Here is a 222,261-nt window from a genome sequence, read left to right on the forward strand (position 1 = left end):
CCACTTCAGTGTCCCAAGTAGCTGAGACTACAGGCACACGCCAGCATGCCCGGCTGGTTTTTAAATTTGTATTTCCTTTGAGACAGCGTATCTCTCTGTCGCTCAGGCTGCAGTGCAATGGCTCAATCAGCTCACTTTAGCCTTGAACTCCCGGGCTCAAGTGATACTGCCACCTCAACCTCCCAAGTCTGCTACTACAGGAACACAAACTCCTTTTTTAAATTTTTTGTGGATATGGGGTCTCGCTATGTTGCCTAGGCTGGTCTCGAACTCCCAGGCTCAAGCAGTCCTCCTACCTCAGCCTCCCCAAATGCTGGGATCACAGGTGGGAGCTACTGTACACCTGGCCTTATCTAAGCTGTTTCCCTGAAAATGCCCGTCTTGGGTAATGATTCCATTGGCCCCACCATGCCCTGTCCTGCCTTCCTGGCTGTGCCCAAGCTTGGTCCCTGCCTGCCTGCCTGCCTGCCTCACTCTCTGGGTCTCGAGCGCCTGTGACACGTGACTCCTCTCTCTTCCTGGAGTGATCCAAGCCCTGCCACTTCCTGACTTTGCCCACACTGTACCCTCTGCCTGGGGCAACTTCATGTCTGCCCATTGTCCCTTAGGCCTCAGCCCAGGCACAAGCCCCTGCCTGCGGAGGTCATCCAGGCCTCACCAGGCTACACCCTCTCGTAAAATTGGATTCCCTCCCTTCAGGGCAGGTTTATAATGAAACCCTCCTCAGAGGCCAGGTGCGGTGACACCCATCTGTAATCCCAGCACTTTGGGAGGCTGAGGTGGGAGGATCACTTGAGGCCAGGGGGTCGAGACCAGCCTGGGCAACATAAGAGAGACTCTTGTCTCTCTTGTCTCTATAACAAATTTAAAAATTAGCTCACCAGGCCAGGCTCAGTGGCTCCTGCCTGTAATCCCAACACTTTGAGAGGCCGAGGCAGGTGGATCACGAGGTCAGGAGTTCGAGAGCAGCCTGACCAACATGGCGAAACCCTGTCTCTACTAAAAATACAAAATTAGCCAGGCATGCTGGCACTCATCTGTAATCCCAGCTACTCGGGAGGCTGAGGCAGGAGAATCGCTTGAACCCAGGAGGTGGAGGTTGCGGTGAGCCAACATCACGCCATTGCAGTCCAGCCTGAGCAACACAGCAAGACTCTGTCTCGAGATGATAAAAACACACAAAAAATTAACTCGCCATGATGGCACATGCCTATAGTCCTAGCTACTTGGGAGGCTGAGGTGGGAGGATTCCCTTCAGCCCAGGAGTTTGAGGCTGCAGTGAGCCACTATGATTGTGCCACTGAACTTTAACCTGGGCAAAAGCGAGACCCCAGGCTAGAGTGCATGATTTTGGGTCACTGCAACCTCCACCTCCCAGGTTCAAGTGATTCTCCTGCCTCAGCCTCTTGAGTAGCTGGGACTACAGGCATGTGCCACCACGCCTGGGTAATTTTTGTATTTTTAGTAGAGACAGGGTTTAGTAGAGACCATGGTGAAACCCCATCTCTACAAAAAACAGCTGGGCATGGTAGTGCACACCTGTAATTCCAGCTACTTGGGAGGCTGAGGCACGAGAATCATTTGCATCTTGGAGGCAGAGTTTGCAGTGAGCTGAGATCGCACCACTGCACTCCAGCCGGGATGACAGAGCAAGACCCTGTCTCAAAAAAAAAAAAGAAAAAGGAACAAACAACAGCAACAACAACAAAAAAACCTCTGTGTCAATCACAGCCTTCGAGCTAGGGGAGAGGCAGCCGAATTCTGCCCTCTGCTGACGAGCTATAGCTTTGTGGAAATGGGTGAGTGGCGTGCCCTTGTGAGCCTCAGGGCCCCAATCTGTAAAATGGGCATAACTGTCATGCCCGTCTTTAAGAACAGCCTTGGGGGTAAATGAGTGGAAGTCATGGAAAGATCTCAGCCCACAACCTTCCACAGAACAGGCGCTTCTCACACAGTAAGTAGCAGGAGTGCAGAGGCTGCAGGCATGAATCCAGCCAGACTGCCTGGGTTCAAGTCCCAGCTCCCACGTCTTGGTAACTAAGTGGCCTCAGACAAGTTACTTAGTATTTCTTTTTTTTTTTTTTTTTTTTTTTTTTTTTCTTCAGACGGAGTTTTGCTCTGTCACCCAGGCTGGAGTGCAGTGGTGTGATCTCGGCTCACTGCAACCTCCGCCTCCCGGGTTCAAGCAATTCTCCTGCCTCAGCTTCCTGAGTAGCTGGAATTACAGGCACCTGCCACCACACCCAGCTAATTTTTCTATTTTTAGTAGAGACGGGGTTTCACCATGTTGGCCAGGATGGTCTCGAACTCCTGACCTTGTGATCTGCCTGCCTCAGCCTCCCAAAGTACTGGGATTACAGGCGTGAGCCACCGCACCTGGACACGTTACTGAATATTTCTGTGCCTTGGTTTCTTCATCTGTGAAATGGGATTGTTGTGAGAATGCAACGGGATTCCCAGGGCAGTTCCCAGTGCATAGTCTGGCTGCCTTTGTGTGTGTGTGTGTGTGTGTGTGTGTGTTTAATATAGAGACACCCTATCACCCTCCTGTCTCCACCACATCTCAGATGGGAAGGGAGAGTGTCCTGGATTAGCCACAGGCCAAGCATGGGTCATCCCTTCATCTGCATAGGGCGCCAGTTCACATTAGCCTTTTATGAGCCACAGACCAAATCCTTCATCCAGATAAGCGGTAGCCAATAGAACCTCAAAAGCAGTACTTAAAACCCAGGAGGCTGGGTGCCATGGCTCGTGCCTGTAATCCCAGCACTTTGGGAGGCCGAGGTGGGCCGATTAACGAGGTCAGGAGTTCAAGACCAGCCTGTCCAACATGGTGAAACCCCATCTCTACAAAAAATATGAAAATCAGCCGGGCGTGGTGGGTGCTTACCTGTAATCCCAGCTACTTGGGAGGCTGAGGCCAGAGAATCACTTGAACTCAGGAGGCGGAGATTGCAATGAGCCAAGATCATGCCACTGCGCTCCAGCCTGGGTAAGAGACTTCTCAAAAATAATAATAATAAAAAATAAAATACAAAAACAAACTAACAAAACACCTAGGAAACTTTGTAACCAGGCTCTTGAGCCGCTTGCTTAGGCCCACTCCCGCCCTGCAGAGTGCTTTATCTGTTTCATAACTTCCTGCTTTCACTGCTTCCTTCCCATGTTTCATTGCTATGTTACTTTGTGGGTTTTGTTCAATTCTTTGTTCAAAATGCCAAGGTCCTGGACCGCTCACACTCACAGCCCTGCTTCCCGGAACAGGCCTGACTGAGTTCCAGCTGTGCAGTGAAGCCCAACTGTGGGAGGCGGGGGACCCTGGACTCCCTCTCATGATCTGGACAGAGATGGGGTCTGGGGGTACACCTGGTCTCAGACCAGCCCCAGATTCTTTTGTGACCTGAAGGCAGCTGGCTGGTCATTGGAACTGGCAGAGTCCCTCCAACGATTCAGGGAGGGAGCCTCTGAAGCAATCTTTAGAGTGACATCTGGGACACAGTGAGGAAGCCCCTGGCTGCTGAACAAGGGGTGTCTGTGAGCCAGGACCGCTGGGCACCAAGGGCCTGAATCCAAGCTCCTCTGCCCCAGGATGGGTGGTATGCTGTGACTGCAGGGACAGGCAGGACCCCATCCCCTTCTCCCCAAATGCAGTCACACCCAGACGGGCCCACTTGCAAGGGTCCTGCGTTTCATTTATGCTCTGCTGTCCTCATCTTGAAATTTTTAGCACATGCCTGTAATCCTACCACTTTGGGAGGCCGAGGCAGGTAGATCGCCTGAGGTCAGGAGTTCGAGACCAGCCAGGTGGAGAAACCCTGTCTCTACTAAAAATACAAAAATTACCCAGACGTGGTGGCGGGCACCTGGAATCCCACCTACTCGGGAGGCTGAGGCAGGAGAATCACTTGAACCCAGGAGGCAGAGGTTGCAGTGAGCCAAGATCGTGCCACTGCACTCCCGCCGGGGTAACAGAGTGAGACTCCATCTCAAAAAAAAAAAAAAAATTCTTAGTAACTTCTGAATAAGGGCCCCACATTTTCATTCTGTACCAGGCCCCACAAATGATGTAGCTGGCCCTGCACACCCGCCTTGCTCACCAGTTGCCCAAAGTGGCTGACCTGGAAGGATCCTTCATACTCTGAAGCCCGCGGTGCTTATGTCTTGGGAACTGCATCCTTTACTCTGAACAAAGGGCAGCCAGGTAGAAGAGGCTGTAGACAGGCCCAGGAGAACCTCACAGCCTCTATCTTTCCCTTCCATCTGGTAGGTTGGGCTGCCCGAGCTTCCCCTGCACAGGGCGCCCCGCAGGAAACTTGTTTCAGACAGAGCTGTATATTCTCCCAGTGAGGTGACAAAGTCAGGAGGAAGGAAACCTCGGGTCGGGCTGGAGAACTCTTTGCTGAGCTTGTTCACTGCTCCTGGCATCCCCACTATGCAGAAGAAAAGGGGACTCCCCAAGCAGTGGGATCCCCCACTTCCCAGCCCAGGCTCTGTCTGCCTTGGCAGAGGCTGGGCTGGCTGAGCACCTGTGGGCAGCCACGCACCTCAGGATGTTGCGCTACAGCCTGACCCTATAGAAAGCCAAGTGCAAACGCTGCTCATTAACCTCCACTCCCAAGAATCAGGCTGCTTGGCCTTGTCTCTGCTGTGGCCCCACCACTCGAGCCCTTCCTGCTAGGCTTGGAACCTCGATGGCCGTTTAGGGACAGCATCTAAGGCACCTTTGCAACCTTGGCCTTGGAATGGGCTGTTGCACAGGGAGCTCAGCAAATGTTCCTCCAAGTGCCTCAGGCCCTGATTCCCTCTCATCATCCCTAGAATAGCATTTCCTTTTGAGATGCTCAGGACAGGCAGACACAGGCCTCCTGTTCCCAAGAAGCAGAGAAGGGGACATGGGGCTGCAGGGCCAACACAGGGAGAGTCTTCCTGAGTCCTCCGCCTGCCAGCTGGTCTTTGCAGCTGCGGCCAGCCCTGGAGGCAGGAGACAGAGCTCCAGGGTTCTGCGGCAGCGCCTGCCCCCGTTCCTCCAAGACGGCGTTCTGGGTGCTCTGAGCAAAACTGGATGCTGGCAGGAAGCAGCTCAGCCCTGGCCTTCACGGGAAAGGCAGGCACCCTCTCCTGACCTGGGGCTTCCCAGGCCCTCCTTTGGCACGTACTGAACTGTTTGCGGAACCATCTATGCCACCTCCCTCTTCCCTCCCAGGCTGAGACAGGACAGAGCCGCTCTTTGGAGCTCCTTGTCCCTGTGCAAGGCCAGGGAAGCAGAGGGCAGGGGAGGAGCTGGCAGGACCAGTGCTGCTTCGGCTTCGCAGCCTCCACCTCCAAAACCAGACAGAGCAGGAAAATCAGACTCCAGGCCTGGGAGGGCAACGAGTCCAAACGCCTTCCCCTTCCTGGCTGTCACCCAGAAGTCCTCCAAGATGCCAGAGCAAGGGCTTTTCATCTTTACTTTCCTCCTGAAACCTGAGACCCCATGAAATCAACAAGGAGCAAGTGAGTACTTCCCGGAGGAAGCTTTACCTCTCAGCTGCTTCTCAGGGACTATCTACCCCAACGCTGAACTCCTGAAGATTTCAGTTAAATGTGACCCTCAGCCTGATCCCACGGGGAGCCCCAGGGTGTGAACTGCACATCTGAGATTGTCTTTGTTTTTTTGAGATGGAGTTTCACTCTGTTGCTGAGGCTGGGGTGCAGCGGAGCAATCTTGGCTCACTGCAGCCTCCGCCACCCGGGTTCAAGGATTCTCCTGCCTCACCCTCCTGGGTAGCTGGGACTCCGGGCACACACCACCCCAACCTGGCTAATTTTTGTATTTTTAGTAGAGACGGAGTTTAACCATGTTATCCAGGCTGGTCTCAAACTCCTGACCTCAAGTGATCCACCCACCTCGGCCTCCCAAAGAGCTGGGATTACAGGCATGAGCCACTGCTACCAGCCTGAGATTGTCCTGTCACCTACAACACCTGGCCCACCCTGAAAGTCACAAAAGTCACATCTCCCCCTTCTCATTCCAGTCTAAGGATAAACAGCTGCAGCACTTCTCAGAGAAGTTTGCACAGTGAAGGATACTTTCCAAAGTCCTTTCACATCGTGTACAGGAGCCCTGTGACCTAAGAAGAGCAAATGTCTTTACCCCATTTCTCAGATGAGTAAACAGAGGCCCAGGGAGACAAAGTTAACTTGCACAAGGCCATGAAGCATTTTGCCAGAAGTGGGGATGTAATCAATCCACGCACGATTCCCAGGCATGGAATCTTTCCAGTACTGTAGTGCTCACCCACACTCTCCGCCAGAACTTTTTTTTTTTTTTTTTTTTTGAGACTGTCTCGCTCTGTCGCCCAGGCTGGAGTGCAGTGGCGCGATCTCAGCTCACTGCAAGCTCCGCCTCCCGGGTTCACGCCATTCTCCTGCCTCAGCCTCCCGAGTAGCTGGGACTACAGGCACCCGCCTCCACGTCTGGCTAATTTTTTGTATTTTTAGCAGAGACAGGGTTTCACCGTGTTAGCCAGGATGGTCTCAATCTCCTGACCTCGTGATCTGCCTACCTCGGCCTACCGAAATGCTGGGATTACAGGCATGAGCCACTGCACCCGGCCGACCTGTTTCATTCTGCTTTCTTCCCATCTGGCTACTGACCTCCCCTGTCCTGGTGTCATCTGCTGTCATTCATGATGACCCTGCTCATTAGCTGCCCTACCCATGCTCCATGCACTCAGCTGTGGCGATGCAGGAGGAAGTCCACCTGGGGAGTCCACTCCTGAGCCAGGAGTCCAGAGCAAGCATGTCCAGCCCGCTTCCAGGTGCTTGGCCCCGTGATGGTTCGTTCATTTATTCTCCAGACCCCTACTGAGCACCTGCCTCATGCCCAGCCCTGAGCAGACAGCAGTGAGCAGGTTCCCACCCTCACTCTCTGGTGTAGAGCTGTCCTCTCTGGTAGCAAGTGCTGAGAGAGGGGCCCAAAACCAACCGTACCTCCACCAGGTGATCTGGCTGCGGGAAGCACAGTGGTGGCATCACCTGACTTCCCAGCCCTCCTTGAAGCTGACTCTTGCCTTTAAACCCATGGAGCTTTCTTTCTCTTTTTCTTGTTCTCTTTCTCTTTTTCTTTTTTCATTTTCTTTTTCTTTCTCTTTTTCTTGTTCTCTTTCTCTTTTTCTTTTTTCATTTTCTTTTTCTTTCTCTTTTTCTTTTTGTCTTTTTTCTTTGTCTTTCAAGAAATTGAGGCCAGGCATGGTGACTCACGCCTGTAATCCTAGCACTTTGGGAGGCCGAGGTGGGTGGATCACCTGAGGTCAGGAGCTCAAGACCAGCCTCACCAACATGGAGAAACTCCATCTCTACTAAAGAAAAAACAACAACAACAAACACAACTAGCATGGTGGGAGATCACATCTTTGCACTCCAGCTTGGATTTCAGAGTGCGACTCCTCAAAAAAAAAAAAAAAAAAAAAAAAAAAAAAAAGCCAGCCGGGCACAGTGGCTCACGCCTGTAATCCCAGCACTTTGGGAGGCCAAGGTGGGTGGATCACCTGAGGTCAGGAGGTTGAAACCAGCCCGACCAATGTGATGAAACCCCATCTCTACTAAAAATACAAAAACTAGCCAGGCATGGTGGCACGCACCTGTAGTCCCAGCTACTCGGGAGGCTGAGACAGGAGAATTGCTTGAACAAGGAGGCGGAGGTTGCAGTGAGCTGAGACGGTGCTATTCCACTCCAGCCTGGGCAACACGAGTGAAACTCCATCTCCCAAAAACAAACAAACAAGCCACGTGATCTGAGACTCAGCCTACAAGTGCTGGCTTTGTCAGTCCCATGATCTGACCAGGGCCTCATTGACCATTGCATTCCATGAGGGGTGAAGCTAGTAGAGAGCGGCCTTGTGCGAAGGCAGTAAGGCCTGGAGCTGGGTGCCCTGAGTATCTGTGATGTCATCTAACTTCTTGAAACAGTGTATCAGTCATGAGGCAGGAGAGCGAGATCTCATTGCTCTCTCAAGGTGTTCTCCATGCGGCCCTGGACACATCTGTTAACTGTTCTGTAAGATGCGGGTATTAATAGCACCTGCTTTGTGAGATGATTTTGAGGATTAAATGAGAAGAGGAGGTTGGGCACCATGGCTCACACCTGTAATCCCAGCGCTTTGGGAGGCCGAGGTGGGTGGATCACCTGACGTCAGGAATTCAAGACCAGCCTGGCCAATATGATGAAAGCCAGTCTCTACTAAAAATAACTTCTTTGCCCAGTTACCTTCTTTTTTGGGGGGATGGGGGTGGGGAGACAGCTCCTCACTCTGTCACTCAGGCGGGAGTTTAATGACATGATCACTGCACCCTCGGACTCCTGGGCTCAAGCAATCCTCCTACCTCATTCTTCCAAAGAGCTGGGATTACAGGCACGAGCCACTGTGCCTGGCCCAATGTCTTTATTTTTTATTTATTTATTTATTTATTTTTTGAGCCACAGTTCCGCTCTTGTTGCCCAGGCTAGAGTGCAATGGTGCGATCTCGGCTCACCACAACCTCCGCCTCCCAGGTTTAAGTGATTCTCATGCCTCAGCCTCCCCAATAGCTGGGATTACAGGCATGCACCAACATGCCTGGCTAATTTTTGTATTTTTAGTAGAGACAGGGTTTCTCCGTGTTGGTCAGGCTGGTCTCGAACTCCCGACCTCAGGTGATCCACCCACCTCGGACTCCCAAAGTGCTGGAATTACAGGAGTGAGCCACCATTCCCGGCCTCAGTTTCTTTATTCTTGTCCTTCCATCGACGTGGCCCCTATTTTTTTTTTTTTTTGAGACTAGTCTTGCTCTGTCACCCAGCGGGGAGTGCAATGGTGAAATCTCAGCTCACTACAACCTCCACCTCCCGGGTTCAAGCGATTCTCCTACCTCAGTCTCCTGAGTAGCTGGGATTACAGGCGTGTGCCACCACACCTGACTAATTTTTTGTATTTTTAGTAGAGACAGTGTTTCACCGTGTTGGCCAGTCTAATCTCAAACTTCTGACCTCAGGTGATCCACCCGCCTCGGCCTCCTGAAGTGCTGGGATTACAGGCATGAGCCATTTTCTTTCTGCCCAGCTATTTTTTTCGTATTTTTTGGCTACACGGGGTCTCACCCTGTTGCCCAGGCTGATCTCAAACTCCCGTCCTCAAGCGATCCTCTTGCCTTGGCCTCCCAAAGTGCTGGCATTACAGGCATGAGCCACTGCACCTGGCCTTCGCTTTGAATTAAAGTGGCAGGCAGAAAGAAGCATCATCTCAAAAATTGATGGTGACAGCGGCAGCGACTACATCTAGCTTGCACAGGTGGCAGCTTCTGTCCCACTTCGGTGGTGCCAATTGTAGCTTCTGTGCCAGCAGAGCCTGTGGGGTCTTCACCTGGCCAGCTTTGCCCAATGGCCTCTTCCCGATTTGATTTTCTGACCCTTTCGAGCTCCTGGCAACTAGCCAGTACCTCTGACCAAGTCCCTTTCTGCTTAGAGTTGCCAGAATTAGTTTCTGTTGGTTAAAACTAAGAACCTTGATTCTCACAAAAATAGGACCAGGACTGGACAGAGCAAGAAGCCCCAAAGGAAACAGGAGCAATTGAAGGCTGGAAAGTGGCCAGAGGACAGTGAAAATCCAGCCGGTATGAAGGGACAGGACACCAGCAGCCCCATGGCACGCCCTGGCAAGACAGCTAATCCCATTGTCCCCGGGAACAAAGTACCCATCAAAGGCAAGGCTTTGGGGGACCTAATGGCTCCTGCCATAGAAGAGAATAAAGATTACACTGAAGTCGAGATCTGCTGGGCAGGGCGGTCATGTTAACAGCGCCACATAGCTTAAATGAAAAGACAAGCTCAGAATCCAAATTCTTGGCTCAAGGTATGGTTAGAAAACCCGAGTGTGCCTGGCCAAAATGGCGAAACCCCGTCTCTACTAAAAATACAGAAATTAGCCAGGTGTGGTGGCGGGTGCCTGTAATCCCAGGTACTTGGGAGGCTGAGGCAGGAGAATCGCTTATATCCAGGAGGCGGAGGTTACAGGGAGCTGAGATCACACCACTGCACTCCAGCCTGGGCGACAGAGTGAGACTTTGTCTCCAAAAAAAAAAAAAAACCAAAACTCGAATGTGTTATTTTGCAGCTGAGAGAGCAGAAAAAAACTGAAAACTTGATCCAATGGTTACAGAATGACCAAGGGGACCCACACCTTAAAAGGTCTTTATTTGGGAAACAGTGAAATGTGGAGACCAGAGGCTATGAAAATTAGGCTGTGTGGAAAGATAGGGAAGCCTTAGGTACCTAGCCCCTCCCCTCCCCACCACCCTTGCCAGCCAAAGCTTCCTCTTTGTCACTCTGAAGATCCTAGTAGCAGGAACTCCCTGGCGGGCAGTTAGGTGTTCTATGTAGCTGAGGTATGGCCTGCAGCGACGGCTGAGTCTGTTTCTACACTGCTATAAAGAAACATCCAAGGTTGGGTGCGGTGGCTCATGCCTGTAATCCCAGCACTTTGGGAGGCCGAGGTGGGCGGATCACCTGAGGCTTGGAGCACGAGACCAGCCTGACCAACATAATGAAACCCCCTCTCTACTAAAAATACAAAACTAGCTGGGTGTGGTGGTTCACGCCTGTAATCCCAGCTACTTGGGAGGCTGAGGCAGGAGAATAGCTTCAACCCGAGAGGCAGAGGTTGCAAAGAGCCGAGATCACGCCATTGCACTCCAACCTGGGCAACAAGAGCAAATCTCCATCTCAAAAAAACAAACACCGAGACTGGGTAACTTATAAAGAAGTTTAATTGACTCACAGTTCCACACGGCTGGGGAGGCTTCAGGAAACTTACAACCATGGAGGTAGGGGAAAGCAGACACCTTCTCCACAGGACGGTTACGAGGATGTAAGCACAAGAAAGAGGAACTGCCACGCTTTAAAACCATCAGATCTCGTGAGAACTCACTCACTGTCACGAGCACAGCATGGGGGAAACTGCCCCCATGATGCAAGTACCTCCACCTGGTCCATCCCTCAACCCGTGGGGATTGTAATTCGAGATGAGATCTGGGTGGGGACACAAAGCCTAACCATGTGGGTGGGACGGATGGCAGTTATTTCCAGGGTGGGCTGTAGCCTCTTCCTCCAACCTACATCTCCTGTTTCCCAAGCTGGTAACCTGGATGCCCTGGGTGACCTAAGAAGCCATGTGCTAAAGATGTCAGGACCTCAGTCGGCCGGGGTTCCCCCTTCCCCATTTCAGTTGAGGGAGGAAGAACCTTTCAAGAGTGAGAGCTAGCCAGCAGCTAGCATTTCCCTATGTAACACACCCTGTAATGACCCTGCCCCGAAGGAGTCTCCTTATAAGCCCTACCCCTCATTTTCTCCAGAATTAAATAACAGGTCACATCCCCACAGGCCCCAGGGGCCAAATCTAGGAGGGTACTGAATCATCAAAAAACTCCAGGGGGAAGATACTGAACCACCAAAAGAAACTAAAGATTTTGCTAATTGATATTGGCTTACTCACAGTACATGGTTGGCTAAAAAAATTTTTTAATTGATATTGGCAAAAATCTGGGAAGCTGATCTGAGAATGAATTCTGAGGGTGCAGGACGGGCGAGGGAGGAAGGGGATGCTAGATAGGGATGAATGTACCGATATTGAGGATTCCACAGGGACAGCTTGAGAAGCTGGGATTATAGGCGTGAGCCACAGCGATAATGTAATACTTTCAATGCTGAAATCAGGACAGTGCCAGGCAAACTCGGACAATTGGTCAACCTAGCTGTTAAGTAACTAACTTGCTCTAAATCACAGTTATTAAGCGGCAGGGCCTGTATTCAAATGCAGGTGGGCTGACTTCAGATTCAAATTGTTTGCTTTTGCCAGTGGTTCTCAATCTTGAGCATGCAAACCTGGAGGCCTTGTTAAAATTCAGATAGCCCCATCTTCAGGGTGTCCAATTCAGTAGGTTGGGGCGGCCGAGAATTTGCCTAACCAGCTCCCTGCTGATGCTGAGGCTGCTGGACTGGGAAGATTGGGAACCAACTGAGAAGACCTTTGTATTTGGCTTTCTCACCTCCAGATAAGGGCTTTTTAACTTTTATTTTGTGAGACAAGGTCTCAATCTCTCACTCACGCTGAAATACAGCTTATGATCATGGTTCACTGCAACCTCAAACTCTTGGACTCAAGCAATCCCCTGCTTCAGCAATATGAATAAACATATTGGAGGCCAGGTGTGAGACTCCACCTCAAAAAAAAAAGTAAAGGAATAGGGCTGGGCGCGGTGGCTCACGCCTATAATCCCAGCACTTTGGGAGGCCAAGGCGGGCAGATCATCTGAGGACAGGAGTTCGAGACCACCCTGGCCATCGTGGTGAAACCCCGTCTCTATTAAAAGTACAAAAAAAAAAAAAAGCCAGCATGGTGGTGGGCACCTGTCGTCCCAGCCACTCGAAAGCTGAGGCAGGAGAATCGCTTGAACCCAGGAGAAGGAGATTGCAGTGAGCCGAGATCACGCCACTGCACTCCAGCCTGAGCAAGAGCAAGAGCAAGACTCCCTCTCAAAAAAAAAAAAAAAAGTAAAGAAATAAAACAACGGCTACTCCATAGAGCAGCCCCGAGGGCTGCTGGTTGCTCATTTTTATGGTTATTTATTGATCATATGCTAAAGAAGGGGTGGATTATTCATGCCTCCCCTTTTTAGACCATATAGGGTAACATTCTGGCGTTGCCATGGCATTTGTAAGCTGTCTTGGCGCTGGTGGGAGTGTAGCAGTGAGGACGACCAGAGGTCATTCGCATCACCATCTTGGTTTTGGTGGGTTTTGGCCGCGGCTTCTTTACTGCTTGTGCCGACCTCTCATCTCATCCTGTGACTTAGAATGTCTCAACCGCCTGGGAACACAGCCCAGTAGGTCTCAGCCTCATTTTACCCAGCGCCTACTCAAGATGGAGTTGCTCTGGTTCAAAGGCCTCTAACAGAAGCTAAACACAGGTGGGGGCTTTCAAAGAAGCAGATCCAATGCCCACTGCCCTTCCTCACTCCCCTAATAGATGTAGGGCACCATGGACTTTTACAGACTGAGGGACATACTCTGGATGAGAATAGTTTACCCTATCAAGGAAAAGTAAGTTCCCCAGATGAAACGCCACAGATAACAGGCATATTGTAAGTCAGGCTTTGTACGTTTTCCAAAACTCACTACAGGGATCCCCTTTGAGGTGCAGAATCTTGTATTACAATAATCACGATTCCTTTGCCAAGGCCTTTTGATGTCATGGTCCGTGTTTTTCTCCGGATCGTTGGGCATGCGGAGGCAGAAGGAGAGCCTGGCAGAGTGAATGACAAACGCAAGGGAGGCTGCAGAGGGGAGGGAGTGAGGGCGGCCCAGGGCCCAGCCCCGCGGGAGCCGCGGAAGAGAAGGACCAGCCAGCCAAGGGCGGGCGGCTCCAGAGGAGGCCCGGGACTCCCCAGTTTCCCAGCCTCTTCCACCCCAGGCGGATCCCTGCCCCGACGCTGATTCAGGGGGTCAAAGCCTCGGGCGGGGCGGACCGCGGCGGTGACTGGAGGCGCCCCAGTTTCTCTGGGTGTGGCCTGCGGACCCCCTCGGGAGCAGGTCGTCCCGCACCAGTGTCTGCCCCCGGCCCCCAGGGACACCTGCACCCGCCCCACTCACGACGGCGCGTCAGGTCCCCAACCAGGCGTGGGGCGGGGTGGGAAGGTCTCGGCTCGGCCGCCCCGCCTGTGCTGTCCCCACCGCCCCCCGGCCTCGGGCAGCGCGCGCCCGGGTCACCCACCTCCCGCGGGCATGCGCAGGGCGGCCCCTCCGGGCGCTGCGGCCGCGGCCCCGGCCAAGGGGCGGGTCCCGGGTCCGGGAGGAAAAGGCGCGGCTGCTGGCTGACCCGGGAACCAGACCGAGCCGGAGAGAGGGCCCGCCCGTCTCCCACCGGGCAGGAAGGCCTGGCGCTCGCAGGCGACCTTGTGCCAGTGCCCGGGCAGGGATCGGGGGCTCAGCGCCTTCGCGGGAGGTAGAGAGAGCTGGGGGCATCTGTGTGATCACCCTGCGTAGGTCCGCGCTGAGCCAGGACACAGGACAACTGCCCGCGCCCGGTTAGACAGGCGAAGCCCTGGAAAGCAGTGGGAGAGGGAAAGACTGGGCCGGCGCGGGGCCGCATGCCTGTAACCCCAGCACTTTGAGAGGCCCAGGATGGCGGATCGCTTGAGCACCGGAGTTCGAGACCAGCCTGAGCAACATGGTGCAACCCCGTCCCTACAAAAAACACAAAAAATAGCGGGGCGTGGTGGTGCGGACCTGTGGTTCCAGCTACTTGGGAGGCTGAGGCAGGAGGATCGCTTGAGCCTGGGAGTTCGAGGCTGCAGTGAACCCTGATTGCACCCCTGCACTCCAGCCTGTACGACAAAGCGAGACTCTGTCTCAAAAAAGAAAAAAAATAGGGCCGGGCGCGGTGGCTCACGCCCGTCATCCCAGCACTTTGGGAGGCCGAGGCGGGTGGATCACGAGGTCGGGAGATCGATACCATCCTGGGTAACACGGTGAAAGCCCGTCTCTACTAAAAATACAAAAAAAAAAATTAGCCGGGCGTGGTGGCGGGTGTCTGTAGTCCCAGCTACTCGGGAGGCTGAGGCAGGACAATGGCGTGATCCTGGGAGGCGGAGCTTGCAGTGAGCCGAGATCGTGCCACTGCACTCCAGCCTGGGCGACAGAGCGAGACTCCATCTCAAAAAAAAGAAAAAAAGAAAAGAAAAGAAAAAAAATAAATAAATGACAGCCAGACTCACTGGGTTTGACTCCCAGCTGTATGATCTTATGCAAGTTACTCCATCTCTCTGCCTTCATTTCTTCCGCTGTAAACTGGGATAGTGATAACCCCTTGTGGGTGATGTCTGAGGAGCTGGGTGAGGGAGCGGGACTGCACAGGCTGTGACTACCATTGGCCCTGGTGCGATGACACTCCGCCGGTGGGGGCAACACACACGCGTCGTCTCCCAGACATTCAGAGCAACTTCTATTAATACCCTGCCTGCCTGGGCCCCAGCCATGAGAACTGCCCCTCACTGAGGCAGAGTCTGGTCTTCCTCTTACTGGGGAGACCCAGAACTTCCAGAGAGTGTCCTGGACCATGAAGGTGACCAGGAAAGGGAATAGGTGGGTGGAGGCCGCTGCAGTGAAGCCTCAGGCCCCCTCTGGTCTCTCCAGGGTCATCCTGGATCATCTGAATTTCCCTTTGAAATGAGCATGCACAGGTTCAGCTGATTCATAATTTAATACCCTGTGGGGTTCATGCCACAGGGAAGCTCCGCTGCCCCACAGGGTCTGGGCCAGGTGGAAGAGAGCAGCCTTTTTGGACCACTGGCGGGGTCCTCTCCTTCGGCATCTAATTGAAGCCCATCTTCCCAATCAAAAGCAGGCGAAGGGCCCCAGCTTCTTCTAACACTCACTCCCTGGCCCTCGCTGGCCTCCCTGCCTCTCTCTGCCCAACTTCTGGCATTGTGCAAGGTCTGAGACCTCTTTGGACATGAGGCATGTGGTCTTAACCTTGTTCCAGACAGGTGGAACCTTGTTCCAGACAGGTGGGCAGACAGGTAAGCAGAGCCGGTGCTCCCAGGGCAGGCGAGGGAGCCATGTGGTCAGGCCTCAGGACCCTGGGCCCCACCGGGAGATGTGCTCCTGGGCTGAAAGGAAGCAGAAGAGAGCAGGGCTCGGTGGCAGCCCAGGCAGTCCCAAGATGGCAGCCCTGCTGCACTCGGTCTGGAAGTGCCCATGGCCGTGGTCCCTGTGGCGCTCCAGGCCTTCCTAGCAGAGGCTGCTGGGAGCTGGTGCCATGCTAGTTTTCACCTCTGCCTCCACCACAGTTCATGGGGCTCCCGGGAACACCAAGGAACCCAACAGGTTCCCAGGCAGCAGCTTTCATGACAGGAGAGGGTCCTTGGAGAAATCCCCTGCAGAGCTGTAGCTCTAGTCCTTCCTGCATGGCCTTGCTGTATGAAGCTGGGCCCGTCGTTGCCCCTCTGGGCTCAGGAGCCCACAGGTACAAGGCCATCAACAGGGCATCCTCTATGGCCCCGTGTGCCCAGACCCACCCTGAACCTGCCACCTAGATACCCTTGCAGGCTGGACCGGGTCAGCAGCACCCCCAAGGTCAGAGATCAGAGAAGGGGAGCCTCAGGAAGTCCCTCACCAAACTGGCAGATGTAACGGTTTCGGGTTTTGCAGCGCTGGTCGTTCCAGTTGAAGGCAGCTGAAGCCTGCAGCTCCACGCAGTTGCCAAACCTGCAGGCCAGGGTGTGGCGCTCAGGAGGCAAGAGTGAAGTCAGGGATCCGGGAGAGGCCTAAGCCCTCCACCCATCAGGACCCTGCATCTCAGGGGCTCCAGTGCCCCCACCTGCCGATGGGGCTGCTGGGAGCCAGGCCCGTCCCCAAGCCCCCAGCCCTGCTCCACTTCTCAGGGAAGCCCCTTCCTGGGGTAACAGCTCTGCCTACCCCATGGCAGCACTCAGCCACACCAGCCTGTGGGGATGGTGGGGACTGGAATAGACAGCCCACTTGAGAAGTACACCTGGGAACCCAACAAGGCCCAGACTTCCTCCAGGCAACAGGTCAGGGGCACAGGCCGGCTGTTGGCAAGGAGGGCTGGCTGAAATCGCTGGAGCCCTTGGTGGCCTCGCAGCTGGACCACCTCCACCCTGGCCCTGGGCATTGCTGGGCTTTGAAGAGCAGGGTGGGGCCACGTGACCAGAGGGTTCTTGCTACAGGATGGCTGGTGGGTCTGCAGGTGCAGGGTTGTATTGTGAATGAGTGCAGGTGGGTGACAGGTAAGGAATGCTGGCATCGGTGTAACTGATGCAGGCAGAGGGCATGCAGAGGGAGGGGTGAGTGGATGAGAATTGGAGGGATGGAGTCACAGCCAGGGGACACTGGGGATGGACAGATGGATGGAGGCTTCCTGGGTCCCTCTCTCCCCCACGTGATGTGCCTTCCGGCTTGCATCTGCCTCACCCCACCACCGGCCCACACCAGCTGTGCCCACAACTCTCTGGCACCTGGGCAGGCACCAGGGAAGGATCAGACCCTCAAAGGGCCCAGCCAGGCAGCGGGATGGGGGGCTCCACCAGGCAGGCCCAAGTGAGAAGGAGGCCCAGGGGAGGGAGGCACCCCACACTTACCCGTGGTTGTCAGGCTGCCCAAAGGCAAAACTGGTGAAGGCCTGGTGCTCCCCTGTGGCCCAGCGGAAGGAGTCCTTGGCGGTCTTGTAGGTGAGCCCTGGGCCGGGGTAGTCAAGGTTGGCCCACTCAGACCCTGGAGTCTGCTGCCAGCTGCCTTTCTGGCCCCTCTTCCCAGCGCTGGCAGCCCCCATGTGCTCCCTACCTGGGCCCTCCCCGGGAAAGGGGGTGAGCAGCTGGCCCCGCTCTGGGCTCCAGGCCCTCAACACACCCTTGCCATCTGCTGGCAGCCGCCATGGCCCAGGGTTCCTGCAGCAGGGTGGGGCATCACAACCCCTTACTCACCATACCCCCAATCAGCTGGGCACTCACCGATCCAGAAGTTCCTGGTCTCGAAGTCACTGTCAATCACCTCGTTGGTGGTCTCCAGGTGGCCCAGATAGAAGGCAAGGATGTCCTGCACTTTCTGGCTCTTGATCTGGGCCAGCACCCCGCCTTTCCTCTGTAACCCCACCCTGGGTCACACAGGCAAGGCTCCCAGAGCCCAGGCTGCCCCTTCCTGCCACCCCTGCCCATGGCCTAAGATGCCATGTGTGTGTGCTGGCTGGGCTATCATCACCCCCAGCCCGCACAGCCTCCCTTCCAAGAGCACGGGTCCCTTCTGCTCCCGTCTGCTTCTCTTCTCCCTGTGCACAGGGGCGCGACCAGCAGCCCACAAGCCCAGGCAAGGTCTGGCCCCTGAGGAGGTTCTGTTTCACCTGCACAGTGTCTTAAATATATCCGAGTTGATTGCCAACCCCAGTAATTAATTGTGGTTTTGAGAGTTGCCAGTGGAAGTCTGGGTTGCTGGTTTTCTTGAACAACCCCGAGCTCTGGCCACCCTGACCTTGCATTCCTGCAAGGCAACCAGTGGCTGGAACTCCCTTAGATAGAGGTTGGTCTTGACCTTGGCCCCTCAGGTCAATAAGTGACCTCCTGGCTTCTATGAGCCTTGGAGTCCACGACCCCTGCTTTATGCTGATGAATAGGGTGAGGTCAGAGACATTGAAGGAACCACCTCTCACTCCAGGGTCCCTGCATTAAGACCCTCACTTGAGGCCCTAGGGGGTTCCTAGGAAGCTAGGGGTGACTGTCACCTGACATTTCATCCTGGCTCTGTAATAGGTGTCTGCCTCTGAAGACACCATGAAGCAGTCTCCGTCGATCCTCAGGTCACAGGTGTGGAAGGGAAAATGCACCTTGGCTGGGGTAGGGGAGCCTGAGTTTGTGTGTGGACTTCAGAATCCCTGCCCTTTCCTGCCCTGCCGGGGAGCTAAGCTCAGGGTGCCCCTTCCTCTGGCCACCTGCTCCAAAAGAGTGGGTGGTGAGGGTCAGGAGTGAGCTGGTAAGTTGGAATATTGAGCTTGCTCTCTCTCAAAAGAAAAAAAAATCCATGGTTTATAGCATTTGCCAATTTCTTTGGTGTAAATATCCATGCTGTGGCCAGTTTCAATATCTCAACGTGTTGTCACTGAATGAGTTGGAAAGAGAGGCACACGGCGGGCTCCTGGGAGCTGATGCCCCATTGAAGGGGGGTCTTGAGAGGAGCTGGCTCTTTGGGGGCCCTGGGGCAGGACTCACTGGCACACTGGGCTCCCCCGTAGCCGATGTCACAGACGCACGAGCACTCCTCCTCCCGGAACCGGCCGTGCACACACTGCAGGCTGCACCTCACTGCCAGGGCAGGGCAGTGGGGCAGAGGCTCAGCCCCCAGCCTTCTGGACCCCACGCTGCCCCCCAAAGGCCTCGAACATCCAGGGAATGCCAACCACAGCAAGAATACCCCTCCCAGAGACAGAACCCACCAAGGCTTCCGATTGCTGGCACGCCTGGTGTCTTTGGTTTGGTCCCCATTGCAGAGTGAGGCATATTGGAGTTTGGGAGGTGACCTGCCCATGGTCACAGAGTGGGTTAGGGTAGAGGGGCAGTAGGGCAAGAATCCACTTCTGGGTCCTAATTCTGTCCTCCTCCCAGAGCCTAAGGGGCTGAACCTGATTTCACTTTGAATCTCCTGCACAGCTCAGGGTCTGGCAAACAGCTAGTGCTCAGTGAATGCTTGTTGAAAGAATGTATGCAGTGGGCAGACTCAGGGAGTACACAGTCAGCACCTCTGACACCCTTGAGACTCTCAGGAAGTGTAGCAGCCCTAGGACCTGCCACGAGAGCAGGGCTGGGCACACCCAGGCTCCAGTGCCCTCACCTTGGCAGTATCTGCCCGTGTAGCCAGGGGGACAGTGGCAGTGGCAGGTGCTGATGTTGAGACGTCCATGGTTCTGGCAGCTCATGCGACAAGGATTCCTGGGGACCTCTGGTCAGAGGAGGAGGGGACTCTGAGAAAAGGGTCTCCTCCCAGCAGGCCGGGCAGGAGCCTCCCTGGGTGCTAAGGGCCAGGGCTTCTGGGACAGCCCAGTAGGATGCTACCACCCCCACCCCAGGGTCACCAGACTGAGCCCTCATGCACTCACCACAGAGCCCCCCTGCATGGTCCCAGGCTTTGAAGCAGCCTGAGACACTGGCTGTGCAGAGCGAACACCAGGCACCCTTCTTATAGGGGACGATTGTCTTCCCGTTAACCTCCCAGTTGCCTCTGTGAGGACGAGCAGGCACCACAGGGTGTGGGAGGGCCTGGCCTTGGGCAAGGCAGTGGCAGGGCCCTGCTGCCTGCCCCCCTGGCCCCTTCAGCTCCTGCGGCCAGGCCAGGGAGTCAGGGAGCTGGGTGAGATAGGGAGATTCCCTGGGAGAGAAGAGATGGCCTCCAAACCAATCCTGGACAAACTCCCTGATACCAGGACCAGTATCCAGGAAGGGACATCCGCAGAGCAGCACCTTCTGCGTGGCCAGAATCTTTAGCACCCTCTGCCTTTCCTCTCCTCCCCTCTCCCACCAAGGGTGCAGAGCAAGGCATCAGGGACTCTACTTTCGGGTGGATGTGTGGGAATCTCACCCTCGGTGAAAGCACCCCTCCCTGTCTCCCAGACATCCCAGCAGAGGGTATAGCAGGGCTTACCCGGGGGAGTAGGCACAGACAAAGGCTTCTATCGCTGTCTGGCCTGCAGAGCACAGGTGCCGCCCACAGCCCAGCTGGCTTGAGGTGGCCCACACGAGCTACAGGAGACACAGGGGATCAGAAACCCTATTGTGAACCACCCCTGGGGAGGGGGACACAGCTTTCGCTATCATCCAGGTGAACAGAGGGCTCCCTTACCTCCTCGAGGGCTCAGGAGCAGCAGCTGTCCCGAGCAGGGGTAGAAGCGTGGGTGGGAATAGTTCAGGAAGGCTTATTTATTTATTTATTTATTTATTTATTTTTGAGATGGAGTTTTGCTCTTGTTGCCCAGGCTGGAGTGCAATGGCCTGATCTTGGCTCACCACAACCTCTACCTCCTGGGTTCATGTGATTCTCCTGCCTCAGCCTCCCGAGTAGCTAGGATTACAGGCGACTGCCACCATGCCCGGTTAATTTTTTTGTATTTTTAGTAGAGACAGGGCTTCTCCATGTTGGTCAGGCTGGTCTTGAACTCCCGACCTCAGGTGAACTGCTTGCCTCGGCCTCCCAAAGTGCTGGGATTATAGGTGTGAGCCACCGTGCCCGGCCTAGGAAGGCTTTCTTAGTTGAGAGGGGGATGGAGAGGGGAGGTACCTGAAATGAGGGGAGATTGTTGATGGGTGGAGGGGAGTAGCCAAAAAAAGACTGGAACATCAAGGGCCTTGTGACTGCATGGTGACCACAACCATTCATTTCTTACACTAGGCCACTCCTTTAAATGTGACTCTGCAGCTTTTTGCAGCAAAGAGAGGTGTCTCTTTCCTTGCTCCTTGAATCTGGCTGGCTCTGTAACTGGTTTGGCCACCAGAATGCCACAGAAGTGATACTGAGCCGATTTTGAACCTAGGCCTTAAGAGACCTTGCCATTTCCACTCATTCTCATAGAACCATGCTCAGTCACCACATGAACAAACTCAGTATAGCCTGATGGAGTTTGGAAGGCCTCATGGAACACAGATGAACCATTAGAGGCCTTTTTGCACAGCCACCTCCCAGCCAGCCCCCTAGTTGATTGCAGGTGTATGAGTGGGCCCAGCCAAGACCAGAAAACCTCCCTGCTGAGCCCAACCCAAGTGGCTGACCTGCAGAATCGTAAGCTGCTAAATTTTGGGGCAGTATGTCATGCAATAAAAGCTAATGGATACAGGTCTGCAAACCAGTTTAAAGTCTTAGAATCAGCAACAGTTTGGAAATAGCACAAATGGGCAATATATAAGAAGAGTGAAACAAACTCTCCAGTAGAGACTAAAAATGACATGTACAAGACTGGCTTGTAGCAGGCAGATGTGAACATGTGATCATATACATGTATCCAACACTTAAAGAATATGTATCGTTTTTAGGAATGCATGGGACTTTTGCAAACCACAAAGGAGGACCACACATTAGACCACTAAGCAAGTTGCAACAAATAGCAAAGAATCAGCACATCCTACAGGCCACATTCTATGAATTCAATGCAATGAAATTTAAAGTAAATAATTTACAAGTAAATAGAGAAGATAACATAGTTTAGAAACTGAAAGATACACTTCAAAATCTAAAACAACATCATGGCCAGGTGTGGTGGCTCACATCTGTAATCCCAGCACTTTGGGAGGCTGAGTTGGGTGGATCATGTGAGTTCAGAAGTTTAAGATCAGCCTGGCCAACATGGCAAAACCCCGTCTCTATTACAAATACAAAAAATTAGCCAGGCATGGTGGCACACACCTGTAGTCCCAGCTACTCTGGACCTGAGGTGAGAAGATCACCTGAGCCCAGGAAATTGAGGCTGCAGTGAGCTGAGATTGCACCACTGCACTCCAGCCTGGGCGATAGAGCCAGACCCTGTCTCAAAACAAACAAAAACAACATCATGATTGGAAATAGAAAAAAATATCAAAACTTATTGGATGCAGCTGAAATCGTTTAAAGGGAAATTTATAGCTTTAAATGTATATAGTAGAAACAAAAAAAGATTTAAAATTAATGATCTAAACATTCACATCAAGAAAATTAGAAACAATAATAGAGGCTGGGCGTGGTGACTCAAGCCTGTAATCCCAACAGTTTGGGAGGCCGAGGCAGGTGGATTACCTGACGTCAGGAGTACTAAAAATACAAAAATTAGCCAGGTGTGGTGGCAGGCGCCTGTAATCCCAGCTACTCAGGAGGCTGACGCAGGAGAATCTCTTGAACTGGGGAGGTGGAGGTTGTAGTGAGCTGTGATCGCACCACTGCACTCTGGCCTGGGCAACAGAGCAAGACTCTGAATCAAAAAAACAAAAACAAAAACAAAACAAACAAAAAACAACCACCAACAACAAAACAGAGTTAGGTTTTTCACACCTTTGAGTCTGACAAAACTTAAGGAACCAAGGCTGGGCACAGTGGCTCACACCTGTAATCCCAGCACTCTGGGAGGCCGAGGCAGGCGGATCATGAGGTCAGGAGATCAAGACCACCCTGGCTAATATGGTGAAACCCTGTCTCTACTAAACAAAATACAAAAAAATAGCCAGGTGTGGTGGCATGTGCCTGCAGTCCCAGCTAATAGGGAGGCTGAGGCAGGAGAATGGTGTGAACCCAGGAGGCAGAGCTTGCAGTGAGCCGAGATCGCACCACTGCACAGTAGCCTGCGTGACAGAGCAAGACTCCGTCTCAAAAAAAAAAAAAAAAAAAAAAAATTAAGGAGCCAGAAGATCTTCGGGAAGTGGGAACTGGTTTGGTGGTCTGCACAGTTGGTGTAAGCACTTTGGCAACACCTAGTTGTAGGGGCACATGTTCTTTTTTTTTCTGAGCCAGGGTTTTACTCCTGCTGCCCAGGCTGGAGTGCAATGGCGCAATCTCAGCTCACTGCAATCTTCACCTCCCAGGCTCGAGCAATTCTCCTACCTCAGCCTCCCAAGTAGCTGGAACTACAGGTACACACCATCACACCTGGGTAATTTATGTATTTTTTTGTAGAGGCAGGTTTTTGCCATGTGGCTCAGGCTGGTCTCGAACTCCCGGGCTCAGGCAATCCTGCCACCTTGGCCTCCCAAAGTGCTGGGATTACAGGCGTGAGCCACCACACCCAGCCTTGTGTAATATTTAAACATGCACAACCCACTTGCACAGGTAGTGGAGGTATTAAATATTTCCTGGGATTTTGCTTGTGTTTTTCAGTGCATCTGAAGAGCGCCAGGTGTGTGTAGAAGACCCTCAACAAATATTTGTTGAATGAAGAGAAAAAATGGAAACTTGCTTGGCAGTGATGCTCCTGAACTTTGGGAAGATTCCCTCCAGGGAGGGACAGCGGGAAAAGGGGAGGAGCAGGGCTTTAGTTTAGTAGCATCTTCTAAACCTAGGTAGTGGGTAAGAGTGGGGCCGTTTTTAAATTTATGTTTGAGGCTGGGTGCGGTGTCTCACACGTGTAATCCCAGCACTTTGGGAGGCCCACGCAGGTGGATCACTTGAGGTCAGGAGTTTGAGACCCAGCCTGGCCAACATGGTGAAACCCTATCTCTACTAAAAATACAAAAATTAGTGGGGTGTGGTGGCTCGTGCCTGTAGTCCCAGCTACTTGGGAGGCTGAGGCAGGACAGTCACTTGAATCTGGGGGGCAGAGGTTCTAGTGAACTGAGATCAAGCCATTGCACTCCATCCTGGGTGACAGAACAAGACTTCGTCTCAAATAAATAAATAAATACGTTTATGTTTGTAATTATTTATATTTCAGATTGAAAAAAGTGGCTTAGGCCAGGCATGGTGGCTCACGCCTGTAATCCCAGCACTTTGGGAGGCTGAGGCAGGCAGATCATTTGAGGTCAGGAGTTCGAGACCAGCCTGGCCAACATGGTGAAACCCTGTCTCTACTAAAAATACAAAAAAATGAGCTGGGTGTAGAGGCGCACACCTGTAATCCCAGCTACTTGTGAGGCTGAGGCACAAGAATCGCTTGAATCTAGGAGACGGAGGTTGCAGTGAGCTGAGATCACACCACTGCACTCCAGCCTGGGGTGACAGAGTGAGACCATGTCTCCAAAAAAAGAAAAAATGTGGCGAGGCACAATGGCTCATGCCTGTAATCCCAGCACTTTGGGAGGCTGAGGTGGGTGGATCACTTGAGGCCAGGAGTTCAAGACCAACCTGGCCAACATGGTAAAACCCCATCTCTACTAAAAGTATAAAGCCATTAGCCAGGCCTGGTGGCACATGCCTGTAGTCCCAGCTAGTCAGGAGGCTGAAGTACAAGAATCACTTGAGCCCAGGAGGCGGAGGTTGCAGTGAGCCAAGATCACGCCACTGCACTCTAGCCTGCGCAACAGAGCAAGACTCCGTATCAAAAAAAAAAAAAGTAAAACTAAACCAATTGGAGGAAAAGGAATCCCAACATTTAGGACAAACTGTAGCCTCTTCTGAGATGGCCCAGTGGAAGTCTGTATCTGGGAGCTGGCACGCTGGCCTCACCTGCAGCACACTCACCTGCGTGTAGTGGGTGCAGGTGGCGTTGCGAGCACACTCTCCTGCCGCGTGGCTGTACCGCTGCCCCTCCGCAAACCATAGGCTGACCACTTCGACAAAGGACGCCAAGCCCGCGGGCAGCAGCTGCATGTTCCAGCCCACTTGCAGGGTGCGCCACAGGCCGGACGCCAGGCTCGGGGTTGGGGTTCCACAGAGGGCTGCCCTGGCTTGAGCCAGTTGGGCCAGGCTGTCACTCCAGTCCTGGGGGCAGCACAAACAGACATCTGTGGGAGGCCTTTGACTGCTGGGCCAGGCCTCAAAGATTCAACTCCCTTGCCATCTCTGAGCATCCACCGGGTGCCAGGTCAGGTGGCAAAGAGAGCACCGGATGAGGAGTCCTGCTGGAGGAAGCACTGGTGTTGTCTGATGTCCCTCCAGGAGGAGCCCAGCTCCTCTCACGACTGAGCCTCCATCTCCAAATCCTGTCGTGGGCATCCTTCGGCCCTGCCCAGGCAGTGGGACCCGCTCCTGCTGTCTTTCTCCCATCTGGTCATGTGAGCAGTGCCCACGTGTTGCAGACTGGTTCCGTGTTTGGGCCCTGGCCATTGTCAGAAAGGCTCCACTGCTCCCACCCGGCCATGCTGCCCTCCTGTGATGCAAAAAGCCCTACAGCCATGCCTCTCTGCCCTAGTCTCCTGCCCCCAGGAGCCTGGCCTCATATGCTCCCCACCACGCACAGCTGACCCCGCCCCCTCCCTCTTCTTAAACAAGGGGCCTGGCAATCACCACCCCTGGGTGACTTGGTGCAGTCCCCTGATCTCCCGAGACTCCCTGAGCTCATCTGTAAACGGAGCAGGGAGGTGCCTGCAGGATAGGACTCACAAGCACTGAGTGGATGCAGGGAGGGGGGCCCCTCGGGGCTGCACCCCAAGCCAACTTCATCCTGCACTAATGTCCATTGGGGTTTTACCTCTGATGAAGGCTGGGGCCAGGAGCTGGGGGCTCCCCGGGGTCCCTCAGCAGCCCTCCACCCTCACAAGACCTTCAGTCTCCACTGTGTCCAAAGAAGGGGTGCCCTGGAGCCCTAGAGGCCCGGAGGGTGCTCGGGGCCGGGCCACGAGGGAGGCTGAGCCATGGAGCTCCATTTGCACCTTTACGGAAATGAAGTTTTCTAGGACTTTGACAAAAGGGCCCTGGAAAGGGTGCCAGCTGCCAGCCAACGACCACCACAACCCCTCCTGGGGTCCCAGGCAGGAGTACCCAACCACGGAGGTCACAGCTGGGAGCACCCCTGGTTGCCCAGGGTCTGAGCCTGAGGAGAGGCAGAGCCACTGAGGGCTGGGAATGGGGGAGAAGCGACCCCCCGCATTTAGCCACCCCACCCCCACCTCCTGGGAAACTGACCCTAGAGTGCTCAAGGTCGCCACCGTGGCCGCCTGCCTTGGAGGAGTTCATGGGAAGCAGCCATGGGGAACCCTCCAGCCCCCACCACCCTGCCCTGGCTCCCTGGCCTGCTAACATGGGCTGGGGCTGCTGGGGTCCCAGACAATGGAGGGCAGCGTTTCTGAGCCTCCAGATGACAGTCCCAACCCCGCAGCCCCAGCCGGGCTGGTGGGGAACTCTATACCCCCGACCCCCGGCCCCTGCTGAAAATGTGGAAAATGTGGACGAGTGAGTGAGCAGAGAACACGGGCAAGGCCCGTCCTAGTGGCTCAGATAAGCTCAGGAGGAGGCGCCGGGCCCTTGCCGCACAGAAGCCCCTCCCCAGCCCAGCACCACCTTCTCCCTCCCTGGCCCGGCCGCCCATCCTGCAGGGCTCCTCGTGAAGCTCCCCTTCCCTGGAGGAGGGGATCCGGCTCCTCCTGTGGCTCCTGGTCTCTGTGGCAACAAGATGCCAGGGAAGGCCCAAGGTCCTGCCCTTCAGGCGAGTGGGAGCCAAGGGGCCCGACCTCCTGAACTGAGGGTGGGGGGTTAAGAAACTGCAGAGACCCCCAGCAACCAGGGCCTCCGTCCCTCAGGGACAAGGTGGCTGGCTGTGCCTGCCCACCCTGGTCAAGTGGAAGGGCACCTGGACAGGCGTGGCCTCCTGAGCCGCCCTCTGGGGTCCGCGCCTCCGGCCACCCCCCTGGCAGAGCCCAGCTGGGTCGGGTACTCACCAGCCTCCGCATGTCAGCCGCAGGGGGCTGGACCCAGCTGCGCAGGCGGTTGTGCAGGGAGAGGAGCAAGAAACTCTCCTTCCTGTTCAGGGCTGGGGTGGAGAGAGAAGGTCAGGCAGCCCGAGGATGGGGGGACCTGAATCCAACACACGACAAAATAAGCATGTGTCCCTGCCCTTGGAAAACAAGATGGGAGAGGAGTGTGGTGGGTGCAGGGAACGTGGGGCATAGCAATGGAGCGAGGCTGAGAGAGAGACCAGGTACAGCAGGCGTGGGCTGAGTGCTGGGGTTGGGGTGGTGGGAGGGAACAGCAGTGGGGGCTGGGTGTAGGGGGGCCAGCCCTGGCTCCCAGCAGGCCCCTGTCTGGGGCTCCTCTGGGCCACTGAGTTTCTCCAGGCCCCAGCCACAGCGTTCCTCGGGCGTTCCTCCTTGACCCCAGCCCTGGCCCTCCTTCCTCCTCCTGCCTCCCCAGTCCAGCATCCACCCCTGACCGCCCCCGGGCTGTCCCAGGGCTTCCTCATTAAACCACCCGCACAGCCTGGGGCTCAGGCCTGGGACCGGGCTTCCAGAAGTCTCCTAGCAGCCACTCCTCAGAGCTCGTAATGGTGCCTCCACTTACCTCCTCACCAGGTGTCCCTTACCTCCGGCCATCGGAGCCTGCTCCTGCAGCTGGGGTGGCCACACCTCTGCCCAGGTGGTGCCAAGGAGGGCCAGGAGCACAGCCAGGAGATGCCCCCGGCCAGGGGAGGTCTCTGGATGCAGCATGGGTCTGTTGGGCCCGTCAGGCGCTCCGTGCACAGCCTGGCTCAGCCACCCGGCTTGTTTCTCAGGCTGGATGGAGCTATTCACAATCTCCAAGAGTCAGGCTGGGCTGGTGGACAAAAGAGGGAGGCTGGTGAGTGAGTAATCAGTGTGTCCAAACAGCCTCCTGTTGGCACTGGCATGAAAAGAGACAACTCCGGGGGATGCCTGCCTGCTCCGGCCTCGGCCTGGCCAGCCCGCCCCCGACAGCAGGCAGAGTGGCGTGCACTGACCCGCAGCCCCTGCTAATCATTGTGGGATTATTAGCACCCTTGGGGAGCTCCCAGAGACCCCGCTGATTGGCCCGCGGACATTCCAGTGCTGCAGATTAGTGACCGATGGCCGTGTCCTGGCTGGGACAGTGTCCTCCGAGCCCACTGATGGCTTCTGCTCCCCAGCCCCGGGCCCTGGGAGGAGGACCTCGGCTATGGTCCTTCTGGTGAGCAGGAACTGGGCAAGACCCCAGGGGAGTTCTTTCCTTTCCTGGGAAGCTCGTCCCAACCCCCCAGCCATGAATTAAACATAGGCAAGAGGTAACCGCACACCAGAGGGGTGCAGTCTGTGGGCTCAAAGGGGGGTGGGCTGAGGCCGCACCTGCACGAGGAAAAGGGTGCCTCAGGAAAGTCTGTCTGGGCAGGGTCGGGGGCTGGGCCCAGCCCCGGTGCCCACCACCCTCACCCACGTGACTACAGGCCAGGGGGGGAGTGAGGCAGGAGGAGTCAAAGCAGGCAGGGACCAGAGCACGTGATGCCCTGGGCTGACTCCAGTCCTGCTGGGATCACGTCCGCCTCTAGAAAAACAGGCGGCGTAGCAGGTGGGCAGCACGTTGCCATGATGTGCCGTGGCCCGGCCGTGGCTGGCGTGATCCCACCAGAGTGAGCTGAAGCAGATCTGCACCATGGGCCAAGTTTCTCAGAAAATACACGGCTTCCTGCGGGCTGCAGCCTAATGCCCACGTTCCTCTTGGGGCAGACCGAAGGTTATTCAACCAGGGCAAAGGACAGCCTTGCAAACCAACTACGTCCTCCTTCTGGAGTTTGTGTGACCCCTGGCCCCTGAGCCCACATCCTCTCGGAGCGGGGTTCCAACTCCGTGGAAGCTCTGCTGAGATGCAGGTAGGGTTGGCTTTCCTGGGGAAACACCAGTGGAATGTGGCTATCGTCATGGGTGCCAGGGATGGGGATGAGGCCAGGCATACAGGCCATGAAGGCGGTCTGGAACTGCATGTCCCCCACAATACCTAGGGGCTCAGGAGTTTCTTCTCCCTCAAACAGAAACCCAGCACCCTCAGGGTCACTGCGTGTGGGTCCTAGCAATGCTTAATAGCTACCTGTTTTTTGATGTAGTTTTATTTTTATTTTTTAGACAGTTTCACTCTGCCACTCAGGTTGGAGTGTTATAATCTCAGCTCACTGCAGCCTTGACCTCTTGGGCCCAAGTGATCCTCCCACCTCAGCCTCCCAAGTAGCTGGGACCAGGTGTGTGCCACCATGCCTGGCTAATTATTATTATTTTTTTTGGTAGAGACAGGATTTCATCGTCTTGCCCAGGCTGGTCTCCAACTCCTGGGCTCAAGGGATCTTCCCACCTTGGCCTCCCAAAGTGCTGGGGTTGCAGGCATGAGCCACCACACCTGGCCAAGCCACCTGTGTTTATGGAGCTCACAAAGCCTGTTTGCATGTGTGAGTTCAAGTTATTGCCACAAGAACCTGGTGCAGTAGCAGATGGGATGCCCGTCGTGTAGATGAGGAAACGGGCTTAGGGTGTCTAAGGGGCTTGCCCAAGGTCACTCAGGGAGTGCGTGGAGCATCCCAGCTAATCCAAGGTCTCTGCCTTCCCATTCCCAATGCTTTAATTCACATCCTGATCTCTCCCAGTGCAGTTTCCACAGCTCTGCTATGCCGGGTGATAAAAGACCCACTTCCTACAATTGGGCTTCCATGGCAAACACGGCCAGTTGACCCACATAGTATGATGCCAGGCACTTGGGACAGGCAGGAGAAAAAGATATTTTGGGGATTAGGGTGGAGCAACTTTTGAAGGGTCCCATGGCCCTGGCTCACTGCAAGAAGAGTCCCAGGCCGGGTGTGATGGCTCATGCCTGTAATTCCAGAACTTTGGGAGGCCAAGGCAGGCGGATCACTTGAGGTCAGGAGCTCGAGACCAGCCTGGCCAACATGGTGAAATCCTGTCTCTACTAAAAATACAAAAATTAGCTGGGCAGGGTGGTGGGTGCCTGTAGTCCCAGCTACTCGGTACGCTGAGGCAGGAGAATTGCTTGAATCTGGGAGGCGGAGGTTGCAGTGAAGCAAGATGGCACCACTGCACTCCATCCTGGGCAACAGAGCAAGACTCTGTCCCACCCCCGACCCCTCAAAAAAAAGAAAAGAGTCCCAGGAGAGCAAGGTTCATGGGCCAGAAGAGAAGCTGAGTGGATAAAAGATTAATGAGACACTGGAAGACCTAGGCTGGAACCGACACGCTGTGTGACCCTGAGGATGGCACTCCCACTCCTGAAGCTCAGTATCCAATGGCGTAGAGCTGGGATGACCCCTCTGCTGGGCCCCTAACCAGGGCATGGCAACTTGGTTTCCATGGTACTCCCTCCTGGGTTCAGACTTTTTAGTGGAGCCTGCTCGGTGGCTGGGGTGGGTTTGGAGAATGGGCAGCCTCATTCTTGCAAGGCAGCTTTCCCCAGGTGAGGCTACTACAGGGTTTACATCCACCACCTAGATTGTAGGATTCACATTTTGCTATCTTTTCTTTATCACCTGTGTCTCTATCTATCCCACCCCTCTCCAGCTCATGCATAGCTGATACTTCTCCCAGTCTGCATTTGAAGGTTATAGCGTTCAAGTCATTTTATCTCTTCCTGAAGCAGCTCCTTTCTTTAAAGCCTTGAAATCTTGTTGATGGTCTCAAAAACAAACAAACAAAAAACAACATTTAACTCTAGGAGAGTTGTGGCCACATTTTCTTTTAAAAATTACATGTCCAGGCCAGGCATAGTAGCTCACTCACACCTATAATCCCAGCACTTTGGGAGGCCAAGCTAGGTGGACTGCTTGATCTCAGGAGTTTGAGACCAGCCTGGGCAGCATGGTGAAACCCCGTCTCTAAGAAGATACAAAAAATTAGCTGGGCGTGGTAGCACATGTCCATAGTCCCACCTACCTGGGAGGCTGAGGTGGGAGGATAGCCTGAGCCAGGGAGGTCAAGGCTGCAGTGAGCTGTAATCGTGCCACTACACACCAGCCTGGGTAACAGACCAAGATTCTGTCTCAAGAAAAAAAAAAAATTAGGCCAGGTGCAGTGGCTCATGCCTGTAGTACCAGCACTTTGGGAGGCCGAGGTGGGCGGATCACCTGAGGTCGGGAGTTTAAGACCAGCCTGGCCAACATGGCAAAATCCCGTCTCTACTAAAAATACAAAAATTAGCTGGGTATGGTGGCACACACCTGTAATCCCAGCTACTTGGGAGGCTGAGGCATGAGAATCACTTGAGCCCAGGAGATAGAGGTTGCAGTGAGCTGAGATCACACCACTGCACTCCAGCCTGGGCAACAGAATGAGACTCTGTCTAAAAAAAAAATCATGTCTATTTGATTTTTAAATTTTTCTTGAGACGAAGTCTGGCTCTGTTGCCCAGCTGGAATGCAGTGGCACAATTTTGGTTCACTGTGACCTCTGCTTCTGGGGCTTTGACCTCCACATCCCAGGCTCAAGCCATCCTCCTACCTCAAGCTCCTGAGTAGCTGGACTGTGGGTGTGCGCCACCATGCCAGGTAATTTTTGTATTTTTAGTAGAGATGGGGCTTCACCATGTTGCCCAGGCTGGTCTCAAAGCTCAAGTCATCTGCTGGGATTATAGGCATGAGCCACCACAACAAGCCCCATATTAGTATGTTGAAGTCCTACCTCCATTACCTCCGTGTCACTGTATTTAGAGATAGGGTCTTTAAAGAGGTAATTAAAGTTAAATGAGGTCACTGGGGTGGGTCCTGATCCAGTCTGACTGGCCTCGTTATAAGAAGAGACACACAGAGGGAAGATCCTGTGAAGACACAGGGAGAAGGCGGCTGTAGACAAGCCAAGGAGAGAGGTCCTCAGAGGGAACCAACCCCCCGGCACCTTGATCCTGGCCTTTATGCCTCCAGAACTCTGAGAAAATACATTCTGTTTTTTAAGCCACCCAGTGTGTGGTACCTTGTATGGCAGTCCTAGCAAACGAATACAGCCCTTACGCAAAACGTACAGCTAATATCACACTTAACAGTGAGACCAAAGACTTTCCTCCCTAAGATCAAAACAAGGCAAGGATGTCTTTTCTCACCGGTCCCACTAAACATTGTACTATTGAATGCGCAATTTGTGCAATAAGTTAAGAAAAAGACATTAAAGGCATCCACACTGAAAAGAAAGAAGTAAAACTATCTTCATTTGCAGATGACATAATTCTACTGTAGAAAATCCGAAGGAATGTATAAAAAAAAAAACCCTACTAGACTAAAGGTCTCAGAATACAAAATTAACATACCAAAATCCACTGCATTTCTACAAATTGGCAATAAACAATCCGAAAATGAAATTGAGGAAACAGTTCCACACATGGCCAGGCACAGTGGCTGACATCTGTAATCCCAGCACTTTCCGAGACCGAGGCAGATGGATTGCTTGAGGTCAGGAGTTCAAGACCAGCCTGGCCAACATGGTGAAACCTCATCTCTACTAAAAATACAAAAAATTAGCCAGGCGTGGTGGTGGGCAACTGTAATCCCAGCTACTCTACTCAGGAGGCTGAGGCAGGAGAATTGCTTGAACCCGGGAGGCAGAGGTTACAGTGAGCCAAGATTGCGCCACTGCACTCCAGACTAGGCGACAGAGTGACTCATTCTCAAAAAAAAAAAAAAAAAAATCCATACACATAAAACTGTAAAACAACATTGCTGAGAGAAACTAAAGATCTAAAAAAATGCATAGACATTTCACATTCATCCAGGCTGGAGTGCAGCGGCGTGATCTCTTCCTACTGCAACCTCCACCTCCTGGGTTCAAGTGATTCTCCTGCCTCAGCCTCCCGTGTTGCTGAGATTACAAGCACCTGCCACCATGTCCAGCTAATTTCTTTTTTTTCTTTTCTTTTTTTTTTTTTTTTTTTTTTTTTGAGACAGAGTCTCACTCTGTCACTGAGGCTGGAGTGCAGTGGCGCGATCTGGGCTCACTGCAACTTCCACCCCTTCAGTTTAAGTGATTCTCCTGCCTCAGCCTCCCAAGTAGCTTGGATCACAGGCACCCACCACCACACCCGGCTAATTTTTGTATTTTTAGTAGAGACAGGGTTTCACCATGTTGGCCAGGCAGGTCTTGAACTCCTGACCTCAAGTGAGCCACCCACCTTGGCCTCCCAAAGTGCTGAAATTACAGGCATGAGCCACTGCACCTGGCCAATTTTTGTATTTTTAGTAGACACAGATTTCACCATGTTGGCCTGGGAAAACTCAATATTGTTAAGATAGATGGTAATTCTCCCCAAATTTGTCTATTAATTCAATGCAATGCCCATCAAACTTCCAAAAGATTTTTGTTGTTGTGTTTATTTTAAAGTAATTGAGAGGCCAGATTTGGTGGCATGTGCCTGTAATCCCAGCTATTTGGGAGACTGAGGCAAGAGGATCCCTTGAGCCCTGGAGTTTGAGACCAGCCTGGGCAATATAGCAAGATCCATCTCAAAAAAAATTTGAAAACTGGATCTTAAAATTTGCATGGAAAGGCAAAGGAATTAGAATAACCAAAACACATTTGAAAAAGAATAAAACTGGAGAATGTATACTACCTGATTTCAAAACTTGCTATGAAACTTCTAGTAATCACATCTATAAGATATGGAAAAAGGACAAGACATACAGATCAAGGGAACAGAATGAACAATACAGGAAAAAACTCTTACATTTATGGCCAATTTATTTTGTTTTATTTGATGGTCTCACTTTGTCACCCAGGCTGGAGTGCAGTGGTACCATAATTTCTGAGTAGCCTCGAATTCCTGGGCTCAAGCCATCCTCATGCCTCAGCCTCCTGAGCAGGTAGAATGATAGGCACGTGCCACCATACCCAGCTACTTTTTTTTTTTTTCCAGACAGGGTCTCACTCTGTCACCCAGGCTGGAGTACAGTGGTGTGCTCACGGCTCCGGGGTTCAGGTGATCCTCCCACCTCAGCGTCCCAGGTAGTTGGGACTATGGGCATGCACCACCATGCCCGGCTAATTTTTTGTATTTTTGGTAGAGACGGGGTCTTGCCATGTTGTCTAGGCTGGTCTAAAACTCCTGGGCTCAAGTGATCCTCCTGGCCTCCCAAAGCGCTGGCATTACAGTTGTGAGCCACCGCGCCCGGCCCTATTCTTTTTTTTCTTTTTTTTGAGACGGAGTATCGCTCTGTCGCCCAGGCTGGAGTGCAGTGGCGCCATCTCGGCTCACTGCAAGCTCTGCCTCCTGGGTTTACACCATTCTCCTGCCTCAGCTTCCCGAGTAGCCGGGACTACAGGTGCCCATCACCACACCAGGCTAATTTTTTGTATCTTTAGTAGAGATGGGGTTTCACTGTGTGAGCCAGGATGGTCTTGATCTGACCTTGTGATCCACCTGCCTTGGCCTCCCAAATTGCTGGGATTACAATCATGAGCCACCGTGCCTGGCCCTTCCTTTTCTTTTTTTTAGATAGGGGTCTCACTATGTTGCCCAGGCTGGAGTGCAGTGGCTATTCATAGGTGCAATCATAGCGCACTGCAATCTCCGACTCCTGGTCAGCCGCTACTTCTTAAAATGTTTCTCTGTCTGGTTCATGTTTCAAAGTCTGGTTCATGACTCTGCTGCACTTCAGTTTCAAAAGCTGGTAGCAAAGGAAAGAACATGCCAAGAGCTGAGGTTCTGCTGTGATGAGGCCACCCAAGCTCCCCGTATCTATACGAAGGGATCTGTTGCCCAGGCTGGAGTGCAGTGGTGCGGTCTTGGCTCACTGCAACCTCTGCCTCCCGGGTTCAAGAGATTCTCCTGCTTCAGCCTCTCAAGTAGCTGGGATTATAGATATGCACTACCACACCCGGCTAATTTTTGTATTTTTAGTAGAGATGGCGTTTCACCATGTTGGCCAGACTGGTTTTGAACTCCTGACCTCAAGTGATCTGCCCGCCTTGGCCTTCCAAAGTGCTGGGATTACAGGCATGAGCCACCACACCCGGCCCGGATGTCTTACTTAGCTCTTCAAGGCTTACGGACGTTGGTACCTTGTGGAACTAGGCTGGGGAGGTCTGGATGCCAGATGTTCTTCTGAGGTTGCTGTTCTTATAATTGCTGTATTCAAATATATTACCCAGTTGAGATGAAATGCCTAGAGCACAGCTGCGGAGTGGGACCAGCTGGGCTGAGGAGGGAATGAAGTACAAACATCCAGCGATGTTCAGGGCCCTGAAGCAGCTGGGAAGCGCAGGCGTTCAAATCACCAGAGGCACGGCTATATCAGCTCACATATCATGCACATAGATGCATGTCCTAGGCGTGGAAACAAAGCTCCCCAGACCATGGTTAACTCACCGCATGCACCTGGAGTTCCATCTGCACCAAGGCGCCAGTGGTTACTTTTAGAAATAAACAAGTCACAATGAACACAGTTAAAAGATGTCAGCACTAGTGGCACTTGGGGACTCCAGCCCAGCTCCTGTCACAAGCAACTGGCCACCAGGTCTGGACCCACATCCTTTGCTCTTGGCCTACTGAGGTCATTGAGTTTTGCTCATCTCCCACAACCTGGAAACCCAAGGGGGCAGGCTGTGCAGTTCATCCTGGAAGAATAATGAAGAGCAGCTGTCGTGCATGGAAAGATCGTGCAATGGGTCAAGTATTTAATTAATTATTTTTCGAGACAGGGCCTTGATCTGTCACCCAGGCTGGAGTGCAGTGGCGCGATCATGGCTCATTGCAGTCTTGAACTTCTGGGCTGAAGCGATCCTTTCACCTCAGCCTCCCGGGTAGCTGGGACTACAGGCACGCACCACTCTACCTGGCTAATTTTTTTATTTTTGGTAGAGACGGGGTCTCCCTAAGTTGCCCAGGCTGGTCTTGAACTCCTGGGCTCAAGCGATCCTCCCACCTTGGCCCCCCAGTGTTGGGATTACAGGCGTGAACCACCATGCCAGTCTGGGTCAAGTATTTTATATTCATTAGTTGAGTTTCATAACAACCCTATAAAGTAGGCATCACTGTCCATTTTAAAACAAGTAAACAGAGGCCTAGGAAAGGTAACCACCCAAGGTCATACACACCAAGGAAGAGGCAATGCTGGCATTCAGACCCAGGCCAGTAAACCCAAAGCCCCATGCCCTTGACCCACCACAACAATCTGGGATTCTGAGGGGCTTGAGTCAGGTGACACCCCAGATCTAAGCATCTGAAGGTCCCTAACTGTGGAGCCTTTCATGAGAACAAGCCACTGGAGGGTAAGCACACGTCGCTCTTCTCAAGGGAGGGTGTACTAAAGGAGCCTCATCTCACTCCCCCTGTGCCATGGAGGCCACACCAGGTGAGCACCCTTGGGAGGGAGACGCATAGCCTGACTGGGGTGCTAATGGGTCCCGGCACTGGGTTCTCCACATGAACAGTTGTGTGAATCCAGGAGGCTCAGATCACGTGCCACAGCGCCACCTACTGGCCTGCAAACAACAACATCAGGAGATCGATTCCACTGGCTTTTCTTTGTTGCTGTGTGTGATTTCTTTACATATTCTGGATACACTGTCAGATGTATGTATTAGTCTCTCTCTATATAGAGAAGAATTATATAAGGAATTGACTCACGTGATTGTGCAGACCGGCAAGTCTGAAATTTGCAGGGCAGGCTGGAAACTCAGGGAAGAGTTGATGTTGCTGTTCGTCTTGAGTTGAAGGCAGTCTGGAAGCCAAAATCCTTCTTCCTGGGGGAACTTTAGTCTTTTCTCTTAAGCTCTTCAACTGATTGGGTGAGGCCCACCCATATTATGGAGGGCTTTACTGCTTTACTCAAAGTCTACTGACTTAAATGTTAATCACATGCAAAAAGTATCTTCACAATAATATCTAGGCTGATGTTTGCCAAACATCTGGGCACCAAAGCCTAGCGAAGTTGACACATAAAATTAGCCAGCACAGCATCCACTTACTTGCTTGTAAAATGGGCAGTGACACACCTTTTTTTTAGACTTAACTAATGCACATAAAACATGCGGCCTGTTGTAAAAATCTTCCCATACATGACAACTGCTTTTTACCTTTTTTTTTTTTTTTTTTTTTTTGAGATGAAGTCTCCCTCTTGTCACCCAGGCTGGAGTGCAATGGTGTGATCTCGGCTCATTGCAACCTACGCCTCCTGGGTTGAAGCAGTACTCCTGCCTCAGCCTCCCAAGTAGCTGGGATTACAGGTGCCTGCCACCACGCCTGGCTGAATTTTTTTATTTTTAGTACAGATGGAGTTTCACTATGTTGGCCAGGCTGATCTTGAACTCCCAATCTCAGGTGATCCACCCATCTTGGCCTCCCAAAGTGCTGGGATTACAGGTGTGAGCCACTGCACCCAGCCTACTTTTTAAATTACTCTTGCAAGACAAACTGCATGGCCTATCCCCTTGGATTTCCAGGTTGTGACAGATGACTGGAGATGAGCAAAATGAAATGACCCAAGGAGGCCCAGAAACATTCAGCTCGAGAAGCAAATAACCCAGGCCCAGGTGTGTTGGTCAGTTGCTTGTGATGAACGCTGGGCTGGAGTCCACAAGTGCCATTGGCACTGATGTCTTCTAACCGAGCTCCTTGTGTCTGTTTACTAATTATGTGGGCTTAGTGTAGACTTCCTCTAGGATGAAGCCTGGGAGTTGGTGCAATGGTCTGATTGCAGGGAGCTATCTTTGCATGCCTAGGACATGCCCCTGTGTGCATATCCTATGTCAGCAGCTCTCCTCCTGGCCCCTGGGGATACTGGCTAGCATGGGCCCTATGCTTTCCAGCATCTTCCGGGCCCTGCATGTAGCTCGAAGTTTGTGCTTCATTTCCTCCTCAGACTGGCTGGCCCACTCTGCTGCTGTGCTCCAGAACCTCTCCACTGTGTGACCAGTTTGAACACCCAACCTCTGCACCTATCGTCTGGGTTAGAACCTTTCAGCAGCCTCACAGGAAAGCTTTGTGCCCAGTCTTCCACAGCCCATCTGCATGGGGACCAACTGCTGCCAGCCTTGCAGAGCAAAGGTGGCCAGGACGGTTGGCCACAGAAAAGGGTGCAGACATGGGGAAGGCTGGCTAGAGTCTCATCCAGAGAGGAGAGCCCATACTTGTGACCCATTCCACATTCTCCTTTACCGGGCAGTTTTTTTTTTTTTTTTTTTTTTTTTAAAACAGCATCTCACTCTATCTCCCAGGCTGGAGTGCAGTGACACAATCACAGCTCACTGCAGCCTCGACCCCTGGGCTGGAGTGACCCTCCTGTTGACAGCTATTGTGAGGCCTTGGTTCTTGTCTTCTTGGTTTAAAAGAATTTAAACAAGAGACACACAGCAAAAGAAGTGCAGCATAGAGTCATTTATTGTAAAGAAAAAAGAGTATTTTGAAAGTTAAGTATATATAGGCTGGGCATGGTGGCTCATGCCTGTAATCCCAGCACTTTGGGAGGCTGAGGCAGGTGGATCACAAGGTCAGGAGTTCGAGACCAGCCTGGCCAATATGGTGAAATGCCGTCTCTACTAAAAATACAAAAATTAGCCAGGCATGGTGGCAAGCACCTGCAGTCCCAGCTACTTAGGAGGCTGAGGCAGAAGTATTGCTTGAACACAGGAGGCGGAGGTTGCAGTCAGCCGAGATTGTGCCACTGCACTCCTGCCTGGCCAACAGAGCAAGACTGCATCTCAAAAAAAAAAAAAAAGTTAAGTACGGAATAGACAGTGCCCTGAGAGACAGCATTCGTAAGGATGAGACAGCAAAGACTGGCGCTAGGGAGGCTCCCTTTCTGGAAGCCTTTCATGCTTCTTCGTAAGCGGGTGGGAAGAGGCGTTACTAGTAGGCATGGTCTGGGTTGTCTTCTTGGTGCACATGTGCAGTAGTTGTACCTGCTTGTCTATACATCGCATGTCCCTTTAGCATCTTTTTTTTTTTTTTTGAGACAGAATCTCACTCTGTCGCCGAGGCTGGAGTGCAGTAGTGCGATCTCAGCTCACTGCAACCTCCACTTCCCAAGTTCAAGCAATTCTCCTGACTCGGCTTCCTGAGTAGCTGGGATTACAAGCACGTGCCACTACCCCTGGCTAATTTTTGTACTTTTAGCAGAGCCAGGCTGGTCTCGAACTCCAACCTCAAGTGGCCTGCCCTCCTCGGCCTCCCAAAGTGCTGGGATTACAGGTGTGAGCCACCGCACCTGGCATCTTTAGCATCTTATATCTCCACCCAGGGGTGTATTTTTTACTATTAAAATGAGCAATGTGTCGGTTTGAGGACAGGTGAAATCAAAATGTGCATGCTCTCTACAGGGGCAATCGCCTACTGAAGACAGCTTTGCTTGAATGCGCTCGATTACAATGTGAATGCTGAGGCTTATTGTGTTGATTGTACAGTCACCACGCTTGCTGCATTCCTAGAACATGGTCATTTCCTTAACTACCTATCCTGCCTCACTCCCACCCCAGCCTCTTGAGTAGCTGACACTACAGGTGTGCAACACCACACCTGGCTAATTTCTTTTCTTTTCTTTTTTTTAGACAGTCTTGCTCTTTTGCCCAGGCTGGAGTGCAGTGGTGCAATCTTGGTTCACTGCAACCTCTGCCTCCCAGGTTCATGTGATTCTCCTGCCTCAGCCCCCCGAGTAGCTGGGATTACAGGCATGCACCACCACGCCCAGCTAATTTTTCTATTTTTAGTAGAGACAGGGTTTCACCATGTTGGCCAGGCTGGTCTCGAACTCTTGACCTCAGGTGATCCACTGGCCTTGGCCTCCTAAAGTGCTGGGATTACAGGCGTGAGCCACTGTGCCTGGCTCCTTTTCAATTTTTGTAGAGACAAGGTCTCACTATGTTGCTCAGGCTGGTCTTGAACTCCTGGCTTCAAGCCATCCTCCCAAAGTGCTAGGATTATAGGCATGAGCCACTGCACCCAGCCACTACCTGGCAGCTTTTAAGCCAAAGCTTAGTGGAATCATGGGAGGGAGAAATCCTAGTGTCAGCAAGTGAGGAGGACTCGGGCAAGGAAAAGCAGACCTGGCTCTCCTCTCCAGGTCCACTTAGTGCCAGAGCTCTGCGCCTCACAACACACTGCTTGTTCCAGGCTCCACTTTTTCTTCTCAAAATGCTTTATAAATGCCTGGTCCTCATCCTCTTTGGAGTAAGGGTTAACGCTATTCTTCAGGTAATAAAATAAGGCACAGACTCTCTTCATATGATCTGGTACACCTCATCCCAGATGTGAAATCCTCTTTGCCTAGCCAGGCCATGCTTTCCTCCTCCAGGCAGGCTTCCAGATCTCCAGCTGCAGCTACTCATCCAGTCAGGAGCCAAGAGAACGAGAGAGGCAGACTGGGTGCAGCCTGCAGCCTTCTGCAACCTCCAGCCCCAGAACCCCTCAGCACCAGTTTATAAATGAAAGAGGTTTAATTGACTCACAGTTCCGTATGGCTGGGGAGGCTTCAGGAAACTTACAATCATGGTGGAAGGGGAAGCAGGCACATCTTACATGGTGGCAGGCAAAAGACGGCCAGAGCAGGGAAAACTGCTTTATAAAACCATCAGATCTTGTGAGAACTCACTCATATCACAAGAACAGCATGGGGGAAACCGCCCCCATGATCCAATGATTTCCCTTCCCTTCCTTACAGGTCCCTCCCTTGACACCTGGGGACTACAATTAGAGATGAGATTTGGATGGGGACACAGAGAGAAACCATGACAGGGGCTCTCCAGAGAAGCAGCTCAGCCTTGGGCAACTTAGTTCTCCCATCTGACCATCCAACCCAATAAGGCTGCTGACTCACATAGGACCAGGTTAGTGTTTTTCTTAAAGGCACTACCTTTTTGTGGCTAATATTTATAATTTATTTTTATTATTATTTTTTTGAGATGGAGTCTCACTCTGTTGCCCAGGCTGGAGTGCAGTGGTGTAATCTTGGCTCACCACAACCTCTGCCTCCCGGGTTCAAGCAATTCTCCTGCCTCAGCTTCATGAGTAGCTGGGACTACAGGTGCATGCCACCACACCCGGCTAATTTTTTGCAGTTTTAATAGAGATGGCGTTTCACCGTGTTAGCCAGGATGGTCTCTATCTCCTGACCTCGTGATCCCCCTGCCTCAGCCTCCCAAAGTGCTGGGATTACAGGCGTGAGCCACTGTGCCCGGCCACTAGAATTTAATTTTTATCAGATATATAGATACTAGTTTGAAGTCAAGTAATACTACAAAGCTTATAATGATGAACAGCAGCTCCCTGACTCACCACACCCTTGCAATTCTCAATCCTCAGGAGTAATAACTCTCAACTCTTAGAGCTCTTTCTTATGGTAATTAACTATTAATTCATGCTCATACTGTTATTTTATTGGTTTTCAGGTTTCAGATATTCTCTACTGACTAGGAAGATGATTTTGCTTTCAGACCACACATACACTCATCGCCCCTCTTGCCACCCATCCTTTAAATTTGATTGTTTTTTCCTTCTGGGGTTAAATCAATATTCATTGTTTACAATGTTTTAATTATGCAAATATCACTACTTGAGGCATACCACATACTATAATTACATTTCTGTTAGTTTTCCTTTAACTGAAAATGTCTTAATTTCACCTTCATTCTTGAATGATATATTTGGTGGATATAGAATTTTGAGCTGACAGTTCTTTTCTTTCAACCCCTAATGATGTTCTTCTGGCCTCTATGATTTCTGATGGGAAGTCCAAGTCATTCAAATCCTTGTCTGCCTTAAATTTGTTGTTTTCTCTGTTTTCAAGATTTTCTCAGTTTGCTTTTTTTTTTTTTTTTTGAGACAGAGTCTTGCTCTGTCACCCAGGCTGGAATGCAGTGCTGAGATCTTGGCTCACTGCAACCTCTGCCACGTGGGCTCAAGCAATTCTCTGGCCTCAGCCTCCCTAGTAGCTAGGATTACAGGCACCTGCCACCATGCCTGGCTAAGTTTTGTATTTTTAGTAGAGACAGGGTTTCACCATCTTGGCCAGGATGGTCTTGAACTCCTGACCTCAGGTGATCCACCAGCCTCGGTCTCCCAAAGTGCTGGGATTACAGGTGTGAGCCACTGCACCCAGATTATTTTGCATTTTTAATAGTTTGATCATGAGGTGCTTAGGCATAGTTCTCTTCAAATTTATTTTGTTTGGGGCTTATTGAGTATATTTATTTATTTATGAGATGGAGTCTCACTCTGTCACCCAGGCTGGAGTACAGTGGCATGATCTCGGCTCACTTGCAACCTCCACCTCCTGGGTTCAAGCAATTCTCGTGCCTTGGCCTCCCAAGTAGCTGGGACTACAGGCATGCAGCACCATTTTTTTGTGGCTAATTTTTGTATTCTTAGTAGAGATGGGGTTTCACCATGTTGATCAGGCTAGTCTTGAACTCCTGATCTCAAGTGACCTGCCTGCCTCGGCCTCTCAAAGTGCTGGGATTACAGGCATGAGCCACTGCGTCTGACCTTATTGAGCTTTAATCTGTAAACTTATTTACTAAAGTTGGGATGTTTTCAGTTATTATTTCTTTAAATATTTTTCTTCCATGTTGTCTTTCCTATCAATTTTTTTCTGTCCTTCAGATTTCATTATTTCTATTATCCAACTTCATCTTCACTCACTCTTTTGTTGGTTTTTAAAAAAATTTTTTTCTATTTTTTTCTTTTTTCACTGACTTTTCTTTTTCAATTCTGTTTTACTAGTAAGCTCATTGCTCTGGTTTTAATGTGTCCCCCAAAATTCATGCATTGATACTTAATGGACAATGTGATGGTATTAAGAATTGGGGCCTTTAGTAGGCAATTAAGTCATAAGGTTGGAGCCCTCATGGATGGGGTTAGGGTCCTTAATAAAAGATCTTGCAGGAGTGGGCTCATTCTCTTCTGCTCTTCCACCACGTGAGGACATAGCATTCATTCCTTCTGGAGGATACAGCAAAAAGACACCATCTCAGAAACAGAGAGCAGCCCCTAGCAGACACCAAACCTGCCTTGATCTTGGACTTCCCAGTCTTCAGAACTGTGAGAAATAAATTTCTATTATTTATGCATCACCCAGTTTCAGTTATTTTGTTATAGCAGCTCAAATAGAATAAGACACCCATCTAGTGATTATTTTTTTTTTGGAGACAGAGTCTCACTCTTGTTGCCCAGGCTAGGGTGTAGTGGCACGATCTCGGCTCACTGCAACCTCCACCTCTTGGGTTCAAGTGATTCTCCTGCCTCAGCCTCCCGAGTAGCTGGGACTACAGGTACCCACGACCACACCCAGCTAATTGTTTTCACTAGAGATGGGGTTTCACCATGTTGGCCAGGATGGTCTCGATCTCTTGACCTCGTGATCCACCTGCCTCGGCCTCCCAAAGTGCTGGGATTACAGGCATAAGGTACTGCGCCCGGCCTTTTTTTGAGACAGAGTTTCGCTCTTGTCACCTAGGCTGGAGTGCAATGGCGCTATCTCAGCTCACTGCAACCTCTGCTTCCCAGGTTCAAGTGATTCTCCTGCCTCAGCCTCCCAAGTAGCTGGGATTATAGGTGCGCGCCACCACGTCTGGCTAATTTTTGTATTTTTAGTACAGATGGGGTTTCACCATGTTGGCCAGGCTGGTCTTGAACTCCTGACCTCAAGTGATCCACCTGCCTCGGCCTCCCAAAGTGCTGGGATTACAGGTGTGAGCCACCAAGCCCAGCCACTATTGGTGTTTTAGCTCCCAGGTGCTACAGATTGTTTGCTCCAAGTTTTGACTCCCCTCTGAAAACTGCCTGCTTTTGTTCAGTTTCCAGAGCTCTTAAGTAGTTCTTTTCTCAATATTATCCAGAGCATGTAAGTATTTGAAAGAAGATGGCTTGTTAGCTTTCTCCTCTAAAATGGAAGTGATAACCCATCTCCCAAATACTTCACCTTTTATATCATCAATCCTTTTTTTTTTTTTTTTTTTTTTTTTTTGAGACCAAGGCTAGGAGGCTAAAGTGCATCTTGGCCCACTACAACCTCCGCCTCCTGGGTTCAAGTGATTCTCCTGCCTCAGCCTCCCAAGTAGCTAGGATTACAAGCATGTGCCACCATGCCTGCCTAATTTTTGTATTTTTAGTAGACACGAGGTTTCACCATGTTGGCCAGGTTGGTCTCAAACTCACTGCAACTGAGCCTCTGGCCTTGGCTTCCCAAAGTGCTGGGATTACAGGCATGAGCCACTACACCCAGCCTAGAGATCAGTCTTATTTATAGCTTTGTTTTTTGGTAAAATGTACTAATAATGAAAAGCACAAGTGAATCATTTCTCTTTTTACGTGATTTTTTGGGAACATAGTGATGCATATGTGTGCTTTGCTCCATAAGGCAATACTTCTCTTAAAGTCCACCTAACTAAAAATGGAAAATTCTTATGCCTGTAATCCCAGCACTTTGGGAGGCTAAGGGGGGTGTGGATCACGAGGTCAGGAGTTTGAGACTAGCCTGGTCAACATAGTGAAACCCCGTCTCTACTAAGAAAAATACAAAAAATTAGCCGGGCATGGTGGCGCACGCCTGTAGTCCCAACTACTCAAGAGGTTGAGGCACAAGGATCTCTTGACCTCAGGAAGCGGAGGTTGCAGTGAGCCAACATTGAGCCACTGCACTCCAGCCTGGGCGACAGAGCTAGACTTCATCTCAAAAAAAAAAAAAAAGAAAATTCTTGCTTTTCTTCCTCTCCTTCCCCTTGGGGTTTGGTTTTAGGCTCTCTGATGATAGCCTATGATCACAATGCTTATGTAAAACCACTCTGGCTTTATCTGCTGATTGATCAGTTCTAACAGCCCTATAGGCTGTGGGTTTCCTGTTTCATATCTGACAGTGGTCACTTCTTAGAATATTCTTTTCCTATCAGCATGTCATTACATCCTTTTACTGCTGCTCTTGTGAACACTTTTGGACACTGACAGTTACACTGATATGTAACTGAGCAAACTTCGCTTTGCCTTTATTTTGAAGTTGCCTGTGTTCACCAGGCGATCTGATACTCCACATCGCGAAGCTCCAACCTCAGGGTTGTGGGAGTGTTTTTAATTGTTTCCTGCGTTTCCTACCAGGCATTGCCAAGTGACTAGACTTAACCTTCTCAGGAAGACTCGAATGCTTTCCCCTCTCTTACCCTACTCCGTCATTAAGGAATAGCAGATCCTCGAGTTGACCTTTCATACTACTGACTCTCACGTCAGTCTGCCCGTTAGTCAGTTTATGCTTAGTGACTTGTTCTTCAGTTAGGAGACTTATGTATGCTTGTTTGTTTTTTTGAGACAAAGTTTCAGTCACCCAAGCTGAGTGCAGTGGTGCAATCACGGTCACTGCAGTCTTGACCTGCTGGCTCAAGCGATCTTCCCATCTCAGCCTCCTGAGTAGCTGGGACTACAGGCGTGCACCACCACATCCAGATAAATTTTTTTAAGAGATGGGGTCTCACTATGTTGCCCAGGCTGGTCTCAAACTCCTGGCCTCAAGTCATCCTCCCACCTCAGCCTCTTTTTTTCCCTGCGAGTTGCAATTATAGCTGAGTGAAACAAACTGTAACCGAATGAAAGCAACGACAACAGAATCCTCCCCAGGAAGCAGCTGATTGGAGAGGGCCAAACGGACAGACATCTTGACAACCTGTAACCAGCAAGTTCTGGAAAGTTACTGATGGAGGCTCTTTGAAGTTCAGCCATAGTTGGGATCCACTTGGCTGGGCACAGTGGCTCACTTGAGGTTAGGAGTTTGAGACCAGCCTGGCCAACATGGTCAAACTCTGTCTCTACTAAAAACACAAAAATTAGCTGGGCATGGTGGTGCATGCCTGTAATCCCAGCTACTTGGGAGGCCAAGGCAGGAGAATCGATTGAACCTGGGAGGCGGAGGTTGCAGTGAGCTGAGATTGCGTCACTGCACTCCACCCCGGGTGACTCTGTCTCAAAAAAAAAAAAAAAAAAAGGGCTGGGATCCACCTACTAATTACAGTTTCCTTCTCTGCGGCAGAGTGAGAGCAACAGAAAACTCTCCACTGTTAGCTGTTAGCAGACCCCTCTCAGTGTTCTCTGCCGCTTGGAGGAGTGACCCATACACTTGTGTCCAGTGAGTGCTGCACCATGTTGGCCTCTTAAGGAAGCGCTTCGCTTCAGTGCTGTCCAGGACTTCCCACTTTCCTTTACAAGAACAGTGATTACATCAGTGGCCCCCGTTAGGGGACTGGGCTGCTGTAATGTGTTTTAAAAATTAGGTGCCAAGAACATGTACAAGAATGTTCACAGCAGCATTACTCTTAAGAGCCAAGGTGGAAACAATGCAAACATCTTTTTTTTTTTTTTTTCTGAGACAGGGTCTTGCTCTGTCGCCCAGGCTGGAGTGCAGTGGCGCAATCTCAGCTCACTGCAACCTCCGCCTCCTGGGTTCAAGCAATTCTCCTGCCTCAGCCTCCCGAGTAGCTCGGACTACAGGCACCCGCCACCACGCCCAGCTGATTTTGTATTTTTAGCAGAGACAGTTTCACCATGTTGGCCAGGCTGGTCTCAAACTCCTGACCTTAGGTGATCCACCCACCTCAGCCTCCCAAAGTGCTGGGACTACAGGTGTGAGCCACTGCACCTGGCCTGAAACAATGCAAACATCAACTAATCAATGTATAAAAAAAAAAATACATCCACACAATGGACTATTACTCTACAATGAAAAGGAATACATTTCTGATACATGCTACAACCTGAATGAACCTTGAAAACATTATGTGAAAGAATCCAGCCACAAAAGGTGACATATTATGTGATTCCATTTATTGGAAGTGTCCAGAATAGACAAATCCATAAAGACAGAAGGTTTCATGGGAATGAAAGGAGTTGGGGTGAATGGGGGTACATTTTAATTTTTTTGAGCTGGAGTCTCACTCTGTTGTCCAGGCTGGAGTGCAGTGGTGCAATCTTGGCTCACTGCAACTTTCACCTCCTGGGTCAAGTGATTCTCCTGCCTCAGCCTCCTAAGTAGCTGCGATTATAGGTGTGCACCACCACACCGAGCTAATTTTTCTATTTTTATTAGAGACAGGGTTTTGCTGTATTGGCCAGCATGGTCTTGAACTCCTGACCTCAAGTGATCAGCCTGCCTTGGCCTCCCGAAGTGCTGCGATTACAGGCATGAGCCACCACACCCGGCCAGGGGGTACACTTTAAATGGCTGAATTGAATGAAGTGTGTTATATCTCAATAAAGCTGTTTTTAAAAAAAGTTAGATGCCAGGTTTCTGACCCCACAGTGGCAGGCAACGACCCTGTTCTGTGAGCATCCGGGATTATTTTTGGTATGGCAGGTGCCCAGGATTTTTGTGCAGAGCCTTCATACCTGTCACTGATGGAGGCTCTCCGAAGTTCAAGCCAAAGTTGGGATCCGCCTACAAACTGTTTTACAGTTTTCCTTCTTCTCCAAGGTGCAGTGAAAGCGAAGGAACGCTGCTGGACACGGTGAGACATGGAGGACTTTGTAAGGGATAACCTTTGGTTCCCTGATTTTTTGACATGAATCTAATGCTCTGCACCTTCCTCCATCTTCTTGACAGTGACATTCATAAAGGCCAGAAGCTCGGTGTTTTTGTTTCTGTTGTCGTCTGTATTCTGTATTCTGTTCCACTAGTCCATCTGTCCATCCTTGTACCAATACTTCACTGTCTTCACATTACAGTAACTTTTTAGTCTTGGTTCCTGGTAGGATAAGTCGGAGGTTTGTTGTTCTTCAAGATCACCTTGGATATTCTAGGTCCTTTACATTTCCATATAACATTTTAGAAACAGCTTGCCATTTTTCCACCCACAAAAACCATGCTGGGATTTGGTTGAGATGACTTTGACACCACACATCAGAGTTTGGGAAGAACCAACAACTTTATAATACTGTGTCTTCTAATGCATATACATAGAATATCCCTCCATTTAGTTACATTTTGTTAGACTTATTTCTAAGTATTTGATGCTTTTTGATGCTATCATAAATTATATTGTTTTGGCAATTTCATTTTCTATTTGTAGCTGTTAGGTATAAATACAGTTTATTTTTCTGTGTTCACCTGATACTCAGTGACCTTGCTAAACTAACTTATTAATTCTAATGGTTTATACATTTAAAAATTTACTGTATATTCCATCAAGTTGTCTGGAAATAATAAAAGTTTTATTTCTTCCTTTCCAGTCTGTGCTTTGGTTTGTTTTTTGAGACCGGTCTCATATTGTCGCTCAGGCTGGAGTGCAGTGTCAGATCTCCGCTCACCACAACCTCCACCTCCTGGGGTCAAGCGATCCTCCTGCCTCAGCCTCCTGAGTAGCGGGGACTACAGGAGTATGCCACCAAACCCGGCTAATTTTCGTATCTCTTTTGGTACAGACAGGGTTTCACCATGTTGCCCAGGCTGATGTTGAACTCCTGGGCTCAAGCAATCTGCCTGCCTATGCCTCCCAAAGTGCAAGGATTACAGGCTTGAGCCGCCACGCCCAGCCAAAAAAAAAATTTTTTTTTAAAGCTTTTCTCAAGTGGTTTTTGTTGTTGTTGTTGTTTGTTTTAGACAGGGCCTCACTCTGTCACCCAGACTGGAGTGCAGTAGCATGATCACAGATCACCCCAGGCTCAGGTGATCCTCTTACCTGAGTCTCCCAAGTAGCTTGGACTACAGGGATGCACCACCACACCTGGCTAATTTTTTATTTTTGGTAAAGATGAGGTTTCACCATATTGCTCAGGCTGTGGAGTTCACGCAACATTGTAGCCTCAACCTCCATGGCTCCAGCGATCCTCCCACCTCAGCTTCCTGAGTAGCTGGGACTACAGGCGCAAACCACCATGCCCAATTAAAAAAGTTTTTTTTTTTGTAGAGATTGGGGGGTGGGTCTTGCTATGCTGCCCAGGCTGGTGTTTCATTTTAAAAAATCCAATCTGACTTTTATTTGAGGTATTAGTCTGTTCTTGCACTGCTATAAGGAACTACCTGAGACTGGGTAATTTATGAAGAAAAGAGGTTTAATTGACTCACAGTTCTGCAGGCTGTACAGGAAGTGTGGCTGGGGAAGCCTCAGGAAACTTACAATCATGGGGGAAGGTGAAAGGGAGGCAGGGAAATCTTCCATGGCAGAGCAGGAGATAGAGAAGGGAGAAGAGTTACATGCTTTTAAGCAACCAAGTTTTGTGAGAACTCACTATCAAAAGGACAGCAAGGGGGAAGTCTGCCCTCATGATCCAATCACCTCCCCCCTGGCCTCTCCTCCAATAATGGGGAATACAACTCGACATGAGATTTGGGTGGGGATACAGAGCCAAACCATATAAAGGCGTTTAGACCATTTACAATACAGTTGTTGACATGGTTTGGTCTATGTCTTTCTGATGGATTGACTCCTTTATATTATTAAGTATACATCTTTAATAATGTTTTCTGGTCTTAAAGTCTACTTTGTCTGATATAGTATAGCTACATCAACTGATATCTTTATTTTTATTTATTTATTTTTATTCAAACAGAGTTTCACTCTGTCGCCCAGGCTGGAGTGCAGTGGCATGATCTCGGCTCACTGCAACTTCCGCCTCCTGGGTTCAAGCGACTCTACTGCCTCAGCCTCCTGAGTAGCTGGGATTATAGGTGCACAGCATGACACCCAGCTAATTTGTGTATTTTTAGTAGAGATGGGGTTTCACCATGTTGGCCAGGCTGGTCTCGAACTCCTGACCTCAAGTGATCTGCCAGCCTTGGCCTCCCAAAGTGCTGGGATTAGAGGCATAAGCCACCACACCCAGCCTCACTAGTTTTATTATCCACTGACTCGACTTGCTTGAGACGATTTTCCTATGGTGGTTATCAAATGGTAACTTTCTAATTCTGTAATTCCTTCTGTGTTTATTAGTTCAAGGTCTATGGGATGCAGTGTTGATAGGGTTCTGTCTACTTCACTTGCCTCTGTTCCCAGGGCCTAGCTCTCCAAGTTTTTCAACTGAAATCCCATAGTATTCCCCAGGTTCCCTCCTTTTGAGAGATCCTGAAAACTGTCTACTCAGCTCATTGCAACCTCTGCCTCCCAGGCTCAAGCAATTCTCCTTCTTCAGCCTCCTGAGCTGGGATTACAGGCACACGCCACCAGGCCTGGCTAATTTTTGTATTTTTAGCAGAGATGGGGTTTCTCCATGTTGGCCAGGTTGGTCTTGAACTCCTAACCTCAAGTGATCCGCCCGCCTTGGCCTCCCAAAGTGCTGGAATTACTGGTTTCTTTTTTTTTTTTTTTTTTTTTTGAGACAGGGTTTCACTCTGCCGCCCAGGCAGACTGCGGTGAAGCGATAGCTCACTGCAGCCTCTGCCTCCTGGGTTCTAGCGATTCTCGTGCTGCAGCCTCTCAAGTAGCTGGGATTACAGGCACCCGCCACCATTCCTGGGTAATTTTTTTACTCAGCACTGTGACTGCAAAATTCCGCTCTGCTTTAGAGAGGTCTAGGCTTAGTGTTTCAGGTTTGCATCTTGTATATTCAGATTTCACCAGATGGCTTGAGACCTAGCCATCTATTCGAGGCCATTCAAGCCCCAAATTTTGTCACTCCAGCTGGTGAGACTATAAAAACATAAAAAACCTGGATCCTCAGCCTCTGGCCAGAGTTGGCAAATGCAAGTGGCTGCAGGCTGTCAGCTCTCCTCTCTACAATCCTGACCCTTTAGTTACTGTTGCCTCTGCAACTCACTTAAACCAAAACCTCACCTCTGGCTTTCATTTTCCTTTCTAAATCTCCATTTTAAGGACTTCACAGGCCGGGCGAGGTGGCTCACGCCTGTAATCTCAGCACTTTGGGAGGCCAAGGAGGGAGGATCACCTGAGGTCAATAGTTCAAGACCAGCCTGGCCAACATGGCAAAACCCCGTCTCTACTAAAAATATAAAAATTACCCAGGAATGGTGGCAGGTGCCTGTAATCCCAGCTACTCGAGAGGCTGAGGCAGGAGAATCGCTAGAACCCAGGAGGTGGAGGTTGCAGTGAGCTGAGATCGCATCACTGCACTCCACCCTGGGCGGCAGAGTGAAACCCTGTCTCAAAAAGAAACCAGTAATTCCAGCATTTTGGGAGGCCAAGGCGGGTGGATCACTTGAGGTTAGGAGTTGAAGACCAACCTGGCCAACATGGAGAAACCCCATCTCTACTAAAAATACAAAAATTAGCCGGGCATGGTGGCATGTGCCTGTAATCCCAGCTCAGGAGGCTGAAGGAGGAGAATCGCTTGAGCCTGGGAGGCAGAGGTTGCAATGAGCTGAGACTGCACCACTGTATTCCAGCCTGGGTGACAGAGCGAGACTGTCTCAAAAAAAAGAAAAGAAAAAAAGAAAAACATCTGGGAAAGTATTAGACTCAGTCTCTAGTTCTGTCCCCAACTCTCTGGGGCCCCTTGGGTGAGTCTTTTACCTTCTCTGGGCCTCCTATCCACCCGCCTACCTATTACACTCAGTTCTGAGGCTACAGAGTGAACAGAAAAGAAAACCACTGCTGTCCTTACAGAACTTAAGCCTAACTTTTCCATCTATAAAATGGGGATACTACAACCTCCCGGAGAGTAAGCGAGCCAGAGAGCTTGCTCTTTGGGAGGTGGCAGTGGCAGACAGGAAAATCCCATGGAAACACAATGTCAGAGGTCAGCCCAACCTTTCACCTGGGCCTGTGTGCCCTGCAGTGAAACTTGGACAGATCTTCACTGCTGTCACCTACTGCTACCTGGGGCTGTTGGGTGCAGCTCAGTTCTATGGCCTGATCCTGGTTGCTTTCTAAAGAAATCCCTGCTATTTGGCCCACCCTGAGGGGTCTCCCAGCCAAATGGGTCAAGGAGCAGTCCCTGGCTCCAAGACCCAGGCAGGAGAAAGGCATAGTCCTGCCAGGGCCCTGGAGTATGACAGCCAAGCACTAGCAACTGCCTAGTCCTCAGAAGAGCTGCCTGTGCTCCAGCCTCTACCTCCTCGTTTGAGCCAGCTTCCTCCTAGTCTGCTGCCCCTGTTGCCTCTCTCCTCCTGGCTTTTCTCTTCCACATCGTCCAAGTGTCTCCCCAAGTACAGAGTGTTTGAGAAGACACTGTTCTGCTGTGGGTTGTTGTGGGCAAGTGAGGTAGGGATTTAGGGCCGAGGCCGAGAGCTCCCAGGGAAGGCCTGTCTGGGGAGTCTGCAGCATCCTGCGTTGGGGATGTTCCTATCTTCTCCTACAACCCAATGGGAGCTGGGGTTTTAGTTTGGTCATTCATTCAGGTCCCCAAGCTAATCTGGCCAGTGAGAGGGACAGTGCCTGGTGGGGCAGGCATTCCTGGGCACTGCTGATCAGCTGTCTGAGAAGGGCCTCCCCTCTCTGCACCTCACTTTTTCATCAAGTGAGAATTGGATGTCTAAGGTTCTCCTCATTTTGGCTAAAACTCTTTAATTCCTAGCCCCTTTTGAGGACAAATGCCAAATGCCTCTGAGGATTATGTTGGCCAAGGATTTTTTACCAGAAACATCTTCACACATAAAATGTGAGGGTGGGGGCGATACATTCAGACTATTAAGGCTTCAGCTGGGCAGCTGTCTCCATCACCGCCAGGGCCTCTGGGGCTGTGGCGTCCACTTATGGGGCAGGGTGGAGCTGGGATAGGTGAACCAAAATCTCCCTTGTAGGGTGCACTGGTGACAAGGAGCCTGAACCATGGACCCCACCTTCCTAAGCTTAGATCAAAGCAGGCAGCCTCTCCAAGACGCTCACGGACAGGCTCCCCACATGCAGAGACTGATGGCTGCCTTGGGCTCCCTAGACAGAGCAAGATCTGCAGTGACGACTCACAAGGACCCCAAGTCCCTCCTTCTTCTTCCTCCTCTACTCTTCACCTTCTCCCGGTCTCTCCTCTATGTCCGGGCCCACAGCCTCCTAGGTGACAACTGCCTATGATGGGCGTGAGTTCTGAGAACAAACCCTGGGTCCCAAGTAACTGCCTCCTCTCGCAGCACATCTCATTCCTCAAATCGTAGTATGGATATTACCACTTCAAGAAACCCCTGCTACCATGCAAATTCCCGAAGCCATTCATTTTTAACACGCAGACGCAAATTAACTTCGCCGAGACAGGAAGCAGCCGAAGGCTCAGGGGGGAGGTCTGGTAAAGGCTACTGACGCAGGGACTGGGCTGCTGGAATGTGAGGGAGAAGACTGACAAGGAGGTGATGGGGAAGGGTGGCCACTGAAGATCAGGCGCCTCTCAGGACCAGCCATCCACATGTCAGATCTGTACACAGAGCTGCCAGATTCTGCTCTCCCCAGGACAGAGCCTCATGATGTGGGCTTAAACATATCAGTAGAATGAATAATTCTGGACACATTGGCTCAAGAGTCAGAAAACCCCAGACGTGACTTCCAGCTCTGCTACTAGCATACAGAAACCAAGGGGATCAAGGTCCCTAGTCCTCTAAAAGTCCGAGTCCTACTCTGCTGGACCTAACTGGTCAAGAACTGAAGACCTGATCAGCAAGGTTTGTGAGCATCGGTTGGCAAGTTCAAGGCCACTGCTTCCACTAGCAGAGAGGTGGTTGAGGTTCCTCCCAGTCACCACAGAGAAGATTTAACAAGTAAAAACCTGCAAACTCTTTATTAAATTCTCCCATTTCATCTGTACAGAAAAAAATGCACATTATGTTCAGAACATATCTCAGTAACATCTCAAAATTACACAGCATGAACATGTAAAAACAAGGGACCACCACGATTTTATACATAGAAAGGAAACCCATTTACAAAAGAGGCTTGTTAATTGTACTTTTTTCTTTCTTTCAAAAACAAAACAAAACAAAACAAAAAAAGTGAAAAGCCTAAGATCTCACACAGCATTTGCTGTACAGACTGTTTTCCGGATGGACTGGTTTGGGAACACTGTGCTGGGGGAAGCTGCCCAGGAAGCGCTCCCGCTGCCAGCTTTCCGGAGGTCTCCGCCCAGTGCACTGCAGGGGGACCTGGAGGGCCCGTTTCTACCACCCTAGCATGTCTGACAGAAAGCCCTGCTGGGCTCTGGGGTCCAGATGTCAACTCTACATTGGAGGAGGCAAAACACAATCTAGAGGCACTGTCTGAACTTTCTCCTGGCCCAGGGAGATTTCTCCACTGCACACAGCACAGTGTCCTATACATGTGTCCTGGTAGAGCAGAGGGAGCGGGAGAGGACCACGGGTCAGGATCCTGTCACCACCAGCCTGAGCAGACAGTCCCATCTTTGTGATCCAGGTGACAAATAATCAGTCCCTGGTCCCCACAATGACCTCACCAGATGGCTTTGGGGAGCTCTTCACCCTAAAGATTCAGTCTGGTTTGCTAATGACTTATCTATTATCTGAAGTCTGTGGAGGAAGGACCAAGAAGGGGTGCAGTTAGAGGGATGAGCAACCAAAGACCAATGGGAGGGAAGGCAGGCAAGAACCTCAGACCCGGCCCCACGCCCTCTAGGAACCAAAGTCTAGTGGAGAGGAGGCGGGTGGGGAGGAAGGAAGTGTCCCTCAAGGCCTGAGAGAGACCCACAGCACCAGATGCTGCATTTTACAAAACCACTTAGGTGCTGCCCAAATGGTGAGAAATAAAAGGAAGCATTCTGGCCTTTCAGGTTTTTCAAACTCACAAGATGTTGAAATACAAGTAAATATACCAAAATGCACATAATTGAGGCCAAGGTGGGTGGACCACATGTGGTCAGGAGTTCGAAACCAGCGTGGCCAACATGATGAAATTCTGTCTCTACTAAAAATAAGAAAAAATTATCCAGGCATGGTGGTGCATGCCCGTAATCCCAACTACTTGGGAGGCTGAGGCAGGAGAACTGCTTGAACCTAGGAGGCAGAAGTTGCAGTGAGCCGAGATTGCGCCACTGCACTCCAGCCTGGGCAACGAGTGAAACTGTGTCCCAAAAAGGAAAAAAAGGCCAGGCCGGGCGTGGTGGCTCACGCCTGTAATGCACTTTGGAAGGCCGAAGTGCACTTTGGCCGAAGTGGGCCACTTTGCGGCCACTTTGGAAGGCCGAAGTGGGCACATCATGAGGTCAGGAGATGGAGACCATCCTGGACAACATGGTGAAACCCCGTCTCTACTAAAAATACAAAAATTAGCTGGGTGTGGTGGTGCATGCCTGTAATCCCAGCTACTCGGGAGGCTGAGGCAGGAGAATCGCTTGAACCAGGGAGTCGGAGGATTCGGTAAGCTGAGATAGCGCCACAGCACTCCAGCCTGGCAACGGAGTGAGACTCCATCTCAAAAACAAAACAAAAAACCAAAAAAGCCATTACGGCCAAAATTGAGGCTGACTGTTCTAGGGCTGGCTGACTTCCAAGGTTCCTGGTCCAGCTTCCTTCTTCTTAGATTAAGTTCTGACTTAGAGTGTGTTCTAAGGAGGCAGGGGAGGAAATGGGAAGGGAAGGCCTCTCCCAGATGACTCACTACAGTAGGAACTTCGGGGCAGAAGTCACACCACAGGCCTGGAGGATGGGAGGATAGGAGACACTTCCAGAAGCCACACTGACATAAGAAGAGAATCTTCTCTTGGGAAGGCCAAGGGAAGTCAGCCACATAATTCCCTTTCCAGTGTGCCTTGATAAAACGTAAAACATGAATGAAGACACTCTCACCATTAGATTCTTCTGTTAGTTGATCTCAGGAAACAGAAACAAATGAAATCTGACAGTAACTTTCTGTAGCATCTTCAGGGAAAGCTGTCTCTTCACCAGGATGCATCCCCACCCTGGCCAGCTGAGTGACTCACTGTTCCCAAGAAGAGTAAGGACAGCATGAGACAGCCAAAGGCCTGCAGTGTGTTCAAGTCAATACCTGCTCACTCAACATTAGCTCACTGGTCACCCTAGAATTCTCCTAGCTTCGAAGGATGCACTAACTCAGAACTGCGGCTGGGGGTGGTAGCCCGGGGAAGATCGCTTTCCCGGGAGTGATCCCAAGCCTATGGAGTGCATGGCTCCCCTGCCGGTGCTTCTTGCTAACGGGCTGGTCTAGGGACAACCGCAACAGCAATGGAAGTCCAACATGCACCCAGGTGAAGGCCTCACAGAGCTCCCCATCTGTGGGAGAAGCTCCACTGTGAACAGTTCGTCTTGTTCTTAATAGTTTGCCCAGACAGCTCACCTTCAGTACCCCAGAGCCTCCAGCCTGGCAGTCCGGGCTCCAGGTGCCTCTAGAGGGCTGTGGGGCACACTATGCATAAGTCACAGGGACACTGGCATGAACTGGTAAGTCCAGATGACAGCGACCCAGCTGCTATAACTGTTAGCAAGTACCTGAAGCCTTAGCCTTGGCAAAACCCCCTACCCTCTACTTCTATTACTGTTGGTGGGCTACACATCAGGAGAGTAGACACAGGCCAGAGTCCATCATCCACTCACATCCACAGAAGGGTCATTGTTTCTGTTCTTGACCATTTCTCAGCCAGTTGACTGACCTATAAGGCCAGGAACCAGGGGTGCCCCAGGCCCTGTTTTGTTTTGCCAAATGAGGGACTTAATGAGTGCGGCCAGTTCAGACTTTGCTGGCCTTGGCACTTAGAAAAACTTGCTCGGGGCCCTGCCTGGGGCTCTCAAGAGCCAGTCATTGGAAAATGCTCCAAGTAAGATGATGAAAGACATTCTTGTAATAAGTAATTGAAGATACTGGCAGAGCTAACTTTTCTATTCTGACCATTTATAAAGATGACAAATGTTTTGGCCAGGCATGGTGGCTCACATCTGTAATCTCAGCACTTTGGGAAGCTGAGGCGGGTGGATCATGAGATCAGGAGTTCAAGACCAGCCTGGCCAAGATGGTGAAACCCCATCTCTACTAAAAATACAAAAATAAGCCAGGCGTGGTGGCGGGTGCCTGGAATCCCAGCTACTCAGGAGGCTGAGGCAGAGAATTGCTTGAACCCAGGAGGTGGAGGTTGCAGTGAGCTGAGATCGCGCCACTGCATTGCAGCCTGGGCAACAGAGAGATACTCTGTCTCAAAAAAAAAAAAAAAAAGACAGATGTTTCAAGAACCAAATTCCTCATCAAACTTCCAAATCTGCAGACAACGAATGGGATTTTCTCTCAATTCAGAAAGAACAGAAATATCAATACAATTAGAACTATAAGGGTGTTTACGCATACTGGGAAGGAGACTGCAGAGAGGAAGGATACCCCACCCGGTCAAACAGTGAACATCCATCCTACCTGCAAACCACACCAGACACGTCTGTAGGCACCTCCATGTACATGACATTCCTGGCTCTTGATATTAGGCCTCAGCGGCCCCCAGCCCCCAGGGGAACCTGCAGAGACTCTCGGGCCGCTCAGTCCGGCTGGCAGTGGCGGGAGGCAGTGTGTGCTGCTCGCACCCTGCGTTTCCAGTTTTAGGAGACTGAAGCATCCCAGACAGCTGTTGACAATCAGGAAGACCCTACAAGCAGGACCGAGGGGACTAAGCAGCTTAGCAGCTTCCCTTGGTGACTTGGCAGGGGGACAATCAGTTGGCTTCTGGAACCCACTGCCTCCAGGAAGGGCAGCAAATAGAAAAAAAGAAAGAAAATCACAGTATTCAAATATATGTCAGTCAGGTTAGACAAGGAGTAACTTGGATCAACTGATCCACAAACTGACACGCCTTGTACTGAACACCCTTCAGGGAAGACACGTGTCGCTCCGGTCCTGCAGTGCACGTGGACTGTGCAGAGCAGAGGCAAGAGTGGGGGGTGCCGAGGGCAGGCCTTGGTCTACATGGACAGTTTTAGGCACGTGATTTATAATACTTTGTGGACATCTAACAGGTTAATAAAATATATATTACATAAATGTCTCTCCTACTGTACACACTGCTCTCTTGTGCAGCCACTGTGATCTCATGCCCCAAACTCAACCAAAGGAGTGCCAGGCTGAACCATGATGCCCGGACCCCTCCCTCTCACACCCCAGACTTGGCATCTCCACACTGGAGGAATGAGGCGGGATGGCCAAGAATATTGCTTCTATAAAGCCCATATTCTGCAAAGGATGATGAATCGCCAAAATACAACATTTAGCCAATGCCTACTAGAGTGGGTACACGCAGCAAACGGACAGAAAGAAAAAAAACAGAGCAAATCCTCCATCTTTTAATGTGATAACTTTCCACACCCTCTCCACGTAGAGGCACAAAGGAGCTTGTCTGGGAAGTTTGTCTGGAGTGTGCAGAAAGGTCAGGCTGGACTGCCTGTCACATCCTGAGACCACACTAAACCTTTATAAGCCATTGTCTCTGACCTGTATTGTAGCCTGAAAAATAAAGCAAAGTGAGTCAAACCTCTGGCTCCCACTTCCTGACCCATTGCTCCCCACACCCATCTTCAAGGACCTCTCCCGCCACAGTCCCGCCTCCTGATGAAGCGCAGAGCTTCCAGAGTGACTGTAGCCTCAGCAGGGCCGGTCCAGACACGGCTGAGTCCTGTGCTGCCCTGGAGGAGGAAGGTTCCTGGGATCCTGCTGCCCCGGGACTCGGGATCCAGCCTCTCAGTGCAGATGGATGGACTGTTCAACTTCACAAACTTCCGGTCCCTTCCCCTCCCCAGCTGCCCTTGTCTAGGGAGGCTCATGCTTTGCTTCAATGAAGTGAGGAGACCACAGAAATACCCATGGCCGTGGGGCTGTGACCAGCAGTGGCTGATTAGGGTGGAAACTGGAAAGCGTCACTGTCTCAGCAGAAGAAAGCAGGACCCCACACAGCCTGGGGAACGGCTGCCCACCCACGCCTCGGTGAAGACCACGGCCGTGGCGAGGCCCCAAGGTGCTTCTGAGAGATGAACGAGACACCTCAGTCACGGCACACTGGGTGGTGTGCTTCCCCTCCAAGTCCTGTCTTTGTTTTACACAGTCATATGAAAGACATAACCCCATTGCCCAAATCAAGCCTGGAGGAGATGCATTACTATATACATTTTTTTCTTTAAAAAAAATTTTTTTTTTTTGGTGGTTTTCTTAAAAAAAGCCTTTGAGTTGCAGGTCAGGTGAGTTGGTTCTGGAAGTACCGGAAGTTCTGTTGGTATGAGAGAGACTTGTCTACAGGCAGGTAAACCCAAGTTTGCCAAACAAAGGCAGTAACCCCAGCGGCCAGCTGCTGCTGCTGCACGGTGAGGAGGAGGAGGACACCATGGACACGAGTGGAGGCTGGACGGGACAACGCAGTGGACACCTGCTGATGCTCTAACACGGGGTTGGTGTCACCTCTGAGAAGAGCGAGGTGAGTGGGGATGCTATACAAGAGGGCTGTACAAACTGGGCACTGGATAGGTAGTTCCTTTGGTGGTCAAGGTGGCTCTACCTGTCCTTGAGCTCTCGTGTCACTCGCTTGGTGATCCGTCCACACATCAGGCCAATCAGGAACAATATACAGATGCTCCCACTGATCACAGAGAGAATGTAGTTCTTAGATGGAGACGTCATTACTTGCATGGCAAGATCAGAGAAGCCATCTGCTGGGGCCACCTAGAATGACACAAGGCAATGTGATTCTCTGCGAGAGCACTGGGCTGGTGGCAGTGCTAGGTCTAACTTATCCCTCTCAGTTCCTAGTTTAATTTATGTCTTTTCTTTTGGAGAGGGAGGGCAGGAGATAAGAAAAATCAACACAGAGCTACAACTCTTTTTCCTGATCATAAAACTATACACACGTCTACTGCACAAAATTAGAAATACAGAAAGAGACAAAGTGGTGCAGTCACCCACAATTCCATCACAGTGATCACCACTAACACCAGGACACTGAAGATGTGTCGGGCCCTGGACGAAGGGCTCTCCCTGCCCTCACTCATTTAGCACTCACACCAAGCCTAGCAAGCAGATTTCACCACTCCCATACTCTGGATGGAGAGTCAGTGCCCGGGGGTGAGCGTGGTTAAATGACTTCTATAAGGCCATGGGTTCTTCTATCTTTTGATTTATGCTCTTTAACTGCGTTTGCTGCGTTTCTTTAAAAAACAAAGATAAAAGTTGACATCGTTTTACATATTCTATATTTTGTAAATTCTATTTTTTTTTTTTTTTTTTGAGACAAAGTCTTACTGTTACCCAGGCATTGTGCAGTGGCATGATGTCAGCTCACCACAACCTCCACCTCTCAGGTTTAAGCGATTCTCCTCCCTCACCCACATGAGTAGCTGGGACTACAGGTGCACGCCACCATGCACAGCTAATTCTTTTGGTATTTTTAGTAGAGACGGGGTTTCACTGTGTTGGGCAGGCTGGTCTTGAACTCCTGACCTCGTGATCTGCCCACCTCGGCCTCCCAAAGTGCTGGGATTACAGGCATGAGCCACTGCACCCGGCCTTGTAAATTCTATATTATTTGTAAATTTTATATTTTGGCTTTTTTTTCATTGAGTTGGGGTCTCGCTCTGTTGCCCAGGTTGGTGTACAGTGGTGCGATCACAGCTCACTACAACCTCAAACTCCTGGGCTCAAGGGATCCTCCTACCTCAGCCTCGTGAGTAGGTGAGACTACAAGTGCACCACCATGCCTGGCTAATTAAAAAAATTTTTTTGGCCAGGCATGGTGGCTCACACCTGTAATCCCAGCACTTTGGGAGGTTGAGATGGTGGACCATGAAGTCAGGAGTTCAAGACCAGCCTGGCCAACATGGTGAAACCCTGTCTCTACTAAAAATACAAAAGTTAGCTGGGCGTGGTGGCGCTCGCCTGCAATCCCAGCTACTGGGGAGGCTGAGGCAGGATAATTGCTTGAACCCGGGAGGCGGAGGTTGCAGTGAGCCAAGACTGCACTACTGGACTCCAGCCTGGGCAACAGGACGAGAATCCGTCCCAAAAAAAAAAAAAAATTTTTTTTTTTTGTTAGAGATGGGGTCTCCCTATGTTGCCCAAGCTGGTCTCGAACTCCTGGGCTCAAGTGATCCTCCTGCCTCGGTCTCCCAAGGTGCTGGGATTATAGGTGTGAGCCACTACACCCAGCCTGTATTTTGACTTTTTTCATTCACCATTATATCATAAGCATTTCCCACATCAAAAACAATGTGCAGGCCGAGACCAGCCTGGACAACATAGCCAAGACCTTGTCTCCACAAAAAATTATAAAATTAGCTGGGTGTGGTGGCGTGCACCTGTGGTCCCAGCTACTCAAGGAGGATCACTTGAGCCCAGGAGTTTGAGGCTGCAGTGAGCCATGCTCGCACCACTGCACCGCAAACAAGACTTATATTGACAGAATATATTTAACCGCCCTCCACTTGTGGACATTTATAATTTAACCTCAGCTAGTTTTCATCCTCAGTTTTCCACTGCTTTCCCTAACGGACCTTGATGGTAGCCTGCTATGGCAGAATCAGGACCGAAAGGGTCCCCAGGTGCACATGTCCCCATTCTTTTGCATCCCAGCCTGGCTGCTGAGATGGTGTGGCCCAGAGGCATCTGGGCTGTTTCTATGCTCATATCACGTACACAGAACAGAGTAGGGAGGCGTGAGATGAATGAGATTTGAGCTCCAATAGTTGCCAACACAAAACAAGCCGTGAATTACTCTGAGTCACTCTGAAGCAATAATACACAGCTCAAAGGACTGGACACAATGAGGCAGAATGAAGTAACGCAGCATCTCCTGCTGCCGCTTCCCTGAGCCACCAGCTTTAAAGGCAACTTTCTTCCCTTGGCAGAAGGGTGACAGAGTGTTGACTACTGTGACAGACAGGAGCCCTCCCTTGTACCTTCCTGCTGTCGAGCTATGAAGACTTTCTCTGATTGTTCCTCTTGTCTTGTTACCCTTGACTTGGAAGTAAAAGGGTGATAAAATTGGCCAGGAAGGAGGGGTGGTCCTGGGATTACTCTCTTGATCTTAGGCCACTGCAAATGTCTATCCCAATATGAGTCAATACAAAAGCATGGCTCTAAAAACCAGAGGGACTCTGGGCAAGTCGTGACCTCTGAAGTCAGTTTCCTTCACTGTAAAGTGACGAAACAGTCATTCTACTTACCTCACAGGGTTTCAAGGTTCAAATCAGGCAATACGTCCAACAAAGTGTTATGTAAACTACAAAGCAATGTATACACGAGAAGAACTGTTATTCTTCTCACTGAGGCTGAACCTCTGTAGGAAAAATTTCCCCTAGCCCAAGTCTACCTGGGTATCATACACATTCATGAGTGTCCTACAGTCTTTCTTCATCCCCTTCTTCTCCATGTTCCAGACCAGATGAGTACTGGCCTCAAATATGTATTTTTCTCCTAAAGACTGTAAAATGATAAAAGCAAGCTTCATCATAGGCGAGGCTGGATTTCTTTCTTTTGCCATGGGTGTGACATCTCTTTTGTCTTTGGGTGACTCACTTTTCAGCGGTGAACAGTGGGCGAAATGAGAAAGGAGGGCCCTGGCAAAGCCTTGCAGACAGCCCGATGCACAGGGAGACGGCTCCAGGCTCACGGGCAGCCAAGGAATTCTAAAAGCACACTGACCATGTTTACTGTCTTTTAGTAGAGACGGGGTTTCACCGTGTTGGCCAGGTTGGTCTCGATCTCCTGACCTCGTGATCTGCCTGCCTCGGCCTCCCAAAACGCTGAGATTACAGGCGCGAGCCACCGCGCCCGGCCCTGACCACGTTTTCAAATGCACTTATTGCTAGTCTCACAATAAGGACAAGACCAGTACGATATCTAAAAGAGGCTGGACAGCCACAGCGAGGAGAGCGGCATGGCCTTTGCTCAAGGATGACATGCAAATTGGTGAAGTGTTCCATATTTTTTTGTTTTTTTAAAAAAGGAGATTCTCTTGGTCATTACCTTTGCTGCGTAACTCCACATCTCAATCCGGTCATTGAGGCGCTTTTTGCACTCGGGCTGTAACCTCACCCGCTTATCCTCCAGTGCTTCCATGAGACAGGACATTTCTGTGGGAGGAAATGAATAATAAGAAAAACCTGAAACTGTACAGAATAGAGAAATTTCTGTAAAGATGAGGAAGAGGGTGCACAACCACCAGAGAATTCAGATCTGCAGGCTCAACAAAGTTAAATACATACTAGGAAACTTGATCCAGGATCCAACAATGGAGAGAAATGATATGTAACCTCCAGGGTTGGCGTCCAAAGCCTCTCTTAAAACCTCCTTATTTTTAGAGCCAGGTGTGGTGGCAAACACCTGTAATCCCAGATACTTGGGAAGCTGAGGCAGGAGGATCCCTTGAGCCCACGAGTTTGAGACTACATTATAGTAAGACCTTGTTTCAAAAAATTAAAACGAAAACAGGCTAGGCATAGTGGCTCATGCCTGTAATCGCAGCACTTTGGGAGGCCGAGGCAGGCAGATCACGAGGTCAGGAGTTTGAGACTAGCCTGGCCAACATGGCAAAACCCTGTCTCTACTTAAAAAATACAAAAATGAGCCAGGCATGGTGGTGGGTGCCTGTAGTCTCAGTTACTCAGGAGGTTAAGGTGGGAAAATCACTTGAACCCAGGAGGCGGAGGTTGCAGTGAGCTGAGATCATGCCACCACACTCCAGCCTGGGTGACAGAGTGAGACTCTGTCTCAAAAAAATAAATAAAAATACAAACAAACAACTTCTATTAGTTTTATTGGGTATACGTGGCTCAAAAAGAACTCTCACACTTGCCTTGGCTCCCTCCTCACACAGAACCTGTCTACTGAGTCCACTGTCGCCACCGGGGAAGTGTGTGAAGCTGGCTTCTAGTTTCGGCACCAGGAAAAGGACCACGATGATGACTTTAACTTCTGCTTCCCTAATAAATACCTCAATTCTCCCTGTTCATCAAATCTTTAGCTCCGGTCATGACAAGGTCAGTTCAAACTTGCAGGCTTATTCCTAAATTCATGATGCCATAAAGGTCTAGTTTTGGCATCACCCAGGTCCCCAGGGAATGTTGTCTATGACTGGGCTACAACTACAGACCATACAGACCACAGTAGCTGCAACTGATGTCTAAGAGGGAGTCTTTGCTCTTCCCAAGAGAGTTCAGACAGGATCAGAGTGAACACAGAGACTTACGACGCCCGCGGCCGGGGGTGATGGCTGCGCAGTGGTGTTTAATGTCCAGGGCACAAGCAGTATGAAGTACCGGGTCAACAAAGATGTCTGCTTTGCTTTCCTTCAGCATGTTTAGCACTTCCTGGAAAGGGAGGGTCATTGCGGACAGAGCTTTTGAAGGGGAAATGCATCAGATCTGTTGTCTGTAAATACTTCATATACTAATAAAAAAGGGGGGAAGTTGAGGGCTAACAACAGAGACCACTTTGGGACAGGTTGTAAGGTGGTGATGATGTACAGAATGCAGAATTTAATTGAGTAACTAACTACTTTTAGGGATACAAAACTGTGTGTTTAAAAAAAGCAGGGGACTGTAAGTGACTGTAAGATCAGATTTGTGTTTTTGGCATTCCCGTATGTCATGTCATGTCATATTTTAAAATACCTAAACGTTAATATTTTTATTGGTGTGATACAATTACTGTGTTACTTTAAGAAATATGAAAACATGTGAAATCTTAAAATCAGAGTAATATGCTATATTAAAATTCTCAATCGGGACTGGGGGTGGTGGCTTATGCCTGTAATCCCAGCACTTTGGGAGGCTGAGGTAGGAGTCTGAGACCCGTGTGGGTAACACAGCAAGACCCCCATCTCTATAGAAAATTATTTTAAAAAAAATTAGCTGGGCATAATCGTGTGCCCTGTGGTCCTAGCCACCTGGGAGGCTGAGGCGGGAGGACTGCTTGAGCCCAGTTGAGGTCCAGTGAGCTATGACTGCACCACTGCACTCCATCCTGGGAGACAAAGTGTGACCCTATCTCAAAGAAAAACAAAAACAAAAAAATACCAATTAGATAGAGGCACATTTGTTTACAAAATGTTCTACTTTACCTCTGTTGTCCTCAGAAAGAAAAACAGAAAGGACAGGGCATAACATCTACTACAAGAGCAATTCTTATTTGTGTTTACAGATGTCCTGAATGAGAGGAATATCAACATGATGGAACTGAAATCAACTCTGCAGATTCTCCATTTATACATAAGGGAACTATAGGAGGTAAAGATAGGCCAGAAATGTTTCCATAAATAAAAGTTAGTATGCTCCAGACAAGACTCTAGTCCCTATAAAACAACAGTAAGAGAAATAAAAACCAAAAACGAAAGGTCAAATAATATTCTAAAATCCTCCCCAAAGTTATATGGGATCATGTGATGATAAAGGAGGCAAAGGAAAATACACGGATCTAGCTTTCCACATTTTTAACAGACGAAAAAATTTGCACACAATGTTCTCAATTATTCAATAATGACATCAGTGAAATTCTTTTTTAAAAGGTTAATTTTGGCTGGGCGCAGTGGCTCACACCTGTAATCCCAGCACTTTGGAAGGCCGAGGCGGGTGGATCACGAGGTCAGGAGATCAAGACCATTCTGGCTAACACAGTGAACCCCCGTCTCTACTAAAAATACAGAAAATTAGTCAGGCGTGGTGGCGGGCGCCTATAGTCCCAGCTACTTGGGAGGCTGAGGCAGGAGAATGGCGTGAACCCGGGAGGCGGAGCTTGCAGTGAGATCACGCCACTGCACTCCAGCCTGGGCAACAGAGCGAGACTCCGTCTCAAAGAAAAGAAAAGAATATTCACATTATAGGAGATGAGCAGTCAAGATCAAATGAAAGTTTGGTAAGAAGGAACAGCAAGAAAAGAGTGCTGGGCAGAAGGTTGAGATTTTTGGTTTTATTACCAAGGTAGGCAGACTACAGCATTAAAAGGAAGAAGAGGAAAAAAAAAAAAAAGAAATGAAGTGAGGAAAACAAGGTGACGGTGGTTACCTTTTTACACAATTCTGTTTTGATCTTGAGCAGGTTGACCTTGAGGCACTCCTCCACCTGACCTGTCTGCTCTTGGGCTGCTGCTTCTTCAGCACATAGACTGGAGATCTGTTCAGGAGACACAAAAAACAAAGCTACCCCACTGAGCACAGAAATGAACTGACAGTTTCTTCTTTTTTTTTTTTATTTTTTGAAACAGAGCCAAGCTCTGTCATCCAAGCTGGAGTGCAGTGGTGCGATCTCGGCTCACTGCAACCTCTGCCTCCCAGGTTCAAGTGATTCTCCTGCCTCAGCCTCCTGAGTAGCTGGGACTACAGGCGTGTGCTACCATGCCTGGCTGATATTTTTTTTTTTAAGACAGAGTCTTGCTCTTGTTGCCCAGGCTGAAGTACAATGGCACGATCTCGGCTCACCGCAACCTCCGCCTCTCGTGTTCAAGTGATTCTCCTGCCTCAGCCTCCTGAGTAGCTGGAATTACAGGTATGTACCACCATGCCCAGCTAATTTTGTACTTTTAGTAGAGACAGAGTTTCTCCATGTTGGTCAGGCTGGTCTCGAACTTCTGATCTCAGGTGATCGCCCACCTTGGCTTCCCAAAGGGCTGGGATTACAGGGCATGAGCCACCGCAACTGGCCTGATTTTTGTATTTCTAGTAGAGATGGGGTTTCGCCATGTTGGCCAGGCTGGACTTGAAGTCCTGACCTCAGGTGATCCTCCTACCTTGGCCTCCCAAAGTGCTGGGATTATAGGCATGAGTCACCACACCCGGCCCGAACTGACAGTTTCAAAGGCAGATGAGTCCGGTGATTCCAATCAGCTCTGGACACCGCAGGATCTGTGCCCCCTCTTCACTGGCCTACTGCTGTTTTACAAGCCAGGGGCAGTAGCACTGCTATCACCAGAACCCTTGGTCTCTAAACATGTCAGTTTGATGATTGTCCCACACCTGTGCCAGGGCTCATCGCAAACAGTTTCCTGGGGGTTTCGTGCCCCTCCTCCTGTATTGGATGCCAGGCTTCATTCTTCACAAGGACTGGCACACAGAGTGGAAAATCAATAAATGTCATATCTTTACAGTGTAAACACTGAGACTTGAGTCAGATCTCAGGACTTGTCAAAAAGAAGGCTGCTACTTGATTCCACAGGAGCAAGGTTATATATAACCAAATAAAATACGAAAAGCAAACGCTTGACATTCACATAGGTTCAGGGTCAAACCAGACTCACAACTTGAAAGTGTGCACACGCGCGTACCCGCACATACATGCACGCATACACAGGAGTTGAGAAACACAGCCCACAGCAAAGACAAAAATATTAAGTTTCTTTGGACAGTTTTATGAGTGAGCTTTTTTGTAACAGCTTTTGTTATGAGCTCCTGAAATTAACATATGTTGAACACACTCTCCACAAGGCCTTTTCTAGCTAAGAAGTCCAATAATCTCCAAAGATGGGCACTTCCTTAGGGCCATTATAGAATTATCATTATTATTATTTTTTTTTGAGATGGAACCTCGCTCTGTCACCCAGGCTGGAGTGCAGCGGTGCAATCTCGGCTCACTGCAAGCTCTGCCTCCTGGGTTCATGCCATTCTCCTGCCTTAGCCTCCCGGGTAGCTGGGACTACAGGTACACGCCACCAGGCCGGGCTAATGTTTTTTTTTTTTAGTAGAGCTGGGATTTCACTGTGTTAGCCAGGATGGTCTCAATCTCCTGACCTCATGATCTGCCCGCCTCAGCCTCCCTAAGTGATGGGATTACAGGGGTGAGCCACCTCGCCCGGGCTTTTTTTTTTTTTTTTTTTTTTGAGACAGAGTCTTCCTCTGTCGCCCAGGCTGGGGTGCAGTGGCATGATCTCAGCTCACTGCAACCTCCGCCTCCCGGGTTCAAGTGATTCTCCTGCCTCAGCCTCCTGAGTAGCTGAGATTACTGGTGCACGCCACCACGCCTGGCTAATTTTTTGTATTTTTAGTAGAGGCAGATTTCTCCATGTTAGCCAGGCTGGTCTTGAACTCCTGACCTCAGATGATCCACCCTCCTTGGCCTCCCAAAGTGTTGGGATTACAGGCGTGAGCCACCATGCCCAGCTGAAAGTACTTTTATCTTTCTGGCAGGTCTTGGGTTTACCATCCAGAATAAGAAAAAGGGAAGAACAAATTTACAGAGAGCTATAATGAAAGAACACCCTTGTTCAACAGAGAAATATGGAACAACGCTTTAGAGTGTCAGGACTAATGCCAAGTTGAATTCAGTGTTACAAAGAACAGGAATGCAGACCATGGAGAGCCTAGAAGACGGCCTTCAATTCACCAGATCATTCACGGCTGAAGGGAGAGAAAGTAAACAACTTTTCTCCAGTGGAAACTTCTCTGAGCAGCTCTGTGCGTAACCAGTTTTGCACGCAAATCCCACCTCATCTGAGCAGTGCAGCTGGAGCTGAGGATCCAGGCGGTAGTCCAGGGCGGACTCCTGGATAATGATTCGGATCTGGTCTTCGCAGTCTGAAGACAGGCGCTGCATGTGACAAAGGGAGGATACATGGGCTGATCAGAAAACGAAGCTTTTCTACAAAAGCAGGACATGAAAAAAAAAAACAAAAAACAACCACCACAAGAACAAGAAAAAAACAAAAAGAACAAGAAAAAACAAAATGCCTGCTTTTGATCTGGCCCCTTAGCCCCCCAGGTTCGGGAAGATATGAAAAAGGTCTTGGGAAAACGGGAGCAAGCTAGAGATTTCAAAAGAGAAAATTCCCAGGGACAGAGGCTCCATAAATACACCTTTGTGGAGAGCCCAGGCCAGTTTACCTGGTCAGCATATCTCAGCTTCAGGCAAGAGATGACTTGTCCTTCTAATTCTGAATCATCCTTGGCCTTAGTCAGGATACCATGACAGAATTTAGGAATGTCAGCTTTACAGGCTTTTCTTAGCATGGGGTTTAAGCGGTAATCTAGAGTAGAAAGCAGTGAGCATGTGACAAAACATTCCACCTGATTCACACATTTTTAGATATCCACCTTCCTAAAGGGAGCATATTACGTCAATGATCATGACTACAACCATGGATTTATCTATTCAATAAACATTTACTGAGCTCTCACTACACTGTTTTTAATCAGCAATATGACTTATTAACGAGTACTTCTGGAGGTCCTCAGGAATATTTCTACTCTGTGGAGTTTTGTGCAGACTCCAATACTCTAAGGAGTCCTCGGAAAAATCAAGGGGACATCAGCAACCTTCCCCATAACAGATACTTTTGAGAACACTGAAAAAGAAATACAATATCCAGCTCACTGTGACCATTAACTTACGAGGTCTTCCAACTCAGAGGTGAAATGTTTCTGTTCCGAACCAGATTACCCGTACATTCTCCTGGCACACTCATGAAGTTTTATTGAATTTCTAGATTTTTCTTTCCAAGGACTGCCGGCCTGATTCCTTCTGAACGTTCTTTTAGGGCAGTTTTCTGGTTCTTGTGGCCTCTCTCTCCCCTGACTCTCCCTCCATTTTTCTGGATGCTCCTCAAAGGAGGAAGGCCCTGCTTACACTCAGACTCCTCCCTTAAAATTCCCAGGCAACAAAGCCCTGGGAGTTTGAGCAGGTCACTCTACAGCCACTGAATTCCCTTTCAGATACTCCACGGGGCCAGGAGAGCCAAGCCAACATCTTACCTGTGTTCTGGGTGATCTGGCGCTTGGTTATCATCTGTTTGCATTTGGGATCCATCAATTCACTGTTTTTATTTTGCTTCAAGCACTGCAACATGGTTTTAGAATCTGCTTCTGGACAGAACCTCTGCAAAGAAACAGTCTGATAAAAACAGCTATCTAAACATGGCGATTAACTCCATCTGCGACCACTTTTCCTGGAGACGGAGTCTCATCGTGTCACCCAGGCTGGAGTGCAGTGGCGCGATTCGGCTTACTGCAACCTCCGCCTCCCGAGTTCAAGTGATTCTCCTGCTTCAGCCTCCCAAGTCAGCCTCCTGAGTAGCGGGGATTACAGGCGTGCGTCACCACGCCCAGCTCATTTTTGTGTTTTTTTTTGTTGTTGTTGTTTGTTTTTTAGCAGAGATGAGGTTTCACCACGTTGGCCAGGCTGGTCTTGAACTCCTGGTATCAGGTGATCCACCCACCTGGGCTTCCCAAAGTGCTGGGATTACAGGCATGAGCCACCACGCCTGGCCACTTTTTTTTTTTAAGGCTAGTCAAGTGAAGCAACAGGAATGTAGAAGAACAAATAAATCTGTAAGTAGCTGTGATCAATTAGTTGTAAACAGCACTGCACTTGGACCAGCCTGTGGTCACCCTTAACATCTATCCGAAAGCTGATGAAAGCAGCAGCCTGAAGGCATCACGTGGTACAAGAGGAGCAGGTAGGCCTGAAAGAGCACCCCACCCCAACTTCCCCTTTCTTTCTTATTCTCTACTATTTCTCACATTTCTTTCTACTGCCTCACTGGTTCTTACACATGATTGGTTCCCTATCTAGAGGGTGATGTTAAGTTCAATGGTATCTGAGGAACTTATTGTTTAAGCATGAACGTAACACTGTACCAGGTGGCTGTACAGCCCTCAAGCCCCACCTACTCAACTCTAGTGGGGAAACCTAGGAATTCTCCACTAACCAATGTGAACAAGGATGTGGGGTAAGCACCCACTTGGTTCATCTTAATTACAGGGCTATAATCCTACCAAGCAGTAAAGGTATAATCCTACCAACCTGTACACTTACTGCTGTCCTTTAAGTCAGGGATCAGCTGTGGACTAGTAATAAACTCCTTATCCGTTCTGCTAATCCGCAAGTCTTCAAGTGTCACAGTGTCTGATAAACTCTGGTTGAGACACTTGAGCACTGAGCCTCTCTTCCTAGTTCTGTTTCTAGTTCTCTAAAGAGTGTGATTATAATCTGCTGACATCTTGTTATGGAGACATGGATTGTTCACTGACTTTTAGAAAATTTTCCAAAGCTCTCTCACATCAGAGCCTGACATTTCCATTTTTACATATGACTCAATTTCATCAGGCCAGTTAAAAAGACTTACACTGTAACTTTCAAAATTCTCTCTGGAATTTATTTGATAGTGTAAAAAGTAGCATTTTACTTTAAAGGAAAGCTGAAATAAAGGAGCTAGAACCTTTAGTTTAAGTTTTTAAAAAAAAAATTTTTTTTCTTTTTTGAGACAGAGTCTTACTCTGTCACTCAGGCTGGAGTGCAGTGGCATGACCTTGGCTCACTGCAGCCTGCGCCTCCCAGGAGCGATTCTCTTGCCTCAGCCTCCTGAGTAGCTGGGACTACAGGCATGTGCCACCATACCTGGCTAATTTTTGTATTTTTAGTAGAGACGGGGTTTCACCATGTTGGCCAGGCTGGTCTCGAACTCCTGACCTCAGGTGATCCTCCCGCCTTGGCCTCTGAAAGTGCTGGGATTACAGGCGTGAGCCACTGCGCCCTGCCGAACCTTGAGTTTAATGTATGTGTGGCGAGATCAGGGAACTGACATCTAGGTACTCAGGTCAGCCCTGCTGCAGGGAATACCTGCTGGAGGAGGGAATGAAGCAAAACAACCTGTAGAACAGAAAAATCTTCTGAATGTGCCAGATGGATGATCAGGACATTAGATGGTGACTTTCTCAGTACAGCTACTATTAATCGTCCTCAAAACCAATCATTTATTTATTGCACATCCATTTACTTGTGCCTCAGGTCAAAGTGAGGTCAGTTATTCCAGCTCTGTGGTTTCCAAACTTGAGCCTGCATCAGAACCCCCTAGGGAGGCAGTTAAGGCAGGCTTCGTGCTCTACTCCCAGAGTTTCTGATTCAGCAGATCTGGAGGGGGGCCCAGGAACCTGCTGGCTCCCAGGGGGTGCTGCTGCTGCTGCTCGTCTAGGGACCACACTTTGAGAAAGCTGAGCCTGAGGAAGTTGCTGCCATTGTTTGTGCTTTGTTGTTTTGTTGTTCATCCGTGCTCGGCCTTTGGTGTCGGCTTCTCACCTTTATCATCTGCTTGCAGACCCTCATGAGGGTGTAGTCTAGCTCTGGGTCCATCATCTCTGTCTCCTGCAGCTTAAATACTTTTTGGTGGCAGCGGGTGCTTAGCTGCTTCTTGTTTTCTTTCAGACATTCGATAATCTATGGCAAAAGAGTTATAGTCAAGTTGAGAGATGTCAGAGACTGCTCATCCATGTGTTCTGATTGAAACATTCAGCTCCACTATGCCTCCCATTTCTTTATCCATTTCTCATTCCCAGGCAATAGGAATCAGGATTTCCTTACCAAAGATAAGGATTTACAACCTTACAGCTGACAGCAAACCCAACTAGATAAAAACTCAGGATGACTGGCAGGCTGTGCTCCAGTCTAATGGAAAAGAAACACACCCACGATTTCTGGTTTCTTCTGCCTTCCAGAGCTGCTCCTTGTCCACATTCATTTTGGAGATAGGCTCTCTGCATTTTCCCAGACCAACAGCTCCGACTAGACAGTGGGCACAAACCAGGAGGTTCAATTCAACCCACTATTTACCACCTGAGAAAGACTACTGGATGCTAGATATGAATCAGACCCAATTCTCAGCCTGATAAATTCACAACTACACATGGCAAACTTATGTAAACAAGTAACTATGATTAAAAAAAGATGAGTTATCACTCAAAATACAAAAGCGTAAAGTGTCATGAAATGAATTTTAAGGTAGTGAATTAAGTATATCCTGAAATCTTCCCTTCCCTAAACCTTCAGATATCATGAAAAGAAAGAAGGAAAGCAGATGGGAAGGTGCAGCAGCTGGGGCTATCGCAGGAAGCCATAAGACTTCCGGGAAATCCTCAAGGCATGGCCAAGAATCACTAACTAGTTGAGGAACACTAATATCATAAGAAAGATGATAAATAAAATGAACCAAGGAGTCAAAAACTGAGGGAAAGGGGTAATAGAGCAATCAAAAGAGAATTTTAAAATATACTTAAAATCCTCAGAACAACACAGAAGACAACAGTAAATAAGAATCAAGAATAGGTAGTTATGCAAAGAAGCAATGAGAAAGCTAGGAAATGAAAAACAAAACTTGATTGGTGGTCTCCTGGAGCAGAATGGACAAAGCTGAAGAATAAATTATATGCTGGGAAAGAGAACTGAGGAGTTACCTAAAATGTAGTACAAAGAAATGAAAAGTACCAAAGAAAAAGTTAAAGAGACATGGAAGACGGACTCAGATGCTCCAATTGCCTAACACGAGTTCCAGAAGGAAGGAAAGGGAAAGCAGTATGTGAAAGAACAATGACTGAGAATGTCCCAGAACTGAAGGAAGACATAGATTGTGAGATTGAAAGAGCCAACCGGAAACACACACAAAACAAAAACCACACCTAACCACATCACACTGAAACTACAGATCATTACAGACAAAGAGAAGACTCTAAAACCTATCAGAAACAGATTAACTACAAAGCAATGAGACTTATATTGACATCAGACTTTGCATCAGCAACAGTCTGATACAAGAGGACAATGAAGTAATTATCTCAAAGGCTGAAGCCCCATGGCAATGCCCTTAACTAGAAGAGGTAGCCGAGTAGTAATGAGAACATTTTTTAAAAAATCACTTGTTTGTATGTACTTCACTCCTGGCAATTCTGGATAGGGTCCTGTTTCTGTCTATTAAAAAAAAGTGTCCTAGGTGATTCTGATGTGACGTCTAGTTAAGAACTTCTGTGCAGTGGGAACAGAGTGAAGTAATGGTTAATTTTGGAGGTGCAGAGCATTGAGAATGCTACAGATGAGGAGGCATCTGAAGGATCATTAGGAGCTTACTAGGCAGACAAGGTAGGGAAGGATGAGGTAACCTGAAAGAGGGAAGAAAATGAGTTAGAGAGGAGTGCAGGTGAAGAACCCAAGGAAACGCAGCCTGATGTAGTTTAAGAAGGGATGATTAGGTTGGAAGGGATGAGATGGGTCCTGTCTCACCAGCAAAAAATTCATGACTAAAATGTTACCTTATGGGCACTAGCTTTTGAGAAAACATTAAATATTACCTTCACATTACTTTTACAATTACAAAAGAAAAGTAAAAAGTTACCTGAGCGTTGCCATATTGAACAGTGGAACAGAAGTTTTTGATGTCACTCTTGCAGGCTTCGTATAGATCTGGCTCCAAGCGAATGTCCTCCGTCTGCATGAGGGAGCCAGCATGGAAAGGTGAGCTTGGTTTAGGCTGGAGATGTCATATGTTCTGGAGACTTATTTGTTGACTGCATCTTGTCTAGTGACCCTGGCTTCTACATAGCAAAGTCGCCTTGCAGCAAGAGAATCAGGCTTTACTTTCAAATCTGTCACCAAATAGCTGCATGGCCTTGGACCTTCTTTGCAAAACACAATGCCAAGTCTACCCTGAAACACCTTATTTAGTCCTTCACAGGACTGCTGAGATGTGAAAATCACTTTGGAAAGTCAAAATCATTATATAAACGTAGAGTTCTACTTTTATTATTACTTTAATGAAAGAGCTAGGCTCAAAGTTAGGGAACCAAATCTTCCAGCTTGAAATGTCTTTTTTTTTTTTTTTTTTTTTTTTGGAGACAGAGTCTCGCTCTGTCACCCAGGTTGGAGTACAGTGGCACCATCTCGGCTCACTGCAAACTCCATCTCCTGGTTCAAGTGTTCTCCTCCCTCAGTCTCTCAAGTAGCTGGGATTACAGGTATGTGCCACCACAGCTGGCTAAATTTTGTATTTTTAGTAGAGATGGGGTGTCGCCATGTTGGCCAGGCTGGTCTTGAATTACAGACCTCAAGTGATTTGACCGCATTGGCCTCCCAAAGTGCTGGAATTACAGGCATGAGCCACCTCGCTGGCCTAAGTCTCTTTTAGTACAGGCAGGGTTTCATCACGTTGGCCAGGCTGGTTTTGAACTCCTGACCTCAAGCGATCCACCTGCCTCGGCCTCCCAAAGTGCTGGGATTACCTGCATGAGCCACCGCACCCAGCCCCTGAGGACATTACTGATCCAGTGATTGGATCACATGCTTAGTTAGAGCCTGTCTTACAGCTGGACTTCCAGTTATATGTGGGAAGAAAGGTTTTATCATTCAAAATCAAAAGAATGACACAGGAAGCTAATGGTCGTATGGTAAAACTTTTGCACAGGACTTCAAGTCTTAACCATCACAGTAGTGGATAAAATGCTTCCCCCTTGCCCTAGCCTCTCCCCAGCTTTCCAAGCCCTGGCCCACTGTGGTTTCTGGGAGCAGAGGCTGGGAGGCATTACCATCTCCAGCTCCTCCACGCGGAGCTGCCTGCGGCACTTCAGGGACACCCTGTGCTCCTTGGCTTCCTGCAGAGTGTCATTACGCACGGTCGTGCTCAGGCAGATCACCACGTCCACCCTGCAGACGAAAGGAGAAGCTTGAGGCTGGCTGGGGCCACACAAGGGCAGATGGCCTGAGAGCTGGGCTTGGGGGGGGTCACACCATTAAGAATTTAAGATGCCCTTTGGGGGAATGTCTTTCCTGTAAGGCTCACTGTATTTTTTTTCAGGGCGCTAAAAGCTGCAATTTGACTGTGGGTGTCATGAAAGGCAGGCAGCAGCATGAATGCTGACTACATTCCTGACAGAAGGGGAAGCCACACAGGGCACATGTGTGCAACGACAGTTCAACATCTGTGTTAAAAACATGTGACCACAGAGGAATGCTGCTCTTAACTCTAGGACTGTACTTTTGACCTACTGTGAAACTCACTCCTGAAAGGTAGAGAAACCTGAGCAAATTGGGAATTCGGTTTGTATGAGGGCAAGTGTTCTAGAAATGGTCCTTTCAAAGAGCAACATGGAAGAATTTGGACAGTCATGCTGAAAAAGCTCATCAGTTTCCTCAATAAGACTTAATTCTTAAATGAATAAACATTCTGTTTCTTCACTAAATATCTAATCCAATACAAAAACTGCTGCATCTTAGATGAGATGACATAACAGGACGACACAGGGAAGAGGTCAGTTCGCCTCTTTCACTCACACTGCACCCTGCTTCTCTAAGTACACAATCCAGCCCTACTTGGTCAGTTAGATGGCCTGACGTGGAAAAATTAAAAATGCTCCTTTAGCCTATGGGACCTCCCTGTGAGAACTACCATCGCCAGATGCTCTATCCAGACAGTCCGAGTGTTTGCCACGCTAATCAAAGGAGAGATGCGGGAGGCCTCCAGGGCTAACCCCACCAGGCAGCAGGAGGGCTGCCTGACATCTCGCATACTCATTCCGGAGCTAAGAGGGACTTCGGGAAAGTGGAATGAAACAACTACAAGCTACATACTTCTTTTTTATGTTTGGGCAAAGCTTCAACACGTCCTCCTTGCAGGCCATTTTAAACTTGTAAGAAAACCGAAAATCCTTCATCTGCACCTGAAAGGTAAAGAGAAAGAAAGTCAGAAGTTTTGTGGCAACTTGTGGTCAGTAGTGGTAGGGCGCACTTTTTCATATAGCTCTCACAAGCCTGTTTACACGACCCTGCATGGCTTGACCCACACCTGAGACATCACGACCTGCTCATCTCTCCAGTACTCCCCCTACAACAGGCAGGCTTCCTTCCTTCCTTCCTTCCTTCCCTCCCTCCCTCCCTCCTTCCTTTCCTTCCTTCCTTCCCTCCCTCCCTCCTTCCTTCCTTTCCTTCTTTCCTTCCTTCCCTCCTTCCTTCCTTCCCTTCCTTCCTTCGTTCCCTCCCTCCTTCCTTCCTTCCATCCATCCATCCATCCATCCATCCATCCATTCATCCTAAATAAAAATAGGACATATATTTGAAATTTTTTTTTTTTTTTCTTTTTTTTTTTTTTTAAGAGAGAGCCTCTCTCTTGTCATCCAGGCTGGAGTGCAGTTGTGCGATCTCGGCTCACTGCAACCTCTGCCTCCCGGGTTCAAGTGATTCTCCTGCCTCAGTCTCCCGAGTAGCTGGGATTACAGGCACCCGCCATCACGCCAGGCTAATTTTGTATTTTTTGTAGAGACAGGGTTTCACCATGTTAGCCAGGCTGGTCTCGAGTTCCTGACCTCAGGTGATCAGCCTGCCGCAGCCTCCCAAAGTGCTGGAATTACAGGCGTGAGCCACCATGCCCGGCTGGAAAAAATGATTTTTTTGTTGTTGCTGTTGAGATGGAATCTTGCTCTGTTGCCCAGGCTGGAGTGCAGTGGCGATCTCGGCTCACTACAACCTCCGCCTCCCAGGTTCAAGCAATTCTCCTGCCTCAGCCTTTGAAACAGCTGGGATTACAGGTGTGTGCCACCATGCCTGGCTAATTTTGTATTTTCAGTAGAGACGGAGTTTCACCATGTTGCTCAGGTTGGTCTTGAACTCCTGGCCTCAAGTGATCCACCCACCTCGGCCTCCCAAAGTGCTGGGATTACAGGTGTGAGCCACTGCGCCTGGCTGGAAAAAAATGACTTTTAACAGAACATCAGAGGTGCTCTGATGTTCCAAAAAAGGAAAGGATTCAGTCAACATCCAGGCAGCTATGATGGGATATTGGCAGCCAGGTGTCACTGACCAGCTGGAAGTGGGTGACTCCGATGGCACACTTCTCGTTCATGTCCTTCTGGTGTTTGTTCTGTATCAGACACTCCATCAGGTCCCCAGAGTCTATCTGGTTATCTGCCACATCCTGGGGAAGACAGCATGCATTTACACTTCATTGGTAACAATTAATGAACAAAACTTGTAGCCCAGTCCGAAACAAATGCAAGCAAGGTTGGTTCTAGAAGCCCTCACAAAAAAAAGACACACCATAAATTGTAATCAAAATAAGCCTGAAGAATCACAATGGTATACATTCAGTGGCATAAAACTAACACAGCACTGTGTTCCGTATGAGACATGATATATGCTTTTTTTTTCACTTTCCGAAAAGCAGCTGGCTTTTGGGATAATATCTAACATAGCCTCCCAACTGTCAGATCCTAAAGGTTCCTGGGCATGTTTCACTCCCACAATTTAAATAGTTCAGTAAATGAATATGAAATAGTCAGAATTCACTCAATATTGAGGTACTAGGAGACAGTTGGAAGGAGGAGCCACTATTACTGCTAACAATTCCTGGGCAGGTGCTAACAATTCCTAGGCTGATGTACTGGAATCAACCCTGCATACTAATGGGGGTTTCCCTGTTCCATCTCTTCTTAAAAAGGGCAACTCAGTAACTGCTGCTGGCCACATACCTGTTTTTACCTACAAAAGCTAATCAAACACAGGTTCCAGGATGGTAGCATCTCTCTCTCGATCTTGTTTTTCTTTTTTCTTTTTTAGACAGGGTCTCACTCTGTTGCTTAGGCTGGAGTGCAGTGGCACAATCACGGCTCACTGCAGCCTCGACCTCCTGAGCTCAAGTGATCCTCCCACCTCTGCCCCCTAGGTAACTGGAACTACAGGTGTGTACCACCACGCCCGGCTAATTTTTTCTATTTTTTGTAGAGACAAGAGTTTTGCCATGTTGCCCAGGCTGGTCTTGAAATCCTGGGCTCAAGTGCTCCTCCTTGGCTTCAAAGTGCTGGGATTACAGGTATTGGTCACCACACCCGGCCTGTTTACATTTTTAATTTTAACTTGTCAAAGCTGGCTAACACTCAAGAGTAATACATGCTGCAGACAGAGGTGAGTCTGAGATACTCAGGGGAGAGTCCCTGTCAATTTGTTTCTGTTTTTAACCCTTGCTCCTCCAGACATCACTTACGTGGCAGAAGTTCTGAATTATGGGCTCACAGGCTCTCATCAGCAAGGCTTCTATTTGAATATCCTGTAGAAGATTAAATATATTAATACTTCTGCTTTAGAAAGAGCCAGGGTGGAGGAGGAGCAGTTTCTCTTTCTGAATCAGTAATATCTGATGGGCAAATAATCTAATACATACTTTTGGAAACGATTCTAGTATTTGAAGTAGACAGCCCCAGAATAAATATAGAACTGCTCCTCCGTTATACTTTGAAAGGCAAATTTTTAAAGACATATTCCCTTTCGGCCTGAACAAATGAGAAGGCAGAATTAAGAAAAGTGAGGTAAAAACACATGTAGCAATAACATTAGAGTATGCAAAGCCTTTGCAGATTTTCCCAAAATGCTAAGTAGTTCAAAATGAAAACAGGGGTAACTGATATCCATCTTCAGTTTATAAGCTCATAAGCCAGAGCACTGCCCTCAAAGCAGATGCCAAACCACTGTTACTGGGGAACACATACTAATAATGCCTTTAAACAGAGAAACCCGCGCAACACTAGCTCCTGAAAAAACACCTTCCTTTAAAGAGCTATACACCCAGACTGCTCTCATAAGTCCATGATGACAATGATAATGTGAGAGATGACGACAAAATGAGAGAAGGCAATGAACTTCTGAAAACTAGAAAGCAAAAAAGAACTGGTTGAGAAATGTAATTTTACATTATGACAATTCAAATAGAGTACTAAAAGGTTTAAGACAAAATGGTAGTTCCCCACTTCTCTGATTTCTGGCCCCACAAAATAACTTTAACATGTTTAGCTGCCCTCCTCTGTATTTCTAAATAACATCCCAGTGCTTTATGAGGGTTTCTAATCCCCCCTTTTTTTTCCTTTTTATTGAGATGGAGTCTGGCTCTGTGGCCCAGGCGGGAGTACAATGGTGCAATCTCGGCTCACTGCAACCTCCGCCTCCCGGGTTCAAGTGATCCTCCTGCCTCAGCCTCCCAAGTACCTGGCACTACAGGCATGTTTTACCACGCCCAGCTAATTTTTGTATTTTTAGTAGAAACGGGGTTTCACCATGTTGGCCAGGATGGTCTTGACCTTTTTTTTTTTTTTTTGAGACAGAGTCTCGCTCTGTTGCTCGGGCTGGAGTGCAGTGGCGTGATCTCGGCTCACTGGAAGCTCCGCCTCCCGGGTTCACGCCATTCTCCTGCCTCAGCCTCCCGAGTAGCTGGGACTACAGGCACCCGCCACCACACCTGACTAATTTTTTTGTATTTTTAGTACAGATGGGGTTTCACCATGTTAGCGAGAATGGTCTCGATCTCCTGACCTTGTGATCCGCCCGCCTCACCTCCCAAAGTGCTGGGATTACAGGTGTGAGCCACTGCACCTGGCCTCTAATCCCATTTTTTAAATATTTTAGTGGGTTTCAGGATGGAACAGGGATAAACATACGTATTCAATCTTCCATGCTTAGCTGGAAGTCCTCAGCTTTTATGTTCTGAAACACACAGACATTACCAAATGACCTAACTAAAAGAGCGAGGGATGAGAGAATGGGAATGTGTAGATTGCTCTTGAATGTGACTGTGATGTGAAGTACTGCTGCTATTTTTTTTTTTTGAAACACAGTCTCCCACTCTGTTGCCCAGGCTGGAGTACAGTGGCGCAATCTAGGCTTACTGCAACCTCCGCCTCCCGGGTTCAAGTGATTCTCCTGCCTCAGCCTCCCAAGTACGTGGCATTACAGGCGTGTTTCACCACACCCAGCTAATTTTTGTATTTTTAGTAGAGACGGGGTTTCACTATGTTTGGCAAGCTGGTCTCGAACTCCTGACCTCAAGATCCGCCTGCCTCGGCCTCTCAAAGTGCTGGGATTCAAGGCGTGAGCCACCGCTCCCGGCCGTACAGCTGCTATCTTAAGGGAGAAACAGAGGCAAGTCTAATGACTATGATAAATCTAATTTATGAAGAAAACCAAAGGGCTGTATAGAGTGTTGTTCTAGAGAAATGAGGGAAGGAGCTCACAAAGCAACACAATATACTTCTTTATAAAGCAAATATGGAAAATTTGATCAGGTTTCTTTTGATTGACAGAAAATCTGCACTCTCAGGAGTCTAGAAACAGTAGAATCAAACACAAAAGGCCAGGATGCTGGCAGCCACTCTCCTCCAATGAGTAAGCTGCATACCACTTACCTCTGATTCTAACTCAGTGAGGTTGCCAACTATATCTCTACACTCCACCACCAAGTCATCCAGATGGTCCTGGAGGCACTCCAGCTCCTGCAAATATAAAGGCAAGCCACTGGCATTTATCAGTCACATACATGAACAAGGGAAGGGGAGATATCAGCGTCATGACACTTCCCTTTTCAGTGGTCCTCCTTTCTCTTCTTTTTAAAATTACCTCACTGAACAGGACACAAAAGCTTTGTTTAATTCCCCAGACTGAGATTGTTGAAAAGATAATTACTTCATGTAGCAGGTTGGTTATTAGGGCCAAGTGGGCACAAGAGCCATGCAAAGGCTGGGCACGATGGCTCACACCTTTGATCCCAGCACTTTGGGAGGCTGAAGTGGGCAGATCACCTGGGGTCAGGAGTTTGAGACCAGCCTGGCCAACACAGTGAAACCCCATCCCTACTAAAAATACAAAAATTACCCGGGTGTGGTGGTGGGTGCCTGTAATCCCAGCAACTCAGGAGGCTAAGGCAGGAGAATTGCTTGAACCCAGGAGGCGGGGGCTGCAGTAAGCCAGGATCGTGCCACTGCACTGCAGCCTGGGCAACAAGAGTGAAACTCCGTCTCAAAAAAAAAAAAAAAAAAAAGAGCTGTGCAAATCCTTCAGAAGACCAAATCTACAAGTGCAAGGAGAATCAATCTTCAAGTGTCCTCAAAGTCTAAAAACCTTATCAGGCCTTGATTCTATTTTCAATCTGTGCTTTGATAATTTGTCACCTCTCATTTTAAATATGCACTTTAATAATGATCATCAGACAAATTCACAGTGAAGAGCACAGATTATTTTAAGACTCTTTATTGGCAAAGTAATTGGGAACCAGGGGTCTGGAACACAGGATACAACTGATAGCTCCTGCAAGTCAGATCTGGGATTCTAACTCCAGTATGCATCAAAAGGGTCCTCTGAAGAAAAACAAGTGAACACACTAGGGTTTGGGTACTTAAAAGCTATCTTGTGTGGGCTTTGGAAACCAAGCTGGAGCTATCTGTAGCATTAGTCTATTACTATTCCTTCTAGAGGTTTACAGGTTTAGAGGTTTCAAGTATAATATCAGCTCACTTTCAAAAAGCATATCAATAGCTATTTCTTAGCAAAGTGCTCTGTTAAAGGATCAAGTTTAACTTACTATTCTGCAAGAATCTCTCTGTTTCAGAATTAGAATGTGAGGGGAAGAGAGGAGTTGTAGGAATTATACAACAGCCAGAATGGAAGAAGAAGAAGAAATAAAAAAGCTAAAGGAAAATACCCCAAACTTGGGAGTAAAATAAATGGCTAAGAGAAAGATCCTATTAATAGAATCCTGGCTGGTCTCAGTGGCTCACACCTGTAATCCTAGCACTTTGGGAGGCCGAGACAGGTGGATTGCCTGAGCTCAGGAGTTCGAGACCAGCATGGGTAACATGGTGAAACCCTGTCTCTACTAAAATACAAAAAATCAGGTGGGTGTGGTGGCAGGTGCCTGTAATCCCAGTTACTAAGGAGTCTGGGGCACAAGAATTGCTTGAACCCGGGAGGCAGAGGTTGCAGTGAGCCGAGATCGTGCCACTGCACTCCAGCATGGGTAACAAAGCGAAACTGTCTCAAAATAAAAAAAAAAAAGAATTCTTAAGTTTAGCTTCTCCATGACGGGCTGCAATGTAGTGCAGCTTTCTAAAGTTTACTTTACTCGGGGTTCTAAAGGAAACTATTTTCTGGGATTCCAAATCACCATATCCCTTGTTTCATTGGACAGAGGCAACAGAAAGCTCAACTATAAGCATTTTCTAACAATATACCCAACAGAACTGTAGCAGGCTCAGGAAACAGACTGCTGAACATGATAGTCCTATGCTCAACAGACCTGAGTAGGCAACCACGTTTCTCCTTTAAAATGTCCAATTCCTGTACGTGTGACTTTTTCATACTGTACTTCCAGAGGGGGTTTTGTAGTGGTACAAATGGAACCCAGAAACCTGAGTTCACTCCTTGAGTATTTATGTGGCTTTAAACACGCAGTATTCCTACTGCTGAGTATCCTGCATTCAGATGGAAGACATCTAGCTTCCCACATGACCTGCAGTCATGCATCTTTCCTTCTTTCCCTTAAACTGGGACACAATCCTAAGGAGCCAATCACAGCACTCAGGGAATTCTTGGGGGCTGCTCCTTCCCTCTGCTTCCTAGATGGAGAGGCTATATAATGAACTGAACTGAATTTTAGGTAAGGGAATGTATACACTTAACTTCTCTGAGCTTCAATTTGTCAACCAGGTGAGAAAAAATTCCATTTCTACATGTTTTTTGGGACTGTTCTAGGGCACGCCCACTATTCATGCAGACCAGTACTCACGTATGCACAGATTTACACCCTGCTTATCTCAAAAGGACTTAATGGAGAAAATGAATTAAAAATGAGTAAAATGAATAAAGATGAGAAACAAAAAGGAAAGGAAAGAGGATGTGAAATGGAGCCAGTAGTAAGCTTTCTACAAAAATGCCTACCATGAAATCTTATATACCTGTAAGAGGCAGGCCATACCATTGGCTCTAGAAGTTTTAATAAGCAACAGGAAGAGGGAAAATAATCAATTACAAAATACAATAACCATAATGCAAACACAAACTCGCTGCCAACTATTCCTGATACAAAGACCAGAGAGAAAATTTTCCTGAGAATTTCTTCCAGAGAAAATATTGAACAATACAACAAATCACATCTGTAAGGTAAAGAGAGATGGATTTTATGGTGTTTGTACTCTGCATAAAATGTTAAACATTAACATCATCATTATTGTAAGACAAACAGAAAGCGATGTCACCTACCTGTCCAGTCTCTGTTTTCTCACTGCACCATTTTCCCAGATCAATCAGGCACTTATCCTGGAGGGCAGGATCCAGCTTGACATCCATGGCACGCTGGTGTAGGATCCTTTGGACTTCAGCTCGGCACTCCCGTGAGAGCTGCATGAGAAAAAATGAGCTAAATACTTGAAAGGTAACAAAACAAAAACACAAAGATATGAGATAAACCTGCTATGAGGAAACTAACAAATAACTCTGTATTTTATCTCCCAAATTTTATACCTCAAATATCTTCCAGAATAAAAATTAAATGTTGCAGCCAGGTGCGGTGGCTCACGCATGTAATCCCAGCACTTTGGGAGGTCGAGGCGGGTGGATCACCTGAGGTCGGGAGTTTGAGACCAGCCTGACCTACATGGAGAAACCCTGTCTCTACTAAACACACAAAATTAGCCAGGCATGGTGGCACATGCCTGTAATCCTAGCTACTCGGGAGGCTGAGGCAGAAGAATCGCTTGAACCCGGGAGGCAGACATTGTGGTGAGCTGAGATTGCACCACTGCACTCCAGCCTGGGCAACAAGAGCGAAACTCCGTCTCAAAAAAAAAAAAAAAAAATAAAATAAAATAAATAAATAAATAAATAAATAAATAAATAAATAAAATGTGCAAGAGGCTTAGAAAAGCCCATATCTTCAGCAATGTGATTATACATATTCAGCAGTTTCTAATATACTATATAAACAACATTCTTTTATGAGAGTATCCTGATAAAAGTGAACTGGCTTCATTCAGACTAGGTTAGTTGGAAAGTTTTGTGTTTGTTGTTTTGCTTAGCAAAACTAATGTGTCAGTCTATGAACGCCATGTAGAAGGTCAGATCCAATTCAAGAGAGCATATACACTTGACTCAGGAGAAATGAGTTCAAATTGACCTAAATCAGAAAAAGCAGGAAAATGTAGATATAACATTATGAGATAGGACTGGACTCTTCTAGATGAGCTATGAAGAATTAGCAGAGGGTAAAGCAGGTGAAAACTAGTATTTTTCCAAGGGCCATGACAAAGCTGTTATTGACAGATACAGTTAGTCTCTCTTGCAAAAAAAGAAAAAAAAGCCAGCATACCCAGGGCAGGAGGGATGGAAAGTAACTGTTTAATGAACACAGGGTTTCCTTTTGGAGTCATGGAGTGTTTTGAAACTAGACAGACATGATGACCACACAACACTGTAAATGTACTAAATGTCACTGAATTTTTCTCTTTAAAATGGTTAAGACCAGGAGCAGTGGCTCACACCTGTAATCCCAGCTCTTTGGGAGGCTGAGGCAGGCACATCACCTGAGGTCTGGAGTTCGAGACCAGCCTGACCAATATGGAGAAACCCCATCTCTACTAAAAATACAAAAATTAGCCGGGCGTAGTGGCGCATGCCTGTAATCCCAGCTAATCTGGAGGGTGAGGCAGGAGGCGGAGATTGTGGTGAGCCGAGATCGCACCATTGCACTCCAGCCTGGGCCAAAAAGAGTGAAACTCCGTCTCAAAAAAAAAAAAAAAAAAGGGGGGGGTTATTTTGGCCAGGCACAGTGGCTCACACCTCTAATCCCAGCACTTTGGGAGGCCCAGGTGGGCGGATCACCTGAGGTCAGGAGTTCAAGACCAACCTGGCCAACATGGTGAAACCCCGTCTCTATTAAAAAAAAAAAAAAAAAAAAAAAAAGCCAGGCATGACGGCAGGCACCTGTAATCCCAGCTACTCGGGAGGCTGAGGCAGGAGAATCACTTGAGCCAGGAGGAAGAGGTTGCAGTGAGCCAAGATCACACCACTGCACTCCAGCCTGGTGTGCAGTGAGACACGTTCAAGAGTGAGGCTTTGTCTCAAAAAAAAAAAAAAAAAAAGATTAATTTTATGTTATGTGAATTTCACCTCAATTAAAAAAAAAAAAGAAAAGAAAACTAGCACCACAGACTCCAACTCTTTCTTATTTAAAAGAGAAGAAACCTCCTACCCCCTAGTCACTGTAGTGACCAGAAAGATGCCGGGATGTGGGAGCCCCCATGGTTAATGAGAGGCTCATTATATGGAGAGAAAAAAAAAAAAAACAAATTCCCACGTTTTCTCACACAGCAGTATAAACACTGGGTTAGGGAGCAGCAACTGATGTATGCCATTTCCTTCTGAGTCCCCTCATTCTGGATTTGAGATAGCCAGGCTTTTGCATTAAGCTCAGAAGGGGTATTTCTAAGGATGGATGAGAAGTGGTACCATCTCAACTCTCCGGAACAAAGGCAGGACTGATAATGGAGCATCTCAGAAGGTAGAGAAAGCCATCGTGGAGAACAAGTGCATGTCAGTGCGCACCGGGAAGCAGCCGATGCTGCCGAGACCCCAGCACACACAAACATCCCAACAAAAAGCAACAGTTGGGGCAGACAAATACCAAGAGACTGAGGTATGGAGGTTTCTGCTCCAACCAGTCCATGGGCAGACAATGCAAATGTGTTCAGCTGCCAAGAGGAGAAGCCTAAAATCCATTTGTAGCCTGGCTAAAAGCTTCTAATGGATCCTTAAACCTAAATAAAGTTAGGACAGCAGAATTTAACTGTCCATTTGTGACTCAGATTTTGGGAATTAAAAAAAAAAATCTGAAAATCTTCCCCCACCCACTTTGTTAAAAACATAAAATCAGATGATAGAAGCTGGTAGGGCAACTCTAAGTGCACTCATGGAAGGAAGAAGTTTCTAGAAGTGCAGCAATCTTCTCCCCACAAAATAGTCTAAAAAGTTTTCCTAATATGACTGAAATCAGAAGAATATACAGCAAACAATTTAAAAAACAAATGACAATAAGAAGAAATGAAGTCGATATTCACTGCATACCCTCCTTCCCTGTTCCTCAGTGCGGTAGGCGTGTCTGTATAAACAAGAGAACACAGCTCCCTGAGGCATAAATTCACTGGTCTCATTCCAACCGTGGGTATGGCAAAGACGAGAAGCGTCTCCCTGGCACTTGCGGTACAGGACAGGGTCCAGCCTATAAGGTTAAGAGTTAAAAGATAACCACTAATTAATAGACATTTCCTTCTAACACAGGCTCAGGGTTTTTATGAGGTGTTTGCTTGTATACTCATTGATAATCACTTCCAGGGGCGTGGAGACAGAAGATATGTAAAAGTATATTCCTGAATTTTGTTCTTTTGTTTTTTTTTTTTTTTTGACACGGGATCTCTCAATCTGTCACCCAGGCTGGGGTGCAGTGGTGCTATCTTGGCTCACTGGAACCTCCGTCCCCCGGGGCTTGAAGGCAATCCTCCCACCTCAGCCTCCCAAGCAGTTGAGGCAACAGGCACACACCAGGCTCTTTTTTGATATTTTTGGTAGAGACAGAGTCTCGCCATGTTGTCCAGGCAGGTCTCAAACTCCTGAGCTCAAGCAATCAGCCTGCCTTGGCCTCTCAAAGTGCTGGGATTACAGGCATAAGGCACTGCACCCAGCCGTGAATTTCGTTCTTAATGAACACACAGTAGTCAGCACTGTGGGAGGCCTAGGCAGGAGAATAACTTTCTATAGAAGTTTGTTAACCTTCTACAGAAGATTTAAAGTCTCTCTCAAAGATATCTTGGCTTTGTTAGATACCTAACATTTTAATAGACTTAGCACTCACATGCCCTGGGTGAAAACAGAAAACTAGAGTTGTAGCCACCACCAGGCAATTCACAACTTTTTACTTAGTACTTTTTACTAAATACCTTTTTCTAAGTAGGAATGAAGTTCAATCCTATGTAATGTATTAGATTCAGTAAGATCAGGAAATGGCAAGATAAATAGTCTCCTATTCAATTTTCTCTCTTCTTCCTGTGCCAGGTAAGGTGGTTATCTTTTTGGTTACTTGAGTGTGCTTATCAATTTATGAGACTTGACATTTAACTCTCAATCTGGAGACAGTGGATTAGACAATGAGCCTGCTTCTTCTCCACATCAGACCAGGGCATGCTTAATTCTGTCCATATTATATTGTCAACTTTGGTAGATGGCTAGTTAATGGGAGAAAAAGCTAATATTTAATCAGTAACTATTAAGAACTAATATTTAATGAGTAACTATACAGCACTTTTTTTTTATTATGGGGGAAGGAATTAAAGAGGAGAAAACGTGATTTTGATTAAGGCAATACACTCAGTAGACTATTTAGGTTGAGATGGCCTGAGTAAGCAAAGGGAAATTACAGCCCAGCTTTCTATAGTCCTTTCCAGAGCTAATCTGAAGGAATAGAAATAAGAATATATTGAATCTTCAAGTAATCTCTTTCTAGAAAAAGTATGTGGGCAAAACACATGCACACACACACGTTTTTTGAGATAGGGTCTCACGGTTAACATGCAGTGGCATGATCACAGCTCACTGTAACCTACAGCTCCTGGGCTCAAGTGAATCTCCTTTTTTTTTTGAGACGGAGTCTCGCTCTGTCTCCCAGGCTGGAGGGCAGTGGCGCGATATCGGCTCACTGCAACCTCCGCCTCCCGGGTTTTACGCCATTCCCCTGCCTCAGCCTCCCGAGTAGCTGGGACTACAGGCATGCACCACCTACGCCCGGCTAATTTTTTCTGTATTTTTAGTAGAGATGGGGTTTCACCGTGTTAGCCAGGATGGTCTCGAACTCCTGCCCTTGTTATCCTCCCACCTCGGACTCCCAAAGTGCTGGGATTACAGGCGTGAGCCACCGCGCCCGGTTCAAGTGAATCTCCTGCTTCAGCCTCTCAAGTAGCTAGGACTACAGGTGCACACTACCATACCTGGCTGATTTCTTTTTAGTTTTTATAGAGACAATGTCTTGCTATGTTGACCAGGCTGGCCTTAAACTCCTGGCCTCAAGCTATCCTCCTGCCTAGGCCTCCCAAACTGCTGGGATTATAGGTGTGAGCCACTGTGCCTGGCCAAAATATATATTAATCACCAAAAAAAATTAACTACCACACCATGGTGGCTTAACAACCGAATGGAGAAGCCACTGAACTTGAAAAGCTAGAGAAGCAGTCGGATCCAGCACTGGCTGCTTTGGAGGTGGGGAGAGAAAGCAAGATGCGGAAAGAGGAGGGGAATGCCAGCCAATGAACTCGGTGATTCTGGCTGTAATACGGATCCTTCTCCTAGTTCACCCTCCCACCCCCGCCGCTTTTTGTTAACAGAATGAGAGGGAAATTAGAGAATCAAGTTGTCACTTATTGACAAAAACCCCTTAAGACAGACTTAATTCAGTAACTGAATAAATAAATAAAAGCCAATTACCATATCCACTGCAAATCAATGAAAATACAACTGCACTATTATCTTCTTAGAGACATATCTGAAGGCGCTTTTGCCACCCCCACAGGTGCCATACTTCTTACTAGACAGATCTTTGTAGTATCAGAAACATTTTGACCCTGACTTCCAAAGTCGTGGTGAACAAGGATGTGTGGTACAGGCTGGTAGTGGGCTGACTCTGCTTTTAGATAATGTTCTGAAAGTGATAAAGAATAGTTTTTCAGGGGATTGGAGTGTGTTAGCTGTCCCAGAACTGAACAAAAAGAGTTTCCTACTGATTATTTTAATAAATACAGGTAATTATGACTACACAGGAGAAGAGGCTGAGGCAATACATTTACTTTGGCTTCAAAATACTCACTTCCAATCCCGGGAGATGAAATACTGCAGCTCTAAGAGACGGTGTTCACAGTCTTCTACCATCTTCTCTGTGTATAAATGTTCCATCAGGCACGACAAGATCCTAGCCATAAAGTGTGTAAAATTGTTAACAAGAGAGAAGTGTTCAGAACTCTATGTCAATATAATATTTCCCTGGTCTGTAGAAGACGGCTTTTAGTTATTTTCTTAGGGCAATCAGATTTATTTTTCTGAGAATCACTCAAATTAACTGAACCTGACAGTGGTTATACCTTCGATCAACTTCAGAGCCACTCAGCACTGAAGACTATGCATGCACAAGGGCAGTGTGCAGCTGCTGTATTTTTAACTGGTTATGAAAAGTTTCCAACACACAAAGAAGTAGAGAATAATGTAACAGCCAACTTCCCTCCCCATAACTTTATCAATCTATGGCCAAGTCTGTTTTAACTCTAGGCCTCTTTGCTGATATTTTAAAGCAAAATCCCAGATACTCCATCATTTCATTTGTAAATATTTCAGCATGTTTCTTTAAAATATAAGGACTTAATACCATTATCACACCACTAAGCAATTATTTTAAAAGCTTTACTATCATGTAATACCCTGTTAGTTTTCAAATATTTTCCTTTCTTTTCTTTTCTTTTTTTTTTTTTGAGATGGAGTCTCGCTCTGTCGCCCAGGCTGGAGTGCAGTGGTGCAATCTTGGCTCACGGAAGCTCCGCCTCCCAGGATCACACCATTCTCCTGCCTCAGCCTCCCGAGTAGCTGGGACTACAGGCACCCACCACCACGCCCGGCTAATGTTTTTGTATTTTTAGTAGAGATGGGGTTTCACTGTGTTAGCCAGGATGGTCTCGATCTCCTGACCTTGTGATCCGCCCGCCTCGGCCTCCCAAAGTGCTGGGATTACAGGCGTAAGCCACCGTGCCCGGCCCAGATATTTTCAATTATCTTTTTTTTTTTACAAGTTTGTTCAAATCAGGATCCAGAAAAGGTTAACTGATAAGTATCTTAAATGTATTTTCATCTGTAGCAGTTCTTCCTTCTTCCCTCTCCCCTGCCCCCTCTTTGCTTGATGTGGTTATTTTTACACTGTAAATATTCTTAATTAGTTTAACCACACAGAAAGCTTTGAGGAAGAATATGATTTTCTAATTCTCTAGCACAGCATGAACAGCAGGAGTTCTTGCATAGCAGCATGAGATAAACATGGACTATACTCACTTTGTTGTTGGGTATGGCCAACTGCAGGCTATAAAGATTTTTGCAGAATGGGAAAGCTGCTCTTACTTGCAACTGTTTTTTTTTGTTTTTGTTTTTGTTTTTGTTTTTTTTGAGGTCGAGTTTTCCTCGTTGCCCAGGCTGGAATGCAATCGCACGATCTTGGCTTCACCTGCCTCAGCCTCCCAAGTAATGGGGATTACAGGTATGCACCACCAACACCCCACTAATTTTGTATTTTTGGCCGGGAGTGGTGGCTCACACCTGTAATCCCAACACTTTGGGAGGCCAAGGCGGGTGGGTCATGAGGTCAGGAGTTCAAGACCAGCCTAACCAACATGGTAAAACCCTGTCTCTACTAAAAACACAAAAATTAGCTGGGCATGGTGTCATGTGCCTGCAATCCCAGCTACTCGGGAGGCTGAGCCAAGAGAATTGCTTGAACTGGGATCCGGGAGGCGGAGGCAGCACTAAGCGAGATTGCGCCACTGCACTCCAGCCTGGGCTACAGAGCAAGATTCTGTCTAAAAAAAAAAATAAAAATAAATTGTATTTTTAGTAGAGACGGGGTTTCTCCATGTTGGTTAGAGGCTCATCTCGAACTCTGGACCTCACGTGATCCGCCAGCCTCAGCCTCCCAAGGTGCTGGGATTACAGGTGTGAGCCACCACGCCTGGCTTGGTTTGGTTTTTTGAGACAGGGTTTTGCTCTGTCATCTGGGCTGGAGTGCAGTGGTATGATCATAACTCACTGTAACCTTGAACTCCTGGGCTCAAGCAATCTTCCCACATCAACCTCCCAAGGAGATGGGACTACAGGCATGCACCACTACGCCAGCTGATTTTAAAAACTTTTATGTTGCCTTGCTATATTGCCCAGGCTGGTTTCAAACTCGTAGCTTCAAGTGATCCTCTCACCTCGGCCTCCCAAAGCACTACAATTACAGGCATGAGCTACTGCATCCGGCCATGGTTTAAGAGCTGTTTTTACATCATAAAAAATAAAACTAAAGAATGAGAATACTTTAATATAGCATTTATTCAGCTTTTCTAGATCTTGGTTGCAACTTTAGTATTCATTTTGTCCATTACTACTCCCTTCAACTACCACATTTTGTTTTCTATTTCTATTTTCTGTTTCAAGTATTTTCTGATGATTACCAGGTAGTCAATGTATACAATGAGTCAATATACAACTAGGATGAAAAGTACAGAGTGCCAAAGTATGTACCACCTATCCTGAGTGTCTCTCTTTCATTTTAATTTGATTGTGATATAAAATTATTCAGTAACCTAATATATAGGTCCATATATGCTCAGTCATTGTCCGTAAACACCATCACAATATTGGGTCTAGGTGTCTCTATATCATGGATGAGGCAGATCCTAGGTTTTAATTCCAATACTAGTTTTAATAAAAGTTGGTGTATGTTCAACTTGTTCAACAAAATTTCAGTTAAGATGTCAAACCACCCAAAAGTCATTTGAAGGAATGTTCCCTGTGCTGCCAAATGAAATACAATATGGATAAATACCATGGAGAAGATAACTTACATTGGGTCTCCAGATCTTATATGTTTGCAGGCTGTCTGGATTACAGATTCACAAGCTTCATTCAAAGCTCGATCAATGCGGTAATCTGCACCAGGGTCAGTCTCCTGAATCAGTGTTTGAAGCTGAATTAAAATAAATTAAGAAGGAAGAAAGAAAGTCACTTAGGTGCTAGGTAAGAGCAGTGTCTTCATACATTCAGTTGCTCAGTCCTATTTACCACAATGTACTCCAATAAAGTTGTCTACAGTTGTCACTAGCCAAGCTGAAGAGCATTTGCCAAATACTTTTCCAACTGGTTTCTCTACCTTGACTGCAGGTTTTTCTGTTTGAGTCATTGATGGGGACTGCTTATCTTTGTTCTCTGTAATCCCTGGAGGTCTTTACAACATGAATATGAAGGCTGCCTCTTTGCTTTTATCTGCCTACTTGTTAATCAGATTACTAAACCTGGTGCTCCCAGCAAAGCCAGATTTAAGTGGAAAAGAGTAAATAAAGAACATTTTCACTTAGAGACCTAATTGGGTCATAAGAATCTAGAATTTGAATTTTGCTGCAAAGACACTGGTATTAAGTCAAGTGTGCTGTGCTTTATTAAAAGCAGATGTGCAATTTCATTTAACTTGCAGAAATATCAATTACAAAAAACAGGATTATGGTATTTATAATTTCCCATTTTCCTCAACTATTTTTCTATAACCAAGAGGTAAACCAGAGCTTGCTCATTCTAAGTACATAGAAAAATACTTGTCATTATGCAGCTGGAAATGAGACTATATTCTTTATCATTTACTTTTCCATCTTGTCATGGAACAAAGGAAAGACAGGAGAATAGGTACTTCACATTTTTTTTCCTGCCTTTAAGGCACTTGGGGCATAGATGAAAAAGCTCTAAATTAAAATCAAAAGAACTGAGTTCTATTAATAGTTCTGGCTCTGACAGATTAGCTTTGAGAACATGGACAAATTGATTACCTCTAAGTTTTAGTTTCTTTAACTGCAGAAAATTGTAAGAAATAATAATATATGGGAGAATATTAGGTAAACTGCAAAGCATTTTACAGACATGAAAGATGATTATTACTACAGATAAGTAGCAGATGGTGTTTTGGGGTAGAAATCTTTTTTTTTTTCCCCCCGAGACAGAGTTTCGCTCTGTCACCCAGGCTGGAGTGCAGTGGCATGATCTCTGCTCACTGCAACCTCCACTTCCCGGGTTCAAGTGATTCTCCTGCCTCAGCCTCCTAAGTAGCTGGGACTACGGGCATGTACCACCACTCCCGGCTAACTTTTGTATTTTTAGCGGGGATGAGGTTTCGCCACGTTGGCCAGGCTGGTCTTGAACTCAAGTGATCCGCCCACCTCGAACTCCCAAAGTGCTGGGATTACAGGCGTAAGCCACCACACCCAGACCTGGGGTAGAAATCTTTAATAATAGAAAGCAAATTTGAAAACTATAATCCTTACTGGTTTGCGTTCCCTTTTGCCAAGTTAAAAAACTGGAACCCTGTTGTGTCACTGATTTGTCCTCTGATCCTTATACATCTAACCTATGATCCCACAGGGCCTTCACTGGAGCACCTGTGGGATCATAGGTTAGATCACAAATTTATCAGAGAACCATAATCAAAAGGAAATAAAGGAAAAAACCACAAACTTCTATTATCCTGAAAGAAGCTGGTAATCCAGAAGAGAGAAACATGAAAGATTTCCAATATTCTAGGATAGAAGTTATTTATACCAAAAATTCTTGGTGGCAATTTGGGAAACCTACAAAATGCTGTGGTTAGCTGGTAGGAAAATTACTATCAAATGATTACCAATGTTACTTATGACATTTGTTGACAAAGACCAAAGCATTTACATCTTTTTCTGAGAAAAGTTGGAAGCAACATGGGAGTCTGCAAGTCTCTGCAAGAACTGTATCAGTTAAATATCCATGACTGACAGGCAAACGTCAAGAAACAATACATGCACTAGACTGCAAATATTTACAGGCAAAAATAAATGCCCTCTAGAGCCTAGTGGGCTAACAGCTCCAGGGATCATTGCCACTCTGGAATTTAGTGACAGTAGCGTGGGAAATAAACACTGAAAATGTGAATTGCTACATGATTATACACCTATTCCAGCCCCTGGCATGCCTAGGAAAACCTGGGAAAATGCTTCAGAGAGATGACTAGAGAATAAGACTGGCAGTTATCTTTGGCCTAGGAGAGCCTGGGCCCACACTTACTCAGCCATGAACGAAGAGAATTTCACAGTTCATGATTATGGTGCATTTGGGAGAGTAAGTACTGAACGAGATGATAATTATCCTTACGCTTTACAGCTTACTACCTGTTGAGAAATCACTAAATCAATCACCAAGCAGAGAACAGGGAAAACTAATGGTCAACCACAGACAGGTATGGAAGTCTGCTGTATTAGGAAGATAAATTTGAAAAAGAAAGAAAAAAGGGGCCAGGAACAGTGGCTCATGCCTGTAATCCCAGCAGTTTGGGAGGCCAAAACGGGCAGACTGCTTGAGTCCAGTAGTTTGAGAACAGCCTGGGCAACACGGCGAGACCCCATCACTTAAAAAACAAAACAACAAAAAAGAAATAAAAATAAACTTCCCCAAAATGAATTACTTTAAAACATTCGTCAATTTGACTGGGGATGGCTACTGTATTAGAACACTAAGGACATTTTTCTCCCTTTGGATCATTTAGGCCTTCAATTTTTGTGGGCAAAAGCTAAAAACCCTGGGTCCATAAAAATAAAAATAAAGCGCTTCTTTCCTATTTGGCTAAATTTATTTTTTATTTTATTTTAATGTTTTAATTTTTTATTTTTTGAGGTGGAGTCTTGCTCTATTGCCCAGGCTGGAGTGCAGTAGTGTGATCTCAGCTTACTGTAACCTCTGCTTCCCAGGTTCAAGCGATTCTCCTACCTCAGCCTCCCGAGTAGCTGGGACTACAGGTGCGTGCCACCACGCCTGGCTAATTTCGTATTTTTCATAGAGACTGGGTTTCACCATGTTGGCCAGGCTGGTCATGAACTCCTGACCTCAAGTGATCTGCCTGCCTTGGCCTCCCAAAGTTCTGGGATTATAGGTGTGAGCCACCATGCCCAGCCCCACTTGGCTAAATTTAATATGGGCAAAACCATATGTTTCACTACTTGAAGCCACTCTCTAGATTTGGAAAGTACTTTTCTTCTGGACACAAAGGGTGATGTGGGAAGTACTTATGTATCTTTCAAGCTGAGTCACTAGTTCTTTCAACAAGCTACATTTTAAAAAGCCCTGGGTGTGAATTAGGTGCCTCGAAATAAAGTCAAACCAGTCTATTTTCTTTTTTCTGTATCCCTTACTACAAGTGTAGCCTCAGTAAAAAGACAGGTTTAGGCCGGGCATGGTGGCTTACACCTGTAATCCCAGCACTTTGGGAGGCTGAGGCGGGAAGATCACCTGAGGTCCAGAGTTTGAGACCAGCCTAGTCAACATGATGAAACCCCATCTCTACTAAAAATACAAAAATTAGCTGGGTGTGGTGGTGGGCAACTGTAATCCCAGCTACTCAGGAGGTTGAGGCAGGAGAATCATTTGAACCCGGGAGGTGGATGCTGCAATGAGCAGAGGTTGCGCCATTACACTCCAGCCTGGGCAACAAGAGTGAGACTCTGTCTCAAAAAAAAAAAGGTAGGTTCATTCCTAACCCCCGCCACAACAACCTTTCTGTGCTGCTTTAAGGATTAAGTGCAAATATAGGCTGTCTCCTGATTCATTTTTGGTCTGGGTCCCAGGACCCACACTGGCACAGAGGTTTCCCAAGGAAGTCACCAGCAACAACTGCACCCTAGAAACAACACTGTGGCAAAATCAAACAGCAGATTCCAGAAGCCTTCCCTCCTGCCCAGGTTGGTATTTTAAAGGAGTTACATTTGTCTGTTTTCCCACCATGGGATGCATAGACACGCATGCGTGCGCACACACACACACAGACACACGTGCACACATGCACTGGTGTCTACTCTGGGTCAAGGTGAGTAACTAAAGCTAAGATATAATTTTACTCCACATCCAAATTCTGTAAAACTGTTGTGTTTCAGACTGCAAAGTTTTGTTTCAGACTGTAAAAATCTGATTTCACATGATTATCAGGAACATAAAATTCGAGTTGATATCCAGTTTTTAATAAAAATGCTAACTATAAAATAATAGACTAATTGTGGCTTTCTAAAGTTACACTGAGGGAGGAGAGCCTCAAGTTTCTACTATTCTAGGATATAAAGCGAAACTATCTCTTGTGCTCCCTAAAGGAAAGTTCACTGCATAGGGCACACTGGTGCACATGGTAAGTTAAGTTGCTCTAAGACTCCTATCCAGTAAAAAGTAATCAACACGGACAACAGGAATGAAAGGGATGTACTAAATCTCTAATACGTTAACTTGTGTTTTGTCCCTGACCTACAGTTATTCAACTGTTTATAAACGCTAGATCAAGAAGAACTTTATCTCCCCAAGCAAAGTATGCTAACTGTGATAGAAAAAGGACTCCCACCATGGCACACGTTTACCCATGTAACAAACCTGCACATGTATCCTGGAACTTAACACTAAATTAAATTAAAAAGAAAATGGCTCTTCCATGCATAGTTGCCCTAGTATATGAAGAAAAGATAGTATGATTTCAAAAATGACATGCTCTCTCGATCCTTCAGGCCAGGAATTCATGCCATGCGGTAAATTAGTAACAGAAAAAATTTAGAAACTTAGAAAAAATTTCAATTCATATCAACTCTTTTTCAGCCTCAACTCAATCAAATCTATTACAACAGGCAAATTCTCTCTTGGTAGAGGGCCTGTCGTCATTGATTGGAACCTGGTTTGCCTTGATTCTGAGTTTAGGAAATCCAGTCTAGCAAGCTGCCCTTTCTTTAGGAACTCTAGCAAATAATGCATTCTATCTATCTAAGAAGACAATTCTTTTTATTGATTATGAGCTCAAACTTTTGCTCTGTAGCAAATGTCACATTCTTACTAAGATATGCCTGAAGAAGCAACATTCAGTCTCTGATCATTAGTACCTAATGTTCAATGTGACACCACAGATGATCCATATAAAGCAAGGTGGGACAGCATCAGGAAGAGGCTCTTCAGCTGATAAATGTGACATTCAAAATGGCAATAGCAATGTCTCCTTACCGCCTGCTGGCAGTTCATTCCAAGGTTCCCCTTCTCCCCTCGAACTACTTTCATCAGACAGTGTAGGGTCCGCCCTTTTCGATGTAATCCGGAACAATGGTGTTCAATCTCCCCCCGACAGCTTAGGATGATCTCAGGGCTCAGAGAAAAGTCTTCCATCAACATGCGTCGGTAATCCAGCATCTCCCCCTGGCACTCACTGCTGACTTGTCGCCCTAAGTTAGGATGTAAGTCATAACATTACAAAGGGTGATGCTATGTATTAGCATCAGAAATCACCACCTATTAAAAGTACATATTTCTATCTGTAATACAATATACCTATCAGACATGCTAACATCTGAAAAGTTTAGAATTAGCAAAAGCTTTAGCAGCATAAAATAGGCTTAGACTCCAGATATTCAGGCTTCTCCTGTCACTGTTCTGCATGAAACAGGTTTTATACTACTGCACTAATAATGCAAATGCTCTGCCCATGGAAATCTTATCAATAAGATAACTATTAGGGTAAAAATGAAAGCCAAAGAACAATCTCCACTGGCCTACACAATTAAAGCTTTTAGAAAAGACTACATTTAAGATATTCACTATAAGCTCCCCCAACTTCTTTGAGCTGTAAATGCCAATGGGGAAAACTTTTTTTTTTTTTTTTTGAGACGGAGTCTCACTGTGTCACCCAGGCTGGAGTGCAGTGGCGCGATCTCGGCTCAATGCAAGCTCCGCCTCTCGGGTTCACGCCATTCTCCTGCCTCAGCCTCTCCGAGTAGCTGGGACTACAGGCGCCCGCAACCACGCCCGGCTAATTTTTTTGTATTTTCAGTAGAGACGGGATTTCACCGTGGTCTCGATCTCCTGACCTCGTGATCTGCCTACCTCGGCCTCCCAAAGTGCTGGGATTACAAGCGTGAGCCACCGCGCCTGGCCGGGAAAACTTAAAATAAAAAGATTAAAACAAAACAAAACAAAACAAAAACTGGTCACCCAGACAGTTTGTTTAGTGATAAAGCCAAAATTTGAAGCCAAGTCTGACCCATGTGCTAAATCATGCTACCCTGAGTCTCCTCAAAATGTTGCACAATGTGTATTTCAAAAACGAAAACTAGGCCAGGCGCAGTGGCTCACGCCTGTAATCCCAGCACTTTGGGAGGCCGAGGCAGGCAGATCACGAGGTCAGGAGATCGAGACTATCATGGCCAACGTGGTGAAATCCCATCTCTACTAAAAATACAAAAATTAGCTGGGCATAGTGGTGTGTGCCTGTAATCCCAGCTATTCCAGAGGCTGAACTAGGGAGTCGGAGGTAGCAGTGAGCTGAGATTGCACCACTGCACTACAGCCTGGTGACACAGCGAGACTCTGTCTCAAAAAAAAAAAGAAAAGACAAGAAAACTATTCAGCTGGGCACAGTGGCTCACGCCTGTAATCCTAGCACTCTGGGAGCTAAGGTGGGAGGATCACTTGAGGGCAGGAGTTTTGAGACCCGGCATGCCAACATGGCAAAACCTCATCTCTATTAAAAAAAAAAAAATTGCTAGGTGCGGTGGCTCACACCTATAATCCAAGCACTTTGGGAGGCCGAGGTGGGCGGATCACCTAAGTTTGGGAGTTCGAGACCAGCCTGACCAACATGGTGAAACCCCATCTCTACTAAAAATACAAGAATTAGCCAGGCGCAGTGGCGCTCGCCTGTAATCCCAGCTACTTGGGAGGCTGAGGCAGGAGAATGGCGTGAACACGGAAGGCGGAGCTTGCAGTGAGCCGAAATTGCGCCACTGCACTCCAGCCTGGGCGACAGAGCGAGAGACTCCGTCTCAAAAAAAAAAAAAAAAAAAAAAAAAAAAAAAAAAAAAAAAAAAAAAGAAAGAAAAATACTCAAAAAAGCAAATATGGGAGGAAACTAACGTTTATATATATAAAGCTTTAGAGTGTGAATCCAAAAAGGAACAGAAATGATGATTTAAAAAAAAAAATGAATGCTACCTCTGTGTACAGCTGACTCCAGGCACATTAACAAGTAGGAGAGCCTGGCTTCACGCGATCGCGGAAGGTTTTCCACATTGCACCGGTATTTCTTCAAGTCACTTTTACAGGATTTGGCCAATGAATAACTGACTTTATAATCCTGGGCAATCAGCTTTTGGCGGGTTGTAAGTGCTTCTCGACACTGAGGAAAGAGTACAGCAACAGCCGTGAGACCACTCATGTAACTTTACTGTTGACGTGTACCACTAAGATGAGCATAGCGACTCAGCCAAGTACATGTCAACAACTGCAGTTATTACCAACATATCTATCTTTAAGTTTGGTTGAAATGTTCACAATTGAGCTAAACTAGTGTGGCATGAGACAGGGGTAAGTGGGTGGGGAACCTAGAAATTCTGTAGTCACTTGCTAGTTGTTGCTGCAATAGCAGCTGTCCAAAACATGTAAATATCTCATAGATCCCAATATGTTAACTTGACACACAGCATTCTTTTCCACTTTAACAATACCCCTAACATAAATTTCACTAGCATCAAACTGGCAACTAACATAACATTTGGGATATTCTGTTCAATGCTTTAAAATACAATTATTCAATTATTCTATATCATCTGAATAATAAGATTTGAATAAGATTGTTCAAATGATACAAGGAAAAGGAAATGAGAAACATTTCTTCAGCTACACAGGAAAGTAAATGACAAGATAGCAAAATTAATTATTTCAAAAGCCATCAACTATTCTTGCATTCATTCAGGGACAAAGAACTAAAAGAGGATGCTTAATGATATAGCTGCTGAAAAATTAAATAGCTAATTGCCTAGAAAGCACATTGATTTGGTTAACCTAAACTTCTTGAGGAGGCAGGGCTGGCCTTAGTGTGGTTTTATATAAAATTCTCTGATTTTACTTCCCAAACAAAGTAATATCTGAGAATTTTATATAAAATCACACTGAGGATTTTATATAAAACCACAGTGAGAGGCGGGTGGATCACCTGAGGTCAGGAGTTTGAGAGCAGCTTGGCCAACATGGTGAAACCCCGTCTCTACTAAAAATACAAAAATTAGCTGGGCGTGTTGGCAGGTGCCTGTAGCCACAGCTACTAGGGAGGCTGAGGCAGGAGACTTGCTTGAACCCGGCAGGCAGAGGCTACAGTGAGCCGAATCATGCCACTGCACCCCAGCCTGGGTGACAGAGAAAGACTCCACTCAAAAAAAACAAAAACAAAACAAAACAAAAACACCTAAAAAAACCACCACAGTGAGAACCCTACTTGGCTTCTCACTATCTAGATATCACAATCAGGGTTTCATTTTCTTGGTTTCAGCCAAATATGCTTAAAACCCAAGTACCTCACCTCTGAAAGCGGTGAGCTTTATCAGTCATTTACGTTTCGGTATAAGATTATAAGAAATATTGTTTCAGAGAAATTGAGAAAGCTTTTTTTTTTTTTTGGAGACAGAGTCTCACTCTGTCACCCAGGCTGGAGTGCAGTGGTGCAATCTCAGCTCACTGCAACCTCCACCTCCTGGGTTCAAGTGATTCTCCTGCTTCAGCCTCCCGAGTAGCTGGGATTACAGGCACCCGCCACCACGTCCGACTAATTTTTGTATTTTTAGCAGAGACGGCGTTTCACCATCTTGGCCAGGCTGGTCTTGAACTCCTCACCTCGTGATCCACCTGCCTCAGCCTCCCAAAGTGCTGGGATTACAGGCGTGAGCCACCGTGTCTGGCTGAGAAAGCTTTTAAAAAACAAATAAAACATTCATTAGTTTCAAAATAATACTTACCTTTTCACTCATGGATTCTTCAAATTTATGGTTAAAGAGGCACTTATACACTCTGCCCTCACCAGCTTGTGTCTATAAGATGGAACATACACATTATTATTACTTTAGCTAAACAGTTATGCTGAACATTATCCACAATCTCATATAGAGCTTTCTATTAAATGATTATAATCGTACATACCTTTGGACAAACAGCGCTTCCATTTATAAAATTTAATAGGCTTTTAACAAAAACAGTGACTGCAGTAAAGACGAAAAAAATATTCCCATGATATATGGAGTTTGTCATTTGTTCTCAGATGTATTTTGTTAATTAGGGAACCAAGAGAAGTGTTAGAGTCTGAGTCTTTTTTTTTTTTTTTTTTTTTTGAGATAGAGTCAGTCTTGCTCTGTTTCCCAGGCTGGAGTGCAGTGGCACAATCTTAGCTCGGTGCAACCTCTGCCTCCTGGGTTCAAGCAATTCTCCTGCCTCAGAGCCCCAAGTAGCTGGGATTACAGGCCCCCGCCACCCTGCCCAACTAATTTTTTTATTTTTAGTAGAGATGGGGTTTCACCATATTGGTCAGGCTGGTCTCGAACTCCAGACCTCAAGTGATCTGCCTGCCTCGGCCTCCCAAAGTGCTGGGATTACAGGCGTGAGCCGCCGCACCCGGCCTCTGAGTCTTCTTTCTTACAAGTGTATGCTAGAGTTAACGAAACTCTTACATCAGTGGCTCTGATGGTTAAAGCTGTTAATGCAAACCAGCAGGCAGAGTGGAAGTGTACACAAGTTACTTTCAGTACTTTGTTGTAAGGATGGAGAGACCATTCTATTTAAAGAGTTAGAAGGCTGTTCTATAGAGTCAGCAGGTGGTAATCAAGGATTTGGTTTTAAAGATTAGCCACCTGTTTTCTTCACCTTAGCCAAAAACACATAAATATATAATGCATCAAAGTTTTAGCCACTGAATAGATGTAAATAAGATCCTGGGTAAAATAAAATTCCTATAGATAAAACAGACTTCCAAGAACTGAAATTGAGAAGTGAGATAAAGCAGAAAAAATACTAAGTGGAGATCATTAGAAGCCAGCTGTTAACCAAATGTTCAGTCATCAAGGCTGAGCATCCAGTTACCACTTTCTGCTATACTGGGACCAATTTCTTCTTCCATTTCTGTGGCTTTTCTACATGTGAGGTTTCTTGATGGCTTATTTTACGTTAGAATAGAGTATTAAAAAATATTTAAGTCACAGTGGCTCGTGCCTATAATCCTAGTACTTTCAGAGACAGAGGGAGGAGATCACCTCAGGCCAGGGGTTCAAGAACAGTCCGGGCAATATAGCAAGGCCCCATCTCTACAAAAATTTTTTTAAAAAATTGGCCAGGCAAGATGGTGCTTGCCTATGGTTTTAGCTACTTGGGAGGCTGAGGCAGAAGAATCGCTTGAACCCAGAAGTTGGAGGCTGCAGTGAGCCATGATCACACCACTGCACTCCAGCCTGGGCACCACAGCAAGACCCTGTCTCAAAAATTGGGGAGGCTGAGCTGGAGCATTGCTTCAGGTCAGAAGTTCGTGACCAGCCTGGGCAACATAGCAAGACTCAATCTCTCAAAAAACAACACAATTAAATTAATTAAAACAAAATTATATATGTGTAAAAATAAAAGGAAGAACAGAACAGTTTCTGAGCTGACTCACATTTTCACAAAAACGCTCCCGATCATCTCGGCAAGCAAAATATAAATGCCGGTCTAAGTGAAAGTCATCCGATGACAGCTCAGCCACCCGGAGAATGGCTTTCTTGCAGAGTTCAGAAACTTGAATCTTGGGTTCTCTTTCTTCTGCTTCTTTCACCAGGCCTTTCTCCAAGCATGATACCACCTCACCTTGTGAATGTGCATCCTAAAATAGCGAGGATATTAATATTTTAAAACTTTTACCACATGGGTTTCAAATAAACAACATTTGGCTACACACACACACACACACACACACACACACACAAAGTAATAAAACCCCATCATAGAGTTGACTTATTAATGTTCTACCAAGAAATCAAGTAAGAACCAACCACATTGTGGAAGTTAAAGAAAATGCTCTCAATAATCTTCAGTTAGAATATAATACTTGCATGCTACAAATGGAAACAGAAATCCTGGAAAGTTTAAGTATTATAGTTTAGTTAGCACTAGAAGTAAGAACCTGAATTTTTAAAAATTTAAAATGTCAAAAATTCATAAGAAACACAACAGGGCCAGGCATGGTGGCTCATGTCTGTAATTTCAGCACTTTGGAAGGCCGAGGCAGGTGGATCACCTGAGGTCAGGAGTTCGAGACCAGCCTGGCCAACATGGTGAAGGCCCATCTGTACTAAAAATACTAAAAATACAAAAAATTAGCCAGGCATGGTGGTGTGCGCCTGTAATCCCAGCTACTCAGGAGGCTGAGGCAGGAGAATCACTTGAACCCGGTAGGCGGAGGTTGCAGTGAGCCGAGATCGTGCCACTGCACTCCAGCCTGGGCGACAAGACAGAAACTCCGTAAAAAAAAAAAAAAAAAAACACAAAAAAAACCACATGGGCTCAAAGTTCTGGTCATAGTTCATGTCAAGACTGAAATTACACTGCTGAAATCTCTGTTCATTTGTCTCTAAAAACCAGGCATTTCCCAAATAACAGGGCTTGCTTTTTTTTTTTTTTTTTTTTTTTTTGAGACGGAGTCTCGCTCTTTCGCCCAGGCTGGACTGCAGTGGCGCTATCTCGGCTCACTGCACGCTCCCCCTCCCGGGTTCACTCTATTCTCCTGCCTCAGCCTCCTGAGTAGCTGGGACCACAGGCGCCCGCCACCACGCCTGGCTAATTTTTCGTGTTTTTAATAGAGACGGGGTTTCACCGTGTTAGCCAGGATGGTCTCGATCTCCTGACCTCGTGATCCGCCCGCCTCGGCCTCCCAAAGTGCTGGGATTACAGGCGTGAGCCACTGCGCCCGGCCAACAGTGCTTTCAGTCAAGTTAAAAACCAACAAACCACACAATCCACTAAGAAGTTAGAGACTTTCTTTCTCCTTTCCCTACTCTGTGGTGTCCACAAACATCCCAATATGTAGAATCTGTTGTTTAATACTCACGTTGATGTTTTGGATTTATCTTAATGGGATTTAACAAGATTACCACTGTTTACACAAAACGCTTCTGAGAGTTTTCTTAAAAACCATCCAATTATCTTTAATTGTACACTTCATCATCCCCATAGCAACCACAAACATTCATTCATGCAAAATATGAGATAGTTCCCCTAAATATTTTCTATTCAAGAGTCCTAATCTATACTTATAAGATATGCTTCAACAATTTAAGGTATAACCACTAATATAGCAAACCAAAGCATCTTAAAATATAGTGCTATTAGCCTGGCACGATGGCTCACGCCTGTAATCCTAGCACTTTGGGAGGCCAAGGTGGGCGGATCACGAGGTCAAGAGTTCAAGACCAGTCTGGCCAACACAGTGAAACCCTGTCTCTACTAAAAATACAAAATATCAGCTGGATGTGGTGGTGTGCACCTGTAATCCCAGCTATTCGGGAAGCTGAGGAAGGAGAATCGCTTGAACCCAGGAGGTAGAGGTTGCAGGGAGCCGAGATTGCACCATTGCACTCCAGCCTGGGGGGGCAGTGCAAGGCTCTGTCTCAAAAAACAAAAAAAAGTATATATATATATATATATATATATATATGAGATATATTTTTTGTATATATTTTATATATATTATATATAGTATATATTTTATATATATTATATATAATATATATTTTATATATTTTTATATATATTTTATATATATATAGTGCTATCATTTATACACACGCAATTAAAATCTTGTTATAATAAAATACCTATCTATGAAATAATCTGCATATAATAAAAAGATTCTGGCCAGGCGTGGTGGCTCATGCCTGTAATCCCAGCACTTTGGGAGGCCGAGGCGGGTGGATCATCTGAGGTCAGGAGTTCGAGACCAGCCTGGCCAACGTGGTGAAACCCTGTCTCTACTAAAAATTCAAAAATTAGGTGGGTGTGGTGACACGTACCTATAACCCCAGCTACTCAGGAAGCTGAGGCAAGAGAATTGCTTGAATCTGGGAGGCGGAGGTTGCAGTGAGCTCAGTTAGTGCCACTGCACTCCAGCATAGACAACAAGAGTGAACTCCGTCTCAGGCAAAAAAAAAAAAAAAAAGATTCCTAAAACCAAGTAGCGTAACATCTACTTCAGACAAAATTTCAAATCAACCAAAGAATGTATTTTTTTCTATTTTAATTAAAAGATTTGTCTATAGCACCTTAATTTCCAAGTGTTTCCATGAAACCTTTCGTGTTATCTCCTAACACACATATGAAGAAAGGACACAGCTCTGATATCTACTGCGGACATGAATGAACAGAGGCTCAGAGGAGTTAACTAACTCATTTGAGTTGTAGAACATAAAGTGTCTAGCTAACAGTCCATTATTTATTTATGGGGTTAATCTGGGTGAGTGGGTGGAGTCTATAAAACTCCTAAAACTTGTTTGTTGTTGTTGTTTAACTTTCATTTTTATTTATTTTTTTAAGAGACAGGGTCTTGCTCTGTTGCCCAGGCTGGAGTGCAGTGGAGGGATCATAGCTCACTGCAGTCCCAAGCTCCTGGGCGCAAGTGATCCTCCTGACTCAGCCTCCCGAGCAGCTGGGACTAGAAGCACACACCACCACCCTCAGCTATGGAACACTGTGTTTTTTACTGTACCTTTCCTATGTTTATATGTACTTATATACACAAATACTATACTTGTTTATAAATGTCTCCAGTATTTCAGCATAGCCACATGCTGTACAGGTTTGTAGCCCAGGAGCAATAGGCTATACTACATAGCCTAGGTGTGTAGTAGGCTATACTCTATGATACTCACACAGTGATCAACTTGCCTAACAACACATTTCTCAGAACGTGTCCTGGTATTCTCATTGTATCCTCATCGATAAGCAACGTGTGACTAAATGTAACTACACTGGCATTAGGTCATAACAATACTTCTGGCTGCGCACGGTGGCTCACGCCTGTAATCCCAGCACTTTGGGAGGCCGAGGCGGGTAGATCACAAAGTCAGGAGATAGAGACCATCCTGGCTAACACTGTGAAACCCCGTCTCTACTAAAAATACAAAAAATTAGCCGGGCATGGTGGCTGTCACCTGTAGTCCCAGCCACTCAGGAGGCTGAGGCAGGAGAATGGCATGAACCTGGGAGGCGGAACTTGCAGTGAGCCGAGATTGTGCCACTGCACTCCAGCCTGGGCGACAGAGTGAGACTCCGTCTCAACAACAACACCAAGAGAAAAAAAAACAATACTTCTCTATTAGATGTTTCCATTCATTGTAACTTTCAGATAAATGCTTTTTTCAAATAAGGGTATTTCAGGAGTTCCTCGGAGTCTCTGAGCTTTTAGTGCATTGGAGTTTATAACTGAAATGCATATAAATATTTGACAACGAAGACTGCATGGTTAGTTACCAAACATTAATTAAAGTGAGGTGAACTACACACCTGCACATTATGAGAAAATAAGCTCATTTAGGTTTAAAAAGTTATTAATACACAGGCTTGGCATATGAGTAATAAATTATCCTATAAATGAACTTACAATAATTTTTTGTTAACTTTATTATGGTAGAAAAACATCTGCTTAAAATCTACTGCCAATGCCTTGATCCGTTTTTAGAAGTTTGATAGGCAGTATTTTTCTTCCCCATATTCCGTGTCCTTTAACAAGAACGGCCCCCACAAAAAAAAAAACAAAAAACCAACAACAGATGCTAACACTAATCTCTAAATAGTAGGCAAGAACTCAGTTTTTATCTCTGCTATAAACCATTCTCTATTTCAATCCTTCTGCTGTCTTCTGTAATCAACCTCACTAGATAAAGGAAAAAGGAATATTAGAATTACTCAAATTAACTGGTTAAAAGCAGGAAATAATAAATGAAATAATAAATAATAAATGATACAGCTACCGAGAGAAAAGCACAAAAGTACTAATACTGTGGCACATGTCCGCAATTAAGTTCCTTTGTTGGCAGCCACAGTCTTTTTCTTCAGATGATGTAAATCATTTATATCTTTACTTTTGGAAATCTGCCCTTTCATTTTGACAACATTTATTATTATATAAAATTCTAAAGCCTTTATTAATGTATCTTCTTTGTTCTAAAATTTATATTAACATTTGAAAAAATCATAGTTTTGAAATCATGACATTTATGTGTTCATACAAAGGCAAGGTACAAACAGATTAACCATGAATCCTCTCCTCAGTCCTTTGGAGGAGGCCAAGTCAAAGCCAGTCATAGAAGAGTTTCAAGCTTCAGTGGCAGCAAATTTGAAACTGACAAGCCTGTTATTTTCTGTGTTCAGAAGCTGCTTTGTTAATTTTCAGTATAAGTTTTCTATCTAAATAACTGGCTTCAGAAAAGCAAACTACGGGTTTTAGAAAAAGGCAGAGAAGAGCTGAGAACATGCCTCCCTCTTTTTTAAATTTGGCTGTAGTACAGAGTGAATGATATAGGAAGGAAGGTGTTTTTTCAGAAGTTCAGGTGTGAGTCTATCTCACTGTCCCCAAAATACAAGAAAGCCTTTGATGCTGGTGTAGTGACCTGGTATAAACTGAAATTTCACCCAACTGGTAGACATACTGAAAGATTAAATGACAAAAGTGTCATTTCTATCTTTAGTCCATAGGAACAATTTTTATTATTTTATCTAAATGAATAAACAATCCTGTCGTGCCTTTTGGCTCCAGCAGTACTATTTTCTGCAATCGTTTCAGTCACTACAGACTTAGTAACTCATACATGGAGGTGACAATTCAGAGAGCTAGAAGGAGGCTAATCAGTTGCTACCTTGGTGGTTACCAGGCAAGAACTACTCCACAGAGGGACTGAAACGCTTGGCTTTACTGCATGGAGCACTCATCACGAGGGTGAAAAGGCCTCATTTCTGATTCCTGAAAAGTATGTTTGGAATCCTGTGGAGACTTTAAAAGGAGGCAGGTTTGGAATTGGATATAATTTTCAACATCCTAAATAAAGTCAGAAGAGCTTCCTGAATCATCAGTGACATAAGTGCTTTTGTGCCATTTTGAGAGTCTGCTGGGAAGGAAAACACTGCGTTCTTTATTAAAGCTGTCCTTTCTTTATTTGCCTGAAAGATTTATGCCAAGCCACAGAGTTTTTCAAGACCAACTCAGTGGTTCACTCTGATAAGGGAACAGGCCCTGTGCTGATATTAAGGAAAGGGCATCAGGCCTTTGGTGACAGCCAGACAATACACAGCAAGAAACCCTTCATTTGAACTGTGTGCTCAGTTCCAGGATCCTAACACCATGTCCCCTTTGTCAGTGATAGACACCTGCCAACCATGAACAAATAGAGGGCAAAGGGACAAATGGGTTTTATTTTCCATCATATTTCCTGAACAGTAGATTAATGAGCAGCAGCAACTAATAGGGGATGCCACAGGTCTCAGGCTCCCTCTCCCACTGGCATCCATTACTTTTCAGGAGTTTTTTTCATTTTTGCTGAGCAAACAAATTCAGAATAAACCTGGCCAGATCTCTATTGTGACCTTCTGTTCAGCAGACTAAGTCAAAAAATAAGATCAGATATAACTGTGGAAGAAGAAACTAGCTAGGTAGTTATTTTCTTTCCTGTCTTTACTAAAATCAGTTCTTCTGAGATGAAGATTAATAATATATCACATTTAGAGAGGACTTTTCTTCCAACTAACTAGAAGTACCTTCACGTATCTTAAAATTTTCTAATATTTTATAGATGGACAGCAGCCAGTGTGCTAAGTAATTTTTTTTTTGTTTTTTTTGAGACGGAGTCTCACTCTGTCTCCCAGGCTTGAGTGCAGTGGCGTGATCTCGGCTCACTGCAAGCTCCACTTCCTGGGTTCATGCCTTTCTTCTGCCTCAGCCTCCCAAGTAGCTGGGACTACAGACGCCTGCCACCACGCCCGGCTAATTTTGTTTTTGGTTGTTTTTTTTTTTTTTGTATTTTTAGTACAGACGGGGTTTCACCGTGTTAGCCAGGATGGTCTTGATCTCCTGACCTCGTGATCTGCCCACCTCAGCCTCCCAAAGTCTTGGGATTACAGGCATGAGCCACCGCGCCCGGCCAGTAATTTTTTTTATACTAACAGTGGGACATATGCAGAGAAAGATTACTGAACTTGGCCGGGACCGGTGGCTCACGCCTGTAATCCCAGCACTTTGGGAGGCCGAGGCGGGCAGATCACTTGAGGTCAGGAGTTCAAGATCAGCCTGGCCGACATGGCGAAACCCCATCTCTATTAAAAATACAAAAATTAGCCGGGCGTGGTGGTGCATGCCTGTAGTTCCAGCTACTCGGGAGGCTGAGGCAGGAGAATCACTTGAACCCAGGAGGCTGAGGCTGCAATGAGCGGAAATCCCACCACTGTACTCCAGCCTGGGAAACAGAGGGAGACTCTGTTTCAAAAAAAAAATATTAGAGAACTCAGGTCTCTCCTTTGCCAGAGGCACATTACAGGTAACCAGCAGCTGGTCTAATATTATGAAGATAACACCACTCTTTGCAGGTATTAATTCCTCTGCTTCCCATACAGTACTGAAAAATTTTGCTACAAACACATGAAATACATTGTCAACCAGCCTTAGCTCTTAGGGCTGTCTGGACAAGTTTCTTCAATTTCAACTTAAGGTCACTCCAGTCCTAAATTTTTCCCATGTCAGTTATACAAAGCTTTTCATACACCAAATTTTAAGACCCCTTTGTTGAAGCTAACGTAGTATTAGATACCTTTTCTCCAAGCCGAATACTGCCACATTTGAGAATGTTGATGTCATTTTTGCAGTCATCCATGAAGCCACAGATTAAACGGTAATCACTAAAAATGATGGCCGTCATCTTGGTAATGTACTGGTGACACTGATACTCAGTGATGTTGCCTCGGTGATCCACCAAGCAGGAAACCATGTAACCTTTTCCAACCGGTTCATCAGCACATTCTTTAATCTGCTCAAAATAAAGTAGCTGTTTTACAAAAGTGTTCCATGCTCGTATCAAACAATATTTATCAAAGAGAAAAATGTCTGAAATTTTCCTGTTGATTTCCTAATTCTTTACTTGGAAGAAAAAAGGAAAAATGCTTAGAAATATATCCAAGGAAAACATTTAGGAATACATTCATTTTAAAGAAAAATAGTGTCATCCCTACTCAGACTGTTGTGCCTTCTAGAAAAACCTGATTAATGTGTTTTGCAAAAAAATACCTACATATCAAATGCTTAGGTAATGCTCACTTCTAAATGCAGTGAAAAGAGCTGTTAACATCTACAGCTTTGGCATGGTCCTATGGAAGTCCTTGTAACCATGCAAAAAATGCAGGGAACAGCGAGGGGATGAATCTAGGGAGGAAGGTTTGACAAACAGGTGCAAAAGTGAAGTCCAGCTGCATACCCTAAGCCAAGCTACACAGAAAACTATTATTGTTAGGCAAACCTAAGGGCCAAGGAGAGACAGGAGGGAAGGTGTAATATTACTTCTTGACATGATATTATTATTATTTATCTTTTGAGGCAGAGTCTTGCTCTGTCGCCCAGGCTGGAGTGGAATGACATGATCTCGGCTCACTGAAACCCCTGGCTCCCAGGTTCAAGTGATTCTCCTGCCTCAGCTTCCTGAGTAGCTAGGATTACAGGAGCTCACCTCCACGCCAGGCTAATTTTTGTATTTTTAGTAGAGACGGAGTTTTGCCATGTTGGCCAGGCTGGTCTCGAACTCCTGACCCCACGTGACCCGCCCACCTTGGCTTCCCAAAGTGCTGGGATTATAAGCGTGAGCCACCTCACCTGGCCTACTTCTTGACATGACATTAATGTGTTCTAAATTAACTATGGATTGAACATGTGTTTTTGAAATCAGTAGAATCCAAACTTAACCGCTGTGGTCTGGGACACATGTGGTCTGGGAAACATGTTTAAAATAATGTTCAGTGCAGTTTAGCAAGAAGTTTGGGAAGGGGAACCTAGTTTGGGTGGTTTAGACATATGATCTAGTGGATCAGGCACAGAGTGATTCTGCATGGTGGTGTTCCTGCAAAGTGCATTCCAAACCACAAAATGCTAATAAAGCAAACTAGCCCCCAAATGCTGAAATTCAGGCAAAAGTAAAACCTAATAATAGAATTATAAGCTTAAATTATAAAACAGAGAAGGGTGTTTGGAAAAGAGCCTATTGCATTTGGGGAAATTAAGACAAACTGAAGTGGCAATTCTGACAAGAGGAAGGAGTTAAATGGGAATGTTTATTTTGAATATAAACAAGAAACAGTGCTTTATTTGTCCTTTGAATGCAATAGAGAGCATTCTCCCCATTAGGCCTATCTATCACAAGCATGCCCATAGGGCAAAACAAACACAATCTCCTCTTCCAAAAGGTGCTGGATGAAGGACACACCACCGAGGAATTATCCTATAGGCAACAGGTTGTCTTCACCTCTAACTCCAGTATCAAATCCAGACCACGTAAATAACTCAGTTCAGAAAAGAAAGTTGTGTTTACTTCTAAAGGGGCAAACTTGGGAATTTAGTAAATAATAGTCTCACACTGGTTTCAGAGACAGCAGAGATTTTCAACAGTCAAGATGAATGAAATTCTTTCAGTTTAACCCCAAGTAAGTTTTTGTGATGCCTAAAAGAGGGCCATGGCTGGGCACGGTGGCTCACGTCCGTAATCCCAGCACTTTGGAAGACCGAGGGGGGTGGATCACTTGAAGTTAGGAGTTTGAGACCAGCCTGGCCAACATGGCGAAACCCCATCTCTACTAAAAATACAAAAATTGGCCAGGTGCGGTGGCTCATGCCTGTAATCCTAGCACTCTGGGAGGCTGAGGCGGGTGGACTGCCGGAGCTCAGGAGTTCGAGACCAGCCTGGGCAACACAGTGAAAGCCTGTCTCTAATAAAATACAAAAAATTAGCCAGGTGTGGCGGCGTGCGCCTGTAGTCCCAGCTACTTGGAAGGCTGAGGCAGGAGAATTGCTAGAACTCGGCAGGCGGAGGTTGCAGTGAGCTGAGATTGAGCCATTGCATTCCACCCTGGGCAACAGAGCGAGACTCCTTCTCTAAACAAATAAACAAAAAACCCAAAATTAGCTGAGTGTGGTGCCACGCATCTGTAGTCCCAGCTACTCGGGAGGCTGAGGCAGGAGAATTGCTTGAACCCAGGAGGTGGAGGTTGCAGTGAGCCAAGATTGCACCACTGCACTTCAGCCCCGGTGACAATGACAGACTCCATCTTAAAAAAAAAAAAAAAAAAAAGAGGGCCAGGACTATATTTCCTGGAAAAGATTTTTTTTTTTTTTTTTTTGCCGAACAAAACAGACTTAAGTTTGAAAAGTGAAAGGAGGAATAGATGCTTGAAAATCCCAGCACTTGTAATTCAACCACAGAAAAACACTGGATAAAAAACAAGACTAGTGGCAGACACCCACTTAATGAAACAGAGAAACATTTTTCCAGGCCCTAATATTGAGCAACCAAAAGTTTTAAAACATCTCAAGAGGCCAGGAGCGGTGGCTCACACCTGTAATCCCGGCACTTTGGGAGGCCCAGGCGGGCGGATCACGAGGTCAGGAGACTGAGACCATCCTGGCTAACACAGTGAAACCCCATCTCTACTAAAAATACAAAAAAAAATTAGCCATGTGTGGTAGCAGGTGCCTGAAGTCCCAGCTACTTGGGAGGCTGAGGCAGGAGAATGGCATGAACCTGGGAGGCGGAGCTTGCAGCGAGCAGAGATCGCGCCACTGCACTCCAGCCTGGGTTACAGAGCAAGACTCCGTCTCAAAAAAAAAAAAAAAAAACTCAAGAGAAACCAGGAGCACATTTTGAACTGTAGCCTCAATAAGAAACTAAATGTAAATTTTAGCTTCAATCACTTGAGATTTTACTGAAACACAGAGATGTGGCACCTACTCATTTTTCAGCTCACTATCCATTACAACAGGGCGTGGTGTTAGAATGAGAAGTTTGCATGTTTCTTCATTCTGCTGGATAGCACTTTTTCCTTCTATCTTACTAAACTTCTAAGATGAACAGCAAAAAAAGGGGCACTAAATCATCATCAACATATTTAAGAACAGGAGTAAACTCTGAAGTGGCTGGGGAGCAGATTGAAAAGGTACCATGAGCAAAATGCTGCAGTCACTCTATTTTTTGACTGGAGCCAGAAGGAAAGCAGGCAGGATTTAGCTCAATCCTGGAGATTAAGTTTGGTTTGTATTAATAGTTTACAGGTATTCTTGTGATGTTGTTTTTCTCCCTGGAAGCAGGATTCCAAAATTAAGAAAGATGACAGAATGAAAATATAGAATGAAATGTTTTGCTGGAGACTGTGTTCTTCCTGATATTTAATTTCCCTGACTCCAGTATAATCTTCCTGTGGGAGGGAGAAGTGTCCTTGTTAATGCTAATCTTTTACAAAACTAGAACACCCCAAAAGGTCACAGAGGACCATCGTGATACACACATTATATGGAAGCCAGCCTAATGCAAAGAGTGAAATTATTCTAGTGAATATGTACATACTCAACTAAATTTCCCTGGGCCAATCAAACTGGTATGTATTTAATGGGACACAAAATGGGGCAAAACAAACATATGTGGGTGTATATATATGTATCTCTCCAATGTGTTTTTTTAAAAAAAAACTACTTATGGCCAGGCACGGTGACTCATGCCTGTAATCCCAGCACTTTGGGAGGCTGAGGCGGGTGGATCACATGAGGTCAGGATTTGAGACCAGCCTGGCCAACATGGCAAAACCCTGTCTCTACTAAAAATACAAAAATTAGCCAGTCCTGGTGGCATGTGCCTGTAATCCCAGTTACTTGGGAGGCTAAGGCAGGAGAACTGCTTGAACCCGGGAGGCAGAGGTTGCAGAGAGCCAAGGTGGCACCACTGCACTCCAGCGTGGGCGACAGAGCAAGACTCCATCTCAAAAAAAAAAATCTACTTACAATTGTATAGTACCACAATATAGAGGGAAAATACAAACATTTAAAGTTCAAGCCTAGGAATAATTTCTTTGTTAGTATTTAGTTTAGTTATTAAGCAAACATCTTTGCCCTTGATATTTTAAAGTTAGAGGTTAAGTCCTATAGCTAGCTAAGGGAGTTTGAGATGTAGAATGTTAAAGCTAGGAGCTAAAGATAAATTTTTCAACGATATGCCTTTCTGCTCGGAAGCCCCAAGGTAAATATGAGGGGTCACTGCTTTAAAAGAATAAAACATAACTGATCTAGTATTAGAAAGTTTGAGAAAACAGGTTCTACGAGTCCCCATAATGACACAAGGAACACAGGCTGATGGTTTATCTGGATGAGACAGGGTCTTCCTTAAGAGCTCTGAAGAATGTGGCCCTGACTTAATTCATCAATAGGGCCAGCTTGAGGACAATTAGTATGGTGTTAGATCTATGACTGTTAATTCTGGGGTGGAAAAATAGCAACTGTTTTCTCTGTGATTCTCATATTTCAGTATGCAGAAACTCTGGCTTCCTGGAGTTTCTATTACTGATTCAAAAAAAAAAAACCGTTAAAAAAAAAAGAAATTTAAAGTAACACAATTTTCACTAATATTATTTGTTGTTTACACTGGGCCAAGATAAATAATTTTTAAAATCTTAACCTTTTTAACACTAACTCCTATTATTTGAAGTATATACCTCTGTGGGTCAACTGATCCAGCTGCATAGCCAAAACAGGAATGCTGACAGACCTCCTGTAACCAGGCTGATATGCTTCAGACACAGCATGTTGTCCAATGTGTGAGAGTAGCACTGATACCTCAGCACTTTTACTTGCTGTTTTGAGACCAATAGAACCTGATTTCCAACTGCCTCAATCAATAGTATCCTAATGTAAGCGTAGGTGGACATTAACAAAAAGAGTCTAATTACACCCCCCAACTTCCTAATTTTCAACCAAGACAGATGTGAATTCTAAGAAAAGTAATGTAACTGAGTCATTCTTCTCATAAGGGCTGGTCTGGTAATTTTCTCCTCTAAGCCATTAGATGTCTACAAAATTCTTTGACAACTTACCTCTGTTATAGTAGATTTGCAAACCTCTCTGGCCACAGATTCAAATTTGGGATCTGTAGTTAGGTTCAGCTTATAATTCCACAACAACTAGATAGGAGAGGAAAAAAAAAAACAAAGAAAAACTCCAGTTAGAACAGTATGAAATTTATTATCAACGTTAAATGACAAAAGCCAATTTATACAGAGTCAGACAAAGCATATTCACATCAGATAACAAACAAAGTAGGATAAAATGCCATCACATTCCTAGATAAAAGGAAAAAAATGCAAGCCAAATAAAAGGATGACTATTCAGATATATTTTTGTCGTTTTTGCTAAAGGACAATTTTTTTTTTTTTTTTTTTTTTTTGAGACAGAGTTTCACTCTTGTTGCCCAGGCTGGAGTGCAATGGCGTGATCGTGGCTCACTGCAACCTCCACCTCTCGGGTTCAAGCGATTCTTAAATGACAATTTTTTTAGAGCTATAAATTAAAAACCATTAAAAAGTCAAGAAAAAATGAAAAATTAAGATCCTTGGTAAGGTTTTCAAGGAAAATATAAATAGGTTATATGAGCTAAATTCTGCTTGAACCAAAAAGTCTAATCCAGAAGCTCAGATTTGGTGGATTCAGTCTCAGATCTCACAATCAACAGTGCTTTCATAGATCGGTTTCATGGAGGAGAGTCGCCCAGGTTCTAGTTTCTAGGCATATTTATCTTCATTCATTCATTCATTTAAAAAAAAATTGCCAGGCGCGGTGGCTGACGCCTGTAATCCCAGCACTGTGGGAGGCAGAGGCGGGCGGATCCCGAGGTCAGGAGATCGAGACCATCCTGGCTAACACAGTGAAACCCCGTCTCTACTAAAAAATACAAAAAATTAGCCGGCGTGGTGGCAGGCGCCTGCAGTCCCAGCTACTCGGGAGACTGAGGCAGGAGAACGGCGTGAACACCGTAGGCAGAGGTTGCAGTGAGCCGAGATAGCGCCACTGCACTCCAGGCTGGGCAACAGAGCAAGACTCTGTCTCAAAAAAAAAAAAAAAAAAAAATTTGTAGAGATGGGAGCTCACTGTGCTGCCAGGCTGGTCTTGAACTCCTGGCCTCAAGCAATTCCCCTGCCTTGGCCTCCCAAAGTGCTAGGATTACAAGTGCGAGCCAGCATGCCCAGCCTCTTCATTCCCTTAAAACACTTGACACATACACTATAAGGTCTACTTTTTTTTTTTTTTTTTTGAGACAGAGTTTCCCTCTTATTGCCCAGGCTGGAGTGCAATGGCGCGATCTCGGCTCACCACAACCTCTGCCTCCCAGGTTCAAGCAATTCTCCTGCCTCGGCCTCCCGAGTAGCTGGGATTACAGGCATGTGCCACCATGCCTGGCTAATTTTGTATTTTTAGTAGAGATGGGGTTTCTCCATGTTGGTCAGGCTGGTCTTGAACTCCTGCCCTCAGGTGATCCACCCACCTTGGCTTCCCAAAGTGCTGGCATTACAAGAGTGAGCCACTGCACCCAGCCCATAAGGTCCACTTTATACAACTGTTTTAACACATGTTACACTAGAAAATATCTAAAGCCTATTCTTGCAGATAATGACTAAATATTACTTTATTTTTGAAGCTTCCATAAAAATATTTTGATAAGTGATCCAATTTCTGAAACTTAGCAAAAATGAGCCTTAAATTGTTCAGTTGGTGAGATAGAGCAGAGACTTTGGATGATGTAGAACATGAAGATGTATGTATATATTCATTTTTGGAGGGGGGTACATTCCTCTCTGGCTACTATATACTCCTAGACAAAAAAATACAGTCATCAATCACTGATTCAGTTAAATATCTGCTTGGCAACGCGTTTCACAGATAGGCTATTAGAAGAAACAAGCAAATGTTTACTGAGTACATACTGTGTTCCAGACACAGTGTTAGGAACTGGTGGATAAAACATAAGGAGAAGGACAAAGACTGTCCAGTGGCAGCTACAGTCAATGGCAGGGAGTATGATCAAGTAATTGGCTAATGGCATCACTGGGTACCACAGCAGTATAGGGGAGGAATATTCCAAACTGGGGAGGGATGGGGAGTTTGGTCAGGGAAGATTTACCATAGAAAATGCTAAGATGAAACCTGAAAGGCTAGAAGCAGTTAGCCAGATTCAAGGGTAGGGAGAAGACTTTTTTAGGTAGATGACACCGCATCCATGGAAGCAAGGGGTGGAGGGAACCAGAAGTCCAATGGAGGACTGACCGAGGAGCCTCAAGCCAGGCCAGATCAGAAAGCCTTTGTAAGCCATGACTGAACTTTAACCCAAGAATAACGGGGAATCGCAGAAGAGAAAGTAGGGAGTGACACGACCAGATCTGCTTTTTAGAAGGACAGAGGCATATAAAAAGTACATTAGAAACGACATGGAAGCATGCAGTTAATTCTGCATGAGTGCTGAGGAAGATCTGAAGAAAACACAAAGGATGGGTAGGATTTCTTCTCCTCCCTCCTCAAAAACAAAAATATGAGTAAAAGCTCTCATCTCTCGGCTACCATCAATAACTGAATTTTTAGGCTGGGCATGGTGGCTCATGCCTGTAATGCCAGCACTTTGGGAGGCCAAGGTAGGTGGATAACCTGAGGTCAGGAGTTCAAGATTGGTCTGGCTAACATGGTGAAACCCGGTCTCTACTAAAAATATAAAAATTAGCCAGGCGTGGTGGTGCATGCCTGTAATCCCAGCTACTCTGGAGGCTGAGGCAGGAGAATAACTTGAACCTTTTTTTAAAAAAAAAAAAAAAAAAAGAAAGAAAGAAAGAAAGAAAGAAAAGAAAAGCTTTCTGGTATCTCAAAAATTTAGGACAAACAGTAACAAAAGCCAGAAAAATTAAAACTATAAGCAGAATATTTCCTTACTATTTTATCAAATGCAAAGTCAGATGTCCTACAATTGAGCTAGAAATAGATTTTCCACCAACAGACGTTTAGATGACCATTTAGATTTTTTGAATGTCTTCACCTTTTAATTTGAAAACTTACTTGTTCTGGCAGGCATAAATTTCCTTATGAACAAGTCTCTTCCCTAAGAACCATGACAGTATTGTCAAATGCTAAACATTTTACTGTATCTCATCTTTTTTTTGTTCATTTCAAATTGATATTTAATTCACATACCATAAAATTTACCTCTCTAAAGTGTACAATTCAGTGGTTTTTTACTTTATTCACAAGGATGGGCAACAACCACCATTGCCTAATTATAGAACATTATCACCCCAAACAGAAGCCCACACCCATTCTGTCACACTTTATCCTCTCTACCCTCATCTTCTGGCAACCATTAATCTACTTTCTGGTCTTTTATTTCTTTTTTTTTTTTTCCTCAGATGGAGTCTTGCTCTGTCACCCAGGCTGAAGTGCAGTGGCGTGATCTCGACTCACTGAAGCCTCTGCCTGGGTGACAGAGCGAGAATCCACATTAAAAAAAAAAAAAAAAAAATTTTTTTTGCCCAGGCTGGAAGTACAGTGGTGCGAGTGTGATCTCGGCTCACTGCAACCTCCGCCCCCCGGGTTCAAGCAATTCTCCTGCCTCAGCCTCCCTACTAGCTGGGATTACAGGTGTGTGCAACCACATCCAGCTACATTTTTGTATTTTTAGTAGAGATGGGGTTTCACCATGTTGGCCAGGATGGTCTCGATCTCCTGACCTCATGATCTGCTGGCTTCCAGCCTCCCAAAGTGCTGGAATTACAGGCGTGAGTCATCGCGCCTGGCCTCAAATCTTAAGACATCCATCCATGAATCTATCTGTTCACCCATCCCAAACGTGTAATGAGTAACTACTATAATCTGGACATCCTTCTAGGTAATGGGGATGAGAAAGGTGAAGGAAAGAAAAAAAAAAAAAAAAAGACCATTGTCTCAGCAAGTCAAGAAGCTCAACCACAGGAGGACAAAAGAAGGAAGAGTCAGGTTGGAAAGGGAATAAACAATAAAAATATAGTGTGAGAAATGTGATAACAAGCATGCAGGAGATTTTACAGAACACAAAGGAAGAACACATTTTGGTGAGTGGTAAGAGGAGGGACAGGGAGTCTTGGTAGCAGTCCAGTCATCCTGGGCTTGATCCTCAGGGATAAGAAGCAATTCAGTCAGATGAACTGACGGAGATTGGGCTTCTAAGTGTACAAAGGTAGAAAGGACACAAAGAATAAATGATAACCTATGGAAACAGAGTTCAGAATAGCTGGAGTTGAAGGTATGAAAGATGAGATGGGGCGCAGGGGTCAGATCACATTGAATACCGCAGTTCATATTAAAGGTTTTGAATTTTATCTTAAAGGAAATGGAAGGTTAATTGATAATTTTGACCAAAGAACTCAAAAGATCACATCTGATTACACTGGAGAAGGGCAGGATTTAGGGAGGTTAGTAGACCAAGAGGCAAGAACTTATTTGAATGAAAAAAGATGGGATATACTTGAGATACTTAGAATAAAGTAATTACAGGATTAGGGTGTGGGCTAGGGGATGAAGGGAAAAGTTTCCTTCAGTCAAGCTCCTTGAAAATATAGTCAGCCTACTGGGAGACACCTCCCAGTAGGGGCCAACAGATATCTCATACAGGCAGGTGCCCCTCTGGGACGAAGCTTCCAGAGGAAGAATCAGGCAGCAATATTTGCTGTTCTGCAGCCTCCGCTGGTGATACCCAGGCAAACAGGGTCTGGAATGGACTTCCAGCAAACTCCAACAGACCTGCAGCTGAGGGGCCTGTCTGTTAGAAGGAAAACTAACAAACAGAAAGGAATAGCATCAACATCAACATCAACAAAAAGGACATCCACACCAAGACCCCATTCATAGGTCACCAACATCAAAGACCAAAGGTAGAAGATGGGGAGAAACCAGAGCAGAAAGGCTGAAAATTCCAAAAACCAGAATGCCTCTTCTCCAAAGGAACACAACTCCTCACCAGCAAGGGAACAAAACTGGAAGGAGAATGAATTTTACAAGTTGACAGAAGTAGGCTTCAGAAGGTCGGTAATAACAAACTTCTCTGAGCTTAACGAGCATGTTCTAACCCATCAAAAGGAAGCTAAAAACCTTGAAAAAAGGTTAGACAAACGGCTAACTAGAATAACCAGTGTAGAGAAGAGCTTAAATGACCTGATGGAGCTGAAAACCACAGTACAAGAACTTCGTGAAGCATACGTAAGCTTCAATAGTCGATTTGATCAAGCGGAAGAAATGATCAGTGATTGAAGATCAAATGAATGAAATAAAGCCAGAAGACAAGATTAGAGAAAAAAAGAGTGAAAAGAAACGAACAAAACCTCCAAGAAATATGGGACTACGTGAAAAGACCAAATCTGCATTTGATTGGTATACCTGAAAGTGACAGGGAGAATGGAACCAAGTTAGAAAACAATCTTCAGGATATTATCCAGGAGAACTTCTCCAACCTAGCAAGGCAGGCCAACATTCAAATTCAGGAAATACAGAGAACACCACAAAGATACTCATCAAGAAGAGCAACCCCAAGACACATAATTGTCAGATTCACCAAGGTTGAAATGAAGGCAAAAATGTTAAGGGCAGCCAGAGAGAAAGGTTGGGTTACCCACAAAGGGAAGCCCATCAGACTAACAGCAGATCTCTTTGCAGAAACCCTACAAGCAAGAAGAGAGTGGGGGCCAATATTCAACATTCTTAAAGAAAAGAATTTTCAACCCAGAATTTCATATCCAGCCAAACTAAGCTTCATAAGTGAAGGAGAAATAAAATACTTTACAGACAAGCAAATGCTGAGAGATTCTGTCACCACCAGGCCTGCCTTACAAGAACTCCCAAAGGAAGCACTAAACATGGATAGGAACAACCGATACCAGCCACTGCAAAAACATGCCAAATTGTAAAGACCATTGACACTATGAAGAGATTGCATCAATTAACGGTCGAAATAACCAGCTAGCATCATAATGACAGGATCAAATTCACACATAACAATATTAACCTTAAATGTAAATGGGCTAAATGCCCCAGTTAAAAGACACAAACTGGCAAATTGGATAGAGTCAAGACCCATCAGTATGCTGTATTCAGGAGACGCATCTCATGTGCAAAGACACACATAGGCTCAAAATAAAGGGATGAAGGAAGATCTACCAAGCAAATGGAAAGCAAAAGAAAAAAAAAAAGCAGGGGTTGCAATCCTGGTCTCTGATAAAACAGACTTTAAACCAACAAAGATCAAAAGAGACAAAGAAAGCCATTACATAATGGTAAAGGGATCAATTCAACAAGAAGAGCTAACTATCCTAAATATATATGCACCCAATACAGAAGCACCCAGATTCATAAAGCAAGTTCTTAGAGACCTACAAAGAGACTTAGACTCTCACACAATAATAATGGGAGACTTTAACACCCCACCATCAATAATAGACAGATCAACAAGACAGAAAATTAACAAGGATATCCAGGACTTGAACTCAGCTCTGGACCAGGCAGACCTAATAGACATCTACAGAACTCTCCACCGCAAATCAACAGAATATACATTCTTCTCAGCACCACATCGCACTTATTCTAAAATTTATCACATAATTGGAAGTAGAACACTCCTCAACAAATGTAAAAGAGGAGAAATCACAACAAACTGTCTCTCAGACCACAGTGCAATCAAAGTAGAACTCAGGATTAAATATCTCACTCAAAACCGCACAACTACATGGAAACTGAACAACCTGCTCCTGAATGACTACTGGGTAAATAACGAAATGAAGGCAGGGATAGCATTAGGAGATATACCTAATGTTAAATGACAAGTTAATGGGTGCAGCACACCAACATGGCACATGTATACATATGTAACTAACCTACACGTTGTGTACATGTACCCTAAAACTTAAAGTATAATTTAAAAAAATGTAAAGGGGCTAAATGCTCCAATTAAAAGACACAGATTGGCAAACTGGATGAAGAGTCAAGACCCATCAGTGTGCTGTATTCAGGAAACCCCTCTCACGTGCAGAGACACACACAGTCTCAAAATAAAGGGATGGAGGAAGATCTACCAAGCAAATGGAAAACAAAAAAAGGCAGGGGTTGCAATCCTAGTCTCTGATAAAACAGACTTTAAACCAACAAAGATCAAAAGAGACAAAGAAGGCCATTACATAATGGTAAAGGGATCAATTAAACAAGAAGAGCTAACTATCCTAAATATATATGCACCCAATACAGGAGCACCCAGATTCATAAAGCAAGTCCTTAGAGACCTACAAAGAGACTTAGACTCTCACACAATAATAATGGGAGACTTTAACACCACACTGTCAACATTAGACAGATCAACGAGACAGAAAGTTAACAAGGATATCCAGGAATTGAACTCAGCTCTGCACCAAGCGGACCTAATAGACATCTACAGAACTCTCCACCCCAAATCAACAGAATATACATTCTTTTCAGCACCACACCACACCTATTCCAAAATTGACCACATAGTTGGAAGTAAAGCACTCCTCAGCAAATGTAAAAGAACAGAAATTGTAACAAACTCTCTCTCAGACCACAGTGCAATCAAACTAGAACTCAGGATTAAGAAACTCACTCAAACCTGCTCAACTACATGGAAACTGAACAACCTGCTCCTGAATGACTACTGGGTACATAACGAAATGAAGGCAGAAATAAGGATGTTCTTTGAAACCAATGAGAACAAAGACACAACATACCAGAACCTCTGGGACACATTCAAAGCAGTGTGTAGAGGGAAATTTACAGCACTAAATGCCCACAAGAGAAAGCAGGAAAGATCTAAAATTGACACCCTAACATCATAATTAAAAGAACTAGAGAAGCAAGAGCAAACAATTTCAAAAGCTAGCAAAAGACAAGAAGTAACTAAGATCGGAGCAGAACTGAAGGAGACAGAGACACAAAAAACCCTTCAAAAAAAACCAATGAATCCAGGAGCTGTTTTTTTGAAAAGATCAACAAAATAGATAGACTGCTAGCAAGACTAATAAAGAAGAGACAAGAATCAAATAGACACAATAAAAAATAATAAAGGGGATATCACCACCGATCCCACAGAAATACAAACTACCATCAGAGAATACTATAAACACCTCTATGCAAGTAAACTAGAAAATCTAGAAGAAATGGATAAATTCCTGGACACATACACCCTCCCAAGACTAAACCAGGAAGAAGTTGAATCTCTGAATAGACTAATAACAGGTTCTGAAATTGAGGCAATAATTAATAGCCTATCAACCAAAAAAAGTACAGGACCAGATGGACTCACGGCCGAATTCTACCAGAGGTACAAAGAGGAGCTGGTACCATTCCTTCTGAAACTATTCCAATCAATAGAAAAAGAAAGAATCCTCCCTAACTCATTTTATGAGGCCAGCATCATCCTGATACCAAAGCTTGGCAGACAACAAAAAAAGGGAATTTTAGACCAATATCCCTGATCAACATCTAGCTGAAAATCCTCAATAAAATACTGGCAAACCAAATCCAGCAGCACATCAAAAAGCTTATCCACCACCATCAACTTGGCTTCATCCCTGGGATGCAAGGCTGGTTCAACATATGCAAATCAATAAACGTAATCCATCATATAAACAGAATCAATAACAAAAACCACATGATTATCACAATAGATGCAGAAAAGGCCTTTGACAAACTTCAACAGCCTTGCAAACTAAAAACTCTCAATAAACTCGGTATCGATGGAACATATCGCAACATACTAAGAGCTATTTATGACAAACCCACAGCCAATATCATACTGAATGGGCAAAAACTAGAAGCATTCCCTTTGAAAACCAGCAAAAGACAAGGATGCCCTCTCTCACCACTCCTATTCAACATAGTATTGGAAGTTCAGGCCAGGGCAATCAGGCAAGAGAAAGCAATAAAGGGTATTCAAATAGGAAGAGAAGAAGTCAAATTGTCCCTCTTTGTAGACGACATGACTGTATATTTAGAAAAGCCCGTCATCTCAGCCCAAAATCTCCTTAAGCTGATAAGCAACTTCAGGAAAGTCTCAGGATACAAAATCAGTGTGTAAAAATCACAAGCATTCCTATAAATCAATAACAGACAGAGAGCCCAATCATGAGTGAACTCCCATTCACAATTGCTTCAAAAAGAATAAAATACCTAGGAATCCAACTCACAATGGCTGTGAAGGACCTCTTCAAGGAGAACTACAAACCACTGCTCAAGGAAATAAGAGAGGACACAAACAAATGCAAAAACATGCCATGCTCGTGGATAGAAGAATCAATATCGTGAAAATGGCCTTACTACCCAAAGTAATTTATAGAGTCAATGCTATCCTCATCAAGCTGCCACTGACTTTCTTCACAGAATTGGTAAAAACGACTTTAAACTTCATATGGAGCCAAAAAAGAGCTAGCATAGCCAAGACAATCTTGGGCAAGAAGCACAAAGTTGGAGGCATCACGCTACCCGACTTCGAACTATACTACAAGGCTAAAGTAACCAAAACAGCGTGGTACTGGTACCAAAACAGATATAGAGGCCAATGGAACAGAATGGAGTCCTCAAAAATATCACCAGGTATCTACCACCATCTGATCTTTGACAAACCTGACACACGCAAACAATGGGGAAAAGATTCCCTATTTAATAAATGGTGTTGGGAAAACTGGCTAGCCATATGCAGAAAACTGAAACTGGACCCGTTCCTTACACCTTATACAAAAATAAACTCAAGATGGATCAAAGGCTTAAACGTAAGACCTAGGACGATAAAAATCCTAGAAGAAAACCTGGGCTGTATTAATACCATTCAGGACATAGGCATGGGCAAAGCAATGGCACCAAAAGCAATGGCAACAAAAACCAAAATTGACATATGGGATCTAATTAAACTAAAGAGCTTCTGCACAGCAAAAGAAACTATCATCAGAGTGAACAGGCAACCTACAGAATGGGAGAACATTTTTGCAATCTATCCATGTGACAAAGGGCTAATATCCATTAAGTCAAGAAACAACAGATGCTAAAGAGGTTGTGGAAAAATAGCAATGCTTTTACACTGTTGGTGGGAGTGTAAATTAGTTCAACCATTGTGGAAGACACTGTGATGATTCCTCAAGGATCTAGAACTAGAAATACCATTTGACCCAGCAATCCCATCACTAGGCATATACCCAAAGGATTATAAATCATTATATGATAAAGACACATGCACATGTATATTTATTGTGGTACTATTCACAATAGCAAAGACTTGGAACCAACCCAAATGTCCATCAATGATAGACTGGATTAAGAAAATGTGGCACATATACACCATGGAATACTATGCAGCCATAAAAAAGGATGAGTTCATGTCTTTTGCAGGGACATGGATGAAGCTGGAAACCATCATTCTCAGCAAACTATCACAAGATCAGAAAACCAAGCACCACATGTTCTCACTCATACGCGGGAGTTGAACAATGACAACACATGGTCACAGGGAGGGGAACATCACACACTGGGGCCTTTTGGGGGTGGGGGGCTAGGGGAGGGATAACATTAGGAGAAATACCTAATGTAGGTGACGGGTTGATGGGTGCAGCAAAGCACCATGGCACATGTATACCTATGTAACAAAACTGTACGTTCTGCATATGTAACCCATAACTTAAAGTATAATAATTAAAAAAAAGTATAGTACATACGATTATGTGCAATACATACTTGATATTGATAATAAATGACTATGTTAATGGTTTTGGGGGGAAAAAAAGAAAATTTAGTCTATAGCTCGTTTAATCTACTTCCTCTTTTATTCACCCTTAAAATTTTAAGTCAAAGCTATGTTGAGTCAAACAGTTCTACAAAGTTAGTTTAAAAAATCAAAACAAGAAATTCCCTGTCCAAAGTCCCACCCACTCCCCAGAAGCGGGCACTTTCAATTCTTTTTGCTTACGTTAATTACCTCCATATTTTTAAACTACATGCTTAAACTGTCATTTCTTGACTTGTCACTTTTAGATATTCTGTAGTAACTTACACTATAGAAGATGAGGAATGAATTCTCATACCCATCTTCCTGGTCCCACTCCTCCCCATACAGTTAAATCATCATGTTGTTAGATACTCAGTATTCACATTATTGACTATGTAAAAAGTTATATATACTGAGACACAGAATATTGTATTTATTTTCCTATACGACTTTTAGTTTGCTCTATAGTTAAGTCACTTATTTCATAGGCCTATTTTCCTATACACCCATTATTAATTAATCCTCAATCTCTTTACTAGAAATGTAAATCTCCTCTCAAAATGTTCTACTGTGTCCAGTGAGACATTCCTCTTGCAGTCTTTTCATTTTCCTGTTTCCATCAGGGACTGGTTATTTTCTCTGTACATGCATCATCCTTCTCCAGCATCCTCAGAATTTCCTTTGCTTTTCTCTTAGGCTGATTCATTAGTCACTGGGTTCTTTATCTTTCTCTGCCTTGGTGTATTCCCTCATTTTCTTTAAGCACATCCTCCAGGGGCTTTATTTAAAAACACGTGGCCGGGCACGGTGGCTCACACCTGTAATCCTAGCACTTTGGGAGGCCGAGGTGTGTGGATTACCTGAGGTCAGGAGTTCAAGACCAGCCTGACCAACATGTAGAAACCCTGTCTCTACTAAAAATACAAAATTAGCTGGGCGTGGTGGCGCATGCCTGTAATCCCAGCTACTTGGGAGGCTGAGGCAGGAGAATCGCTTGAACCCAGGGGGCGGAGGTTGCAGTGAGCCAAGATCACACCATTGCACTCCAGCCCGGACAACAAGAGCGAAACTCCATCTCAAATGACAACAACAACAACAACAACAACAACAAATATGCATGAGTCATAAATGTTTGGAAGAACTGCATGCCAGAAATATCTTTGTATTACTTTGACTGGATATCATTTTTCGGTAAGCACTTGTCCACTGTCTTCTAGCTTCTAGGCATGCTAATGGGAAGTATATTACTCAAATTGCCACTACTTTGATTTTGACCTGGGTTTTTCTTCTCTCTGAAAGCTTTAAGGTATTTTGTTTATTCCCAGGATTGTGAAATTTTACCGACAGGCAGCAGTGAGCAAAAAGGGCAACAGCCTTCAAGGAGTTTACATTCTATGAAAGAGAGAAAGATAAGGCACAAATTATCAAGTAAATGTGTCAGGTGATAAGCTAGGGCAAGGTGAATTGAAAGTAGGGGAATGGGGTGCTATTTTCCATAAGAGAGTAAGAGAAGGAAAATGAATAGCCACGGAAGATGAATGTTCCATGTGGAAAGAATAGCAAATGCAAAAGTCCCGAGTCAGGAACATTTTCTGAGTATCTGAAGAATAGCAAGGAGGACACTGTGGCTTAAGTAGAGGTGGCAAGGGGCAACGGTCGTAGGAGAAGAGGTCAGAGAGTTGGTATTTGCACGCTTGCAGGGCACAAAGATTTGGGAGTTTAATCAGTGAGAAAAAAGTTTTAGGGGTTTTTGGACAGAGCAGCAATATGAACTAACATGATAGAGGGATCATTCCAGCTGTAGGATAGACTAAGCACGAGGGAGACTGCTTAGGAGGCCAACACAGAAGTCCCGGAGAGACGTGATGATGACTTGTATCAGGGCAATAGCAGTGAAAATGGCCAAATTCAGGATATATTTCAAGGAGCAGCCAGAAGATTACTAATGGATTGAATGTGAAGTGTAAGAGGAGAAGAATCAAGGTTTCTGATTTGAGCAACCAGAAGAACAGAGGAGCCACTAGTGGGGATGGGGAAGACTATAGGAAGAGAAGGTTTAGGGGCAGAAAAATCAAGAGTTTCTTTCTGGAAATGACTATTAGACAAAGTAGAAATGTGGAATCAGCAGCTAAAGTCTGAGGTTCTATGGAAAGGTCTGGGCTGAAAAAAGACAATAACAACAAATTGCCAGGAGGACAGCATCAACTGTCCCTCCTCAATGTAAGTCCTGGCAGCAGTTCATGGAGCCATCTGGAGGCATTTTCTCCCCATGGCCGTTGTGACTATTGTCTAGTCACAGGGGCATGGAAAGGAGGTGCCTTGGCTCAGAAGCCTCAGGCCCCATGGGAACCAATATCCTTTGTAACAACGCTCTGGGCAGAGTTTCCAGGGTCCCTGCAAAGGATACATCCAGGCTTATGAGTCACCACATTCAGCAAAGCATGAAAGTACGGCATCCCGATTGGGCATTTATAATTCATTAACAGCTCTTCACAGCCCATCTAAAATTTACCAATCAGGGTCATTTTAATTATAAACAATGCTGCCTAGGCATTTAGTTGATATTTTGCTCTCATTAGGTTAAGGGAAAGGGAAATTAAGAAGTTAATAGAATTCAAATACTCATGAAAATGGGAAAAGGGCTTTGCTAACCTTTTACTCATAGGGCTGTTGTGAGCTGCTACAAATATTTAGCCCTTTTGGGCAGATTTACAAGTATTTGTGTAGGGTAAACACCTAGAAGTAAAATGGCTGTATCATTTGCTATGCTTTAGCTAATACTGCCAAGCCAGCTTTGAAAGCACTAGCTGTGCTAACTATCACCGTTGTTCCACATTCACACAGATACTCGGTATTGGCACTGTCAAGGTACTGGTATCTCACTGAGATTTTCATTTTCAGGTCCCTGATTACCAAGCGAAGTTAAGCACCTTTTCATTGTTTTTAGTTCATTCAGACGTCATCTTTGAGACATGGCAGATTAAGTATCTTACATATTTTTTTTATTCCACTGGCTTTTCTTTGTTGCTCTGTGTGATTTCTTTACATATTCTGGATACACTGTCAGACGTATGTATTATCAATTTTTTTTACTTTTCCATGGTTTGCCTGTTCATACTCTTAATATTGTATGCTTGTTTATTTATTTATTTGAGACAGGACCTTGCTCTGTCACCCAGCCTGGAGTGCAGTGGCGTGAACATGGCTCACTGCAGCCTGAAGCTCCTGGGCTCAAGCGATCCTCTCGCCTCAGTCTCCAAAGTAGCTGGGACCACAGGCCTGCATCACCACACCCAGCTAATTTTTCATATTTTTTGTAGAGACAGAGTTTCACCATGTTGCTCAGGCTGGTCTCAAACTCTGGGCTCATGCAGTCCTCTCACTCTGGCCTCCCAAAGTGCTGGGATTACAGGCCAGAGCCACGGAACCCAGCAATACTGTCTTTAATGAAACAGATTTTTAAGTAACCAATTTATCAGTCTTTTTGCTTTATACTTAGTGCTTTTGGTTTCCCAATTAAGAAAACTTAAATTTTTAATTTTTGGGTACATAGCAGGTGTATATATTTATGGAGTACAAGAGATACTTTAAAAGAGGCATACAACCATTTAAGAAATCTTTGCCAATCTCCAAGTCATGAAGATATTTTCCTATTTAGAAATTTTACTGTTTTACTTTTCACATTTGGATCTGCAGGGCATTCAGAATGGATTTTCCATGAATGGCATACAGTAAGCGTTAAGATTCTTTATTCAAGTATACACTTATGTATGAATCTGCTTCTACCACACTGCCTTAATTACCGCTGCTTTACAGTAACTCTTCCACCAGGTAGTATAGTCTCTCTGCTTGGTTCTTCAAGATCGCTTTGGCTGTTACAGGTACTCTGTGTTTCCACATAAATTTTAAAAACACGTGGCAATTTTGCTAACAATAAATATGGGATTGCACAGAATCTATAGTCAATGTAATGAGCATTCACATTTTTTACAACACCAAGTCTTCCAACTCACGAGCACAACTGCTCATTTATTTATTTAAAGGCCTTCAAATTTCTCTTAATAATATTTTACAGTTATCTGTAGAGTGGTCTTACACATTTTTGTTAGATTTATTCTTAAGTATTTGATGCTTTACATGTTACTTTAAAATAATATTAATTTTTAATATATTTTAAAAATTGGCTTGTTAATAATATATAAAAGTACAATTAAATTTTACATACTGACCTTCTATCATGAGACTTTACTAAGTTCATCTGTTAAGTACTTGCTGGTCCATTTATAAATTCTTTTGGATTTTCTACTTATATAATTACCTCATCAGTAAATAATGACAGTTTATGATTCTGCTGATAGTGCATTTTAAAAAATAATAGGCCAGGCGCGGTGGCTCACGCCTGTGTAATCCCAGCACTTTGGGAGGCTGAGGCGGGCACATCACCTGAGGTCAGGAGTTTGAGACTAGCCTGGCCAACATGGTGAAACCCCATCTCTACTGAAAATACAAAAACTAGCTGGGTGTGGTATGTGCCTGTAATCCCAGCACTCAGGTGGCTGAGGCAGGAGAATCACTTGAACCCAGGAGGTGGAGATTGCAGTGAGCCGAGACTGAGCCACTACACTCCAGCCTGGGTGACAGAGCGACACTTCATCTCAAAACAAAAAAAAAGAATAAAAAAAATGACAGCTCAATTTTCTCCTTTTTAATTATTACCTGTTTTCTTTTTTCTTGCCTTACTGCACTGGCTAGGACCTCTATGATAATAAGTAACTATGTCTTGTTGCCAATCTTGGGTAGAAAGCTGTTAATATTTCACCATGAAGTACGATGCTTGCTGTAGGCCTTTTTATAGACACGTTTTATCAGATTAAATAAATTCCCTTCTAGGGTGGGTGCTAAAATTGGAAATTTGAATGCTAATTTGATATTTGATGATGTTAAAGAATTATGGTATTTTAAGATATGACAACGGTACTATGGTCTTTTTTTTTTTAAAGTCCTTATCCTTTAGAGTATTTACTGAAATATTAACAGATGACATGATATGATGTCTCGGTTATGCTTCAAATGAATACAAAGGGAGGGGAAGTACATAAGGATATAAATGACACAATACCAATCTGAATTAATATTTGAAGCTGTATGGTGATTCCATGGGGGCTGGTTATACTGCTCTGTTGAGACAGAATTTACATTGTAAAATTCGCCCTTCCAGAGCACAACTCAGAGGTTATGGTTGTACAATCATCACCACTAATTCCAGAATATTTCCCCAAAAGAAACTCTGTATCTATTAGCAGTCACCTACCATTCCCCACTTCTCTGAGTTCCTGGAAACCACTAATCTTCTTTCTGTCTTTGTGTCCTTTTTGTGATCTTTTGAGTCCAGTTATTGAGGTTCATCCATGTTGTAACATGTGTTAGTACTTCATTTTTTTGCAAAGTGATATTTCACTGTATGGCTACATCATGTTTTATTTACCCATTAATCAGTTAATAGGCATTTGGGCTGTTTCCATTTTTGAGCTTTTACTAATAATGCTGCTATGAACACTTATGTACACATTTTTGTGTGAAAATGTGTCAGCTCTCTTGGGTATACATCTAGCAGTGGAACTCATGGGTCATATAGTAACTCTATTTAACTTTCTGAAGAACTGCTAATCTGTCTTCCACAGTGGCTGCACTATTTCACATTCCACCAGCAATTTCTCTAGACTCACACCAACATTTGTTAATTGTCCACCTTTTTGATTACACCCATCCTTCCTAATGAGCGTGAAGTAATATCTCATTGTGGTTGGGATACGCATTTCCTTTTTTTGTTTGCTTTTTAAAGAGACAGGGTCTCACTCTGTTGCCCAGGCTGTGGCATGGCTACATTTTTAAAATTCTTCTTTGTAGAGATAGGGGGTCTCCGTATGTTGCCCAGGTTGGTCTTGAACTCCTGGCCTCAAACTATCCTCCGGTATTAACTTTCCAAACTGCTGGGATTAAAGGTATGAGCCACCCCACCCAGCCCTGCATTTCCTTAATGACAATGATGTTGAGCATCTTTTCATGTGTAACTGGCTATCTGTATGTTTTCTTCTGAGAAATGCCTATTCAAATCCATTGCCCGTTTTAAAATTTGCTTTTTATTCTAGAGTTGGAAGAGTTTTTGTATGATCTCAATACTAGACCCTTTATCAGGTATATGATTTGTAAGTATTTTCTCTCATTGTATAGGCTGCCATTCAACTTTCTTGATAGTGTCTGATGCACAAAAGTTTTTAATTGTGATGAAGTTCAAGTTATCTGGTCAGGCGCAGTGGCTCATGCTGTAATCCCAGCACTTTGGGAGGCTGAGGCAGGCAGATCACTTGAGGCCAGGAGATGGAGACCAGCCTGGGCCACAGAGCAAGACCCCCATCTCTACAAAATAGAGACAGAGCAAGACTCCATCTCAAAAATAAATAAATAAATAGAAGTTATTCAGGCTGGCCAGATACCCAAACAATTTTCCGAGAGAGAAGTATCAATTGAAAAATGAAAATAGTATATAAGTAACAAACAATTTTAAAGTAAAATATAACTTGTACATAAAATATAACATAATGGAAGGTCATTGTACTCTCCAAGGGAGAAAGAGAAGACTTGAGAGTTGGTGATGGTTGGTAAAGGCAGGGTATGAGGGAATCATTCTCTGGAGAGTAATGTAAAAATCAGATGACTGACTATGAGGCAGGCATTCAGTATCAGTATGAAGACATATTTTATGGTAATTCTTTTCCTTAGAACTTTGGCACTTAGAAAAAACTGATGTGGAAAGATTCATGACATTACCTGTAGATGAATCTTTGAGATTTAAAAAATACACTTTGGGCCGGGTATAGCAGCTTACACCTGTAGTCCTAACACTTTCTGAGGCTGAGAAGGTTGGATTGCTTGAGCCCAGAAGTTAGAGGTCAGCCTGGGCAACAAAGTGAAACCCCATCTCTACAAAAAATACAAAAATTAGCAGGGCATGGTGGTGTGCATCTGTAGTCCCAGCTACTCAGGAGGCTGAGGTGGGAGGATCACTTGAGCCTGGGAGATGGAGGCTGGAGTGAGCCGTGATCACACAACTACACTCCAGCCTGTGTGACAGACCAAGACCTTGTCTCAAAAAGCAAAACAAAACCAACACCAAAAACCACTTTTTGACATGGAGAAATACTGTATGTGCAAGACACACTGAAGAGGAACAGAAGATGCTACTTGATCACTTCCTGCTATCACTCCTTTAGCACTCCTAACTATGAGGTAGAATTCAAATTTGTTCCATGTGATAGTCTGACTAGTGTTGAGTAAGTTGCTACACGCAAATTTGCTTAAAACAATAATGTCTCAGGGCATAATCTGTGTTTTGGGTAAAGTGCTATCAACTTGTAAGGGTCATGATGGCTAAATACCATTAACTGAACAATCATTATGTGAAACAAATCTGTATCCTGATTATACATCCTTAACTTGGTCACAGTCCAAATTGAATTGATATTATGCTACCTCATATACAATATAAGAATATTCCAAAGTAAAATTATATTTTTATTCCTACCCACCCTTTGTGCTACTGTTGTCATATATTTTATTCTACATGTTATAATCTGAAAGTATACTGTTATTGTTTTGGCTTAAGTCAGTTCTTTTTTTTTTTTTTTTTTTTTTTTTTGAGATGGAGTTTTGCTCTTTTTGCCCAGGATGGAGTGCAATGGCGCTATCTCGGCTCACTGCAACCTCTACCTCCCAGATTCAAGTGATTCTCATGCCTTGGCCTCCCGAGTAGCTGGGATTACTGGTGTGCACCACCACACCCAGCTAATTTTTATATTTTTAGTGGAGATGGGGTTTCACCATGTTGGCCAGGCTGGTCTCGAACTCCTGACCTGAGGTGATCCACCCACCTCAGCCTCCCAAAGTGCTGGGATTACAGGCGTGAGCCACCACGCCTGGCCAAGTCAGTTATCTTAAAGAATGAAAGAATAATAGTCATATGTATCAATTATTTTTCTCTTCTAGTGCTCCTACTTCTCTGCTTCAATTTGTGATCCTTTTACCTTCAAGAATTTAGGATTTCTCACAGTGTGCAAATGTGGGAGATGAATATTCTCAGCTTTCGCTTGTCTGATAACACCTATTTTATTTTTTTTTGAGATAGAGTCTTGCTCTGTCGGCCAGGGGTGAGTGCCGTGGCGGGATCTCAGCTCACTGCAACTTCTTCCTCCCCAGTTCAAGTGATTCTTATGCCTCAGCCTCCCAAGTAGATGGGATTACAGGTGCGGTGGTTAATTCTTTTTTTTTTTTTTTTTTTTTTGAGATGGAGTCTCGTTCTGTCACCCAGGCTGAAGTGCAGTGGTGCGGTCTCGGCTCACTGCCAGCTCCGCCTCCCAGGGTCACACCATTCTCCTGCCTCAGCCTCCCAAGCAGCTGGGACTACAGACGCCCACCACCACACCTGGCTAACTTTTTTGTATTTTTAGTAGAGACGGGGTTTCACCGTGTTAGCCAGGATGGTCTCGATCTCCTGACCTAGTGATCTGTCTGCTGGGTTTACAGGCGTGAGCCACCAAACCTGGCCATTTTTGTATTTTTAATAGAGACGGGATTTCACCATGTTGGCCAGGCTGGTCTTCAACTCCTAGCCTCAAGCGATCTGCCTGCCTCTACCTCCCAAAATGCTGGGATTACAGGGGTGAGCCACGGTGCCTGGCCTATTTTCATTTTTTAAAGGGGTATTTTTTGCTGGATATAGAATTCCATGTTGGCATTTTCTCTCAGCATTTTACATTTATTGTTTCATTTGTCTCTAGTTTCTACTGCTTGCTTTGTTGAGAAGCCAGCTGTCATTTTCCTTCCCTCAAGAGAATGTCTCTTTTTCTCTGCCTGCTTGCTGAGTTTTCTTTTTATCTTTTCGTTTTGGCAGATTGTTAATAATGTGTCTAGGCTGGGCATGGTGGCTCACACCTATAATCCCACTACTTTGGCAAATCGAGGCGGGTGGATCACCTGAGGTCAGGAGTTCGAGACCAGCCTGACCAACGTGGTGGAACCCTGTCCCTACTAAAAATACAAAAGTTAGCTGGGCGTGGTTGTGGACACCTGTAATCCCAGCTACTCAGGAGGCTGAGGCAGGAGAATCACTTCAACCCCAGAGGCGGAAGTTTCAGTGAGCCGAGATCACACCATTGCACTGCACCCTCAGTGACAGAGCGAGATTCTGTCTCAAAAAAAAAAAAAAAAAAATTGTTAGGTGAGTATGGATTTCTCTTGAGGTTCACTAAGTTCGTTGAATTTATGGGTTAATGCCTCTCATTAGATTTGGAAAACATCTTGGCCATTATTTCTTCAAATACTGCTTCTATCCCATTCTGTCTGCCTTTTTTTTTTTTTTTTTTTGAGACAGAATCTCGCTCTGTTGCCCAGGCTGGAGTGCAGTGGTACGATATTGGTTCACTGCAACCTCCACCTCCCAGATTCACGCAATTCTCCCGCCTCAGTCTCTTGAGTAGCTGGGATTACAGGCACCTGCCACCACACCCAGCTGATTTTGTAATTTTTAGTAGATATGGGGTTTTTTACCGTGTTGAACAGGCTGGTCTCGAACTCCTGACCTCAAGTAATCCATCTGTCTTGACCTCCCAAGGTGCTGGGATTACAGGCGTGAACCACCGCACCTGGCCATGAATCTGTTTTTATGTCCACTAAAGCTGTCTTTTAAAACTACCCATAAGTTCTTAATTTCTGAAATTATATTTAGTCCAAAAATGTCTAATTGATTTTCTTAATAAAGACTAATTCTCTGTTGAAATACTTCATATTTTCATCCATTTTAATTTTCCTCTATTTTATTTATAGGAAAATATTTTATTTTCCTCTATTTTATTTATAGGAAAATATTTTATTTTCCTCTATTTTATTTATAGGAAAATATTTTATTTTCCTCTATTTTATTAGTTATTTGAAGTCCCTGTCTGCTATTAATAATTCCAATATATGAATTACCTCTTCTCTGGATCTCTCTCTGTTGGCTACTTTATCTCTTGATATCTTCCTGCTTCTTCTCATATCCAGCCATTTCTGATAGCATGCGGGACATTATGAATGCTATATTATAGAATTTCTGGGTTATATAATTGTTCTCTAAAGAGTCCTGACTGCTTCTTCCATAGACCTTCCACCAAATCTCCTGTTTTTTGGATACTATTTGTCCCCCATTTTCAGCAGTATTGTATCCTTCCTATTCCTTGGCTCTTTGAGAGTTTTTTTTTTTTTTTTTTTTTTTTTTTGTGACGGAGTCTCACTCTGTCACCCAGACTGGAGGGCAGTGGCATCATCTCACTGCAACTTCTATCTCCCCGGTTCAAGCGATTTTCCTGTTTCAGCCTCCTGAGTAGCCAGGATTACAGGGGTGTGCCACGACGCCTGGCTAATTTTTTAATTTTTAGTAGAGGGGTTTCACTATGTTGGCCAGGCTGGTCTCAAACTCCCGACCTCAGGTGATCCACCCAGCCTTCCAAAATTCTGGGATTACAGGTGTGGACCACTGCGCCCGGCTGGCTCTTTGAGAGTTCCAAGGCACACATCAACTTTTTTCTGGGTTTCTCTTCTGTCAGATTCAGTCTATTGATGGATTTTGAGGTTTTCCCCTAATCCTTTACTTTATAAATAATGCCACAACAAATATCCTTTTATAGACACATCTCTATCCACTCTTTTAAGTATAACTATTCATAAATTCACAGAAGTAGAAATGCTGGGTCAAAACATATGCATTTTAGGTTGACTGTTTTATAGCTTGTTTTTATTCCCATACATAGGCTTGAACAGGGTTCAGCCAACTTCTTCTGCAGAGGGCCAGAAAGCAACAGTTCTCAGGGAACTGTAGTCACTGTTGCAGTTACTCAACTTTGCCATCCTAGTGTGAAAAGCAGCCACTGGCAATACATAAATAAATGGTGTGGCTGTTTCAATAAAATTTTATGTATAAAAACAGGTAGTAGACTGGATTTGGCCTAAGTGTTGTAGTTTTTTGATCTATGGGCTAGAGAATGCTTAAATACGTACATCCTTATCAATACTGTGTATTTATCCTTTTTTTTTTCTTTTTAAGAGATGGGGGGCTCACTTTGTTACCCAGGCTGCAGTGCAGTTTTCTGATCGTAGGTCACTGCTATCTCGAACTCCTGGCTCAAGGGGTCCTCCAGCCTCAGCCTCCCGAGTAGTTGGGAGTACAGGTGCGTACCCATTTATCAAATTTTTGATGTTTGCTAATCAAATGGATGACAACAGTGCACTCATTTTTTGCTGAATTTTTATGCTTTTGATTCTGAGGGAGAATAAACTTTTTACTGTTTATTGGACACCTTTTTCTTTTCCTGTGAACATTCTATTCATGTCTGTTATGTTTATTAATAGCATTTTCTATTAACAAATATAGTCCTTTTCATCTGCATTGTGAATACTTTTTTACAAAACATTTTTTGGGGAGAAAGCTTTTAATGTAATCAGATATAGATGCAGATATATATATTTTTAAAACATCATTTAGGGTTGTGTCATATTTAGAAAAGCCTTCCCTCTAATCTTCTAGTACTCTTCTAGTTTTATTTTGTACTTGACTTACCTAGGTTTTCATAAGAGTAAGTAGTTAACCTAAATAGCCAATCTGTCTCTGCTTATACAGCCTCCGGTCCCATCTACCTTCTATAATGTGATAGAGTGACTTTTGCCACATATAGATGCCTCTTCTAAGATCCAGATCAAGTGTCACCTCTTTTATTTATTGATTTATTTAAGACAAAGTCTTGCTCTGTTGCCCAGGCTGGAGTGCAGTGGCACCATCTCGGCTCAATGAAACCTCCACCTCCTGGGTTCAAGCGATTCTCCTGCCTCAGCCTCCAGAGTAGCTGGGATTAAAGGCATGCACCGCCATGCCCAGCTAATTTTTGTTTTTTGTTTTTTTTTTAGTGGAGACAGGATTCTCCATGTTGGTTGGGCTGGTCTCAAGTGATCTACCTGCCTCAGCCTCCCAAACAGGTGGGATTACAGGTGTGAACCACCATGCCCGGCCTCATCTCCATTATTAAGCCTTTTCTGACATCAACTCACCTGGACAAAATTCATTTTTGTGTCTCCAGTGTCTTCTGTATAGACTTCTACCAAAGCACCCAATACTTTTTGCACAGAGTTGATTTCACATCAGTCTCCTTTTAATGTGCTACTATAGCGTTTGGCAAAAAGATGACTGTGTGATAAGTAAATGAGAAAACTTTAAAACAGGAAATTCTAAAGTTGTAAACTTGATAAGCAGAGAATTATTTTCACATGGTAGCTGTAACTGAAGAAAAATTTAAGTACGTAAATATTATTTGGGAGAACCTGCAGGCTTCTACAATGAAGGGTTATTTGTTGATTTTACCAGCATCCTTAAAGTTTGTCATCCTTTTAAGATTAAGACTGTAAGAAAACATAGCACTTCCCAGAACAACAGGAAGAGCATCCCGAAATCTGTCATCGTATCTATAAAGCACATATGGCGCATCACAGAAAATCCATACTTACATGATTGCAGTCTGAAGAAATTTCATTTTCAGGCTAGAAGAGAAAAAAAAGAAGAGATGATGTAAAAAAAAAAAAAAATATATATATATATATATATAGAACCTTTCAAGTTTTCAAACACCACCAAAATAAACTCAAAACAAGAAATGTGAATATTCAACCAAATATGCTTCTTCAACATAAGGAGTAAAATGGAGCTTGCATATCTTTTAGGCTGTTGGGGAGAAATGTACCAGAAAGGTACATGAGACTTAACCCCTTCCCAATGGTACAATGTGAAGATGGGGAGAATGGAGAAGAATATGCTAAAGCAATAAATAAAGCAACAATGACATAAGGACTCCTACAGGACATTTTATAATTCACTTATTATAGAGTGCAGAGAAAGTCACTCAATTTTTATTTATTTATTTATTTATTTTTTTTGAGACAGGGTCTCACTCTGTCACCCAGGCTGCCATGCAGTGGCGCAATCATGGCTCATGGCAGCCTCAACCTCCCAGGCTCAGGTGATCCTCTGGCCTCAGCCTCCCGAGTAGCTGGGACTACAGGCGCAATGTCACCAAGCCCAGCTAATTTTTTTGGTATTATTTATAGAGATGGGGTTTCACTATGTTGCCCAGGCTGGTGTAGAACTCTTGGCTCAAGTGATCCACCCACCTGAGCTTCCCAAACAGCTGGGATTACAGATGTGAGTTACCATTCCCAGCCCCCATCAATGATTTTTAAATTGGCCTAATGCTGCCATTGGGGGAAGCTACGTGATGGGTACGTAAGATCTCTAGGTACTGTTTTTGAAACTTCCTGTGAGTCTATAATTCATAACAAAAAGTTTTAAAAAAAAAACATTTGGAAATATATTCCTATGGATACATTTGCTTTGTAAAGCCAGACACACATACCAGAGATAAAATGAACTTTCAGGCGGGGCACGGTGGCTCACGCCTGTAATCCCAGCACTTTGGGAGGCTGACGTGGGCGGATCACAAGGTCAGGAGATCGAGACCATCCTGGCTAACACAGTGAAACCCTGTCCCTACTAAAAATACAAAAAAATTAGCCGGGCGTGGTGGCAGGCGCCTGTAGTCCCAGCTACTCTGGAGGCAGAGGCAGGAGAATCGCATGAACCCGGGAGGCGGAGCTTGCAGTGAACCGAGATCGCACCACTGCACTCCGGCCTGGGCCACAGAGCGAGACTCCGTCTCAAAAAACAAAAAACAAAACAAAACAAAACTTTCAATTCCATGACAGAAAAAAAGTGTGGACTAGGTTTCATGTAATATTACATAGCTTTGCAATACATAACTCCTTTAGTTTCCTTGTTCGTGCCTTCAAAGGAGACACAACTGCAATAAAACACACCATAAGGCGGCACCATTTCCTGGGCGAGTGCAGTGGCTCACACCTGTAATCCCAGCACTTTGGGAGGCCGAGGCAGGCAGATCACTTGAGGTCAGGGGTTCAAGACTAGCCTGGCCAACATGATGAAACCCCGTCTCCAGTAAAAATACAAAAATTAGCCAGGCATGGTGGCACGCGCCTATAGTCCCACCTACTCAGGAAGCTGAAGTGGAAGAATTGCTTGAACCTAGGAAACAGAGATTGCAGTGATCTGAGATTGTGTCATTGCACTCCAGCCTGGGCAACAGAGCGAGATTCCATCTCAAAAAAAAAGCATAATTTATCTTGAGTTTCCATAGTATTCTAATCTGTTTATATAAAGTGAATTCTGTGTGCCTATAACTTAAATATTATCAATTTAGGTAGCAAAACATGCTAGTTTTAAAATAAACAGATGTTTTCTATTCAAGGATAAAGATAAGGCAATAAAGAAAATAGAACACATCAAGTAGCCACACCTAGCATTATTTCAAGAAGAAAAAGGTTTCCCTATGGAATTATTAATTCCACTGCAGAATTCAGTAGGCATTAGCAACATACAAACTCATTTTTATACTTACAACATATATTAAAATTGACTTTAATTAGGTTGCTAGGTAATCATAAGATTCTATTATATAACACAGTACTTTCGAACTTTCTCCCTACTTGTCTAATAGCAGATACTTTAATGCCTTTTTAAGGTGCCTTTCTCAGTCTCAGAAATCAGCCTCCATGCTGAGTCAACCTAGCTTAACTCTGTTCCCACCACCTCAATCTGAAGTTTAACTTATATCTCTTAATAGTTTATTTACAAGAATGCTTTTTCTTAGACAGTTTTCTACACTATCCTTTTAAAATCTATCCTTTAAGTTTTCCCAATCAATTAGCAATTCTAGCTGTTTCTCAAACAAGGGATGGAAGGCAATTAATATCACAATCTTCTCTACTTATACTCATTTCTACTAAACAACAAATTTGGATTAAAGGTGCATTCTTGAAAGAAATTTAGAGCATTGGAGAATTTTCAAAATAATGTCAAATAAGATGTAAGCTCCCCATAGAAAGAAATGTATTGTCATGTTTAGAGTCCACAGGACTATATTAGCAAATTAATTACTGTTTTAATGACTTGCTTCCCTACAGCGGGAGACTGGATTATTTCTCCCAATTTTTCACCTGCATAGGATTTTACATCCAGATCCTCTGTTCTGTAAGTCTGTACCGCCTCCTGCTATAAACTGAGTATACACCCGGCTCCGCTGACGTTGAGCAAATCAAGATAGCAAAAGAGATGAAAAGCAAGCACTGCAGTCCACGTTTGCAGTTAATTGAGTCTCCATGGATGATGTCATTCCTTCCTAAGAGGTGCAGTACTGTGTGCTTAGTAATACTGTTAATGTAACATAATATAATATAGGCCACTGACATGCTCAGGCCAATGGAGTTTTAGGAGATACAATATGAGCAGAGGATTTAAATGTGCCTGGGTAGTTTGGCCTGTATTCCTGCACCCCTGCCATTCCCCATGAGAACATGGTAGTACAAAGAAAAGAGACATGTGGAGCAGACCTGAACTTAACCCTCAACCTGTAGCCTGAAGCAAAGCCATCTCGAATAACCCATGGGAAAGAAAAACAAGCCTAGAGTTAAGCCCATCAAAGTTTGAGGGTGTCTGTTACGAAGAAAAAATGACTAATATATCTATCAAACAAATAAAATAAAAATATCAAAGTCTTTAAATTAGAACCTGTAACAGCTATGATCTAAAATTAGTGAATTATATTGGAAAGCACAGAGCACTACTGTATCTTTCATGAAGAAATGACATAATCCATGGAGACACAAAAGTACAAATCTGGACACCAGTGCTTGCTTTTCATCTCTTTTGCTATCTTGATTTGCAACTGACTATAAATGGGTCTTATTTTTGCATTCATTCATTCATTTAGTTTTGAGATAGAGTCTTGTTCTGTTGCCAGGCTGAAGGGCAGTGGCACCATTATGGCTCAATACAGCATCCACCTCTTGGGCTTAACTGATCCTCCTGCCTCAGCCTCCCTAGTAGCTGAGACTAAAGGTATGTGCCATGATAGCTGGTTAATTTTTTAAAATTTTATTGTACAGACCGGGTCTCGCTATGTTGCCTAGGCTGATCTCAACTTCTGGTCTCAAGTGATCTTCCTGCCTCACCTGCCCAAAGTGCTGGGACTGCAGGCATGAGCCAGTATGCCCAGCTTTTTCCTAGGTTTAGTTTCTCTACGCAGAAAGAAAAGATGACAGAATAGGAATGCCGTAAAAACAAGGTTATAATGTTAGGTCTTTGAGATTCATGGAACCAAATCGCTATGAAGAATTGTTAAGCATAATTGTGACAATTAATTTCAGAAATTTAGAAGGGTTTTTAGAATCCAAGAACACAGTGGTGATTTAGAGGAACAGAAGAGAGAGTACGAAATATAAAATACAAAGGAGTATTTTATACTACCCTGGGAATGGTGGGTGCATCAATAATGTCAGAATAAATGAACTCGAGAAAGTAAATAAAAATAATAAATAAATAAAAAGAAAACACTAAGCTTCAGCACTCAGTCATGTGATAAAGAACCAATGAACAGAAATCTCAAGGAACGAAAACAGATGCGGGTGCTGATTCAGGTTTGGTTCTCATACTGCACCATTCTCATTATGTCCCAATTAAACCACTTCATCAGATATAGTACATCTATTTCCACAAAACTTTAAGTGCAGACAGGCTCACTTGTCTCTAATCCTAGAAGATGAATAGCATGAGGAATAACACCCAGAATTACTAAAATAAGATAAAACTGAGGATTTTTTTTTCTTCCTCTTTGGTAATAATTAGTGAAATAATGCTCTGAGATGATCCCAAGAAATTAGCCAACAAGTACATATTGAATAATGATGATGAACTCAAAATTGTGCTAGGCATTGTTGCAGGATACAAAGACAACATTCTATCTGGTCTCTAATCTCAAGTTGTTTACAATCCAGTTATACAGTTAAAATAGCGAAATCAAACAAGCAAGAGGAGGGACTTGAGATAGGCCTAAAGAATTAGAACAGTGATCTCCAAAAAGGAGTGGAGTGATTTCTCAAGGAAGAAGTTACATGATCCCTTGGGGGTCAGGAAGAAAATAACAGAGCTTCTGTTTTTAAAAAAGCTTATCCTTTAATTTATGTTTTAACGTATTTTTATAATGCATATAACATGGGTGGAACTAATATTTTATGAGTATGTATCTACTGGGGGAATGGTTACTGATTTTTCAAATGATAGGAAGAACATGACCAAGATAGAGGAAAAAAACTTCTTCTCATCATTAAGATTCCTACCTCTACCTGCATTCTTCAAACCAGGGGCAAAGTGCTGGCTCCTAGCCTGTGGAGGCATCAAATTAGAAGCTGAGCTATGTCACATTATCAGCTACTCCTTATTCTGGAGATAGAAGTCTGGGCTTCAAAAAGAAGGATCTCTTACATCAAGTGTTTACTCAGTGGAAATAAAACTGTCCTCTTACTATGGAAAACTGTAAGAAAAAAAGTTATGAAAAGTATAATAAATAGCTGCTAATTTAATCACCAAATATGAGAGAAGTGATTCCTGACATTGCATATATTAGTATCAATAAGTAAACTATTATAAACGGAAGAATGAGAAAATGAAGAGAATTTAGCACATCCCCATCCCAATGCATCAGTGACTAAAACAGAGAAGGAACTTGGGTAATGCTGTATAAATGATACAGCAAACAAAGGCAGTAAAGGGAAAAGCACCAACTACTTGGAGACACCTGCTTGACTTCAGTAAAGAACATGATGAGTGTATGAGGAAATGGTTAAAAAACGAAACAAAACAAAACAAAAAACCTCACAAAAAACAGAAAACAAAAAAGAACCCTGCCACTTTTCTATAGTAGTTAGCAATAGAAGTGTGTGACTTTAGGTACATCACTTAACTTCTCTAAACCCCTAACAACAGGCTTTGAACTAGAGTGGGAATCCATGAACAGGCTTTGGGAGTCTGAGATATCTTGAAATTGAATGCAAGCATTTGTGTGTATGTATATTTTTCTGAGAAGAATATCCACAACAGCTATCACAATCTCAAAAAGATCCACGAGACAAGAAAAAATTAAGAAATACTGGTCAAACATTGCTTGCGGTTCTTTCCAGCTTTATGAGTCCATAAAATCTGAGATGTGGAATTTAAAAATGTACTTACTGAATTTCAAGTTTTTTTAATGTAGATAATTTGTATATTATGATGGTTACTACTGTTTCACCTTAATCTCTCCTAGTCAAAGTCACAACAAACAGGTTTCAGAATAAACTACTGAAAAGCTTGAGTCTGAATGTTCTCAAATCAACTACCGCATTCACTTAGGAGGAAGGTTTTTACAGAAAGTCTGGAACTATGATTTCCCCAAGGTGAATAGGCTGAGTTAATGAGTCTGGCAGGAGAAATTAAAGGATTCATAAAGCTATCTTGGAAGGTGTCCCAGTTTCTGAAACAGAAATGCTTGGGAGTTGGATGTTGTCTAAAATATGGAACATTCTACAGTTTCCACTGAAGCTGAACTACATCAGATCACATAAAGGAATAGGGTCCTTTTTCTAAGATACCTGGTACTAAATTAAGTGACAACCAACTTTGTTTTTGAATCCCTCAGGAGAAAACAAACAAAAGATGCCAACAGTATCAGTGCTTTTACAGCCTTAGAAAAATTTGAAGTCACGCGATAACCTAATGCCTCCTTTCAATTGGAGACACTCTGCTGCAGTATTAAGTCAAGTCTTCTGGGAGTTTATTCATTAAGAACCCAGTAACTTCCCATCACACGAACACTTCATTTATTAACCTTGTCCAAAGCCCCAATGACAATGAAGATAATGTAGCTGGTCTCTAACAAAATAAACCCAATCTTTTACCCCCGGGAAACTCTCCTGAGCAAGTCTAAATGCAATCTCAATCCTCAGGTTTAGAACTGCTTTCCTCTTAGTGCCTTATTCTGGCTCTATCAGAATTTATTTTTCTTATTTGTACCCAGGGATAGTGGTTGAGTATTGTTTTTCCAAAAGGACAGTGATCAGCACAGGCTTTATGCCTTCCAACAATGTTCTGATTCACTAAAGAGTTGTAGCTGCTTTTATTTAAGTCTTTAACATTCAACTACCTTTTCAAAAAGGAGTTACTGTACAGGTCCAACGGGAGATTTTGAGATTTTTTTTTTTTTTTTTTTTTTCTTAAAAAGACATGAGATACAGAAGCTGGCTCTCAAGTGCATATCTAATCATCATACAAGGCTGAATGTGGAGTTTTTAGGGGGAAAGGAGGACTTGATATTTTAAAGAAGGAAAAAAGCACCACTAACCCTATGAGATGAGTATGGCAATAAAGTCAGTCAGAGAAAGTTTCATGGAGGGTACATTTGAATTAAGTCTTACAGGCGGTTGTGGTTTGGTTAAGGATGCTGTGTGCAGGCTGAGGCAGATGAGAGGGAGGCTGTGAAAGGTGGAGCACTAGGCTGTGGGTGGCGTTGAAAAGGCACATTCTGTGTCGATGGCTGAGAAAGTGAGGGACCCCATGACAATCACTCCTAGGCTTATTCATTTGGCATCTCCTAATACGTGCTAGGACAACTACAAGGCTTTAGTAAAAATCCAACATTGGTCCAATAATGGTTTCTCATAGTTCAAATTAAGATGTCATGCTAAACACAGTGTCATAATTTGATTTACTTTTATTACTTGTGTGCTTCCCAAGTGGACGGTGGGATAACAGTTGTCAAATATTATATAGTTACTCCTACAGGAACACGTTAAGTTTTAAAGACAGACGGGGCAAGACCCTCACAGACAAATTAGAGCCCATTTATCCCTGGTTCTTAAAAGGTCTCACATAAATATAGAACAGTGAGTGGGCTATGTTGACGTTAAAACTTGTCTTGTACCTTTAAAATGAAAAATCTCCTCAAAGCCCTTTAATTCTAATAAAATAAAAGGGTATACGTATTTTACAGTGGGAATTAGCAGAATGACTCAGAGAGCATACTTATGCATAGGTATAAATATACTGACAGGACTTTTAGCTTTGTCAAGTATAATTAAGTCATCTTCAGTGAGGTTATATCCCTATTCTGAAAATATGAAAACACACAGCAATTGCTAATTACTCAAAACCACTGCTTTGGACCTAATGGTTGACCTCCCTCCATCTCCCAAAAAAGACTGAGTAACTCCTGACTCCCTGACAGAAAGATCCATCTCTCTAGAGAAGATGCTCTGCCCCAAACTTTACTTTGAGAAGTCAAATTACATCTTAGTTTTGTTTAAGAAAACTCTAACACTAATTAAACTGACCAAGTGGAAACACTCAAATTAGTATAATTTCTCATCTTCTATGCCCAAAGCAGGAAATAAAAAATAACAAATAAGAATATAGTTCATGGTTGACCTGTGAGTGAAAAAATAAACAAATACAAATATATATATATTATATATATATATATATAGCAATTTAGTTATTGAACAAAAACTGAATCATTACATTATGGCAAATGTAATGACTTTTACATTGGATTATAATATTTATTAATCCATGAATATAAAAATACATATATTTTATAAAGTATTAAATGTAAATTTTGTAAGTATAAACTGTAAATTTTATAAAATGTAAATTACAAAAACATGTAATTTTTTCTACTGTGTATAAAAAAATGTAAATTCTTTCCTTATATTTCCCATTTATTTTACTAACAGGAATTAGAAACAAGGTGCTCATAAACTATACGAGATAGGCCATCCCTTCAGGGGAACATTTAGAGATATTTCTTTTCATATACAGAGCTCAACCAATCTTTTCATCAAATTCCCATCTGGGACTGCCTAACATTTAAGAAACCTAAGGATTGTCTTGCAATGACAAGAGTTTTTAAGTCTGCTGGGACTAAAAATCATCCCCATGACAGTCTACTATCTGAAAATTTTTTCCTCCCACCACTCATTTTTTCTCCCTAGGAGATGACTTAGAAATCTAGAATACAGTTTGGTGCTGGTGTTAACCATTTTTACCTAAATTATGGGGGAAGGAAACAGAGTCAGGCACTCTATCAAATGCTTGTTCAGATTCCACTTTGGCATCGAGGGGAAGAACCACCTTGGACAGGTTTATCCCTTTGGCTCCTAGCCATGGCAGGCACACAGCTATCAAGAGATAAAAGGCCTTGTTTTCACTGCTCAGCTGCCTGAATAAAGTCAGTTATGGTGTCCACATGTAATGAAAGTGGCACTAATGTTTATAAACTGCTTTGTAGGAAATACATCAAAAAGGTCATATTTCTGAACTGTGAGGTTGTAACTACCACACTACTACTACCGAAATACAGTATAAAAATTCTTCTGCCGGGTGTGGTGGCTCACGTCTGTAATCCCTGCACTTTGGGAGGCTGAGGCGGGCAGATCACAAGGTCAGGTGTTCGAGACCAGCCTGGCCAATATGGTGAAACCCTGTCTCTACTAAAAATACAAAGATTAGCCAGGCGTGGTGGCACGTGCCTGTAGTCCCAGCTACTCGGGAGGCTGAGGCAGAAGAATCACTTGAACCTGGGAGGCGGAGGTTGCAGTGAGCCAAGATCACACCACCACACTCCAGCCTAGGTGGCAGAGCAAGGCTCTGTCTCAAAAAAAAAAAAAAAAAAAAAAAGTCTAAAATTAGCTACTCATGGTATTTTTCACATCTCATAAAAGAAGATACAAGATAATGGATCCCCTCAAGCTATCATGTTTGAGAGGCAAAATGGAAACAAGAATTCTGGAATAACAGCCAAAGACTTGGGTTTTGATTCCAGTTCCACTGCACATTTATCACATAACATTCTTTAAGCTTCAAATTTTGTGTAGATAAAAGAGGTAAATCCTGCTTTACCTACCTCATTATAAGCATCAGGAGAAAAGTTATGTAGAAGGCCTTCAAATATTATAGAAGGCTTTGCAAATATATGCGACCACTGGCCTTTCATTCTCTGAATAAAATCTAACCATTTTAAACAACAAAAATGTTACTGCTATCCAAGAGGCCATGCTTCATACAGGCAAAGAATAAGAATTCAAAATACATGACACACATGTTTTATTGTATGTGTATAGGTTATTTCTGAAAGGATACCGAAAAAGGCTTATTTTTACTAAATACTCTTTGCACTTTAAAATTTTTATACCATGTGTAAAAAAAGAAAAAAAAAGGTCATTCCAGTTTAGGAATATTTAGATACTCTAAATATCAGAAAATATTTAGAGTACATCTTCATGACTGGGAAAGCAGGGGAGTTTAATGATACACTTTCCCAGTTCATATTTTCCTATTTTTCCCCCTTCCACTGTCTATTTCAAAGGGGTGGTGGCAGGGAGGAAATATATATTTACATCCTCTGGGACACAGCAGGTAGCAATCTGCCCTCTTAGAGTCCTAGACTGACAGTTCTACTCTAAGAAAAGCACATTAACCATCTGATGATCTGGTTTGAATAGTATAGCTAACTTTTACATGGGAGTTTTAGAATGCAGGATGAAAAAAATTATCTGAAAGGCACTGTATGAATAATGAACAGAATTATCAACTTTGATATGGCATCCTTTTATATTCTTTCTTTGCCCTGTCACATGATTTGGAACAGCTGAACAAAGGTACAAATTTGTCAAATCAGTAGCTACTATAGCCAAATGCAAAGAAGAAAACTAGACTAGGCCGGGCGCGGTGGCTCACGCCTGTAATTCCAGCACTTTGGGAGGCCGAGGCGGGCGGATCACCTGAGGTCAGGAGTTCCAAGACCAGCGTGGCCAACATGGTGAAACCCCATCTCTACTAAAAATACAAAAAAATTAGCTGGGCATGGTAGCAGGTACCTGTAATCCCAGCTACTTTGGGAGGCTGAGGCAGGAGAATCGCTTGAACCCAGAAGGCGGAAGCTGCAGTGAGCCGAGATTGCATCATTGCACTCCAGCCTGGGTGACAAAAGCGAAACTCTGTCAAAAAAAAAAAAGGGAAGGGAAGGAGGGAGGTAGGAAGGGAAGAAGGGAAGGAAGGAAGGAAGGAAGGAAGGAAGGAAGGAAGGAAGGAAGGAACTAGACTAAAAGAAAAAATTTCCAGACATCTGACAATACCATTAATGTTTACAACCAGTAAATCTGGAATGATTCTGTCAATGCAGCTCATACCACCAATCCAACTATGTTACTTCTATAATTTTGAAAACAAAATACAAATGAGGGATGTAAGATTACATGATGCAAAAAAGTCCTGAAATTAAATATAATTTCTCACACCCCAGACCCAAGTACCTGCACATGCCACAACTCTTCCATACTGACCCGTGGTGAGTGCATTGTTTACTTGAACTGGCCTAAGCAAGAGCAAATAGGGCTGAGCTGCCAGAATGTGCTGAACTCTTTCTGTATAACCCAGTGCAAATTACTGGTGCTTCTGAAGAGTACAGCTTGGATTCAGGAAGTGGACTTCCATCTGAATTAAGACAGCACACTTCACTGCACAATTCTGAAAGACGCGTAGCTCAAAGAAAGAGACCAGGGCTAAATTGGGAAAAAAATTTCATATATTTTAAAAACATAATCAGGCCAGGCTCAGTGGCACATGCCTGCAGTCTCAGCTACTTGGGAGGCTGAGGTGGACAGCTTTCTTGAGACCAGGAGTTGGAGGCAGTAATGTGTTATGTTAGAGCCTGTGAATAGCTACTGCACTCCAGCCTGGACAACACAGTGAGAACTTACCACTAAAAAAACAGACAAAAAACTGAAATCTTCTGGGTTTGCAAATGTTAGTAATGTGCATAAAAATCTGATAAAATCCTCAAAAAGTCCCTACATTTCTTCTTGCTTAGATAACATCATTCTACAGTTGGTAGAAAAAAGGTATATACATCAATAATTACCACTATATCAAACTATATTATAGTTTGGGAAATACTGATAAACTAATGTAAATATTAACAAAGATGCAATCTAAGATTACCCATAATCTCCAAATCACATCTGTGCCTTTTAAAGTGCTCATTTTCTGTTATGAAATTAACTGATTTTGAAAACAAAGTACAAAGCATAAAAGACCGGGAGAATCCTGCTGATGGTACTCCACCTGAGCCAGTGATCACCACACGACCTGAACAAATTCTAATTCCCTGTGCTTCAGTGAGAATAGGGGGGAGATGGGATAAAAAGCAAGACAGCTTGACTCCAATTGATTGCAAATCTAATATGATTCCAGAAAAACAGATGACTACCTTTCCAAGGAAGGGAAAATATTGTTATAGAAATGGCTTGGAGAAGTGAAAGGAGATGGGCAGAACAGATGCAGATCCTTTTAGAATTACTGTTTTAAAACATCTCATAGGTATGTCAATGGTTGAAAATGTATTACCTCCCTAATAAAGAATGTTCATCTCCATTAACGGAAAAACAAAGAAGACTCCTAAGTACTTCTAAGCATTCATTACTATACAATCTATAGGTTTGGCTATGCAGCATAAATTTTGGAAAGAGATCTGGGAACAAATTTGGGCTCTTCCAGGTACTAGCTGCAAGATCTTGGAAAAATTATTTAACATGTTTTTGTTTTGTTTTGTTGTTTTGAGACAGAGTTTCACTCTTGTTGCCCAGGCTGGACTGCAATGGCACAATCTCGGCTCACCACAACCTCCGCCTCCTAGGTTCACGCGATTCTCCTGCTTCGCGTGAGAATCTCCTGCACATGCAGGCGTGGTGGCATGTGCCACCAAGCCTGGCTAATTTTGTTTTTTGTTGTTGTTTGGTTGGTTTTTTGAAATGGAGTCTCACTCTGTCGCCCAGGCTGGAGTGCAATAGCGTGATCACGGCTCACTGCAACCTCCGCCTCCCAGGTTTAAGCGACCCTCTTGCCTTACTTAGTCTTACGATTACAGGCGCGTGCCACCACGCCCAGCTAATTTTTGTACTTTATAGTAGAGACAGGTTTGGCCATTTGGGCCAGGATGGTCTCAATCTCTTGACCTTGTGACCCTCCCACCTCGGCCTCCCAAAGTGCAGGGATTACAGGTGTGAGCCACCGTGCCCGGCCATTATTTAACATCTGTAAGCCTAAGTGGAGCAAAATACTTAAAGCACCTAGCACAATGCTAGTAGTAAGTATGTAATAAATATAATCTATAATTATAATAATAATTATTGCATACTTCTAGAAGAGTGTTAATTCTGCATTGCCCCAATCCCAAAATAAATCAATCTCAAAAATAAGAAAAAAATACAAAAGAAGTGTTCTATTAAAGCCTCAACTTCAGGAATAAGTTTGCAGATATGTAGATTCTTGGCTACAGGAAGGCAACTTCAGTTTAAATTAGATCAATCACATTAGGATAAACTAGAAAAAAGGAATAAATTCAGGAAATTCTGGTGGAAAGATCTAATCCTAATGGAAAAACAGGATTTAAATCACTCCACCAAGTATTCTTGTTTTTGTTGAGACAGGGTCTCGCTCTGTCGTCCAAGCTAGAGTGCAGTGGTACAATCTCAGTTCACTGAAGCCTCAACCTCCCAGCCTCAAGTGACCCTCTCACCTCAGCCTCCCTAGTAGTTGGGACTACAGGTGCATGCCACTACACTTGGTTAATTTTTGTGTATTTTGTAGAGACGGGGTTTCACCATGTTGCCCAGGCTGGTCTCGCACTCCTAGGCTCAAGGGATCCACACACCTCAGCCTCCCAAAGTGCTGGGATTACCAGCATGAGCCACACCATGCCTGGCCCACTCCACCAAGTTTTCCAAGCCCAGAAAAGTATGTGTGGAATTTCTGTCTGTTCCAGACCCTAGTCTTTCAATCTAATGTTTACACACAAATCTAGATTCAGATATCTATTTTGAATTTCATTTAGGTTTCTGTTTCTAAGTAAACATCAGAGGATTAGTTTGGGTTTTGTTCACCCATGTCTTTTAAAGTTCTAAAGAACCTTTGTATCTAAGCTCAACTTTATATTTAAGTTCAACTGCTCAGATGCAGACATCTTTTAACATGCAAACAAACCAAGAGGGTATTGGTTAACTAAGGTCTCTTTTCTAAGTTTTACTTAGGAAATGTTTCATGCCTACCACTTCCAGTCAATATAATTCTCTCATCACATCAAACTCATGTTGATTAATTTTGTAAAAGTAAATGTTTGTTACCAACCGGTCAACTTTAATAAAGCAAGATCAATGACTTCAATAACTCAGTTTAAATGTCATGCATTTGTCTGAGTTTGTTACTGAAATCACCTGACAGTCACCTATGAACAGGTAGTACAAAGCAGTATAAAAGGAAGTCCTGAGCTACATTACTATAATTCTTTCAAAGACGATCAGATCTTACCATAATATCTTTGAAATTTTCATAATCATAATTACTGTTCTTCAGAAGAGTACTGGGAAATCTAATGTCTAAAACACAAGGCTTTGTAGCTCATGCCTGTAATCTCAGCACTCTGGGAGGCTGAGGTGGGCAGACTGCTTGAGCCCAGGAATTCCAGACCATCCTGAGCAACATGGCGAAACCCTGTCTCTACAAAAAATACAAAAGTTAGCCAGGTGTGGTGGCATGTGCCCGTAGTCCCAGCTCCTTGGGTGGGGGGCGCTGAGGTGGAAGGATCGCTTGAGCCCAGGAGATAGAGATTGCAGTAAGCAGAGATCACACCACAGCACTGCAGCCTGGGTCACAAAGTAAGACTCTGTCTTAACAAATTAATTAATTAAATAAAATACAAGGCTTTGACTTAAGACTTCTGAAACTTTAGGCCATAAACAAAGATAAGAATTTATGATTAGAAGGATCCCTGACAAGGCAGGGCGTGGTGGCTCACACCTGTAACCCCAGCACTTTGGGAGGCCAAGGCAAGGCGGATCACCTCAGGTCAGGAGTTTGAGACCAGCTTGGTCAACATAGTGAAACCCCGTCTCTACTAAAAATACAAAAGTTAGCCAGGCGTGGTGGCAGGCACCTGTAATCCCCGCTACTTGGGAGGCTGAGGCAGGAGAATCACTTGAACCTGGGAAGCGGGGGTTGCAGTGAGCTGAGATCATGCCACTGCACTCCATCCTGGGCGACAGAGTGAGACTCCATCTCAAAAAAAAAAAAAAAAGGATCCATGACTAGAAGTGGGTAACATGTGATAATTTGGACCCACCATTTTAATGAAGTTTGAAAAGAGAAAGAAGCCTTCCTTCCCCAAAGGCTTATCACTGAGCAAAGGATCACAACACTAGACCTAGCAAAATAATTTACTCAACTGGTTGCTAGAACTGCCCCCGCTTCCAGAACAAAGAAATGGTGCATAAAATAGGAAGTTGACTTCCCTGGTTTAAGACAGTCTTTTATTATATCATTTTGGGGCCATAACAAATTCCTAAACTTTTCTGGTTTTGTTGTGTTCCCTTGCCTCCAAGGGGGATGTAGAGGTAGTGCCTCAACTAAACAAAAACAATTTCTATAAATGTAAATCACCTCATCGATCTTTTCCTTACTTTACCAATAACTTATTTAATACAATTATACATCCTGTCCTTAAAGCTCAGAAAAACAAAAACAGAAAAAATGAAGAGTAGATCCTTTTTCCAAAGATGACTAATCACATTTCGCTTTAGAATTTAAGATTAAGCAGATCTAGCTTACATAAGTAATTGCCTCCAAAATAGATCAGACACAACAAAAGTGTCTTGCATCTGTGTATTGGCTTAAGGCTCAGTTTCTATTTATGACAAAGTATATATTTTTTCACATTTAGCATTCTTTTGGAATAGTGAAGAAACAACTCACAGGGTAAGACTATGGAATTGTTCATTCTAATTCCTGTTCTACCAGTTAATTTGTGCTATGTTTTGGAAGAAGCCAATCATTAATTGCATGAAAATGCTTTGAATGAAAGTGCTTTGAATTTGAGCTATGATGAAGAGAGAAAAAATACATTTTTTTCAACCTTTCTCCCATAAAAATTAGAGTCCTATCTTTCCAAACCCCTCTGACAAACTCTGATAGCATAATCACCAACTCACAACGTTGACATCTGTGAAAAATTTCCACTTCCATAGAGGGATAATTTCCACTGTCTCTGATACCAAAAGCTGTATCCTTTTGATATAAAGTATTCATTTAATCCACTGATGATGGCTTAAAACGGTATTTTCAGAACAGAAGAATTCAGAAATAAAAAATCCAAAGTTGTTTGTTTGTTTTGAGATGGAGTCTCGCTCTGTCGCCCAGGCTGGAGCAGAGTGGCTCAGTCGCGGCTCACTGCAACTTCCACCTCTGCGTTCAAACGATTCTCCTGCCTCAGCCTCCCAAGTAGCTGGGATAATAGGCGTGCGCCACCAAGCCCAGCTACTTTTTTTTTGTAAAGTCAATAGTCAATATCTATTTCTGGGTAAGAACCTGACTCATAACGAGCACTTTAGCTGCTCTGCATTCTAAAAATATCTGCCGTAGGACACCAGAAAATAAGTATTCTGAACCTGTGTTCCAATTCTTACTTGGTACAACCATAACATCACAAAGCAGGCAACGGCATAAATGATTTTGCTGGCATAAATCTGGCTCCAAATTATAGCTATCTTTAAATTCTTCCCAAAAATATCTGAATTCAAATGAAAAATCCTTGGTTGATCACAGAACCTCTGTAGCCTCTGGCAGAAGTTTTCTTCTTAAGATAACAGTCCAGACACTTATATTTAAGAAAGTTCTTTGAAGGCAGTAACCACAGCTTGGCCTACCACACAATTCTAGGCATTCACTGGCATTCCATATGTTATTTGGTTGACAGAAATCTGACATCTAGGCTTCCAAAAACAGCTTACTGGGGTCAAACTGACATCAACAGCTTCTCCCAAATAACTTCCTTCGTGGACAATTTTTCAGGACTTTTAGCCTCAATTTAAATCTCAATTCTCTAAAAATTCCCATAAGACTATTAGATGATCAATTCTTAGAAATAATACCAAACAGGGCCAGGTACAGTAGCTCAGGCCTGTAATCCCAGCACTTTGTGGGGCTGAGACAAGCGGATCACATGAGGTCAGGAGTTCAAGACCAGCCTGGCCAATATGGTGAAACCTCGTCTCTACTGAAAATGGAAGAATTAGCTGGGCGTGGTGGCAGGCACCTGTAATCCCAGCTATTCAGGAGGCTGAGGCAGGAGAATCACTTGAACCCAGGAGGTGGAGGTTGCAGTGAGCTGAGATCACCTCACTGCACTCCAGCCAGGGTGACAGAGACTCCATCACCAAAAAAAAATAATAGTAATACCAAACAACACTTAATTTTTCAGTCATTTGCCAATCAGCAAATGAACCAATGTTGGTTCAATGTATCAATCTTATACATTCCTCTCTGAGCTTTAAGCATTTCTTGATGGATCAGGCAATAACACTAATAAGCACTTCTGTAAAAATTTAATATTTTCCTTTTGAGTCTTTGGAAAGTTTAATTTTATGAGTCACTTCAAGATATGAACACAGTATGCTTTCTATCTCTCTAGTAAAGTAATGTACTGTATTATAACCTGTTTACATGTTCCTTGCAGGTGGAATTTTGTCTTCTCCATCTTTTTTTTTTTTGATATGGAGTCTTGCTCTGTTGCCCAGGCTGAAGTGCAGTGATGCAATCTCAGCTCACTGTAAGCTCCACCTCCTGGGTTCACGCCATTCTCCTGCCTCAGCCTCCTGAGGACTACAGGCGCCCGCCACCACGCCCGGCTAACTTCTTGTATTTTTAGTAGAGACGGGGTTTCACTGTGTTAGCCAGGATGGTCTTGATCTCCTGACCTCGTGATCCGTCCGCCTCGGCTTCCCAAGGTGCCGAGATTATAGGCGTGAGCTGCTGCGCCTGGCCAGTCTTCTCCATCTTTTTATACATAGTGCCTAGCACAGCTAGCATAGCACGTTCAATATTTGTTCCAAGTATGACTAGATAAAGCTGGTGAACAAAATCTGTATACCTTTTATTTTCAGGAGAATTTGCTAATTTTATATTAAAAAGCCTTAATAGTAATTTTATAACCTTGAGAAAAGTTTGGATGAAGTCCACAATGAACTAAATGACTGTTCTATAAAATGGAAAATAAACAACAGGAAAAGGGGCTGAGCATGGTGGCTCATGCCTGTAATCTCACCACTGTAGGAGGCTAAGGCAGGGGGATCACTCAAGCCCAGGTGTTCAAGACCAGCCTGGGCAACATAGCAAAACCCCAACTGTGCCAAAAAGAAAAAAAAAAGAAAAAAAAAGTTAGCCAGGCGTGGCGGTGAGCACCTGTATTCCTAGCTACTTGGGAGGTTGAGAGGACAAGACTGCTTGAGCTGGGGAAAGTTGAGGCTGCAATGAGCCATGATCACACCATTGCACTCCAGCCTGAGCAACAGAGCAATATCTCTAAAATAAAAATAATATAAAAAGAAAGGGCACAGTGGTGGACGGGTGCTAGAACTTAAGGGGCACTAAAATACTTATTGATTGTGCTTTCCTTTCTTGCAGCAGTCATTCAAAAGCTTCTTCCTGAAGTTGAGTAAGAGAGTCCATGATGTTTAGAATATGTGTTTTCATTATGTGGCCAAATGTTAAAGCTGTTGGAGAAAGAGCTCGAAGTCTCAATTGATAGAAGACCATGATGTACTGGAATCCTAATATATCCTGGTCAATATGTTGGCTTACAAAGATAAGCATATGAGAGCAGCGCCTCAGCTTCACGCCTGGCAATGTCTCCGCCGTGTGTGGGTTTCCTAAAGTAACAGCAGTCATACCATATGGTGTGGCTTTCATTGGCATGGGCAGGCGAGAAGATGCCAAAAACTCAATGTGCTATTTTGGGCCATGAAACGTGATAAGCTCTAAATTTAAAACATAATTTTTTAAATTAAAGAGTATTTTTTAATTGTAAGATGTTTTTATACTGGATTTTATAATCTTAAGACTCAATTAGGTAACTGTTCTCAGTGTGTGAAATAAGACAAAGACTCAAAAGTCAAGAGGGGGACAAGCTTGGCAGCAATCTTCTGAAAAAAAAAATTCAGAGATTTAAATGAAATCTTTTTTTAGTGATACTATAAATATAAAGGTGAAATATACAGAAAGAGCTTTTGGAATGCTACATTTTGATAATGCTGAACAAGGGCAGTAGATGTGAGAAGCTGAGAGGCAGTATCAGAGGGATGGAATCTCTTATTCCTCTCGAGCCACCATTCCAAATTTTGTACAATAACACACCTCCAGCCTATCAAATAAGCTGATCTAATGTCTGAAGTTAGAGCAACCCTGGAAATATTCATGTTGAATCTAACGGACAACTTATTTAACCCTTACAAACTCAGCCCTAGATGTGAGCAACTAGGTTCAAGAATTCTAATAACAATTTCAAATGCTATACTGGGGCTGGTAATACTAATCTCAGGAAAGCAATTTTTGAGCTTCCTTGTCTCAGTGCTAGCCTTTCCCGTAAGTCTGCTTCTTTTTCCTAAATTAGGTTAATTATACGTAATAAAAATAGTTTTTCATTAGTCCTGAGCTGGCAAAATGGGTTTTATGAACTGCTTCATATAAAGCAAGTGCTATATCTTATTTTATTTATTTATTTTTTGAGACAAGGTCTCGTTCTGTCACCCAGGGTGGAGTGCAGTGGTGTGATTTCGGCTCACTGCAACCTTAGCCCCAACCCCCACCTCAGCTCAAGCAATCCTCCTCTCTCAGCCTCCTAAATAGCTGGGGACGACAGGCGCACACCACCATGTCTGGCTATTTTTTTTTTTTTTTTTTTAATTTTTAGTAGAGACGGGCGTCTTGCCATGTTGGCCATGCTGGTCTCGAACTCCTGAGCTCAAGCAATCTGTCCACCTCGGCCTCCCAAAGTGCTGGAATGAGCCACCATGCCCAGCCCTTATTTTTTTTTTTTTTTTAAATAAAAGAAAATACAACTTTAAAGTGTCAGTTGGCTAATTTGGGAACAGGTGTGGGTGTCAGTGTATGGGGGGAGGGGGACCTGCCTTTAGGTGTCATTACCAAAGGCTATGATGATGTCATACAGCCCATTTCAAATGTACAAGGAGAATTACTGGGGAGAAGAAAGAGGAGGGAAGTGGGGAAGGTATCTTTTTAAGATACTTTTTGCACCTGCAGATCCTTAAACATCTTCCCCATTAGTCCAAGTAGATACAACAGAAGGTAGTCTAGAATAGGGAGTTAATTATAAACAGAAGAAAACGGCAAATATCTTTCTAGTTTTCCTTTTCCTACCAGTCCTTCACCTTTCCTACTGAAGAGTTAAGTTTAATCTAAAAAGTTTGAAGTTTGCAGACCCTTTAAGCCCCACTGCTATGATCTAGTTTGGGGGATGTGGAAAATAGGTTATATAAAAATTTTTCTGAGTAATCAAAAGCACATACAACATTTACTACAGACACAATATTGTCTTCTACGGGATGGATTAGCATCTCTTCCTTCAAATGTCTTGACTTGGAAGATGCGATCTCTGTTAAGTTGCAGGTCTCTCCAGCCCCGGACCTGGGCCCTGCAGCCACCAAGATGCTGATGCCTAAGAAGAACGGGATTGCCATCTATGAACTCCTTTTTAAGGAAGGAGTCATGGTGGCCAAGAAGGATGTCCACCTTCCTAAGTACCCAGACCTGGCAGAAGACAAGAATGTGCCCAACCTTCACATCATGAAGGCCATGCAGTCTCCCAAGTCTTAAGGCTACGTGAAGGAACGGTTTGTCTGGAGACATTTCTACTGGTACCTTACCAACGACGGTATCCAGTATCTCTGATTACCTCCATCTGCCCCGTGAGACTGTGCCTGCCACCCTATACCACAGGCATCCAGAGACTGGCAGGCTTTGGCCTAAAGGTCTGGAGGGTGAGCAACCTGCAAAGCTCACAAAAGGGGAAGCCAAAAGACACCCACAGACAGAGTGCTGTGTCCCCTGGTCTGATGAGAAAGCCGAGGCCGGGGTTGGGTCAGCAACCAAATTCCAGTTTAGAAGCAGATTTGGTTGTGGGTGTGGTCAGTGACCTCAGTAAAACTGGAGAGGATTATTTTGCATTGAATAAACTTATAGACAGAAAAAAAAATGCAGGTCCTTTTGCTTAAGCCAGTGTTTAACCTGTGGTTTGATTCTGAATGTCTTCCCTAGTTTTGGAAACAATTTATATTGAAGTTCAGTTGTGTCACAGGCCCTTATTTTACTTTTTTTAAAAAAAACTTGTTTTTGGCCAGGCGCAGTGGCTCACGCTTGTAATCCCTGCACTTTGGGAGGCAGAGGCGGGCGGATCACCTGAGGTCAGAAGTTTGAGACCAGCCTGGCCAACATGATGAAACCCTGTCTTTACTAAAAATACAAAAAATTAGTCGGGCGTGGCGGCAGGCGCCTGTAATCTCAGCTACTCAGGAGGCTGAGGCAGAAGAATCACCTGAACCTAGGAGGCGGAGGTTGCAGTGAGCTGAGATCACGCCACTGCACTCCAACCTGGGCAACAAGAGCGAACTCTGTCTCAAAAAAAAAAAAAAAAAAAAAAAAAATTTTAAAGACAGGGTCTTGCTATGTTGCCCATGCTGGTCTTGAATTCCTGGGGTCAAATGATGCTTCTGCTTTAGCCTCCCAAGGAGCTGGAATCATGGGTGCACACCACCATGGTCGGCTACTATTTTCTTCAAAATTTGACTATTCTGACAGATTCTAGCTTAACAGTACATATTAGATAAATAAATGGCAATTTTCTGGAACATTCTTTTTTTTGTTTTGGTTTGGTTTTTTTTTTTTGAAACGGAGTCTCGCTCTGTCGCCCAGGCTGGAGTGCAGTGGCGCAATCTCGGCTCACTGCCAGCTCCGCTTCCCGGGTTCACACCATTCTCCTGCCTCAGCCTCCCGAGTAGCTAGGACTACAGGTGCCTGCCACCACGCCCGGCTAATTTTTCTGTACTTTTAGTAGAGACGGGGTTTCACCGTGTTAGCCAGGATGGTCTCGATCTCCTGACCTCGTGATCCACCCGCCTCGGCCTCCCAAAGTGCTGGGATTACAGGCTTGAGCCACCGCGCCAGGCCATGGAACATTCTTTAAAATAGTATAGACTTCATAGCAGTTGCAACTTCAGTTATTGTATTCTGCTATCATTTTGGTCTTCTTGTGGCTTCTAAAAGCTGAATTTTCACTGCATATCCAAACTCCATAACTTGGTAATCAGCTCTTTAATAGAAGTAGCTATCTGACAATAGCACAACTCACATATACAAAAATACAATTTGTCAATCTAGATTTATGAGATCATTTAAAATTCTCAACCAAAGCGTAAGCTTTCAACATTCTCAACCATGGCCTAAGTAAATCTCAGTGACTGAGTATTTAAGAACCAGGTACAACACAAAATATAGTCATCTATGGGAGATAACTAGGGAATTACCTTTTGCAAAAATCAGTCAGGAAAAAAAATACAATGTGTACAATTCCTCAGAATTATTTATTTAAACCCTACTTTGTTACAAAATGATTTAAGACAGGATTTCCTCAATAAATGGGAGGAGAGCCAGGCGCCGTGACTCACGCCTGTAATCTCAGAACTTCGGGGGGCCGAGGCGGACGGATCACTTGAAGTCAGCAGATCCAGACCAGCCTGGTCAACATAGTGAAACCCCATCTCTACTAAAAATACAAAAATTAGCTAGGCGCGGTGGTGGGCGCCTGTAACCCCAGGTACTCGGGAGGCTGAGGCAGGACAATCACTTCATCCCAGGAAGCAGAGGTTGCAGTGAGCAGATTGCATCACTGCACTCCAGCCTGGGTGACAGAAAAAGACTCCATCTCAAAAAAGAAAAATAAAAAAATGAGAGGGATTCCAGCACTTTTCTCAATATATTCTGGCTAAATGTAAGATGGTCACTTAAATTGAGCAGATGGGACTTCATTAAATCACGATGAAAATGAACAGTCAAGAAAAGAACTATTGTATAGAAAGGAACTTTGGTAAAGTGCATGAATAAAATTACATTTTGGTGGATATATCTAATTAATATTCATTTCCTCAACTTGCAAAGCAAATGACATCATTGTTTGTCACTTTAACTAGTTCTCTGTTCAACAGTGGACCTACTGACAGATGCCCAAATAAAGATCACACACTAACATAAAAAGATGTAACTGCAGCCAAACATGGTGGCATGCACGTATAGTCCCAGTGCTTTAGGAGACTGAGGTGTGAGGATTGCCAGAACCCAGGAGTTTGAGGCTGCAATGAGCTATAATCTCACCACTGCCCTCCAACCTGAGCAACTGAGCAAAACCCTGTGTCTAAAATAAATAAATAATAAAAACATATAATTGCCTTCAGTTTATAAGACTTTGTGATAAAACGGGAAAAAAGAAAAAACAGTTGTAACTGTGCTTGGAGATACCCACCAGATGGGCCATTCTCACAAACTGATCAAATGATCACTATGGTGGTGTTAAAAATAAGTTTACAAATTGTAACTTTTCCTTCACTGAAAACTGATCAAGAAAGCCAACTCCCCAAATTATAATCTTGTCTTATCTAGTGGTCTGTCCTAGATTGACAAAACATAAAATTGGGCAATTATTCATGTTGTGAAAGGATCCACTACACAAAAAACAAAATTTAAAAATTAACGCAAGTTTCCTTGACATTGTCAACTCCATCAGTACATTTAAAATGGGATTCCAGGCTGGGTGCGGTGGCTCACACCTATAATCCCAGCATTTTGGGAGGCTGAGGCAAGACAACTGCTTGAGCCCAGGAGTTCAAGACCAGCCTGGGCAACACAGAGAGACCTCATCTCTACAAAAAAATATTAAAAGATTGGCCAGGTGTGGTGGTGTGTGCCTGTAGTCCTAGCTGCTTGGGAGGCTGGGGCAGGAGGATCACTTAAGCCAGGAGTTCAAGGCTACAGTGAGCTGTGACTCCTCCATTGTGCTCCAGCCTGGGCAAGAGAGAGAGATCCCTGTCTCTAAAGAAAAGAAGAAAAAGGAAAGAAAGAAAAGAAACATGCTGGGTTTCAGGAACAATTAGCCTAAGATTTAAAAGATTTCTGTGGAAAAATCAAGTCACTAAGTCACACAAAGACAATTATAGCTGGTGATAATTCTTTTTTTTTTTTTTTTTTTTTCTTTTGAGACAGGGTCTTGGTCTCGCTGTATCACCCAGGCTGAAGTGTAGTGGCACAATCATGGCTCGCTGCAGCCTCACTCTTCTGGGCTCAAGCAATCCTCCTGCCTCAGCTTCCTGAATCCCTGGGACTACAGGCACATGCCATCACATGAGGCCAATTTTTAATTTTTTTGTAGAGAAGGGTCTCACCCTGAGCTAGTCTCCAACTCCTGGGCTCAAGCAATGCTCCCACCTTAGCCTCTCAAAGTGCTGGGATTATAGGCATGAGCCACTGGTAAGAATAAATCGCCTACTTCATATTACAGTTAACAGTTAATTACAAATTCCTAAATCACAAAATGTCCCTCTTACTCTTACTATAACAAAGTAAAATAGTCCTACAGGAAAAATCCATTACAATAAGATATACAGTTAGGTGCTGGAAACAAGCAACAGTAAGTAGCTATTGATTATCTTACCATTTTACAATAAATCATGACTTTAAATACTTTACTAGAAAATTTAAAGTTCTTTGACTAGGAAAAATGGACCTCTTTCCATAAAATTTTTGGTTTTGTTTGGGGCTAACCCAAACAATTTATTTAAACCAACTTTAGTATGAAATATACAGATTATACACAAAATAATCTAATACACTCTGGGGCAACCTGGTGAGACAATGCCTCTACAAATAAAATAGTCAGCTGGGCGTGGTGGTTCATGCCTGTGGTCTCAGCTACTGGGGAGGCAGAGGTGTGAGGAATGCTTAAGCCTAGCCATCAGAGGCTGCAGTGAGCTAGGATTATACCACTGCATTCCAACCTGGGTGGCAGGTTGGAATAATATTTTTTTTTTATTATTTTATATATACATAATTTTGAGACAAGGTCTTGCTCTGTCTCAAATATATATATTATAATAAATATTATCACTAATAAAAATATATATAATAATATTATTATTACAACCTAATAGTCTTTAGCCAATGAGTAAGAGAATAGCTGAAACTGTGTAACAGTCTGTTTATAGGCTATTTCCATATGTAGGCTGATAAGAACAACTCTAATAATATAGCTTTTAAATAATACAGCAATTATTTAAATGCATTCTCATAAATAAAATATATTCTAATTTTCACTGCTCAGGAACAGTGAAGTACTTTATAATTTGGCAGGAGGAAGATTTACTCCCCATACATTAAAGATAAGCAGTAGAAAGAATCTTTATATTTTTGCATCTGACCAGTTTCAACAGCACCCCTAATTGGTGTGGGGTTAGCAAAAAGTTTGTGGTTATTACAATCATTGTATAAAGAGCTAAGTAAACTAGAAGAAACCCAGGACCTTTGATACAACAGCTTTGTAAATCCTTACCTCGAATATTACAAATGTTTCTATAACTACATATGATTTGTTTGACTTTTGTAGATCTTTATTTCCTGCTTATCCATTACTATGTAATAGTAAGTGTGCTGAAGTAAAGCTGTGAGACTCAATTAAAGGAAAATTTTAATCATAGAGGTCTTTAATGGCAAAATAGGCAAGAAGCTCTCTTTAGGTCTGGGGAGAGGCAAGAAGCTCTCTTTAGGTCTGGGGAGGGGCCAGAGCATAGGCTTACTTATGGGTGCCCACTTAGCCCAAGAGTGTGAGCAGGTGGAAGTGAGAATGCTTTGCAGATACTAGTAGGCCAAAACTCTAGGCATAGTTAATTCAGATACTAGTCCAGACGCAGAAGATTTCAGGAAAACAGACCAAAAGCCTGAGTCAGGAGCTTTTGAGACTGAGCAGGTAACAGGAAGCAAAGGAGGCTAAAGAACACGGTCAGAAGACCATATCCCAGAAGCATCTGAAAGAAGTCTGGTGCAGCTATCTGGAAGCAGCCAGCTGGTTCCTTGGTAGAAAGTGTCCTGTGTGTCTTTTTTTTTTTGGTAGGGTTGGGGTTTCACCATGCTTTCTAGGCTGGTCTTCAACTCCTGGGTTCAAGTAATCCATCTGCCTCAGCTCCCAAAGTGCTGGGATTACAGGTGTGAGCCACCACGCCTGGCCATAGAAAGTGTCCTGTCTTGAAGATTGTGCTGAGGGGATAATGAGTCCTTTTTTATGGAAGACATACCAGTCATTTGTAAAGAACATATGCTGAACAAAATAGAAAAATTTTAAATGCTAGACACACACATAAGGAAAGCAGTAAAACCCTGAAACTGTAGGTAGTTAAAAATTTAAAATATTTGCATTTTTATTCACAGATGGTCTTCAACTTTCACAGTCTGATTTTCATATATTATATACTTATGTACCTAAGAGGCTTTTCAATGTGGATTTTGTATTTTGTGTTCACCAGCTGACAAACTTTTGAGCTACTGAGTGAAGGTGGTACTGGCTCACCAACATTTCACTTTTGGCAGTATCACCACATTGATGCATCTCTGTGAAATTATTAGAGTATTTTATTGGATTTGGGGGAAAATGCAAGTGTTAGTATCAGCAAAAAGAAGCATCTCAATGTAACAGATTGCTTTCAGGTGTTAAGCCAGCCTTCCATGTGCTCAATTATGAATAATGGATAATAAAATGAAAGTGTGTGCACAAATGTTTGAACTGTATTACTGAAGATTATACCAAAAAGGTTAAGTATAATTTAGGATTTTATAATATTTGTTAACTCGCTGAGCACCTGCTTTACAACATTTGAGTCTGACTTTAACCTGCATGGCTTTCGCCCATGTTTCCATGGATACACACACATTTGTAAATTTCAGGACTTGAGAACCTTAAGACATTTTTAGAAAATGTGAAGAAATCTCCAATTTTATTTTTAGCTTTAAAATTTTTTTGTAACTTATTTCTTACCCCCAAAGGTTGCGGAAAGTTTCCTATATTAACTATTTTGACCCTACGAGTTTCATGGTGGATTAGAATAGTCAGAAGAAAAGAGAAGGGCAGATAAATGTTTCAATCTGTCTTCAAACATTTAATTATGGCTTACAATAAAATAAAATTTAACCTAATTCTATTACCTATTTTGTCACAGACTGTACATCTTCTTTTTGCTTTTTATATTTTCTTAGAGAGGGGGTCTCACTCCGTCACCCAGGCTGGAATGCAGTCACACAGACATAGCTCACTGCATCCCAGAACTGGGCTCAAGCAATCCTCCCACCTCAGCCTCCTGAGCAGCTGGGACTATAGGTGTATCCCACTATGTGTGGCTCATTTTTTAGATTTTTTTGCTATGTTGCCCAGGCTGGTCATGAACTCCTGGCTTCACGCAGTCTTCCTGCCACAGCCTCCTAAAGTACAGAGATTACAGGCCTGAACCACTGGGCCTGGCCTTTTATTTTTTAAACGAGGTATCTGAGTACATTTCCTTATTTCCTGCTTCATATGACTTTTACTATCAAAAGTAATCCTTTTTACCCATCTTTAGGCTTCCTGCTGTTTAAAAAAAAAAACTTAGCTGGGCATGGTGGTGTGCAGCTGTAATCCAAGCTACTCAGGAGGCTGAGGGCAGGAGGATCGTTTGAGCCCAGGAGTTTGAGGCTGCAGCAAGCTATGATCACACCACTGCACTCCAGCCTGGGTGACAGAGGGAGATCCTGTCTCTAGAAAAGGTGAGGGTGAGGCTGGGGGAGGAGGGGCGATGGGGGGGCAGGGGACAACACAAATACAGTCAAATAAAAATATAACTCTTCCTTAATCCTCTGTCCTCTTTAGGCCAGGCTCTCTCCTCCTCAAACCTCTCTCATCTTAATTTTAGATAGTGAAATATGCAGATAGTATTGGATCTCTTCTTCCCTTCTAATTCTAGACATTCTTAGAACTTAATTCTTTGCCTGCTTTTTCTTCATTACTCATTCCCACCGAGATTACGTCTTCGTATCATGTCTCTATTGATGAAGACTTCATTTTTCATCTTCAGCCTTCTGACATATGTATTTTCAGTTTCTTAATGTATTCACTTTGAATGTCCACTGTCACCTAAAATGTAACATGCTAAAACAATTTTATTTTGAATTTATTATTTTAAAAAATAAACCACTGGAGAATTTTAGACTTAATGGAAAAGTTGAGAAGACAGCACACAGAGTTCCCATATGCCTTCTCATTTTCCCCTATTGTTAATAGCTTACTTTATATAGTGCAATCTGTCACAACTAAAGAACCAACAATGGTACACATTTTATTCAGATTGTACTAGGTATTTTATGAGGATGATGGTTAATTTTTTGTGTCAACTTCACTGGGCCACACGCGTTTTGCCAAACATTGTTCTGGGTGGGTCTACGGTGCTGTTTTTGGATGAGATTAGCACTTGGACAGGCAGACTAGCAAAGCAGACTGTCCTTCCCAATGTGGGTGGGTCCCATTCCATCAGTTGAAGGTCTGAATAGAACAAAAAGGCTGAAGCTCCCCCAGGACTCCAGAATCAAAGAAAGGGGGGATTTCCTCCTAACTGCTTTGAATTGGGACCTCAGTTTTTGTCTTTTTTTTTTTTTTTTTTTTTTTTGAGACGGAGTCTCACTCTGTCGCCCAGGCTGGAGTGCAATGGCACGATCTCAGCTCACTGCAACCTCCGTCTTCCAGGTTCAAGCGATTCTGCCACCTCAGCCTCTCCCCGCCGCCCCCCTGCCCCCGCAGTAACTTGTAACTTGACTGCCATCAAGCCTAGCTAATTTTTGTATTTTTGTAGAGATGGGTTTCAGCATGTTGGCCAGGATGGCCTTGAACTCCTGACCTCAGGTGATCTGCCTGCCTCAGCCTCCCAAAGTGCTGGGATTACAGGCATGAGCCACTGCGCCTAGCCCTAAAAACTCTTTATAAAAGGCAAAGCTTAAGCAACTAATTGTAAGAAAAATTAAACACGAGCTGGGCATGGTGGCTTAGGCCTGTAACCCCAGCTACTTGGAGGCTGAGGCAGGAGGATCTCTGGAAGCCAGGAGTTTGATTGAGACCAGACTGGGCAACACAGCAATCCCATCTCGAAAGAAAAAAAGAAGGGAGGAAGGGAGGGAAAGAAGGAAGGAAAGAGAGAAGCAATTCTGTATATAGAATATGTAAAGAAAGTAAGATATGTTTTTGTAAGGAAAGCTATAAAGGCATAAAAATATGTGTTTGCTGAGAAAAAAAAAGAAGTTATTTAAAGGTTATTTCAAATTGAATGAATTTTTAGAAGAGATATAGTCTGGCACCATGCAGTCCTGCTTGGTTGCATGGCAGCACCTGGGGGTGCCCAGCTGGAGGGATGGGGCAGGATCGGGGCCAACAGGCAGCAAGCCAGGATCCTGCAGCAGCCAGCACCTTCCTCCTGCTGGTGTCAGAGCTGGGCATGGGGGGCAGCATGCCTGTGAGTAGCCTCAGAAGGCTGAGGTCCCTGCCCCCAATATTGGCACCTAGGCCTGCACCCTCACACCCTTCATGGCCACAACCAAATTTTCTTGTCAATTATGTCTTTAACCATGATCATTTTGTTTCCACAGTTAATTGCTTAATACGGATGCATTTTCTTTAAGCTCTTTACAACCAAGTAAAATCCTACAGCATTATGTCTTCAAGAACGTTCATGGAAAGTAATGGAAAGGACCCTAATAAGCACTACTGAATACAAGTTTCTGATAACTTTAGGCTCATCTAATTTGGACTGGGTAAGAATTCCTAGAACTTTAATAAAGGACTGGTTTATAAAACTGCTAACCCAAGCAGGACAAAAATTAACTGAATACTAAGAAAAATACTCTGCCAGATTTTCATGCTAAATCAGCCAGTACTAAAACTGTTAAGATATGCAACTTGAATGAACTCTATGTTCCAAGTCAAATTACCTATGATAACCCATTTAATGAACAGTGCTATGCACCTGAATTGGAGATACAAAATTGGTATTTAACAGGCTATAAATGCAATGTTAAGCATGGACTCACAGAGATCCTGCACAGCCACCTGGTCCTTCCTGAATCCGTAAATCTTCCATTATTAAAAGCTCTGCACTCCATGACTCATCATGGAAGACAGAAAATGATCCAAATAGAAAACATATACATTGGTGTGGTGACTGCTCTAAATCGCTAAAAATGGTTTATGACCAAGGTTTGGCTTATCAAACCTACAACCTGGGAAGATAATTAAAACTTCAGCTACCTGATGGGTCATTGGAACATTTATAGAGGAATTTCATTCAACTGTCATTTTCAACACGTTTTCTGGTAAAAGCTTTCTCATGCAAGAAGGCTGATGCTATAACAGTAGCTAAAAGGTTGTCAGAAAATGTGTTTCCCTCACGGGGCATTCCTGGAGAAATCTCCAGTGATAGTGGTACTTGTTTCACTGGACAAGTTGTAAACAGTTAAGTAAGGTATTACAGACACAATAGCTTTAGGTGAAGATAACTGAATTGACTGGTTGCCTTGGTCAAAGGTATTGCAGATTGATGACAACCAGATCTACTTCCAGTAGAAAATATAAGTTGACTCATTATGAAATAGTCACTGGAAGGCCTATGCCGCTAATAATAGAACCTCATGTATCTTCCTCTCCCAAACTCTGATATGAATAAATGCTGCAAGGCTTTAATGCATTATACCAAAGTGTATTTTCACCAGCTAAAGGAAGCTTTTCTTTTTTTTATTTTCTGTAGATGGTCTCACTCTGTTGCCCAGGCTGGAGAGCAGTGGTGTGATCTCAGCTCTCTGCAACCTCCACCTCCCGGGTTCAAGCAATTCTTGTGCCTCAGCCTCCCAAGTAGCTGGGATTACAGGCATGCGCCACCACACCCAGCTAATTTTTGTATTTTTAGTAGAGACGGGGTTTCACCATGTTGGTCAGGCTGGTCTTGAACTCCTGGGTTCCAGAGACCTGACCTCCAGTGATTCGCCCACCTCGGCCTCCCAAAGTGTAGAGATTACAGGCATGAGCTACCGTGCTGGCAGTAAAGGAAGCTTTTCATGACCCACCCACTGAGGACATTCAAATCCTTCACAATCTAGAACCTGGAGGTTGGTTCTTCTGGAAATGACGTCAGGAAAACACTGCCCTTGTTACCCACAATGAAGCAAAACTCTGGGCCTCAAACACTGGGTCAATTGATATCACAATGCAGGAGGGCCCCTCCAGACTTGGAATTGTACACCCATTGGAAATCTTAAGGTAAAGCTAACCAGTTAGAAAAGGTTTTCCCCCAGAAGCAGATGGCACCCTAGACATGGACAGCTTTCCCAAAAGCATGGATCAAATCTTCTCTGCCATCATGAGACTCTTACCTCTCAATGTTTTCCTTGTTTATGCCTCTATGAACAACAGAAAAGGGGTCTTATGGTGCACCAATGGGGCACACTTTTATTTGTGAAAACTTTTACAGCCAACCTTATCCATAGGCAGCATTATGTCTTAATGGATGAAAGATGACAGTCCAATGTGGGTTAGGAATTTTAATGGTTCTGTCAGAAAGAGAACACTGGTCCACTCCTTTTAACCTACATCAGAGGTGAAAAAGAACACTAGTGCTTGGAAGCCTTCATCATTCTGAATGGCCTTCATTGTTAGGTCGCTTTTTCCAGAGTTTGGAGTAAACGATACAGTGTCTAGAAATTTGTCCCTCATGGGCTGGACGCAGTGGTTCATGCCTGTAATCCAAGCACTTTGGGAGGCTGAGGTGGGCAGATCACTTGAGGTCAGGCGTTCAAGACCAGCCTGGTCAAAATGGGAACTCCGTCTCTAGCAGAAACACAAAAATTAGCGGGGCGTGGTGGCGTGTGCCTGTAGTCCCAGCTATTTGCGAGGCTGAGGTGGGAGAACTGCTTGAACCCAGGAGGCAGAGGATGCAGGGAGCCGAGATCACGCCACTATTGCACTCCAGCCTGGGCAACAGAGTGAGACCCTGTCTCAAAAAAAAAAAAAGAAAAAAAAAAGAAATTTGTTCCTCATGATATGCTCTATAGCAGATTCTACTGCAAACTCTATGGTTACAAAACAGACTTCTTTAAATTATCTTGCTAAAGGTCTACTGGATAATAGAATTGCTCAAGGTTGCCTACTGGCTAATCAGGGAAGTATCTGTGAAGTTGCTGACACTTTTATTTTTATTCTTTGAGACAGGGTTTTGCTCTGTCACCCAGGCCGGACTGCAGTGGCTCAATCATGACTCATTTAGCCTCAACCTTCTGGGCTCAAGTGATCCTCCCACCCAGCCTCCTGAGTAGTGGAACTACCAGCATGTGCCACGAGGCCTGGCTAATTTTTGTATTTTCTGTAGAGACAGGGTCTTGCTATGTTGCCTACGCTGTCTTGAACTCCTGGCCTCAGGGATCCTCCCGCTTCGGCCTTCCAAAATGCTGGGATTAACAGGTGTGAGCCATCATACCAGGCCTTGCTGACACTTCTTGTTGCACGTGGATGAATATACTGGATATTACAGAGATTCAGTTGTAGGGGATTAATGAACTGGCTGCTTGGTTGAAATGAGTAGATTGTTTATCTTGCTCATTCTTTGATCTATTTGATTTTAGTTGGTTTGGTTCATGCGAACTCTGGCTAAGGAGCATACTCCAAACTCTTAGTATTATCCTCCTAACAGTCATAATAGCAGTCTCCCTGCTGCATTATATTCTCTCAAAAGTTATAAATGTTTGCATGCAGCCATCTATGTAAGTTCAAATGGTCTCTCTTCAGCAGGAATGATAAACACTCAAAGACATGCATGATCATGAGGACACCAAAACCTATGAATAAAGTGCTAGGACTGGAAACCCAAAAGGATGGTAACTTGAGTAGCACTAAAGCCCTAAGTTTCAGTAACACTCACACCCAAGTGAGAACCTGACCAAAAAGGCGAAGCTGTTAAACAAAATTGTGAGAGCCCACTGTTTTGGATTAAGCTTATTCACTAGGCATCAACAGGCTAGACCAGATCAAACCTAAATGAAGTCACTCATGCTAAATGCAACATCATCAAATTGAAACTTTAAGGAAGCAGAAAGATCCCAAACAGCCCAGGTTTTTTATTCCTTTCCTAAAAACAAGAGATCCCAGCATAAGGAGGTTGCCCCTGCTCTAATCCCTACAGAAAACTAACCTGAAGTCCTTGTTCCCCACCTTGCAAAACCCAGTTTTGTTACCTCCCAGTTGGATTTCAGATCAAATAAGTACATTTATGGATGCCTAAAGTTTTGTCAACCTCTCAAAATTGACAAACAATACAAAATTGACGCCAGATGGGGTGGCTCATGCCTGTAATCCCAACACTTTGGGAGGCTGAGATGAGCAAATCACTGGATGTCAGGAGTTCAAGACCAACATGGTGAAACCTGTCTCTACTAAAAATATAAAAATTAGACAGGTGCGGTAGCACACGCCTATAATCCCAGGTACTTGGGAGGCTGAGACATGAGAATCACTTGAACCCAGGGGGCAGAAGTTGCAGTGAACCCAGATTTTATGACTACACCCCAGTCTAGGCAACAGAGCCACTCCATCTCAAAAACAACAACAATAACAAAACAAAACTGAGAGGTTGACCAAAGAGGGGAATTGTTAAAGTTAGCCTAAAGCTGCCTTCTTACATATTTTAAGTTCGGGCCTAAAGATTTCTCAGTACACAGGGAACTGTAACCTGACTAGAAGAGAAAACAAACTGCAACCTACTCCTGTAACAAGTAACTCAGTCTCCACCAATCACAGCAGCCATACTTCACTCATAGACCGCCAACTGCTTAAACTGTGTTCAGATAAGCCAAAGGCCCAGCTGTAACCAATCCAGCAGTTTCTGTACCTCACTTCCTTTCCTGTATGTCACTTTCCTTTTTCTGTCCATAAATCCTCTCCAACCATACACCAGCACCAGAGTAGTTCTCAACCTTTCCTGGTTCGAGAGGCTGCCTGATTCGCAAATTATTCTTTGCACAATTAAATTCTGTTAAATTTAATTTGTCTGAAGTTTTTCTTTTAACACACCTTATTGGTTCTATTTCTTTGGAGAACACTGCCTAATACAAACCAAACTAAAAAGTTTGGTTTAGGTTTGGTTTTGCTTAAAGCAGTGTTTTCTAACGTTCCTTCTTTGTTTCAGGATCCCATCCAGGATTTAGTCACCATGCCTTCTTAGGCTCCTTGTTCTGATGATCTTGACTGTTTTGAGGAAATCTCATCAGGTATTTTGTAGAACGTCCCTCAATTTGGCTTTGTGTGACGTTTTCCTCATGGGTTATAGGCTTTTTGGAGAAAGACCATATAGGTAAAGTGCCATTCTCAACACATCACATCAAAGGCATACATGCTACAAACACCACCTCACTCATAACGTCAACTTTGATCACTTGGCCAAGGTTTCTCCACTGTAAAATGATTCCCTTTCCACCTTCCCATAGGCTACTCTTTGGAAGCAATTCACCAAGCTCAGCCCATCATCAAGAAAGAAATGCAGAGGCCCACCTCCTGGACAGGGAAAGTATCTACATAAATTATTTGTGATTCTTCTCTACAGGACATTTGTCTTTTCTATTTATTTATTTAACAGAATTTATTTTTGTCCCCAAGCCAGTTCTTTCTACCACGGCTTCATCGTTCCCACAGGGAGTAACCCCCACATACCCAATGAAACTTTTGGTTTATCTTTAATTTTTCTCCTGTATGTCTCATATTTTAATCCTTCAAAGAGCTCTCCATTGTCATCTTTTTCCAGTGTTGTTTAGATTTAGTCAATCTCTTTTCCTTCTGTCATGACTTTAATCCAGACTACCGTCTTCATTCTCTCGAAGAGTTAACCTCTGAGCAGGTCTCTTTTTTTCCCCTCCATGCCTATTCTGTTGTAATTTGCCTTTTATATCCTTTAGTCATACTATTAGATTATTATTCTTATACTTTCAAAAGTATAATTTTAGTAGCATTACAGAGACAAGACCATTCCCAACCCTAGAACTCAGAATGGAGAAAGTGCATAATAAATATTTGATGGGAAGTAGAAGATACAACAAATTTTTTTCCACCACAATTTATTCTCCATACCAGGAAAATAATACCCTGCAGGAAACTTTAAATAAACAACAGAAATATTTAAACATTAATTATTTTAAACCTAACACATATTGCTAAGATGTGAATGAAAAGTATATATAGTCACGCAAAGAATATAGATATCAGAGGAGAAAATGTTTAAGATGTTGCAAAACTATAGGAAGCTAAGAAAAAGAAAATTGTCTTTGCCCAGAAAAAGAATCTAAGAAAACCTTTCAGACCGCTTAATGGGTCTCCTAAAATCTAGCATTTTTGAATTTTCTATAGGAGAAAATCTTGAATAAAATTACATGATTACATGTAATTGTGTGTGTGTGTGTTGTGTGGGGGGGGGGTATAGGGAGCGGGGAGAGAGAGACAGAGAGAGAGAGAGAGAGAGAGAGAGAGAGAGAGAGAGAGAGAGAGAGAGAGAGAGAGACAGACAGAGAGAGGAGTTAGCTGTTTCTTTTGTTTTGTTGGTAGGAGGAACAGAGTTAAGTTCAATTACCAATGTTGTAACACGTCCCTCAGCTCTGGCCTGGCTCACAGTAGTTTCACTGAAATTTGTAATGCCAGCTCTTTAGAATTTGAAATGAGAAATTGACAGGTATCTCTTTATTCTAATGATAGAAGCAAATACAAAACATTGGGGTTTCCTAGGACACAGGACTATTCTTCATTTGGGTCACGTCAGAAGTAAAACTCCCAAAGATAAAAATCACTGCTTCCTGTGCTGAAACCTTACTATATATGGTGCACTTTCATTGTCTGCTTCTCTAGCCTCCTGGCTTTCTTTTGGGGATTCACCCAACTCTGTCAATCTCAGTCTGAGTGCTCCAGGTCGCATCTCATTCCTGACACAGATAGAGCAAATGAGTCCACATAATCCAAGACTATGCACATAACATTCCTAACTGGTTCAGGGACTCAGACAATGACAAACAATACAACATTTGCAATAATGCTGGGACACATGGAGGAACAGGAATAAAAGCTACTTTGGCCACCTTGCCACAACGTGGAGACTGTGAAGGAAGCCAGCCCAGAAGCAGATGGTAAGAGAAGTCAGTCCTGCTAAGATGCCGAGTATCAATACCTATCTAAGCCTGAAGCCTGTGCTAAACCTTGTCTTTACAGTTATATGAGGCAAATTCTCTTTACCTGAAGCTAGTTTGGAAAGGAATTCCTATTACTATAAAAGAATCATTAACTCCTAACTGATATAGTGAGGAACATGAACTTTTTACTTAAATCTCACTCTGATAAAGCAGAAAGAAGTATCAGAATAATTTTACTGCTTTTTTTTTTTTTTTTTTGAGACGGACTCTTGCTCTGTCGCCCAGGCTGCAGTGCAGTGGCATGATCTCGGCTCACTGGAACCTCCACCTCCCAGGTTCAAGCGATTCTCCTGCCTCAGCCTCCTGAGTAGCTGGGATTACAGGTGCACACCACCACGCCTGGCTAATTTTTATGTTTTTAGTAGAGACGGGCCAGGCTGGTCTAGAACTCCTGATATCAGGTAATCCGCCCACCTCGGCCTCCCAAAGTGCTGGGATTACAGGCATGAGCCACTGCGCCTGGCCTGTACGTATATTTTCTATTTGCAAAGTGCTTAACCAATAGTATCTTAAATCAGGTGCACATGCAAAGTAACAGAAAAGCTTAAAAATAAGTGTAGTTATCTGCTTCTGGAAGTGGTTATTTAGAACAACCCTTTAACTATAAACAACTAAAAGTGTTGGAAAACAAAAATCTTCTTAAAAGCAATAAAGAACTAAAAATACTGTAAATTACTGTCAAGCCAGAACTGAAGGAAAAGGGGGTACATACCCAAGAACACAGGAGAGCTCAAAAGCTCACTTCTGCCTTGAAGGCACTTGCTAAACCCATCAAAATGACTGAAGGGCCGTGTGGGCAGAAACCAAGCCCAAGGCCTGCCCAAGGTAGGAAATCTAATGAGATAGTCCTCACTTAAAGCTGGCATCTCAAAAGGCTACACCCTTAAGACAAGGGTGAATCAGAAGTAAACCAGCCTTTCCACAGATCTGAGCACAGATTTGTACTGTGTGGGTGTTTCAGAAAACCTCGAACTGTGAGAATGATGTAAGATGGTCTTAGAATGGAGTGGTCAGAATTCCCTAGCATAAGCAAATAAAAATCCTTTCTGAAACAAGACATCATAAACGATAATCAGCAGAAAGGCAAAGAAACTTTAATAGACATTTAAACACAGTAAACCCAAGTATTTATTCTATGTTTCCTTGGGTTTGAAGGTATATATACCTGAACTGAACAATGTCAGCTGCTTATCAACTGTCATTCACAAACCTGGAACACATCTACCTCGTAAATACTGATTCCAGTTTCAAATACATCTCTAACAGAGTCTAGCTTATCATTATTTCTAGTTCTCATATTTGCACTTGTATCATCAAAATGCAATAGTGCCATGCACAGTGGCTCACACTTGTAATCCCAGCACTTTGGGAGGCCGAGATGGGTGGATCACCTGAGGTCAGGAGCTCAAGACCAGCCTGGCCAACATGGTGAAACCGCATCTCTACTAAAAATACAAAAAATTAGCTGGGCATGGTGGGGCGCACCTGTAATTCCAGCTACATGGGAGGCAGAAGCAGGAGAATCACTTGAACCTGGGGAACAGAGGTTCCAGTGAGCCAAGATCACGCCACTGCACTCTAGCCTGGGCGACAGATTGAAACTCCAACTCAAAAAAAAAAAAAAGAAAAAAAAAAAAAGCAACGGTTTTGGCCGGGCGCAATGGCTCACACCTGTAATTCCAGCATTTTGGGAGGCTGAGGCCAGTGGATCGCTTGAGCCCAGGAGTTTGAGACCAGTTTGGGCAACATAGCAAACCCCGTCTCAAAAAAAAGAAAAGGAAAGAAAAAAAAAAAAAAACACAATAGTTTTGAAATTTTTTGATGGCTCATAATTTTATTGAAAAGACAAATGGTTTTTGCTCCATCATTACAAAATATTTTCATTTTTATATTAATAAAAATCAATCAGAATAATAAATCCAATGAATATTTTCACTTCTACATCACCTATTTCCTTCTAGGTGCTTTTGTACACACACCTGACTTCACCATTTCTCCAGCTGTCTAATAAACTTTGGTGCAAAAACATCATAAAACCACCAGCTATTTGTCTCTCTACTGGTACCAGCAAACTACCAGGTATTTGTCTCTTTACATTTATCTTTTAATTCACATAATAATTGTGAAGCATTTCTCAGCCTCAGAAAATCTTAAAAGAAGCTATAGGAATAAACTGCTCAATAGCAAAAATGAAAGCCAAAAGACAGTGGAATAAAAAAAAATGCACTGAAAGAAAAATATATTCCAACCTAAAATTCTATACTGTGATGGATTTTTTTCAAGGCCACAAATCCCACCTGCCCCCCTTTCTGAAAGCACAGCCCTTTGAATGTGACATTGTTGCTCATGCCATCAACAGATGGAGTCAGGCCAGGCACAGTGGCTCTCATCTGTAATCCCAACACTTTGGGACGCCAGGGCAGGAGCATCACTTGAGATCAGGAGTTTGAGACCAGCTTGGTCAACATAGTGGGACCCTGTCTCTATAAAAAATCAGCCAGGTGTGGTGGCACACGCCTATAGACACAGCCACTTGGAAGGCTGAAGTGGGAGAATGGGTTAAGCCCAGGAGTTTGAGGCTACAGCAAGCTACAATCATGCCACTGCATTCCAGCTTGGATGACAGCATAAGACCCTGTCCGCCTACCACCCGCTGGCCCCTCAAAAAACAGATGGATTATAATTCCTTCACTCTTTGTGTTTTTTTGGTCTTGTTTTTTTTTTTTTTTTAACCACACCTCACTTGGGACTTTAACCTTTTGAATCTGGGCATGGCTACCTGACCTGCTTTGGTCAGTAAAACATTAGCAAATGTGACATCAGAGGACTGAAAAGTGCTTGTACACTGGAGCTTGTCCTTTCCGTATTGATTTTTGAACCCAGCCATGTGAAGGAGTGAGACAGCGAGCTAGATGATGAGACATGGAGCCCAGTTGCTTTTTTCACCCAACAAACTACCAGACATGTAAGTGAGGCCATCTGGGTCTGTCCAACCCACAGCTGACCTGCCAAGTGACTACAGACACATGAATGAGCCCAACTATAACCATGTATACCAGAGAGATAAGGGATCCCATTGAGTACTGCCCAAAAATCTGACCCACAGATTCAGGGGCAAATATGTAGTTGTTGTTCTTGAGTCATTAAGTTTGGGACCGGGTACAGAGGCTCACGCAAGTAATCCGTGTTTTGGGCAGCTGAGGTGGGAAGATCACTTGAGCCCAGAAGCTAGAGACCAGACTGGGCAACATTCAGAGACCTTGTCTTTATAAATAATAATAAAATTAGCCGGGTGCCAGCTACTTTCAGGAGACTGAGGCAAGAGAATCGCTCGTACCCAGGAGGCAGAGGCTGCAGAGAGCTGAGATACAGCCACCGCACTCCAGCCTGGGCAACAGAGCAAGACTCCATCTCAAAAAAAAAAAAATTAGCCGGGCACAGTGGTGCACGCCTGTGGTCCCAGCTATTTGGGAGGCTGATGTGGGAAGATAGCCTAAGCCCAGAAGGTCGAGGTGTGACTGCACCACTGCACTGAAGCCTGGGTGACAGAGACCCTGTCTCAAAAAATAAAAATAAAAATACTAAAAAGATTAGAAAACAAAATGAAAGTAACTAACAATAAAATGCAAAAGAAGTTTGGGGTGGTGTGTTCCCAGCATGTGATACTGTGGAATAGATACTTGGTCTCTGTGCCTGTTTCCTGACGCACAGATCTAACTAAAAGGCTTGGAGTCTCAGAAGAGATAACTGTCTTTTGTATGCTACTGAATGAATTGAATGGTGGTGTTGGGCGGGGGGGTGGCGCTTAAAAAGCTAATTTAGGATGGGGCTAGTCACTGGAAAAACCAAGGCATGATTGGAGGGTTGGGACTTTCAGGCCCACCCCCAATCTCCAGGGAGGGGAAAGGGGCTGAAGGTTAAGTTGATCACCAAAGGGCAATGATGCCTAAGTAATGAAGACTCCATAAAAACCCCAAAGGGGCTGGGCACAGTGGCTCGCACCTGTAATCCCAGCACTTGGGGAGGCCGAAATGGGTGGATCACCTGAGGTCAGGAGTTCAAGACAAGCCTGGCCAACACGGTGAAACCCCGTCTCTACCAAAGATATAAAATTTAGCTGGGCATGGTGGCACCCACCTGTAATCCCAGCGACTCGCAAGGCTGAGGCAGGAGAGTCACTTGAACTTGGGAGGCGGAGGTTGCAGTGTGAGCCGAGATCGCACCACTGCCCTCCACCCTGGGAAACAGAGTGAGACTCTGTCTCAAAAAAAACAAACAAACAAAAAAAACCACAAAACACCCAAAAGGACTGGGTTCTGAGGGCCTCCAGATAACTGGACACAGGTTCCTGGAGAGTGGCCTGCCTGGAGAGGGCATAGAAGCTCCTTGCCCCTTCTCCTATACCTCGCCCTATGCACCTCTTCCAACTGGCTGTTCATCTGTGTCCTTCATAATATTCCTTAAAATACTTGTAAATAGACGTGTTCCCTTGAGTTCTGTGACCTGCTCTAGCAAATTCACTGAACCCAAGGATAGTGAGGGGTGGGAGGGGGTGGTGCTTGTGGGAAGCCCAATTTATAGCAGGTTGGTCAGAAGCACAGGTTAAACCTGTGTTTGAAACTGGCATCTGAAGTGACGGGCTGTCTTATGGGAATGAGCTCTCAACCTGTGGAATCTGATGCTATTTCCAGGTATATAGTGTCAAGGATTGAGCTGAATTAGAGGACACTCAGTGGGTATACACTGCAGAATTATCTGCAGAATTGGTTGTTGGTGGGGGTAAAAAAATCCATACATCTGGTGCCAGAAGTGTTGAGTGACTATATTGAGAGTAGATAGTAGGAAAAACTCTTTGGTTTTTCACATATCCTCAGACCCAGAAATAGATAATTGACACATAAGCCCAGCAAAAATATCTTTTAAGAATAGGGTAGAATGAAGATATTTCTAGACCAAAAAACCCTGACAGTTGGCCCTCAGAAGATCTTTACTACACGAAGTTCTGAAGAATGTATTGTAGGCAGATGAGAGATGCAAGAAGATACAGGGAGAAAAGAAAGTGCTAAATATCTGGGTAAATATATTTTTTTTAAAAATTGCTTTTTAAGTACAATAATAATCATATCTTAAAGGATTCTGAAAATTTGATGCCAGTATCCACTCTCAGACATTCTGATTTAATTTGCCTGAAACATCTGGGTATTACTATATTAAAAATCACCCTAGATATAACTAGGGTTAGGAACCACTGACTTAAATTTTAAAACTTATACCTATATATCTAAAGCTGGCATGAATCCTCATCTTCCTTCCCCTTTTATTTATCTTGCCTTTTTTTTTTTTTTTTTTTTTTAAATAGAGACAGGGTCTCACCCTGTTGCCCAGGCTCGACCTCCTGGGCTCAGCTTCCCCAGTAGCTGGGACTACAGTCACACACTACTGAGCCTGGCTAATTAGCCCTCCTGGGTTCAAGTGATTTTCCCACCCTGGCCTCCCAAAGAGCTGGGATTACAGGTGTGAGCCACCTGGCCCAGCCTATCTAGCGTCCTTTTTTTTTTTTTTTTAAACGGGGTCTCACTCTGTCACCCAGACTGGAGTGCAGTGATGCAATCTCGGCTCACTGCAACCTCTGCCTCCCAAGCGAAAGTGATTCTCCCAGCTCAGCCTCCCAAGTAGCTGGGATTACAGGCGCACACCACTACACCCCACTAATTTTTTGTAGAGTCAGGACTTCTCCATGTTGCCCAGGCTGTCTTGCCTCTTTTTAAGCTACTGACTCATGATTCTCCACGGAAGTAAGCAACATGCGTGTGCGCGCGCACACATACACTTATTATCTCTGTAATACGAAGTAGCTCAGCCTAAAGATACTAAAGGTCTAAAGAACACTAAGCTTCTCAGCCTTTGGTGAAGATGAAGTGGAAAAAACAATTACTATGTAATTTCTAATTATTTCCCATCAACAGGATATGACTATTTAAATTCAGAGGGTGTTCACAGTTGCAAGCATCCAAGAAAATCTCAGCTAAAGCTAACGCTAAACAGGTTTTCTGGTTAATGTTCTTCTACGGTATATTCAGCAAAATATTATCTAATAGAAAAGACCAGGCTGCAGGCCATCTGTTAACAGTAACAGATAGGGATATTGCATTACTCAAAACTGACTATGTTAACTGTTCATTTTCCTAAACTGCTCTGTTGACTAGCTATGCAGGATGGTGCTTATCATCTAACTCAAAATGCAAATATCAGAATTAACCCCCAAAGCAAGCCTTTGAATGATGAAAGATTTCCAAAATAATAAATTTTGGCAACAAAATCAAAATAAAAAAGAAGAGGTGGAATCTAGGTCAGTGCAGTGGCTCACGCCTGTAACCCCAGCACTTTGGGAGGCTGAGGAGGATCATTTGAGGCCAGGAGTTTGAGACCAACCTGGCCAACACGGTAAAATGCCATTTCTACTAAAAACACAAAAAATTAGCTGAGCATGGTGGTGCACACCTGTAGTCCCAGTTGCTTGAAAGGCTGAGACACAAGAATCTCTTGAACTCGGGAGGTGGAGGTTGCAGTGAGCCTAGATTGCACCACTGCACTCCAGCCTCGGTAAGAGAGCAAGACTCTGTCTCAAAAAAAAAAAAAAAAAAAAAAAAAAAAAAAAAGACAGAGAGAGGAGGAATCCATATAAAGAACAAGAAGCTGGGTGCAGTGGATCACGCCTGTAATCCTAGCACTTTGGGAGGCCGGGTGGGGGGGGGGGGGGGGGTGGATCACGAGGTCAGGAGTTCAAGACCAGCCTGCTCAAGATGGTGAAATCTCACCTCTATTAAAAATACAAAAATTAGCTGGACATGATGGTAGGTGCCTGTAATCCCAGCTACTCAGGAGGCTGAGGCAGGGAATTACTTGAACCTGGGAGGCAGAGGGTGTAGTGAGCTGAGATCACACCACTGCACTCCAGCCTAGGCCACAGAGCGAGACTCCATCTGAAAAACAGAACAAAAAAACACTGCACCTAACAGGTAATACAAATGAGTAAACTGTCTGAATCACACACTGATTTTGAGATGCACCATTACTTTACGTACCACTAGGGGAGAAATATTCTACCAATCATATGATGTCATAAAATTTAAGATGAATTCTGATTTCAAAGATGTTAAGATGAAAAATTAACAGCATGTTTTAGAATCAATAAGACATCACAAATAACAAAATATTATGACCAGGTAACCAGAGGACTTTTGCTGGAAGCTAACTACCAATATTAGAACTCAACCAAACCAAACATACAACCAACTGTAACATCAAAATACAGCCCCAAAGATCTCTCGCTCTGTTTTTGTTTGTTTGTTTTTTTGAGACGGAGTCTCCCTCTGTCGCCCAGGCTGGAGTGCAGTGGCACAATCTCAGCTCACTGCAACCTCTGCCTCCCAGATTCAAGCAATTCTCCTGCCTCAGCTTCCGCAGTAGCTCGCTCTTTATTTTTATGCTGTAGATATAGATATCAATGAGAAAATATTGATTTCATAGAGAAGTGGCAATATATTCAAATTCATCGTCAACAAAAAAGCAGTATCACGAAACCATATACAACCAATAGTAAGCATACAAGCACAGTGTGCTCTCATGCTCTCTCTCTCTCTCAAAATTCCAAACTAGCCAGGCGCGGTGGTTCACGCCAGTAATCCCAGCACTTTGGGAGGCCAAGGTGGCAGATCACCTGAGGTCAAGAGTTTGAGACCAGTCTGGCCAATGTGGTGAAACCCTGTCTCTACTAAACATACAAAAATTAGCCAGGCATGGTAGAGGTTGCCTGTAATCCCAGCTACTCAGGAGGCTGAGGCAGAACTGCTTGAACCCGGGAGGCGAAGGCTGCGGTGAGCTGAGATAGCACCACTGCACTCCAGTCTGCGCGACAGAGCGAGACTCCTTCTCAAAAAAAAAAAAAAAGTTCAAACTATTTTAAGTCTGTGGTGTCATACATACACATTTGGCCCTGGTTAATAAAACTCCACACCAACTATTAAAGACTGACAAATTCCGTGAATTTCTATAAAAATGCAAGACATATAAAGAGAATACAGCCAAACATTTTTCTAACTTAAAATGACACCATGATTTGGATGGATCATAGACCATTTTAAATGAGTTGCATGTACATTATACATTATAGTCTAAGACAGGTGTCAGCAAATTTTTTCAGTAAAGAGGCATACCATACTTATTTTAGGCTTTGCAGAACACATACAATCTCTTGTGGTCTCTATGGCATCCCCTTAATAACCTTTTAAAATTATAAAAACCATTCTTAACTCCAGAGCCATACTAAAACAGGTTGTGGGGCTGGATCTGTCCCTTGGACTACAGTTTGCCCACCTCTGGTCTGAGATATAAATGGGGCATAAATGAGTGCTTCATAAAATAAGGTTGCTGGAGAAATTAGAGAACAAATCTATTCTTTTTTAAGGTACAAAAATTGCTAAACAAAAAAATAATGAAGCCTGCTGAAGAAAAAATTTTTATTGTTTTCATTTTAAATATAATCTTTGAGTATACTTTCTTTACTCATGAATGAGATACTGAATTGAGTAGCTGAAGAAATATTTTTATTTTTACCTCTTGGAAGAAACCATGTACCCTGCATATAAATTCTAACCCTCCTAATTTTTTTTTTTTTTTTTTTTAGAGGCAGGGTGAATGTCACTCTGTCAGTCTCCCAGTGGCATGAACATAGCTCACTGCAGCCTCAACTTCTTGGGCTCAAACAATCCTCTTGCCTCAGCCTTCCAAGCAACTAGAACCATAGGTACACGCCACCATGCCTGGCTAATTGTTTTTAATTTTCTGGTAGAAACAGGAGTCTCTCCATGTTGCCTAGGCTGGTCTCAAACTCCTGGGCTCAAGAGATCCTCCCGCCTTGGCCTCCCAAAGTGCTGCAAATACAGGTGTAAGCCCACTTATTTTAAAAAATAGACATTGAGGACTGGGTGTGGTGGCTCCTGCCTGTAATCTCAGCACTTTGGGAGGCCAAGGCGGGTGGATCACCCAAGGTCAGGAGTTCGAGATCAGGCTGGTCAACATGGTGAAACCCCATCTCTACTAAAAATACAATAATTAGCCAGGTGTGGTGGCAGGCACCTGTAATCCCAGCTACTCGGGAGGCTGAGACAGGAGAATCGCTTGAACCCAGGAGGCAGAAAGTGCAGTGAACAGCAATGGCACCATTGCACTCCACCCTGGGAAACAAGAGTGAAACTCCATCTCAAAAAAAAAAAAAAAAAAGAATCCCAAATACAATAATGAAAAACTATAAAACAGGAAGGGGCAAGTATTCTGACTTCACACAAAAACATTCTTTTTCTTTTTATTTTTTTGGAGACATTGTCTCATTCTGTCACCCAGGATGGAGGGTAGTGGCATCATCATGGTTCACTGCAAGCTTGATCTCTTGAGCTCAAGCAATCCTGCTTCAGCCTCCTGAGTAACTGGGACCACAGGCACTACCAGCCACCATGATCGGCTAATTTTATTTTTATTTTTTGTAGAGATGAGGTTTCAGTATGTTACTTGGGCTGATCTCAAATTCCTGAGCTCAAGTGATTCTTCCACCTTGGCCTCCCAAAGTGCTGGGATTAAAAGTGTGCAGTGGCTCATGCCTGTAATCCCAGCACTCTGGGAGGCCAAGGTAGAAGGATTACTTGAGGCCAGGAGTTCAAGACCAGCCTGGACACTAGAGAAAGACCTTGTCTCTCAAAAACAAAACCCATTCTAACACCAATCATTTGGATTTGCTCCTTGTTCTCTGTTAAAACTAAAAGAATGAGTAAGACACAATTTTGGTTGTCTGAGGTATTTTGTTTGTTTTTGTTTAATTAGACCTAAGTTGCAATACATTTGATCTCTTTTTGAAAAACTGTTTATTATGAGTATGTGATGACTCATGACTGATGAATAAGACTGAAACAAGAAGGAAATGGACGAAAATTGATCTCATTAAAGTAGATAAAAGCTTTTTGTAGAACTCAGCCAACTAATGCCATCTCCTGCAGCTACTGCCTTGTCCAAATACTCTTTGTGGCACCGCACAGTCCATTTTATCCTCTAGCTTTGTAGGATGTCTTACTTTATGAAGTTCAATTTCAGAGTAAACTCTGTCAAGTGTGTTTTATGAAGACTAAATGGTGCTTGTAATAAGTCAACGGATAGTCTAATTTTTTTAAAAAAATCAAGAGAACAGCTTACACATTCTATTTAAAAATTAGGTAAATAAGAGTAAAGAGCTAAAACAGTTGAAAATGCAGAGAACTAAGACTGACTGTAGTCCTTCATTATCAACCTGATAGCGCTCTGACTTAAAACTATGAAGATGCATTACTTGGTTTAAAGGGAGACGAAGAGATTAAATCCATGTGCCTACCAGAACACAGGCCTCCTTAGAGTATAGGAGTATGTTCTGAAGGCTGAATGCACACACAAAAAAAGCTATCTGATGTAGATATATTGATTCTGTGGTTTTTTAAAATCTTCCCCAATACAATTAACATGCAGTATCATAAGTCATTCTGTGAAAACAAGATTTAGGATAAGGTTTTTGAAATAACTTTTTCTCCAAAATGACATGGTCTCACAAGGCATTTAAGTAATCTTTAACAAGATGAAAATAGGTAAATGTGTCCTGAGAATTCTGCATTTATGTCTGCATTTATAAAGAGCCAGCTCTTATTGATCCATATGAATGGGTTGGAATCCTGAACAACAAGGTTCAGGTTTGCCCTAGGAATGCTGAGTTGCAATAACGTACACAAGCTGAGAAGTTAAATTCATAAGTTGTTTTTAAAACTCAACCCAGGAGTTCCAGGCTGTAGTGAGCTATGATCGTGCCACTGTACTCCAGCCTGGGAGACAGAGCAAGACCCTGTCTCTTAAAAATACAAACAACAACAACAACAAAAAACAGCCTGGGCAACATGGTGAGACCCCATCTCTACTAAAAACACAAAAATTAGCCAGGTGTGGTGGCATGCGCCTGTAGTCCCAGCTCCTGGGGTGGTGGAGGCTGAGACAGGAGGATCACCTGAGCCTTGGGAGGTAAAGGCTGCAGTGAGCCGTGATTGTGCCAGTGCACTCCAGGCTGGGTGACAAAATGAGAACTTGTCTCAAAACAAACAAACAAAAAACCCTTGGCCGGGCGCAGTGGCTCACGTCTGTAATCCCAGCACTTTGGGAGGCCAAAGTGGGTGGATCACCTGAGGTCAGGAGTTCGAGACCAGCCTGGCCAACGTGGCAAAACCCCATCACTACTAAAAATACAAAAGTTAGCCAGGTGTAGTGGCACGCACCTGTAGTCCCAGCTACTAGGGAGGCTGAGGCAGGAGAATGGCTTGAACCAGGGAGGCGGAGGTTGCAATGAGCTGAGATTGGGCCACTGCACTCCAGCATGGGTGACAGCAAGACTCAGTCTCAAAAACAAAAAACAAAACAAACAAAAAACCCTCAAGAGATCTTCATATGAAGACCTTAGCATGGCCGCGCACAGTGGCTCACACCTGTAATCCCAGCACTTTGGGAGGCGAAGGCAGGTGGATCACGAGGTCAAGAGACAGAGACCATCCTGGCCAACATGGTGAAACCCCGTCTCTACTAAAAATACAAAAATTAGCAGGGCGTGGTGGCACGTGCCTGTAGTCCCAGCTACTCTGGAGGCTGAGGCAGGAGAATCGCTTGAACCTGGGAGGCAGAGGTTGCAGTGAGCCAAGATCCTGCCACTGCACTCCAGGCTGGGTGACAGAGCGAGACTCCGTCTCAAAAAAACAAACAAAAAACCTTAAGATAACTTTTCCAGAAGAGCTGAATCTCATGTTGCACCATTTTTTAAAACACAGGCCTAAATCCTAAAGGCTATTTATCAGGTATAAAAGATGCTAAATCAAAAAACCAAATTTTAGGCCTGTGCAGTGGTTTATACCTGTAATCCCAGCACTTTGGGAGGCTGAGGTGGGAGGATTGCTTGAGCCCAGGAGTTTGAGACCAGCCTGAGCAACATGGCACAACCCCCATCTCTACAAAAAAAAAACTAAAAAAAAAAAACAAACAAAAAAACCAAGCCTGGTAGCATCTGCCTGTCGTCCCTGCTTACTCAGGAGACCAAGATGGGAAGAGTGCTTGGGCCCAGGAGGTCAAGGCTGCAGTGAGCCATATTCACGCCATTACACTCCAGCCTAGGAAATAGAGACAGACCCTATTTCAAAAAGAAAAATTTTTTTTAAATTAACTCAAAATGGATCAAAGGCCTAAATGTAAGATCTAAAACTACAATATACTGTGAAGCAAGCATAGGAGAAAAGCTTCATGACATTGAATTTGCAATAATTTATTGGCTATGACACTAAAAGCACAGACAACAAAAGAAAATGATAAAGTGAACTACATCAAAGTTGAAGACGACCAAATCAATAGAGTGAAAAGGCAACCTATGAAAAGGAAGAAAATATTTGCAGGTCATCTATCTGATGAGAGGTTAATATTCAGAATATATAATAAACTCTTACAACTCAACAACAAAAAACAAACAGCCGGATTAATAAGTGGGCAAGGATCACCTGAGGTCAGGAATTTGAGACCAGCCTGACCAACATGGTGAAACTTCATCTCTACTAAAAATACAAAAAATTAGTGCACCGTTGCACTCCAGCCTGGGCAACAGAGCGAGACTACGTCTCAAAAACAAACAAACAGAAAATAAGTGTTGGTGAGGATGTGAAGAAATTAGAACTCTCTGAACTGTTGGTGGGAATATAATATGATGCAGCTGCTGTGAAAAACAGTATGCCCTAACTTCAAAAACTTAAAAATAGAATTGCCATATGACCTAGTAATTCCACTACTGGGTATATACCAAAAAAAAGTGAACATAGGGTCTCAAAGAGATATTTGTATACCCACATTCACAGCAGCATTATTCACAAAAGCCAAAAGGTAGAAGCAATTCAAGTGTCCATTAACAGATGAACAGATAAACAAAATGTAGTATATACGTATGATGGAATGTTATTCACCTTTAAAAAGGAAGGAAATTCTGATACACAGGCCGCAACATGGATGAACCTTAAAGACATTAAAAGTGAAATAAGCCAGACATAAAAGGACAAATATCACGATTCCACTTACATGGAATACCTAGAGTAGTCAAATTCACAGAGATAAAAAATAGAATGGTGGTTGCCAGGGACTCTAGAATGGGAAGTTGTTATTTAATGATTATGGAGATTCAATTTAAGATTTAAAAAAAAAAAAAAAAAAGGCCAGGAGGTGCTTCACGCCTGTAATACCAGCACTTTGGGAGGCTGAGACTATCTAAAAGGGAGGACACTCCTGTTAACAAAGATCTTTCAAGATTAAGGAAACCCCAGCACCTCGGGATGTTGAGGCAGGCAGATCACCTGAGGTCAGGAGTTCGAGACCAGCCTGGCCAACATGGTGAAACCCCGTCTGTACTAAAAATACAAAAAATTAGCTGGGCTTGGTGGCGGGCGCCTGTAATCCCAGCTACTCGGGAGGCTGAGGCAGGACAATCGCTTGAACCTGGGAGGCAGAGGTCGCAGTGAGTCGAGATAGCGTTACTGCACTCCAGCCCAGGCGACGGTGAGACTCCGTCTCAAAAAAACAAAACAAAACCAAACAAAAACAAATTCAAAGTACAAATCATGTTCTGTGACACCACATTGGCTTGAACCCTCTCCTCCTTCCTCTCTTGCGTAGCATTTTACATGCACCCTCTTCCTCTCCAGCATTTCCAATCTCTCACCCTCTCTACTGGTTCCCTGTTTCTTTGCCTTTAAAACAGATTTTCCTAGATAGTAAGATTGGGGTGAAAAATATTTTAATAAATAAAAAAATAGATCTCCTTAATCTGTTTTTTTGTTTGTTTGTTTTTTGAGACAGACTTTCACTCTTATTGCCCAGGGTGGAGTGCAATGGGGCAATCTCAGCTCACTGCAACCTCTGCCTCCCAGGTTCAAGTGATTCTCCTGCCTCAGCCTCCCAAGTAGCTGGGATTTTAGGCATGCGCCACCATGCCCAGCTAATTTTGTATTTTTAGTAGAGATGGGGTTTCATCACGTTGGTCAGGCTGGTCTTGAACTCCTGACCTCAGGTGATCTGCCTGCCTCAACATCCCAAGGTGCTGGGATTTCCTTAATCCTGAAAGATCTTTGTTAACAGGAATGTCCTCCCTTTTAGATAGTCTCACCTTCTCTTCCCTATCAAACTTTTCGAATAGTCAAAATCTGGGTTCTGCCGGGCGCGGGGGCTCACGCCTGTAATCCCAGCACTTTGGGAGGCCAAGGCAGGCGGATCACGAGGTCAGGAGATCAAGACCATCCTGGCTAACACAGTGAAACCCTGGCTCTACTAAAAATACAAAAATTAGCCGGGCGTGGTGGCGGGCGCCTATAGTCCCAGCTACTTGGGAGGCTGAGGCAGGAGAATGGTGTGAACCCGGGAGGTGGAGCTTGACAGTGAGCCGAGATCGCGCCACTGCACTCCAGCCTGGGTGACAAGAGTGAGACTCCTTCTCAAAAAAATAAAATAAAATAAAATAAAATAAAAATCTGGGTTCTATAGAAGGTATTCTATCTCTTTTACCAGAAACCATGCTCTTTTCTCAGTCATTAACTTTAGCTGTGCTACTCTAGTTACCCAAGGGTTTACTACCTTTTAAATTTCTCTTTTCTTGACTCTCACAACTAAAATTTCCCTTTCCTTGGCTTCCACAACTAAACTCCTGTAAATCTTCTTGTAACTCCCAACCACTCCTCCTGTTACCTATAATTCCCTCCACAAGCCTCTTTCCAACCCTTCATCGCAAGCTGTCCCCAGGGCTCAGTCCTTGGAATCATACTCTTCTATTTACACATTCTTTAAGAGGGCTTGGCCATTTTCATAGCCCCAACTATAGCCTTTTAAGCAGGATGACTCTAAAATTTAGACTCAGTTCAAGAGTTAGTTCCAAGTTTATATCCTCTTACTGGAAACTGCCTGAAATGCCTAGCTGTCATTTCAAATTCAGCACAAATTACATATTTTTGGAGGTAGTGTAACAGTTAAACTTTGACTTTTTTGGGGGGTTGGGCGCAGAGTTTCGCTCTTGTCCCCCAAGCTGGAGTGCAATAGCGTGATCTTGGCTCACTGCAACCTCCATCTCCCGGGTTCAAGCAATTCTCATGCCTCAACTCCCTAGTAGCTGGGATTACAGGCGCACGCCACCACACCTGGCTAATTATGACATTTTTAGCAGAGGCAGGGTTTCACCATGTTGGCCAGGCTGGTCTTGAACTCCTGACCTCAAGTGATCCACCGGCCTCAGCCTCCCAAAGTGCTGGGATTACAGGAGTAAGCCACGGCACCCAGCCTAAACTTTGACTTCTCTTCACTTGGTTAAATTCTATCATTCCTTCAGCTCAATCATCATCTTCTCAGGGAGACATATCCAGACTCCAGTTAGCCAATGTCCAAGCATCTCTCTTTCAAAGCTCTCACCATGGCTACGTCCTCCACTCGACCATGTCTTTTAGAAGGCGGAGTTGAGGGTATCATCATCACCACATTCCCAGCACCTACAATTAAGGTGCTGGCACACAGTAAATAATATTTACCCAAAATTTGTCAAATGAATGAACAAAAGCACTGTAAATTTTTCCTAGGTAAGAAGTCCCCATCAATCCCACTTCTATCTCCTTTGCTACTAGTCTCCTTTGGCCCAAGTCTGTTTGGAGGTCTCATTGTAACAGCAGCTTTCTCAGCGCCTTCAATTTTCCTCACTTCAATTCATAGTGCCCTGAGTAATTTCCTTAACTATTTCATCATGACATTCTCCTACCCAAGAATGTTTACAGACTTCCTAGTTCCCCCGAAAACAAACCTAAGTTAATACAGACATTTCAATAGACAGCCAGCTTTGACAAGAACAGTAATGCCAGCTGCTCAGGACCCTTCCCACCAGCCATGCACGGCTTCGAAAAACATTGACTGTTTTCTTTGACTCTCCTTTATTCTCCTTGCAGACAATAATATGAACTTGGAAATGTTACTATTAATTGCATCATAAATGCCTAACATTAATTAACGAAGTTTTGTTAGCAATACATTTATAAACCATCTCTTAGGGTATCTTTCTTACAAAGCATGATTAATATTATTTATAACACTCTTACCAATTAGTTTCAGTTTCACTTTAGAAACCTATCCTTAAATCCTAGAGAGCTAAGTAAGCTATGAAGAGGCAAAGGCATAAGAATGATATAATGAACTCTGGGGACTTGGGGTAGAGGGTGGGAAGCGGTTGAGGAATAAAAAAACCACACAATGGGGGCTGGGCACGGTGGCTCGCACCTGTAATCCCAGCACTTTGGGAGGCTGAGGCGGGTGGTCACAAGGTCAAGAGATCGAGACTACCCTGGCCAACATGATGAAATCCCATCTCTACTAAAAATACAAAAATTAGCTGGGTGTGGTGGTGCGCGCCTGTAGTCCCAGCTACTCGGGAGGCTGAGGCGGGAGAATCTATTGAATCTGGGAGGCAGAGGTTGCAGTGAGCTGAGATTGTGCCACTGCACTCCAGCCTGGCGACAGAGCGAGACTTGTAAAAACAAACAAACAAACAACAAAAAAACCCCTACACACTGGGTACAGTGTACAATGCTCGAGTAATGGGTGGACCAAAATCTCAGAAATCACCACTAAAGAAAGAACTTATTCATGTAACCAAACACCACATGTTCCCCAAAAATCTATTGAAATAAAAAAAATTTTTAAACCCTATCTTTAAATCGCAGATTCAAAAACTCTAAGTAAAATTGACCAGGCACAGTGACTCATGTCTGTAATCCCAGCACTTTGGAAGGCCAAGGCAGGCAGATCACCTGAGCTCAGGAGTTCAAGACTGGTCTGGCCAACATGGTGAAACCCCATCTCTACTAAAAATACAAAAAATTACCTGGGCGTAGTGGCACACACCTGTAGTCCCAGCTACTCGGGAGACTGCGGCAGGAGAATCACTTGAACCCAGGAGGTGGAGGCTGCAGTGATCTGAGATTACACCAGTGCACTGCAGCCTGGGCAACAGAGCGAGACTCTGTCTCAAAAAAACAAAAAAGAAGCCGGGCGTGGTGGCTCACGCCTGTAATCCCAGCACTTTGGGAAGCTGAGATGGGCGGATCATGAGGTCATGAGATCGAAACCATCCTGGCTAACAGGGTGAAACCTCGTCTGTACTAAAACTACAAAAAAAATTAGCCGGGCGTGGTAGTGTGCGCCTGTAGTCCCAGCTACTCGGGAGGCTGAGGCAGCAGAATGGCGTGAACTCAGGAGGCAGAGCTTGCAGTGAGCCAAGATCACGCTACTGTACTCCAGCCTGGATGACAGAGCCTGAGACTCCGTCTCAAAAAAAAAAAAAAAAAAAAAAGGCCTCTAAGTAAAATTATGACAAATAAAGTTTAGCTATCTAAAGTAAGATTTGGCCGGATGAGGTGGCTCATGCCTGTAATCTCAACACTTTGGGAGGCCAAGGTGGGTAGACCACTTGAGGTCAGGAGTTCAAGACCAGCCTGGCCAATATGATAAAACCCTGTTCCTACTGAAAATACAAAAATTAGCCAGGTGTAGTGGCGGGTGCCTGTAATCCCAGCTACTTGGGGGGCTGAAGCAGGAGAACTGCTTGAACCCGGGAGGCAAAGGCTGTAGTGAGCCGAGATCACACCACTGCACTCTAGCCTGGACAACAGAGCAAGACTCTGTCTCGAAAAAAAAGAAAAAAAAAAAGAACAGGTGGTAAACAGGGTGAATCTTATGGTAAGTGAATTTCATCTCAATGAGTTAGAGCTGATAAGGAAAAAAACAAAAACAAAAAAAAAGGCAAGGCCCTAGGAAACGAATGGAACCACAAGATAAAAGGAACCTGGGTCTCTGGATCACCAGATGACTGCATCACAGTCCCCCACAACTTCTCTTGTGTTCAACCACTGATATTTTTGGGTTTTTTATGGAAGTTAGTTTTGTCCTAATTAGCACATGAACTGAAAGGAAATCTTTTATCTTGTACACTGGTAAAGGGCTTATTATTAGCTCAACTCAATTACAAGACAAGTTGACCACCTTGACACACAATGAAATTATATCATGCTAAAATATTTTTCCATTGGGCAATGGAAAGATAATTTTTTTTTTTGAGACACGGTCTCGCTCTGTCACCCAAGCTGGAGTGCAGTGGCACAATCATAACTCACTGCAGCCTCAATCTCCTCAGCTCAAACAATCCTCTCACCTCAGCCTCCAGAGCAGCTGGGACTACAGGAGCCTGCCACCACGCCTGGCTAATTTTTTTGTTTTAATAAAGTCAGAACTTTGGATCAAAATACACACACATTTGTAATTCTAATTTTTTTTTTTTTGAAATGTAGTCTCGCTATTGTTGCCCAGGCTAGAGTGCAGTGGCGCGATCTCAGCTAACTGCAACCTCCACTTCCTGGGTTCAAGCAATTCTGCCTCAGCCTACCAAGTAGCTGGGATTACAGCCTCCCACCACCACACCCCGCTAATTTTTGTATTATCAGTAGAGATGGGGTTTCACCATGTTCGTCAGGCTGGTCTCAACTCCTGACCTCAGGTGATCTGCCCGCCTCAGCCTACCAAAGTGCTGAGATTATAGGCGTGAGCCACCGCACCTGGCCTCATTAATCTCTCTTTCTAACAAATTCTCCCCATTCCTTCCCACATTTAATATGTCAGAAGTTAAAATCCAAGAAGTAATGATTTCTACTTCCACTCATGAGGATTAACTACTATGGAAACTATCTCCCTTACTCCCATTGTGAACGAGACACAATATATGAAGTAACCTTCAGTCACTGGACAACAGGCAGCATTAACTATGATCCCTGAGAGAAGGCAACAAACCAGGTGAGCCGATGATTACCTAGCTTACTGTATGGAAGTGGCTTCCGGGCTGCAACACAGGAAGGGGGAACCCAAACAGAATTGGACAGTCTTGCTGAAAGGAGGAGAGAAATTAAACTTTAGGGTATCTAAAGCAGCTAGAATTTGCAAGATTTGAATACTGGAACCAAGAAAGAGTGAGAATAAAGAGTTCTGTACTGAGAATGGTCACAGGAGATTTGTGGAGGGATCCCCTTGAATCTAATAAACAATTACCACACTTGTAAAGCAGGAATATGACTAATAACAAAACTTAATCAATAGAAAAAGATCAAGAAATGACAGACATGATGGAATTAGCACGAGGACCTCAAACAGCTATTACGGCTGGGCACGGTGGCTCACGCCTGTAATCCCAGCATTTCGGGAGGCCGAAGTGGGCGATCACGAGGTCAAGAGATCAAGACCATCCTGGCCAACACAGTGAAACCCCGTCTCCACTAAAAATACAAAAATTAGCTGGGCATTGTGGCACGTGCCTGTAGTCCCAGCTACTCCGGAGGCTGAGGCAGGAGAATCGCTTGAACCCGGGAGGCGGAGGTTGCAGTGAGCTGAGACTACACCACTGCACTCCAGCCTGGCGACACAGCGAGACTCCGCTTCAAAAACAAAAAAAAAGAGAAAAAAACAGCTATTACAAGTACGCCAAAGGGTGTAAAGAAAAACATGAACATAATGGATAATCGAATATATAAATAAAACACCCAAATCAAACGTCTATAGGTGAAATATATTTAAAATACAAATTCACTGGATGGTATTAATAGCTGACTGAAAACTACAAAAGAAAACATCAGTGAACCTGAAGATCAGCAATAGCAATTATCCAAAATGAAACACAGAGAGAAAAAAAACAGGGGGAGCGTTGGTGGGGGGATTAAAAACAGAGCCCACTTCTGGGACAATAGCAATCAATTTAACCTACATAAGATTAGAGCCCAGGAGAGAAAGAGGGACAAAAAACCTGTCTGAAGAAATAGTGGGCAAATAGTATGTGATCAAATATTTGTTGATGGATTTAAATAAAAATGGTAGGGGCATAAAAATATAAAAAACAATAGCATGAAAATATGTTATCTATGTAAATGTGAAAAATAACAGAGAAGCAATGTGGTAACATGGAAAGACAGAGGCTTTGAATTTTAAAAGACTTGGATTTGAATTTAAGCTCTGTTTCTCTGTTTCTTTCTTTCTTTTTTTTTGAGACAGGGTCTCACTCTGATGTCCAGGTTACCCATTCTGTTGCCACTGCAGCCTCGACTTCCCAGGCTCAGGTGATGCTCCCACCTCAGCCTCACGAGTAGCCAGGACTACAGGCTCTCACCACCACATTGACTAATTTTTGTATGTTTTGTAGAGATGAGGTTTCGCCATGTTGCCCAGGCTGATCTCAAACTCCTAGGCTCAGGAAATCCACCCGCCTTAGCTTCCCAAAGTGCTCGGATTACAGACATGAGCCACCACGCTTGGCCTGTTCTTAATATTATGTGACTTGGGCAAATAAAAATCTATCTGATTCGTGGTTTTTCATCTGTAAAGTAAGTCTGATATCTGTCATATCTACCACACATGGTTATCAAGAGCTACAAATAAGATTAAAAGGGTTCCATAAACTGAAAGCTAAATAGCAACTTGACTAAGAATAATCAAATATTTAGGGAAAAGGTTGTTAGACCAATATCCTTTTTTTTTTTAAATCAAATGTATTTGGTGAGTGGCCGGGCATGGTGGCTCATGCTTGTAATCCCAGCACTTTGGGAGGCCGAGGGGGGTGGATAACTTGAAGTCAGGAGTTCGAGACCAGCCTGGCCAACATGGTGAAACCCCGTCTCTACAAAAAGAACAACAACAACAAAAAATTAGACGGGTGTGGTGGCGTGCACCTGTAATCCCAGCTACTCGAGAGGCTGAGGCAGGAGAATCACTTGGACCCAGGAAGCAGAGGTTGCAGTGAGCCAAGATTGCGCCACTGCACTCCAGCCTGGGTGAAAGAGTGAAACTCTCTGTCTCAAAAAAAAAAAAAAAGAACAATTATGTTAAACCATATGAAAATGTTTTTATAAGTCAAATATGATGAAATATTGGTATTTTCTTATAGTTCATTCAATCTAACAAAAATGAAGGAAGAAAACAATGCCTAAAGCAGACCTAGCTGGCAGGGGAAGAGAAGCAGCGGGCTGTGCTGAGGGAAGGGCACTGGGAAATATTTTGGTGCAGCAAATTCCCAAACCACTGAATATAAAATATTTTCCCAAAAATAACACTTCCATATAAGCCCTGTAAACTCTGAAGCTGTAACTCTGTACTCTCCAAAAGCCCACACCACTACACTATTTATTTGCGGGTGTGGGGCAGCAAGATGTGTATGGAGCCAGTGCGAAGCAGAGGCAAGCAGGCTGAGAATTCGGGCTAAAGAATGGGAATTTCCACAAGAGGAAGGGAAACACAACAATGTCTTCTGACTTCTGCTTTCAATGCTCTAATTTCTCCTATTTCACATATACTCTCAAGTTGAAAATGAAAGTATACCAATAGTAAAAATTCTTGGCCGAGCATGGTGGTACACGCCTGTGGTCCCAGCTGCTCAGGAGGCTGAGGCAGGAGAATTGCTTGAACACGGGAAGCAGAGGTTGCAGTGAGCTGAAATCCAGCCACTGCACTCCAGCCTAGGTGACAGAGTGAGATTCTGTTTCATAAATAAATAAATAAATAATAAAAATATACCGATAGTACAAATTCTTGAAACTTCACTTTCGTTGTTGTTGTTGTTGTTTTTTTGAGATGGAGTCTAGCTCTGTAGCCCAGGCTGGATGGAGTGCAGTGACACGATCTCTGCAAGCTCCGCCTCCAGGGTTCATGCCATTCTCCTGCCTCAGCCTTCCAAGTAGCAGGGACTACAGGCGCACGCCACCACGCCCACCTAAGTTTTTTGTATTTTTTAGTAGAGACAGGATTTCACCATGTTAGCCAGGATGGTCTTGATCTCCTGATCTCGTGATCCGCCCACCTCGGCCTCCCAAAATACTGGGATTACAAGCGTGAGCCACCGTGCCTAGCCGATAATTTTTCTTTTTTTACCATTATAAGAAGTTTCAGGCCAGGTGCCGTGGCTCACGCCTGTAATCCCAGTACTCTGGGAGGCCGAAGCAGGTGGATCACCTGAAGTCAGGAGTTCGAGACCAGCCTGACCCACATGGAGAAACCCCGTCTCTACTAAAAATACAAAAAAAAATAGCCAGGCATAGTGGCGGGCGCCTGTAGTCCCAGCTACTCAGAAGGCTGAGGCAGGAGAATGGCGTGAATCCAGGAGGCGGAGCCTGCAGTGAGCCGAGATTGCACCACTGCACTCCAGCCTGGGCAACTGAGTGAGACTCTGTCTCCAAAAAAAAAAAAAAAAAAATTAGCCGGGCGTGGTGACACATGCTTCTAATCCCAGCTACTCAGGAGGCTGAGGCAGGAGAATCGCTTGAACCTGGGAGGCAGAGGCTGCAGTGAGCCGTGATCACACCACTGTACTCCAGCCTGGGCAACAAGAGTGAAACTGTCTCAAAAAAAAAAAAAAAGGAAAGCATCACCACCACCAGACACACTAAAAGCTGCTATCAATACACATAAGTCAGGTTCTAACAAACCTACCAAACTCAGAGTTTTAAAATGAAATTGTGTCAAAGGAGGGCCTTTCTTGTTAAAAAAAAAAAAAAAAATTAAATTAAAATATAAAAATATGAAAATGAAGTTGTGGATTTTCAACTATTTCAAAACTCTGCTGCCTAGTTACTTCTGAAAGAAGACTTACAGGGCCGGATGCCGTGGCTCACACCTGTAATCCCAGCACTTTGGGAGGCCAAGGTGGGTGGATCACGAGGTCAGGAGTTTGAGATCAGCCTAGCCAACACGGTGAAACCCCGTCTCTACTAAAAATACAAAAATTAGCTGGGTGTCTTGGCATGCACCTGTAGTCCCAGCTACTCAGGAGGCTGAGGCAGAAGCATCACTTGAACCCGGGAGGCGGAGGCTGCAGTGAGCCAAGATCGTGCCACTGCACTCCAGCCTGGGTGACAAAGCAAGACTCCATCTCAAAAAAAAAAAAATAAAGGCCTGGCACGATGGCTCACGCCTGTAATCCCAGCACTTTGGGAGGCTGAGGCAGGTGGATCACAAGGTCAGCAGATCGAAACCATCCTGGCTAACACGGTGAAATCCATCTCTACTAAAAATACAAAAAAATAGCTCGGCGTGGTGGCGGGCGCCCGTAGTCCCAGCTACGTGGGAGGCTGAGGCAGGAGAATGGCCTGAACCCGGTAGGCGGAGCTTGCAGTGAGCCGAAATCGCGCCACTGCACTCCAGCCTGGGAGACAGAGCAAGACTCTGTCTCGAAAAAAAAAGAAGACTTACAAACCAAAAATTTTTTGCGCTGTCCTTAATGTATGGCTAAGTTTAGTATTTATATCTTAGTATCACAGACTGTTTCACAGGCCAGAGAAATGTTCCAACCTGGGAAAAGGCCTTACATATTACTTTCCCTCTGAAAAGTCACCATCTTTCAGAAAAATTTCAGTAATTTTTGAATTTATCTGGTTTTATACAGGGAAAAAAAGCAGTCTTCTGAACTATTCTTTTTCCCCTTATACGTGGGAGCAGAGTTTTCCTTTGATAGGCAGTATTCCAAATTTGGCAGAACATAATTCCTTTACCCAGAGGATTTACCCCTTCATAGTGTACACATTTAAATACCATGCATATATGTATGTATGTAGAGTTGGGCTCTCACCGTATTGCCAAACTGGTCTCAAACTTCTGGCTTATGCAATCTGCCACCTTGGCCTCCTAAAGTGCTGGGCCGTGGGCCACTGTGCCTGGCCTTCTGTGATTTATTTACTGATTGATTGATTGATTGAGATGGAGTCTTGCTCTGTCATCCAGGTTGGAGTGCAATAGAGCGATCTTGGCTCACTGCAAACTCCACCTCCTGGGTTCAAGCGATTCTCCTGCCTCAGCCTCCTGAGTAGGTGGGATTATAGGCACATGCCACCACACCTTGCTGATTTTTGTATTTTTAGTAGAGACAGGGTTTCCCCCATGTTGCCCAGGCTGTTCTTGAATTCCTGACATCAGGTGATCCACCCGCCTTGGCCTCCCCAAGTGCTGAGAGCCACTGCACCTGGACTGTTTATATAAATGTTCTTGACCTTATTCCAAAGCTTTATGGAAGAAGCTCTGGAAGGATTATATAAAGGGTGTGAAGCATTCCAGTTTATTTCACACTTCTCTTAAGGCAGCGAACAAAAAGCATTATCTCGAATGATCTCACCTACAACAACAAAGGGGAAAGGAAAGACCATTTATAAATAAGAAAACTGAAGGTCTGAGAGATTAATTTGCCCAACATCATAATAACTGGTAAGTGAGCTAGGGTTTGAATCCAGGACTGCAGCTCCAAAGCCCATTCTATTTTTCCATTTACCACAATGCTTTTCCTCTCATCACAAGCTTCACATGACTATAGGACCTTCTCTCTTCTTATTTTATTTCATATATAATAGGTGTGTCCTCAGCAAATGGCTGCTATCGTTTGAATATGTCCCCCAAAGTTCCTGTGTTGGAACCTTAATCCCCAATACAAGTGTTGAGAGATGGGACCTTTAAGAGCTCACTAGGTCATGAGAGCACTGGCCTCATGAATGGATTAATGCCCTTATCTCCGTGATCCTGGGAGTGGGGTTCTGATAAAAGGATGAGTTCTGCACACTCCTTGTGCAAGCCCACCCTCCCTCTTGCATTCTCTTGCCCTTCCACATTCTGCCATGGGATGATGCAGCAAGCTGGCCCTCACCAGATATGGCCTCTCAATCTTGGACTTCCCAACCTCCAGAACCATGAGCCAAATAAATATTCCTTTATATATTACCCAGTCTTGGGTATTCTGTTATAGCAACACAAAATGGACTCAGACAATGGCACTAATTAACAGATGGCATGACGTTTGTCAATGATTAAAATTCTCCATTACACCCCTTTCTGCATCGTTGAAGTTACTGTCCACTTCATGCTGTTTATCACATTACAGAGCTGATATGGCCAGTGCAAGAATTTTGAGAGTTCTGTTAAATGACTTGCAGGGCAGTCTTTATAGTTTACACTTAAATTACAAGTGAAGTACCAGAGCTTTTTTTTTTTTTTTTTTGGAGACAGAATTTCACTCTTGTCACCCAGGCTGGAGTGCAATAATGCGATCTCGGCTCACTGCAACCTCCACCTCCCAGGTTCAAGTGATTCTCCTGCCTCAGCCTCCTGAGTAGCTGGGATTACAGGCACATGCCACCACACCTGGCTAATTTTTGTATTTTTAGTAGAGACGGGGTTTCACCACGTTGGCCAGGCTGGTCTCAAACTCCTGACCTCAGGTGATCTGCCCGCCTCGGCCTCGCAAAGTGCTGGGATTACAGGTGTGAGCCACCACACCCGGCCAGGTACCAGAGCATTTTTAACATAATTTCTTTTGCTGTCATTTGTTTAAAACTTGTATTTCAATTGATTTAGAACTTATACTCCTATTCTCCTGGTTAATTTTACTCATCTACCATTTCACTTCACTGTTTATCATGCTTATGATTTTAAATAAGTATAACATTTTTATTTTTTTGTTGTTGTCATTTTTTTGAGACAGAGTCTCACTGTTGCCCAGGCTAGAGTGCAATGGCACCATCTTGGCTCACTGCAACCTCCGCCTCCCAGGTTCAAGCAATTCTCCTGCCTCAGCCTCCTGAGTAGCTGGGGTTACAGGCATGCGCCACCATGTCTGGCTAATTTTTTTATTGGTAGGAGAGATGGGATTTTGACATGTTAGCTAGGCTGGTCTCGAACCCCTGACCTCAGGTGATCTGCCCACCTCAGCCTCCCAAAGTGCTAGGATTACAGGTGTGAGCCACCGCGCCCAGCCTATCACATTTATTTTTTAAAGAAACACAAAATTATTTTAAGAATTTGTTTTATTTTACAAGTGTATAGATCCAGGATTCAAGTCAGCACCCATTTTTAATATGATTCACCCTATCAAGAATTATAGGTGTTATTCAAGCCTTTAATAGGAAAATGTACAGGTCCTGTAAATATCACACATTCAGTCAAACAAAACTTTCTGATTTCAGTAAAATTATTAAAGCTGAATGACTACAGATGCCTGGTTCTCTTAAGTCATTGTTTTTAGATTCCAGTCCACACTCCTTGTTCCTTCACACTCTATTTTAATGCAGATACAAAGGGTAGTACTGGCACAGTTCTGAGGACCATCACTTAGGATCCTTTCTTAAGTTTCAAATCTATCTAAGGCAACCAAATAAGATGAGTCACTAACTGACCTCCAGTTTTATCAGAGTATTGTTCTCAAGTGGAAGGAGCTAAAGCACCCCTTACAACTCATAAATTAGGCATTCGGAAGATGAAATCTACTCATGAACAAGATTAGGAGGCTTTTGTTTTGTTTTGTTTTTGAGACAGACTCTCACTCTGTTGCCCAGGCTGGAGGGCAGTGGCATGATCTCAAAATGTGTACACTTTGAAGGGGTAAATCCTCTGGGTAAAGGAATTAAGTTCTGCCAAATTTGGAATACTGCCTATCAAATCAAACCATGTTGATTTAAGGCCGGCACGGTGGCTCACGCCTGTAATCCCAACACTTTGGGAGGCAGAGGCGGGCAGATCACAAGGTCAGGAGATCAAGACCATCCTGGCTAACACAGTGAAACCTCGTCTCTACTAAAAATACAAAAAATTAGCTCGGCGTGGTGGCAGACGCCTGTAGTCCCAGCTACTCAGGAGGCTGAGGCAGGAGAACGGCATGAACCCGGGAGGCGGAGCTTGCAGTGAGCGGAGATCGCGCCACTGCAATCTAGCCTGGGCAACAGAGCAAGAATCCGTCTCAAAAAATAATAATAATAATTTAATTAACATGAACCACCAATTTAAGAAGAATTAAAAGTACTGAAGGGCTCTGGGTGCGGTGGCTCACGCCTGTAATCCCAGCACTTTGGGAGGCCGAGGCAGGCAGATCACAAGGTCAGGAGATCGAGACCATCCTGGCTAACACGTTGAAACCTGGTCTCTACTAAACATACAAAAAATTAGCCGGTCGTGGTGGCAGGCGCCTGTAGTCCCAGCTACTCTGGAGGCTGAGGCAGGAGAATGGCATGAACCCAGGAGGCAGAGCTTGCAGTGAGCCAAGATGGCGCCACTGCACTCTCGCCTGGGCGACAGAGCAAGACTCCGTCTCAAAAAAGAAAGTACTGAAGGGCTTTTTTTTCTGATTCTCCCAACCATTTCCTCTACTGTACGCCTACAGCATTTAATTTATTCTTCTCTTATGACATTTATTACTTTAAAACTTGTATTATGGTTTTCAGTAAAGATATCTTTTTCTTCTAGATCAGTGCTATTCATAAGTATGTGAGACACATACATAATTTTATGTTTTCTACTAGTCATTTATTTTTAAAAAGTAAAATTGATTTTGTAATTTATTATTTAACCCAATATATCGAAATTTTTTTTAAGACATAAACAATATAAAAATTATTGGGCCAGGTACAGTGGCTCACGCTTGTAATCCCAGCACTTTGGGAGGCCGAGGCGGGTGGATCACCTGAGGTCAGGAGTTCAAGATCAGCCTGGCCAACATGGCGAAACCCCATCTCTATTAAAAATATAAAATTTGCCGGCCATGGTGCCACATGCCCATAATCGCAGCCACTCAGGAGGCTGAGGCAGGAGAATTGCTCGAACCTGAGAGGCAGAGGTTGCCCCTTATACATGAAAGTGGAGTTTTCCTTTGATAGGCAGTATTCCAAATTTGGCAGAACTTAATTCTTTTACCCAGAGGATTTACCCCTTCAAAGTGTACACATTTTGAGATCATGCCACTGCACACCAGCCTGGGCAACAGAGCGAGACTCTGTCTCAAAAAAAGAAAAAAAAAATTTATTGTGGGCTGGGCGCGGTTGCTAATGCCTGTAATCCCAGCACTTTGGGGGGCTAAGGCAGGTGGATCACCTGAGGTCAGCAGTTCGAGACAAGCCTGGCCAACATGGTCAAACCCCTTCTCTACTAAAAATACAAAAATTAGCCAGAAGTGGTGGCGTGTGCCTGTAAACCCAGCTACTCGGGAAGCTGAAGCAGGAGAATTGCTTGAACTCGGGAGGCAGAGGTTGCAGTGAGCCAAGATCGTGCCATTGCACTCCAGCCTGGGCCACAAGAGACTCCACCTCAAAAAAAAAAATTATTGTGATATTATGCATCCTTTTGGTACTAAATCTTCAAAATCAAATGTGTATTTTATACTTACAGCACATCTCAATTCAAACAGGCCATGTTTCAACTGTTCACTAGCTGCACGTGGCTGATGACTACCACAGTAGACAGTGCAGTCCTAGGTTACTTATGCCTTAGGGACAGGGGGGAAAATGAGCTATCACACAGCTGGACTGACTTGTTTTCAAATCTTGATTCCACTACTTACAAGCCCTGAGGCAAGCTATTTAGAATCAGTTTTCTCACTAAAAATAATAGGATGTAATAGGCTGGGTACAGTGGCACATGCCTATAATTCCAGCACTCTGGGAGGCCAAGGCAGGAGGACTGCTTGAACTCAGGAGTTGGAGACCAGCCTGGACAACAGAGTGAGACCTCATCTCTACAAAAAAAAACAACTTTTAAAATTAACCGAGTATGGTTACTACTAAGGAGGACATAGGAGGCTGAGGTGGGATGATCACTCGTGCTCGGGAGGCAGAGGCTGCAGTGAATCATGATCATGCCACTGCACTGCAGCCTGGGCAAGAGAGTGAGACCTCGTCTCAAAAAAAAAAAAAAACCAAAACAAAACTCACCAGGCACAGTGGCTCACGCCTGTAATCCCAGCACTTTGGGAGGCCGAGGCGGGAGGATCACCACGTCAAGAGATCAAGACCAACATGTCCAACATGGCGAAACCCCGTCTCTAGTAAAAATACAAAAATTACCTCGGCGTGGTGGGGTGCGCCTATAGTCCCAGCTACTCAGGAGGCCGAGGCAGGAGAATCGCTTGAACCAGGGAGGCAGAGGTTGCAGTGAGCTGACATCATGCCACTGCCCTCCAGCCTGGATGACAGAGTGAGACTCCATCTCAAAAAAAGAAAAAAGAAAAAAAAAGCTCCGGTGATAGATGGTGGTGCAAGCAGATCACCTGAGGTCAGGAGTTCAAGACCAGCCTAGCCAACATGGCGAAATCCTGCCTCTACTAAAAAAACAAAAATTAGCCGGGCGCAGTGGCTCACGCCTGTAATCCCAACACTTTGGGAGGCCGAAGCGGGCGGATAACGAGGTCAGGAGATTGAGACCATCCTGACTAACACAGTGAAATCCCATCTCTACTAAAAAATACAAAAAATTAGCCGGGCACAGTGGCGGGCGCCTGTAGTCCCAGCTACTTGGGAGGCTGAAGCAGGAGAATGGCGTGAACCTGGGAGGTGGAGCTTGCAGTGAGCTGAGATCGCACCACTGCACTCCAGCCTGGGTGACAGAGTGAAACTGCCTCAAAAAAAAAAAAAAAAAAAATAGCTGGACATGGTGGTGTGTACCTGTAGTCCTAGCTACTCAGGAGGCTGAGGCAGGAGAATCGCTTGAACCTGGGAGGCAGAGATTACAGTGAGCTGAGATCACACCACTGCACTCCAGCCTGAGCGTCAAGAGCAAGACTCTGTCTCAAAAACAAAATCAATAAGAATGATAATAATAAAACATCTCTCATAAGATTAAATGAGATAACGCCTAGAAAGCATCCAGTCCCTCAGGACAGGGCACACAGAAAACCCTCAGTAAATGCTAACCATTATAAGTAGCAGTAGTATACTTGAACACTGAGCAGTGTCTTGCACACAGGTTTCAATAAATGTTTGCTGAAAGAAGAAAAATTGGTCGGGCGCGGTGGCTCACGCCTGTAATCCCAGCACTTTGGGAGGCCAAGGCGGGCGGATCACGAGGTCAAGAGATCAAGACCATCCTGGCCAACATGGTGAAACCCCGTCTCTACTAAAAATACAAAAAATTAGCCGGGCGTGGTGGTGGGCGCCTGTAGTCCCAGCTACTCGGGAGGCTGAGGCAGGAGAATGGCGTGAACCCGGGAGGTAGAGCTTGCAGTGAGCCGAGATCGCGCCACTGCACTCCAGCCTGGGTGACAGAGCTAGACTCTGTCTCAAAAAAAAAAACAAAAAAAAATTAGCCAGGCATGGTGGCTGGTGCCTGTAATCCCTGCTACTAGAAAGGTGGAGCCAGGAGAATCGCTTGAATACAGGAGACAAAGGTTGCAGTGAGGTGAGATCGCGCCACTGCACTCCAGCCTGGGTGACAGTGCAAGACTCCGTCTTAACCAAAAGCAAAACAAAACAAAAAAACAACAGAGAAAGATAATCCAGTGTTAGTGCTTTCTGAAGCATGTGCTATTGGTAATATGCAAGATGATTTCAGGTGGTATGTGTTGGTACTGTATATTTTATAGTCATATATATTAGAGAAGTATACCTACCACATCAAATTCATGAGTTCACGTATATTTCCGCTTAGAACAAGGCTAAGTGGTGTTGTGTACCTATAGTCCCAGCTACTCGGGAGGCTGAAGTGGGAGGAGAGCTTGAGCCCAGAAGTTTGAGGTTGCAGTGAGCCATGATCATGCCACTGCACTCCAGCCAGCCTGGGAGATAGAGTAAGACTTTCAAAGAAAAAAAAGAACAAGGACAAAGCTAAAGTAGACAGTCCTTGCTTAAGAAAAGAGGCCGGGTGCACTGGTTTACACCTGTAATCCTAGCACTTTGGGAGGCCAAGACAGGCAGATCACTTGAGGTCAGAGGTTCAAGACCAGCCTGGCCAGTGTGGCGAAACCCCCGTTTTACTAAAAATACAAAAATTAGCCGGGTGTGGTAGCGCATGTCTGCAGTCCCAGCTACTCGGGAGGCTGAGGCAGGAAAATCACTTGAACCCAGGAGGCAGAGGTTGCAGTGAGCCAAGAATACGCCATTGCACTCCAATCTGGGCGACTGAGAGAGATTCCACCTCAAAAAAAAAAAAAAACAAATTAAAAACAGTGACAGAAATTTCAAGCTAAGAATAGCAGAGCTCGGTTCCACCCAAATCTAAATCCTAATTTTGTGTTATTACACTGCCCTAAAATAATTTACTATCTGTATGACATCAAGTGATTAACACTCTTATATAATTGCTTCTCGATCACAACAATCTCACTTATCAAACCAACTGTAAGCAATGGTGGTGTCTTAAAGTACTAGTGTCCTTCCACAATGATAGGTGTATAATAGAAGATCAATAATGACTTGATTATGTGGTTAGATTGCTTCCAACCAGAGAGACAGCATAGGAGGAAATTCCATATTGGCTCAAACAAAACAATCATAATATATCCTAAAGCCAAACAATGTTTGGATTAATTGCTGTTTGAATTATTCATTGTCACTGATTCCCTCCATGAATGAATATGGTATCAGGAACTGGTACATACATAATCCTAGAAACTTTACAATATATACATACCCAGAGAATATATACAGGAAACGACTCATATAAGTTAGACAGCAGAGATCTTAGAAACCGTACTGTAGGGGCAGGGTGTGGTGGCTCCGCCTGTAACCTCAGCATCCGGGAGGCAGAGGAGGGTGGGTCGGTTGAGCTCAGGAGTTAGAGACCAACCTGGGCAACCCGGCAAGACCTTGTCTCTCATAAAATTAAAAAAAAAAAAAAAAAAAAAGTATACCCCAACTACTCATTTAACACATCAGGAAGCAGAGAGAGAGAAAATGCTTACAGTCATTTGTTAGTTAATGGCACTGACAGCTCTAGTCTCAGTTCACTTTTTGTGATGTTCCATGGATTCAATATAAATATCAAGGAAATACAACTATATGCTTCCAGTGTTCTAGTACAAATCCTGCTTAAGGTGAGTTGGGATTTGAAACTCTTTTCATAAAGCAGAAATTCGGTTTATGATGCACTCAGACTAATTAAATTAGTGTTGGCTGATAACGCATTTGCCTGAGAAATCTACAAATACTTCAATGCACTGTTACAACTCAGTTGTTCTTGTGTCCCATTTAGCATACATTTATAAACCTATGGCATTCTCAACAGTCACAGACTAATGTCCTTAGCTACAACCACCCATGGTACATTAGAAAGAGTATGGTCTTTTAAGTCAAAAAGGACTTGCTGAACACCAGCTCTACCACTTAGGATATAACATCAGACAACTTACTTTAGCTCTTTGAGCCTATTTCTCTGCTAAAAGAATAACACTAGCACTAGCACTAGCACCTCATTATCATTATCATTGATAATGATAGTCATTATCAACAGTGAGACAATAGAGATGGTGTAGTCCACTATCTCAAGTATACAGTTAAGTGAAAGGTTAAAAGCAGAGTATAAAAATATTTACCTATGAGTCTAAAAGGGGGTTTATGGTTTGCAACACTGAAATGTTAATTCTTGTTCAATACCTAAATTAGTTTATTTAAATATTTACAAAGAATTCACTCTGTGCAAAGCTTAGAGCATGGTTACAAATTTATAATCTGAGACTGATATATCAAGAAAAGGTGGCAAGAAAGATTTTTTTTATGTTTTTCTTTTTAGTGTCAGAATTACTTGCAAAAGAAAGATTATACATTTAAATACAAAAACAAACAAAAAAAACCTTCTAGTTTTTAAAAACTATTTATCACAGACATGCTTGAAGTATTTGAAATGACAGTATCTGGGATTTGCTTTTAAATATGCCAGCCTCCCAACCCTGTGCCCTAAAAATAAAAGGGCGGGGCTGGGCGCGGTGACTCACACCTGTAATCCCAGCACTTTGGGGAGGCCGAGGCGGGCAGATCACGAGGTCAGGAGTTCGAGACTAGCCTGGCCAATATAGTGAAACCCTGTCTCTACTAAAAAATACAAAAATTAGCCGGGTGTGGCGGCAGACGCCTGTAGTCCCAGCTACTTGGGAGGCTGAAGCAGGAAAATCGCTTGAACTCGGGAGGCTGAGGTTGCAGTGAGCTGAGATCATGCCCCTGCACTCCAGCCTGGGTGACAGAGTGAGACTCTGTCTCTCAAAAAAAAAAAAAGGGTGGGAACAGTTGAAGCTGGGTGATGAATACCCGGGGACTCATTACCCTATTCTCTCTACTTCTGTGTAAGAAAATCTATGGGGCACGCACAATGGCTCATGCCTGTAATCCAGCAGTTTGGGAGGCCGAGGCAGGCAGATCACCTAAGGTGAGGAGTTCAAGACCAGCCTGGCCAAGGTGATGAAGAGGCTGAGACAGGAGAATCACTTGAACCCAGGAGGCAGAGGATGCAGTGAGCCAAGATTGTGCCACTGCACTCCAGCCTGAGCAACAGGGCAAGACTTCGTCTCAAACAACAACAACAACAACAACAACAACAACAACAACAACAACAGCAGCCAGGCGCAATAGCTCATGACTGTAATCCCAGCACTTTGGGAGACCAAGGTGGGCAGATCATGAGGTCAGGAGATCAAGACTATCCTGGCTAACATGGTGAAACTCTGTCTCTACTAAAAATACAAAAATTAGCTGGGCGAGGTGGTGCGTGCCTGTAATCCCAGCTACTTGGGACGCCGAGGCAGAAGAATTGCTTGAACCAGGGAGTCGGAGGTTGCAGTGAGCCGAGATCGTACCACTGCACTCCAGCCTGGCAACAGAATAAGACTCCGTCTCAAAAAAAAAAAAAAAAGAAAATCTAATCTATGAACATCACAAACTTCTTTTATTAGAGACGGTGTCTCACTATGTTGCCAGGCTGGTACTGAACTCCTAGCTCAAGCAATTCTCCTGCCTCAGCCTCCCAAAGGGCTAGGATTTCAAGTGTGAGCCACCGCGCCCGGCTGAACACCACAAACTTCTAAGGAACCAAGGTCTCCATCTGAAACTTCGAAATACAAGACACTAGTGGAAAAAAAAAAGTGCTACTGGCCATTTCAACCAAGAATAAGTAAAGTATTTTAAAATGACTGACAACATCAAGCATGCCTTCCTTATCACATACTAGGCAACAGTATCTTCTCTTTCTTTGGTATTATTACTCCACCTACTAGAACAGCCCAGGGAATATTTTTTCTTTTCTGCCTTACACTTTCTAATTTTTTGTTTTTATTTAAATAACTTGAACTACTAATAATTATACACACACAACTAGCACTACTAACACACCATTACTGGCTATTACATCTATTATTTCATAGTGGACCCATGATATACTTGGCCTTTTTAAAAGCATGACTCATCCGAGAGCGTTAAAAAAAAAAAAAAAAAAGAATCCCAAGGCCAGGCACAGTGGCTCACACCTCTAATCCCAGCACTTTGGAAAGCCCAGCTGGGAAGATCACTTGAACCCGGAAGGTGGAGGCTTCAGTGAACTCTCGAACCCAGAAGACTGAGGCTGCAGTGAGCTTTGACCGCACCACTGCACTCCAGCCTGGATGACAGAGCGAGACCCTGTCTCCATCATAAAAAATTTTTTTCAGAAAGAAAAGTTCCATAAGTTTCCAAAAAGCAAAAGTTAAGTTTGACATATGCCAAGTACTACAGTGAATCCAAATGAATGAAGTGATATGTAGGCACTGTACTAGGTATCACAAGTATTTTAGAGATGACAAGAATTCGGAAGAGTGTGCACAGATGATATGGAAATATGACACCATTTTATACGGTATAAGGTACTTGAGCGTCCTCGGATTTCAATATCTGCAGGAGGCCTGGAACCATCCTCCAGTGATACCAAGGAACAACTGTACTCATATGCTCTGCCTTTTCATAATTCCAATAATGGGTACGGATAGGAAAATGTTCCCTGCATTTGCATGCAAAGGGACAGAAAAGTACATATATCTATTTCACTATCAAATAGTTCTACTTACTGAACAGCAAATACAAAACATATTCAATACATGTTTCTTCAAATGTGTCTAACTAGTTTACTTCTTTAAGTTATGCTCTTTCAAACACATAGATCAGATTTAATTAACTCTCAGACTAAGCAGAATGAAATTTCCTTTCGCTGTCTTTAAAGAAAAAGAAAATAGGGTGGGGGCGGTGGCTCACACCAGTAATCTCAGCACTTTGGGTGCCCGAGGCGGGCAGATCACAAGGTCAGGAGATCGAGACCATCCTGGCCAACATGGTGAAACCCTGTCTCGACTAAAAATACAAAAATTAGCTGGGCGTGGTGGCGCTCGCCTGTAGTCCCAGGTACTCAGGTGGCTGAGGCAGAATTGCTTAAAGCCGGGAAGTGGAGGTTGCAGTGAGCCAAGTTCAAGCCACTGCACTCCAGCCTGGCGACAGAGTGAGACTCCATCTCAAAAAAAAGAAAAGAAGTTTATAAATAACTCCACCTCCTGAAGAATACACACAGGTGTTCACAGTACTCTTCCTTCATTATTTCTGTATGTAAAAGCTGGAGGAAAAAACATTAAATTGGAAATTTGGTCCCTCCACCTCCCCCCAACCCCTCAAAACCCCCATTTCCAATTTATATGACGCCTTTCCTCCTCTGGAGCATAAAACTGCCTCCTTTAAGTGGAGGTTTCCAAATGTCCGGAATACACATGAAGGATATATACACTCCTTGAATAGGCCACTTTTTGCCACTTTCCCTAATAATGTGCTGTTTCTACCACAAACTACTAATAATTGTTTGGTCACCAGTATTAGGATCCTAGTTTGATGAAACGACATCTATTATGTGTCCTCAAAGAGCGAAAAGAAAATTCCAAAAAGTTCGACAGAGTTAGGAATCTTAGCTGTATCTACCAGAGGACTATCCTTCTAGTCGTTAAGCTGAAGATGAGAAGTCAGGTAAGGCCTCACATTTCTAGGGGCTCTAGAAACTTCCTTTCTTTCTGTCTCCTGCTTATGTATGTCTTTTCCTCTATCTGAATTGCTTTTGTATAGAATACTAGAGCACGAGATGAAGGGGGGAAATGCCAAGAGAAGCAAATTTCTACAAGCAAGTGGTCTTGCTATAGCTTGAACGCCTTAAACAAATCTGATATTAAAAAAAAAAACTAAAAACAGTATGAAGTGGTAGCTTCGTTCTATTTGTCCACCTTTAGGGCTAATTTTATATACCTACACCTCTGGAAAAAGTTACTACTGTCAGATTTGCTCCCAAACTTTGAGAATTGTCATTATGGTCTGCAGCATTAAACCTAGATTATAAATTATCAATGTCACTTGATTATAAATTATCAATGTCACTTAACTGAATCACACCAAGCAACGACAAATCTAGATTTCATTAAGAGATACTGTTAAAATCACATTCAGACCTCAGAAAGGCAAGATCCCATAACCCAGTCACGAACACAGCTTCAAACGCTTCCCCAACTTTTCAAGCTTTGGGGCGCCAAGTCACTGGGAGTTAACAGCTTAAACATGGGGTTCAATACAACTGACCAAAGGAAGTGAAGAAAACAAAGCATACATTAATTTCAGCACCAAAAATATGGATTTGCGAATTACATCTACTGCAGTAAACAGCAGATCAAACATCTACTGCTAATAAACAGATCATTCTTTACAGCCTAAGTACGCCAGGCATTTTTTTATGTTTAAATGGCTTGCCACAAATTGTCCTAGTCGAAACTGATGGCAAAATCCTAAACTGATCTTCGGCGAGGAGACACTCTGCATAGAGCATCACACAAAAGACAGGAGCGAACAGACACGCTCTGGGCCTCGGCGGATTGCGGCCAGGAGCCCAGGTTTTCGTCCCAGACCCCGGCAACAGGGAGGGAAATAGGGGCGGGGGAAAGAAGGAGTGGGAGTGGGATCCTTTTCCCTGAAAGCGCCTGGGAGTGAGGAGCAAAGAGGGAAGGAGCGAGTGCAGCACACAGGAAGCAAGGAAAGCAGCCGACCGGCGTCAGCGGCTTCCAAGGCCGGCAACACCCTCGGGCCCGCACCAGGCCTGGCCCTCCCGGCTTCGTCCCACCTCCTCACCTCCCTCACATCCTGCAGGCACTCGAGCACCGCCAGGTTGTTGCTCCAGGTGTGCTTAGGGCACACGCGGGTCACGTCCTCCCTGCAGGACTCTTCCTCCGCCAGCTTCCAGCCCCCACCAGCCCCCGCTCCTCCCCGCCGGGCCGGAGGCCCACCCGCCGGGAAAGGCGGCTGCGGCGGCTGAAGCTGCTGTTGCTGTTGCTGCTGCTGCTGTTGCTGCTGGAGCTGCGATGACTGAGGCAGCTGGGGCAGCTGCTGACCCGCCGGGCCGCCGCCTCCGGCCTGCCCTACGAAGGACACAAAGTTGGCCCCGGGACCCTGGCCCTGGCTGTGGACGCCCTGGCCGGGAAGTTTCTCGGCCCCGGCCGCGAATAGCAGCAGCAGATGCAGCGCCGCCGACAAGCGGAACATCCTCCGTACACGTCCACACGCCGCCATCTTGAGTCCGCGGCGAGCTCGACGCACTCGCCGGCGCCGCGTATTTAAATGAGGGGGTGGAGACGCTGGGCGTGGCAGCGTGGCCCTGCCGAGCCCCGCCCCGCCGGCGCCGACCCGCGAACCCAGAGTGGGGCGAAGGACGAGGCCATGCTGGAAACCGCACACACCCTGGACCGGCGGGCGGGAGAGCGGCGCTCCTTACCCGGGGGGGTTGCTGGGGTTTCTTAAAAAGCCCGGGCAGGGCGGCCTACTCTAATTCCCTTTGCTGTCACAAAAAAAAAAAATCAAGGGAATTGGGGTTGCCACATCCAAAATGGCCGGTAGAATATGTCGCCGGTTCAATGACTTGGAAAACAAAAACTTTATATGTAGAGGTGAACTTTGCACAACCAGGTGTATTACGGAATCGGAAAGCCTCTCCTTGTATCGCTCCCTCCTTCCTTCCTTCCTTCCTTCCATCTGCCTCAGAAGTCTTTCTTAGCCAAAGAGAGAGACAGCATTGAATAGGGTTAAGAGCATAAGTTCTGGGGTAAGAAAAAAAATTAAGGTTATAATCCTTGCTCTGGCAGGGTACGCAAGAGCTCAAATGTAAAGTACCATTGACAAGATTCGAAATAATAATTTAAGTGCCTGGCCCACAACACTGAACTCAAAAAGTCACAGCCAGTATTGTTAATAAACTGGGAAGCCCTTTGTGCATGAATCCTGATTTTAAGCCAGCATTTAGCTTCATGTTTAAAGGATGAAAAAATAATAATAAAACACATCTTTGAGGACTCCGGTTAAGTCTGTGTGTCGGTAACTGTTCTCATTGACCTGCATGCAATATCGCAGGCACCCCACACTAGCATCCCCTCCCTGTCCTTAGCAGAGAGGATATGTTCCCAAAGCCTCTTCACATCCCCTGTGTAATCTGAGCCATGCATCAGGCCTGCGTTAGGTTCTCATTTAACTGAAGAATGGCACAGAGATGTTAACAGTTCTGCGTGGAGGGATTAAATGAGCTGCCCAAGAGGAACTCTGCCATCCTGTAGACAGCTAGGCTAGCCACCAGAATCCCTGGGGCTTCCCACCACCCTGGCGCACTTTCATCCCACTCTGTCCATGCACATGTTGGGGAATGAGGGCAGTTTGGGATGTGTAATCTCCACTGGTCATTGTGTCCAAAAATGCGAACTACATCTACTGTAGTAAACAGACAGCTTCTGCTGTCCTGACCCGTAAATGAGCAGTCAAGACCAGGTTAGACATAACTAGAACCTGAGAAGTCAGGAGCTCAGGGAACCCAAAAGGAGCTCCTGAGACTGAAGATATTCTGTGAGTACAAATTACCCACTGTGGCTGACCCCAGGCCTCTATCATGGGGAATGAGAGCTTGTTGGCATCTCCACCAACGGTCACCTTTGCTACTGTCATAAAATGATCATGAGGCTGCTGCTAACCTTGAGCACTGACTAAGGCAGCCCCATGTTTATTAGCAAACACATGGCATAGGTAAGTTTCAGTCAGGCAGGCTGGACACATCACCAGAAGTCCTTGAGATGTCACTAGCGTATGTTAATTTTTTTTTTTTTTTTTTTTTTTTTTTTGAGACGGAATCTCACTCTGTTGCCCAGGCTGGAGTGCAGTGGCGTGATCTCTGCTCGGAGCTGCCACCTGCACCTCCTGGGTTCAAGCAGTTCTCCTGCCTCAGCCTCCGAGTAGCTGGGATTACAGGCATGTGCCACCACACCCAGCTAATTTTTGTATTTTTAGTAGCGACAGGGTTTTGCCATGTTGGCCAGGCTGGTCTCAAACCCCAAACCTCAGGTGATCTGCCCACCTCGGCCTCCCAAAGTGCTAGGATTACAGGCATGAGGTACTGCGCCTGGCCTCCATTAATTTTCAATGCTGAGTCTGCATGTGTTCAGACAAGTGGGAGATTATTTTAAGCCAGTTTAACTAGAAATTGACAATCCTAGATAAGCCATCAGTTACTTATCTTTCAGCCTGAACTGAGGAAACCACAGCCACAGATTGCCTCCAGAGATAGGGAGGAGTACACATGGCTATCTTGAAATCTCAGTGACCAAGAAGCAAGAAACAGATAAATCTGGGAACCTGGCCAGCTCAGGCTGTGTCAGGCAAGCGTAGACCTTACGGAAGCCACGAGCCCCCAAACCCGTGGAAAGACAGTTGCCTTAACTCAGGTCTTCTGGTCTCATTGCCTTTTCAATATAACATATACTATCTCTATCAGAAATGGGGAATTCTTTTTTCTTTTTTTTTTGAGAGGAGTCACACTGTCGCCAGGCTGAAGTGCAGTGGCGCGATCTCGGCTCACTGCAACCTCTGCCTCCCGGATTCAAGCAATTCTCTTGCCTCAGCCTCCCAAGTAGATGGGACTACAAGTGTGCGCCACCATGCCCAGCTAATTTTTGTATTTTTAGAGACAGGATTTCACCATGTTGGCCAGGAGAGTCTCAATCTCTTGACCTTGTGATCCATCCTCCTCGGCCTCCCAAAGTGCTAGGATTACAGGCATGAGCCACTGTGCCCGGCCAAGAAACGGGGAGTTCTTTTTACCCTTTATTGTATCCTGTTTCCTGATCCTCACTTTCTTAATTTATTCATCAAGCAGGTATCTGTTGAACATTTTCTTTTTTTTTTTTTTTGAGACGGAGTCTTGCTCTGCCACCCAGGCTGGAGTGCAGTGTTGTGATCTCAGCTCACTGCAACCTCCGCCTCCCGGGTCCAAGCGATTCTCCTGCCGTAGCCTCCCAAGTAGCTGGTATTACAGGCGTGCACCACCACAACCGGCTAGTTTTTGTACTTTTAGTAGAGACGGGGTTTCGCCATGTTGGCCATGCTGATCTTGAATTCCTGACCTCAAGGGATCCACCTACCTTGGCCTCCCAAAGTGTTGGGATTACAGGGATAAGCCACCGGGCCCAGCCATGAGCATTTTCCTTGTTTGTTTTCAGACGGGGTCTCCCTCTGTCACCCAGGCTAGAGTGCAGTGGCATGATAATTGTGGCTCACTGCAGCCCCAACCTCCTGGGCTCAAGCAGTCTTCCCGCCTCAGCCTCCTAAGTAGCTGGGATTACCGGTGTGTGCCACCACGCCCAGCTAATTATTTTTTTTTTTGTAAATTTAGTATTTTTTTTGTTTTTGAGACAGGGTCTTGTTCTGTCACCCAGACTAGAATATAATGGCATGATCATGTTCACTGCATCCTCAGCCTCCCAAGCTCAAGTGATCCTTCCACCTCAGCTTCCCAAAGTGCTGGGATTACAGGTGTCAGCCCTGCACCTGGGCTGTTAAGAATTTGTTCTTTTATTATTATTATTATTATTATTATTATTATTATTTGAGATGGAGTGTTTCACTCTTGTTGCCCAGGCTGCTGTGCAATGGCATGATCTCAGCTCTGCAACCTCCACCTCCCGGGTTCAAGTGATTCTCCTGCCTCAGCCTCCCCAAGTAACTAGGATTACAGGCGCCTGCCACCACGCCCAGCTAGTTTTTGTATTTTTAGTAGAGAGAGATTTCACCATGTTGGCCAGGCTAGTCTCGAACTCCTGACTTCAGGTGATTGCCTGCCTCGGCCTCCCAAGTGCAACCATGAAAAGAGGACTCTAAGTGTTCCAAAATCAGACGTTAATAACTAGTTCAAGATTCTAAGGAGGTGGGAATAAGCATTCAAAATGAAGGCCTGCTAGGCATGGTGGCTCACACCTACCTGTAATCCCAGCACTTTGGGAGGCCGAGGCGGGTGGATCACCTGAGGTCAGGCCTTTACTAAAAATACAAAAATTGGCTGGGCATAATGGTGCAACCTATAGTCCCAGTTACTCAGGAGGCTTACGTGGGAAGATCACTTGAAAGCGGCAAGTGGAGGTTGCAGTGAGCTGAGATTATGCCACTGCACTCCAGCCTGGGTGACAGAGTGAAATCCTGTCTCAGAAAAATAAAAAAATTAAAAAATTAAAAAAAAAAGGGGGTCAGGCGCAGTGGCTCATGGATGTAATCCCAGCTACTCGGAGGCTGAGGCAGGAGAACTGCTTGAACCCAGGAGGTGGAGGTTGCAGCTCCGAGCAGAGATCACGCCGCTGCACTCCAGCCTGAGCAACAGAGCGAGACTCGGTCTAAAAAAAAAAAAAAAACAGTGCCTATCAAAGACTCAGTGTTGCAGGCTGGGCGCAGTGGCTCACGCCTGTAATCCCAAGCCCTTTGGGAGGCCAAGGCGGGCGGATGACAAGGTCAAGAGATTGAGACCATCCTGGCCAACACGGTGAAACCCCGTCTCTACTAAAAATACAAAAATTAGCTGGGCGTGGTGGCGTGCGCCTGTAATCCCAGCTACTCAGGAGGCTGAGGCAGGAGAATTGTTTGAACCCAGGAGGCAGAGGTTGCAGTGAGCCGAGATTGCGCCAGGGCACTCCAGTCTGGCGACAGAGCAAGACTCTGTCTCCAAAAAAAAAAAAAAAAAAAAAAAAAAAGACTCAGTGTTGCGCTCTGTTGCTGACAAGTTGGACATTCAGAGGCAGCAGTAGCTGGATGTACCTTGGTGAGTGGGAGTCCATGCTACTGAGCTCACATGGAACTTGCATGTCTGCTGCTATGGCCGCTCTGTTCACGTGCCCAGCATGTCGGGTCAGGAGGAGCTAGAGGCTAGCTCATGTGAATTGGCTGTGTCATTTTGCTTACTTGGTTGCTCAGTGCCTCTTCTATGGTGGAGGCTTTCTGGAGGGCATTATTAAGAGATACAAAAATCTTTATATATTATACTCACTCCCATATGTTCATCCACATGCCTCTACTCCAGGCCAGGCCATTGGACTTTGTCCAGGAATCTGTATATATTCTCATCTTACATACAAAGTGGAATGACTAAGAGCACAGCCAGCATTTCTACTAGTTTGGAAAAGTTTTCACTCTCCACCATCTTTCAGAACCACATTTGCATTCTTTAGGTCTTTAATGGTGGCTCTAATCTTCACCAATCCCCATCCTCCCAATGGAACATTTTTTTTTTTTGTCATTAGTTATCATGAGTTTATTATAAAAGAGAGATATGGAGGCCAGGTGCGGTGGCTTACGCCTGTAATCCCAGCACTTTGGGAGGCCGAGGTGGGTGGATTACGAGGTCAGCAGATCGAGGCCATCCTGGCTAACATGGTGAAACCCTGTCTCTACTAAAAATACAAAAAATTAGCTGGGCGTGGTGGCAGGCACCTGTGGTCCCAGCTACTTGGGAGGCTGAGGCAGAACGGAGAACGGTGTGAACCCGGGAGGTGGAGATTGCAGTGAGCCGAGATTGCGCCACTGCACTCCAGCCTGGGCGACAGAGCGAGACTCCGTCACAAAAAAAAAAAAAAGAAAAAGAAAAAAGAGAGAGAGATGGAAATTATTTACATGATGAAAGATTTCAGCTGGGTGCGGTGACTCACGCCTGCAATCCCAGCACTTTGAGAAAGATTTCAGAACTTCAGTGGAATGGGCAGCTTCATGTTGCTGCCATTTTCAATAGTGTCTTATTTCAGTCTACGTACTTTCCAAGAATGTCACCATCTCTAAATAGGAAATAATCCTTGTCATCTAGAATTACTTTGGTGCCTTCATATTCTGGGAGAAGAACTTTATCTCCAACTTTCATGCTAACTGGTTGAATCTCTCCACCTTTTCCTTTAGAACCCGATCCAACAGTGACTACTATTGCTTGCAATACTTCTCCTTGAGATTTTTCTGGAAGCATAATGCCTCCTTTGGTTACAGTTTCAGCAGCGCTCCTTTCAACCAGTACTCGCTCAAAGAGTGGAAGAAACTTTCATTTTATTTATTTTTTTTGAGACAGAGTCTCACTCTGTCGCCCAGGCTGGAGTGCAGTCCTGCGATCTTGGCTCACTGCAAGCTCCACCTCCCGGGTTCACGCCATCCTCCTGCCTCAGCCTCCCGAGTAGCTGGGACTACAGGCACACGCTGCCACGCCTGGCTAATTTTTTGTATTTTTAGTAGAGACGGGGTTTCACCGTGTTAGCCAGGATGGTCTCGATATCCTGACCTTGTGATCCGCCTGCCTCGGCCTCCCAAAGTGCTGGGATTACAGGCGTGAGGCACCGCACCTGGCCGAGTGGAAGAAACTTTCTAAGCGCCTGTCCTGCCATGACTCCCTCCACCTCAGACTTGTACTCTCGGAACACTGCTTTTTTTTTTTTTTTTTTTTTTTTTTTTTGACATGAAGTCTCGCTCTTGTTCCCCAGGCTGGAGTGCGATGGCGCGATCTCGGCTCACTGCAACCTCTGCCACCCGGGTTCAAGCGATTCTCCTGCCTCAGCCTCCTGAGTAGCTGGGATTACAGGGGCCTGCCACCACGCCCAGCTAATTTTTGTATTTTTAGTAGAGACGGGGGTTTCACCATGTTGGCCAGGCTGGTCTTGGACTCCTGACCTCAGGTAATCTGCCCACTTTGGCCTCCCAAAGTGCTGGGATTACAGCCACTGAGCCTGGCCTTGGAACATTGTTTTTAACGTACAATCTTAGCCACGGGTAGGGAGCAATTTCACAGATTTACATCTGGCCTTTCCTGCCCATGATAGTCCCTGCCCCACAGGCCAGAAATACAATGTGGGGTTATTCCAGGTCATTTCCAGTTATACATTTGGGGACTATGTAAATCTCTGGGTGGGTCCACACATCCAGTGAGCTGAGAGCCATACCTTACCACTTTAGGCAGGAGTCCATTTATTACCTGGCCCCTACAGGCCAGGGGGCTATAATGATGTTTTTGGCCTCTAATGATCGATTTCACCTTGAAGTCTGTGTCCGATAGTCTTGAAAATGTTCGGTTACTTCCCTTTTGCCAATGTACAGTCACCCAAGTAAGTAGCCACAAGTTCCTCTGGGGAAGGCCTGAGGGCCCTTGTGCCATGGTACGGCTGCCATGGTGTTGTAGCGTCTTTGGTGTTAGGCTCCTGGCCACCACTTTCATCAATGGATTCTGGATCTGAAAATTGGCTCAGATTGGGCAGGGAGCAGTGGCTCACACCTGTAATCCCAGCACTTTGGGAGGCTGAGGTGGGCGGATCATGAGGTCAAGAGATTAAGACCATCCTGGCCAACATGGTGAAACCCCGTCTCTACTAAAAACACGAAAATTAGCTGGGTGTGGTGGCACATGCCTGTAGTACTAGCTACTCAGGAGGGTGAGGCAGGAGAATTGCTTGAACTTGGGAAGTGGAGGTTGCAGTGAGCCAAGATCACACCTCTGCACTCTAGCCTGGGTGACCGAGTGAGACTCCATCTCAAAAAAAAAAAAGGCTCAGCTCTAGAAGCTGGGCAAAGGAGCATGACTTATTGGGGGTGACCACCCTTAGCCTCCTGTTCCTCCATTCTTGTGGACCTTATTGGCTATAGATGTTGAATAGTTCCCTTGCTGGTCTCGGGTGATGTTATCCTTTATTAACCATCTCTATACTCCCCGCTGGTCAAGACCCCTTGGTCGCTATTTTCTTATTATTTTTTGAGATGGAGTCTTGCTCTGTCACCCAGGCTGGAGTGCAGTGGCACAATCTCGGCTCACTGCAACCTCTGCCTCCCGGGTTCAAGAGATTCTCCTGCCTCAGCCTCTCAAATAGCTGGGACTACAGGCGTGTGCCACCACACCGAGCTAATTTTTGTGTTTTTAGTAGAGACAGGGTTTTACCATGTTGGCCAGGCTGGTCTTGAACTCCTGACCTCAAGTGATCCTCCTGCCTCGGCCTCCCAAAGTGCTAGAATTATAGGTATGAGCCACCGCATCTGGCCCTTGGTCATCACCTTTGATCTTGCTGGTAATGGTGGTAATTGTGGTCTCCTGGCTTCTGGCACTTAAACATTGCCACCGGGTCTTTATTATTCTGGGGCCCTAGTCAGCCCCGTCTTACCACCTGTTTTCTTGGAACACTCCTGGTACTACTTGTGTGAGTCCAGGTCTGCCAGGAAGCAGACAACAAAAGGGGATTAGCTATGCAAGAAATTTATTAGGGGCAACAGTTGTAGGAAAAATGAGGTGGCTGAGAGAGCCATGTGACCATGATGCAAGTCCAACACTGTGTGAAGTACAGAGGGAGGGAAGGAAGGACGGGAGGATTCGGTGGAAACATCTAAGACTCAACTTAAACTGAAATTCATTTCTAAGAAAGTCAGCCAAGGCCCGGCACGGTGGCTGACGCCTGTAATCCCAGCACTTTGGGAGGCCGAGGCAGGCAGATCACCTGAGGTCGAGAGTTCGAGACCAGCCTGACCAACATGGAGAAACCCCGTCTCTACTAAAAACACACAAAAAATTATCCGGGCACGGTGGTGCATACCTGTATTCCCAGCTACTCGGGAGGCTGAGGCAGGAGAATCACTTGAACCCAGAAGGCGGAGGTTGCAGTGAGCCAAGATCTCCAGCCTGGGCGATAAGACCAAAACTCCGTCTCCAAAAAAAAGAAAAAAAGAAAGTTGGCCAAGGCCATAGGATAGTCCTCATGCAAAAGTTACCTGTCACTGAGTCTTCCAGAAATGGGCCTGCGTCAGTAGCCCTATCACTCTTAGTCAAGACTAGGAGGATCCTTGGGATGAATGCAGTTGTAGATTTCGGTGCTCAGCAGATGAAACAGAGGTCAATCATGTTCCCCACAGCTGGAGATCTGAGAGGCTCATTTTCAAGGTCACCACATCTGAGTAACTTCTTTAACTGGAGAATCTCTTTCATATAAAAGGCATAGCATGGCTGGGCATGGTGGCTCACGCCTGTAATCCCAGCACTTTGGGAGGCCAAGGCGAGCAGATCACCTGAGGTCAGGAGTTGAAGATTGGCCTCGCTGACATGGTGAAGCCCAGTCTCTACTAAAAATACAAAAATTAGCTGGGTGCAGTGGCTCATGCCTGTAATTCCAGCACTTTGGGAGGCTAAGCGGGGCAGATCATGAGGTCAGGAAATCGAGACCATCCTGGCTAACATGGTGAAACCCTGTCTCTACTAAAAATACAAAAATTAGCTGGGCATGGTGGCATGCGCCTGTAATCCCAGCTTGGGAGGCTGAGGTACAAGAATCGCTTGAACCCAGGAGTCGGAGGTTGCAGTGAGCCAAGATCGCGCCACTGCACTCCAGCCTGGCAGGAGTGAGACTCCATCTAAAAAAAAAACCAAAAAAAATTAGCCAGGTGCGGTGGCATGCACCTGTAATCCCAGCTACTCGGGAGGCTGAGGCAGAAGAATCACTTGAACCTGGGAGGCAGAGGTTGCAGTGAGCCAAGATCATGCCACTGCACTCCAGCCTGGGTGACAAAGTGAGCCTCAGTCTCAGGGAAAAAAAAGAAATTGTTTAGACTACTAAGCTAGGACATTGGTGACTTCATATTGACAAGACTTAAGGGATTAAAAATGAAATAACAGGCCAGGCGTGGTGGCTCATGCCTGTAATTCCAGCACTTTGGGAGGCTGAGGCAGTGGATCACTTGAGGCCAGGAATTTGAGACCACCCTGGCCAACATGGCAAAACCCCGTCCCTACTAAAAATATAAAAAAATTAGCTGGGCATGGTGGTGTATACCTGTAGTCACAGCTACTTGGGAGGCTGAAGTGGGAGGATCGCTTGAACCTGGGAGGCGGAGGTTACAGCAAGCCGAGATTACACCACTGCACTCCAGCCTGGGTGACAGAGTGAGACCCCATTTCAATTAAAAAAAAAAAAAAAAAAAGAGTAACAAGTAACATATTTCTAGACACCCCCGCATTATCCAGCTAAGAGACCTGAACTTGTCTGTCACAGCAACCTCAGTGACTGTCTAGACTGAGAATCTAAGACTCCTGGAGAAGAAAAACTCACCCAGCATTCTGATCTGTAGACAGTAGAGACCGGACTGTAGTTTGAATATTACTTCCTTTATGGCAATTTGCCAGTTTGCAGGAATTTCATGTCTTTTGGAGAGGGTCTCAATCAGAGAAACAAATGTTAGCATTTGATATTTCGTTTACTTCCTTGACTCAAGGGCAAGTGACTCCTGTGAGCTGAGGGGGTAGCATACTGTTTGCCTAGTGAAATACCATCTCTCTATCTCAAGTCACGACATCATCTTCAAGAGAGGAACTGGGGTCATGGCTAACTCTGGAGCTTCCACTGGGGTACAAGTGAGGTGTCAGAACTTCACTGAGCTTAGATTCCGTGGCAATTTCCCATCTTCCCCCCTACCCTGTCACCCTTTCTCATGTTAGGCCCTCATTCTTTCCCATCTGTTCCTGCACAATCTAACCAGCAATTTTTTGTACCAGGCTTATGAGAAAGGAGGAAGCCACATCATCACTCAACACCCCCACCATAGCTCAAGCCTGGGAATTCCCCTGGACCCTCCTGGAGGCACTCTTTTAACTCTGGTGACATTTCTCTTAAATGGGAGGGTCTACAGGCATTGGAGTTTGAAGGCAGAGCATAACCATTTATCCAGGGCAGGCATCCCCTTCTTTATTCCAGGAAATAAGTGGCCTGCCAACTTCCCACTTACAACTTTCATTAACCAGCAGCTTACCCAACTGTTGGCAGCTCACACAGAGCTGGCTTAGGTAACAAAAGTGCCAGTTTTTTGTTTTTGTTTTCTTTTTTTGAGACAGTCTTGCTCTGTTGCCCAGGCTGGAGGGCAGTGGCACAGTCTAGGGTCACTGCAACCTCTGCCTCCCAGGTTCAAGCAATTTTCCTGCCTCAGCCTCCCAAGTAGCTGGGATTACAGGTGCCTGCCACCACGCCTGGCTAATTTTTTGTATTTTTAGTAGAGACGAGGTTTCACCATGTTGGCCACGCTGGTCTTGAACTCCTGACCTCGTGATCCACCTGCCTTGACCTCCCAAAGTG

The 222,261-nt window shown here is 44.8% G+C and overlaps 2 protein-coding genes across 6 annotated transcripts; both read right to left on the reverse strand.

Moving 5' to 3' along the window:
- Positions 1-15,253: 15,253 nt before the first annotated feature.
- CLEC18B (C-type lectin domain family 18 member B) lies at positions 15,254-29,572 on the reverse strand. 5 transcript variants are annotated; one of them, XM_063597769.1, is made up of 13 exons: positions 28,234-29,572; positions 27,480-27,709; positions 26,839-26,930; positions 24,704-24,943; positions 20,216-20,313; positions 19,674-19,795; positions 19,409-19,516; positions 18,790-18,882; positions 18,306-18,412; positions 17,542-17,593; positions 17,173-17,269; positions 16,188-16,299; positions 15,254-15,681 (listed from the first exon to the last, which is right to left on the reverse strand). In XM_063597769.1, the coding sequence occupies exons 2-13, from the start codon at positions 27,601-27,603 to the stop codon at positions 15,637-15,639; spliced, it is 1,290 nt and encodes a 429-aa protein (XP_063453839.1). In that variant the 5' UTR covers positions 27,604-27,709; positions 28,234-29,572; the 3' UTR covers positions 15,254-15,636. The 5 variants fall into 5 exon arrangements, with proteins under 5 accessions (XP_063453839.1, XP_063453837.1, XP_063453838.1 ...); XM_063597767.1 differs by having other exon boundaries at positions 17,542-17,671; positions 28,234-29,566; XM_063597768.1 differs by having other exon boundaries at positions 16,188-16,279; positions 17,542-17,671; positions 28,234-29,559.
- Positions 29,573-53,454: 23,882 nt separating this feature from the next.
- Positions 53,455-211,453, reverse strand: GLG1 (golgi glycoprotein 1). Its single transcript, XM_034940671.3, has 27 exons — positions 210,971-211,453; positions 138,284-138,316; positions 114,972-115,058; positions 109,667-109,882; positions 102,496-102,699; positions 100,817-100,888; positions 99,021-99,204; positions 97,041-97,255; positions 91,853-91,974; positions 89,077-89,178; positions 86,292-86,445; positions 83,433-83,570; positions 80,585-80,671; positions 78,397-78,459; positions 77,218-77,331; positions 75,993-76,081; positions 74,951-75,068; positions 73,765-73,857; positions 71,682-71,819; positions 69,359-69,482; positions 68,492-68,634; positions 68,097-68,198; positions 65,685-65,792; positions 63,872-63,992; positions 62,650-62,756; positions 59,189-59,352; positions 53,455-58,146 (listed from the first exon to the last, which is right to left on the reverse strand). The coding sequence occupies exons 1-27, from the start codon at positions 211,406-211,408 to the stop codon at positions 58,071-58,073; spliced, it is 3,612 nt and encodes a 1,203-aa protein (XP_034796562.1). The 5' UTR covers positions 211,409-211,453; the 3' UTR covers positions 53,455-58,070.
- Positions 211,454-222,261: the final 10,808 nt, after the last annotated feature.

The sequence above is a fragment of the Pan paniscus genome, chromosome 18, assembly GCF_029289425.2.
Source record: "Pan paniscus chromosome 18, NHGRI_mPanPan1-v2.0_pri, whole genome shotgun sequence".
Taxonomy (NCBI): Eukaryota; Metazoa; Chordata; class Mammalia; order Primates; family Hominidae; genus Pan; species Pan paniscus.

What these genes read in the sequence shown, in the direction of transcription:
- GLG1 (XM_034940671.3), bottom strand. Translation starts at nt 211,408, where the DNA reads ATGGCGGCGTGTGGACGTGTACGGAGGATGTTCCGCTTGTCGGCGGCG. An exon ending in GGAGTCAGCTGTACACAGAG is followed by an intron (nt 97,256 to 99,020) that starts GTAGCATTCATT and finishes ATCCTAACTTAG; the next exon opens with GGCGACAAGTCAGCAGTGAG. An exon ending in GCGTGGAGGAGCTGGAGATG is followed by an intron (nt 73,858 to 74,950) that starts GTAATGCCTCCC and finishes TCCCTCATGCAG; the next exon opens with ACGGAGGACATTCGCTTGGA.
- CLEC18B (XM_063597767.1), bottom strand. Translation starts at nt 27,603, where the DNA reads ATGCTGCATCCAGAGACCTCCCCTGGCCGGGGGCATCTCCTGGCTGTG. An exon ending in GTCTGTGCCTACTCCCCCGG is followed by an intron (nt 19,796 to 20,215) that starts GTAAGCCCTGCT and finishes TCGTCCTCACAG; the next exon opens with AGGCAACTGGGAGGTTAACG. An exon ending in CCGTTACATCTGCCAGTTTG is followed by an intron (nt 15,682 to 16,187) that starts GTGAGGGACTTC and finishes GCTTCCTTTCAG; the next exon opens with CCCAGGAGCACATCTCCCGG.